The 288358-nt window shown below is 37.4% G+C and overlaps 4 protein-coding genes across 5 annotated transcripts; 3 read left to right on the forward strand and 1 right to left on the reverse strand.

Moving 5' to 3' along the window:
• Positions 1-67893: 67893 nt before the first annotated feature.
• Positions 67894-77860, forward strand: CCDC179 (coiled-coil domain containing 179). 2 transcript variants are annotated; one of them, XM_060606225.2, is made up of 5 exons: positions 67894-68089; positions 69096-69140; positions 70606-70705; positions 71194-71291; positions 77656-77860. In XM_060606225.2, the coding sequence occupies exons 1-5, from the start codon at positions 68046-68048 to the stop codon at positions 77741-77743; spliced, it is 375 nt and encodes a 124-aa protein (XP_060462208.2). In that variant the 5' UTR covers positions 67894-68045; the 3' UTR covers positions 77744-77860. The 2 variants fall into 2 exon arrangements, with proteins under 2 accessions (XP_060462208.2, XP_060462207.2); XM_060606224.3 differs by lacking the exon at positions 67894-68089 and adding an exon at positions 68179-68324 and having other exon boundaries at positions 70601-70705.
• Positions 77861-84652: 6792 nt separating this feature from the next.
• Positions 84653-92815, forward strand: SVIP (small VCP interacting protein). The gene is made up of 4 exons (XM_060606226.3): positions 84653-84823; positions 86874-86924; positions 87640-87753; positions 92128-92815. Exons 1-4 carry the CDS (start codon positions 84770-84772, stop codon positions 92140-92142), a joined length of 234 nt encoding a protein of 77 aa, XP_060462209.1. The 5' UTR covers positions 84653-84769; the 3' UTR covers positions 92143-92815.
• Positions 92816-97358: 4543 nt separating this feature from the next.
• On the reverse strand, positions 97359-228499 carry GAS2 (growth arrest specific 2). Its single transcript, XM_060606219.3, has 8 exons — positions 228320-228499; positions 220060-220224; positions 207584-207705; positions 177089-177230; positions 164516-164579; positions 155090-155231; positions 147925-148032; positions 97359-99131 (listed from the first exon to the last, which is right to left on the reverse strand). Exons 2-8 carry the CDS (start codon positions 220205-220207, stop codon positions 98913-98915), a joined length of 945 nt encoding a protein of 314 aa, XP_060462202.1. The 5' UTR covers positions 220208-220224; positions 228320-228499; the 3' UTR covers positions 97359-98912.
• Positions 228500-252785: 24286 nt separating this feature from the next.
• FANCF (FA complementation group F) lies at positions 252786-254159 on the forward strand. The gene has a single exon (XM_060606218.3). It carries the CDS (start codon positions 252869-252871, stop codon positions 253946-253948), a length of 1080 nt encoding a protein of 359 aa, XP_060462201.3. The 5' UTR covers positions 252786-252868; the 3' UTR covers positions 253949-254159.
• The last annotated feature ends 34199 nt before the right edge of the window (positions 254160-288358 follow it).

Here is a 288358-nt window from a genome sequence, read left to right on the forward strand (position 1 = left end):
ATAATTAGATTTCAGAATTCTTTCTTGCTTTTTTCCTTTAATTTTAATTACTTCACTTTCATTCAGTTGTAGTTACTTTAACACATTCAAAATTAGCTTAGTTAATAAAGCGGGGACTAGTCTTAAATTTACAGTGGGTAAAATATTTGAATATTTTTGCTACTGAATAAATCAGGAGTAACCTCAACTGCAATAATTATTATATTTTGCTTTTAGAGTCCTTATTTAGCATATCTTGAATTGCATAATGTCCCTGGAAAAAACAAATTAGTTGAAACCTGATTTATCAAAGCAATAACTGACTTCATTTTTATATTCCTACATCAGTGAAATAAAGAAGTTCTAGTGCATTTTCAGGAGAAAAAAACAATCTATCTGACTGCACCTCCATCTACTTCTGAAATCAGTGGGATATATTCTTTATAGTGTAGATAGCTTCCACTTTGAAGCAAAACTCATATGCAGACCTCAAGGCGTAGCCAGTATGGCAGAGATGTGAATTAAACAAACAAACCAAAAGGTTGTAAGGGTGATTGGCTGCTTGGAGAAGAGGAAGGATATGAGGAACCCTGGATGGAGAGGTAAGAGAAGAGACAAAGATCCTGGCTGCAGCTGAGGATGAACGTGGATGCCCCATGTTCAATTTTATGTTCCAGGTAGTGTGGCTGCAGGAAAGAGGAGAGCTACCTGAGCCACAATTCTTTGCTTGAGCGAAACTTAAGACTTCATTGTGTTAAATCAGTAATTTCAGGGTGTACTTGTTAATGCAACATAACTTGCCTTAATTAATGTTGTAAATGCACTGGGGAATGGTGAGATTAAAGTGATATCTAATGAAGACAGTACAAGTGGAACAGTCAAAATACCTTTGAGATGGAAAAATCATCCATAAACTGAACTCAGTCTGTAGATTTGACACCTTGACATCCTAGGTGATGTCAATTGTTCCTAACCTAATGTATAGATTAAAAACAATCTCAGTCAAAACCCTAGCAAGCTATTTTGTAGATACCAACAAACTTATTCTAAAATTTATCTGGAAAGGTAAGAGACTCTAGGATACCTTAACAATACTAAAGAAGAACAACAATTTTGGAAGACATATTTTTAGACTTATGTAAAGTTTCACTAATCAAGATAGAGTGGTATGGACTAAAAAATAGACACACAGAGGGGCGCCTGGGTGGCGCAGTCGGTTAAGCGTCCGACTTCAGCCAGGTCACGATCTCGCGGTACGTGAGTTCGAGCCCCGCGTCAGGCTCTGGGCTGATGGCTCGGAGCCTGGAGCCTGTTTCCGATTCTGTGTCTCCCTCTCTCTCTGCCCCTCCCCCGTTCATGCTCTGTCTCTCTCTGTCCCAAAAATAAATAAAAAACGTTGAAAAAAAAAAATTAAAAAAAAAAAAATAGACACACAGATACATGGAAAAGAATAAAGAGTGCAGAGATAGGCCAATATAATGTATTCAAATGATTTTTGGCCAAGGTACAAAGTCACTTTGATGGAGAAAGGATTGTCTTTTGTTTAAAAATGATGCTGGAACAATGGATAGCCAAATGTAAAAATATGAGACACGCACCTTACTCTATTGACAATAAATGAACTCAAAATGGATTAAAGGTTTTAATATCGAATATAAAACTATAAAACTTGTAGAAGAAAATATAGAAGAAAATCTATATAAATTTAGGTTGGGTAATAAGTTTTTATATATAACACCCAAAGCATGATCCATGAAAGAAAAAATTGATAAACTGGAATCTATTAAAATTTAAAACTTATGCTTTGTGAAAAAAATAACTGTTAGGAGAATAAAAGGACCCCAGATGCACCAGGAGAAAATATTTGCAAAATATAAAGTGATAATCCAAAATCAAAAAGACCATTTAAAACCCAATATCTGAAATTAACCCAATGAGAAAATAGGCAAACAGTATAAACAGACATCTCCCCCCAAAAGATCTACAGATAGCAAATAATCATTTAAAAGATGTTCCACATCATTTGTCATTAGGAGAATCTAATTAAAACAATGAAATAACACAATAATTCTATTAATGGCTAAATTCCCCAAAACTGACACTGCCAATTGCTAGCAGGAATGCAGAGCAACAAAAACTCTCATTCATTGCTGGCGGGAATGTAAACTGGCACAACCACTTCGGAAAACAGTTGGGCAGTTTCTTACAACGCTAAGCAGTCTTATAATAAGACCCAGAAATTGTGTGCCTGTATGTTTATCCACTGGTAATAAAATTAATGTCTACACAAAACCAGCACGTGAATATTTACAGCAGCTTTATCCATAATCACAGAAACTGGAAACACCAAAGTCACCCTTCAATATATCACTAGATAAAAATACATTAAAATTTAAAACTTAGGGGTGCCTGGGTGGCTCAGTCAGTTAAGCATCCGACTTCGGCTCAGGTCATGATCTCCCAGTGTGTGGGCTGGAGCCCCTCAACAGGCTCTGTGCTGACAGCTCAGAGCCTGGAGCCTGCTTCGGATTCTGTGGCTCCCTCTCTGTCTCTGCCCCTCCCCCACTCATGCTCTGTCTCTCTCGCTCGCTCTCTCAAAAATAAATAAACGTTAAAAAAATAAAAATTAAAATATTTTCAATGATAATAAATGAGTTATGAAACCATGAAAAGATATGGAAGAACCTTCACTTCACATTTCCAAATGAAAATAGCCAGTTTGAAAATGCTACATATTGTATGATCCCATTTATATGCATTTTTATACAGAAATAAAAACCACAGATATGATAAACAATCACGTCATGTCAAGTAGTTGAGTGTAGTGTTGAATACAGGAAGCACAGGGGATATTTTAGGGTGGTGAAACTATTCTGTGATACTCTAATGGTGGTTATATGGCATCATATATTTACCAAAACCCATTCAACTTTACAGCTTAAAAGTGAATCTTAATGTATGCAAATTTAAAAAATAATTTGGAAGATCAAGAAAGCTTTGGTTGGGAGATATATTGTGAAAAAAATAATCTAATTGTATTACAAACACTTGAAACAACATTGTTGAAAGAGGTGGGAAAAGGTTTTTACCTAACCTAAGTAACTTTGGAAATAAGTAAAGTATGAGAGAGTAAAAGGGAAAAAAAGCACATAAAACACTGTACTCTAATTGATAAGGTTGCTTCTAACTGAAGCGTGGGTTAAACATTCTGAAATTACTATACATGTAAACAGGAACTGAACAAGTAACTCAATGGATGGTCAATGATGGAAAATACCTTTCTCATTGTGGGAGCTTACAGGCAAGCAGGAGGAGACAGATGGCCAGAATGATCCATGTGGGAATACACGCGCGCGCGTGCACACACACACACACACACACACACACACACACACACACACAAATATAGACACGGTGCACGGTGGCTCAGTCGGTTGAGCATCCAAATCTTGATTTCATCTCCAGTCATGATCCCAGGGTCATGGGATTGAGCCCCAGATCAGGCTCTGTGCTGAGCAATGAGCCTACAAGATTCTCTCTCTCTCTCTCTCTCTCTCTCTCTCTCTCTCTCTCTCTCTCCCTCCCTCCCTCTTCCTCTCTCATTTCCACACTCTCTCTCTAAAATTATACACACACACACACACACACACACACACACACACACACAGATATATTTCTTGCTCTGTCAGCTGAGAGGGCAAAGAAGCAATGACTCTCCAGTAGAACCAAGCACATATAGTTCTCAGATTCATTTCTAATACTGTTTTTCTAATTAAAGAAAAAAGAGCTCCTTTGATAAATGGATGCTGCTTTTAAGACTGGAGAAGGAAATATACAATATGAACCTGGAGCACTATATGTAGCAGAAAACAAATACTAAAAAAAAAAAAAAAAAAAGAAAAAGATGAGTATGTCAAAGGGACATAGGTTTCCACTGAAAAAGCTACTAATGACCAAAACTGGTACATTTTGATTAAAAAAAATAATAGTTGATTGTGATGGTTAATTTTATGAATCAACTTGGCTAAGCCATGGTACCCAAATATTTGGCATAGATGATGCTGTGGAGGTATTTTTTATTTTCAAGAGATTACCATTTAAATCAATAGACTGAGTAAAGCAGATTACCCTCCATAATATAGGCGGGCAATATCCAATCAGTTGAAGATCTCAAGAGAAAAAGACTGACATCCTCTGAAGGTCCTTCTGCCTCCAGACTGTCTTTGGAATCAAGCTCCCTAGGTCTCCAGCCTGATGACCGGCCCTGTGGATTTTGAATTTGCCTATCCCCAAACAATCATGTGAACTAATTCCTTTAAGTAAATTGAGAGAGAGAGAGAGATTCTATTTTTTCTAGAGAATTGACAAATGGATTATAACACAAAATATAAAATAAATACCCATGTGTCCATACTGACACTTGACATAAATATATGACTAAGTAAGTTAATAAATGTATGAGTGAGAACAGATAAGTCTTCTGTGCAAAAAAAATCCAAATAATTTATATATATCCTCTACCTTCAAACAGATGGAATGTAATTCCCTACACTTTGAGTATGGGCAGTGCATAAAGACTTCCTTCCAAAAATTATAGAAAGTAAAGGGAAGAAACCTAATAAATCTACCTCAGCCAGGTGACTATGGTTAACATCAAAAGTGATAAATCATTTTGAGAGCATATACCCTTGATATGATATAATGAGGATGGCACTTTGCCCCTGGGATCTTCCTCCCCAAAACACATAACCCCAGTCTCCCCATAAGAAAAACAGCAAATAAATTCCAAATGTGGGCATTCCACAACATACCTTTCCAGTACTCCTCAATGCTATCCAAGTCATTAAAAATAAGTAAAGTGTGAAAAACCATCATGGTCAAGAGGAGCCTGAGAAGACGTGAAGACTAAATGCAATGTGATATCCTGGATATCATCATGAGACATAAAAAGACATTAGGTAGAAACTAAAGAAATGCAAATAATGTATAGAATTTAATTAATACCAATGTATTAGTATTGGTTCATTAATTCTGACAAATGTACCGTACTATGGTATTTAGTATGTACCACATGTAAGGTGTTAATAATAGGAGAAGCTGGGTGTGCTATATATGAGAACTCTCTGTACTATCTTTGCAATTCTGTAAATGCAAAACTTTTCTAAAATAAAGCTTATTTTGAAAAAAACACAGTCTTTGACTCCATACTTCCAACTATAGCAATGACCTCATATTCATTTTGTTTGAGTTTATTTTGAACTTATTTTGTTAATGTTATCATTTCTAAGGAAAAAAAAACATAACTTTATCAGTGGTTTCATCTATTTACTCACTAAGTTTAAGTAAGTTTAAACTTACTGTGTTGATTTGACACACTTATATATTATGAAGTGATTACCACCATAGCATTAGCTAACACACCCAATGCCTCACATAATTACCATTTCTTTTTTGTAGTGAGAACATTTAACATCTACTCTCATAGCAACTTTCAAGTATGTAATACAGTATTGTTAACAACAATCGCCACGCTATACATTAGATCCTCAGAACTTATTCATCTTATAACTGGAAATGTGTACTCTTTGACCAACATCTCCCCAATTCCCTCCCCAAACCCCAGCCTCTGGGATCCACCATTCTACTCAATCAGCGATTCTATTTAAAGCAGCTGTGGGAGCTATTGGCCAATCCCTTAATCAGAACACCCGCCATTTTTTTCTCTAGATCTTATTAATTACCAACTGGAATGTATGTTGTTTTATATCAATCCAAAATATAACCAAGGCTTAATATTTTCTGAGAGCTTACACTAATTGGCTATTTAGTCTAGGTGTTTCGAAAGCTGTGTGTGTGTGTGTGTGTGTGTGTGTGTGTGTGTGTGTGCGCGCGCGCGCGCGCAGGTCCGCTTGTATACAGTTAGTGAGCTGGGAAGAAATAAACTGTTTTGTAAGATATTTTTTAAAGAATGGCTAAATATAAGCTAATTTAACACTAATGAACATGAGTCCAACTTTTTTTCTTCTAAATTTTTATTTAAATTCTAGTAGTTAACGTACAGTGCAATATTGGTTTCAGGAGTAGAATTCAGTGATTCATCACTTACATATAACACCCAGTGCTCATCATAACAAGTGCCCTCCTTATTGCCCAACACCTATCTAGCCCCCACCCTCCTCCCTCCATCAACCCTCAATTTGTTTTCCATCTTTAAAAGTAAGAGTCCAATTTTTAAAACTGTTGATGTTAGGTTCTGTTTTTTCCCTAGAAAGCCCCACTAATGTGCATTGTTTTAACCAGGTTTCTTCTAAATTGTCAAAATTAAAAACCCTGTAAGAACAATTAAAAATTATAATTTGTATTAAAATTTAGGTTTTACCCAATGCTGTGAAATGACAGTCAAAGCCTGATTGTCTTCAGTGACTCTTGGGATAGGTTAGGAGACTCAACATGGATAGGTGAATTGATGCTTTCTATTTTCTGTCTCTGGTCTCCTAAAACTGTTTTCTTCATTGAGGAAAACACCATAGTAGGTAAAACGTGCAAATAAAACTACTCCTGACTGCAACTGTACTCTATTTCTAGTATGGAGAGAAAATTTGGTGTCTTTAACTATGAGAGACCGTGAATATATGTCCAAGAGTCTTCAGAAGACCTATGTCCTATTTCAGCAGATAAGTTATAGCTGCAGGCCAATGGAAAAGACAAATTAGAAGCAATTTATCTACTTAATGCATGAGAGCAAGATCAAGACTTCTAGTCCCTTATAGAAAATACAGTTCAGTGAAATTGAACATATTTAGCTAACTTTTTCTGAAGTTGGAGTATTCATTGGTGCATACAGAATTGGCAATTGTACATGTAAGCAGCTATTTTGTTCAGTGAACATCTGTTTGCAGATCCAAATGAGCTGGTTAATGGAAAGGGAGATAACAGAGAAATGGTAACATCTGTTTCTTGAAGATTTACCTTTGATACTTACTACACAATATGCAAGCTCTCACTGCTACCTAAGCATAATTCCTATGCCCTAAAAGCATTCTTTGTTTAAAAAAGTGCACAAGGATAATCATATGTATTCATGAGCAGCTACTGTATTCTGCTCCCTCAAGAAGGTGTATATGAATAATGCAGAAATAAGAGACATAATCCCTAATCTTGCTAGGCTTACAGTATTTTAAAAAGATAAAACTAAATAGTTAAATTAAAAAAAAAAATAGCTCAAAACATGGTTGAAGACAAAGGATAGCGACTTTTGAGTTAGAAGAGCTGAGTGTAAATGCCCAATATAATGACATTGGCAAACTGAACTTGGGCTCATGAAACTCTCTGAGTACACAGCTTCCTCTCTGATAAAAAGAAGATCATATTATTACTACACAACTTATTGAACTCTGTCTTTTTTTTAAAAGTCTATTTATTTATTTTGAAAGAGATAGAGAGTGCGAGCAGGGGGGGTGGAGGGTTGGCAGAGAGAGAAAGAGAGAGAGAATCCAAAGCAGGCTCCTCACTGTCAGTGCAGACTCTGATCCGGGGATTGAACTCATGAATCCTGAGATCGCGACCTGAACTGAAATCAAGAGTCAGATGCTTAACCAACTGAGCCACCCAAAAACACCTTGAACTCCATCGTAAAACACCTATTGAGCATCAATGGATTGGGCACCAAGCCAGTGAAATTGGCATCACCCACTCCTATGACCTTCACATACACACATGTCCTACTGATATCAACAGAGCTCCAGAGCTCCAATTGTATGTCCTAGGCAAGTAAGAAACGTTGCTATTGTGGTGACAGTTCTCCAGGAAGAGTCACAGGGGGCTGGAGGGTCACACCACCTTTAATCTCCGGCAGGCACACATCATCTGTTTTCTTCACTGATAAATGCAAAAAGCCTGACAGCACTAGATAGGCGATAAATTATTTCTTAAAGAATAAATAAAAGTGTTTGGAACCAGAGGTTCGGTTACTCAGTTACCATCTAGTTACCACCTCAGACCGACTTCAACACAATGCATCAGGGGCCCCAGAACAATTCTATGGACTTAGAGTGTCATATAACTGTAGTATTTTTAAGATTTGTAGAGTGATTCTATACAAAGTGAAAACAAACAGCGGGGTCTGTTTGGGTGGATAGTAAAAAAAGTGGTAAGAGTAAGAACTAAGGGCAAGGGACACTGTCAAGATATAGAGGGAGTGGAATGAGGAGAGAGAGAGAGAGAGAGAGAGAGAGAGAGAGAGATAGTATTTAACACTGTTAAATGTTGAGTCCAGTGGTACAAACCACAAGCCCTGTTAGAATTTGTTGTAGCAAAGGAAAATCTGAACTTTGCTCTAGGACAAAATATCAGTAGCATCTAGAAAGATGAGGAGAGTGGTCATGGAAGCAATGAAAAAAGCCTGGATGAAGACAGACGAGATTAGTTTACCTATGCTGAACAAAAAGACAAAGCAGCAGAAAGAGATTCAGTTCTCATAGCTTCCTCCCTAGATATGTCATGTTGGTTATTAGTGTTGCTCAGCAGATGCTGTGAGATTCAAGCCGTCCTTAAGCGAGGGGCTCTGAACTGTAATGCTCACACTAGATCCAAAACCAGACTGAGGTTAAAATCAGTATTGCAGGAAGTGAAAGAATAATATTTGTTGTAGAGCCAATGGAAATAATATTGGTCAAGTACAAAAAGGCCAAATTTATTTGGAAAGTGATATGGTTTGGAAGAGAAGCTGAAAGGAAGTAGGAAACCACTGATAACCATCAGCTGGAGAAGCAGAATGATAAATATGTCTTAAGGAGGGTTAACTACAGTGTTTGATAGAATATATTTGAGAAGGAAGAGGCTAAAAGCCTAAAGGGAGGAAGAGTGGCCAATCAAAATAAGGGCAATTTTTCATTATTAGAACCATGAGGGGGACAAAAAGGTAATTCTAAAAAGACACACTTTAAAGGAAGTCTAAATATACCTGATATTTATAAAATAACAGAAATTCATAATGATGTCATGATATTGATCCTGAAAATGTGTATATTTAATAAAGTGTTGAGAAAAGAATATTTTCATGTTTTTAGAGATATGTTCTATGATTTGCTATTCACTGGACTACAACAGATGTTTAATTTTTATGCCATAAATGTCATGTGGCTTCAAAATGTTTGCCTTTTATCAACTATTAAATTCTCTTAGAAAAAACTGTTCTTTAGTACAATCCTCTTAACTTTTAACTGAGCAGTGGGGCAGGGGGGAAGAAAGAATTCTAAGAAATTATAATCATAATTAAAATATGGGATGGTTGGTTTATGTAATTAAATTTCAAACATCTGAAGTTTATTAAAAGTGGATGTTCATTCATTAATTTTGTTGACCAAGAAGAAGAGGCTGTAAAGCAATCCAAAGTGTAGATTTGGGGTCTTAGAGTTTGCAATCCAGGAGACACGGAGTGGACCAAAATTGAAAGTGTGCTCAGAATTGCAAGTGATTACTGGCAATTGCTGGCTTACAAAGGCAAAAACCACAAGGTTATGTAACTTGTTTCAAAAGAATGATTGGAACTTAGGGAGTGAAACTGACTAATACACAAATGGGTATTTAGTTAATACATGTTACATTAACTTATTTCAGTCCAAAGTGGAAGGATGTGTTCCAGAATGTGGCCAAGGTGCAATTGACAAGTTGCAATTGACAAAAGTCAAAGTCCATGGTGTTCCAAGAACGGAACAGGAGACATGCATAGGTCCTGCTTCCTCAATATCCTCCCAGCCTTATTTTGAATGACTTTCTTAAGGATGCTTACTTCACTTTGTAATCTTCTTTCATAATTTCAAGATCACAAGTTTCTTTTTGACCAGGGTTATCAGATTCAAGAAATAAAATAAAGGGTGCAAGGTCAAATTTGAACTTCAGGTAAACAACAAATAATTATTTTTGTATTAGAACGTCCAAATGTTTCAAATATTTGCCAACTCCAATCTGACAACCTGTTCTTGACATGTTTTTTTTTTCTTTTAAAGAACAAACAAAATTATTGAATATCTTTTTTGTTCTTGTTTATTCCAACCAGAGACTTGAATATAGAAAACATCAGGTCTAGCTTTGATGTCCTGAAGTCATCAAGACAATGGATATTAGTAGATTCATTCAGGTTAAAAAAAACAAGATATCTCTGGACTTGAATATCAAGACTGTATAAAGATTGCCTGATTAAACCACTCCTATGTCTTTTAATTGTAGGAGTTGACTAATGCACACACTAACTCCATCTTTCCAATTTTACAAACATATGTAATATTTCTGATAAGATTTTGAACTTCTAATAGTTTATATTAAAGGAAATAAATAAAAGAGTCTCCTAAACGTTTAGAAAGATTACAAAACAAATTTATTTATTCCTCTGCCCAGGAAGATTAACTTTCGTTCAGTCCTAAATTGGTATCTTTAAAGATTAAGACCTAAGGTGTTTGAAAATAAATGATGCCATAAATTAACTACATAGTAAATATGACCAGAAGGTTTTTTTGCAAAACAAAACAAAGAACAAAAGAGAGAAGATGGGTGTGTGTGTGTGTGTGTGAGAGAGAGAGAGAGAGAGAGAGAGAGAGAGAGAGAGAAGACAAGCCCTTGAATGCAGGTAAAGTGGGAGCAGGAAAACTGGATTCATATTTTTCCAGGCACTATATTATGTTTAGGTGCTTTAAATTATTATATTCTAGGTGCACCTGGGTAGCTCAGTTGGTTAAGCGTCCAGCTCCGCTCAGATCATGATCTCTCAGTTTGTGAGTTCAAGCCCCACATCAGGCTCTGTGCTGACAGCTCAGAGCCTGGAGCCTGCTTCGGATTCTGTGTCTCCCCATCTCTCCCATACTCATGCTCTGCCTCTCTGTCTCTCAACAAACGTTAAAAAATTTAAATTATTATATTCTGTCTTCATTTTGGGGGGTACATATTATTACAAATTATTACAAGTAGTTTTTTTTTTAATTGGGCAATGTCAGATGTTATTGATTCCATTCTACTCAGAAATGCTAAACACAAAACTGAAAACTGGGGAACTATTTTAAATTTCAAAATACCAAAAAAGTTAAAACTGAAAAGTTTATGTTGAAATGTCTTATGAATCTTTGAAAGATTAACTTTTCATTTACTATAGGCTACTGATTCAAGTCAACTCTTGGTGTGAAAAACAGATCCTCTGTCCCAAACATATCTATCTTGACTTTATCAATCTTTTTATTTAATTGTGCTCTGTACATGATCTTTAGTTATGGCATTTCAAAGAAACTGGAGTTTAGTTTGAAATATATACACATTCTCTGTTTTGATGACGGAGAGGTAACCATCTTCAGATTATAGTTGCCCACAAGAGTATTAAGCTCAGAAGAGCTATAAAAATTAAGTTCTAAAAGATACATTTAAGTATTATTTAAAATAACCTTACTAATGCTTACAAGGCTGAAGCCTTGAATCATTTAACCACATCAGCATACATTTCAAATCTGAAAAGTCTCCACAATTTGCCTTTTCTCAAAAATTGGCCCTTAAAAGACTGCATAACATTTCTAACTCCATCTAATAAATTATGAATGATATTTTGATCTAAAGTTGTCAAAAACATAAGAACAGTTTTTTCAAGACCTCAAATGACTTTATGAATTATCATACACAAGTGTCCTATTTAAAGATATGGGTAATGTTAGAAACTTTAGAAAGAAAAACAGATTGTCAATTTCCATTACCTAAAATCAGAAATCACATCTGCCATATCTGGGCATTAAGTGCTTGTTAAATTCTGTCTCTCTCTGTCTCTCTCTCTCTTTTCTAATAAATACTGGAGTCAAGAAAATGATCAGTTTTCAAGTTCTCCTGTAAAACAACTTCCAGAAGAACACAGAAGATATGTATACTCAGACTCCTTTTCTCTAGGATAAAATTAATGTTTTAGGATATTTTTCTTACTGGATAAAAGACTGCTTCAGAGAGAATTAATGTGGGTTCATGTATTTTACTAACCCATTGCATTTTGCTTTATAGCAAACATGCCCAATGTTTTCTCAGTTTGCTAGACATAAAGCAAACATGAGCTAAATAGATAGGTTAGTTTGCAATGACAGGAATAAAATGAGGCTTTACAGTTATTCAGATTGTTGTTGATGAAAAAGCACATAAACCTTTATTAAACAAGTAAATTCCATTTTTAAACTTTTAAGCAAAACCAGTGATTGTCAGTGAAAAGACAACATATACACATATAATACATAGTGAAAATCTGAAAATACTATAATTTAATACCTTGATACATATATTTCTGGAGCTATATTCTCATTAATTTTAATGGATGTTATTTTTAGAACAGTTTTAGGTTCTCAGAAAAAATGAACATAAGGTAGAGACTTCCCATATAACCCTTGCCCCACTCATGCATAGGCTCGCCCATCGTTAAAGCTCCCACTAGAGTGATGTATTTTTTGAAATTGTAAATCCACATTGGTACATCATTTTCAGTTGAGGTCCATAGTTCACATTAGGGCTTATTCTTGGTGTTGTATATTCTATGGGTTTGGACAAATATATAATGACACGTATCCACCATTATAGTATCACTCAGAGCAGCTTCACTGACCTAAAACTTCTTCATGCTTCATCCATTCAACCTTTCCTCCCCACTGATCTATGGCAATCACTGACCTTCTTATTGTCTCCATAGTTTTGCCTTTTCCAGAATGTCACATAGTTGGAATCATACAGTATGTAACCTTTTTAGATTGCTCTATTTTACTATATACATGTAAGTTTCTGACATGTGTTTTCATGGCTTGATAGCTCCTTTTTCTTTTAGTGTTAAATAATATTCTACTATCTGTATATACCAGTTTATTTACCTATAGGGCATTTTAATTGCTTCCAGGTTTGGAAGTTATGAATAAAGCTACTATAAACATCTGTGTGAAGGTTTTTGTGCAGATGTAAGTTTTCAACTCCTTTGAGTCAATATCAAAAAGTGTAACTGCTGGGTTGTATATGAAGAGGACGTTCAGATTCGTAAGAAACCACCCAATCACCTTCCAAACTGGCAGTACTACCAGCCATTGCATTTCTACCAGCAATAAATGACATTACTTGTTCCACATCCTTACCAGCATGTGGTATTGTCAGTACTCCATATTTTGGCGACTCTGATAGGTATGTAGAGGGAGCTCCTTGTTTTTTTAATTTACATTTCCCTCATGGCATACGATGTGGATTGTCTTTTCATATGTGTGTTTTCCATCTGCGTATCTTCTTTGATGAGATATCTGTTAAGGTATCTTAAGGTATCTTTGCCCCATGTTTTATTCAGGTTGTTTTCATTTTTTTCAAATTATTTTATTTTTTTTCATCATGACAAGTAACTCTTTAATCCCCATCCCCTATTTCCTTAACCCCCCCTCACCCACCTCCCCTCTGGTAACCATCAGTTTGTTCTCTATAGATAAGACTCTGTTTCTTGATTTCTCTTTCTGTCTCTCTCTCTTTTTCCCTTTGCTCATTTTTTTCTTTTAAAAAATTTTTAATTAATTTTTTAATGTTTATTCATTTTTGAGAGACAGAGAGAGACAGAGCATGAGAAGGGAAGGGGCAGAGAGAGAGGGAGACATGGAATCCGATGCAAGCTTCAGGCTCTGGACTGACAGCACAGAGCCTGACACGGGGCTCGAACTCATGGACCGCGAGATCATGACCTGACCCAAAGTCAGACACTTAACCGACTGAGTCACCCAGGCGCCCCCCCATTTGTTTTATTTTTTAAATTCCACATGAGTGAGATCACGTGGTATTTGTCTTTCTCTTAATGACTCACTTCACTTAGTATTATACTCTCCAACTCTATCTATATTATTGCAAATAGCAAGATTTCATTTTTTATTATTGAATATTTCATAATTTAATATATATCTATATAGTTATATCTATGTCTATATATCTACATGTAGATATGTAGATATATAGACATAGATATAGATATAGGTATAGATATAGATACATAGATATAGATCTCTATATCTATATAGGTATAGAGTATAGGTATCTATATAGGTATAGATATAGAGATCTATATCTATGTATCTATATCTATATATCTATATCTATATATCTATATCTATATCTATATCTATATCTATATCTATATCTATATCTATATCTATATCTATATCTATCTATCTCCATTCATATGTCAGCAGCCGCTTGGGCTGCTTCCAGAATTTGAATATTCTAAATAACACTGCAATAAACATAGGGGTGCATGTATCCCTTCGAAATAGTGTTTTTGTATTTGGGGGTTAATACCCACTGGTGGGATTGCTGGATCATAGGGTAGTTTTATTTTCAGCTTTTTGAAGAAACTCCATAATGTTTTCCACAGTGATTGCACCAGTTTGCATTACCAGCAACAGTGTACTAGGGTTCCTTTTCTCCACATCCTTGCCAACATTTCTTTTTTTTTTTTTTATGTTTATTTATTTAGTTTGAGAGAGAGAGACCGAGAGAGAGAAAATCCCAAGCTGGCTCCATGCCATCATGCAGAGCTGACACCCAGCTGATCTCACAAACTGTGAGATCATGAGCTGAGACAAAATCAAGAGCAGGAAGCTTATGACCTTCCATGCACATTTGTTGTTTCTTGAAGTTGCTTATTTTCTTATTGTTGTGTTTTAAGAGTTCTTTGTATATTTTAGATAGTAGTTATTATTTTTTAAGTATTTTTAATGTTTATTTATTTATTTTTGAGTGGGGGAAGGTAGGGAGAGAGGGAGACAGAATTCCAAGCAGGCTCCGTGCTGTCAGTGCAGAGACTGATACGGGGCTTGAAATCACAAACTGTGAGATCATGACCTGAGCTGAAACTAAGAGTTAGAAGCTTAACTGACCGAGCCACCCAAGTGCCCCTAGGTAATAGTTTTTCATCACATGTGTCCTTTACAAATATTTGCTTCCAGTCTGTGCCTTGTCTTCTCATTATCTTGACACTGTCTTTCGCAGGGCAGTGTTGGAAATAAGTTTAGGAATTCCCTGAGCTTGCATGGGTTAACAAGGCTTAGGGCAGAAAGCCACCACAGGGTGAAAGCACCTCCAGCATCAAACACAGCTTAAGAGTGGAAAGCTGCTCCCATGGGATGAAAGCATCCAAGAAAGGGGAGAGGCAAAAAACTGCCACAGCAGGTAGAAAATGCCCAGAGCTAATTAGCAAGAAAAATGCCTTGTTAACCTTGGGGTAGCATGCTCTATCTGTCTTAGCCCTAGACAAGTTAAGCGAAACAGACATGGTGCCTGGCGCCTGCAGAAAATGGCCATCTGCTCAGAGCCAGGACTTCGATTTGTATTGACTCTAACCCCTAACACTGCATACCTTCAAAACCCCTTTCTCTCACACACATGAGTTAATGATCACTGTTTTATTGTCTCTTTCTGCACGTCCATCACGTTTGTAAGCCTTCTGATCCTAATAAATATAAATCAAGGATCCTTACTCGGGGCTCTTGTCTCATCCCAGATATTAGCCTCTCTTTTATTCAATTCTGCATCCACTCTCTTGCTGGACAAGTGTGAACTCCAGACTCGAAGTCTGCAACAGAGGAGAGGTTTTTAATTTTAATTAAGTCCATTTTATCAAAGCTTTCTTTCATTTATTTATTTATTTATTTATTTATTTATTTATTTTTTATTTTTGTGTTTTATCTAAAAAGTTATTGCCAAACCCACGGTCAAGTTAAGATATTCTCCTATGTCATCTTTTAGGAGTTTTATACTTTTGCATATTATAAGTTAGTTCTGTGATCCATTTTGAGTTATTAGTTTTGAAGTGTGTAAGGTCTGTGTCTAGATATTTTTTTTTTTTTTTGCATGTGGATCTATAATTTTTCCATTCTCTTTTTCTTATTATTTAACACTTTGGGACATGTATTATAACCAGGTTCCAGACTCCTAGTAAGTACTTTGTAGCTGTTATCTATTTAATCATTGCAATGATTCTATGCATAAATATATGTATATTCCTATTTTTAAAAATCAGGGGGCACCTGGGTGGCTCAGTTGGTTGAGAAACCAACTTCGGCTCAGGTCACGATCTTGCAGTCTGTGAGTTCGAGCCCCACATTGGGCTTGCTGCAGTCAGCCTGTCAGTGCAGAGCCCTCTTTGGATCTTCTGTCTCCCTCTCTCTGCCCCTTCCTCCACTTGTGCTCTCTCAAAAATAAATAAACATTTAATCAAAAAAAAAAAAAAGATTCTCTCTCCCTCTGCCTCTGCCCCTCCCCCACTTACACTCTCTCTTTCTGTCTCAAAAAATAAATTAATTTTTTTTTTAAATGAGGAACCCAAGGGTCCCTGGGTGGCTCAGTCGGTTGAGCATCTGACTCTTGATTTTGGCTCAGGTCTTGATCTCACATTTAGTGAGATTGAGCCCCATGTCAGGGGCTCTGCACTGACAGTGTGGAGCCTGCTTGGGATTCTCTCTCTCCCTCTCTCTATGTCCATACCCTGCTCATGAGCACATGCATGTACTTGCTCTCTCTCTCAAAATGAATAAGTAAACTTGAAAAAATGAGAAAGCCATTTATTTTACTTTTTAAACAAATGCACAGTGCTTATTAGTGCTAGAAATCATACTAAGCACTTTAGAAATATTAAATTTCTCAACCCTCATATTAGCCCTCTGAGATTGGGACTATGATTATCCTCAATTTTCAGATGAGAAAATTGAGAGACAGACAGGTTAATTATTTCACACAAGGTAATACTTTTAGGTTTTGGTGGAGAAGGACTTCAAACCATGTCATTCTGAAGCCAGACAAATCCTTACAGTGGTTCAGTTACTTGTCTAAGAATGAACAGTTAATAATGAATGAAAAAGATTTAAACCAAAGTCTAATTGTAAATATCACCATTAGACTCAAGTAAGAGAAGCTTCTATCCTGGGTCCTGCACTTTGGAGGGCTTCCTCTCTGGTCCTCCACTGACCAGGCTCCCTTCCATGCACGTTGATCCTACCTCCCCTTTCAGAACCATATTACTAGCAACTAGCACCCAGAATTGCCATTTCCAGCCCAAGCATGTCTATTCCTGCTTTTGTGTCTCCTAAGACCTTAATCTCCTGTTAGAAACGAACTCCCAGGTATGAAAGAATTGGGCACAGCTTGGACATGCAAGCTTAGGACTTCCATATGGGTAGAAGAGACACCTTGCAATTCAGAACACACAGAGGGATGAGAAGAAAAGGGGATAAGCCATTATCCAGAAGTCTTCATCCCCCTCTCTCCATGCTGCCATGTTTCAATGTAAAACTCCAAAGTTTGAGCATTCTAAATTTGAAAATACGGTCTTTCAAGTCGTTATGAGGAATATTTACATAAGAAGATAAGACATGTTTTATAAATCGCTTAATTCTGCAACATTTACCTATTTAGATACATGATCTACATTTGAATTCTTGCCTGTGCTCTACAAAGTTTTGCAGTGTACCTATCTATATAATTCCAATAAACACGCATTTCTAATCCTTATGCTGCTCTGCTTCTCTTTCACAGTTTCACAAAATATTATTTGTGAAGTTTGGTAAATGAAACGCCCTTCCTACAAATTTCTGTGATACTATGTTTTTCTTAAAGGTATCAAAACTTTCTAGTTATTTCACTATGCTAGCAATCCATCTTATTCAAAAACTTTTAGTAATATTAAAGAAATAGTATATAAGTTGATCTGAAAAATGCTTACAATTTGCCACAAAATGTAACTTTAGAGAAAAATCAATATCATATTAGCACAAGGTTTAGCAAGAATATATGAAGGAGTCAAACATACTGAGATTAGCACAAAGAATACAGAAGAAAAGACAATTACGCAAGGTCAAACTTCCTTATTAGAGATGGAATTCCCAATAAAAAAAAATTAGTCTTTCCACTGTAAGTTAATATACCTACATTTTGAAAAATGGACTCTGAAAGGGCTGGTCACACATGAGTAAACCGATGCTTATAGCCAACCCAATAGATTAAAGCTATACACTTTGGAAAGGAAAGAGCAATTATTGGAAAAGTTCAGAAACTTTTACTACTCCATTAAAAAGTTTTCTATCTGGTCATTTTTAATAGCTTTTCTATTGGAAGACTTTTATTTTATGAAGGTGAAATGGAAGTGATGGTCATATCTAGTTCTTTTAAAACATTCCAAATTATATAGGGAGAGGTCAAACAAGAATGCTAAATCAGATTTCAGCTTATTCTCTCCTTACAGTCTGTTTTCTGGGCATGCTTCTATTTCAGGGTCCAATTAAACTGCTTCGTTAGGGCCAGATGCAATGATATTGAACAACACCTGTCTTCCTTAATGTTTTTATTTATTTTTTTTTGAGACAGAGAGAGACAGAGCATGAGCAGGGAAGGGGCAGAGAGAGAAGGAGACAAAGAATCGGAAGCAGGCTCCAGGCTCTGAGCCATCAGCACAGAGCCTGATGCGGGGCTCGAACTCACAGACTGTGAGATCATGACCTGAGCCGAAGTCGGACGCTCAACCGACTGAGCCACCCAGGCGCCCCACAACACCTGTCTTCCTAAGTCTGGGTCTTTGCAACAAGAGATCATCGTCTATCCCTATTCTATTGGGTAAGTTCAGGTTATTGAGTTTGAAAGGCATCCCTAGACTTGGGCCCACTGATTCCAATTTCACTTTCACTATTCCATTCATTGAAGTTAACAGCATTATCATAGTATCCAATATTCGTGCTCCACTGATAGATTCCAAAGCCACTTTGGACCAAGCTTGAAACAAAGATCATAGACGTACAAAGCAGGTTACATTCATACCTCTCAGTTAAGTTCTTGCCACCCAGCAGCATCCTTAAGTCTAATTCCCTATGATATCTACATTGGGATGCGGTGATATTTCTCAATGTCCCAGCTCACTGTATTTACTGCTAATAGTAATAGCTAACACTTACGTAAAACTTGTTGTGTGCTGGACATTACTTAAGCATTTTTAACTCCTTTAAATTACGATAATCCTATGAGGTGGACAGGATTCTTCATTTTTACAGATGGGCTCTTTGTTCTGTTGTCCTTATCAGGTCTTTCACATTTTATTCAATTATGCATTCATTCAGCAAATACTTAATGAGCCTCTGCTCTGTGTAAGGCACTGTACTGAACACTAAAGGAAAAATAATAGCAAATATGTATACACATTATCTATCCTTGTAACCAAAGGTGTTCACTTCTTGGGGTGCATTAGGTTGAACACAACCCAAGGAAGTATTGAAAACAACGAATTGTATTACTTGTTATAAGTAAGGAGGCAGGGAGATAGCTCTCAAAGCACTGTCTCCCCTTAGGGTTAGAGCAGAAAACTTCTACTCAGGGTGCTAGGGAGCTTGTAGATACATTAAGATGCTTACACACATTCTGTTACTTAGCAACTTAAGTTTAGCCATGCATGCTTAGCATGCCTACATGCCAGTGCATACCTCCTATGTCCAAAACCTGGCATTAAATCCCGCCCATATGAGGAGATCTTAGTATTATAATGACCAGAAGGTAACTTTAGGGCAACTTTAGGGCAACTCAGGGGGCTTCTGTACAGGCCTTATGCCCCAATCCTGCCCAAACTGGCTCACCCAAGGGGGTATCTGGTGGAACACCTGGCCCCACCTCTCCTTGTTGGGAACTGCTTCTTCTGCAAAACCAACACATTCTTCTCTTGCTTCTGGCCCTTCCCTCTCCTCCCTTTTGCTGATACCTTTTAGTCCTCTGATCTGAGTAACTCCGTTCCAACCTAGTTAACACCTGCACAGAGTAAAATCTAGTGGGGGAGGCAGACAAATAAACCACCAGCCACAGGATAAGTTCCAATAGATAGGTGCAGAGGGTTCTTTAGGGTCAAATCCAACCATCTGAATCATACCAGGAGAGTTTTACATAAGAAACACCTAACGTGAATTTAGAAGGACCAAATACTAGTTAATTGGATAAAAATGTTTATAAGGGACAGAATTTGTGTGGGGGTGTGGGTGCAGTACTTGGCATTCAAGGAAACAGAGGAAACAATATGTGCAGCAAAGACTTTGGTTATTTGTAAGAAAAAGTTTTATCTATGGCAAAATTTGTTTTGATGAGATGGACTTTTAATCAAAAATCAGGTGGGAGGTTTGGGTGTTGGGGAGTGGGGTGTGCAGAGGTGGGGAGTGGCAGTTACTTAGCTAGCAGGAGAATCCATCTTACTGCCCAACAGCCATATCTCCAAGAGGTTACTTTTGTCCATACTTATCTAGTTGATCACAAATTTCTTTGTGAAATAAAAATACATTTGGGGGTTTATAATAAACATAATAAAAGTTATGATTATTCATTTTGTGAGTACATACCTGGAAATATAACCCTTGAAGAGAAAGAACATGAGAAGGAGAGACAGCGGGGCAGGGTGCGGGGGGGGGGGGGGGGGTGTGTGTGTGTAGAAATAGATTCCCGAGAAACATAGGAAGGTTTGCAATCATTTATGAATTAAGGGATACATAAAGGTCTTCTAACCACTCATCTTGGAGATTCTTGTTGAGAGTAAACTCTCTTCTCAATCCACTAGCTTGTTAGCATCTAATTCACTCAAGTTTGAAGAAATGTATTGTTTTCCTAACTGTCTAGTTTTGTTACCAATAGCAGATACAAATATGGCCCCACTGTCTGACAAAACCTGTTACTTTGTATAATTTACATTCATTTTTACTTAATCCATCTATGAACAGTATTATTTCACATGGAGTTAAGTATAAGTATACTATATTGTACAGCATTCAGGATCATAAGCTTGGTAATCAGAGAGACCTGGTCCCATTCATTCAGACAGTTCAGGCTAATCTCAACACAGCCATCATCTCCATGAACATCCCCAACAAAGCTCTTGGTAATCCCCTGTCTTGCGGTTTTGTTTTCCCAGGAGTAGAAGTCACATCAGGCTGGCTTCCTCAAGTGTGAGTCAGGCATCAATTCTCTGTGACTCTCACTACAGTAAACATATTTTAAAGTTCTCCAAAAGAAACTTTTGATCAAACGTGGAGTCAGAAAACAGCCCACCCCTACCCACAACCATATGGACACTTGTAATACACCCACAGCTCTCCAGAGAAAGCTCTTCACCAATAACCTCTCCTCTCTTGATCTTTTTCAATCTTAGAAGTGCATGAAGGTTTTCACAGGTTATAGAACAGCTTGTCTCCATTCCCTTTGTAAAATATCTATGGGTGAAGGGGATGTGTTTGATCTGACACTCACTTTTGTGTCCTTAAAATATCTAAAACTGAGCCAAGAAGAATGCATTCTTAGCATGTTATTACATAAGAATTTGACATTAAATCCAAACTATGAATTTAAACATTTATTTTAGAAATTTCTGACATTGTTAAATTATTCAAACAATACTAAAGTTAAAATAAAAAATTTTCAAGATACCTTTTAAATATCAGCACTGGGCTCTAGACCCCTCCCCCCCTATATTTTTATACCCAGTAGCATAAAAAAATCCAAGTAATTGTTTGAAATCAATTGAATAAAAAACTTAAAGCAAAAGCATGTTTATAGGAGAATCATAGGTCAGGAAGAGACCCAGGAAATCATCTTTTCTTAGTATAGTTTTGCTCAGATTGTCTTATAATAGTTTCTAGTGAAGGCTGGTCCATGTTATTTAAAGTCATCATAAGTCACCTAACAGTGACACTGAAATAGTTGAGCAGTAACACTCATATATAGCCATTAAGGTACTTAATCATTCTACGGTTCCTCAACAGGAGGTATAATCTGATTTGAAAAACAGAGGTTCTTTCTTTGATGGATTCATAATCCCCTATCTGACATTCTCGAGGACACATTGTTCTGGAGTCCGGAACTTTATGATTTTGGAAAAGCAGTAAAGTGCATAATCTGGGTATTACTTTCTACCCCAGACGGGTCTAAGGCAGGATCGCCCACCAAATACATTAATATTACTGCAGTGAGATGTGTGACCATTCATACAAGTGGGAAAAGTAAAGACCATTAATAGATTCAGACCAAATCATTTCATGTTTTGCCATGAAATCTTACAATTTTCTGATACTTTTCAAAATTGTAGAGATGGGGCTGTGAAGGCATACCACCTTGCAACAGAATACTTAATCAGCTGACCACAAAACACAGAACACTTAGTTAAACAGACATAGGAAATTTTGGGGTCCTATAAAAAGAAAATGAAGTCGCTCTCCCATAATAAGTAATGATTTGCTCATTGAAAGTAACTTAAACCTCTTGTCAATAAAACTGTAAAAGATAATTTCTCTTCTTAAAGAGAATCCTAAGCAAATTGCACAGAATGCCCTAGGACTAACATAGCAAGGGACACACACAAGACAATAAGCAAAATCTAGAAGACTGACGGAAAAATAATTTTCTTAACCACTTTAGTGAATGAATGGATTCCATCAATTTTTCAGGGCAGAAGAATGAATCAGAATTAAAATTATTACCCTATTCTATATGTTATAGTTCTGAATGTATGAGTATTTATAAGTTAACTCTCTAGGAACCAGCGTAGTGTCTTCAGTCTAGAGTGGGAGTTAAGCCAATCATTAGGAAAGCCTGAACTGAAGAATCTTCACATTTATGTGGATCATGCAGAATCCCTCTCAATTCTGCAGCTAAACGTTTAATGCCAGAATAGGCAGATCTGGGGGGTATAATTCTGAAATGGGTGCTGCCTACCGTCCTGCCAGATTTCCTGTGTGCATGTGTCTCTTATTTCATGAGCATGAAGGTGTAAAACAACATGTAGAATTAGATAATTCATTAGCAATAAAGTGATTTTTATCCTTTCCAATTCCAAGAGATTGATGTTCAAAATAAAAACACAGTTATGGCAGACCTAAACAATGGATATAAAAAAATAAGGAATATAAAACTGGGGGTGGAAAGATGTGGAGAAAAACAGTATTAATTTCTTTTTTTCCAGGATAAAGTAATTGTGTGCAAAATTTTAACCATAAGCTTCCAAAAATGATGAATATAATCATGTGCTTTCAGGGAAGTGAGGCCAGATGCATCGATAGAGGTTAGAAATTCCCCTTATTTTATAATGAATATTGTGATTTGTTTATATAATACTATTTTGGCATAAGAGTTTTAACTCTATCCTTTGAAATATCTGTGAGTACTACATAGAGGTGTAATAAATTTGGGGAGGTCCATGTAGATTTTAATGATTTCTATTCTGTCTTTATTTTGCCAAAAAATTTCAGAGGTAAGTTTCTTTGTTTTACAATTTTTTTTAAGTTTAGTTATTTGTTTTTGAGAGAGACAGAGAGTGTGAGTTGGGAGGGGCAGAGAGAGAGGGAGAGAGAGAATCCCAAGCAAGTTTCACACTGCTAGCACAGGGCCCAACACAGAGATCGAACGCACGAAACTATGAGATCATGACCTGAGCTGATACCAAGAGTCAGACACTTACCCAACTCAACCACCCAGGGGCCCCAAGTTTCTTTTTTTAAAATAAATCTTGAGATGCAGAATTTGAGATCACTAGTCTAAGGAGAAAGTGAGGCCAATTAGTTAAAATTTTACTGAAATGGAGAACATTCATAAGGCAAGACCATTTCCATGTTCCTTTGAAAAAAGTGTTTCATTGAGTGGTTGCCAAAATTTTGTACGATATGAAAAATGAGAAGCACTGAAACACGTACTTTCTGTGATTCTTTTATATCAAGGTAATTTTAACAAAAGTACTTTTCTCAATATGATGAATTAATGAAGGAAAGATCACTTCACATTGACTTATATCATTGAATAGCCTTCATATTTCCATGTTCCCACTGCCTGAGTTTCTCAAGCTGGTGTCCAAACACCCCACAAGACACAGGATACACGAAGCAAAAACAAAACCATGAAATATACCTGAAGAATACATTTTTCTGGAAAATTTCAGGACAGTTGATTTTATATTAAAACAAGATATATTTTAAAGGAAAATGAAAAATCTACATAATCTTCTAAAATAGAATTCTAGACTTCAAAGGACAACTGCGGTGTGGATGGGGCAACTCAAATCACATCCCAGAGAATGGTAGCCTAGAGCAATGACACAGGAGGACTTGAGATCTTTCCACAATGGCATAATGTCTCTTTCTGCCACTGCCAAACAGAGAAAATAAAAACAATGTTCCTATTTAGGAAAGATTATATATTAAAGATGAAAGAAAAACTGCTGTTTTCAGTGTCTTTAACATGTAGTTGAAGTAAAAACGAGAAGTATCTTCTAAACTTGTTCCAACTAAGAGTGTTTCTCTAAGCCCCCCATTTATAGACATTATGGAGAAGTCCCTGCTCCCAGGAGCCCTGAGATTACACATTTACTCTTCTCTACAAAATAAAATTTTTTTTTGGACAGAACATTTAAGATACATGACCTTAGATTACATGATCTTCAAGGATAAGGAATCTGATTTCTCTGTATGTTCCCAGAGCCCACATGGTGTCTGAGCTCAACAAATGTTTAATTACAGTGAATTTTCTTCACTTCTCTCTATTTAAATATCGCAAAACCCAAAAATACATAAATCCATTTGCAAACTTTTCACAAAAGCTCACACAGAGATCTGGTATTCAAATGATTTTCTTTCTTACTGGCTTTTTCTAAATGTTTTATTTATTTTTGAGGGAGAGTAAGAGAGCAAGCAAGGGGCAGAGAGAGAGTGGGAAGGGTTGGGGGCAGAAGATCTGAAGTGGGCTCTATGCTGACAACAGAGAGCCTGATGTGGGGCTCGAACTCATGAATGGTGAGATCATGACCTGAGCCAAAGTCCAATGCTCAACTGACTGAGCCACCCAGGCACCCCTCTTACTGGCTTATTGGCTTTTTCAAATCTGAATGTTCTTCAAAACTTTGCCCCTTTGCGAAGCAGCTACAGTGGCCTGAAGTAGTTGAGGGTTTCTTGATGGCCCCAGAATTTCCTTGTCAGAGAGGCTCTGGGGTGGCAATCAGGTGACACAGGAAATGCAAAACTTAGAAGAGCAAGCCCTTCATTCTATTCTGTTTCTTTGGACGATTCCACTATAAATGTAAATTTTTAGTACTTTGTATGTAGCAATACTGAAGACTTTTTCTAATAATTAACTAGAAAAGCTGGGAATTTAGAAGAAAATCACTATGAAGAAGGAAGCCTTAGAATAAAAACTTATTTTTTCTAAAATATTCAAACTATTAAAATCAAAATAACACACTAATTATAATTAGTAACATTAACACTTCAAATAAAAACTAAGTAAGGTAAAATATTTTTCTTTTAATTTAAAGTAAACCTTACTAAATAGTTTTTAAAAATAAAACTATTCACAATTATAGCATTCATTTTCTTGTTGCCAAGGTAACGAATACATATATGTGATTGCATGTGCATTGTTTCTATATATATACCTATATGCAAATTTAAGAGTGATGTGAACTCCTTAGTACTGTAAAATGATCCTTAGTGTCCATGTACAATGGTTTTCAATACTGTGCTAGGTTGTAAGTAATCATAAATTGGAATACAAACAGAAGCAAAAGAAAAATGGACATTCAGCACTACCATGAAACTGTACTTATGCATGCAAGAACTGTCTACATTCATTCTATCTTAGAAAAGTAATATGACATATTAATTAATTTGTCTCTTCTCTTAAATAAGCATTTCTGCACCTCAAATCATCCTTGCCCTCTAAAACAATGTGTTCTTAATGGAAGCAGTGGCATGAGGTATGTATCTACACAGTAGGAATCCTATTATCTTATTCCGAGGACATAAGGCAACTGATTTTTTAAAAATTCCATAGGATCTGGATAAGGTTATTCACAAGTGTCTGGCATATGAACACTAAGGGTTCTTGCAATACTCTAAGGGTGTCTGTAAATTTTCTTTCACTGGATATTGGAGTCCCGCTGAACAGAATGATATTCTTTTGTAACCAGGTCTTCCTTCACATTGAAGACTTTCTAGAATTCCTAAAACCTACCAACTCAATGACAGAGGCATCTCCAATCATTTGTGCAACCATATAGACTCCCACAGATTTCCTAAAGACTCCCACACTTGGTTTTACAGTCTGCATTGAAAAACGCTATCTCCTACAGTGAGTCAAGTTAGAGCTAAGAACTATCAAAATTTAGATACTACCATCGAGTGACTTAACTGAAACTGAAGCCAGTTGACAAAGTATTTAAGTTATAACTCGATGAATGTCAGAAATAGTTAATGCTTTTGCACAGTAAAGGAGATACCAGCGATCAGTGCTGGACATGATTCCCTCTGACCAAGCAGAACTTCATTTTCAGGGGGATTACAAAGCACCAACGGTTCATTAATCATTATTAGTATTGTTGCTTTCACTCGTTAATAGATGTTGACTACCGTGAAGTCATGTAGATCCAGGAAGGCAAGCACATGGAATCTATATACCACAACTCTCCCATGGGACATGTGACAAACTATTTAGTCCACATGTTAAGTCTTCAACGCCTTTACAAGAAACGCTACCTCAGGTCTAGGCATTCTGGAATCACTACAATGTGAATGAAGAGCAACAGCACCACGGGCTTTATTCCCTGGCAGAAAGAGACTGACTGCAATGTACCTGACAGGTATGAATTTAATTACCCAGTCTACTCTAAGGACCTATTTCGGAAAGGTTATTTACATCAAAATTACTGAGGTAACATGTGCTCCTGCTCCAAGTAAGGTGGAGTAAGCATGCCCCATCGTATCACTCACACTGACTGTAATTATAAAGTGTGTACAGAATGCATGGAGCAGCTCTTTGAGGACTCCGAAAAGGAAATGGCAGCAGGAGGACCGAGAAAGATCAGCATTTAAAGGGCGATTGAACCATGAGGCGGTTTACCATTTTTTTCCCTCTTTGGTATATCCTCAACCTAGACTCAACAGAGCCTTAAACATGGACATGGGCAACGATATGGGTAAGTGAGAGCTCCATAAGGAACCCTCTGTGAGCTGGAACAGGGTTTCTTCATGCTGGTGGGAAAGGGGGTGTACAGGTGGAGGTGGGGGTGGGGGTGGGGGTGAGGATCCCATATTTGTTTATTTTCTCATCTTCTAGGGTCTCCCAACTCCCAAGCAATCCTGAAGTAATCTTGGTGACAACAGGGCCCACAAGACTAAATCTTTAAGGAAAGGGGAATTTTCTCTCTGACTGGAGGTCCTAAGGGGATGGGACAAGCCCCTATTCCTATCTTCCTGCTGTTTGGTCCTGAACGAGGGCATAGCCATGGAAAGTGTATAGCGCGAGTAAGGTAAATAAAGCCCAGATTTCTAGCCAGAGGACAGAGAAAGGAAGCCCAGAGAAACAGAAAGGACTGGAGAGATCACTGAGAGGGAGGAGTTCAGGAAAGCACCTCATAGAGCTGTGAGATGTGCATGCATGGATTGGATACTAAATAGCATGCCAAAGATGTTAAGAGTTGAATTACAGGATAGATCAGTACCAAGATCCCAACTGGATGGTGCATACATGAGACAGATCATAATAATATTGTTGCAGGATTTTTTTTTACCTCAGTACCTGGGGTTGGTTGTCTCACCACTTTGAAGAATGAAGAGGGGGACACAAAATAAAATGAGCAGCAGGCTAAAGTTTATTAGAGTATAAGATCAGAAAGTAAGAGTAGTATGAAAGTTCTTTTTACAGAGAGGGGTGTTCGAAAGTGAATACCCCTGACAATAGGCAAAGGACTTTGTTTTATAGGGTTTTGGTCGCCTGCCCCTTTCCTCCTTGTTCCTTCTCAGGTTCTATTCTTACTGGCTTGATAGCTCTAGGTGCTGGGTTGTCCTGATTGGCTCGATTCCATTGTGTGAGGGATCACACTATGGTCATACTGTCCTTCGTATAACATAAGTTTTATGCTTTCTCTATTTTAGTTAGGTATTGTGATGGTCAACTTCCTGAGGGAAACCTGAGGGGGAGTGGGTGATGACTGTTACATTCCTAAGAGGAACCTTATGCCGGAGGGAGTTTGCTCAAATGCTCCCGACATTGTTTTAAAATATGTGTTTTTCAGGGCTCCTGGGGAGGATCAGTTGGTTGAGCTTCCAAGTTTGGCTCAGGTCATAATCTTACAGTTCATGGGTCAGAGCCCCTCGACGGCCTCTGCCCTGACAGCTCAGAGCCTGGAGCCTGCTTCAGATTCTGTATCTACCTCTCTCTCTTTCTCTCTCTCTCTCTCTCTCTCTCTGCCCGCACCCAGCTTGTGCTCTCTCTCTCTCTCTCTCTCTCAAAAATAAATAAACATTTAAAAAAATATATGTGTTTTTCCCCATCCAGGGACCTCAGGTCCTAACCTTTCCCCCTCTGCCTATTTTATCCTACCTTTCCCTATCATAATATTACTAAAGCTTTGAAAATATAAACGACATTGACTCACAGAAAGCTGATTAGAACTTGTAGCCTTAATCCAACTGGGTCAATTACCTGCTAAAACAAAAATATCCACATTGCTCATAGATATAAACATAAACATGAGTTCCATATACATATATTTAAAATGTCCAAGATACAGCTCAAAATCACTTGCCATACCAAGAGCAATGAAAATGACATTTCACATGGAAAAGACAATAGACACCAATGTCTTGATGATAGCAATATTGAAATTACTACAGAGACTTTAAAGTCGTTTTTATTAGGGGCGCCTGGGTGGCGCAGTCGGTTAAGCGTCCGACTTCAGCCAGGTCACGATCTCGCGGTCTGTGAGTTCGAGCCCCGCGTCAGGCTCTGGGCTGATGGCTCGGAGCCTGGAGCCTGTTTCCGATTCTGTGTCTCCCTCTCTCTCTGCCCCTCCCCCGTTCATGCTCTGTCTCTCTCTGTCCCAAAAATAAATAAAAAACGTTGAAAAAAAAAAAAAATTTAAAGTCGTTTTTATTAAAAAATTCTCTAAGAAGTAAAGGTAAACGTTTTGAAATAGAAAAGAAAGAGAAAATAGAAAATACCAGCAATAAAAATTGGATGTAAAAAGCCAAACGAAGGGCACCCAGGTGGTTCAGTTGGTTGGTTGACTGACTTCAGCTCAGGTCATGATCCCACGGTCCCTGAGTTCCAGCCCCACATCCGGCTTACTGCTTCAGATCCTCTGTCCCCCTCCCCCTTCTCTCTCTGCCCCACCCCCACTCCGGCCTGCTCTCTGTATCTCTTTTTCAAAAATAAATATTTTTTAATAGCACCAAATAAAAATTTTAGAATACTAAATACAGTAACTGAAATTAAAAAAAAAAACTCATTCAGTAGTCTCAGTAGCAGAATGGAGATTACAGAGGAAACAGTGAGCTTGAAGATAGATAAATGGAAATTGTGCAATCTGAACAAGGCGAAAAAAAAAACAGTGAAAAAAAATTTAAAAAGACTCAGGAACCTGTGAGAAAGTAACAGAAGATTTAACATCCATGTTATTGGAGTCCCAGGAGACTACAGAGTGTAGAAAAACAGACTTTAGATTTTAAGGAATAATTTGTGAAAACTGCCCAAATTTGGCCATAAACAAGAAAAAAAAAAAGCTCAGTAAATCCAAACAGGGAAGGCAAAAACAAAACTCCATATCCAGACACACAGCAATCAAACTGCTAAAAACCAAAGACAGAGAAAAAAAGTGTTTTAAAGTCACCAGATGAATGACATACTATGTAAAGAGCAGTGGTGATTTTTTCCCCACAGGGTACATTTGGCAAAGTCTAGAGCCAGGTTTAGTCACGACAGAGGGAGAGGTGCTACTGACATCTAGTGGGTAAAGGCAAGGTATGCTACTAAACTCCTTGCAATACACAGGACTGTCTCCCAAAACAAAGAAGAGTTGGGCCCCAAATATCAATAATACTAAAGTTGAGAAACGCTGCTTACAGGGGAAAACCTGTTCAAATGACTCAGAATTTCTTATCAGAGTCCATGGAGGCCAGAAGGGAGTAAAACAATTTTAAATGCAAAAAACTGTCAACCTAGAATCTATATACAGTGAAACATCCACCATAAGTGAAAATGAAATAAAGATATTCCCAAATGAAAAAATAATAAGACTTGTTCCCAGCAGACCTGCTCTTAAAAAGCTGTGTTGAAATATATATCAAATATACTAATGACAAATTTAAATGTGATATTCAAGATGTTCAAATTGGAAGACAGAAGGAAAGAAAGGAAAGAAGGAAGGAAGAAAGGAAGGAAGGAAGGAAGAAGGAAGGAAGAAGGAAGGAAGGAAGGAAGGAAGGAAGGAAAAGAGATATGGAAGAAGGAAGGAAGGAAAGAAGGAAGGAAGGAAGGAGGAAGGAAGGAAGGAAGGAAGGAAGGAAGGAAGGAAGGAAGGAAAAGAGATATGGAAGAAGGAAGGAAGGAAAGAAGGAAGGAAGGAAGGAGGAAGGAAGGAAGGAAGGAAGGAAGGAAGGAAAAGAGATATGGAAGAAGGAAGGAAGGAAAGAAGGAAGGAAGGAAGGAAGGAAGGAAGGAAGGAAGGAAAAGAGATATGGAGGAAAGAAGGAAGGAAAGAAGGAAGGAAGGAAGGAGGGGGATATAGACAAATGAAATAGGGAAAAAACAGGAAATCTAATGCTGAATAAAAGAAGTCAGTCTCAAAGGTTACATATCATATAATTACATTTTTATTATATTCTTGAGCTAACAAAACTCTGCCAGAGAGCACCTCGGTCATGGTCTAGAGTTAAAGTTGGCAGGCAAGTGCATAGCACAAGGACATTTGGAAAGGAGATGGCATTTTCCTGTATCCTGATAGTGGTTGTAGTTATACAAATCTATATATGTAGTGAAATTTTGAGAACTATACACCCCAAAAGATCACTTTTACTGTATATAAATTTCTAAAAATATAAAATTTAAAACTCTTGAAAAAGAAGATAATATAATCTATAGTAATGTATTGAAAGCACATCTTTTTAGTCAGGAGAAATTTTTGTTCCAAATTTGTGAATCAGTCCACAGAGATATTGCCTAACTACTGCAAATGCCTCCAGGGCTTAAATCTTTTTTTTTAAACGGTTACAATTAACAATAAAATAACATTAATATTAACAACATGAATATGGAAACAAATGAAAATGAAAACAGGACAGTCCAAACCTTCTGGGATATAGCAAAGGCAGTCCTAAGAAGAAAATACATAGCAATCCAGGCCAATCTTAAGAAACAAGAAAAAGCCCAAATACAAAATCTAACAGCACACCTACAGGAACTAGAAGCAGAACAGCACAGACACCCCACCGCCAGCAAAAGAAGAGAAATAATAAAGATTAGAGCAGAAATAAACAATATAGAATAAAAAAAAAAACATTAGAACAGATAAATGAAACTAAGAGATGGTTTTTGAAAAACTAAACACAATTGATAAACCCCTGGCCAGACTTGTCAAAAAGAAAAGAGAGAGGACCCAAATAGATAAAATCACAAATGAAATTGGACTTATCACAACCAATCCCTCAGAAATACAAACAACTATCAGAGAATATTATGAAAAATTATATGCCAACAAACTGGACAACCTGGAAGAAATGGACAAATTCCTAGACACCCACACATTACCAAAACTCAAACAGGAAAAAATAGAAAATTTTAACAGACCCATAACTAGTGAAGAAATTGAATCAGTTATCAAAAATCTCCCAACAAATGAGAGTCCTGGGCCAGATGACTTCCCAGGGGAATTCTACTAGACATTTAAAGCAGAGTTAATACCTATCCTTCTCAAGCTGTTCCAAAAAATAGAAATGGAAGGAAAGCTTCCAGACTCATTCTATGAAGCCAGCATTACCTTGATTCCCAAACCAGACAGAGACCTCATTAAAAAGGAGAATTACAGGCCAATATCCCTGATGAACATGGGTGCAAAAATTCTCAACAAGATACTAGCAAATAGAATTCAACAGCATATAAAAATAATTATTCACCATGATCAAGTGGGATTCATCCCTGAGCTGAAGGGCTGCTTCAATATTTGCAAATCAATCAATGTGATATATCACATTAATAAAAGAAAGGATAAGAACCATATGATCCTGTCAATAGATACAGAAGAAGCATTTGACAAAATACAGCATCCTTTCTTTTTTTTTTTTTTTAATTTTTTTTTTTAACGTTTATTTATTTTTGAGACAGACAGAGCATGAACGGGGGAGGGTCAGAGAGAGGGAGACACAGAATCTGAAACAGGCTCCAGGCTCTGAGCTGTGAGCACAGAGCCCAACGCGGGGCTCGAACTCACGGACCGCGAGATCATGACCTGAGCCGAAGTCGGCCGCTTAACCGACTGAGCCACCCAGGCGCCCCAGCATCCTTTCTTAATAAAAGCCCTCAAGAAAGCTGGGAGAGAAGGAACATTACTAAACATCATAAAAGCCATACATGAAAAGCCCACAGCTAATATCATCCTCAATGCGGAAAAGCTGAGAGCTTTCCCCCTGAGCTCAGGAACACAACAGGGATGTCCACTCTCACCACTGTTGTTTAACATAGTGTTGGAAGTCCTTGCATCAGCAATCAGACAACAAAATGAAATAAAAGGCATCAAAATTGGCAAAGAAGAAGTCAAATTTTCACTTTTCGCAGACAACATGATCATCTACATGGAAAACCCGAAAGACTCCACCAAAAGGCTGCTAGAACTGATACATGAATTAAGCAAAGTTGCAGTGTACAAAATCAATGTACATAAATCCGTTGCATTTCTATACACCAATAATGAAGCAACAGAAAGAGAAATCAATAAATTGATCCCATTTATAATTGCACCAAGAACCATAAAATACATAAGAATAAACCTAACCAAAGATATAAAAGATCTGTATGTTGAAAACTATAGAAAACTTATGAAGTAAATTGAAGAAGACACAAAGAAATGGAAAAACCTTCCATGCTCATGGGTTGGAAGAATAAATATTGTTAAAATGTTAATACTACCCAAAGCAATCTACACATTCAATGCAATCCCAATCAAAACTGCACCGGCATCCTCAAAGCTAGAACAAGCAATCCTAAATTTGTATGGAACCACAAAAGACCCTGAATAGCCAAAGTAATATTGAAAAAGAGGGGTGCCTGAGTGGCTCAGTTGATTAAGTGTCCGACTTCGGCTCAGGTCATGATCTCATGGTTCGTAAGTTCAAGCTCTGAATCAGGCTCTGATTAGTTAGAGGTTAGTATCCAAAATCTATAAAGAACTTACCAAACTCAACACCTGATAAACAACTAATCCAGTGAAGAAATGGGCAGAAAACAAGAATAGACACTTTTCCAAAGAAGACACCCAGATGGCCAACAGACACATGAGAGGATGCTCAATGTCACTCCTTATCAGGGAAATACAAATCAAAGCCACACTGAGATACCACCTCATGCCAGTCAGAGTGGCTAAAATGAACAAATCAGGACACTATAGATGCTGGAGAGGATGTGGAGAAACGGGAACCCTCTTGCACTGTTGGTGGGAATGCAAATTGGTACAGCCGCTCTAGACAACAGTGTGGAGGTTCCTCAAAAAAATTAAAAATAGAACTACCCTATGGCCCAGCAATAGCATTACTAGGAATATATCTAAGGGATACAGGAGTGCTGATGCATAGGAGCAAGTGTACCCAATGTTTATAGCAGTGCTTTCAACAATAGCCAAATTATGGAAAGAGCCTAAATGCCTATCAATTGATAAATGGATAAAGAGGTTTTCATATGTTTTCACTCATACGTGGAACTTGAGAAACTTAACAGAAGACCATGGGGGAAGAGAAGGAAAAAAAATAGTTACAAACAGAGAGGGAGGGAGGCAAACGAGAAGAGACTCTTGAATACAGAGAACAAACTGAGGGTTGATGGGGAGGGGGGAGAGGGAAAAATGGGTAATGGGCATTGATCAGGGCACTTGTTGGGATGAGCACTGGGCGTTATATGTAAAGCGATGAACCACTGGAATCTACCCTCAAAACAAAGAGTACACTATACACACTGTAAGTTAGCCAATTTGACAATAAGTTATATTTTAAAAAAGAATAAAAATTGTTGTAGCATTGACGTGGATGACCAGCACTTTGTGAGTTTCTTATTTGCTGACATGTGAGCCAAACTAGCACATTAGACATGAAAACTAAGACTATTTCTGTATATTCACTGGACTCTCCAAACTTAAAAGTTTTTCAAAAGCACTATTCCTAGTTTAGAAAAAAATATGGCAAAACACAGAAAGAACCATGTAGGCATTCAAACTCTTTGATGCTATAATTCTACTCATAAGATTTCTTCATAAGGTGCCATATATAGACTAAATGTGTTCCCTCCCCAAATTCATATATTGAAATTGAATCCCCAAGTGATGGTATTTGGAGGTGGGGCCTTTCAGGGGGTTATTAGGTCATGAGGGTGGAGCCCTCAAGAATGGGATCATTGCCCTGTAACAAAAGCCCCAGAGAGCTCTCTCAATCCCTTCTGCCATGTGAGGACACAGCAACAAGGCAGCTGCCTATGAACCAAGAAGCAGGTTCTCAGAAGACACTGAATCTGCCAATGCCTTGATCTTGGACTTTCCAGCCTCCATAACTGCGAGAAAGAAATTTCTGTTGTTTATAACCCTCCCAGTCTATGGTATTTTTTGAAAGCACTGTATTAATTAATTGATTAACTGACAGAAGGAAGGGGAGAAGGAGGGAGGAAAGAAAACAAAAGGACACATAAATATCCCATAAAAAAGTAAAAGTTGATATGCTAAGTCAACAGAGTGTAATATAACATAATCTTTCATAATTATCAAGTCTCTTAAGACACAGGAGAAAGTTTATTAAAATTTCAAAATCAGAAATGCTGTCAACATAATGACTACAACTATTTAAAATATGCACATGTATGTTGAATACAAATCAAATTTCTTCTGTGAAAGTGAGACTGTCATCAGGAGAGCAAAATTATGGAAGCTTTTTTCTTCTTTTTGAAAATATTATTCAATTTTCTATACTTCTAACTTCAATGATAAAGGAAAGCACTTCAGTTTAGAGTATATATGGCTAACTAATTTATAAACTTGCATACACAAAGATATTTTCTTTGATGATTAAAATAGTTTACTTTAAAATAAATCTTTGGGGTGCCTGGGTGGATCAGCTGGGTAAGCACCGACTTCGGTTCAGGTCATGGTCTCTCAGTTCTGGGTTTGAGCCCCATGTCAGGCTCTGTACTGACAGTTCAGAGCCTGGAGCCTTCCTAGGATTCTGTGTCTCCCTCTCTCTCTGGCCCTCCCTGCTCATGCTCGGTCTCTCTCTCAAAAATAAATAAACATAAGTTTTTTAAAATAAATCCTTAAAAACAAGTGCCTTAGTAGTATACAAATAGGCAGAAGAGTCGTTTTTAGTAAAAAGAAAATAAATTTAAATAGTATAAGTTATATATAATTGACTTAGTTTAAAAAACATTTGCCCATGATAGGTTACAGTCAATAGCATGTTTGACAGCAAGATAAAGTAGGCAGTAAAAGGCTAGCTAGCCTTAATAAATGAATAACATTCAAGTTTAGCAACTTTTACTCAAGATCTATCTCAATAGACTATAAATGTATAGAAAAATCAAAGAATATGCATTTCTAAGGTTTTGGGAAGTGACTTTTATACATGTGAAAGTAGAAAGTGATATATACAGATTAGCCAAACTTTGTGATATAAAAAGATTAAAATATACAGCAGACAAAACTGCAATTAAATATATGTGTATTCATGAAGAAGGAACATGAGAACTCAATGGAAACTCAGAATCCTCTCTATATATACAGTTATAATCAATCTCTCTACTTCTCTCCCCCCCCCCATGCTCTCTCTCTCTCTCTTGTTATTATGTGTTAATCATGTGTATTGCCGGAAGCTGTATTAGTCATGCAAACCAAAAAGTGGTAAAGCTTTAGGCCTAAAATAGAAACAGCCTCACAGTCTGAACCTGATTATACACAGCCCAGTGACACAGCTGAACACTGGGGCGCTTCAGGTCACCTAGAATACACCCCCTCTGTAGTTGAGGAAGCTGAAACCAAAGGAGGGGTTTAAAAAATCCTTTTTTTTATTTAAAAAAATATCAATTTTCTAACAAACACTCTGAGGTATTATATTCTCCATTTCTCAAATGAGGATAGTGAGGCTCAATTTATCACGATTCCCAAGATCACTTGCTCATAAGAGAATGAAACTGGCTTTCTTCCTCCTAATTATTTCACTGTTCTTTCCCTCTTTCTCTTTCTTTGTCTCAGTCTCCTTCTCCCCCTTTTGGTTCTCCTGCTTTACATAAAAATGATGAAGATATGAAAAACCAAATCCATTTAAAGGAATAAAATAATATTTTCATTCAAGCTTCAATTTCCATCAGGCATTTGTTACCAGAATCCCCCAAAATACCAGAATGTGATGCCTGGGTTTCTACTGGACAAAACCAAAAAGGCAGCCATATATTACAACTATGGTAAACAATGGAGCAGTGAAAATGGCAAGGAGCCATAGGATGTAGGCCACAACATAGTCATTCTGTAGAAAAAAACCTATCCAACTGTGCAACATACTCATATTTGGAGATAGGAGGCAAAATGAAAGGTATAAACTATACTTAAAGTCAAAGAGAATCATTTCTATTCCCATATTCCCTCCTATCTTGGCAGCTGCGTGAAGCTGCTGAATGTGCAACATATCCTGGCTGTACACGATTGAGACCTCCATAGCAGGTGCAGCACAGCTATTCCTTATCTGTTCATTATTTTGTTTAATGCTTATTTATTTATTTTGAGAGAGAGAGAAAGCACACGAGCTGGGGAGGGGCAAAAAGATAGGGAGAAAGAGAATCTCAATTAGGCTCCATGCCGAGGCTCAATCCCACAACCATGAGATCATGACCTGTGCTGAAATCAAGAGTCAGATGTATAACTGACTGAGCCACCCAGATGCTGCCTTATCTGTTCATTATTGAACAAAATGTAAATAAAAGATGGAGAAATAATTTTAAATACACTAATGATCAAAATATTCTAATCATTTATTTTATTCTTAACATACTGTTTGGGAAATGGTGCCATTGTTGTTGGCACAGGTCAATAAAATGTCATAATTAAATTATGTACTCCAATATCTGATTAATTAAAACCAAAGCACTCAAATGACCAGAGAATCCAACCAGTTGTAGTCCGTCATTTTATTATGTACCACAATGGCCAGATGCATAATGCATTGATACCCAAAATAGCAACCTTCAAATCAATGATGAATATTAGACTTTTTTCCTTTTTAGATTTTTGTCTCTCAATTCCCATATGCCTAGGGATTATGTCTCTATTCACTTCCTTATCAAGGATGTGTTTCTTGGGTGCTTCTAACTTTGTTTTGGTAAACTTTACAGTTAAATTTATTATCATTTTATTCATTCATAAGGGGGTACATATCAATGAAATTTCCAAAATATGCCTTTGTAAAGATTTTTAGTGTGGTCTTTTATCAGTTGAGAGAGTTTGAGATATCTTTAATACCAAAAAAAAAAAAACAAAACCCAAAACTTCAATAAGAATTGTCAATTACATTGATACTTATCAATGAAATATTTTTTTTTTAGTTAGTAGAAGTGACCATTTTGGGTGCACAATCATCTTTATGTGACTCTTTAAGGTAAAGAACAAGAGATCTTCAGAATCTCATGGAAATTTAAGAATTTATTTACCTATAGAAAACTGAAACTTTAACAAATAATGACTTAACATAACAGGTGTTTGATCTCAAACTTCCAGCCTCAAAAACTGTGAGAAAGGCATTTTTGTCATAGTTAACTTCTCACTATTGTTTCTGAGCTACCCAGTCTAGGGTATTTTGTTATATCAGCCAAAATAGACTAAGAATGCTGGTCCTGAGAAGTTGGGGTGGTTTTGTAAGGTTCTTCCTCTCTGAACTTCCCTGATAGATCACCTCCTCTGGGTTAAATGGTTCCTTTCCTGTTTCTGACCAGATATAGTGCTACTGGTTTTAATGAGCAGAGTTATGTCCTTTAGGGACTGGAGCCAGGCGAGATGTCCATACTAAGAGCTGGGAGTCTGAGATGGAAGGCAGAGCAGAGAATTCTTCTTGGTTCAGTATCCCTCCAAGAGTTAACTACAGAGGGCCTGGTTTCAGGGGAATGGATACCTTACCTTTACAGCCACCTCAACAAACAAATTCCCTGACACCCTCAATTCAGTGGTAAAGTCCTCTCATAATTTATTTAACAAGTTAACATGCACATCCATTAATGACCATTTTGAAAACTCAAAAATGGTGAAAGCTTCAGGGACAGTAAAGTTGAATTCATTGTAATGGTGTAACTTCTGAAGCTTAGACCCCTTTAGCAGGAACCTTGAAAATCTCCTTTAATGCAAACCTGCAGCTATATATACATGATATCCAGAAAGAAACACATTTTTTTCTCAGCCTTAGGGACCACGTGCTTGAATTCCCTTGGAAGTGCACTTAAATTAGCTGGACTACTCATGATAAGAATATATCATGGTTCACTATACAGCTAGACCTACTGTAGATCACTAAAGTTAATATGTAGAATAAAAATGTATCCAATCTATGCAACAGGTATGGGTTGGTCTGAAAAGCATCCATGCTGAAGGACTAAAGGGATAATATATTTCTGATCATTTGCTCCAGTACCTATGACTGACAGCTTTAATTATGCTATTACAAAAATTGTCTCTTGGGGGACTAATGAGATTTTTGTTCTGCAGTTTCATCTGATACAAGTATTTGCAAATTTTGAGAAGTAAATTAGCTTACTTTTCAATTTTTCTAGCTGGCTGATTTAGAGTTATAACAAAGTGCAATGAAATACAAGAAACTTTTTGCCAAGGCCAGCTCCACTGATAATAAAAAATTCCGTCATTGTAGCCAAGGAGTGAATTTTGCACCCTAACTGTCATGAAGTGGATTTTCATTAAGTGTGTATTTCTGTGTGCGTATGTGCACGTGCACGCATTTCTTCATTCATTCTACTTTTTACCCATCTTCTTCTTGATTGCTGCCTTCAGAGGCTGACTTGCATGAGCTACATCAATAGCTTTTAGTACCTTCTGGCTTCCACTTGGATTTACCCAAAGGGTACCCCTGAGCAGTTTTCAAAGAGTAAGATCATGGTACTGCTTCCACTAGCTAGTTCTTTTCAAGTAATTTGTGTATCTTAATGAAAGATCTTTTCTCCTATCACAATGAACATCTTATTTGACTCTGTCCATGGTCCTGCAACAATTTCTTCCAATTGTCCATTTAGGCCTGGGTCGGGGAGATAGTAAACAGTCATACACTTTGTGATCTTTATGATGCAGGAAGTCTGGAAATTTCTTTCCTGCCACCTAAGTAGCAGCAGGAAGAAGGAACAAAGGAAAAACAGTGCCTTCTCCTGACAAGTTTCCAGATATCAGTGGGAAATAGAACACAAGATGGCAGCACCTAAGAATAAAAAAGTTGCTTCCTGCTGAAGGATTCATTATAGAAAGGAGAATATCAAGAGGACTACCAGGAAAACATCTACTCTGAGCAGGAGATTGCCCATCACCAGATATCATAAAGGTTCTGGCTGTCAGACAAGTAGAAATTTCTCCACATAGGAGTTTCCAGTAGCTTTTTGTGAATTTTATGATTCTGAACATTGACCCAAAGAAATAAGCATCAATAATATTTTGCCCTTTTAAATTAATCTGAGCGTTTTATTGCTTCTTTGTTAATTAGCTATCTTTTTATAATCATGCATAGTATTTGTTTCACTTCCATACCTAATAGTTATACTCATCCCAGTGAATTCAGCTTCTTTGGATTCATATCTCACATAATTTAATACAGTAGAGATTCCCAAATTCATATAAAAAAGTGTTCTCCTAATTGATTCCTGGGTAATACCCAGGAGTCCAACCAATATTTCATCACTGCAAGAAGCAAGAATGGCCCAATTCATCTATAATTGTGTTAAAACCAGGCACCTGATCCACAAGGGTAGGCAGCGCAATGAGTTGGTTAAGAATATTTGATTCATGGCCATCAGGCAGATTTGGCTCCAGTCTTGACTTTGACAGTTACTGGATATGTGACTCCTTGCAAGTTATTAACATTCAAAAAGCCTCAGTCTCATCACCTATAAATAAGTAAATCTGTATATGGAGACAATACCTACTTCACAGGGTCATTGTACTTATCACATGAAAAAAATGCAAGCCAACTGAGCACAGAACCTGGTACAGGGTAAAAGTTTGACAAATCTGAACTATTGTCATCTACCGGCGATGCCTTAAAGGAAACCTGAGACTGAGTGAAATGAGGACTCCCATCTTACTTACCAAAGCAGCTCTGTTATTATTTAGTTTCCATTCATTTATGGCTTTCCATTAAGATTCCATCTGAAGTGATATTTTCACTATGAAAAAAAAATGAAAATCAGTACTTCAAGAAAGTAATAATAATCAACACTCTTTGAATTTTTATCACATTCTAGGCACTATTCTGAGTGCTTCCTGTGCATTAATTAATTTAATTTTCACAGCAAAACTCTGTGAGAAGTACATTTATCTACACTTTATAGATGAGCAAAATGAGACACAAAGATGGGTAATTTGATCAAATCTACCCCCTGAATCACCTGAAGAGCCAGGATTAGAAACCAAGAATACTAGCACCAGAGCCTGCACAATTAGCAGGCTCTATTCTTTCTTTCTGAGTATAAGCCATTCTCTAGCAGCCCCACATGCTTCTTTTTTCCCAGTGTTTTAAAGGGAACAATTACATCATTCACTTTATTACCTAGAACAGGATATGGACTGGCAATTAAAGATTTGAAAATTCAGCAATCCAGGAATAAACTATGGTGGCCAAAATATTTCCAGCAGCCTATATACATGTAAAATACTATGAACTATTCCAGTGAGTAGTCATAAACTTTAAAGTCAGGCAGACTTGGTTCAAATCCAAGGTGTGGCCACAGTAGCTGCATATCCTCTAATAGAACTCTTAAAGTGACCAGCACTCAGCTATTTACTGGCATAAGAATTTAGAGATTGACTGGAAAAAATACCAGAGGCTTTAGAAGCCAAAGCATAAACAATAAAAAGTGTCTACAGACATGGCTAAATGCCTCCCCAAATCACTGGTTTAGCAAACCCCTACCTAATGAGACAAATCCCATTTTCTATTATAAAAGAAGAATATTCCAAATGCTTGTTTTCCTGGTCTTTCTTCCAACTGAAGCTCAGGGATGTAGTCCAGTCTCCGGTCTCCTCTAATCACATATACATCCTAGCTTTTGAATCTTATGTTAATAGTGCAAAAACCAGTAACTACATAGAGTCTATTCTGCAAAGGGTGCCATCAGTAGAAGGGTTCCATCCCTAGTAAGCCACACTGCATATCTAAAGATAGTGCCATGGATCAGTTTTGATGGTGTCTGAAGAGTAAACTGTGGTAACTATGACCAAGTCAGTGCTGTGGCATCTAGACCAGTTCTTCAGTGTCATTTGGGGAATTGTTATTGGCTACATAGTTTCTAACCTTGGTTTTGTACCATTTAGAGATTCTGACAGCTGGCAATACGCTTTTGATATGTCTTCTGCTGGGAGTAGTTATTACTGTTGCTTGTACTTAATAATGCTGACTGATAACAGCACCTAATGCTGAATTCAGATGTTTCAGGAAGATTTGACAAATGATTATGAAATACATATAATTTGTTTCCAGGTGGGTGTTCTTTCTCTGTTCTCTACAGAGGCTGGCCAACCCCTTGTTGATGTCTACTTATTGGAAGAGAAACATCATAGATAGGTATTTCATGTTGTATTAGAGAAACAGATTCTACTGATTCTGATAGATAAAGATTGTCTTTAAAGAGAAAAACTAACTTGATAGAAAAAGAAATTGTGCTCTTTGCTATATTTTGTTGTGAATTTTATAAGGTTCTTGTACAATATGGCACTGTTATTCCTGAAAGATGGTAACTAGTCCAGTGCCAAACTCATAAAAGGCTCTGGGGAAAGGCTTCTTAATTTGACTATATGAAACACAGTATATGAACATTCCCTAAGCATATTTTTACCACTTTCTGAGCAGAATGTTGCTTTGGCTGGTGATTTTAGAATAGGAGCTATTCTGTAGAAAATCACAGAGCATAACTTTTCATTCAGAAACCTACAAATCCGCTTCTTACCACAAGATGCCTTCTGTGGTTCAGAGCTTAGGGAAAGGGGAATGTAAAAGACGCTAGGATGTTAGAAAGAAGACTCATTTATCTCTCTGAAGTTGTGCTTTTAAGCCAGGATCACACACTCCTTAGGGGGCAAGAGAGCATCCAATAACTATCAGCCTTGGGCATCCTATCTTTTTCATGGAAATACACTTAATTATCTCACTTGACCCATACTCTTACTTCTGCTGTCCCACCCAGGGAATTGTGATCTTTTGTGTTTTATGTTTTATTATCAGCTTTGGGTATACTTGGACGTTAGGATTTTCCTTGGCTTTGAATCTCTAAGCTTCTTGGAAATTGATTTGCACCAGTGTGAAGACTTTTTCCTCATCTGAATGCTTCAGATGCCCATCCCTCCTGACTCCGTTTTATTCCACTACATCCTGGCACAAATTCAGGGAAAGGATGACTCAGTCTGCTCCAAAAATCAAAAAGGACATCAAGTACCATGCTCATCAATGAGAAAGCCTGCCACTGAAAGAACAAAATCTCCAATTAAAACCAGTTAAAACAACATTGGCACTTTCTATCATACCAAATCAGAAGTCTAGAGGTAGGACATGCTAGTGTTGGAGAAGCCTTTTAACATTGTTATCAAAGATCCAAACTCTTTCTGAATTTTCCCTCTGCCATCCCTGTGCTGGCAATGAATCCCAACATGACAGGGAGATTGCTGCCACAGCTTGGGGCACAACAGCTTTTCAAGCAGAAAAAAGGAAGCATGGGTGAATTGGTGGCAGGGAAGATGATGGAGTAGGAGGACCCTAAGCCCACACCATCCCAAGGATACAACTAGATAACACACACATCAGTGTAAATAACCCAGAAAACAACCTGAAGGATAGCAGAACAAACTCCACAACTAAATTTAGAGGCCACATCAAAGAGGATAGGAAGGGAAGAGACACAGTGGGGAGTTAAACAGACCATGGGACTGTCTGCTGGATGGAGGGACCCACAGGCACAGAGAAGGGAGAGAAAAAGAGGATCACACTGGGGAGCCCACACAAGGAAGATTAATCTCCATAGCATTTGGCTTTGAAAACTAGAGGGGCTGAATTTTGAATTCTGTGAATTCTTTCAACATTCTTAAAGCTTAGAATGTTAAAAATCAGTGGACTCAGTTCTGGAAGAGCAGGAAGGGCATAGGAAGCTAAGTCCCCACCCTTAAAGAGACAACACAACAAATAGTCTGTGGAGATACAGCATAGAAGAAGCAGTTTGAAAATGTTTGAGGCATATAGGAGGGAGAGTTATTTACTAATCTCAGAGAATGTCCTAGAGGGACAGAGATCCCTGGGAGACTCTTCCAGGAAAAAAGGAGCTGGCTGGCACCATTTACCTCCCCCATCCCCCAATATAAACACATTGCCACCTGCAAAACCCAGCCTGGTGCTGACACTCACTACCTAACTTGCTACGAGTACTGCACTCACCGCCCCTGCCTCAGTGAATTTGCCCTTTCCACTCATACTTGCCTCAGTCCCAGCTCTATGAGCCCCCTCCCTCTGAAGACCTGCATAACCACTGTGAACAACATAACTTCTGACCCACACACTTTTTGAAGCCTCATTCTGGCTGCTGCGGCAGTTGTTGCTGCTGCGGCGGATCCCCTCCCATGGAGGACAGGCATGCACCTTGTTAAAATTGCATGCCTTGCCCATGCACACTTTATGGATCCAGTCAGCTGGCCCTGGTCTCAGCAATGGTGGCACATCCCCTCTCACGAGTGCACAAACTTTGCAGGCACTATGTGACCCATCCCCCAGCACATTTGGATCTGCCCCCTCCAATATACCCTTGGCCAGAGTCCACTCAAACCAGGATCACAAGCCTGGCAGTATGCAAGTAGTGCCAACAGGGGCCAGCACCACCAGTCTAAAGTGACTCCTGTCATGGGGAGAAAAAAAGATAACCATTATACACCAGTTAGATTGTGGCCTCAGCAGTGGGGTGGGGCAGACAGCTTTTCTGATTTTAGGCCCTGCCCACCAATAAAGGGGACAACACAAGGGAAGTGTCCTGCAGTTTGGTGCTACTGCATGTCTGGTAAATGACTCATCTGACTCAACTCAAGACCAAGGCAGCCCCAGATTGATCCACTAACAATTCAGGGACGAAACAGTTATCACAACAGGCACTACAGATGACGGCAAAGACGGCTCAGCCTTTGTGCACACAATACTCATAGGAGACACCCATGAAGTGCTAAGTTTTGGTAAGAAAGAACAGGACAAAACCATAGCAAGAGACTTAAATCAAACAGAGATTAGTAATATGGCTAATAGAAAATTAAAAGTAATGATCATAAAGACATTCCTTGAACTTGAGAAAAGAGTGGAGAACATCAGTAAAGTCCTTAAAAAAGAAACAGAAAAAGAATCAATCAGAGATGAAGAACACAATAAATGAAATTAAAAATATACTAGATGGAATAAAGAGCAGACCAGAGGAAGCAGAAGAACAAATCAGCAACCTGAGGACAGAGTAATGGAAAGTAATCAAGCTGAGCAGGTGAGAGAAAAAAACTATTCAAAATGAGAATAGACTTAGGGAACTCACCAAATCCATCAAGCATAATAATATTTGCATAATAGGGATCATAGAAGAAGAGAGAGAAAAGGGAGCAGAACATTTATTTAAAGAAATAAAAGCTGAAAACTTCCCAAATCTAGGGAAGGAAGCAGATATTCAGATTGTGTCAGGAGACACAAACCTCCCCAAACAAAATCAGGACGTCCACACCAAGATACATAGTAATTAAAATGGCAAAAAGTAGTGATAATGAGGGAAGAAGAAATAGAAAAAAAGATAAAGGCCCTGCCTAAAAGAAGAAATAGAAAAGAAGACAGTTACATAAAAGGGAAACCTAAAAAGCAGACTTTTTAACAGAAACTTCAAGGCCAGAAGGGAGTGGCATGATATATTCAAAGTGCTGAAAGGGAAAAAAAAAAGTGCAACCAAGAATACTGTATCCATCAAGGCTATCACTCAGAATAGAAGGAGGGATAAAGAGTTTCCCAGACAAACAAAGCTAAAGGAATTCATGACCATTAAACCAGCCCTACAAGAAATATTAGAGGACTCTCTCAGTGGAGAGCAAAGACCATAAGTAAGAATAAGAAAAGAAACTAAAAGCAGTAAAAATAAGTATATCTTTAAAAATTAGTGAAGGGACTCACAAAATAAAATGATATAAAGTATGACACCATATACCTAAAATGTGGCAAGGAGAGGAGTAAGCAACCATCAACTCAAGGTAGACTGCTATATAGAGAAGATCTTACATACAAACTTAATGTTAACCACAAATCAAAATCCAGTAATAGATATGCAAAAAAATAAAGAGAAAAAAACCACAACTATATCACTAAAGGAAGCCAATGTATCATGGGAGAAGAGAGCAAGGGAAGAAAGTAACAGAACTACAAACACAACACAAAACGGGTAACAAAATAATACATACCTGTCAATGGTTACTTTGAATGTCAATGGACTAAATGCTCCAATTAAAAGACAAAGGGTGATGGAATGGATTAAAAAAAACAAGAACCATCTAAATGCTGCCTATAAGAGACTCACACCTAAAGACACATGTAGATTGAAAGTGATGAGATGGAAAAACATTTATTTTGCAGACAGATATCAAAAGAAAGCCAGAGTAGCAATACTTATATCACACAAAATAGACTTTAATACAAAGACTGGGATAAGAGATAAAGGACACTATATAATAATAAAGGGGACAATCCAACAAGAAGATATAAAAATTATGAATATTTATGCACCCAATGTGAGACCACCTAAATACATAAAACAGAGTAAAAAACATAAAGGAACTAACCAATAGTAATACAATAACTGTAGGGGACTTTAACACCCCACTTACATCAATGGGCAAATCATTCAAATAGAAAATCAACAAGGAAACAGTGGCTTTGAATGACACACTGGACCAGATGGATTTCACAGATATGTTCAGAACATTCCATCCTAATGCAGAAGAATACACTTTCTTTTCAAGTGTACATGAAACAGTCTCCAGAGTATACCACATATTACACCACAAAACAAGTCTCAACAAATTCAAAAAGACTGAAAACATACCATAATTTTTTTTCTGACAACAGTGTTGTGAAACTAGAAATCAACCACAAGAAAAAATATGGAAAAGGCACAAATACGTGGAGATTAAATAACATGCTACTAAACAATGAATTGGTCATTCAAAAAATCAAAGAACAAGTTAAAAAATACATGGAAACAAATGCAAATGAAAACACAACAGTCCAAGAACTTCAGGATATGGCAACAATAATTCTAAGAGAGAAGTTTATAGTAACACAGTCCTACCTCAAGAAGCAAGAAAAATCTCAAATAAACAACCTAACCTTACCTAAAGCAGCTAGGAAAAGAGGACAAACAAAACCCCAAAACAGTAGAAATAAATGATATAGGAACTAAAAACATAGCTACAACAACAACAACAACAACAAACCAGTACAACACATCAATGAAACCAGGAACTGGTTCTTTAAAAAGATCAACAATATTGATAAACCTGTAGCCAGACTCATAAAAGAGGTAGAGGGCTCAAATAAACAAAATTAGAAATGAAACAGGACAAATAACAACCAACACCACAGAAATGCAAACAATTGTTAAAGAATATTATGAAAGATTATTTGCCAAAAATTTGAACAATCTAGAAGAAATGGAAAATACCTAGAAACATATATCCTACCAAAACTGAAGCAGGAAGAAATGGAAAATTTGAACAGACTGAATATCAGCAATGAAATTGAATCAGAAATCAACAAACTCACAACAAACAAAAATCTAGCACAAGATGGCTTCATAGGCGAATTCTACCAAATATTTAAAGAAGAGTTAATAACTATTCTTCTCAAACTTTTTTGAAAAATAGAAGAGGAAACAAAACTTCCAAAGTTATTTTATGAGACCAGCACTAACTTGATACCAAGACCAGATAAAGACACCACATACAAAGAGAACTACAGGGGCACCTGGGTGGCCCAGTACGTTAAGCTCCCAACTCTTGATCTCAGTTCAGGTCCTGATCTCACAGTTTGTGAGAATGAGCCCCGAATCAGGCTCTGCGCTGACAGCAGGGACCCTGCTTGGGATTCTCCCTCTCCCTCTCTCTGCCCTTTCCCTGTTCACACATGCTCTCTCTCTCACTCAAAATAAATATATAAACTTAAAAATATAAAAAAATAAAAAAAGAGAACTACAGGACAACATCTCTGATAAACATAGACGCAAAAATTTCCAACAAAGTATTAACAAACCAAATCCAACAATACATTAAAAAAATCATTCACAGTGATCAAGTGGGATTTATGCTTGAGAAGCAAGAGTAATTCAATATTTGCAAAGCAATCAACATGAGACATCACATCAATAAGAGAAAGGATAAAAGCCATATCATCATTTCAAAAGATACAGAAAAAGCATTTGACAGAGTATAAATCTATTCATGATAAAAATCCTCAATAAAGTATGTTTAGAAGAAACAGCTGTGTGTAATGCCTTCATGAAAAACTCACAACTAACATCAGACACCATGAGAAAAATGACAGCTTTTCCTGCAAAGTCAGGAACGAGGCGTGGATGTCCACTCTCACCACTTTTATTCAACATAGCACTGGAAATCTTAGCCATGGCAATCAGACAAGACAAAGGAACAAAAGTCATCCAAATTGGTAAACAAGTAAAACTTTTACTATTTGTAGATGACATAATACTATATGTAGAAAACCCTCAAGACTCCACCAAAAAACTACTAGAACTGATAAATGAATTCAGTAAGGTCACAGGATACAGAATCAATGTACAGAAATCTGTTGTATTTCTATACACTAAAAATGAAGCAACAAAAAGTGAAATTAAGAAAACAATCCCATTTAGGGGCACCTGGGTGGCTCAGTTGGTTACGCATCCAACTTTAGCTCAGGTCATGAGCTCACATTCCATGAGTTTGAGCCCCATGTTGGGCTCTGTGCTGACAGCTCAGAGCCTGGAGCCCGCTTCAGATTCTGTGTCTCCCTCTTTTTGCCCCTCCCCTGTTTGCACTCTGTCTCTCTTTCTCTCAAAAATAATAAATAAAGATTTTTTTTAATTAAAAAAAGAAAACAATCCCATTTACAAAAATCCCATTGCACCAAAAAGAATAAAACACATAGACATAAATTTAATCAAGGAGGTGAACTTGTACTTTGAAAACTATAAAACACTGATGAAAGAAATTGAAGACAACACAAAGAAATGGAAAGATTTACCATGCTAATGGATTAGAAGAACAAATATTGGTAAAATGTCTATACTATCCAAAGCAATCTACATATTTAATGCAATCCCTATCAAAATACCAACAACATTTTCACAGAACGGGAATAAACAATCTTAAAATTTGTATGGAACCAATAAAGACCCAGAATAACGAACATAATCTTGAAAAACAAAAACAAAACTGGAGGTATCACAATTCCAGACTTCAAGTTATATTACAAATCTGTAGTAATCAAAACCATATAGTACTGACACAAAAAGAGACACATATATCAGTGGAACAGAGTAGAAAGCCCAGAAATAAACCCACAATATATGGCCAACTAATCTTCAACAAAGGAGAAAAGAAAATGCAATGAGAAAAAGACAGTCTCTTCAACAAATGGGTTGGGAAAACTGGACAACTACACGCAAAAGAGTGAAATACCACTTTTTTACACTATACACAAAAATAAACTGAAAATGGATTGAGGACCTAAATGTGAGACCTGAAACCATAAAAAATCTCAGAAGAGAGCACAGGCAGGCATTTCTCTGACATTGGCCATAACAACATCTTTCTAGATAATGTTTCCTGAGGCAAGGGAAACAAAAGGAAAAAAAAAAACAAAACTATTGGGACTACATCAAAATAAAAAGCTTCTGCACAGCAAAGAAAAAAACCAACACAACTAAAAGAAAACCTAAGAAATGGGAGAAGATATTTGCAAATGACATATCAGATAAAGGGTTAGTATCCAAAATATATAAAGAACTTATAAAACATAATACCCCAAACCTCAAATAATCCCATTTAAAAAATAGGGAAATGAACAAACATTTCTCCAAAGAAGACATACAGATGGCCAAAAGACACATGAAACATCACTCAACATCACTCATCGTCAGGGAAGTGCAAATCAAAACCACTGTGATATACCACCTCACACCTGTCAGAATAGCTAAAATCAAAAACCTATGAAATGAAGTGTTGGTGAGGATGTGGAGAAAAAAGAACCCTCGTTCACTGTTTGGGAATGTAAACTGGTAAAGTCACTTGGAAAATAGTGTCGAGTTTCCTCAAAAAGTTAAAAATAGAACTACCCTGGGGCGCCTGGGTGGCGCAGTCGGTTAAGCGTCCGACTTCAGCCAGGTCACGATCTCGCGGTCTGTGAGTTCGAGCCCCGCGTCAGGCTCTGGGCTGATGGCTCGGAGCCTGGAGCCTGTTTCCGATTCTGTGTCTCCCTCTCTCTCTGCCCCCCCCCCGTTCATGCTCTGTCTCTCTCTGTCCCAAAAATAAATAAAAAACGTTGAAAAAAAAATTAAAAAAAAAAAAAAAAAAAAAAAATAGAACTACCCTAAGATCCAGTAATTGCACTACTGGGTATTTACCCAAAGAATACAAAAACACAAATTCGAAGGGATATGTGTACCCCTATGTTTATTGGAGCTTTATTTGCTATAGCCAAATTATGGAAACAGTCCAAGTACCCATCGATAGATGAATGGATAAAGAAGAGGTGATATATGTGGTACATGGGTACACACACACACACACACACACACACACACACACACACACACAGTGGAATATTATTCAACCATAAAAAGGAATAAAATCTTGCCATTTTTGCAATTGCATGGATTGACTTACAGTATATAATTCTAAGTGCAATAAGCAGTCAAAGAAAGATAAACACCACATGATTTCACTCTTCTGTGGAATTTAAGACACAAAACAAATGAACAACGGAAAAAAAGAGAGGAAAACCAAAAAATAAACTCTTAGCTATAGCAAACAGAGGGTTACCAGGGGGCAGGTGGCTGGGGGAAATGGTTGAAATAGGTGAAGGAGATTAAGAGTGCACTTAGCTTGATGAGCACTCAGTAACATACAGAATTGTTGAAATACTGTATTGTACTAATATATCAGTGCTAGTTAACTACATTGTTAATTAATATTAATTTAAAAAAAAACATGTTTCGACACTGACATAAAAAGAAGAAAGAAGCATGGACAAAACAGGTTTCCGCTTGCATGCTTTTCCCAGGAAGGCAAATTATTTCTAGGATATCCCCCACTGGGATTGCCTTACATCTCATTGGCCTCCAACTCCCAGACAAAAAAATATCACGATACTGGGCACCCTACAGACCCATTTGGAATCCCTTTAGCAAGAAAGGAAGAGACACATTTGGATGTGCAACCACCCTAGCCCTGAGCAGGAGTAGAGAAAAACATGGTGGTGTATGCGCTATCCTTGTTCTTTCCACCCTTTTCTCAAAAAGTAACCAGAAAAAAAAGTCAGAAGTTTGGAAACAGAATTCAAATTTTATTCAAAAGGGTTAGTTCGTATTCGTTCCTTTGCAAAGTGCAGTATGCAGTCTAAAATTGCAATCTGCTGCTTACAGGAGGAGCCCTTTGGTTACTCTCCCCTGAGAAATCATCTTCAGGTACTATAAGCAACATCTCTGCTCTTGTCTCCTCTCATCATTCTTGGGCTGCAATGTAAGGCAGGGGTGACAAAGCAGCTGAGACATCCACAGGAAGGAGATGAATCACACCAGCGCTTTTTCTGCAGGATGCTGGAGCACAGCGCAGCCCATTATGGGGTGAATGCTGCATGTGGAGAGAAATGAGCCAAAGGCGGACGTAAACCTTGTTTCGTATGGGCTGCACAACCCCGAGGAACTCACGGTGATAAATGTTAAAGAAGAAAGAGGGACTCAGCTGAAAACTATTCTGACTGCACCACAAAAAAAAAAAAAAAAAAGTGCTGCTGACTTGCTGGGATCTCTGCTAAAATAGAAGGCTTTAGGATAGACATCTAAAACAGAATTTATCACAGCACAGACAGTCCTCAGTCAATATTCGTGCCCACATAACACACTTTGCCATTGTCTATGTGAATAGAATAGGTCGGGCTGAAATCATCACCACACAATAGAAACTTCTCTGTGAAGCTTTACTTTTCTTGGTATCATCTACTCCAGAAAACAATCCTCAACCTGAATCACCAACCTTATTTCATCTCAAATAACTATGTTTTATAAATCTTTATTTAAAAAAAACAGCTCAGCATTGTGAGTAGCAATTGCTTAAGATGGAAAATAGTAATAGTATAACAATGTACAGGAAAAGCTTTCATTATTGTTTTATTCATCAGACTGCAGAAAATAGATACTAATCATATTGACAATTTGTCTCCGTAATGTTAACTTCCTATGTGCTAAACACCTTGCTTTTATATATTATCTCTGTAAAAATCCTTACAAATAACAAAATAAAGTTCAAAGAGATTTTCTCAGGATTAGGCAACTAATAATAGATGGAGCTGGACTTCAAACCCAAGTTTGTCTGATGCTAAAGCTTTTTTAATTGCTATCTTCTAATATACTGTTTCATATGTGCTAGTAATTCCCCTAAAACCAATGATACTTCAGGCCATCAAAAATGCCAAACATGAGGAAGACAGAAAGAGGACAGAGCCACAAAAAAGAGGATGCAAATCTTGTCCTGTGAGGAGCACGGAAAGGGGCAGGAGTAAAAGACTGTTAAAAAGTCCCTATAACATGAGGACTGACTGTTGAGAAATGCTTCTTTAAATAGTGGGGGAAAGTACATAAGAAAATGAAAACAACATGTGATCTTAATAGTGGAAATATTCATCAAGCAATTCATATCATTACCTTGAAGTTCTAGATTTTCGTCAGTCCAATAACTAATAGGAATATCTCAACGATATTTCCAGATGTGTCTATGAGGGTGTTTTCAGATGAAGACAGCACTTGAATAAGTGGACTCAGTCAAGTAGATCAGGCTCTTCAGTGAGGATGGGCATCATCCAATCTATTGAGGGACTGGATAGAACAAAAAGTGAAGGAAGAAGGAATTGACCCCTTTTTGTTTCCTGCTGCCTGCTTGAGTTTGGGATATCTCATTTCATCTTTGCTGGCCCTCAGACTGGGATTTGAACCATTGGCCCCTAGTTCTTAGGCCTTCAGACTAGGACTGAATTATGCCACTAACTCTTCTGAGTCTATAGCTTACAGATCACAGATCTAGGAAATTCTCAGCTTCCATAATCACGTGAGCCAATTCTTCGTAATAAACCCTTCTCTCTCTCCCCACTCCTTTCTCTCTCTTTCTTCTCTCTCTCTCTCTCTCTCGCTCCATATTTATACATGAAAAACACAGGTTGCAAAGTATGTCCTATTCTATGATACACAAACACACATCACATATCAGGAGTTGTCACATATCAGATACCACTGACAAAAACTGAGGTGAATAATGATTAGGGAAAAAAGGAACTTTTTGGTTCCTATAACCTATAAGTTAGACTTCAGGGTACTAGGGTTGGAGGTGATAAGGTTTGTTGGCCAGAAAAAGGTGAATGGATTGAGGTACCGAAGAAGGGTAGGAAGGTCTGCTCAACAAGCTAGAAAAATAATAACTACTTCCAATTGAATAGATGAAATAGATATTTGGTTAGAGAGATAAGTAGATGGACTAACACAGATGGAAAAAATAATAGATATGTAACTGAATATTAACGGCTATTTTATCTGGATGGTGATACTATCAGTGAGAGTTTTCTACTTGGAAGTTCTCTATGTACAGAGGATACTTTGCCTGTCAACCCCCATTCTACTCTTCTTTGATTCGTAGGGTCTGGAAAGCTATCATCTAGATCCCCCAATATTCTTGCAGCTAGCATTCTGGATGCAGATTATGTGCCACCAGTACTTGAGAGAGATTTGGAAGGCAGAATGCAGAGGTGACCATTTCCCTACCTCTCTTGGCTGTTGTTGCTGGTGATATAGAAATGTGAGACGTTCCTGCAGCTGCGCTCATGTCCTTGCTCCACTACTGTGGGCATGAAAACACCAAGTGACTTCCTAGTCTATCTAACTTCCTAACATCTGGATCACAGCTTCAGCTGCTCTTTCTCCAGGGTGGGAGGCAGTTGTGACAGCATGTAGCAGTGTGGCTGCTTCAGAGATAGGAGCTTCCCCTGTGGATCAGCTCTGAATTATTCCAGAAACCAGTCCAGAAAGTCTGGCCCAGAAACTGTTCTTTCAGCCCTTCCAACAACTGTGAAAGTACTTAATATCTTGTATTAAATTCCTTTCCGCTGAACATACTTAATTTCTGTTTGCTGCACACAACCCTACCGAGTCACCTATATTTCACTTTATTGTGACTGTAAGCATAGCTACCTTGTATAACAAAACTATTTCTTTTACATCTCATTCCATTCCTTTCCAACACAAATTTCTCACTTAAGTTGGCCTTTTTACCACTCCTAGAAATGCCCTTTGTTCGTTCTTCTGCGTATGCATTTGTACTGTCTGTGTCTCCCTTTTGTCTGCTCAAGCCTGAGAGAAACCAGGACACATAGTGCAGCGGTGAAGAGTTCTCACATTCCTGCCACAGCCCCCCACGCCCGGCAAAGCAACAGCAACCTGTGTAGAGAAACTGCAGTGGGCTATCTGACAGGACAAAAACATGGTGAGATGGTGTGCTAGGAAATCCCCGAGCCCATAAAAATGTTAGGTGGATGGGGCTCCTGGATGGCTCGGTCAGTTCAGTGTCTGACTCCTGATTTTGGCTCAGGTCATGATCTCCCAGTTCGTGGGATCAAGCCCCACATTGGGCTCTGCGCTTACAGCACAGAGCCTTCTTGGGATTCTCTCCCTCTCTCTCTGCCCCTCACCCGCTTGTTCTCTCTCTCTCTCTCTCTCTCCCTCCGAATAAATAAATAAACTTTAAAAAAAGATTTTCAAAAAGTTTAGGTGGAAAGAGACTTTTCAGAAGTCTAGAACTTCTTCTTGAGCTGGCAGACACAAGAGCAAGGATGATTCAGAAGTGTATGTTTGTATAGTCTGATCTCTATGTATGATTTCATTATTATTCTTCTCCCAACACAACTCTGAATTTGAACAGTGCACACTGGAAATGAAAATCTTCTATGTCTCTTTGGCTATGATTCATTTCCTCCTCTTTGTTCTTATAGAAGAAAGCTAACATTAGATTGTATTCTTTTGCATCCTTCTTAGTTTTTTTTTTTTTTAAGGTAAATGCATGTGGGAAAAATACGATCCACCTTACAAAGTATATCAAACATGTAAAAACAAAGGAGCGTCTGAATGGCTCAGTTAATTAAGCATCTGACTCTTGATTTCAGCTCAGGTCATGATCTCATGGTTTATGGGATTGAGCCCTACATCAGGTTCCATGCTGATAGCCTGGAGCCTACTTGTGATTCTCTCTATCACCCTCTTTCTCTGCCACTCCCCTGCTTATTCTCTCTCTCTCTCTCTCTCTCTCTCAAAATAAATAAAAGGTATTTTTTTAAAAAAAAAACATATAAAAAGGGAGTTTCTGACCTCTTATCTTTTTGGCCATCCCAGTATGCAATCCCTCTGCCCAGGGATAACCACTGTTGCCAATTGGGACAAAACCTCTGTGACCTCTTTTGATGCATTTACATACATTACTTTTTTTTTAATATGCTCACACTGTACATACTCTCTGCTACTTGATATTTTCTCCTCACAATATATCATGGACATATTTCCATATCAGTACTTATTACACTACCTCATTCTTTTAAAAGGCCTCATGTGGCCCACTTTATGTAGTTTATTTAACCTTTATCCTATTAATCAACTTTGAGATTGCTTCCTCATTTTGATTAAACAATGAGGTAATGTGTGTCTTAGTACAGCTGGAGTTCACTTGACTGAAAAAACTATGTAAATGCAGGTTTCATGTGCCATCTACCAAAAAAAAATGTTAAGAACTACTTAATTTATGTATTATGAGGCTTGAGGATGAATTAATATTTTTGTTTGTAGTTTGATCTAAAATCTGGGTAGGCAGCAAAGTGATGATTTAGTATATTAAGTGTAAAGATCTTGAACCTGTTTCCTCCAGTAGACTAAAAATAGATTCATGGTACAAAGAGCTCATTAACTACTTATGTTCACAGATGAAATTAAGAAGATTAATGTACTTGAAGTACAGAATGTGTCCCACCCCCTGAAAGCAAATATTATCAGTGATTCAGTAAAAAGATCAAAAATGTAATTTGAAATAGATGATTTCAGTTATCAGAGAAAGCAGTACATCGGAAACAAGTTCTAGGTATCCTGTTTCAAGTGTATCCCAAGAAGGGGTTGAAAATAAGAGTTTAAGCTGAAATTAATGGTACAGATCATGCTAGGCAATCACCATTCTTTAAAGTCCTAAACATAATGAAACTTAATCCCCAAAACTCTAAGGAGAACTCTAATCCCCACCTCATTCATCATTGGCCTCAGAATGCAACCAGCATGGGAAAGAAAGATCTTTTTTTTTTTTTTTATAAAAAATCATACTTCCATAGAATCCCAAAGCTCAAAGGGACTTCAAAAGCCACCTAACTGCCCTGTTGGTCTTGTAATTCCCTTTTCTTCTCCCCACCAAGAAACTACGAACTTAGGATGCAGGCAGGACCTTACCTACTACAGAAATTTACTCTATTTTCAGATACTGTGTTTTTAAAATCTTGGATTTAATTCCTCCTGTAAGCTGTTGGTTTTAGATCAGCTCTTTGGAGCCCCTCCTCCACATGACAGCCTTGTAGATATCTGATGACAGCTATCACCTGCATCCTGACATTCTCTTAAGGGTAAACATCTCACCAATGGAAAACACTCTGGATTTTTCAGAAGCCTCTGATTTTTATCATTGATCATTCACTCTATCAATCTACTAAAATTGATAGAGAGCTTCCCACATGTCAAGCGTGACACTCTTACTCTGGAAATACAATAGTGAGAAAAGCAAACACTCCTCTGTCTTCATGAGGCTTATGTGAGTTAGGGCAAAAAAAGACATTGATTGATATGTCCGCCATAAATCATGTCCAGTTACAGAGGGGAGTGCCATTAAGGAGAGGCACTCAGTGCTGTGTGAGCACATAGTATAGAGCCTTGATCTAAACCTCGGTGATAGATCGGGCTTCCTGGAAAACGTGATGTTTGAGTTCGATCCGAAGAACACGTATGAGACACAAAGGTGGAGACATGGGAGAACAGCTTTCCTGACTGAAAGAAGACTTGTACCAGACTTCTAGGAGGAGGGAGCAGAGAGTCTGAGGAAGGTGGTGTAGCATGTGTGTAGAAAATGATTAGAAAGAATGGTATGAGTACGCCTGGAGAAGTGCCTTTTGGGTGTGGTTACGGTTTGTTTGGGTATTTAGAAGCCATGGGAGGTTATTGAAGGGTTTTAAGAACAGGAGTGAAATAACCAAATTTGCACTTATAAAATATGGCTCTGATCCTGTGAGAGAAAACACATGGAGGGAAAGCAAGAAGGAAGGAAAGTCAACTATTGGCAGGCTACCGTGATGGTCCAGTAGCAAAGACTAGATGATGAAGGAGATGGGGTGGCTGGTGAGAAAGAAATAGATGCTTTAGGAGATATTTAACTGGGAAGTGTTTGGAATGCCAAATCAACCAGCAACAATTTTTTAGAAAATAATTTTTGCTAATACAATTTTGCTTGGTTTTATAAAACAAAGTTACAAAGCAGTTTAATTTTAATTTCCTATTATTTTGCAAGATGAAAGGCTTGAATACTGAATGTACAAAGATACTAAAACAGTAGTTTTTGAAAGTCCACAAAGCACAATAAATAAATAAATAAATAAATAAATAAATAAATAAATATTTTTAAGTCCACAAAATACAGCAAAAGAAGCGTTTCAACACATTTCTTTTTTCTTTTTTTTTTTATTTTAATTTTTTTTTTAACGTTTATTTATTTTTGAGACAGAGAGAGACAGAGCATGAACGGGGGAGGGCCAGAGAGAGGGAGACACAGAATCCGAAACAGGCTCCAGGCTCTGAGCTGTCAGCACAGAGCCCAACGTGGGGCTCGAACTCACGGACCGCGAGATCATGACCTGAGCCGAAGTCCGCCGCTTAACCGACTGAGCCACCTAGGCGCCCCACTTTTTTCTTTTTTTCAAAAGTCTTTTGATGTTTAGTTTTGAGAGAGAGCGCGGGGAGAGTGGGGGAGGGGCGAAGAGAGAGGGAGAGAGGGAGACACAGAATCTGAAGCGGGCTCCAGGCTCTGAGCTGTCAGCACAGAGCCCAACAAGGGGCTCGAACTCAGGAACCAGGAGATCATGACCTGAGCTGAAGTCAGACGCCCAACTGACTGAGCCACCAAAGCGCCCCTACACATTTCTTTTTTCTTATTTGGATACATCAGAAACTGTATCTGTGGGTTTCTAGGTATGTTAATTTACTATCTCATCTTTTTGAGAGAATCTCAGAGAAAGAATAAAAGGAAAGGAGCAAGGAATTTGAGGTGAGTAGTGCTTATATATTTTTTAGAAGTATAATCATGAAACATACGAGGATAGAGGGACAGCAAAATAAAACATTTTAAATATAATCTTTCATTGTAAAGGCTGTGAGTGATAAAAAGTAGAGTCAGAAAGCATTTCTTTCTTTCATGTGCTGGTCAGGTTCTTTTATTGGACAAGCAATACACTGAAGTTTAAAATTAAAGCTCCTGAAGTTACTGAAGAATCCCAAACAATGGTGTCAACAATACCCTTATTATAAATTCTGAGGTTCTGTAAAATTGAAGTTGCCTATTTGAAATGCAGACGTTGTTTTTTTAAAGATTGGTCATCTAGCACCATCTTCTGGCTATGTGATAATTTTCTGTTTTCTTTCTCACTTCAAATCGTTACTGTGTAAATATTATGATGGAGGCGCCACCTGCTGGATTTTTTTGTCTAAAAACAAACACCCTGAAGAGCTGCTGAGACTTTAGATGATTATTTGCAAGGGCAAGACTTCTACTCGCCCTAGAAAAAAAAATGATATTTGCAAAATAGCTAGACCTCGTGATTCTAAGAATTATTCTAAAGTACCCACACATAATATTCTAATAATCCAAAGAGTTATTATGTATTTTACTTATTCTTACGGAGAAAGAAGCTATATATTCCTTTGGCAACCCATTCTCAGCTCTTTTGCTATCCACATGAAACCTTTAGACACATGAGAAATTACCCACCCATTAGTTAAAGAGGAAAATAAAATAATACTTGAGCATACTTGAATACATTATTCCTTAAATTTTACAACTCTAAGAAATAGTATTATCCCTATTAGCCCCACTGGAAAACTGAAATGTAGTTTAGCTGCATAAAATACCTTATATCAAAATGGAACACAGAGAATTTTGAACCAAGGTATTTTTAGAAGCAGCCTCTTCTTCTACCCCGTTTTCATTGCTACTTAATAAGATTTAGGTAAATGTAGACTCTCTATAAATATGATTATTTAAAGCCTATTAAAGGATTTTCTTAATGTTTATTTATTTTTGAGAGAGATAGAGAGAGACCGAGTGTAAGCAAGGGAGGGGCAGAGAGAGAGGGAGACACAGAATCCAAAGCAGGCTCCAAGCTGTCAGCACACCGCCCGACACAGGGCTCAAACTCACGAACTGTGAGATCATGACCTGAGCTGAAATCAGACGCTCAACCAACTGAGCCACCCAGGTGCCCCTAAAGCCTATTAAAGGATTTTCTAATCTCAATGGATATGTTTCCTTGTCAGAACTTTCTAGCTTTCGGTCAACATCATTTTATACCCTTTATTAACTTTTTTACAGGTTGAATTCCACTCTTTGTATTTGTCATCCTGGGCTTCTTTCTGCCTGGATATCTTTAAAAACAACGATGAATTTAAATCTTCCATATTGGTATCTGGACAAAAAAGTCCAAAGAAGGAAAAAATAATTTGTCACTTTTTCTAAAGTGTTGATTAGATTCAACTTAAAATAAGAATGCTAAAATTTCTGAGTTTAAAAAAAAAAAGAGATGCTCCGTTAATTTACAACACTAGTCATATTTAATGTGATTTCATTTGAGTTTTTTAATTATGCATTTTATATGTCCGCTTAACTGGTAATATGTGCCAATCAGAGTCCTCCCCAAAAGCTGTGAATGAGGACTTTCTCCCAGGTTGTGGGTCAAATTGTAAAGGATGATAGTTTAGCAGGATAGAGGAGGTGCTAGAGGTCCCCATTAGCTACAGAAAAATCTATTTTCAGCAAGACAAAGGCCAACCTGAAGAGTGAAGCATAGCTCACAGAAATGAGTAATTATTATTTGAACGAATGAAATTTCCTCCTGTATTTCCTACTCATGCAAACCGAAAAAGAATCCCTTTCAGTTTGTCACTTCCTCAATGTTTCTGTTCTCGCCACTGAAAGAATACTACCTAATACAAAACTCCAGAAATATTTATTGACTTAAGAAATGCTGAATGGGATGACCTTCATTAGTTCTCCTAAGTTCTCCGAGCTTCCTCTTTTTAAATTCCATTATAAAATCCATGGATTCATACTTTACTTCCCTCCCAAGGTTTACGGAGTTCAGATGAAATGAACACCACATGAAATGAAAGATTTCTCATTATAAAATTTGGAAACTTATTATAAATGTGCTATATAAATATAAACCTATCATACTGTTGAAGAAATCAATCCACGCGCCCAGCAGAGCGCTTTTTAAATATGGTATATGTTCAATAAAGTTTAATCTGTACGCTGCCAGTTCTAACACATGAAGATAGGAATGGGGAGCTTTCCAAAGGACTTATTATTTAATACAGCACTGTCACTCAATGTTATGACAAAGAAAGTTGATTAAGTTAGTGTATCAGTATAATGATCACTGACATCTGTATTTGACATACAGTAAGCACTTGAAAGAAAATGCTTCCTAAGAAACAACATTGCATTTACATTTTGTTTTCTCTTTTGTAGCAAAGTAAAGTCATTGTGTCTGGCACTGCAAAGTGAGGATCATTTCCCACACTGATTTTTCAGTTCCTGCTAACTGGACAACATCTTCTATGAAATATTGATTCAACCTTTAATGTTCTTGTGATTGTATAAAAAGAATTACCAAAGCAATTCATATTTATTTCTATGTTGTTAAGTACCCAAGGCAGTCTTGGTAGACTAATTAAAGATCGAAGATAAGATGGAATCAGATATCTTAAAAGAATTACTTCTTCAAGTAAAGATGAGTATAACTTAAATAAGGTTATATATTTCTCGCTTAACAAATAGGTCTGTGTTCTATGTGAATCTCCAATTCTGTACTATGTATTTTCATGTGTTCTCAAAATAGCAACTTAGTGCAGAAAATTGTGTGATAGCCAAAACTAGAGAATATACGAAGAAGAGATTTGTGATCCCTGTGAACCTGAATATATCTTACAGAGGACAACAGTTTTAGCATATTTACCTCTCTCATCCAACTTTCTCCATCAAATGAAATTTTAAGATTTTTATATGCTGTTAGAGGAGCTCTCTCCATCACTACAGCTTAACTCTTAAACCTTTTCTCTGAAAATAGCTTGTGGTTTTTTATTCAACAAGTATAAACTAAATAATACAAAGTCGCAAAAAAACAAATTGAATAAGAAAAGTTTTCAAATGAGTCTTTTATTTTTTGTCCCCGTAAATTCAAATAGAACAGTGTGAACATAGAGGAAAATGGAGAGTAAAGGGAAGCTAGGACTTACTATAACTGACCATGAGTCTTGAACATTACTGACTCTAATATCAAGTTACTTTTAATAGACAATTCCTAGAAATGCATTCTGTCTAATAAAGATACATCCAGTATAGCCATTTAAAGCATGCCCTACCCAGATTTAAAGCTAAATAGGGACGCCTGGGTAGCTCAGTCGGTTAAGCGTCCAACTTCAGCTCAGGTCCCGGGTTCTCCCAGTTCGTGGGTTTGAGCTCCTTGTCAGGCTCTGTGCTGACAGCTCAGAGCCTAGAGTCTGCTTCAGATTCTGTGTCTCCCTCTCTCTCTGTCCCTACCTCTCTCGTGCTCTGTCTCTGTCTCTCAAAAATGAATAAACATTAAAAATATATAAAGTTAAATACTCAACAATTATGAAGTGTGACTATAAATCATTCATTTCATCTTTGCTTTGATGATTACCTAAAAATTAATGTAAGATTCTTAAATTTGGGGTTGTTTTTCCCAACAGAGAATTAATTGCCAATGCAGATGAGTAACTTATTAATATGTCATCTTTAGATTCATAACATTTCCAAGAGGAATCATGAAGCTATCAGCACTTTTGGAAGATTTCTCCAGATAGAAATTAGGCCACAAGGGGTTTTTCTTCCCCTTTCTTAAGTTCACCCCTTGTGGGGAAAAGATCATTTAAATTTGGCTGTGAAAGCTGATCATCATTGGCAGAACAAGTCTTTTTTGTGTTGTTGATACTCCGTTTAGAAAACACTGAAGATCCAGCCTACCCTTCAGTGTAAAGATCTGCCTTTCAGGGTAATGGAGGCAAGGACTAAGGATCATATAACCTAGACTTCCCCAAACCAGAGCACAGATGACAAACCAAGAAGAGGGGGCTCCTACATTTTTCTCCAGGCTGACTGTATGTCACGAAAAGTAAGTCTGCTCATACACTTGAGGGATGCGAAAACGTTACGCTCTGTTAAATTAATTAAACAAGGAAGCCATGAGCCTGATGTGGCTCTCATGCCATGGTGGCCTATATAAGCAAACCAAAATCTAAACCGTAAATGCCTCAAGGTTACAAAGTCAAGACTCTAAGGACAACCAATCACAAACCGCCAACTAAGCTCTAAGCTATAACCAAACAAATAATTTCCTTTCTTTGCTTCTGCATTTTCTCTAGAAAAGTCTTTCCTCTTTGCTCCTGTGAGCTGGCAATCCTACTAACCACTTCCTAACCACTGTCCCATTTGAATTGATTCTTGCTCAAATGAAGTTTAAACAATTTTAATATGCCTCAGTTTCTTTTAACAACAGCATTATTTGGAAAGAGAGAGACAGAAAGAGAGAGAGAGAGAGAGGAAGAGAGAGATGTGTGTGTGTGTGCGTGCGTGCGTGTGTGTGTGTGTGTGTGTGTGTGTGTGTGTCTGATGATCAATAGTTAAGACTGGGTTCTTTCTGATACGAAATTGTGTTTACAGTCTTCTTCAAACATTTTGAATATAGGATTGATAAAAAATTAAACTATTTCAATTAAGAGAAAGAGACATTTTAGAAGGGCAAATAAACCCAAGTTGTTTGTTTTGGTCAACTTGACCATTTAAACTTTTAGAGATGTAGCTATAATAGCCTAATGTCTACTTGTAATATTTAATTTAATTTTTTTTACACATCCACATTTGAAACCACATCACATAAACAATATATTAGTTTTAAAATATTGTTTATTTCTGTCCCCACATTTCATTAGACAGTTTTATTCAACCTCTTTGCGTGCATTTTTAACGTCACTGTCTTAATTGTTGCCAAAGCCACTTTTTGAGCAGTTTAATTTAAAGATATTAACTTTTCATTCCCATCTCAGTGCCTTGAAATACAGCCCTTTCTAAATTCTAGTTTGATCCTATTACATGTTACTGGAAATTTATCCAAAGCCTAAGTACTCTTTCACGTAACATTAGAAGTTGTTTGTTCTGTTCATTTGTGCTGTAAGTGTATATTAAAGATCTCCAAAATACAGCCACTTATTTATTCAATTGATCTTTAAAGTGATCTTTAAAAGACTTGCTTACAATGACTTTTAAAAGAGATAATTACTAAATTACTTTGTTTTGCCAATTCATATAGGGGACCTTGATAAGTATCCAAAGCTGGCATTCAAGTCCATTCCCAACCAATACATTTTTCTGAAGAACTCTGCTTTTTCAAACCAAAGGGGTCTGAAATACAGAGACTTCATAAAGATTCTGGCATAAAGCAACTTACTCTTTTCTGAGGAATATTTTTTTTAATTCTTTTATCTTGGACTCAATTTAGAGATATATATATATTTTTTTAAGTTTATTCATTTTTCAGAGAGAGAAAGAGAGTGTGAGCGGGGGAGGGGCAGAGAGAGAGGGAGACACAGAATCTGAAGCAGGCTCCAGGCTCCAAGCTATCAGCACAGTGCCCGACGCAGGGCTCAAACTCAGGAGCCCAGCCGTGAGATCATAACCTGAGCCTAAGTTGGATTCTTAACCAACTGAGCCACCGGGGCGCCCCTCTGAGGAATAATTTCGAGGACGGATCTGGCTTTATATTGGGACAGTCATGATAGGTGCAGAGTCAGCAAAGGTAAGGAGGCTAAAATGCAGACCAAGTGTAAAACTACTTAGGAGAAAGTTTAATTGAATGGCAGCAAGGTTCATGGCATAAGACATGAAGGTGTGCTATAGAAAAGAAAAAAAAAAACTGTTCTTGACAGGTTGGAAAAAGTTGAATCTAAAAAGATGTAACTTACTATATGGACAAACTTAAAGTCTATAACCTAGATTTCACAATATAATTGCCTAGGTACAGAAAAAAAAAAGAAAATCTGTTATAAACTCAGTACAGACAGGCAGAAAGATAGACAATTTCTCACAAACTTCGGAGGCTAGGTTTAAGACCATTTAGCGCAATTTGCAGGTCGTAGTGCCAAAGAAAAATGCAGGGCTGCTTAAAAATTAAGCGTTTTAAGACAGCAAGAACAGAGCATTAATCTTTTGAAGCATGACTCCCTGGGTGACTGCACAGACCCTGCAACCGTGAAGTTGGCCCTGCACTGGCTATTATTTTAAAGAGGACTTATTCAGAGAGGACTCCTATCTACCTGCTCAGCACAAAAACTTCAGCACAAGCACAGAGCCTGGAACAAAAGAGCACTCCGTGGGTACAGATATCTGTTGAATGAAAGAACAGTCCAGAAGAAAGAGTGGTGAGCCTGTACACATCTCCTTACTAAATAAAAAATAGTACTCTGTCATCAAAAGGGAATACGCTTTAATCGTAAGACATATTTTCAGTATTTAAAGAATACTATGACTTGAAGAGGATTTACTCCTTCAAACTTTATTTTAAAAAATAAAGTCATTAGAAAACCCTAAATACCCAAATTAGGCAAAGTTCTTCCATTTACTCTGTAAAACAGTTTCACATTAAAAGGTAAACAGTTGCATTGAAATCAAAGTAAATAATTAAAGTTTCTTAATGCCCCAAAATAGATTCCATGACCCACTATAAACCCAGAAAATGAACAAAACCGAAAATCTGTGAATAATGGTACAAATTAGATCAATGTTGATATTCTATCTATATTTCTACACAAGTTGTTTCATTTATGTGGAAAAGCCTACAAGTTAATTCTTTAAGAACTTGCTCTGGTTTTGTACAAATTTACAAAAATAAAACCTAATTATGGAAACATCAAACCAACAGGATGAGCTGTTTTTTTAAGATGCGAATGAAATATTTACATCTTTCTACAAATTCTGTTTTGTGGAAACACTATAACAGTGAATCTTACTTGCATTAAGAAACTGCATTTAAAATCTAAAACAAAAATCAGCAAATGGTCCTTAGGAAGAAAATGAGGAAAATCATTGGAACGTGAAAAAATTGTGATTTAAATATGGATACCCAGGGTTGTCAGTTTGTGACATAATTAATATGTCATACTTGAAGTAATATAAAATAATATTTAGTTATTCAGAAATAACTACTATCTTTAATATAGAATCTTCCATTATGAATGGCACACTAAAAAAGAGGGTCTGGTCCCACAAGTAAATAAGTTGGAGAAACACTGTATACTATACCTTTGTCTAGTATATTCATAATTACTTCAGCATATTACCAGTTCTGAGTGGCCCTGCAGTAAAGTTAGGTGTTTACCTTTGTTTAACCTTTGTTAGAATGTCCCAAACTTATTTGAACTTGGTACCTATTTTTATGTAAGGGGAAAGGGTGGCTTATTTACTTGTTTTATTTTTCACATAAAATTATAAACACTTTGAAATGGTAGTTTCTGGAGTTTACTTTGAGAATTGTAGCTCTATACCGATCAAACATGAACAAACAGGAATATTGACTGTGCTTGCATTTAGTATTCAGGAGTTTTCATAATTTATTTTACAGTTAAATTTTATCCATTTCTGCAAAGGTAATGTTTATGCAAATGTACTGCCTGAACTTGGGAAGTTAATGCTCTTGCCCTTCTGGCTCTTCCTTATACCACACTTTGAGCTTTGTGTCTGGTGCAGGACATTGGCTAACTGTAGTGTAATACAAGTTATCAACCTGGATAATGGGGAGGCTTGAAACCGTTCTCGAAGATGTATAATCCAAGGACTGCAGGTGATTTGGGGCACGATGGTCGCTGTGCCACATTAACCTGTTGTCTTTTGGCTCCAAACCTGCCCTTCCATATCCTACCTTGTAAATAAAGCCTGGGCTGGGACTCTGCGTATTTTATTTCTCTTTAGAAATAAAAAGTTGGAGATCTGGCCAGCTGGAGTCCTGGTAGGTTTAGCCAATCAGGGGGTGAGGATGCTGGAGGGAAATAGGAAGGTGAGTGGAGTGGAGAAGGATTTCACTTGTGCCTGTTTTCTTGCCCTCAGTTGTCACCCCAGCAGTGACACTTCACCTGGCAGTAGCCTTTGTCTCCAGCAACAGTTGTTTCCAGTTTCTCTCTTTTCTATACAATCAGAGTTGGTCTTATAGCACCTGCCAGATAGTGCCTCCTAAGAGATCTCTGATCCCCAGCTCTGAAGGATCCCCCCGCCAAACCAACATCCAGGGGTACCAGTTCAGCCTGTCGATATTCCCCTCCTCAGAGGTCTGATTCCCAATTTGTGGGCTCCCTCCTCAAAGCCTGTAGAGTCTGACAACCTCAGCCTCTTCGCCAACCTTATCATCATGTAGAGGAGAATGAGTTTATTTTATGAGGCCCATGAGGACAGAACTAGATATAGTGGATTGAAGTAAGAGGTTACAATAATTAGAGGTGCCAAAAACCTGAAGGGACTGCACTGAATTCCCTATCCATTAATCACAAGGATTTGCCACGAAATTAACAGAACATGTGTCCTTATTACTACTCCCAACACACTGTTTTACTTTTTTATTGTTGCTAGTTTGTCGACTTTCCTTGAGGGCAGCGAATGAGTTTATTTATCTTTGTATTCCCAGGACCTAGTGAGATCTGTAATAGTAAGTACCCAAAACATATGTTCTTGAGGCAACATGGCATATTAGAAAAATCACAGGATTTCCAATCAGTTTCTGGAGCGTGATCATGAGCAAGATCACACAATTTTTCTAAGTTGTATTCTTCCCAGAGAGGAGAGTTGCAAGAAGGAAGTGGCCAATGGTTTTCAGCACCCTGGGTGAGTAAGATTATTTAATCTTCCCAAGCCTAACCCTTCCAAGAGAAATCTCTGCAGCTTCTAACATGAAGCAAATGTCATGTAATAGAAAATGCCCACTGGATTCAGTAGGAAGATCACCAGAGACCTACTTTGAAACAAGTACCAATGGGGGTTGAAGGTTGCAGTAAGCCAAATATTGCATTAGACGTAAAGAAGAGGAATGGGAATCCGATCTCATCCAGCAGCTTTTAGGATTATTTATTGTAAATAGAGGGGATGGGCAATAGTTACAATTAGCTGTTGTTCAAAGGGCTTTGGTTTATTACCTTAAATAGGGGATGAGTTGAGCATCTTGCATTTAATTGTTTAAAGAAAACAGGCAAGATACAGATGTTAGCAAGGGGAGGGAATAATCTAGAGCAAGGTCTCAGAGGAGGCTTCTAAGAGGAAAATGGCATGGGAACAAAAATGAACAGATTTGTTCGAGACAAAAACAGAAGGGCAAGAACTTTTTCAATTTAATGGGGTTATAGGGAAAAAAGAATAATGTGGATACAGACAATGTTATAGACTTACAGGTGGGAAGGAATTGAGGTAGCCCCAGTCTGGGCTTTTAAAAGCAATTGGCGTCCCAGCACCATGATCAAACAGCACAGGTCCCGTTAGCAGACTCTGTGTATTTAAGTCCCAGTGCCTAACCTCGGGCAAGTTGTTTAACCTACCAATGCCTTCTTTTCCCAGATGACAATAACCATGCTCTTGTTCTCTCGGGTTGTTGCAAGAAGTTGATAATTTAATATATATGCACTCATCTAACAGTGCTGAGCATAAGCTCTACTGAAGCTTTAGCCACTCTCGGTGTGTGAAGCAAGAGTTGTCCTACTTCTGCTGAAAGTGTCTGGAGGACAGTGGGCTCAGAGATTTCAACAGAGGAGAGACAGTTTGAAGGACCACTGCCGAGTGAAAAAAAGAAAAAGCAAGGCAAACATAAAAGAGGTGGGAAGCAGTGGTGAAGACCCAGTTTAAGTTGGAGATGATGTCTAGGCAATTGTGACAATTCTCAAATTTCCCCCTCTTTAGCCCGGTGATTGACAGGGATGAGGCAGATAGCTGGATAGACCCAACTGGAAGTCACGGCGGAAAAACAACCAGGAGATGGAACTGAGAACCCGATGACAGGCTGAAGTGAAGGACCATGGAACTAAGTTAGAGGTCCACAGAAAGAGGGCAGAGTCGAGGACTAAACTCTGTTTATTGTATCATGTGCTTGTCTGAGCAAGAGTACTGGCAGAACAGGCAATTGTGGTAAACCCAGCAGCCCTGATCCCACAGTGGCACTGGGGGGTGGGGGGAGGGGGCCGCAGGGGAGGACAAAGAGAATTGTGACGCGGCCGGGCGGGGCTCCAGGGTGTCGCGTGGTGTACCCCTCAGTGACTTGGTCCTGGTCAGGACCAGGGACTTTTGCCGAGCGGGGGATGCTCCAAGGCTCTGCAGCATGTGTCTGTGCTGTAGGGGGGACGAAGCCATCCAAGTGAACCCCGTGAGTTCTCCAAGACCCCAAACCCAACTTGTCTGCCCCTTTCCCGGGCCATGTGCCTGGGACACTTGCGATTACTGATCACTGGCGATTACGGCCAGTGTGGGCGCTTTGGTGCTGGGGGCTGAGAATCCCGGGTGAGGTAGACAGGCTAGATCCTGAGCCGGTTCCTGAAGGAGGAAAAGCCTCCCTTTGTGCCCACTAGAAACCAGGCACCCTCAGTCGTTTGTCCCGGAGGTGGGATGGGGCTTACAGAAGTGGGGGTGGGGCAGAATACGTTTCTCAATATTCACATGGGGAGGAGATTGCTTTTGGGTCTTTGGGCTAAACAACTGGAGCAAAATGAGGGGAGCGGAAGGTATTTAAAGCACAATTTAGAAATTAGTGGAAGGTGTGGGAACCCCAGAAAGTAAAGCCAAGCTCCCTGTGTCTCAGAAAACCATACTACTTGCTGGGGTTCCTTAATCATCCTGAGGACCAGCAGAAACATAATTTTCTGATTGCTCATACCTGTCTTTCCTTCCATGATAAATCTCAGTATGCTACGTGGTCTTTGTAATATGATTCAGAGCTGACTCTTTTTTCTCGTGATATTATTGCCATCTTCCACTCTGATTTTCACCTTCATGTTCTTATTCTGATCCTGCCTTTTGCAAATTGAGATAATAAGCATATATTACATAAATAAAAAACAGTAGCATAGGCTTCCCATTATAATAACTGAATAGTTGTTTGCTCATGATTTTTATGGTTTTAATTTTACATATTATATAGGAAGGGCCAAGACAGCCACGCCCTTCAGATGTCACCGCACGGCAGGTAATGTTTAAATAAATAACTCTGGGGACATTTGGGTGGCTCGGTTTGTTGAGTGTCCAGCTTCAGCTCAGGTCATGGTCTCATGGTTCCTGAGCTCGAGCCCCACAGCAGGCTCACTGCTGTCAGTGCAGAGCCCGCTTCAGATCCTCTGTCTCCCTCTCCCTCTGTGCCTTCCCCACTCATGCTGTCACTCTGAAAAATAAAAAAATAAATAATTCTGGGTACTTCAAGATTGTGACTTTATCTTGTTCTTTTACGCGCAGGGGTCTCTAATATGATAGAACTTTTACTACCTAGATACTTCTGTGTTATCTTTCACAGGACTGTGACTACTATTAGGATGAGTCTTCATGAGAATAACCTAAATGCTTTGTATTCTTGGTTTTTTTAACATAATAGGAATAGAATGGCTGGATAATAGGACAAGACAATTTTTCATTGTTATAAAGTAATACCGCGTAGTTTTCAAAGCAATTATACCAATTGCACTCCCACTGGAAGTGGATAAAATTTTTATTATGCATGTACTCTGCATCCTAATACTCTTCCTCATCTTCAAAGTGTTCTAGTTTGATCCCTTAAGGTCTCTGTTACTTAAAGATGGCATAAAATGGGAACATAAAAATTTCTGCTTGGCATATGCAGTGTTTAAAGTAACTAAAGAATGTGCATAAATTTTGTTTTCTTATTTCTATAAAGGAAATTCCTTTGGGGGTTTTAATGACATTATTTTCATTTTATTGTTTTTAAGTTTTTTTTGTTTGTTTTGAGAGAAAGAGAGAGACAGACAGAAGCAGAGAGAGAGGGTGAGAGAGAATCCTAAGAGTTGGGCACTTAACCCAACTGACTGAACCAACCTGACTGAACCAGCCCCATGCCCCAAATGAATATCACTTCAAAATAAAACACACACACACACACACACACACACACACACACACACACACACATATATATATATATATGAGTCTGGGGTCCCATAGTTGGTGAAATGGGAATCGAGAGTAAATAGTCTCGGGCCCCTGGGTGACTCAGTCGGTGAGCACTCGACTCTTCATTTCAGTTCAGGTCATGATCTCACAGTTTGTGAGAGAGAGCTCCACGTGAGGCTCCATGCTGACAGAGCAAGGCCTGCTTGGGATTCTCTCTCTCTCTCTCTCTCTCTTTTTCTCTCTCTGCCCCTCCTCCATTCTTCCTCTCAAAATAAATAAACTTTAAAAAAGAGAGAGAAAGAGAGAGAGAGAGACGAAACAGGCTCATTTGAAAACTCTAGGGATGCTCTAGGGTGTTTTCTTCATCTAGGAACCACACATTTGAAAAAGGATTTTTTTCCTACTTTTACATAGCTATGTACTGGTTGTATTTATATTTTTTACTGACATTAAAAATATACAATCAGCATGTTAACTTTTTGTTATAAAAAGTATTATTTGTTTTCCTTCCTTTTAATTTTCCAAAAGTTCAGAGATAAACGTATTGAGAATATGCAAAACCTAAGGAAACAGAAGAGGAAACTTAGTAAACGGTTTACAAGACCTGCACCTATTCCAGAACCAGGACTCCTAGTAAGTACAACATAGAGACTTCACTGAAATCAACAGCTCCTTAAATGCAAAACACATCCTTATTTTTAATTTATGCAGTACTCTAAATTTTGGGTTTCCCTTTTCCTTTGAGAAATGTGTAATAGTAGTCTGGGAAGTCACCTTAAAACTCCTCTAATCAAATTCTCATCTATTATTTAAATCTCTCTCTCTCTCTCTCTCTCTCTCTCTCTCTCTCTCTGGCTGGGTAAAGTGTACTTTATTGATGGTACATGACAAGGTAGGGCTCTTTAAGCCCCTCCCCTTCTTCAGGGGCTCTACGATGGATTTCAGCCCAGGAGATTTTCAGTGTGTTGGCAGATGAGTTGGGGCAAGGACTCCCCGGCAGCTGAGGGCTTCTCTCTTCCTCTTGTCCTCTCCCTGGGTCTGGGGGTTCTCATTCTTTGGAGGACATGTGGACCATAAGGCCTACCACCCAGATGCTGTAGCTGAATTCATTGTTGTACCAGGAAATGAGCTTGACAAAGTGGTCCCTGAGAGCAATGCCAGCCCCAGCATCAAAGGTGGAAGAGTGGCTGTCACTATTAAAGTTGCAGGAGACAACCAGGTCAGTGTAGCCCACCTTCTTGATGTCATCATATTTGACAGCTTTCCCCAGGAAGATCAGATTCATGACTGACACACTGGGGGTGTGGACATGGATCATGCCAGTGAGCTTCCCATTCAGCTCAAGGATGACCTTGCACACAGTCTTGGTGATGCCAATAGAAGCTCCTCAGCCATCATGTCACAGCTTCCCAGAGGTCCAAGGTCTTTTGGATGGCAGTTATGGCATGCACTGTGGTCCTAAGTCCCTCCATGACATGAAAGTTGTCATGGATGACATTGGCCCAAGGGGCCCAGCAGCTGGTGATGCAGGAGGCATTGCCAATAACCTTGAAGGAGTTGTCATACTTCTCATGGTTCACACCCATCATAAACATGGAGGCATTAGCAGAAGAGACAGATATGATGACCTTCTTGTCTCCACCCTTCACGCACGCCCCAGCCTTCTCCATGGTAGTGAAGATACCAGTGAACTCCACAACATATTCAGCAAAAGTATCACCCCATTTGATGTTGGTGGGATCTTGCTCCTGCAAGATGGAGATGGGCTTTCCATCAATAACACATTTCAGTTCTCAGCCTTGACTGTGCCATTGCATTTGCCAGGGTAGAATCATCATACTGGAACATGTAGAACATGTAGTTGAGATCAATGAAACAGTAATAGATGGTGATGATATCTGGTTTTTCAGAGTTAAAAGCAGCGCTGATGACCAGGAACCCATTATGTCCAAATACATTTATTTTAACCTTCACCATTATATCTCAGGGACCTAGCTGGCACTTCACAAAAAGAAGTGGCTCTCTGTCCAATGGAGAGAAGTAGAGAGCCTATTTAAATCTCCTTTGCAGATTGTTTCCTGGAGATGATGGGGTTTACTGAAAAGACTAAAATCTTATATACCACATCACTCTGGTTTTCAGTTTTTGCTTTACCATATATGACCTTGACTTCCCCAAATCATTACTTAAATCTTTTGGATTGTATTATTTAGAAAATAAATTACAAAAACTCCTGCCAAATAGTTATTCAGCCTAGGCTTGATCACTTGCAACATCAGAACAATCTACACCAATTACAGCTTATTCCATTTTTGCATATATTTGATGTGGATTTACTTATTTATTTACTCACTTACTTATTTACTTATTTACTTACTTATTTATATATTTTTTTAGTTTTTTTTAAGTTTATTTTACTTATTTTGAGAAAGAGAGAGAGCATGGGAGGGGCAGACAGAGAGGGAGAGAGAGAGAATTCCAAGTAGGCTCCACACTGTCAGCGTGGAGCCTGGTGTGGAGCGCAAACTCACAAGATCATGACCTGAGCTGAAATCAAGAGTTGGATGCTTAACTGACTGAGCCCCTATTGTTGACAAGAATTCAAAAGTGCTTCCACATAACATGTCATAATGCCTCCATGAGCCTTTTACATGTAGTATTAATTATATTTCTTGTACCCAGACATGAATCCAATTGCCCTCCATTTTAAAGCCCTTCAGATACTTGAAGACAACTGTTACCTTCCTTCATATTTATGGTTTTTTTCAGGGTGAAAATCCCCATTTTCCTCATACATTCCTCTTCCAACTTAGTAGTGAGCCCTGGCCTTATTCAGGCAATCTCCAGGATTAGGATTATATTATATTTTATTACAGAAAAATTTGGGAAAAATTTTATTTCCAATAATTATGATTTTTTTCCTGTTGGTTTTCTTTTTGAAAGAAAATATTTTATAAGCACAACTAATGAATAATTATGTAAAATAGGAATTGCTAACTTTAGCTCTTTATAACAGAAACTCAACTTCAGTGGTTTAATCATATAAGAGTATATGTTGTCTCCAAAGAAGAACTCCTGACCTAGGCAGTCTACAACTGACATGTTGGCTCCAAAAATCACCAAAGAAGTCCCAGGTTCCCTCTGTCTTTATGATCCTTCAAACTTCTCATATGATTTTTATTCTCATGGTCTCAAAAAGGCTTCCACAATGGTAGACACAGTGTCTACATTGCAAGAGAAAAAATTATAGGACAGAGGACAAAAAGCTCATACCAGCAGTTGAGTCAACTATAATAAATTTTATCAATAAAATTAAATTACTAAATTCTAAAATAGAAAGCACCAGGCCCAGATAGGTTCCCTGGTGAACTCTACCAGACATTTAAAAGGGAAATTACACGAGTTCTCTACAATCTCTTGCAGAAAATAGAAGCACAGAGAAAACTTCCTCACTTATTATGTGAGGCCAGCATTACTTACTCTAATACCTAAACCAAAGACATTATAAGAAAAGAAATGACAGACTACTGTCTCTCAAAGCACAGATACACAAATCTTCAATAAAATATTAAAACTTATATATATTGTTGGATTTAATTTGTTTTTATAGTTTTTAATTGTCCCACAGTTCTTAGGTATTCTATTCCCTTTTTTTCCCTCTCATCCTTTTTTCTTTTTTCTTTTTAGTTTGGATAGGTTTTTTTGACATAGTGTCAAGCTCCAATTCTTTTCTCTACTGTGTCAGTCTACTGATGAGAGCCCATCAATGGCATTCTTAATGTATGCCAATGTTTTAGATTTATAGCATTTGCTTTTAATTCTCTCTTAGAATTATCTTTTTTTTTCCTGACATTACTCATCTGTTTTTGCATCTTGTCCATTTTGCCAGTAGAGTCCTTAGTGTATTGATCATTTTTATTTCATTTTTAAATTCTTTTTAATGTTTATTTTTGAGAGACAGCAAGTGGAGGAGGGGAAGAGAGAGGGGGAGGGACAGAGAATCCCAAGCAGGCTACGCTGTTACAGAGCCCGATGTGGGCTCACATGAACTGTGAGATCATGACTTAAGCTGAAATCAAGAGTTGGATGCTTAACTGAGCCACTCAGGCACCCCTGGTCATAATTATTTTAAATTCCCAACCTGATCATTCCAAAATCTCTACCATATCTGAGTCTGGATCTGATGCTTGCTTTATCTCTTCAGGCTGTTTTTTGTTTGTTTTTGTTTTTACTTTTTAGCATGTCTTATATTTTGTTGTTGTTGTTAAGGGCCAGACATGATACACTGAGTAAGTTAGAAACTGAGATAGACAAACCTTTAGTGTGAGATTTTGTGTTTATCTGGCTAGGATTTAGGCTATGTTTTCTGTTTGCTGTACCTGTAGTGTCAGAGGTGAAAATTTACTCTGGTGTCCTTATTTTTGTGTCTCCTCTTGTATTTGAGTTCCCCTGGAGACTCTTTCTAAGCAGGAACTGAGGCTTGCAGCATACGTTGGACTTTTCTGATACTGTATAGGAGCCTTACTAATGTGGTGGTAAACTGTGGGGGAAAGAGAAGCCTATTATGGCCTATGACTAGGCCTCAGGCTTTTAGTGAGTCTGTGTCCTTAGAACTATTGAGCTACATTTACCCTTAAGTGAAACAGGGAGTCTATAGGGAACTGGAGTTGGGTATTTCTCTCTGCCATGTAGAAGAGTCTGGATTCAGCTATTCCCCTTCCCCAGGTCAGTGAGGGTTTAATAAAGCCCAAATTGTTTAGGTTCTGATAAAATAGTTTCCCTTGAGGGCCCTATTAAGGAGAAGAGAGAGCCCTGGAGAATTTCAAAATAGTTGCTTTTCCCCTCCTACTGCTGGATGCGAAATGTTTTCCCCTGATTATCACAGTAAGACCTGGTGGGGCTCCTGGAGGTAAAACTCAAGGAAATGTGGGGGCCTCCCTAAGACTGGCCCCCCACCCTGAGTTTTTAACTTTGAAGCTTATCCATACTGAGGTGCAGCAATTCGTCCATTAAAGTTTGAGTGTTCCTACTGGGACAGTGTTGGCTCCAGGAGCATCATTGGTCTCTCCAGGTTCCAGGACAGCAGTGTGTCCCATGACCTCAATTCTCTGATGGATGTAGAAGAGTTGTTGATTTTCAGTTGGTTCAACTTTTTTCTAATGAGGATGGGACTGATGATTTCCAAGTTCTTTTACACGTCAGTCTGGAAACACTCACTTATATTTCTTTTGTCCAAATGGAGTCACTGGCCACCCCTAGCTGCAAGTATGTTTAGAGTGGTGAAAAATTCAACTGGCTTCTTTGCTGCTCTGAAGAGAATCAAGACTCCATTAGTGTGGAGGAAAGTGCCTTCCTTTTTCAGGCTGTGATGGTCTTCGTTCTAAAATTCACCCTCCTCTTTAGTTTTGGACTAACTACAAATTATTAGTAACAGTTTAACCCTTCAGCATCCCCCACCCCTTGATTTGTCTTTGCATAGTCAAAGGAGCTTTCGATTGCCACCTACAAATCCAGGATCCTCAACCTTACAGAGTTACTGCACTGTCTTAAATATCCACACAGCTCTTTCCTTGCTGATAGGCTAGAGTTTGTAATACCGCCACATAATCATGGCCTCTTAGATATGCATTGAAATATGCTCGCACAACGTATTTTACATCGGTACAGTTATGCCTTGGGAAAGTATAATAATAAGGGATATGAGGGAGAAGGCAGCAGTGACTCTTGCAACCACCTTTCTAGAGGGTATGGCAATTGTCACAACTTCTGAGCCTTTTAACTTTTAATTTATGGACACACATTAGTTTGGTTAATTTTTCCAACCTCATTGCCAGTTCAGGTATCTCCCGCCAGGAATCTTCTCTCCTTGTGACTTGCCACTCAACAACACACCGTTTAGGATTTCTCCATTAAAAAACTCCTTTTTTTTTTTTCCTTGAGCTGACAGATTTTTTTTTATAGAAGCATCTACAAGATTGTTCTATATCAATTATCCAACCAACTTACTTGAGCTTTCAGAGACAACTAAAATGTCTCCAAGTAAATGAAAATATAGAATATAAAATGTATGACATATGAGAAGCCTGAGTTCAATCTAGTACTTATTCTCCTTACTACAAGGATTCTGGAATTGTCTTCAAAGAATCTAGATATTTTCCTTCGGCAGTATTAGGTAGTCATGAGAGCTCTTATATCCTGCAAGAGAGAAAATGCACCCTTCTACCAAGAAAGAACATCAGGGGCCTCAAAGCCCCAAAGTACACCCTAGGCTAAAGGGCCTCTCCCCACTCCCCACAGGGCAATAATAGCAGGGAGGTACCGTGAAAACCCTGTTCTAGTGTTTCTTCTATATGTTGACCAAGAGGTTTACTGTATCATATTGAGGCTTGAACTCTCAGTGCTTCTCCAATGTGGTCAGGCCCAATTTTGTCTGATTTGGTTTGGTTTCGTCTGATTTCCAAATCATTGTGGACACGTGATCATTTTGTAACACATGGTCAAAATAAAATGTCACAGCATTTTCAAATTGTTTCAAGTGAACGTAAATGTTTACTCTCAATTTGTCTAACCGATCTTGTTGCAAAGCTGTAATGACGATAAGCACGCAAACCAGACCACACAGGGTAACACGGCATTCAACTGTACTGACCCTTGCACTTTTTCTTCTCTTACATCTTCTGCAAATTGCCGGGTTATCAACAGCATCCCTACTAATACCCTCTCCTCTTTTTCTTTATTCTTAAATTGACCTTTGGCTTCAGGAAAATATATAACAACAGTATTTGTACAACTTAAATGGTTTGGGATGAAAATAAAAACCTGAGTCCATACAGGTAAGTATTTTCAACATATGGAGTGTACCCAGGCGAACAGAGGATATGCCTGATAAGGCTAGAGCACCTAGATGTAAAAAGTTTGAAAGGTGTTTTTGTTTTGGTTTTTGTCTGTCTAAAGTCTCTATAACAAAATTGTCTCTTAATTATATCATTACTAATCATAATCATGGATATTAAAATAATCCTGAAATAGTATTTGATGGTTAAATTCCTGCCAATACTGGTATATGAACTCTTTCTATTTTCACTTATTTGTCCCTGGTGTTCACTTTAAGTCATTTCAAGACTTAAAACACTCTCAACAGATACCTATAATATGCTTTCACAACCACAAGCCATAAGACTGGAAAAGAAAAAAGAAAACCCCTATGCTTAACATCTCCATCATAGCCATTATGTTTAGAAACGACTTTAACCCTTCCTCCAAACTGTTATTTTTCATTTCTACAAATTCTTCCTGCTTATAGTGTTTGTTACCTGACTCATAGGGGAAAAAAATCTTTATATCATATTCATTCCCTGTAATGAGTTATTTGATAATAGTGCCTTTCATATTTGGTTATTATCTGAATGTGACATTGCTATAATTTAGAATAGCATTTCCAGTTCTTTATAAAATTCTTTTTGTATAAGAAAGTATACTCCCTCTCGAGGCCTTTCCCAAATAATTTATAGCTTTATATAAAATTTTCTTTGTATACATTTTAATTGAATCTATTTTTCTTTATGTATTTTAATTTCTTCTAGTGGTCATAAAGCTGGAATCCGTACAGAAGAAATCATGCCAGACCATAACATGCAGATTTATAACATCAATTGGCATCTCATAATTTGACTTCATTTGAAAAATAAAGGCAATACTCTGTCATTTCAGCAAAATAAATGCAGTGCAACCATGTAACATCTAAACCACAGGGTCTAGAATTTTATTAAATACCATAATTCATTATCACCTTTTTTTTCCTGTGGTAAATTTGGGATTTTCTGCTTTTTCAACGAATAACAAAATATACAGGTCCTTAAAAATTATATGGGGCGCCTGGGTGGCGCAGTCGGTTAAGCGTCCGACTTCAGCCAGGTCACGATCTCGCGGTCTGTGAGTTCGAGCCCCGCGTCAGGCATCTGGGCTGATGGCTCGGAGCCTGGAGCCTGTTTCCGATTCTGTGTCTCCCTCTCTCTGCCCCTCCCCCGTTCATGCTCTGTCTCTCTCTGTCCCAAAAATAAATAAACAAACGTTGAAAAAAAAAATTATATACTCCTGTTTAAATTTTTGCATGGAAATATATCACCTATCTAAAGATATAGAATTATGCTTTAACAAAGGGGGAAAAGATATTTTCTCTGCTGTATATTTATAACGACTTGTGTTTAAATAAAATGTTTAAAATCTTTACACAGTCCCTAAGTTTATTTATTTTGAGAAAGAGAGAGGAGAGGAGGGGTAGAGAGAGGAGAGAGAGGCTCCCAACCAGACTCCACACTGCAAGGGCAGATCCCGATGTGGGGCCTGAACCCATGAACTGTGAGATCATGACCTGAGCTGAAATCAAGAGTTGGATCCTTAACTGACTGAGCCACTCAGACTCCCCAGAAAGAGTTTTAATATAACTAAAGCCTATACTATATCTCCATACTGCAAGTGAGCTATCATGTGATTAAAATTTTCATTTAAGGTAAAATTTAAATACTGAATTAAATTTTACTTTTATGTATAAATAATAATCATATCTATCTTTGTAAAATGCTGTCTTAATTCCATAAGTAATTTCTAACATGCAAATAGAATTACCACAATTATTTTATAAACAAAGTACTGACTGCTGAATTAATAAAAACATTATATTTGATAACTGATTTGTAGTTTCCAAAATAAAATTTAAAGTAAAGTACAGGGATGGGTCACCTGGGTGGCTCAGTCAGTTGAGCGTCCGACCTTGGCTCAGGTCATGATCTCGCAGTTCAAAGGTTCCAGCCCTACATCGGGCTCTGTGCTGACAGCTCAGAGTCTGGAGCTTGCTTCAGATTCCATGTGTGTGTGTGTGTCTCTCTCTCTCAAAAATAAATAAACATTTTAAAAAATAAATAAATAAAGTACAGGGGATTCTTATTCTGGGTTAAAGGAAGTTATCGGAATTATGCTTTCACAGTAACAACTAGAAAACAGGACAAAATACTAAAAACAAAATTTCAGAAATTAGGCAAAAGTCAAAAAGGGCTGTGATCTCTAAGAGAGCGGAAACAAAATGAATCCCATTTACTGCCTGGAGAAGTGTTCCAGATCTTGATGCAGAGAAGAGGACCATAAGCAGAGCACAGTAGTTTTCCTGAGGTAAAGATGAACTCTGAGGAACAAAGATAAGAATTCAGGAATCTTGGGGTAACTGGAAGTTGTAGGGCCAAATTCCAGAAAGTAAGGAACTACTCAAAGTACTTTGTAGATCTGCAATGGCTTGTATTGAGTCTTTGTTGAATGCTAAACTGCATATGCATACGGTGAAACTCAAAAAGGTCATACCTGTTTACTCTCTGTCTACTATCAGTGTCCAATGTCTATTATCCAATCAAAATTTCTAGGCATGCCAAGAAACAGGAAATTGTAACACATAATCAAAAGGAAATCAGGCCATTGGAAACAGACACAAAATGAAAAGAGATGACAGAATTAGAAGAATTAAACATCTATTATAAATATGTTGGCTGTGCTCAGCAATTTAAAGAAAAACATGAATATAACAAGAATGAAATGAAAGATATCATATTATATTATATTATATTTTACTATTTTTTTTATTTTATTTTATTTTATTTTATTTTATTTTATTTTATTGAGAGAAAGACATAGCACAAGCAGGGGAAGAGCAGAGACAGAGGGAGACACAGAATCTGAAGCAGACTCCAGGCTCCAAGCTCTCAGCATGGAGCCCAACACGGGGCTTGAACTCACAAATGGTGAGATCATGACCCAAGCCAAAGTCAGATGCCCAAATGACTGACCCACCCAGGTGCTCCAAATGAAAGATATTATAAAGAACTAAATAGAACTTTTATACCTGAGAAATATCTGAAATTTTAAAATTCACTGAGTGATATTAACAGTATATTAGATGTAAAAAAGAAGTCACTGAAATTGAAGATATAGCAGATATAGCAATAGCATAGCTCAAACTGAGGTAAAGGAAAAAAAAAAAAGAAAACTAGGAAAATGATTAGCTCCTTGTTGAACTTTGAAACAATTTCGAGTGGTCTAACATATGAATAACTGGGAAGGTCTGAATGCGGGATGATGGGAGTGAAAAAATTCCCAAAAAGTTTCCAAATTTGATGAAAATGAATTTCATGGATCCAAAAAGTTTAATAAAAGCCAAGTAAGATAAAAACCAAGAATTACCAAATTACCTGATATAATCAAACTGCTGAAAAGCATTGAAAAGAGAAAGGAAAGCATCAGGTGGGACTGGGGCACATTAAATATGGAGAAACAAGTTTAAGAAAACCACAAACCTAATTAGAAACCAGGTAAATCAGAAGGACATCTTTAAAGGAAAAAAAAAAAAAAGTCAACTTCAAGTTTTATATGGAACAAAAATATCCTTTAAAACTGAAAGCAAAAGTACAGAATATTTTCTCCAGAAAAGAAGAGCCAAAAAAAAAAAAAAAAATTATTACCCACAGATGCAGGAGACAGTTCTTTTTGGTAGAAGAAAAATTATATCAGATAAATTTTTGGATCTTCACAAAACAATGAAGAGCTCTGGGAATGATACATACATGAGTAAGCATAAGAGAAATTTATTCTAATTTTTAATTAAAAAATAATTGTTTTAAGCAAAATTAATGTATTGTGATATTAATAACATGCAGGGATAAGATGTATGACAATAACAAAGGGTGGGAGAGGATTAATGGAAATACAATTCAATGAAAGCTTCTTATATTTTACACAAATAAGTACATTGTTTGAAGGGAGACTCAGATGTGTTAAGGAAATGTATTGTAAATACTAGAGAAACTACACACACACAAAGACATATAGCCATTAGTGAAGATAAAAATGGAATGCTGAAAATCCATCCAAAGAAGATAGAAAAATAAGCAAAAAAGAAAAAAAGATCAGATTTGAAAATAAAGAAAACAAATGGCAAGATTATCAATCCCAAATTGATTATTAGCTACATTAAATGTAAATGGTCTAAGCATTCCAACTAAAAGAAAGTAGCAAGAACTGTGAAGGATTTGAGACTTTGTTTTCATAACATAAGAGGTCAGACTGTCATACCTTCAAAGATGTTGGCAGAAAACAAAGGACTTTGTTACCTCAAGTACATGCTTACATTGGTTTCCCTTGGTAAGAGGTATGCCCAGGTGAATGCTGTGCACACGGTGGGTTCGTGTCACAGCTAAAGTAACCCCAATCTTATATAAAGAGTTACTAGCAAATCTATCCAAATTTTGTTCTGGAGGGAGACATCATCTCTATTATATCGGAAAGTAAACAAATCTGCTCTATAGGAGACTATATCTTCCAAGTTTGCTTACTATACAAACATCCTTGAAAAGTTAGTCTAGAACAAATTATATTAAAATCTTTGCTTAGAAAACAGATACATGAAAGACCCATGGAGAATTTTCTTCCAATAGACAGAGATTGTCAAACTGAGTTTTTAAAATGCAAGAACAACTACAAACTATTAGAAACACACTGTGTATATAAATATTAATAGTTTTAAAAATTAAACATATACAATGAAAACAAAAATCTTAAGAAAACTCGAATGACTATATTAACATAAATTGGTTGTCAGAACAAATAATATTATCAGTGCATAGATGAACATTTTATAATGATAAAACGTTCACACAAAGACATAATCATCATAAACATATGCACCCAATATCAGAGCATCAAAATATATTAAGCAAAAACTAGAAGAATTCAAAGAATAGACAAATCCACAATTATAACTGAAATAGAAACATTCGTCACTTAGGCAAATGATGTGACAAATAGAAAGTCAGCAAAGACATAGAAGACTTAAATCACACTACCAGCCAATAATCTTACTGATATTCATAGAATATTCCACAAACATAAACAGAACACATATTCTTTCAAGTATACCACAGAACACTAAAATAGACCATCTGCTGGGCCATAAAGTAACTCTTAGTGGATTTCATAGGATTGAAGTGATAAAGAATATGTTCTTTGACCAGAAAATTAAAAAAACAAAAAACTTTTACAATTAAATTACAGAATATAAACATACCATAATACGGACAAAAGATTTGAACTATTTCTAAAAAGATACACCAACAGCCAAGTTGTACATGAAAAGGTGAGAAATGCAAACTAATACCACTCTATACACCCATTTGAATTGGTAAAATTTTAAAAGCTGACTGTACCAACTTTGGCTAGGATAAGAAACAACTGGTATTTTCTTATACCATTGCTATGAACGTAAATGGAACAAGCACTGTAAAATTCCTAACAGTTTTTCATACATGTGAAATATGACCCAGTTATCCCACCCACATGTTCACTAAAGAGAAATAAACATGTTTACACAAGGAATTGCACAGGAATATTTATAGAGCTTTGTTCATGACAGCCTCAAAATGTACATAGCCCATTAAGTCCATGGATAGGAAAACTGATTGTTAAAATGTGGTATATCTACTTACCTTGATGAGCACTGAGTAATGTACAGAATTGTTGAATCACTTCATGGTACACTTGAAACTATTACACTGTATGTTAACTAAAATGGATATAAATGGAATGAAATGAAATGAAATGAAATGAAATGACATGACATGACATGACATGAAATGAAATGAAAAAGATATGTCTACAACACTGGAATATTATTGAAGGAACTTACACACACATAACATTGATGAGCTTTAAAAACTTTATCTGAATGGAAAGAAGTTAAAGCACATATGGTATTCCATTTATCTGGAACTCTAGGAAATATAGTTAACCTATAGGGAGAGAAAGCAGTGTTTACTGCAGACATAAATGGGAGAATATCCCATGTTCATAAATCAGAATTAATACTGTTAACATGTCCATACTACCAAAAGCAATCTACAGATCCACTGCAATCCCTATCAAAATTCCAATGTCATTTTTCACAGAAATAGAAAAAAAATCTTAAAAATTTGAATGAAACCACAAAGAACCTGAATTGTCAAAGCAATCTTGAGAAAGAACAAGGCTAGAGTCATCATATTTCCTGATTTCAAACTATATTACAAAGCTATTGCAATCAAAACAGCATGGTTTATCATAAAAATAGATGTAAAGATCAAGGGAGCAGAATAGAAAGTTCCAAAATAAACCCACATACATACTATCAGTTAATTTTTAACAAAGGACACAATAACATATAAAGGATAGTCTCTTTAAACTTTTTTTTTTCTTCTTTCAGAGAGAAAGAGAGCATGGCAGGGCGGGGGAGAGGAGCTCAAGGCAAGAAAGAGAATGGGTCTCAAGCAGCCTCCACACACAGCTCAGAGCCCCATGTGGGACTCAGTCCAAGAAACCTGGGATCATGACCTGAGCAGAAATCAAGAGTCGGCCATTCAACTGACTGAGCCAACTAGGCACCCCAAGGACAGTCTTTAATAAATGGTGTTTGGAAAACTGCACAACTACATGCAAAAGAACAAAAATGGACTTTTTAATACTGCACACAAATATGAAGTCAAAATGGATTAAAGACTTGAACATAAGACATGAAACCATAAAACTCCTTAAAATAAAAAACATAAGCAGTAAGCTCCCTGACTTTGGTCTTGGTGATATTTTAGATTTGACACCAAAAGCAAGGGCAACAAAAGCAAAAATAAGTGTAACTACATCAAACTAAAAAGCCTTCTGCACAGCAAAGGAAACTACAAACAAAATGAAAAGGCAAGCTATGGAATGGGGGAAATATTTGCAAATTACATATCTGATAATGAGTTAGTGTCTAAAATACACAAGTTAAGTCCAACTCAACAGCAAAAAGCAAATGACCCAATTAAAAAAAGGTCATAGAACCTAAAAGGACATTTTCCCCACAACATACAAATGGCCAACAGGTCCATGAAATGGTGCTCAACTCACTAATTATCAGGGAAATGCAAATTAAAACCACAATGAGGTATGAACTCACAGCTGCTACTATATCTATTTCCAAAAAGACAAGTTATAATTGCTGGCAAGGATATGGAGAAAAGGGAACCCTTGTATGCTGTTGCTGGGATTGTCAACCGGTAGAGTAACCAAGGAAAACATGATGGAAATTCTTTGGAAATTAAAATTAAAACTACCATATATATGATACAGGAATCCCACTTTTGGATCTATAGACTACAGAAACCAAAGCATCGTCTGGAAGAGGAATATGTAACCCCATGTTCATTGCAGTAGTACTCACAATAGCAACGTATGGAAACAACTTAATCTGTCCATTGACAAGTGAGTAAAGAAAAGGTAGTTTTTCTATTTTTCTCTCTCCCTCTAGCTGCCCAAACTCAGCAAGCTTTTCCTGGCGTGGAGGCCTTGCCTGCTTGCCTGCCACCCTGGCACTCGCCAGGAGGAGCTGTGCTGAGCGCGGTGGGGAATTGCCTCTAGAGGGCGGTAGGGAGAGGCGGGGTGGTGGAGTGACAGGCGGTGGGGGGTGGGGGGGCGTTGTAGCGGAGGAGGGGTGGGGCGGGGCGTTGCCGCAGAGGGGCGGGGCGGAGCCGAGGCGCCGGGCAGGGGTGGGGGCGGGGCGAGCGCCGCGAACCTGGGAAGCGGATCTGACCGCGCAGTTCGCTCTGTCAGGTCTGGGCGGGCCCAGAGAGGGACCCCCTAGCCGCTCTCCCCATGGGGATGTGTTTTCCCTGTCCGGGGGAGTCCGCGCCTCCCTCGCCGGACCTGGTGAGTAAGGCCGCGTCCCCGGGTTCCCATGTCCGCCGACCCGCGCCGCGCGCACCTGTTTTCCGGAGGTGCGCGTCGGAGGCCGCGAGCTGGGGGCTCCCGGGCTGGCCGTTGGGCGCGGAGGCGCGGACCGGACAGCTCGCCGGTGGTTTCTGCTGGCGAAGACGTGTGGACACGCTCCGAGGGACCTTGGGTCTGGCCGCGGGACCACAGCCGCCGCCTCCGTGTCGGTCTCTCCACTTCCGTTACAAAAAATTGCCCAAAGGCGGCTCCGGAGTCTGTTTACCTTTCGCAGACTTGGGGGAAATTGGGAGTTCTTAAGGACGCAGGCGTACGCAGACGGTGCGGTGTGTGGGCCATTCTTGGCGATGCGGTGGATGAAGTCAGGGTGCAACTGAAGTTCTTAATCTAGGCGATGTGCGTTTTCTTGTGTCTGTACCAACTGTATAAAGAAGGTGCTTAATAAAATCTCTTACACTCCTGTGCTCTGTTGGATATTGTAATAATCAGCTATTTCCCATTACCATTTTATCTCTTTATTAATTTCTTCTTTTTAAACAATAAGGGTTTTACGTAGTACGGAATGTAGAGTTTGTAACTTTGCCACATCTAGTAAATAGAAATACAGAAGGCCCAGTTAAATTTGAATTTGTAGATCAAAAAAAATATATTTTAAGAATAGGTGTATCTCATGCAATATTTGGGACATATACTAGAAATTATTCATTCTTTAGCTGAAATTCGTATTTAAGTGGTTTGTGGTACAAGTCATTTATACCTTTTGTAGCTTTCTATTTATAACAGTATCTTTACATTAATAGTCCTTACAGGTTGTTGATAATAGAAAACCTAAATTACTCTCTTCTTCTACCTAAAAATTCGTTGAAGGAAGTAAGGTGTTTGGGGAAGTACATTAACTCTTCAGCCATTTGATTATAGGTACTGAAAATGATCTGGAAGTTGATATGGGAAAATTTACCTTGTCTTTCTTGCTAGTGTTGCTTTTAAATGTTGTGAATTTTGTTTATTTGGCTGTTGGTAAAATACCAATATGCCAGCATTTGTTAAGCCCTCCCCCCTATCCCCACAGATAAACACATGGTTCACTACTGGAATGTCACTTTATCTTTGGGGTTTATCCAGGACCTCCCAAAGTGAAATAGATCTCCGACTATACCACCCACCCACACTTCCATTTCTTAATCACCATACTCTTCTTTGTGTTTTCTCAAAGCACAACTATTTAACAGACATGTTAAACAGACTTGATTATATTTAACTGTGTGCCTTCACTGGAATGTAAGTTCCATGTGATTGGAAACATTTGTCAGGTTTTTTTACCACTGCATCCTCAGCACCTAGAAAAGTTCCTGGGGGATGATGGTTGCTCAGTAAGTATTTGTCCAGTGAATGAATGAATATACGTATTGTGGTAGGGTAAACAAAGAAATTATTAACACAGCTGCCAAGGGAGTGCTGCTTACTGTCTTATATATTTAATGAATTTATAATTTATAATTAATAATAGTAATACATGATATAAAAAGTAATGTTCAGTGTGTCCCAACATGGAGCAGTACCTCTTTAAAATTTCCTTCAGGGCTTCATGTCCTACACAATAAGATTAGCCCACTTCATTCATGACTGTTTCCTGAAAATACCACCTACTTCAAACCACATGTTTCCTTTCTTGTCTTATTAAATGCCATTTGTTTTATTATTATACTGACTAGCTTGTAAGCCTTAAAAAAAAAAGCAAATATATTATTTTATAGCACAACCTGAATATATGTAATATATATGCGTTTATAATACATGTTACGTATATGTGTCTTATGTGCTTATTTGGGGGTATATGGGTTTGGAGAATGAATTTCAGGAAGTTAAGTATTTCATAAATATTGTAAATAGTGGCAGTCTTAGTGGGACATTTTGAACGAGTACTAAATATTTTTGTAAATTGGTTTTATGTATATTGGTTTATAATATATAAATTATCCATGATGTTTGGTTTTATTTTACAACATATTTTTACACACAATTTCTTTAGGAAGAGAAAAGAGCAAAGCTTGCAGAGGCTGCAGAGAGAAGACAGAAGGAGGTAAGAGTAGAAATAAAATTCTGCCCACATAGGGGTGCTGGGGTGGCTCAGTCAGTTAAGCATATGAGTTCGGTTCAGGTCTTGATCTAACGGTTTGTGAGTTCAAGCCCTGCATTGGATTCTGTGCTGACACCTGAGAGCTTGGAGCCTGCTCTGGATTCTGTGTCTCCCTCTCTCCCTGCCCCTCCCCTGCTCATGCTCTGTCTCTCAAAAAATAAATAGTAAAAAAAAATTTTTTTAATAAAATTCTGCCCACATAGATAATTGTGTTCTTTATTCTCAATAGATGTTTATTACTAGTATTCTGTAATGAAAATTGTGTTTGATATCCTATAAATTTATGTATAATCATTTTTTAAATGATTTCTGTATTTCTATAACATACATTAATGCATTTATATCATTTAATGCATGAAAATTACTGTACAGATGTCTTCTGTAATGTGAGATGCCCCTTTAATAAAACCTTCTTCTTTGGGATAAAGTGACCATACTTTATAAAGCACTGACAGATGTCAAGTTAAGTTTAGGGAAAAAATACCCAGTGAAGAAATGATGCTTTATGCAAAGCTTCTATAGAAGTAGTCTAATTCTTTGTTACCACAAATAAAACTCTCTTCCAAAGAAAAACCTAAAAAGCAACAAACAAATACCTTTTGGATACTGGATACTAATTTTTGTTGTTCTTCTAAACCATTTAATACATTTTCTAAAGGCTGCATCTCGGGGCATTTTGGATGTTCGGTCTGTGGAAGAAAAGAGAAAGAAAAAGGAAAAAATAGAAAAACAAATTGCTACATCTGGGCCCCCACCAGAAGGTGGACTTAGGGTAAGTATTAAAATTTACTTACAGTTTAATTTATTTGGAACGTTAAAAAATGTCAGTAGCAATCTATTCAATAGTTTCTTCTTGAAATGGATTATCAGAAAATTTTAAATTAATTTAAAAGCATAAATAAATAGATTGGAAGAAGTGCCAATTTATGTGGACATTCCAGCATTTCCAAAAATGAAAATAGATTGTTTTTCCTGATTACCTTAGCACTGTATTTTAATATTTTGTATTTATATGATTAATAACAATATATAGGAAACTTAATATGGAAGAGTATAAAGAAGAACATAAAATTCACCCCAATTCAGTGTCATTTTGACAGACCTCATTTCTAATCTCCATTTGTACATCAATCTTAATTGAATTGGATTACACTATAGATTCCTTTTTTTTTTTTTTAAATAACCTACATTTTTTTCACTGAGTGATTTGAGGATTTTGAGCTTTTCATGGTCACTCATTATCATAGTTCAGTAAATGTCAGTTTGGACAATAGACTATACGGGGTGAGTGTGACATACACACCTCCCACCTCCCAACATAGCAATTGCAGCTCTTGACATGGAAATACAATGATGGACAAGTTAAACAGGACCCTGAACTTGAGGATCTTTACAGTTTTCTATAAAGGTTTTCTAGAAAGGTTTTATTTTACATGTTAAAGCACAAGAAAATATTGTTCAGATACTAAGATTTTATTCTTGGGGTGCCTGGGTGGCTCAGTCGGTTGAGCGTCCGACTTCAGCTCAGGTCACGATCTCACAGTGTGTGGGTTCAAGCCCCGTGTCAGGCTCTGTGCTGACAGCTCAGAGCCTGGAGCCTGTTTCCAAACCTGTGTCTCCCTCTCTCTCTGCCCGCCCCCCCCCAAGTCTCACTTTGTCTCACTCTGTCTCTCAAAAATAAATAAATATTTAAAAAAATTAAAAAAAAAAGATTTTATTCTTTGGTCCATTTTTAAAGGAAATAAATTTTTCAAGTAAGTGTTTTTGTGACAAGGACAATGTCCTGAATTTCAGTCATTTATATCTAACTTGTCAATGATTTATTAGCACTTATTTAGCTGATTTACTGTCTTTGCAATTCAGTTTTTTTGATTTTTAATTTTTTTAAGTCTAGTTAATATAGTGTTATATTAGTTTCAGGTGTACAACATAGCGATTCAACATCTCTATACATTTTGCTGTGCTCATCACAAGTGTAGATACCATCTGTCACCATACAATGTTATTACAATAGCACTGACTTTTTGGGGGGAGCTCTTAAAACTATATATAAATACATACATGTATATATCCTCCTATCCTGTGGGGCAGGCAGTTTAGAAGCATCCTGAGACGAGGTGCTTCTGGCTTAGGAATATCATGCAGAAGTATGATTTATCTGTGTGTATTTTACCATTGTATATTAATTCATCTAGTTTTGTTTAGTCAATGAAAGTAAAAGAAAATATAATTTTATCAACTTTTAACAGTGTATAGAATAATCGGTTTCAGTCTTAAGGTAAATAGCTGTGACTGTTGTGCTTATGTTTTTTATATACCTGCACAATAGAAGAGAATAAATCTTCTGGAAAGTGAAACAGTTGGTTGATACAAAGTCAGGATATTTATCAGAAGCACAGATGTTTGCGTTCATTACTCTACTGAGATATAGGTGTATGCCACCAGGTTTATTTCATAGAAGTTTCTCAAAAACACTAACAAAAATTGTGAAAATTAAAGTGTGTGACCAGAAATTATGCTGAATTTCAGTGTTTCATAATAGAAGAAATGGGGGTATTGAGTGACAATCAAAATCACATATAATGTTATAAGAAAAAGATACTTTATATATAGTCAGAGTTAAGAAGGTATTTATTTGACATATTCTAATCTAATAAATTTAACATCAGATTTTAAACTCTAAGAAAGAAAGTAGCTTTCTTAATTAAATCTGAAGCCTAGCCTGAAGCCTATACTTTAGAAATAAATTAGGCCATGTACTGCTTTTGGTCCCTTCAGCAGTGTTCAGAATTAAAATCATCCCAATTTTAAATTTTTTGCCTGTTTTTCTTTGTGTACTGTTCTTACAAGAAAGCTCTCTGGTTCCATTAATAAAAATCACCCTCAAGGCCATCAAGGTGGACAGTGGCTCATTATGATAAACCACTCCTGCTGTACTCTGGGTCATTTTCCCTTGGAATATTCCTAATCACTTCTACCATTGACATACTAGCTTTAAGAGACATGCTCCTTTCCCCTCCACCACCTGCGTAGATCATTGAGAGCATACAGTGAAGTTCAAAATAAGTTTTTAGAGATTCAATGCTAATAGAAGGGGAAACAGAAGGCAGAGAGTAACTTTAATCTTCAAACCCGTTGGCCTAAGGTCCTTTAAGGGCTGCTGCCAGGCCTGTTCTGCAGGCTGGTCTGGTGTGGCCTCTACCGTGTAGCTAGATTTTTCCTCACCAGACTTCACAGTATGAGGAAAACATGGCCTCTCTCTGTCTTCATGTACTCCACATATTCATCTCCTGACCAGCGCTGCCTCTTCCCGGGATGATTGGCATTGGCAATGCTCACTATCTTCTGGGAAGGCAACCTCATTTTTTTTCTTTTTAATTTCTTTTCATTGTCACATAATTTTACATTAGTTTAGTTTCAAGTGTAGAGCATAGCGATTCTACAAGTCTATATATTATGCTATGCTCACTAGAACCACCATCTGTCACCGCACAACCCTGTTGCAATACCCTTGACTGTATTTTCTATGCTGTACCTTTTTTCCCTCTGACTTACTCATTCCATAACTAGAAGCCTGTATCTCCCACTCTCCTTAACCCATTTTGACCATCCTCCCACCCTCCTCCCCACTAGCAACCATCAGTTTGTTCTCTGTATTTATGACCCTGTTTGTGCTTTTTAAAATTTGTTTTGTCTGTTTTTACATATAAGTGAAATCATATGGTATTTGTCTTTCTCTGTCTGACTGATTTCACTCAGCATAAAACCCTCTAGGTCCATCCATGTTGTTGCAAATGGCAAGATCTCATCTTTTTTATGGCTAAGTGATATTTGTGTGTGCGTGTGTGTGTGTGTGTGTGTGTGTGTGTGTGTGTGTGTGTATATACATACACCACATATTCTTTATCTATCAATGGATACTTGGACTGCTTCCCTAACTTGGTTATTGTAAATAATGTTGCAATAAACATACTGGTGCATGTATCTTTTCAAATTAGTGTTTTCATTTTCTTTGGGTAAATACCCAATAGTGGAATTACTGGATCATGTAAATGATTTAATTTTTTGAGGACCCCCCCCCTCTCTTCTAGAGTGGCAAGGGAGCTTTATTTTAAGAGCTCAGTGTGATGATGACATGGTACAAACTAATATCAGTACAGGATATGACAGTACAGGAGTAGTGGCAGACCTCTAATGCAGTGGCTCGGAACCCTGGCTACATGTTAGAATCTCATGAGGAGCTTTCAAAAAAGGCTGACCCTTGGCTCCCACCTCATGCTAATCAGAATCTCTGAGAGTGGAGTTTAGTCATCAGGACTTTCTTAAGCTCCTCGAGGTAGCCTAATGCGACAAACCAGATTGAGAATCACTGCTCTGGTCTTTTTAACACTAATCTTCAAAGATATATTGTGGGAAATAGAGTCCCGTGGTAAAAAATAAAATATTTTAAATTCCTGGACACGATATTATATTCTGAATCCCTTTCTTAGAGATTCAAAAGTGCACAATGTTCCAAGTCTCTAAGAAGTCCTAAAATGAAAGCAAATTTACTTGGATTAACCCTTAATTTTCAAAACTGAAATACAGATTTAAAAAAAATATGTAACACCCAATAATATTGCTTGGATGTACATGAAAACCACTACTCAAGAGACTGGTAAGTACCTGGTACTATCCCAGTGACTTTTTCAGAATTTACTCCTGCAGATGTAGTAGACTTGATTGAACAGAACAACCAAGTTTCTCAAGTCAAGCAAGAAAAGGACTTTGCCAAACCATTACTTAACAATTTCTGCCATTCTGTGGCTCCCTGCCTCAAACAAGAATTCCTGTATTTTTATTTTACAGTTTCATTGTTTTTATTTTGTGGTATTTTCTTTTGGTTTTCCTGAGCTAATTATTGGTTATTTGGGATTTAGCTACCCGTTAATCTGCCCAGGCATTTTGTTTTACTTCTTTATGTCTTTAAACAATCGTTTGTCTTATTTCAGAAGTTGACCATCGTGTAAAATTATACTAATCACTGCTATGCACAGAAATCACTTCACATTTGTATAGCCCATACTTCTATTTTTGCTCACTAGGATATTTTTACATTAACTTTAAATAAAATTTACTTGTCTCCATGTGTTTTTATCTTTTCTAGTGGACAGTTTCATAAGCGTAACGTGAGTAGAAAAGTCTACTGCCAGTAACTAATATCTGCAATCAAGTGGACGTCCGCAGCCTAATGTCTTCTCTTTGAATAAATAAAATAATTTATTGTAATTGTAGTGCCATTAAATGCAGTCAGTGCTTTTCCAGTATTGATAGACCGAAACTGTTTTTGATGTTCAAACTTAGAAAATGGCCAGACCCTTCATCAAATACTTATTTTCTTACATTTGCTCTTGTGCAGGTAGTGGGTGATTTGGCATTTTTTAGTAATTAAAACATGGACCTAAATAGTGAATATATATATATGTCGCATGCAAAACGTCTGCATACACCTCAGACATTAAAGTTTGCCATTGTATTTTCTCTCCTTTATATGATGACCTAGCAATCTATATTTTTCTGCTTAGCCTTGTATCTGTTTTTATTTCATTATCTATGAAGGCTTTTGCTTAAAATTATGGACTTTGTGCCTTGAAACTGATCATCAGGGAAAATGTTGAAAAATCATTTGAAGGGCTTATATGAAGGGACACTGTAAATTTTTGTATCTTACCAATGAGTAATGAAAATTTGTAGAAACTGTTGAATTTCTCCTAATTTATTTTCTATTTCTGTGGCTTATAAAATTAACATGTAGGGTTTTACATTGCAATAAAAGTGTTTTTTTGCTTGCTGAATTTAAAATTATATATTAATAGTACCATCAGAGAGCAGTGATCTATTACACGATGTCAGACTCAGCTCTAAAGATATTTGTAGTAACTGAATGAGTTAAACTAAGAATCTGATGGGCTGTACTGAGTGATAATAGATTTGTCCAAATTTCATAGGTGTTTTTATTCTTTTGCATTTATTAAAGAATGATCTCAAGATTTATACACATGCGAAATTGCCAAGGCAAATGTGAATGTATGAAATAGAAACATGTAGGTACTGTATTTAAAAGGTCTACTTTAAACATAAACATACTATGAGGTAACTCTATGTGATGCATAGTCATAAACTTTTCTAGTTTTTGTTCATTAGTAACATGAGCATTAGTAACATTATAGCATTTTTGTTTTTTGAATTTTCCTTTTTAGTATATAATAAGCTAAAATAGGAGAATTCCTATATCTTTTAATTTGGTTGCTAACTCTTTTGGATGACAAGGCCACAATCTGAGCCCTAAATTAGAATTTGTAAGACAGTTAAGTGCCAATGGAGACTATAAATTAGACCAGCTTATTTGATTTACAAAAAGAAAACTGAGCCATCATTGTGCTCATCCCTCCCACAAGACCTGTATTACATAGCAGTATATCATATATGATAATTTTAGAGTTTGAACTATATTATAGGTCTCTTGACTCTTCATTGGAAACATTATTTTTTCTATTATGGCATAAAATAGTTTATGAATATCCAGGCAAGACATCTATTTAGACAGGCTCAGTTTTTCTTCATCCTTTAGAAGGTCAGTGGTATTTTTGTTGATAAAGGATAGTGAAATCATTGAATTTTATCTTAGAAATAAAATTTTTGACTTTATGAACATGATTAATTTCTCCAAGGCAGAAAGGAAGAAAAACATCATCAGTAGGTGAATAGATATAAAGCCAGAGTGTACTAACCTTGAATTGTGTAAATCCTTCCTTCTGCTTTAATATAGAAAGAACAATTTTATCTGTACTACGTCTTAAGAATTACAACTTGAGTTGGTGTAAACAAAGGTTTACATCCAGGGGATAATGCCCTATTTCTAATAGAGTTTATATCCAGAGACCATGTGTGTTTACTGTTGAACCATGAATGATATGCTGGTGTATTGCTTTCTGGGAACAATGGGATATCCTGCTCCAGCCAATCATGCATGGCCTGCTTCCATGGGTATAATCAGCTTTCTGCAAAAAGATAGGGGTTGCATGGGCTAAGGGGTGATACTCAAATGTTAAGAATAGTTTTAGGAAGGGGAAGGGAAAAGAGGAGACTAGATGCCTGATAGGAAACCAGTAAGTGACTACTAAAAAAAAAAAAAAAAAAAAAAAAAGCACATATATATCCAACCTCTCTCTCATCAAGTTATGAATCAGTTCCTGATGAAAACTTAACTTGGAGCCAATTTCCCATAAATCATAATTCAAATAGGAAAACATGGTAATGCTTAATATGTCACCCAAACCCTCCAACAAATGACTAAAATATAACTGAAACAGTGAAATACTTTTATATAACTATCATATTAAGATGTAAAATGCTAAAACCACTGCTGCTTAATTTTAATCATTAGACAATATGACTGGTAACAAAAAGTTGTATATTATCATATAGCCCCTTTGTTAACATGCTGCATGTTTTTTAAAACATCTATATGTGATACTATGGTTCCACCAATTGTATTTGGAATGTAATTAATAGTTTTCACATACATAGTTTGTTATAAATTCTGTATTGCCTTATGGGGACATAAATATACATTTTTCCTATATAAAAATTGAGTTTGGCCATCTCTTTAACAAAATTGTATCTTCACGGAGTATTGAATAATTAGAACTTGGGTGAATGGTTAGGGAAACCATGACGCTCTTATCTCTGGCATGAATGAGAACAACAGAGCTAAAGGCTATTTGGTATGTTCATACAATCCCTGAATTTACAGATAGGCATGTTTCTTTTTCTATACTCTAAAGGAGAAATGATAATAGTCTCCTGTTGCCTTAGAGAAATACAATAATGTAAGAGTTCTAGCTGTCATCCTTTGTACCCCAGGAGAATTGACATAAGCTTTGAGGTTTTTTTTTCCAACAGTCCGACTTGTAAATCTTCACTAGGAATTATAGTACACCCTTAGAAGAAAAAGTAACTTGTCAGTTTTAGGTTTGAATAATACCTGCATAAATAGGTTAGTAAGAGAGAGGTAGGTAGATAGGCACACCTATCTGCGTTGACATTTAAGGTGTGTGTGGTTATTTTGTTTTGTTTTTAACACTTTCAAATAAGCATCTCAAATTCCCCTACTACATGTGCTTTAAGCTGATTCAACTGTGACACCATAGCCATTTTCTTTGATATTCTCAAAAACCACTAGGAAGGCATCTGTGTATTTCATAGACTTTGAACAAGTTTTGGTTTGATTCAGAGAAGTTTGTTTCGAAAACTCAGTTAAAATTTCTCATATGACATGGCTTTTTGTTTTTCTATTCTTCCAGATATGTTTCATCTTGTAAATATTACCTCTAAATATGACTATTATGGTCTGACCTGAACATGATACTTTTATTGTAGCCCAGATTGCATTGCCTATTTGTTCAAGTTTATTTATTTTGAGGTGGGGTCCAGGGGAGACATGCATGAGTTGGAGAGGTACAGAGAGAGATAGGGAGAGAGAGAATCCCAAGCAGGTTCCACACTGTCAGCACGGAACCTGCTTCAGGGCTCGAATTCATGAACCGTGAGATCATGACCTGAGCTGATGTCATGATTCACCCAGGCTCCATGCATTGCCTATTTTTATAGCACCATACTTGGTTTGGGTTTCAAATCAATGTCCTCTAGTCACAGGTTTGAGCCAACTTTTGCAAGTACTTCAAACTTAACCTCAAATGGAACTAAGTAGTTTTGCATAGAAACTCTTTCTAGGCTATTTCTCTGAAATCTGTTTTTCTCACATCAGTCAGAAGTCAAGGAGTTATCCTAAACTTCCTATTCTACCTAATTTCTAGGGTGCCCTTTTCTTATCCTACATTTCTCAGATAGGTTATTAGTAACAGACATACTTAAAGTAGGTTAAAAAAATACCAAGTGTCTCGTGTAGATAATTCTTAAGTATCTACACACAAATTTGTAGAACTAATGAGTTTAGCAAGGCTGCAGAATACCAAGTCCATATATGAAAATGTCAATGCTATTTCTACAGGCAAGTAATAAGTAATCTGAAAATTAAGAAAATTCAATTACAGCATCATCACATAGAATAAAATACTTAGGAAAAAAATAAAAGAAGTAAAAGATCTGAACTAAAAGCTACAAGACATAGTTGAGAAGTTAAAAAAAAAAAAAACAAAACCCTAAATGTTTGGGACCTAAACCATTGGGACCATGGTTTAGAAGACTCAGTATTGTCAAAATTGCATTCTGAAATTGATCAATAAATTCAGTGCAAAATCCCAGCAAACTTTTTTCAGAGAAATTGACAAAATGATCCTAAAATTTACATGGAAATGCAAGATTTATAATAGTGAAAACAATTTAGGAAAAAGAACATAGTAATTTTCACTAAGGAGTCAATGAGTAAGAGCAATCTACATTTGGTCATTTCCTTCTGAATGTAGTCTCGTTTTTCCATATCCTTGTTGAATTCCCTTCAGCTAGCAGCTAGACCTCAAGGTCAATTGTGACCACGTTCTTAGCAACACCTAAAAGATCATCATAGATGTTGTATAAGCAGAAAGAATGATGCCACCCTACCCCAAATATGTTCACATACTAATCACTGGACCCTGGAAATAAGTTACGTTACATGGCAAAAGGTATTTTGCAGACCTTAAAATGGAGAGATTGCATTACGTTATCTAGGTGGACCCATTCTGATCACATGGATTATTATTTTTTTTAATTATGTTTTTTAATGTTTGTTTTTGAGAGAGAGCAAGCAAGGGAGGGGCAGGGAGAGGGACACACAGAATCTGAAGCAGGCTCCAGGCTCTGAGCTGTCAGCACAGAGCCCAAAGTGGGGCTTGAACTCATGAACCCTGAGATCATGACCTGAGCCAAACGACTTTGGCCAAACGCTTAACCAACTGAGCCACCCCAGCGCCCCTCGCAAGGGTTCTTAAAAGCAGAAAATCTTTCTACCTGTGGTCAGAGAGATGTAAAGAAAGAAGTCTCGTTGAGATACTCTATTGTTGGCTTTGAAGATAGAGGAAAGAGAACATGAGCAAAGGAAATCAGCCTCTAGAACGTGGAAGAAGCAGGGAAACGAATTCTCTCCTAGACTCCTCAGAAGAAGCACAGCCCTGCTGACATCTTTATGTTAGCCCAGTGAGACCATCTCAAAGTTCTGGCCCATAGAACAATAACATAATAAATTTGTGTTGTTTAAGCCACTACACTTCTGGTAATTTAGTACATTAGCTAGAACATCCAATAAAATAGATGAAGGGATTAATATGATTTTTGTTTACCTATACATATTTTAACTAAATGAAATTAATTTTAATTTTTAAGGACATAGATACGTTTGTGGGAAGAAATTAAGCACAGGAGAAAGTTTTGAGGAAAATACTATTGCCAATTACTATATAGAGAAATTCAGTGCTAACGTGAGTTTAGTAACATAAAAGTCAAATCACTCAATGTCTGTATTTTAAAAGATATTACAATTACTACTGTTCCAAGGTGATTTTATCTCTGATAAAACTTTAATTTTAATTGTTTTTTCCCAGCATAATTACAACCCCATTTCTAGTACCACTAAACTTCACAATGAACAGGTTGTGTGTACTTTGACTAAATCAGTCATGTGACAAATTGAGATATTTCCTGACTTTCTGGAGCAGGAGAGGTGGATTTTTTTATCGTAGAAGAATGAGGGAATGACATTAACTCTGCCTATACTTATTAAACTCAAGGCGGCAGTTAAGGGATTACCTATGATAATATTTTGTTTTTCTGCTAAGGGGAGCAAACAATGCTAACACTCAAAAGTGAAGAAGCACTAGGTAACCCTAATGCGACTCTTTCTAGAACTCTGAGGGAAAGTTGCCATTTGAAGATTATTTTTATTTCAGAATGAAGCACTAATATAGAGACATAATTTTTTTTAATTTATCTTTTTAATTCTTGAATCAGTGAGGACAATAGTTTGCTGTTTATGGGTACACAACAGCCCTGTCCTAGGTATACAAGGGTATACATATGTCTGTAACATCAGCTACAGTGAACTTACTTTACTAGACAGCATAGCAAAGTAGGATTAACTAAAGGTATATTTTCATAAGAAAATGCTTTAAAATAACATGAAGTCAATGAACATTGGACTGTACAATTTATTCTGTCAAAATATAAACGTATGTCAGCTTATGTGTGTGAAATACACGAAGTCGGTCTCAACACAGCCATGTGCTTAGGAATGTGTGAAACACTTCATAAGCAATTCTCTAAGGGGTGTACTGAAAACTTCCAAAAGTACCCCAGATATTTGGTCATAGATAAGGAATAAACTTTAAGGCAATCTTCCAAGTGAATGTAAACTTTTCTGAAGTGGCCTTTCTAGTAAAGTGTTACGGTTATGAACACTCTGTACTTATTTGTAGTGCTGTTGAATATTTTTAGTAGCACGTTATCAAACTAATTGTCACTTTTTAAAAATTAGCTTAAAAATCCTGCAATTATAAAAATGTCTGGGGTGCTTTTACTTTGTAGACATAAAGCAGGCACTTTCTGTTGACTTATCTATAAATCCTAAATATTTTCTTCTAATAGTTTTTATCTCTAGCTAGAATTGTACTTCTAGTACTGTGTACTAAATCCTGTGTTCACATATCAAGAAATAATAATTTGCCTACAATTTTTCTAGTTTAAATCTGAGCCTAGAATTTCTTTTAATTGGTCATGTTCTACAGAAGCATCAAAATAAATAGTGCTACTCTTTGAACATTTTTCAATAATAATGGCATTTTTCTGGCTGTTACGCCTTTTTCCAAAGTAATTGTCAGAGCATGTGAACTAAACTAACTACACTGGAGAAATGGGTACAGGCCATTAGGAGAGTCCCCTTGTAGTGACCAACTAGTTTTACTTAATCTCCTTCTTAGCCTTATAATTGGCAGAGACGACCAGGTAATTATCTGGATTCATGTCCTTAAGAGTTGGAGATTTGCTCTGGATGGGGGATGTTTTGCCATCCACACGGGAGATCTGCAGCATCCGGCAGGGGTCGTGTTTCAACAAATACCCTGCAAAAGTTTCCCATCCTCCTCCCACACGGACCATGACATGTTTGTTGTGCAGCATCTGAAATGAAAGAAGAGCAAAAGGATTAAATTCTGAGAATTCTTACAGTATCTTAAACCAACTTTCATTTTTAGCACTGTTACTGTTTTCTGTCTTGTTTTTTTATGCCCCATTGTTTTCCTACTTGGTGCACAGTGCCTGAGTTAGCATACAGTATATGAAAGAAGCTTTGTTTTTCCCATGCAAGTGGATCATGGGTACACATCCCCAGGACCCAGCTTTGCCCTGCTATGGGAATCCGGGTTTATGTATAATCCCTTGTTTGGTTGGATGTGTATAGAGGCTTCTGTCTGACATCTGATGTTCCGTTACAGCCTCATCACTTCCCCCACTGTCTCTGCCCACTGCCCGTTTTCTGCCCACTGTCTCAGATAAGTGCTTCATTCTTCCCACCAAGTTATTCCCCTCTGAACGAGGACTCAAAAGACCATGGAAATGTCTCTCTTGAAAATAATTGTTAATAATCACACAAATGCTCAATACGAAATGGAAAGGAAATGCACTCAGAAAAACTGAAGTCTTCTCCAGTCACTGAGCCCTTCAAGGCAAGATGTTGTTGAATGGCCAAACATTTATATTTTCCTTTACTCTTATTCTTTCTAATTACTTTAGAATACATCTTTAAAAAAAAAAAAAAAACTTACCTTCAGGCCTATGTCACATATCTAGATTTCCAGGTAACAGACTACATATTGAAAAAGTGAAGAATGTATGGTTCTTTTTATCAATAAAAACATGTCAGAGCTGTAGACGTCTGGCATGAAGAGCCAAAGACGTTTATCTTGGCTTTTTTCAAATATCAGAAAAGGTAAGATAAAGGGGAGATGTTGCTCCGTAATCAGAGATCCTGTTGACTCTGTTCCATGCCTGTGATGTTAAGAATACATACTGGCAGTGTAGTCTTGGGAAGGACAGATAGTTGGGTGAGGAGATTTGGGGAGTCACTTACATTGCAGAGCCTGTAAAATCTATTTGAATTCCTCTTGCTGTGTCAGTTTGAGATCTGGAGTTTGTTTGACTCCCATCAAGTGAAAGATGACATATACTTACTGCTTTCATTCACCTGTTGAGAATCTGATGGAAATTCTGGACTCTCTTTTCAGATGTCTGTATCCACAAAATTTTGCATGTGTGTTTAGGGGGTTCACAGACTCCCAGAAATCCATCCATGGACTCCAGCTAAGAAATCCTGATTCATGTGGTTGACATGAAGCAGTTTCAAATATTGTGGAAAGTAACAAAAATGTGCTGGATATCCATAGAAACCATAAGACTCATAAGAAAATGAAGTTAAATGTAACTCGACTGGTTATTCTCATTTAGAGAATTAGAATTATAATTAAGAATAGAATTAGAATAGAAAGGACCTTCAGAAACATCTAGCTAGAAGTTTTAAACCTATTTTAGCATCAGAATCTATTCATTAAAACCTCAGTGGGAATCCCTGTAACATAAAGCAGACAAAAGGAGTCAGGATTCAGCTGTAACCATTTTGCCTTCCCCGGTCCTGCCAGTGGTACCGTGTTCTTGTTTTTCTGATGAAGATCCTGAGGCCCAGATCTTTGGTGTGATTTGCTTTGACTAGTATCTGGATTTCCTGACTCCAGTCTAATACTTGTCCCACCAACAGTTCTTTGTAAAGCAAAATCCATCAAGGCTTTTATAATTTGACTGACCTAGTTCCATTCCCACAAACTCCTGTGTGTGCCTCTACTGCCTGCTTCCAAAACTTGGAGTGGCTGGGACAAAAATTACAAAGGCGGGCATCAAAACAGTACTCTGACCCTTTCTCCCACTGTTCTAGAGAACAGCTTGGCATATTGTTGAAGTTCTGGCATACCCTGCCCCCCAGCCCTACAAATTACATTTAAGAGTTTTCCTCTAAACATCCTTGGTATGAATGCCTGGCAGAATGCCCAAATTCACTTGACTGTGTGAGCTGACTATTTCAACCAGAAAGAGCTACCAGTCAGTGTAGTTTTTAAACAATTAGCTAACGCTGGAAAACAGTGAAAGAAATGTTTTTCCGCCTGGCGTATAAGGTCATTTAGGTGCAAACCCTTCTCGCAGATTCTTTAATAAATCCACGCATGCGTAGTGGATCCAACAGGAAGCAGAGTTATACTGAATGTGACTAACATAGGGATTAAATTTCTGCCCACCCCCTCCCTCATGTCATTTCAATAACTAATCAGCAGGCTGTAATTCTCCAAGAAGGCCAGTGGTCAAACTGAACAACAGTTTCAGGCATGGGGTTAAGATTTCATGGCCATAAGCATTTACATCCTTGATTATAGAGATTTAAATTCCATGCCTTACCTTAGTTTGTGCTAAGTCTCAAGGAAAAAAAAAAAGGAAAGAAAACACCCATCCCCATCTCCATAAACCAAACCCCTACTGTTTAACCTAAAAGCAAATTAACCTGCTATAAACCAAACTACTCTCAGCTCTTCCCTCCCTCCCCACCCAGTGCTTGCCCTACAAAACCCCGGCCTTGGTTGAAGTGTATAATCTTCCTTCAGAATCAGGGCAGAGCCACTGAGCTCCTTCTGGAAGAACTCCTTTCATCTCAGGAATGGGTGACATTAGGTCAGTTGCAGTCAATTGATCCTTTTGCTTTTTGGTTTTGGTCAGCGGCATTTCCTGTTCCTCCTAATATTATCAAACGCGCCACTCATCTCTGTCCTCATCATTCTATGGATGGCATTTAGCATGTCATCAGACATGGTTTTCTCTCTCAGCACCTCCACCGGCTTATATACTCCAGCCTATATTTACCCTTTTCTCCACTTTCCTCATCACAGAAAGAAGTCCCTCTGTCCAAAGTCAACTCCTCCCTATATATCCTAATTCCCGTTACCACTATGCAGAAGCTCCTATCAGACATCACATCACTCACCTCTCTCTCCAACTTATTGTATAATGGTCCTTATCCCCAAGCCTCTCCCACTCTCATACAAAGCAAAACTCTGCTCCTTCCATCCCAGGCTACTTTGTTCTCCTATCTTTGCCTTACCTCTGAGCTTTCTGGTAAGTTTACACGTGATGTCTTCATTTCCAACTTCCTAGTCACTGTCTGACCCACTACACGTTGCTTCTGCCCCCACCTCTTAACTGACTGCACAGTGAAGAGAATCATGGCTTCCGGGATTGTTGAATCCAATGGATGGTCCTTAATCCTTATCTGTCTTGATCTTATCAGATACTGAGGTATCTGATAGTATTGACCATTCCTTCCAGGAAACTCCCTACTCCTTTATTCTCTGTGACAAGACTCTTTACTGGACCTCCTGTTACCTCTCTCATACTTTCTCTGCCTCTTTTCAGGGTTCTGTTTTCTTCTGCCTACTTTTAAGCTTTGCTGCGTGCAGAGGATCGCACTGCCTCTAGCCTTGGGGGAGTCTGATCCATTTAGTAAAGCCATTCCCACCAAAGGGACTTCCATAAATGCCTGTTTGATTGTCTTCTGCCTAAATGCCTTCACTAGCTCCCTCTCTCCTATAGGCTAATATTCAATTCTCTTTGTTTGCATACATTATTCACCAAGACCACTCCTGTCAGCCTCACCTGTCCTTCCCTGAGCTCTGGGACTCGTGAATTATTTTAGTTCTATGTTCCCAGACAACATAGCCTTTCTTCCAAGCTTTTGCATATTTGCCCCTAAATGTGGAGTGTCTTTTCTGTCTTGCCCTCCCTACTTACCTGGACCGCAAACATCAATTCAAACGTCACCTCCACCTGAAAAATTTCCAACAATCATCCACCTTACCAGATAAGTGAATGCTTCCTTGCTGTATGCTGTTTAGATGACACGATTTCAATTGTTTTAGTCTACTTTAATTGCTAATTTACCTGTGTGCTTCTTTTAATAACATGCGAGCTCTCCAAAAAGAGTGATGATGTGCTTCTCATTTTTTTTAATCTCCCATATGTAGGCTCAGAACAGTATCAATATTGTGATATTAATACTCTTTCATATATACTTCCACAGGCTCTACTTAACTTTGCCTAACTGATGACGTCATTTTCAGCATTACTCCATTTTACAGATGGCAACACTGATGCTCTGAGAAGTGCTGCTCTTAAACCACCTGGGCAAGATCACAGCACAAATCTGGGACAAGACCCATTTTCCCATTCTGCCACACCCACTGACTCCGTTAAGCTCTTCAATGTGGATTTCCATACCTGCTTAGTTACTTACAAGTGAAATTTAGCACAAACAAGGAATTATCAGTGTCAGAAATAGTAACAAGCAGCTTAAGCAAATCAAATGCTCACATAAAATGATTTATGGGGCTATGTTCTAGTAAACCCTATATAAACATCAAATTTAATTTCAGAAGATTATACTGTAGTGGCCCTAATTACTTTAGAAATAAACATGTGTCAAGTGCAGGTAATAGGATAGAATACACTTATAGCCAGGCATCTGTTGGCATAAGTAGGACTAGACTTTGATTCTCTGTTCGGTTACAGCTCCTTTACTTATGATGCTTCACAATGTTGAACAATTTTGTGTTCTCCGTTCCAAAAGATAACTCCTCTTGACTGGTAGCCTCACAAGTGAACTGAGTGTTTAATAGTGGTTATCCATGCCGCTGTTTGTGGCCTTTCTTCTCAAGCAAAGAAAAAGAATTGCTACAAATCTCCAATACTATGTTGCAAAGCCGAATGTTGCCCCATCAGGCCTATTCCGGCTCTTCCTAGTTTTTACAACCTGCCTCATTCCTCACGGTGCCTTTGATCCTTCCAAAAGTGAAGAAGGTGAAGAAGATTCATCACCAACGTAGCACAACTTAGCAACATCTCTCAATGCTGAAGGGGGGGGGGGGGGAAGACCCCAAAACAGTAACAAAAATCTGTCTCAACATTTCTCCCAGTGGCCTTCATGAAGTTTAAGCAGATCTGGACTGTTGCAGATACTGTAAATATTTTATTTTTTTATTTATTTTTTATTTTTTTTTAATGTTTATTTTTGAGAGAGAGGGTGGGGGAGGGGCAGAGAAAGAGGGAGACACAGAATCCAAAGCAAGCTCCAGGCTTCGAGCTCTGACCTGTCAGCACAGAGCCCAATGCAGGGCTCAAACTCACAAAATGAGATCATGACCTGAGCCGAAGTCAGACCCTTAACTGACTGAGCCACCCAGGTGCCCTGAATATTTTCTTTTTTGATGTCTATGAGTGACATACATTCCTTGCCCAAGAAAAGAGCCAGAATGCCTCAAAGGTATGTTTTTGTTTTTGTTTTTAATAATTTGGTAATGGGAGAAAACATTTCCATTCGTGTCAAGGGCATTTTGCTTTATGCCTTTTCCCATCATAATGCTTAATTATGTGTTGTTTTCTAACGAGGCCTCTTCCTACATGCCAGCAAAAGGGAACTTTTTCTCCTTAGATGACACAGTCATAATAGTAGAGCACCCACTGTGTGCCAGGTAATCTACAGATTTGCCTTGTTAAAATAAGAAAGATAAAAAGAAACACTGAGGTCACTGGCAATGCTCTCATTTCACAGGCAGACAGAGGGTCACCCAGGAGGCTCCCCAGGGCCACACTAGAAATCACTTCTTTATTCCCCATCTAGTACACAGCCTGACAGTTGAAGAGCTATACTCCTCCCCAAACTATTACTCTAAAGATGAATCCTATATTTAAAGGTGGGTGAATCACTTAATATATTGACCCAGCAATGGTTCGTGACACGTCAGGTAAGTCCTCGCTTTGTTTTTTCAGATGCAGTGCACATTTTGTTAGGTTACAATATGCAGCCTAAAGCCTGCTTTCTAGCACCACCTTTCAATCTTACTTTCCTAACACTGTAGGGAAAAAAATTATAACCAAAAAGTTCTGTGGTTCATCCACACACTAATTCAAAGGAAAAAAATGGGTTGAAAGGAAACACATTAATTCTCCCATATTAAGTTAGATCACAATGGAAAATTTTAAAGTTGTAGAAATGATTAACCAACCGCTCCCTACAAACGCTGTGATCACTGCGGTATAAGGGGTCCAGTGCTCTGGCTCTTACGATGTAATAGGATTTCAGAAAGGAGATTTTCTTTTCCCTAATCTTATAGCTTGGAGAGACATTCTGGAATCATATCATGTATAGGTCTTAAGGAGCTTAAAGCAAGAAAAGTATGTTTTTCTTCCTGCGGACACTAGTCTTTTGAAACAGAAATACATCAACTCACGTTTTTTGGATAAGGCACAGCTGATATCTATGTACATCACAGAAAATCATACGTTTGACTAAATGAAAAAGAAATGGCCATGTAACAGAGCCAGAAAATAATATGGATTTATTGGTGATGCATTTGTTGTCAAGATGGCCAAGCTATCTATAGCTATATTATATAAATCATAAACAAAAATAAACAAGAGCAGGACATGTCTTTTAATAAACATAATTTAAAGTTAAATGCTTCTGGAGCACCTGGGTGGCTCAGTCGGTTGAGCGTCTGACTTCAGCTTAGGTCATGATCTCACCATCCATGAGTTCGAGACCCGCGTCAGGCTCTGTGCTGACAGCTCAGAGTCTGGAGCCTGCTTCGGATTCTGTGTCTCCCTCTCTCTCTGCCTTCCCCCTGCTCATGCTCTGTCTCTCTCTGTCCCAAAAATAAAGTTAAAACACATTTAAAAATTTTAAATAAATAAATAAAGGTAAATGTTTCATATTCATATTTGGTAGCTTGATTTCATCAATTCCCCAGCACAGATCTGCGAGAATGTTCACATCTGTCCTAAATCATAATTCCTATGAAAAGTTTCAGGCGTCTCCACCTTCTCAGCAAAACACTGACAAATCTCTTTCATTCAGATTTGAATCTTGTGTTTGTGACCTTGAAAACTGGGGGAGAGGAATATATGTCATATTCTCTGTATACCAAGGTCATCAGCCCCTGAGGATGTGAAAGCTTCCCAGCAGGATGCCCTCATCCTCTCTCACACTTCACCAACCTAGCCTTTACTTCAGGGCCAGAGTGGCCATTCCAAAGGGAAAATCTGATCATGCTACGGCCTTGCTTAAGAACCTGTGCATGGGTCTCCATTGTCTGTAGTGCTTCTCAGCCATTTTTAGCTCCAGCTCACCTGAAGAATATGACTCATTCTCATGAGCACAAGAAGTCTGTGGCAAAGATTCTGAAAGAGCAGTGGTGTGAATGCAGGTGTGTGTGTGTACAGGTGTGTGGGACCAGGGCAGAATCTGCATCTTGAGGGTGGGCAGAAGCATACATAATTTGAAGAAACCATTTGTCAGCAATTCTGATACCCCCTGTCCTACCTCTGCCCCTCCCCATCCCGCTATGAGAACAACTAGCCTGACACACAAAGCACTTCATGGTTCAGCTACTGTTCCTTCCCCACCTTCTTTCTCATTCCGCCTTAAAGACCACATACCGTTGTGTAGGTTGTGCATTGCACAATGATGCAGCTACTGTGTGGCCCTACTTGTCTGTGCCCATACCTACACTCCAAATGCGTAACCCGCAAAATTTCTGGACTCCTTGGAATACCCTAAAGATTTCATGTCTTTCTACATCCACATTCACCAGGTGAATTAAAGTGAGTCCCTTCCTATGGCCATTTAATAAATATGTGTTGAGTGCCCGGCAAGGTTATTCCTTACTAAATTCATGCCCTGAGGGCTGACTACAGTGCCAACAACACAATGGGCACTCAATAAATGTTTGTTTAATGAATGCATAAGCAATGTTAATGCCTACTAATGCTCCACCAGGGCATCACTGCCTTTATGGAATATTTTTGCACTCTCCAACCTTTAGATTACTTCTTTTGGACCTTGAGATTTTCCTTCACAAACTTCAAGCATAGAACCTGTCATATTTTGTTGCCTATTTTCTTGTCCATATTTCTCTAATTCCCTGTAACCTCTCTAAAAGGTCACATCCTATTCAGCTTTGTACACCGGACAACAATTGTAGTGTGTGATATGTAGAACACATTACTTATTTACAGAAAAGAAAAAAGGGAAAAGATGAAAATGATGGGTCTTTATGAGGGAGAGTCTGAAAAACACCAGGATGTGAATGATAATCCACCTTAACCACTGCTTAGAGAATTCCTTTGAGAGAAAGATACATTTTGGGTCAAAGACCCAAAGTAACAGGAATCATACAGGAGAGAGGGAGGGTGAATTGAGCATCAGAGCAATGGAAGGAGAGAGAGAAAGGAGAAGGGGAATGGAGGAGAGAAGAAGAAAATCTCCCAAATGATTCCAAAATCAAGTATACCATTGTCTTCATTATCGCCCTTCACAAGTTCTCATTACATTTGGAATGCATGTTTTAGAAATATCACTCACTATAGTAACAAATTACTCACTACAAATTGCAGCCCCTCCTTTTTCTCTATTCATGTTTAAGTGTTAAAATGCTTGGGTCTCTCAGCATAACTCTAGCTCTCATTAAGCCCTTCCCCACGTAACTGACCACAATGGCTCCTATTTCTGCCCAATCTGTTAACCGCTCTTCTCCACCACAGCCATCCCTTTAAGAGACAACCATCTCTGACACTGACTGCCTAGAGGAGTAAGCCACCTAAATTCAAATCAGTTCAGCCTCCTGGGATATCATATGCTTCCTAATACCTCCTTGTCAACCCCGTTCACTGTGTGTTTTTACAAGCCATCATAACTTGAGTGAAAATATTGTGTTTAGAACGCAGTCATCTGCTCTCCAGAGAAAGAGTGTTAAATTAATTTATAGGACAACAGACTCTGTCATCAACTGGTATTATCCTGAAATGGCATATGCTCAAAATTGGGCCACTGGGAATTCAGCTGGCTGCCTAAGGTACATGGACACATGGAGGAGAAAAGTGGCAGGTGTTCAGTCGCTAGTCCGCCATGTTGAAAGCCTGCTACCTGCATCTTCAAGGTAAGTGATAAGGTCACCTGGTAATAGGGCGAGTGAGGCTCTGTTTACCACAGATGCCCTAGTAGACTTCTTTGTCAAAGGTTGGGGATTCATCTCAACCTCTCTAGCTATTTGAAATTATAAATGGCTAAATACTCCTCAAATAGACAAGCTTCTGGAATTACCACTTTGTTGTTTACAAAACATTTTTCATAGGTGTTATCTCACTTCTATCTTCCTAATAATCTTTTATGCCTTTTTCTTAGATTAAGCTTCAGAGAGATGTGGTCACCACCAACTATCTGTATAACTCTAAGATATTATTTAATCTCTCTGTGCCTCCCTTGATCATCTGTAGAATGTTTCTAATACAGTTTTTTGGATAAATATATGTTAGCATGTAGCAACGTCGCCTGGCACATGATATTCAACAGTAGCCTGCCATTGCTTTTGTTATTAAAATTATTATTAAAATAATAATAATGTTATTGCAATGATGATGGTGAGCTTCTTACAGGCTTCATTTCAGTTAATTCCTGCAACAGCTCTAAGTGGTTTGCATTACTATCCACACCTACAGATGAGAAAATGGCAGTTCCAGAAAGGTTAAGTACATCTCCCAAAGTCACCTAGCTAGGAGTTGACAAAGTTTAGATTGGAACCTGAGTCTCTTTGACCGCAAAGATAATACACATTACCACTTAACTATATGCCCTAAAGGGGCTTTGCCAGGGGTCATGACTGTCTGGCTTCTTATCTAGACTATTTCCATGGACAACACTTCTTTTTTCTAAGAATATGTGTTATGGTGTCTCCATTGATGATCATATCGCTCAACTCTAAATGTACCTGGCACCAGAAAAGAGAAGGTGTTTTAATATGTGGTTAGGAGAATTTATTTGCATTTGAACCTGATGTTTCACCCATACAAAAATGTTGAAATTAGGTACACCAGAGTGCTTGGCTGTTGGTTCCACACTGTAAAAGGAAACTCTATGGGAGAGACCCCTGACAGTCTGCAAAGTACTTTCTCTTAAGTTATTTCATTTTATCACACCTGCCCAGTTGTTCTGCAGGCTAGTATTACTGTTCCCATTGCACAAATGGAACCTCAGAGAGGTTAGGTAGGTGGCTCACAGACACACAGCAATAACACAGCCCTAGTCTTTAGATTCCCAGTTTTGTGATCTGTTGTCTTCAGTAACAAAATCATACATTAAGGAGAATACAATCCTCAAACCCTCATTTGAAGGCTAAACCACTCAGTGACAATGGTGACAAACCATCCTCCAACATGAACGGGGCCTTGAGTCTGGCTTTTGGGGCTGGCCAGAAAAAAATTCTTGGCTTGCTTTTGTTGTTTCCCTCTGGGAGAAGGAAAGTGAATAGTTCGCTTCCCAGGCTCGTTGTAGACAAATGAGACTCAGTAGCTTCTTTCTGGAAGCAAATATGAGAAGAGCAGCTTGCAGATGAATGTAACGATCGACTGGCAGAATGTTCCATTTGCATCTGCTTGGAAATATGTGTAGGAGTACTTACTGCCAACTGCCTGTCAGTTCTTATCGACTTGTTATGTAAGGTCTCCATTTTCCCAGATCTGCACCAAATGGAATTAAGAAGGCTTAGCTGCAATCTAATTACCAGTCTACAGCACCATTTCAGACAGGAAAGGCAAAGTTATGATAAATATTTTATGGAACACTCAGCACAATGAAAGCAACGAGGCAAAAATGCTGGTGGTGGAAAGGAAAGAGCTGGCTAGAGGAAGGATTCAGTTGGGCAACTGAATCTAGATTTCATCCACCCCAAAGACGCAACACCTTTGGCAAGGGGAGCTGGGCTCCAAGGGGCAATGAAAACCCATTCCTTCCACTGATCAAACGGGTTCAAGTCTGTCTGAGTCAATCTGAGTTCTCATTCTTTCATCAAAACACTAATACCAAAACCCAACAGCACCAAGACAGCCAAAGACAGCACAGTCTTTTTCGTGACAGTGATACACTTCAGTGGTTCCCAACCCGGTGTCCTCCTGGGTCCTGAAAGGCAACAACAGCGTCTGTAATGCGGACACTGGAAAAACTATTACTTTGCTACTGTTTTTAATGGATCTTTAGTATATTGGTAGAAAAACGGAAAATAAAGTATTAATAAATACAGTTAGATCTTTTATATCGACAAAATATTTGAAAACATGAGTCTCTTTCTTCTCAAAGCCCCATTCAAATGAAAGGCAAGGAATAAAAATGTGCTCAAGTCACAGGACAAAGGGAAATTGAGGGGATATTACAGTAGAGAAGAAAAGCCAACACATTTTTAGAGGATGGAAAACAGAGGGATGAATTGTAACCAACTAAGAGTGGAGAGAGTTGAAACTCAAAGCCTGAAATGACAGCTTGCCCAAAAGAAGCAAGTCAAACCATGCCTTGAAAGTATAGGAAATTCAGGTTTTAGAATCACCAGGTACTTCCATCAGGTGAGGAGAGATGTGCAGCTGAAAAAAGGAGAATTGGTTGAACGCCAGTCTAAGGACTGGTTAGATTTACTGCACCCCACCTCAGATTTGCTATGCCTGTGACAGTATCCCATAGTGTAAATGACTGTGTCATCTCAGCAGGACACTGAAGGTTTATCTTTGCAGAAATTGAATCAGAGATGCTCCAGGCTAGGGAATGTTACAGGAACCAAATGGAGAGATGGGTAAATACATGATAAAGCAAAGGCAGCAAAGTGCTCATTATAGAACCCAGATGGTCGTTCTGTGGGTATTCTGTGTATGTTTGAAATTTCTCACTATATAATGTTAGAGGAAAACTTCATCCTGAACCCAACTGTTCTCCCCATCTCCATTCCTAAATCCAAATTTCCTCCATCTTACCTGGATTACTGTAATAACCCTCCAACTGCTCCTCCTGCTTCTGCCCTTGCCCCTCAGTACATTCTCAACAGAGAAACTAGAGCATCTTGTTAAAACAGAAGTTACTGTATGTTACAACTCCACTCAAAACGCTGTGTGGCTCCCCATTTCACTGGGCGTAAACTCCAGAGTGCTTCCAATGTCGTCTGTGTTCCCATGTGATCTGGACTCCTGTTATCTCTGACTTCATGTCCTCCCACAGGCCGCTCCCATGCTCTGTCACAGCCTATTGGCCTCCTTGCTATTTCTCTGCAGAGCTAACCCCTCACCTCCTTCACACCCTTGACACTGTCTCACCTCCTCAAAGAGGCTTACCCTAACCACTCTTTTAACATTGTAGTCTCTGCTCCTGGCACCCTCAGTCTGCCTTATCCTGCCCCACTCTTCCTTCCCCACCCGAGCATGGCACTAATCACTTTCTAGCAAGCTCTATAACTTACATATTTATTATGTTTATTGTCTATAAATTATTGTCTATACAATATAAAGCTTCCCAATCAAAGTTGCCAGATTTGTGATATAAAAATACAACAAACCCAGTTAAATTTGAGAGTCAGATAAACAACAAACATTCTCTAGGTATAAATATTTCCCTTACAATATTTGGAAAATAATATATTAAAAAATATTTGTTGTTTGCCTGATATTAAGTAGATTATCTGTATTTAATCTGGCAACCCTAAACTTCCCCAACCACACAAAAACAAGCACTCACAGAGTAACATAAAGGTCTTCGAGGGAGTCAGGGTTCATCTGTGTTTTTCTCTGATATATCTTTAGCTCTTTGAATAGTGCCTCTTTCATAATATATGTTCAATAAATATATATGTTCAATCAATATGTGAATGACTATACATTTTCTCATGATGACCCCTAAGAAAATAAGGGTATAATCCACAAAAGACATGTCATCCAGGAAACAGGGAATCCAACATAAGAGCAAATTAAAATCTCAGACGACACTGTGAGGTCAACGTGGGGGAGGAGAGACATAGAGGGACCAGAAATGAAACCCCTAGCTTAGCCAGTATATCTGCCTGTGACACCATTGTGACAGGTTTTACAATTCTCTAAGGGGATCTGGTAAGGGCTCCTTAGTCCTACTTAGGAAAAGAGAAATGGTTAAGTAAAAAAGAAAAGGAAAAGTAATCACAGCACACTACAATATTTACATGATTATTGTTTTGTTTTGTTTTATTTTGAGAGAGAGAGAGTGAGAGAGCACATGTGAGTGGGGGAGAGGGGCGGAGAGAGAGAGAGAGAGAGAGAGAGAGAGAGAGAGAGAGAGAGAGAAAATCTTAAGTAGGCTCAGGTGGAGCCTAACATGGGGCTCAATCTCATGACCCGGGATCGTGACCTGAGCCGAAATCAAGAGTCAGACGTTCAAGCGGCTGAGCCACCCAGACACCCCCATGATTGCTATAAAGTAAATACTGAATACTGATTTGACCAATATTGGTATCATTGATGATGCCTGGCAAACAAGAGGAAGGGGAGTCCATATGTGTGTGGTGGGGTGAGGGGAAGGCATGCGACTACTAAATCATCATCTTCCTACTCTTGCTCTGCTGGGTTTGTGAGTATTCCATAGAAAAATGCTGACAGTGTAAAAACTAAGACAGACCAGCATAATTTTATAATTTAGAAACTTGGAGATAAATAAAAGAAGAAACAGCTAGAAAGGGTGAAACGAGTTGCCTCTGGGAGAACTCAGGAGAAGAAATGAGTGGAAAGAGGGAACACGGGAAGGGGCAGGCTTGCAATTTGGGATCATAAATCTTACAGCACCATTTTGTTGCCTATATACCTGTATTTCTTTATAAAAATGAAAATTCCACTTAAAATATTCAGTTCTGGTACTCAAGAAAACAAAAGAAAAAAGAAAAAAAAATTCCAAAGCATAGGAAAAAATATATCCTTAAGCATCCAGAAAATTATTTTATTGCTATGAAAACCTTCTTCTTTGCAAAATAGCTGGCAGGCTCTCATATACGTCCTGATATAAGGATGTAATTTGACCTGAAATCACTGCAAAATGAATGATTACATTTTTTTCCGAACATTCAGACCTTAGGCACAAACTGGCTACCTGATCTCAAATATGTTTTCTAAAATTTTAATAGTCCTTTGTAGTTTACAAAATCCTTTCCAACACCATTTCATTTTATCCTCTAAAGTCACTGTTCAAATTATTTTCATATCATGCATATCTGGATCTCTCCCAACATCACATAAAATCATCACAATATCCTCAGATAAGACCATGACATGAACTTAGGAGTGCAAAGCTCTGCTATTTGCTTTGTTTTATTTTAATTTGTTTTATCCTCTCCTTTCCCATATTTCTGAGTCTTGAACAATTATAAATCTCAGCATTTCTCTTCCAGAAACTTTCATTCCAAGATCATGACTGTTTGTTCTTCCTATTTCTCGCTACACTCTAATAAAATGCCAGACACTTTCCATAGCTTAATCGCTGAATTCTCTATAATCCTAATTGGCTCCGAAAATCTTCTCTAAGGCACAGAAATGTTCCTCTTCCTCTAAGTCAGTTTCTTATGCTATTTAAACAGTTCAAGAATATAGAAGAATAATATAAACCAATCCCACTTATCAATATATACATAAAAATTACTTTTGTAGGGGCGCCTGAGTGGCTCAGTTAAGCGTCCAACTTCAGCTCAGGTCACGATCTCATGGTTTGTGAGTTCAAGTTCCGCGTTGGGCCCTCTGCCTACGGCTTGGAGCCCAGAGCCTGCTTCAGATTCTGTCTCCCTTGCTCTCTGCTCCTCCCCCGCTCACGATCTGTCTCTCTCTGTCTCAAAAATAAATGAACATTAAAATAAAATTAAAAAAAATTACTTTTGTATATGGCATTTATCTTTATTTTTTAAATACAATTTATTGTCAAGTTAATTGACATACAGTATATACAGTGTGCTCTTAGCTTCGGGGCTAGATTCCCGTGATTCATCGCTTACGTACAACACCCCGTGCTCATCCCAACAAGCGCCCTCCTCAATTCCCATCACGCATTTCCCCCTCCCCTCAACCCTCCTATCAACCCTCAGTTTGCTCTCTGTATTTAAAAGTCTCTTAAAGAGTCTCTCTGTTTGAAACTGGTTTTTCCCCTTCCCTCCCTCCATGGTCCTCTGTTAAGTTTCTCAAGTTCTACATATGAGTGAAAACATATGACATCTGTCTTTCGCTGACTGACTTATTTCACTCAAAATAATACCCTCCAGTTCCATCCACGTTGTTGCAAATGGCAGGATTTCATCTTTTCTCATTGCCAAGTAGTATATGGCTTAAAAAACGAAACAAAACAACTTTGTCTTTATCTTTCACACAGCCATACTCTTTGGACATCTTTCAAATAGATGGTGCTTTTTCTGATCCAAAAATCTTTCTTTGCTGAATATTCTATTTCTTTCTTTCATTTTCCACAACGAGTAGGTGAAGTTTGGAGGTCACTTCCGATTATCCAGTCTCCTTAAATAAGTCCAGAAGAATGAAACAATTCATCACAGACTGTCTACCCATTCCTGCTTCAGGGACAGGTCACATGCTCCCTTGCAAATGAGTCTGTTGTTCCAAGGGGCGACCCAGAGGTCCCAGTAGGGAGGATGGCACAAACTCTTTTGATAAAAGCCACACATAACTAATGCCTTAAAAATTATCACCAGAAACTGCTAGCTCAAATTCACCGTTTTCAAACATGAGTTCCTCAAATTTCCACATTGACCTTCTTTGCTTTTAAATTTACTTTCATCTCCAAGAATGTTGGTTCCTTTCATGTGAAAGTTTACACTAAAATTTTCACCAGTTCATCTTCTACTTTTATGTTTCTATAAGTTTATATCCCTGTTTTCTCATTTCTGCAATTTTGCTTTTTAAAGTCTTTCATAAGTGCCCATTATGGGGGAGTGGGTGTGTTATGTACACATAAATAGAGAAATAATTTACATAAGTGTATTCCATCTCATATAAATATATACACATCTATTCCCATTTTCCCATGTATTTATTTCCCTCAACTCTTACTAGAGGGATATCATTTGCCTAATGAGCACCTGGCTGCCACAATGGAGTAACTATCTTTTTATATAGTCCTACTCTAAGAATGTGAATTTTCTCATGACAGAGTTCACAGAACACATCTTCAGCCATGTGGGTCCCTTGGCCACTTCCTTTTCTCTCTCCAACCACCCAATGCACGTGATGTGATGATATGTTCCTGTTTGTACAAACATCTTCATATATTTCAGGAACTTTCCAGGATCTATATATCTCTGCATGTCAACAAGAAACCATGCTTTTTTTGATAGGCACTTTCCTGTGTCCCTTATACTCTAACTTCAATGATAGAGGAGCAACAGTATCTACTCCTCACTGACAAGTAGAATCTATACTTCCTAATGCTCTGATTCAAATTCAGCTAAATCTCCAGTGTGCTTGTTTACGTCAGGGCCTTGCATGCAGACTCCATTCCTACTTGCTAACAACAGATGTCACCGGGTTGACAGCCTGAAGCCATTCCCTTATCTGACGTTTGGGTCCTCTGCAGGCAAGCTGACAGTACTGTAACTGGCCCTGATTCTGCTCCTTCCTTCTTTTGTTTTCAGTGTCCTCTTTTGCTGCTTCCGATATCTTTTGAGGCCACCCAAAGCCTTTCCTGTCACTTTCTGATTCGTGCTCCCTAGCGTCTAACAAACTTCTGTGGCAAGATAAAAACGAAAATTTTGAAATTAATATTAAAGTCATATTAGTGGCCTTGAGATTTTAGATCACCCCTCTCTCCTTTGGCACATGATTAATACAAATCATTTAATGGAGGTGGATACTCATATTTTGCCCATTAGCTTCTAAAGTACTTATTAGAAGCAGGACCATCTGAGGTCTTGAAGCCTCAGCACGGGGTCTTCCAGCTGAGGTGTACTATCCATCAACACCTGGATTCCAAGCTGGCAGTGATCTTGGAAGAGCAACATCGCACCTAAAACCCTCGCCTCTTCCCTCCTTGCCTAGTTCGTTTAGTGAATGCTCCTTCTCCATCTTTTCTAGCCCTTTGCACAGCTGCACAAAACTCCATTACCCAGCCTCTCAGACCTTCACCATCTCAAACCATTCTTCACCTTCACCATTCTTAAATCTCAAACCTTCCCTTTTGCTTCTGTGTCTGTCCGAAATCGGTAAGAGGTCTTCAGGAAGGGGGTTTAATCTCACCTGATCTGTCTTTGCTTTTCATTCAGAGACTATGTGACCTCTGATGGAAGCTATTTCTGTTAGGATGTCGTCTCACCTTTGTTTGCAGCCTTGTTGTTGTCTAGGTTCCCATGTTATTTTTACTCCTCGGGGTACATTTGTAGAGGCTGTTTTATTTCTGTGTTCTTTGACACTCTGGAGCAAAAACAAGTCTCCTCTGTGTGTACCATGTCTTATCTTAAATTTCTTTTATTCTAACATAATTTCAATCATCTCCCACATACCCTTCTCAAGCTTGCTCCGGTAAAGGTTTCTAAAGGATGCTATGAACACCTACTGGAAATACCTTCAGCCTAGTCTTTGAGGGGCAAGTGTTCTTGTGAATATTTCTTGGAGAAGTAATCTGAGTCTCAAGTCTCTTGAGAGCACTCTTTTGAGATTTTTCTAGATAAAGAAGGAATAGAAGGACCTCCCAGGTGTCAGGAAAAGCAATGCAAAGGGACAGAAACGTAAAGCAGCATGATCTGTATATAACACTGAGTAGTTCACAACTCCCATAGCTGAGTGTGAGAGAGATGAGAAAGAGACTGCTAGGAGATACAGCCAGTGAGGTAAAAAGTGACCAAGGGTAAGAGGAACCGGAATCCCTCTCTATGCACATGAGATAACAAAGGTCACTGACAGGTTCTAAGCAAGGGATTGGCATGACAAGATTTTTACTGCAAAACCATTCCTGGGGAACACACACACACACACACACACACACACACACAGACACACTTTAATCATTTAATTACACACTCAACCTCAGCCATGATTTCTTGTTTCTCCTGACACTTAGGCTCTCTTTTTACTGCTGCTTTTAATCACATGAGATTAACATGCAAGGCTCACAAAATAGTATTTACTATAGGAATAACACAGGACATAATAGTGGTGGCAACATTAATTTTTCCCGCAGGGAAGCAACCCCTTGTTAAAATGCAGAATTAAGGCAACATAAACCCTTTCATATTGTAGAGGCACTCTGACACTTTAAAGACAGACAAATCACATGACCAGCAAGAAGTCGGTAACCCATTCCACTTGGGCCAGCAGCTCTTCACAATTACATAATTTAAAAGGGAAGGGGAACAACTAAATCCCCACAGACACATCTCAACATTATTTAACATCTGTTTCAAAATGACTAGCAAGGAACCAAAAACTGTTTTCGAACCTCAAATACCAGTCAATGAAACAAGTAGCAAAAATTGCAGTTATGGAATCTAGACACTAGGTGGCAGCAGCATATAAGCACATGATCATCCCACATTTAAAATTTTAGTGCTGCATTGTTTAAATCTGTTGGAACAACAGGGTAAACATGTTTTCTCCCAATGTTTCTCACCATTGCCTTTTTTTTCACTTATTGGGCTTAAAATTATGAAATTGCTTTTTTTCTAATAAATCTACTTTTCACTCTAGAATATTTGTTTCTCTGTGTGAGAGTAACAAATGTTAGGTGTACATGTGGACATTCCATATACATACACTATATACATATCGTTATATTATATGTACATAAGTTGCATTTATTGCATATTATTGCATAAGTGGTATACGTGCAGTTTATAATAGTGATAGACATGCAAAAATGCCAGTCATTTTCTATTGAGCACTTTATCTCATTTAATACTTTTAACAACCTTGTGGGAAGGTATTAGCTTTCTCCCTTTGCAGTTTAACTGTCAAGGATCAGAGAGGTTGGACAACTTGGCCAGACTCACACAGTGTAATAAGCTATGGAAGTGGGATTCATGTTATATATTTCAGAGAGCTCAAAGTCTGTGAGTTTTTTGAGATGAGGAATCTCATCTTAATTTCTATTCTCTCTCACCAAAGACAGATATGTGCTACAAATATATTCTATAAATTGTAAGAATAGCTTATGCTCATTTGATGGTGTCAAGTAAATATAATTCATGTGGGAAAATGAAAGCAATTGCTTTGATGCATTAAAGTGCAGATTACTAAGCATGCACGGTCCCTATTTAAACCAGAATTTCTTACAAGAGTAGTTTTCTTTCTTTTCTTAAAATTTAAACTTTAGTTAGTTAACATACAGTGTAATATTGGTTTCAGGGGTAAAATTCAGCGATTCATCACTTACATACAACACCCAGTACTCATGGTAACAAGTGCCCTCCTTAGTACCCATCACCCATCTAGCCTACCTCCCAACCCACCTCCCTCCATCAATCCTTAATTTGTTCTCTGTTGTTAAGAGTCTCATGTGGTTTGTTTCCTTCTCTTCTCTTCCCCCACCTTCCTATATGTTCATCTGTTTTGTTTCTTAAATTCCACATATGAATGAAATCATATAGTATTTGTCTTCCTCTGACTGACCTATTTAGTTTAGCAAAATACATTCTAGCTCTATCCACATCATTGCAAATGCAAGATTTCATTATTTTTGATGGCTGAGTAATATTCCATTTATATATATACCACATATTTTTTATCTATTCACCAATCAATGGGTATTTGGGCTCTCCCCACAGTTTGGCTATTAGTTGATAGTGCTGCTATAAACATCGGGATGCATGTATCCCTTCAAATCTGAATTTTTGTATCCTTTGGGCAAATACTTAATGTGCAATTGCTGGATCATAGGGTAGTTCTATTTTTAGTTTCTTGAGGAACCTCCATACTGTTCTCCAGAGTAGCTGCACCAGTTTGCATCCACACCAACAGAGCAAGAGAGCTCCCCTTTCTCTACATCCTCAACAACAACTGTTGTTTCTTGTGTTGTTAGTAATTTTAGCCATTCTGACAGGTGTCAGGTGGTATCTCATTGTGGTTTTGATTTGTAATTCTCTGATGATGAGTGATGTTGAACATCTTTTCAGTGTCTATTAGCCATCTAGATGTCTTCTTTGGAAAAGTATCTGTTCATGTCTTCTGCCCATTTCTTAACTGGGTTCTTTTTTGGGGGGGTGTTGAGTTTGATAAGTTCTTTATGGATTTTGGATGTTAACCCTTTATCAGATATGACATTTGCAAGTATCTTCCCCCATTCCTTAGCTGCCTTTTACTTTTGTTGATTGTTTCCTTTGCTGCGCAGATTTTTATCTTGATGAAGTCCCAATAGTTCATGTTTGCTTTTGTTTCCCTTTCCTTTGGTGACCTATCTAGTAAAAAGTCAAGTCTCTCTGGCCAAGGTCAAAGTGGTTACTGCCTGTGTTCTCCTCTAGGATTTTGATGGCTTCCTGGGTCACATTTAGATCTTTCACCCACTTTGAATTTATTTTTGTGTATGGTGTAAGAAAGTGGTCCAGTTTCATTCTTCTGCATGTCACTGTCCAGTTTTCCCAACACCATTTGTTGAAGAGAGGGTTTTTTTTCCATCGGATATTCTTCCCTGCTTTGTTGAGGATTAGTTGACCATATAGTTGTCGGGCCATTTCTGAATTTTCTATTCTGTTCCATTGATCTACAGACTAGTTTTCTTAAAGGTCCCCAGGTGATTCTAATATTCAGCTATAGTTGAGAATCTGTAGGGTCATGACTATGAGAATAAAGTTTTGAGTAGTTTTAGAAGACTTTTCTCACTTCTTTTCGATAAGCACTCAAAGATAGAATGGCAAATGCCAAAGAGCTATGGAGAAGGCTATTCAATGATGTCTGGCACTAAAGGCGATACAAGTTTGCAGCCTACCAACCCTGAGAACACATTTGTGTTCTATTATGTGATCAATTTTGTGACTTCAGTGAGAAAGGTGGGAATCTATTTTTGTCTATTTTCATGAACAATATTTCCATGCAAAGCCAATATTCATAGAAATTAGTGGTACATACAGTTAGAATCATCGTTGTCCTATATTACTGATTATCTTCTAGCACCTCAGCAAGATGTTCAAGATATATCTAGAGATGTGATTATTATTAATACCAACTCTAAATTACTATTATTGAACACAGATCCTTTCACATAATAGACAAGTGATAACCTACTGCTATATGAGTACACAGAGAAATGGACATACCGTGACTTATTAAGTGATGAGATCTATGGCCAGTCTTCTTGGTTAATCTTCAAAACCCAGTTCAGGGCATTCAGAGTAATCTTTACCAGTATTTCTATCCAGCAAATTATTTAAAAAATAATAAAGATTGATGGTGACACCTCAGATAAAATTCTCCTTTTCACATTTTTTTTTAAACCAACTGATTTAAATGCAATTGGTTTTCAGAAATGAGGTTCTGGCAAGACAATGTGATTGTCTTAACATAACTATGAGACATAATCAGCAATACTTTATGCTATTTTGAGATGGCCGCAGCAACAGTGGGTTTGTTGTTTGGTTGGTTGTTGGTTTGCTTTGCTTTAGTTTTTAACCAACACTTTCATGGAAAATTAAGTCCTTTTGCAGGACTTACCTGAGAGGAGGTCTGCTTGTTATGTATTGTACTTCTTTATGTGCAGAATCAACTCACATCACTTCATATAACTCATAGCATAACAGCAACCCCCAGATGTGCTAGCATGTTGACATCTTCCAGAACTATAATGCCAATTCCTCCTTAAAAGTAAAATCATCTATGTTGATAGCTTGTTTGTTTTTGTAGTTATGTTCCTATAGACTCCATCCTGAAGAGCGGCACATGGCACTCGGGAGGCTAACAACCCTTCCAGTGAAAGTGACACATCATCCAGTACTTTGAATGGAAAGCTCAGAGCTAAAACTCCCCAGTGCCGCAGGTACAGTAGCAAAAGTAAAGGTGGAGACACAGCAGCAAACAGTCCCCAGAGAAGCTGGTAATCCATACAAATTGTCAAGGCACAGCTGTGGAGGTGACTGGGGCATTCCCTGATTCCCAAGACATTAGCAAAGTCCTTTAATCAGCACGTACATTGTTCTGCTCTGTATATAATATTGTTCTCGAATATTAAGCAGCTGGTGATTCAGTACCATCTGGCACTTTCTGGTGATACACAGACCTGATACAGTGTGAATGTGTCGGGCGTACGGGAAAATAGTTTCCAATGAGGATAATGTGTCAGAATGAGTCAGGGAAGCTAGGTGAGAGTCTAAAAGAAGGTGGAAGATCCACCCACTCAGGATGAAGGGAAACAGAGGAGATGGTAGAGTTCCAAATGCTTTGTGCCACTGACCTTCTTTGCTCATGCAGCCCATGAGGATGTATTTTCTGCGTGCTGTGGGTTTTTTTGTTTTGCTTTGTTTTTTCCCTCAGCAATGGTGTTGTGAATCATGAACCTATGATACATGGAGTAGGTTGGACTCAGATGACAATACAGCAGTGGCTCACACAGGTCAAACAAGCTGTCCTTGGCATTCAGAATTCATGGAGATGAAGCATTTGGAGTGTGGTAGAGAAACTTTGGAGTTTTCACTACTTTTCCCCCTTTTTGTTCTCTAAGAGTGAGGATGTCTTTGCAATGGAAGGGCGGGCTTTTGCCTGTTATGTCAGGTTTACAGAGCTTTCTGTGGCCGTGCCGGAAGACGCAAACTGGTCTACAAATGAATCTAACCCATGACCTCAGACCTTACAGAGTCAACAACTAGGTGAGAAAACCAGCTAGAAAGACTATCAAGAGAGAGGTGTCAGAAATGAAGGTTAAAGGTCCTTACATAAGAGTAGAGATCGAAGATAGGCAGAGAATCTAGGCCACTTATGAGAACATGTGTGCAGGACTGGTTTGGTTTCCAAGCCATAGAGGAAGGATATGGACAATGTGGCATGTACCCAGAGAGTATGACCAGGATGGTGAAGAACCCAGAAAACCTTGCGTGTAGTGTAGGAAGAGTTGAATGGACTGCTTTGAGCTGCCATTGAGTCTAAACAATTTTTCATATATGCCAGGCACTTCCTGTATACTCCGGAAAGCAGATATTTCTATATCCATTTTATAGACAAGGAAATAGACAAGACCCGTGTCGTGCCAGACGACACTATTCGTGTATATATGTATGTTCATGCATGTTCATATATGGCAGGGGAAGTTTCAACTGGGTGGTAAGGAAGAGAAACTATCTAACCTAGAGAGTGTCTTAGAGATGAGCAATCCAGTGCTTTCTCCTTTTTTTCACAGATGAGTCGGGAGCTCTGAAATGATGTCATGGCTTGCCCAAGCTGGCTTGACCCAGATTGACCGAGTCTTGACTTTGTTGAGCTTTCAAACAGAGGCTACTGTATGCTAGTTACTGGGCCAGGTGCGCTCTTTAGTTCTCCCAACAAATCTGTCACAGATGTCACTGATCCCCTTTGTACAGACGAGAAAATTCATCCTCACAGTACTTGCATGGCTTACTCAAAATGACATAACAGTACCAGGGCTACATTGTGTATATTATTCTAAAATCAACATCCTTTTACATCTCGTGCTGAGAAAGTCTGTCTTCAAACTTCACTCATGAAGAAATAACTTCGTTCCATTCTAGTTAATCAAAAACAAAGCTGTTCTACTTAGGACATGAACTGGTTAGTATAAAGAAACAGGGGCACCTGGGTGGCTAAGTCGGTTGAGTGTCCGACTTCAGGTGGGGTCACCATCTTGCAGTCTGTGAGTTTGAGCCCTGTGTCGGGCTCTGTGCTGACAGCTCAGAGCCTGGAGCCTGGAGCCTGGAGCCTGGAGCCTGCTTCAGATTCGGCATCTCCCTCTCTCTCTGCCCCTCCCCTATTCACGCTGTGTGTGTGTGTGTGTGTGTGTGTGTGTGTGTGTGTGTGTCTGTCAAAATAATAAATAAACGTTGAAAAAATAGTTTAAAAACAAAAAACAGAAACAATTATACTAATTTGACCTGAGGCCTGATAATTTGGTAAGCTCATGTACCCCTGCTATTGGGGAAGATATATAACTGAAATTAGCCTATGAACCCCCATTTCTACAAGCAAAGACCTGGGGATCTAGACATCTCAAGGTAGTAACTACTTTGTTACATTATTTTATAAAATAATTCCCGACGACGTTATATTTTATAATATATGACACTGAGTTAAATAGTAAACCTCAGGGACTTTACCCACACATCTTTAATTAAAAGCACAGACCAACAAGTATGATTTCCTTTCCATTAATGCTCCCAGTGAAAATCTATGAATTGTTAAAGGGGTTATGAATCTCTTCCTATGGAAACATGGGCAGTATAAACACACAAGAGGTAATGAGCACTATGCTTTTCTCTCTGAGAGAGAAAAATTACAAAAGAGAAATGATAGATGGTGCTCGCTAGAAATTTTAATTAAACCTGTGAGTGAAAAATTCTGAATCAGGCCAAGTGGCAGCTGCACTCATACGTGACCTGCTGCGATAGCAGAGGCGGGACACACGTCAGGAAATGGATATCCCGTGAGAACAGCCATAATATCCTCGAATTTCATTTAATCTAGCTCTCCATAAGGTCCAGCTCTGAAGGGCCTTCTGGGAGCACCCCCCCCCCCCAGCTCGGTGAATAACTCCGAATACAAAGAAATCTGCTCTCGTTGCTTAGTGACAGCAGAGTGTAGACCACAGCATCTTTCCTGTGCGTGTGCTGTCCCTTGTTTGTCGAGAGACCGTAGACCCTGGCAGTCTGCTGCCTCTGCTGGCTCTGCTGCAGTAATTAAGTAATGAAAAGCCCTCACCATGGAAGATTCCATAAAAGATTTCTCTAAGAACTATGATCAAAGAATAACAGCTATAAACATCATAATGTATGCTCCCCTCCTATGGCCTGCTTTACCAAAAAGGCACTTAGGAGGTATATCTTTTCTTACCCATACTCCAACGTGCTCCCTCACCCAGTATGACAAGTCTTTGGGGACAGGAGAAAGTACTTGGACTTGCTGCGACATGGGCATAGTCCAGTCTTAACTCCATCTCTTACAAGGTGCCTGACACTGGCTTGGTCTGTTAATTTCTCAGGTTATTATCCATAAATCTGTCTAGCTTTGGGGGCTGCTATGAGGTCAAATATCCCTAACTCAAAGTGTTTTGTCAATAGTCATGCATTAAATAAACATAAAGTACTGAGAATATTTTTCTCCTTTATTTCCCAACTTATTCTCCTTTATCTTACTTTTTGAAAGTTAGAGACTCACATGGTTGACTGAATTTAACCTTGAACCCACATTAGAATTAAACTGCTTGCCAGTCAACCGATTTCATGAGACAAGCGTGCTGTTTCTTCTTAAAAACATTCCTTGATGGGGCGCCTGGGTGGCTCAGTCGGTTAAGCGTCCGACATCAGCTCAGGTCATGATCTCACAACTCGTGAGTTCGAGCCCTGCGTCGGGCTCTGTGCTGAGAGCTCAGAGCCTGGAACCTGCTTAGGATTCTGTGTCTCCCTCTCTCTACCCCTCCTCCACTCATGCTCTCTCTCTCAAAAATAAATAAACATTAAAAAAAAATTTTTTAAAGCATTCCTTGATGTGCACGTGCCCTGTACAGATTACAGTGAAACAAACACATAAGCGACTACTCAAAATACATCCTTTACTATCAGTAACTCTTGTCTTGTACCTTTAATTTTTGTTATAAATTATGGAATCAAAGTGTTAAATCCAAGGCCACAATTAACTCTTGACTATACGCCACGTGGTCATTCAGCTTATACCTGCTCTCTGTGATGTTTACTCAGATCTCCTGGGGAAGATATGGTCCATCTGTAGTACCTTGTGTCTTCCTTCAGAGTAGTCGAAATGTAACTGGGCACATGTTTACCTAGTATAAAGGCTGCCTACCTAGTCTCCGCTGCAGGGAGATGAGTCAAGTGCATCGGGAGCTTTCCTTAAATGGTACAGGCTCTTTGTCTTTTCTCTCCTCTATGTCTCTGCCTGAGGCACGGACACATCTTACACCATGTGTCCGAGACCCACCACTAGTAATGGCAGAGTGTCGAGCTAGAGAAACCCTGTGTCCCTGAGGACTCGGAGGAGCAGAGCCACCAAACCAGCCCCGGACATTTATGGTAGAGAGACACACATCCATCTTCAAGTTACTGATGTTTTGTTTGTTCCTATTACTCACGGCCAACTAATGAAATTACTTTTCCACATCCTTGTTTTCAGAGTCCCTCAACTTTCCAGAATTCTGCATTATGTCTCAACAATATCTGTTTATTTCAGTGCAATACAGTTGAGAATATTATGCAACTCTCATATGCAAGGCGGAGTACTGGAGAGTTATGTTGTACTGAGAGAAATCAATGAACAACTACAACACAAGTCATACCCCCAAGGTCCTTTGTAGTAAAGAGAGAGAGAAGGATAGGGTGCTTGGGATCCATGCACCTTAACCAAGAAACCTAATTTAACAGGGGCCCAACGTGGGGAGGAAGAAAGTTTTGCTGGACAACAGGCCATTAGGAGTAATGACTAAACATGAGACGTTAGGCAATGGACAGAGAGAGGAGGTGCATCCAGAACAAAGAACAGTATTTCCAAAGACCTTTAAGGAAACAACACAATGTGTCGTAAGAAGAGAAGTCCAATGTGGCTGGAGCAGAGCAAGAAAGACACCAGATGTAAGTGTAGAGGAAGTCAGGGTCCAAAACCTTTTACATTATTCTCTATGGTCTCCCCATCACCTTCTAAACCAGGTGGCGCTGGGGGTGGGACCAAAAAAAAAAAAAAATGAGAAAGAGGACAAGAGTTCATGAAGAAGAAAAATTCTATGGCCCATTTTTCTGAATTTTCATGTGGGTGAGGAGTTAGAATTTACACCCACACCACAGAATCAAAGTATTCCCTGATTCTAGTTTTATCCCCCGCCCAAAAGGAAAAACACTGATGTGAGAAAAGACAGCGCTTAATGGGATCATTGTTTTGCCCTAGTTTATATAAGAATGAACAGACCAGACCAAAATATGCAAGTTGTCCCTCTCAACAGAACACTTCTTGTTCCCCTCTGTCTCCAACCCTTCTCATTTGCAAAAATAAATAAATAAATATAAATCTGCTCTTTGACAGAATCTGGCTTCTCAGAATTTTTTTTCCCTTTGTTTCCTGCATACATTAATGCATTTCACGGAACCAGTGAACGCATACCCACTTGTAACAGCCTCCATAGTACTGAGAAGAGGTGGGGAAAAACCTATTAATGGATTAAATAACCCAGGGAGGACACTAGAGGGCAGGTGTCTCCTTTAAATCTGCTGCAATTTCCACCCACTACACAACCACCACACCGCTAGGATTGTCGGTACGCATGCTTAAATTGGTCTCATTTTCCAGAATTGTTCAAATAGAAGGCAAAAAAAAAAAAAAAAATCTGCTACACTGCTCCTCAAATAAGCTGTGCTTTGTACTTGCTGTCTGTCATCTTTGCCTGCTGTTTTTGAGCCTGGCTCCTTCTCACCGTTTAGGTCTTACTTCAAAGATCACCTCCCTGGGGCGCCTGGGTGGCTCAGTCGGTTGAGTGTCCGACTTCGGCTTAGGTCATGATCTCGCAGTCTGTGAGTTCGAGCCCCGCGTCGGGCTCTGGGCTGACAGCTCAGAGCCTGGAGCCTGTTTCAGATTCTGTGTCTCCCTCTCTCTGACCCTCGCCTGCTCGTGCTCTGTCTCTCTCTGTCTCAGGAATAAATAAACGTTAAAAAAAATAAAAAAATAAAAAAATAAAAAAAAAAAAAAAAAGATCACCTCCCTGGAGAGGCCATCCTTTAGAACTTTACCTAAGTAACCCCTTCTGACTTCCATTATTCTTTATTACATAAAATGTTTCCGTTTAACATTTGCCAGAACCCCAAATTACCTTGTATATTTGCCTACTTGAAAATAATCTATCTGTACTACAAAGCATACTCCTTAAAGGCTTTGTCTTATTTGACTACCCTACTCTCAGGAGCTAGAAAATAATTTGTGTCACATCTGTTGAATGAATGAATGAATGAATGAATGCTCAGTTCTTTAAAATGAGTATTATTATAATTCACATTGCAGATGGATCACAGAGATGTTAAATAACTTGATCAAGGTTACACAGCAAGTTGATGATGGCAGAATCAATCACATTGACCTCAGAGATTCTTGTAAGCTATAATGTTTGTTCTTATGAATTTTTCAGGAAAAAGGTAATGTCTCATATGAAAATCACCATTTTCAAATTCTAGTTTCTTCTTTGCCTCCTTCCTCTGTTCTATTAATATCCAAACAAGCCTACCCTCAAAATACTATTCATATTTTTCTTTCCATTCTTTCTGCCACCATTTTAATTAATACTCCTATATTATGAATAACTGGAATAGCCTCTTACTTATTAGTCTCTCCCTGCTCCAATTGATAATTCTATATCTAAGCCTCTCCCAAATTTATTGCCTTACATTTCAATTTATCATGCTGTTGATCAACACCTTCAGTGGCTGTCTAACACCTTCAGGTCAAAATGGACATTTTTTGGCTTTATTTTCAGGGACCTCCACAGTTGTCCCTAGCATCCTTTATTACATTATTCCCTACTTAAACTCTCTACATGATCTCCAGGTAACCTGGCCCATTCACTTTAAACATCTCTTGAGTTCTTCCTCTTCTTCCACCATGCTGACCCATTATCCTCCCCAAATGCTGTCCCACATCCAAATCCCATTCACTTCTCAAAACCCTGGTGGATTTCCATCTTCTCTTTGAAAGCTTTCCAGATAAATCCAATGCACATGGATCCACCTGTTCCTAAACTCATCAGTGCCTAGAATAGTGTTTAGCTCACTGTTTGTGCTCAGCAAATTTTTGTCAAAGGAATTGCTGAATCTGTAATTGAAATCATGTCCTGTCTTTTGGCAACCTTTATCTTGTCTTTTTAAATTTTATTTGTGTTATTAATTCTTGGATCCCTTCCCAGCTGGATCTTAGAGGTCTGAGGTCATAATTTCTATTCAGCTCCTTAGACACAGGATGTAATACCTGTTGTTTAAAAGATTACTCCACATGCTTTAACCACAAATAAAATTATTGGTAAGCTTGTGCTCTCTGATTTCTTGTATGGCTCAGAATTTAACAATAACTTCACCCAAAACAACAAGACCTGCAGACCTTATCAGAGAGACCACTTGAGATTCAAAAGTATATTCCTCCTTTTCCTTCAGTTAATGTTTTAACATCATTGATATGCTGTGAAAGCAAATTCAAGTGTAGCCATTTTTCGTTGGAATCCTAGCTGCACTCTTTTTTAATTTTTCTGATCCTCATGATATGATAACCCAATAGCTATCATGTGTCAACAACATAAGGACACCAAACTAGGCACTTTGGATAGAAACTAGTATAAAACAGGGCCCATACACTTCAGGGTAGCAAAAGGTAACATACACAAAAGACATACTGCTGACCAATGCCATATTTTCTCAATGCTAAGTGAGTATCGTCATTTAATAAATGCCATGGAAATTCAGAGGAAATGTGAATCAGTGACGACTGAGACATTATGGGAAGATAATCTCAAACTCTCTTCAAGAAGAGTGTAACAATTATGAAGTCCCTATACATGTCAGGCTGTTCTATATGGTCCCTACCTTCTATAACTTTGTGATCTGTCACTTAGCTTTAATAGCTTTATGCATATTTTAAGTGAAAGACAGATGATATTAACAACTTTCTCTTTAATCCTTTGGACACTGATTTAGTCCAATCACAAAGAAGTCTTATAACTGCTGATGCCAAAGCAGACACATCCATTACCTCGCTTCTATATGATCCTGTTCTGTCCTCTTTCATATCAGTACATGAGAACAGCCTACTCAGTTCTTGACATATGTTGGGGTCAGCAAAATATGGCCCATAGGACAAATCTAGCACTCATTCTTTTTTTATAAATAAAGTTTTACTGGAACAAAGCCATGTGCTCATTCATCCTACATTGTCTAAGACTGCTTTTGTGCTAAAACAATAGAGTTGAGTAGCTGTGACAGAAACCATATGGCCCACAAAGCCTAAAATACTTATATATGGCCTTTTACTATCTGACCCATGCCCTGCTTATTGTCTGTCTCCTCACAATCAGAATATGAAGGGAGACAGTTTTGTTCACTGTTCTAACCATGAAACTTGTATTTGGGACATTGTAGGTGCTTAATATCTGCTGCTGACCACTCGTAGACTTAACAGGAGAGGATAAGTTGCATTAACAGGTACCTCTGAAGGCTCGGAACTTGGCCACACATCTGGAATCACTGCTTTCTGGGTATATATGTAATGAACTCATGTAAAGAAATTTGTAAGTGGCCAAAGAATACTCAGGGGAGGATTCTTGGCCCAAAGAACAGTTTTCATTGAAAATGCCTTGGTCTCGCCATGGAGCTTATTGCGGGCAGAGCACTGTATTTTTTATAGCCCTGCTATGCTAAATGAAATATGGACTAAATCACCAGGCAGATCTGGAACTGAGAAACTGGGTAACATCTGGAAAATAAGAGCTTAGGGTAACAAATTTCTAAAAACCTGTTGATAGGAGCACTAACCTGTGCCTTTTTATTAATTTATTTGACTCCTGTCAATTGACATTACCCAGAGGTTTAAAATAAAAAAAAAACACCACAGTTGTAAAATATAAAAACACCATTTCCCACCATTCTTTTTTAGTTTCTATGAGTAACTTACAATTTTATCGTATGTAAAATTCTCACCAAAGAAACTCCTTATTAACAAGCAGAAATTCTGACCTACTGAAACCCAGCCAATTCCTCTATGCCAGGCAGATGTGTCAGAACAAGCCAAAATCAACATGCTGGTTTTTATATATTCTGTTTAAGGGACAAACAGTGTTTCAATTCTGAATAAACTATATGCCAAGATAGCCTCACCCAGTAGATCATAATATGTGTTATATTTCAGATTTTTATCAGACAACGCTCCAGGCTGGGCTGCCACTGTCATGACCCACCTACTTCCCAAGCCAACATGGTTGAAAGGTATTCCTCCAGTGCTATACCTTTTCTATTCATTCTCTGTACTACAGCCTGAGTGAGTTAAAATGCAATCTATTCATATCTCTCCACTTCTGAAAATGCTTCAAATCTCTGTACTGCCTTCAGGAGAAAGCCAAAGCTCTTATAGCACAGGAGGATCTTCAGGAGTTGACTCGTGCACCTGCCTACCTCACATCTCCCCTTGCCTCACACCTCTCTTCACCCTCTCCTCCCCTTGAGCCTTCTGGTCTGATGGTTGCACTTCTAGGAGTTTTGACAATGCCTCATTCTGTCTTTCCCCTTTATGCCCCTTTCTCTTTCCCCTTTTTTCTCCCCTCTGGTGCTCTGAGCCTTTGTGCATGTTGTTTCCTTCCTGATTCTGCTTGAAACACTCTTCCTTCTAATCTTGGCTGGCTAACCTCAGCTTATTCCCTGAGTCTCATCTCAGACTTCTCTTTCCCTTGATAGCCTTTCTTGATTCCTGAGATCCAGATTAACAGGAAAACCCTAGGATAAGTAACACTCTTTTGGGAACTCTAACCCCCAATCTAACACCAAGAAATGTATCACATGAAAGATTAGTGAAAGATAGAGCTCTAATTTGATTTTGATGTCTCCCCCAACATGGCCTAAATTCTTAAAGTCAATGTACAAGCTCTGCCTTAAGCACTTTCCCAAGGCAATTCAACTATGGGTCTCTTAGATAAATATTCCAATGCTTTGCTATCAAACAAACAGAAAGTCCAGGAATTGTTCTTCTAAAATATGGTAAAAATGTTCTGTTCAAAATGGCATACCAAATATACTTTAATCAAAGACATAACTCTTGGTTTGAAACCCTTCACTTTAAAGAAATCAGAGAGAGAATGTGGATGAAGATGAGCCACTTACAGTAGCTCCAACACCTGGTAATACAAGAAAGCACTGGGTTATTCTGGGGAGATACTTGTTACACAGTAAATAGGTCTGAAGATCATTGACTATGAAATTGCACATAGGGGCACCTGGGTGGCTCAGTTGATTAAGCATCCAACTCTTGGTTTCAGCTCAGGTCTTGATCATGTGGTTTGTGCGTTTGAGCCCTGCATCGGGCTCTGCAATGACAGCATGAAGCTTGCTTGGGATTCTCTCTCTCCCTCTCTCTCTGTCTCTCCTCCACTCACAATCCCTCTCTCGCTCTCTCAAAAATAAATTTATTTTTTTTTCAACATATGAAGTTTATTGTCAAATTGGTTTCCATACAACACCCAGTGTTCATCCCAAAAGGTGCCCTCCTCAATACCCATCACCCACCCCCCATCAACCTTCAGTTTGTTCTCAGTTTTTAAGAGTCTCTTATGCTTTGGCTCTCTTCCACTCTAAACTCTTTCAAAAATAAATTCAAAACATTGCACATAAATGGAACTTTGATGTATTTAACTAGTAATGTCCAGGCAGCAAACACTGGGTGGAGGCATTTTAAGTACCTCAACACCTCCTGCATCAGCCACTGGTTATGTAGAAACTGCTGTAATCTAAATGGTTAAAATGGTGTGTGCCATCTTTTTTATAACCTGCTGTGGCAAGTGACATATTGGGGATAAAAAGAATTGATCTAACGGGTGTCAACAACAGCAGGCAGAAAAGGTAATCTTGCTTCAGAGAGAACAGTTCAGACCAACAAATCCCAAGGCAGGTGGCCAATTCTAGGCCTATACAGGTCTGGCAAGATCTGAAGGTGGTCTAAACTGGGGAGACTAGGATTGTGGTGTGGCCTTGGATATAGAGTAAAGAGGGGTAGGGCATAAGTCCCACCGGTGGAAAGGTGTATGAAACGACGCAGGGAAAACTGAAAACTGGGTACAGACATGGATAATGAAACTCACGGATGAAGATAGCTTGACAGTCTCTCCAGCAGAAGTCAGAAAGGCCACAGGCCTGAGCTTCCTGTAGGGAACAGTGTGAGAGCAGGGTGGAATCACAGGAGGCGGACTGCAGCCTCCAGGAGGAGAAAGAATGAGGGCACTGGCCTCTGCTGGCCCCCAGGTAGGTTGACTCACGGGTCCAAGCTGTGAGAAATCTTCCTAAATCATGTCTTCCACTGTCTAGGAAACTCTTGGTACTCTCCCAGAAGCTCCTGAGTTCAAGAGTAAAAGGAGAAATAACTCCTGAAAGGACCATACCTACCAAACAATAAAACTTACCTCCAGGAACTCTTTCTCTAGGCATTAGGGGGTCTCCAAGCAATGCCCCCCAGGAAGAAAGCCTAGATGTTGATTTTGGTGCATTTGACTCCAGTTAGGACAATGTCAGTGTTGTTGTTCTATGTCCATACTTAGAGCACACATGCTTCGAAAGAAAGAACAACAACCAGGAAAGGGATGTCACCTTAAAAAACTTGGCGACGTATACTCCCTTCCTCTAAACTTCTCTGGGGAAAGAGGAGAAGGCAGAGAAAAAGGGAGAAGAGAACTCTGCACAGTTTTGGGCCTCCCCAAAGGGAGATGTGTACTACCCGCAAAGAACTGGCACGCCAGCTTCGTTACAAAGCTCCCCTCTAAGATCCACAATACTTAAAGGGATCACACTAACATCAAAGTCTTTCTACAGAGACTCACCCTTACAATATGAAGAACAGTGATAAGGGTCATTAGGTAGCCCCTGCCTGACATTCTAGTGCAACAATACATGCCCTCTTTAAAAATCTTTGACATTAGTGTGATTGCAATAGGCATCATGGATTTTTAAACAATTTTCAGGAAAGCAGGGAGACGTGTGGTCATTTTGGTCATGAAAAGAACATAGCCACTTATATACTTTAAACAAGGAAAACCTGTAGGGCAGCCTCTTCTTCTTTAACCAAGTGACACCTGAACAGTGACAAGAGAAACTGCACACCCAGACAGCAGGAGTGGTTCAGTCAGCTCTGGTGACACATGGGGGTCAAGGCGGTCACAGCCAGAGTAGACCAACTGATTGAGATTTCACCTTCATTTAATAATCACTTGCTTCCCAAGACCACGCAATGTCTTTCAACAGGTCCAAGCAAAGTTACACCCAGTGTTTCTGCCACCCGAGTCGGTCATGCACTCTGATGTTCTATGACATTCTCAGGTTCAGAGAAGATTTTAGAAGTGAATTTAAGGGGACTCATCTCTCTTTCCTGCTTGCCAATTATTCATATGGATAACCAATGGCATCATATTTCATTGTCAGAATTATTAGCACTGTATGACCCATTATCTACATTGCTAAGCACAATCTTTATAAAGAAACAGAGCTTACTGAGAAACTGTATCCTCAGGCTTTCTGGTAGCTCTCCGCACACAGTATACACTCATGTATTTGCCAAATGAATAACAGAGCAGATTACGGATAAAGAAATAAATGTAACAATACTTTAGAAATCTAAACGAATTCTCATAATTAGCTTCGAGATACAGTCATCCTGTTTAAAGGAGAATTTACACAATGGGGCTTTTCTAACAACCATTTTGTAGTTATGTGGAATAGATAAGACTTACTCGAGTAGGCTACTTTTTTCTAAATCATAACTATTAATATTTAAAAACAAAAAAAAATGATCCAATGTTTCTACTTACACTGGCAACCTCAAGGCCTCAAATTCAGGTCCTATTCCATTCTCAACCTCTTTAACTTTTATTGTACTAAAGTGGTAAGTCACATGTGTTAGTTAAAGCACTGCTGATACATTGAGAGGTTAGGTGTGGTGTCAGAAGCAGAAATTTGGCAGGGGTTCATGAGGTTCCATGTGTTAAACCACAAAGGCAATTTGTGCAATGGGAACGGTATGGAGATATTGTGAAATTATATCGTGTTTCATTTCTATTCCACAAGGGTATTGTTTTTAAATATTTTAAAGCAAAGACTAAGCTGATACTGCATACAGAAGCCAAAAGCAGGTTTATACTTCCAAATAATTCCAATAACAAGCTCAGGGAAGGAACGCACGAGGAACATGGAAATTGTACTAAGAAAAGACAGAAATCACTAGGTTACTGCCTGCCACCCACACACAGTAAGCCCCACCTTGCTGTTTTTACAAAGAATTATGGGAAAACCAAAGAAGAAACAGCATTTTAATACCTCGCTGAAATTTTTAAAACAGGTACAATATTCACGTTTAGGTGCCCAACTTTCCTCATTTGACTGGAGGCCAAGGTTCCACAGTGAAAGCAAAGTGGAGAGGTTTTCCCCTTAATTATCTAAGTAATTACCTTAAATGTCTGCTTTGCTTTGGCTGTGGAGACATAGTCACAACCATGAAGACCCTACTGAAACAAGAAGATAGGAAGTTCATAAAATGTTCTTCGTATCCATTGCAGAGAGGTACACGAACATCACCTGAAAATGCAAATTGTGATCTCTTGCGATAAGATTAGAGAAAACTTTTTTTGTCAAGTTGCAGTAAGAACTGTTCCCATATTCCTTTTTATCTGATAGTGATAACTTTATCTTACAGTGATCCTAAGTGATAACTGAGGTGTACACAGACTGAGAATTGTGGACAGTGCTGGCCATTGACATTTTAAAACACAAATGTTGGAACTACCTATTTTCCGGGGTCCTTTGGTCTTCTGCTCCTTGCTCAGAGCTTTTATCATAAACATGAGATATGGAAGAAAGTAATTTTACCAGGGAAAGAGACATCATTCTGTGTCTCGATTCCACAAGAAAAACAAACCACACTCTAGAGAATGTCTAATGAAATCCTGGAGAAAATTGTTAAGTTAAACAAAGTGTTTATTTTCTGTATGACATTTCCTGTTTTAGGGGGAAATCCTGCCATCTTGTTCTAACTTTGCTGATGCCTATTCTGCTCATTCATTTTGGCCCTTTGCTCTTTACTCAAGGTCCTACCATTATATTCACCCTCAGAAAGTTGTGTGACACACAAGATACTCCACCATTTCCTTCTGTTGTAAGTTAAAATGTATGCAGAATCCTAATCTCACAATTGTCACATACTCACAAGGAGACACCTAGATTATTGGAAAAGAGATCTATTGTAAGTTCTTTAATCAGAACTGAAGGATGTGTCCCAGATTCTCTGCCTAAGCATCAGAGTTCCAAAGTAAAGTCATTCTTAGAAAACATTTCTTTCCCTTCCCATGATTAGATACCATCATGGCTGTAATTTTTTTTTTTTTTTTTTTTAGTCAAAGAGGAAACTCTCATGCTAAGAATATTCCATCCTTATCTTTCCTCAAGTTGATATATGTCAAAGTGTTATCCATCAGATATATGAATGCTGTATATGAAGAAAGATCCTATTCAATCTTTGGTGCCAGGGTGTCACTTGAAATCCAGGTTTCTCTGGAATTCTTTCAGTGCTCGATGGAAATTTCCTTTTTGTTGTAAGATACTGAGTAAATACAGGAGATAGATAAGATTCTCAAGGTTCATTATGAGAGACATTCCTCTCTTTGCCTCTGAAAACACTTCCAGTTCTTTGTCATGTTGGCTGCAGATATTTAGGGAAATAGAGGAGGTAGAAAGGTATTTTGTAGACATCATGATGGGAGAGGAATTTGGTGACATATACTTTGTGGTCCAAAGTGCCTCTTTGTGCAAGGTTGAAGCCCACCTTAGCCTTAGTTCTATCAGATGGGCAGGGAATGAGATTTTAACAATACTCCTAATGTTCTCTGTGCCATATGAGCTCCCATAATTTTTCTATTAACCCAGGACTTCAAAACACCATGATTATTTTTTAAAAAATCCCAGACTGGATAACATTATAGTGACTAACACACTGGTAGATGATGACAAATGAATCTGTTACTATTTGGATATTGCTGTTTGAGAATGTGACCCTTGGAGACTTTATGCCTAATGCCAAGGTTAGAAGACAGATTTGAAACCAGCCCTGCCCTTTACTTGCCTTCAAATGAGGCTTCAGACAATTTAATTATCTCTGCCCCACATATTCTATGAGGCTGGATTTCAAGAAAAAGATGACAAATGGAATGTTCAGAGTAAAAGAGACTGTTAACCAAGGGAAAATGAAGAGTCAAACATTGGGATGGGTTGGTTTAAAAACAAAAGGATAAAAAGCCCTTTACATGGTGATAGCTCAAGAAATTATAATCTTTTTTTTCCCATGGAATTTCCAGGCCCTTCAAATTTGTCTGTAACACATAGTAGATTAGAAAAACTCTGGGGTAAAAACAAGGCATTTCTTTATAATAGCCAAGAACGTTAGAACAATGTGTGAGTGTAGTGAAGTGAATGTGTATAAGAAATGACAATGTGAAAAGAAAGCTACAACTAGAAGACTAATGTAATGTAATGATTTTTTTCTGATGTTCCTTTTAGGGAAACAGGGAGAATGTCACCAAATAACTCACTGGGATTGGGATTTTTTTTTGTAACATCATGATTTTTATTATAAAGCAATTTGAGTATATATCCTAAGGCTAACATGAAATCAAATATGATTAGTTATGCCTTGTTCCTCCCAAAATCTACGCAAAGATTTCCTTAAGATCTTAGTATGCTTCTAACAAGATGGCAGGAATTGGCAGAATATGCTCTGAAACAACACACAACCCAGCTTCAAATGAAAATGTTAATACTAATAAAATTTTGAACACACCATTCTAGTGAACTAAAATTTGATGTGAATCAGTAAGGCTCTTGCAACGAAAGGCTGGGCAGTTAGGTGATGGTGGCACTTACTGGGTCCAGGACTGAGAGTCCATGTTTTTACTGAGGAACTGAAATTCAAAATGCCAAGTATTAGAGGGAAATGCAAGGCAAAGTCTAAATTGACCAAGTCATGCAGACACTTAACCAACTGATTTTAATAAACAAGTCCTAAATTGCTATAATCAATGCTGTAATGATAGAACTTCCACCATTTTGACTACATTCATACAAACTCAGGATGGCCACATTTGCAAAGTGTGTTTCTTCATGAATCTTGCTACAATCTGTTTATGCAACTTGAGCCCGTGGGATAATTATGATATTTATTTATTTATTTATTTATTTATTTACTTTTAGGTAGGCTCCACGCCCAAAGTGGGGCTTGAACTCACAACCATGAGGTTAAGAGTTGCATGCTCTACTCACCAAGCCAGCCAGGTACCCCTAATTATGTACAATTTACAATGATAGATATTTCACTGGTTTGCTCTTTGGCTTCTAGAAGACTCATCAATAATTCAAGAACATGACACATTGTGCATAATTGTTTCTTTCCCTTTTGCAAAATAAATCACTGATATTTTAATCGCTAAAAGTGACTCACATTTATATCAGCATAGGACATATAAACCCAGAAATGTTCTTGTTGGGATGATGACAAATGGAAGGAAGATAAAAATCTTGTAAACTTTACAATCTCATTACTGTGAAATATCTACTTTGCAAGCAAGGCCAATGATCCTTAATCAAAAACACAGTGAACAACTAAGGGTTTTCATTTATGTTAAGGTAAAAAAACAAAAAAACAAAAACCTTCAAAGGGAAATTTTATTGTGTGAAACTTAAAATATGTGGAATTTAATATATAAAAAACCATAATATGATTTAAACCTAGATCAAGCACTTGCTAGTTGGATTACCTTGGGAAAGTTGTTAAATCTCTATTATCTGCAGTTTTTTCATCAGTAAAATGTGTAAATTAACAATCACACTGCTTTTTCTCACAGAGTAGTAATGAAAATAAAATGAGTTCATGTATAAGTGAATGTATTTTACAAATCAGATAAAACTAAGATATACTTTACCACCATGAAGTACCAGCAGAAAAACAGTTAAGAAAAAAATGTTATTTAAAATTACTTGACATCCATTTTTAGGGAACTTGCTTTCAAAAGCATCAATTGCTATGTCAAAAGCGTTCAGGTTGCATTTTGTCCTAAGTCTAATTTAGACCCTTTCATAAAAGTATAAAAAGGTCTAAAAGACAATGTCACCTCCCTACTGTAACCATAGCATGTACAGAAAATCCTTTCATATATAATCAGATTAAAGAGATTTAATCTTAACTGCACAAAAGCAAATTGGAAATAGGTAATTAAAGTAACTGTAATTATAGTAGCTTGAAAATATTCCTTAGATTCCAGAGTAAACTTCTACCTCTGGAAGACTTTTCAAATCTGGTCAATATATTGAAAAGAAAAATCAATGAATATATTGAACACTGTGAATGCCATTCTGGCTGGTTTTTCTGATTTTTTTTTTTTTATGGGGGTGGGGAGTGCTATTGTTTTACAAGATTCTTTGTTTCCTGGGTACTCTTCTTGTCTGACACTCCAACAGGGATTAGCCGTTCAATTCCATTTGTCAGAACCAACAAAGGCCTAGGCAAATTAGGAGCTACACTTTAAGTATGGATCACTTCTTTACAGATGCTGAAAGGTTGAACAGTAAGACTCACAACATGACCTGCCAAAAGACTAGATGGTCTGAAATAGAATGAATAATGTATAGTTAAAACCCTATCCCTGAAATCGGATATGTTGATTTCAAAGAGGGTTGACTCTTCTAGCTTTATGACTTTTGGCAAGTAATTAACTCACTAATGTTTGGTTTCCTTACTTTTAAAGCAGAGATAATAACAGTGCCTATCTCAAACAGTTGTGAGGGCTAAATAAAAGAATCCAAGGAAGTTCTTAGAAAAGCATCTGACACACAAAAACATTTGGCAAGTGTTATATAGTATATGTAAAGAAACATAGACATAATAGAAGGTTTTTTTTTTTTTTTGACAAAATCCTTGACTAGAGACTTTAGGCACAGATTAATCAACTTGAGAATTTTTTAACAACTGAAATGCCCAATCATTGAAATAATTTTACTCTAATATTGTACCTTTTCATTACATATACATATACATACATGTATGTGTATATACACACATACACACACATATTACTATATAAGATATGCACACACACATGCAAATTTATCTTAATGGCAGGAAGGTTGTAACAATGCAGAAATTGGAAATGCAGATCATAGGACCTGTGCTTTTCTTCAGTGAAGCCATTTAATTTCCCAATGCTTCTGTAAGTTAAATAATTTTGATTTGTGGCTATTGAAAAAAAATCGTCCATTTATTTAGATGCAGTGCAATGGCAAAAGAAAATGATTGAAGGTGAAATAGAGTCAGACATGTATTGTACAATATGGTAGGTAAATCCTGCTAATCCAGTTAGAGATGGATAAAAATGCTTCTCAGGTCAGCTGAAAATAGATACAATTCTTGAAAATCTTCTCAATGCTAAGTGGTCAATAGTGACAAATTCTCAGGGAAAAGGGATGTTTGGTTTTGAGTTTTCATTTATTCATTGTTCTTCACACTTGATACATTTGTTAACAATTCAATGGAAGATGAAGTGAATTCTCCAATAAGAACATAAAGAACTGTCCTGATATATTAGCTAATCTTTCCATTCTTTTAAGAGATATCAAACTGCATTTTTTCCCTTGCTTTCAAAAGTCGTGTCAGGTGTAGTAGTGAGTACAATCTTGGACAAAGTCAACTTTCAGTTTCTCCCTGGTTAAAGGTTTTCAGACTCAAGAGATGAATCTACCGGAAAGATAGTACTTCATCAGCTAAAATTTTACAGCAATGGTTAATCACTATTTTGCATTCATCCAAGATCTATGCCTTTCTCAGAAAAAAAAAAGGTGAAGAGGACTTATTAACATTTGCAAAGTCCTTTGAGAGATGTATTACCAAATTGTAAATTATATCCATGTTATTAGCCCAGCCTCACTGAACATGAATAAGTTACAAACAAATGAAAGTGTTTTTAATGGAGCAAAACTATTATAAAAAATAATTTAAAATCTGAAATTAAAGTGTTTGGATACATTTTTAATGCCGTTGCTTGCTTTTCCTGAATTAGCATTCAATTTTGAGGCAGTTGGGCAAAGAAAGGGATCCAATTTTAAAACATTCACGTTCTAATAACAGCCATGTTTCTCTCACCATGGATTAGAGCACTATGAATGCTGCCTGAGATTTTACATCTATCAGAGGCAAAAATGGCCATATTTTTTCATAGAAGTGAATATAAGCCATTAGATAGTTTTGAAATCATAACCACTGCTCCCATAAATTGCTAAATGAGATGAAGGGTTTATATTCGTGTTACTCAAAACATGAATTTTTAACATTCAGCTGCTGAGTAATGGCTGTTTGTGCAATGTTTCCACTAAGATAAATGAAAGTTTTATTTTCCCTGCCAGTTGTTTAAAACTCCTTTGCATTTTTACACAACAGCCCATTTTTCATTACCAGGAAAGGTATGCAATTGGAACCATGCTACTTTTTACTCACAGTAAATCAATATGTGTCATAAGAGCAGAAAAGAAACTAATATCCCTCGCTATCATTGGACCTTCCCTTAGAGCTAGTCCCAGAAGATACTGCCAGGTTGGGTTGCTATAGTAACAGAGCTCTTGTGCCTCTCTTGCTTGGTTTGTTACAGTGAATTGATCTTTATCACACAGGTATAAACCTGAAGAATTTTTATGGTAAATAAGAAATTACAAAGAATCAATAACAAGGTGTTTGACCTTTCCATTGATCTGAGATGATTTAATTCAAAAGTAGTATTAAGAAAGTAACTCCCTAAGATTTCAAATTCCTTTGCTGACTTCCAATTAAATTATTCATTGTCTTTTCTTTAGGCTCCTTAAGCAGTCCCATTTCTTAAAATGTGGGGGAAAAATACCTTGACCCATTAGAGTGTTAGCATGGAACCTCATACGATTTTACCCAGCTGTGAAGGTCTGGTATAAAAATGTCTTGAAATGATATTAATCTACTTTAAAAATATCTACAATTAGCAAGAAGATTCAACAACACCCTACTGGCAATATAGAAGAATTAAATTCTGACTTCTATCAAAAAGATAACAGTGCAGAAAATATACTTTGTAATACATAGAGTTCTACTTTGTTTTGCCTAATCAACAAGATAGGCTATATAAAGCATTTAGAACAGCATCTGGCATACAAGTAAACACCTAATCCTAATAAATATTATTATAATTTTTATCACTATCATAATACAGTCAAACACATTATATCCCTTTCTATACAGTAGGCACTACTGATTATGCAACTGTAATGACCTTTTCAATCCAAATATTTTTAAAGTAAAGATGATATAAGGAATACACTACTAGGTGGTTGAGCCTTAAATATATTATAAAAAGCTGCAGGTCCTTTTTAGAGGACCAGCCTTGTGGAATAGCATACTTGTATTTGATGGACATGCCCTAGGGAGACAGCTTCGAGAGGAGTGTAGTATTATGCGTTTGGGAGCTGGGACTTCAAATTGTTTATCATACTACCTACTTGAGACTTTAAACTCCCTAAGACTTTGTATTTTCATCTGTAACAAAAAGATAAAAGCAATTTCAAAACCAGCTGTGAGATGGAGAGAATCTAGTGAGGCAATATATACAAGGCACCTGCTGAAATGGCTGCTATAAATGATACTTGTTACATTTTAGCCCTCTTTCCTTTAAAGATTTTCCAGTCATTCCTTATGTCATAATTTCCAAATGGAACTTGAAAGTAAAAATGAGCATAAATTCAGTATTTCTTAGCAGTACTTCAATATATATGGGTTGCAACTCTGGCAAATAGTAGAAAACTTTCATTTCAATAGATTTTTTTTTAAATTAAATTATTTTTCTTAATTTGCTTCAGTTGATAATGTCTTCCCCGAAGTATGTTTTCATGACCTCCTATCCCAGGATGATGTGATGCTGGGAGTGGGGGGGTGGGGGGAATGCAGGGGGCAGGGCGGGAGGGGAAGGGCTGGAGAGAGAAACTTTCCATGGTGGGATACATTTTAGAAAATGTTAAATAGTACATCTCACTGTAGGAATTAATAGATCATATGAGTATATTCAACCCTTGGAGAAATCCCAGATAATCTCAGATAAAAAAAAAAAAAATTAGTATTGCTTTGTGGTAAAGAGTGTAAATTTGGGAGTTAGGCCTGTGAATGCCACTTTTATCTCTCATGAGCTTATCAGTTTGAGAAGTTATTCAACCTCCATGTTTCAGTTTCCTCATCTGTAAAGTAAGAATGGCAACAGTATGTTCCATCAGGAGGAGAGGTTAAAATGAGATCTACCATGTGCGCAGACAGAGGCCAATAGAGTCAGTTCAATAAAAGGAGTCCTGTTTAAACTCTTTAGCGTGATAACTGTTCTTTACAAATAATATCTTTGAACATCTTCTGGAGCTGTTTTTCCTTGGAACACTCTTTGAACAATGCTAAAGTACGATGTTAAGAGTAGTGACAAAGTGTAATTAAGTAAAAGACTATTCAGCATATTAGTGCCCAAATCAAGTAGCACACACAAAAAAAGTCAACTACCTCACAACATGTGATTCCCCTGGCTTGTATTTTTTGCCAGAGATTCCTATAACCAGGACATTAGAGCAACTATGTGGTGTAAAGATCTTACCCCAGGGATGTTCTACTCATTAGAGCCATTTACGCCTATTTCATGCATTGGCAGAGATCAGTTTATCATATTGGACCATTTGCATGTCACTGAAAGTTGAGCCTTAAAAGGAAAGGGGTATCAAATGATTAAAGCTTTAATGACTAAGAGAGAGAAAACTGAGTGTATGGCTCACTGATGGCATCTGCAACGAGAAGGGACATTATTCAGATGTTTGCATATTTGCTAGTGCTAACCCAAAACAATCTGAGCCATTTTCCAAATGGAGATATAAAACAGAAAAGGAAGTGAATAAAAGGTGAGAGCTTCATCCAAGGAAACAATATGCTGCAAGTATACAGCAAAATGTGAAGTCCTCCCTCATCTAAATAACACCACGATTCCAATAAACCTCTGTACCCTTTTTCAGAAGATGGGAAGCTTAGCCAGTGACCAGAAAAATGAGCAGTCAGCTAATTAACCTGATGCCTTTTACAAGTCTCTTTAGTTATTCTCAAATTTGCAACGGTATCAGGTTGCTGATTTTTCTTCTTCTAAAGAGTTCATATTTTTAATGTCATCATCGGAAATAAATGCAGAACAACAACAAAGAAGCTCACTCATAATTCTATGCCCTCAACAATTAAAAACTTTTGAATTATTTCTCTTCTCTTCAAGTCTTAATCAGAATTATATATAATTTCTATATTATGTATATAATATAGAAATATTTATATAATATATAAGTATTTCAGAGAGATATTTTATATGTGAGTACGGTTTCAAAATCTGGATTTTTTTTCTACTTAACATTGTATCTTCAGTATTTCCCCACAATGATACACAAAAGTTTCCAAAATGATCATTTCTAGTATCTGAATGGTTATATTTTTCCATCATCAGACATGCAAATTATTTCTAATTGTGTTGTTGTACAACAAATCTCTTCCTTCACGTAGTGGTTTCTTTCCTTTAGATTAGAGGTTTCAAGTTTCAGCACACATCAGAATTACCCAGAGGGCTTGTTAAAACAGATGGCTAGCTGCCACCCCAGGTGAGGCCCAAGAATTTGCGATTCCACCAACTTTCTAGATGATGCCAATGCTGCTTATCTGGGACATCACTTTTTTTTTTTTTTTTTTTTTTTTTTTTTTTTTTTTTTTTTTAGTGTAGTCTTTCTTTTTTTAAAAAAAGCAAGCTCTGTGCTCAACATGGGGCTTGAACTCATGACTCCAAAATCAAGAGCTGCATGCTCTACTGACTGAGTCAACCATGCACCCCGCAGGGAGATCACTTTAAAAGTTACTATCATTTATATAGAATATTATCATCATTGAATTGGGACTGACAAATTGAATAGTACATTTTCATGGCATCTAAGAAATATTTCGGAAAACCCTTCCTACAAGCTTATACAGATTTATATTGGCACCTGACTTCTTGATACTGGAAGCCTGTGTAGAAACCAAGTAACTGAATGAACGAAAACACTGGAAAATGTGCATGTTTCTCATCCTCAAAATCACAACTTTAGGCCTCAGATCCGTGTATTTATATTCCAGAGATACATAGCATGGCCAAATGGTAACATCCAAACATCTGCCACCACAGAAGTCAACAAGGAGCTTTTTGGCATCATTGTCCAATTTCAAGTCAATGAAACATAACTGAAATACCTCGGAGGAGAGAAAGCACTTAGCTTGCTTGTCCACCAGATAGTTCAAAAACAATGTCACCCACTGGAAGATGTAAGGCAAAAATCTGGCTTCAAGAAATTGTTTTTACATTTAGAAATAAGAGCATCGTGACTTTGTCAGGGGACTACTTGCATGCTTGCCTAAAAGACACAGTCAAAAATCTCAGACATTCTTTATATTTGAGTAGAAATTAGTCTCTCAACCTTAAATGAAGATATATATGTGTATAAACAAACAAGCCCACATAAGCATACAGATGTTGTGTACATAAGTACACATGCATAGCCAGATATGCAAAGTAGTTATTCATACTTTGCTTTCTAGAAACTCACAGATAAGACATATGCTTAGCAAAGACAACATCTGCCAAAAATGTCTTCTGGGCTCTTTCTCTCTAAATTTGCAAACATTCTTGTATTTTTCATTCTGATTTTTTCTTATTATATCTTTTTGAATGTATAAGGAGAAGTTGCATTCATATACATAATAATCATAAAACCATACGTAGGTAAGGTGATTGGGTGTTGTCAACAAACCTTGGAATCAGTTAGCAATGAACTTGTTAACTCTGGCTTATGTTGAGAAGCGTAGATCAAGAGTAAATGTACGAGGTACAGACTAATTCAGAGAATCTTGTATTTATGACTTTCTAAGGGGTAGAAAGTCCGTGTTTTGGCAATTGTATTACCTTTAAGTAAATGCTAAGTCAACAGTCTTAACAGACCTAAATGACTCTAAATTGCTCTTTGGATGGACAAGTTCACTATGGCCATATGAAAATACTGCTGCTCTCAGGATGGACAGACCACTAGGGGATAAATGATAATATACCATGTATATTTCACTGTTTGTACATGTTACATAATAATATGCATAAATGTACTGACTTATAATGTAGTAAATATGACCATACCTTGCAGCCTCAAAAGAGATACGGCAAAGTTTAAAATATGCCCATGTTAAAAGTGCAAAAATAAAAACCACAGAACTGCAATTCAGGGACAGGGAGGTAATTCCCCCTAGTGTGTTTGAGATTTTGACTCTAGGCACTTAGTACTTAATCCTGGTGTTCAGAGCAACTTAAAGTTAAGATGTTAGCAGCAACAACCAATTGATCATTTGAAAACCAATACCCTAGGTATTTTTGAGTAGTAACTGTCAGCTCCTTACAATAAATGAGTGCAAAATGACAATCAATTAAATATGGTCTGCGCCACAAATCAAAAAGTATTAGCCAAAGTGCATACACATCAATGAGACTTTTTTAGCTCGTCAATTCAGTGTAGAAGAAGAAATAGGGAGACAGCATATAATGAAAGGTGAATATAGTCTTCATATGAAATTTCAGCTCCTAGACGCAACAGAATGGGAGGTAAAGGGAAAGCAGAGACAAGGAGAGGGGTGTTTTTAAAATCAACTTACTCCATGGTGGGGGTGGGGTGGAGAATAGACTCCTAGCAAGCTGAGGGATAAGAATTTCAACGAATACGTATTAATATAATTTCCTTTTTTGGCAAACAGTTTTAGTTTCCAATTTATGCAATGATAGTAAGTTTCCTTTTAAAAGGATTTGAAAAAAAAATGGACCAATTTTAAAGTGAAACCTGTTGTAAAAAAAAAAAAAAAACAGTATAAATTACCTGTGGACGTTGCCAAAAGAGAAAGGGGAGGACTACGGGTCATTATAACACTGTTCTACAGCACTTGTCATAGCTGAGTGATGCCCTAACTTGCGGGGCCAGTCAGGGAATGACCATATTCCAGTTAACCCTCTTAGTGCGCTTGGAACATCAAAAGCATGAAACTGAATGTGTGCGATATGTTCTGCTTTGTTAACTGACATTAAATTCAAACACTATCACTCAGGACTTGGAGGCAACTGTTTTCAGTAAAGCAAATCTCAATACCTCTAGAAACAAGCCATGAAAAGATTTCACTTGAAAGGAAACCATTTTCTGAACACAAAAACAGAGCATCAAAAAATACTTTATCTGTCCAATATGATATAAATTCAGGTTATTTATAAACGTGGGTATTAAATTCTCAGACCACTGACTCAATATGGAAGACCAGACAGAAATAGACATATGTGATATATATTTTTGCCTAAAGATATTGGGTTACATTATAGGGAAAAGCATCTAATTTACTGATCATGTGTTTGTTAACATTTCTAAATAAATGAAGCCCTATGTTTTGATTCCAGGCACTAAGGCCTAATGTTCTCAAGAAGCATGAGTTTCAATCGAGAAAGATCAACCTAGTCAAATGTAAACACATTTGCTAAATCCTTATTTTTTAATGTACTAAAGCAAAAGCAAAAGAAGGCAGCTTGGTAAAAATAAACATGTATGTAATCTTTGTAATAAGGAATTAGAGAACAATAAGGAATTACTAAGGCAACTGTCTATCTGAGCGAGGACATTCTTGCAGATTTGTTCTCAAACCTTTAATGGTCACATATCATTATATTTTTTTTCATTGCCATTACAAAGCAAAATAGCAATTATTAGCTGGAATTTTTTTAAAAAATCAATAACATGGTTCTAAAATTAGATTAAAATACAAAATGATTGACATTATTTTTGAGGACTAATTATGATTAAACTTTTCTTCTAATTATATGCTGTAGAGTCTTAAAAAATTCTCACATGAATAATTTTCAGTCAAAAGTTGAAATTAAGAAAACTTTACAGTGACAAAATTGCTACTGGGTCATCACTGACTTTGAGTATTGTTAGGAATTTTCATTGATGGTACTTGATGTACACACTCATTCTGCTCTACAAAACAGAATAACAAGCAAGATACTTCAACTTATTCAAATGAGAGAATACAGTTCCTCTGAATCATAACCTCTGTTCTTTAGGAAATGACTAAAAAATATGGTGGAAAAATACTTATGAATTGCAGATTTCTAGGTATATGTCAGTACTGTATTTTCGTCTTCTCGTTTTTGAAAAGAAGAATCTTGGTCTTAGGAAAAGTCACAAACTTATTTTGAGATTAAATGATTTTGATTATTAACAAAACAGATCAAGTGAAAGGCACGAAATGTTACTTTGAGCCCCTAGTAACAGCCTAAAACCTCCTGTGGTATCTAGTCAGATTTTTCATTAGTAAAATGGACATTAATGATTGTAAATGATTGTAAAACGGACAGAGACCACCAGAACATTCATTGGCACACATCCACATTTCTTTATTCTAACCCAGAACACTAAGTGAGAAATGGCGGTCACTATTTAACCATGCCATTGGAATGAGCTTTCATTCTTCTCGCTCTGGTTCATTACCCAAACTTCTGAACCCAAATCATGTTCAAATCATTTGAAAGTTACCAGAACCAATAGGATGATCATGTCCTAAACTTGGAATATGGAAGACTAGGACAGAACACTATTTCTGTTTCCCATGGGGATGGGAGGCAGAGGTCGGTGGATAGTGGTGGTGGTGGGGGTTAGTTCCTTTGAAACTAAATGTGTAAACAGAAAAGGAATTTGATTTTTCTTTTTCTCATTCTACTCGATCTCTATGATCTGTTTGGTGTGTGTGTTTGTATCTATGTAAAAAGAGAAAGACAGTTCTATTTATTTAGCCCTCAGTAGTAATTATGTATAATACATTTAAAAACATGTTCATACCTGGTATCTTCAAATCCAGCTGTAAACACCGTAAGGGAAGTTCTTGCTTAGTTACAGGTCATATTTCCCCTATAACCACCAACTCAAGCCCTGAATATTCTCATAAAGGGCAAGATACCAAGTAAAAAGTAAAACTTTACCCTAATGAAGAGGATCTTTTCTCCCACTCGGTATCTTCCTTGGGAGAGCCTCTCCACACAGAATTTGTTCGGGCATTTGCAAGGAGGATCTTCAGAAATTCGCTTCACCTGAAAGAGAAAAGCAAGCAAGTTCATTTTCCTTAATCAGGTTCCATTTAGATTGATTTGTTCCATGGGCTCAAAGGCCCTGGACCATTAATGTTTTCAAATTTGTTCTATATTAAACTATGGACATGATATGAGCACAGAAATATCACATTACACCCTAACTATGTAAAAGTCAGGCCCTGAAGGCATTTTCTGAAGGCCAAATAACTGCACTAAGGCATAAGTTGGATGATGACAATAATAATGATGCTGGAGGATAATGATGAGCAAATCCCTTGGCAGTGGAGGAATAATGAGTAAGGTTCTCACTGGGGAGAATTAAAAAGATAGTGTACATCCGGTTGCCAAGATAAATAGATTAAAAGCTAGAACAGAATGTATGCTAACAGAGTAAAATTTCCTTACTATAATTGTGATGATATTAATTTTACCATTTTAAAAATAAATGAGAATTAAATTATTATTTTTAAAAAATGAACCCATTGTTTCATATTATTTTGAACTCTAAGATTTCCTTTAGGAAGTTGTCTCTATTTCACCCAGAGTCACCCAGAAATTCACTCCACCTCAGTAAACCTCACCTACCAAAACCTATTTGTGTGGCAGTATCTTACAATTTACATGTTATAGAATTCATGTCTGAATATCGAAGTCCATCTCTATTTTCTCTATCTCGCTACTCTTTAAAAAATACATAATCTAAGTGATATGCACACAACACTTATAAACAGTTGTGGCTCTTAGACGATAATGGATAGTCCATGATTTAAAAAAAAATTTTTTTTTAATGTTTATTTTTGAGAGAGAGAGACAGACAGAGCATGAGCAGGGGAGGGGCACAGAGAGAGGAAGACACACAATGTGAAGCAGGCTTCAGGCTCTGAGCTGTCTGCACAGAGCCCAATGCGGGGCTCGAACTCACGAACTGTGAGATCATCACCTGAGCCGAAGCTGGATGCTTAACCAACTGAGCCACGCAGGTGCCCCTGGATAGTCCAAGATTTTAGGAACAAGTTTATACTTATGTTTTCCTTGACATGATGCCATGCTGTATCTCATAACTGTCCTCTCTCCAACTAACCAACCAACCAAACCAACCAGAACAATAATTTCCTGTGTTTTGAGCCAAAGTCACCATGGAAGAAAGAAAAGAAAGGTTGCCATGTGCCGCCTGCATTTGAGAAGCTAGATAGAACAAATTTAGATTCTAAAGGAATTCACTTGGGCTCCCCTCACCCAAATTCTTTCTACCACAAAGATATGGTTCCTGGAGCTTTGTCATTTTACATTTATTTATTTTGAGAGAGAAAGAGTACAAGCAAGGGAGGGTCAGAGAGAGAGAGGGAGAGAGAGAAAATCCCAAGCAGGCTCTCCGCACTGACAGTACAGAGCCCAATGCAAGGGTTGAACTCAAGAACTATGAGATCATGACCTGAGCCAAAACCAAGAGTCAGACACCTAACCGACTGAGCCACAGAGGTGCCCCAGGAGTTTTTTCATTAAAGAAACTCAAATAGTCCCTCAACTCAATGTCTGACTTTAATCAGCCTTCCACTAGGTAAAAACCACGGGAAGAGTGACACATGAACACACGTGCATGTTGGTGTGAAGGACTCAAACAGCTTAGTTTCCCTAGAATAAGAGAGGTTTTAGAAAGAATGGAAGCATAAGACACTAGAGGGAAAACTAGAAAGGGTGGAGGAATCCTGAAGCAAAACTTACCTTAAGAACTATACAATATGCCTCAGTGAAGACCTATAAAGAATTAACACTATTGCTGAGGGAAAGAGAATCAACCTCAGGATGTATGTTTTCATCAGCCCCCTCCAGAATCCCTGATTTTACCAACATACAAACCTGTAACTCTTGGTACTTATTTTTACCATAGCAAATTGTGTCTCAGTTATTGGTTAACCTTAATGTCTCTTTGCTTGATTGTGAGTTACATTGGGTTAAGATAATATCTCATTACAGTTTTAACTTCTTGAAATAAAGCATGATGCCTTAATGGAATATGTGTTCAATAAATGCATATTGAATAATAAATGAATGGTAAATAAGACATGTGCCTATATAGGACACAGGGGGAAATTAATGCAATAAAATCAAGACTGGATTCAAAGAATAGTAGAAATGGTTTTCACTGAAAAATGAGGAAGCTACCTAACAATCATTAAGTTAGTGATTGGGCCCATGTCTTTGAGTTATGAATTTTTTGTACTGTATAAAACTTGGCTCACAGCTATATACACCCACCCACCCCAGTATTAAGAGAACTCTGCCCCTAGGGATTTTTTTGAAGGGATATTCTTGAACAAGATGGCAATTATCGAACAAGAAGTACAAAAATTGGGTAATACAAGTGTCATTCCCTTCCATAATGAGGAACCACATTCTGGGGTATGGAGGTGTCAATGAACGTAGGCTGTTTTCAGAGTCCCTCTATGTGTATCTCTTTCTATATATGTCTCTTAAAATGTGTTTAAAATAAAGATGTATACATAGGACAACTATATATAAATTATGTTGAATTTATACCACTGCTAATTTATACCATAACTTTTCACCCCAATAAGGGCTTCCGTAAGAAAGGGAGGAAGGAAAGAAGGGAGAGATGAAAAGAAGGGAGGGAGGGAGAAGGACTTTGGCCATCCAGAAGAAAATCAGGCAGTGAGCATTGTAAAAACACATGGCCCAAACTTTAGGAGAGCCATACTTGGCACAGCTTCACTGCCACACAGTAACTGGACAAAACAGTAGACTGGTGTCCAAGTGGTTCCTCTGCTAAGACAATACAATCACAATTATATATGGAAAGTATTTCCACCTTGAAATGTTCTTATACAAAACAAAGAAACTATTGGGATGAAATGAAGTAAAACACAAGGAACATTTTCTCAAGTGACCTGCCCTTCTCCAATGCCTTCCTAGCTTTGAAAATGGACTTGTTTTTTTAAAACCAAGGGCTTTTTTGTAGTTGTGTGAGGGGTGGAGGCAGAAATGGAAGAGACAAGGCCAGACTGTGGGTAGTGGAAATATATTGTTAAGTCAACAGTTACTGATGACATCTGTGCTTCTAATATTACCTTGGGATAAGTCAGTCTGGCAGGTGTTCTGTTTTTGGCCAGGAACCCAGCCAATTTTCTGCTGAAATAGGATTTCAAGAGGAGCCTGATTACTCAGAATTATACTATCTCTCATCCCCAGACTGAGGAAGTTGATGGAGAAGAGGAAGAAAGTAAGAATGGTTTCTTAGAACTGTATTCAATTCATTGTGTGGGAATGCGCTCACCATGAGGGAAGGCAAACAGAGAACTCAACCTAACCCCACTGTTTTATCACAGCTGATTCCCTCTATCAGGACATCTGGAGAATATATTCATCTGAATGGACTCCACTGTGTTTCTCTGATGATATCTTGATTAAAGAAGGTGGCACGGATTATTTGCATAAAGGTCACCAATTTCTTTTTTCAATTTTCCACAATTTCTCAAAAGAAATGTGAGGAAACACTGAAAGTTTCAAACTGGCAGTTATTGCTGGAACTGTTCATTGGAATATGATATCTTAGCACAGGTCAGCTTCTCTTTCTTTTTCTTTACTCTTCTCTCTTCCCTCTCCCCCCTTTTTTCTTTTGTTCCCCGTCTTTCTTCTCCTTCCTTTCCCTTTTTTTTTAGTAAAATAATAACTTTTCCAGAGTAAAAATAGTCAATATTATTAAATAAACACAGGGACTTTGCAAGCAATTTCTATCTTATACCTTATTCTACAGTGCATTCTGCAGTTCATGACTTTCAACTCCCCAATGGCTATATGTGCCTTACATACAGTGAAGCAGTTGCCATAGGAACTCTATCTATTTGACATATGAAGCTCGGATTTAAACCATTAGTGAATCTCAGATTATTTTTTGTCTTTGTTCCACTGTCCCTGAAATAAAATACGCCAATGAGAAACTATCACTTGAGCAGAATGTGAATATTTCAACGCAATTTCCCCAATGTAGCATGAAGGAGACTGTAAGAGACTTCCTGTGGCCAAATAAGTTTGGAAAATTCCAGATTAAACAAGACCATATTATAGAACTCACTACTGCCTTTGACATGCCAAAGAGCACTGCCAAACTCCAGACAGGGACTGTAGTAAGCTGCATTTCTCAGACTAACATAACCACAGAATTGTTTTCCCCATGGGGCATCTGGCAGTGTGTTTGATTAAACACTATTTGAGAAAGGCTGGTTTAAAGACTTTTAAAACATAGTATTCTAGCTGGCAACAATACAGAAATATCCACTTTACACGTTTCCTACATTCAGTTAAAACCCCTTAACTAAATAGATGGTTATGTTCCCAAACTCCATTTGGTAAATGTTAAAGGGTGTTTAAAGCTCTTCTGAAATCCCCTTCTTTGTTTGCAGTGGAGTGAGCAGAGCCTGGAGTAGAGAGGACCACCAGAGAGTGACAATCTGGCCATCTTAAAGACAGTGCCCATCTCATTCTACTCAGCTGGAATATTGGCAAAACTTTTCAAAAGTCCCTTTCATACTTATTGCACCACCTTCTCCCTCCTGTCATTGTTCTCCTCTACTCAAGATGAGGATGATCACACACTGGACAAGCTGGTGAAAAAAATGGACCCTTTCTGGCTACTTCTCCCAGGTTCATGTAAATGGCTTCAAGTGGCAATGTCTCCACCCTCTGCAAAGCTACAGCATGGTTGAGTAGTACACATATCCCCAGTACACATGGCTTTTCTTCATAAATGGAAAAAAGGCAGAAGCTTTTTTAAACGTTTATTACCTACGCTGTTAATTTATCCAGTGTGATAGAGATGAATAAAATATGGTCCTGTCACTGAGAACGAGAATTACACCCAGAGAAGAATGGGCATTTATGCCCAATAAGGCACATCCCTCATTAAATATACACAAAACTTTGGGGGCATCAAGGACTAATTTGTCCATTTTGCCTGGGATAAGAGATGCCAACAAAGTTTACAGGAGGCTGTGCAAACTGAATTTTAAAAGATGAAAGAGTACTTAAATGAACATTCAAAGGGTGAGTAAGCAGAATTCTGGTGAGGAAAGCAAGTGAGGAAAAACACAGAATATAAAATTTCCTTAGAAATTTGGGATTAGCAGACATGCTTACAATGGATATATCAGAATGCAAGAATAAGTCCAGAGGATAAAAAGTCAAGGAAAGACAAAATGGGCCAGAACATGGAGGGCTCATGTAGCATATAAATGAGTTTGGGCATTACCCTGGAATGTCACAGGGAACCCCTATATAATTTTAATCAAGTCCCAGTTGCATTTTTTGCTAATCAATATGGTAGCAATAATGTTCAGGGGAGAAAATTATAAGAACAGAACAGTAAACAGTATCAAACACCAGAAAGTGGTCTCATAATTTGAGAACTAAAAAAAAATTCATTTGGTTCAGAAATTTACTCATTAAAAGTCTAAGCATTGACTTGGCCAGAACTCTACATATAACGCATTGGAGAAAGTGAACAGAGGTCACAGCTAAGACAAAAAGGGAAAAAAAATCAAGTGCAGTAGCCCCAGAGAAACACTTTATAAGAAAGACTAAAGGAACATCTCACTCTAAAATAAGTTGAATCCAAGAAGTATAGCTAGGAAAGGAAAAAAAAATGTTCTCATCATTTTATAAATAACACACCATTATCTACTATTAATACAATATTTTATTTAACTTCCTTTATTTCTAATAAAAATGATAATTATGAGAAGCAAGCAAGGCATGTGACCAAACCTAAAAACAGTCCTGTGGTTATAAAATCCTTTTAGATGGCGTTGTATTAACATGCCCTGCTTAGTCTTTAATTCCTGAGTGGATTGAACAAAAGAAAACTCAATTAAATTGGTATTGGCTAAGATACCCTGACAAGCTAAGGTTAAGCTTGTTCCCCTTAGAAATGGAAATTCTCAATCTGTCAAACTGTTGCACTTCTGCTTATCTGAATCTGCAATATAGGCCATTGTGTCACATGGGGAAAAGCAAAAGATGAGGCAATGTCTCTGCAGCCTATAGTGTCAGTCAGCCATTTTCCCAGCACTTTGCAGCTCAGACCCTAGAGAAGGAAACCAAGCTATGGGCCAGCACTGCTTTGCAGTCCTGCCTAGCCCACATAACTGGTGTTATGGTTGTTGCTAGTTTCTAAGGACTTTGCCCATGTCGGAGACATACTTCAGTCTCACATCCCTAAGGTAACCAGTTTTTTGAAAAGTTGCATCAGTACTTTTTAGATTTGCACTCAAATTAGATGTGCTGGGAGATGAATGCTTGCACATCATCAAACACGCTTCCTATAACCAAAAGCTACTTTTAACAGACAACAGAGGTAGCCAGAGCATTTTAATTCATCCAGTTTGCTGTTACTCCCAGAATCTGTTTTGTGTGATTATGAGGGTATAATGAAACTATTTCCTAATCTGCCAAAGACTGTGACTCTGGGACTTTGCTAAGTAGAAGGGTGGGGACCCCAGACAGTTGGCAAAACCCGGTTGGGATTGAAGCTCCTCTCCCCTCAGCAGGTGATTCAACCCCAAAGTTTCAGCTTCTTCAACAAGAAACGCATCCTCTGATAACAACAGCACTTGAAAAACAATGATGGATCCTGACCCTTAGCAGGCAGGCACCAAAGGGCCATTATGTTCCCTGTGGTATGTTTGTGTTCTCTTCTTTAACAAACCTCAAGACCTCATGCCTTAGGCTCCTTATCTGTGAAATGAAGAACCGTGAACCAAAACTATCAAGGTTGAACTGTTTGTAAAGGTAACTTTTAGGAAGCCAACTTAATCAGCCTAAAATTTTAGATACTGCTCGGTAGAATTAAGTGATACTTTGTTGCAAATGACTGGCTCAGTTTTGAATCACAGATTAGCTACTTCAACTGTTGTAGGACTACAAACTTTTTCATAGGATTTCAAAATGAATTTCAAAGGTTAGACTGATAAGAAATTATACAGAATGAGTTCTGAAGTTCAAAAACGACAAAGTGCTAGTAAGAAGTCCAACCAATTTTACTTACTGCATCATCCAGTAAGTTCCCCGTACTCTTTTTTCCAGAAGACTTTGATGAAGGAGAAGGTGAAGGAGAAGGGGCAGAAAGTGTTTCTTCTTGTTCAATCTCTTTTTCCAATTTTATCAAACCAGGAGGTTCCACACCATACCTTTTAAAAGACACCAGATCAATACACATGCATAACTTATAAAGACAGACTTGCCATATGTTACGTTTGATCATGAACTGCATAGGACCAAATTGCTGACTTTAAAACTAACTTTCTCTGGCATTGAAATAGTAAGTTCTTAAACTGGCATCCTTTAAAGCAGGAAAAAACACATATATCTGATTTAGATATATGTATCTATAGATGTGTGTTTTGAAGATATAGGTCTGTAAATAAAGATACACACACATACACACTTATGTTTAGATATGTATACACACACACTAATAGACACCTGACATATTAAGAATAAAAATACCCCATGTAATATATTGAGGCAATAACATGAATTAGCATGTAAAGTTTAGTCTTCAGCTTTCAGATTTACTAGCTTTGAGATTAATGTTATAACTGAATTTCTATTTTGAACACAAACTTGTTAAAGACAAAAATAGCAATCCCCAAGGTAAACATCCTTATTCGCTGCTAATTGTACAACTCCTATGAGCCCAGAGCAATGTACTATATGGGTTATACTGTGTCATATGTTATACTCTTAAAAACAACACAAGGAGGAGCACTTGGGTGGCACATTTGGTTAAGCGTCTGACTTCGGCTCAGGTCATAATCTCGTGGTTCATGAGTTCGAGCCCAGTATTGGGCTCTGTGCTGACAGCTCAGAGCCTGGAGCCTGCTTCACATTCTTTGTCTCCCTCTCTCTGCCCCTCCCCCGCTCATGCTCTGTCTCTCTCTGGCTCTCTGTCTCTCTCTGGCTCTCTCTCTCTCAAAAATAAAACAAAGTAACATTTAATAAAATTTAAAGAACAGGGGCACCTGGGGGGCTCAGTCAGCTAAGCATCTGTCTCTTGGTTTTGGCTCAGGTCATGATCTCACAGGGGTGGGATGGAGCCCTGTATCAGGCTCTGTGCTGACAGTGTGGAGCCTGCTTGGGATTTCTCTGTCTCCCTCTCTCCCTGCCCCTCCCTCACTTGTGCTGTCTCTCAAAATAAATGTCTCTCAAAATAAAGAAATTAATTAATTAATTAAAAACAACATAATGAAGGCATATATAGGGGTATGGTGGAAGAAAATGAATAGGGAGGAAATAGAGTAGAAATTTAGAATAATAATATATTAAAAATTATGTGTTATAAATTATCAGTGCCATAGGAGTTCAAGGAAAAAAGAGATGTAGTTGTTATCAGCATTCTTATCTCCCATAATTATATTTTTCTTAGGCTAAATTTAAAATTGGTTTGGTTTCTTAGATGCATATCAGTTTATTTAGGTGGAGAAGACCAAAGATAATTCCAGAATTTGGGAGCTGTGAAGGACCTTTGGGATCATCTAGTTATACTCTTACATTTTTACAGAATAACAATCCAGACAGGGTGCAGAACTAGCTAGGAGCAAGACAAGGAAATCCAAATTTTTTGAGTGCAGGGCTGAGGCTCTTTTTCTCTGAGATTTTAATCAGGTGATTACATGGAGAGGAAAGGAGAGGGGGGAAAAGGGAGAGAGAAAAAGAAAGAAAGAAGAGGAAAAAGTCCCTTGGAAATATTAAAAAATAGGTTACTAATAACCTACAAAGTAAATAATCTATATAGAGAGACTATGTAGAAGGTATGTCTACTACTTTAGTATGAATAGTATATTAAAAAGATCATTAAATGCAAAAGCTTAGATTATTGTCCTTTTCTAACAGCTTGTTACCTTAACTAACATCATCACATGTGTTCAGTACATACTTGTAAAGGAAGCAATTTCTCCACTCTTGATGTTTTGTTCTGTTGAGGGTGTTCAGTTAGTTTAATTCCTGGCCTCTCTCTTTCATTACTCACTCTTCTCCATCAAGATGAAGGAATTTATCAAATTGTAAAATCTAAGAATCAACTGAGCATACTTGACTCAGTTCCTCCTTCTTCTAGGGAAGAGGCTGCCTTCAAAAAGGCCCCATTGGAAAACTCCACCTTGGGGCACTTGGGTGGCTCAGTCGGTAAGTGTCCGACTTCAGCTCAGGTCATGATCTTGAGATTCATGAGTTCGAACCCCATGTCGGGCTCTGTGCTGACAGCTCGGAGCCTGGAGCCTGCTTCGGATTCTGTGTCTCCCTCTCTCTCTGCTCCTCCCCCACTCACACTCTGTCTCTCTCTCAAAAATAAATAAACATTAAAAAAAATTTTTTTAAAGAAAACTCCACCCTGACTCATCTTTGTAATTAGGTAGTTAAATTGGCCAACTTCTAGAGGTCAGTTAAAGATGCTGAGCATGCCTGTGAACATGCATCTTATCAGTAATAAAGGTGCTATTTGATGTTCCATTTGCAACGCTCGTATTTCAATATCTGATTTTTTTCAGAATTTAGAGGCTGAGGATGTATGATGTGTCAGAGGCTCTTTGAAAGCTGAAAACCTGGAATTTAGTACAAAACAGTTTAAGCTGCCACAACTCAACCGAACAATAGCCATTTGGGGAAATGTCTCTAATGAACATAATAATTTTTACTTACATAAATCATTAGCTAAAAGACCTAGGCACCATTTACTGCATTTTTAACGTTTTACATATATTATTCAGTTCATGGGACATAAGGACAGCATGCACTAGCCTGCAAATCTGTAACAGTGGAGCCCACAGTCTGATTCACAGCATCCCCAGGAGCTGGCATAGATCTTGGCACACAGCAGGTACTCAATAGCTACTATGTGAATGAAAAAAAAAAACCTCATAGTGTCATATAACAATGATTGGGGTTCCAAATATGAATGTGGTTTCATTATTCTGGATCTTTAATTGCCTATCATTGTCATAAAACATGTCAATAGTAAGTGCATAGAAATGATTTACCAAAAGTTTTTCCAGATTTAAAACCCCGTCCAAAACCAACCCAAATACATCTTTTGTTTTTCCTTTCTGCTACTTCATTAATTACACTGAACCCAACCCAGCATCTCATTACTGTTGACAAGTACCAACAACACTCACGTGGAGATTTGTGTATCATTTTTCCCTGAGGTAGACTTGAGCTAACTGTGCCATTGACCTATTCTTTAAATTTAGCAAGTCACTTAACCTCTGGAAGTCTGTTTTCTATCAGGAAAGTAGAAATGAAAATGGCCTGCCCTAGAGGTCCTATGGAACAGTGCAGGGAGGGAGGGAGAATGTTGGAAAAGCAACTACTGCTGACTGACCATCTTTAATGTATCCAGCACATTTGGGCATCTTGACGTACATTATTTCTGAGGCTCCTTTTAAGTTCAATGGAAAATGGAAATTCTGACTCCTGTGTTTTAATAATGTTAGAAGGAATTTTAAAGGAGTATCCATTATATGCTCGGTACAGGGTCTAATACATGGCATAGCCTCTGAAAATGTGTTGGTAATTGACATATCAAAGGTTGTACCACTAGGAAACTACAGCACTAAGGTACTTTGGGCAAAGCTTTTGAAAAATATATTACACCACCAGATGAAATAATGTAACAGCCTGAATACTAAGATGTAAAGTAGTATTATCACTACTGTTTATATTATTACTATTGTTTGTATCCTTTACAAAAGAACTTATTACAGGCTTTCTTTATACCAGTTTCAACAGCAGAAAATATCTCAGTGCTGGATTGTCACACAGCAAGTTATAAATTCAGCTTTGCTACTACCTCACCCTTTTTAATCTCCCTGGATTTCTTTGAATTCTTAGTCCATCAAGGCATAAAATTGTGTTATGTTTTAATGTTCTTAAGAGAATAACACAAACTGGGCAGTGAAGCTAGAGGAATTTAACACACTAGAATTCGCAGCCAATTAAAAGTCAGTCATAAGTAAAAGCATCATATTTCAAAGTACAAATTAAGCCAATTGGAAAATATGATTTCATTTGTAATTGTTGGTGGAATCAGGCCACCTTTCAGGAATAGGCTGCATATTTTTTTTCTTTCTTTCTTTCTTTCTTTCTTTCTTTCTTTTTCTTTCTTTCCTTTCTCTTTCTCTCTTTCTTCCTTCCTCTTTTCCCTTTCTTCCTTTCCTCCCTCCCTCCCTCTCTCTCTTTTTTTCAAAGTAAAATAATAAAAAATATGTTACTAGAGTAACAACAGCCTTCACCATATCCGATACAAAGTAGACTTAGTTTGAATGAAGTTGGTAACAAAGTCTTGTGCAGAAAACCTTGCCCTGGAGGCTTTTCTTTATCTGGGAATGTTGAAAATTAGCTCTGCCACTGAACATAGAAAATCAACACTAAGCTCCAAATCTCTGCTTATATTGGCTTTTAAATACTTCAAGCTGCCTAAGGTAGAGTCAGCTAGTCCCAAAATGCACACTTAAATACGGTTCATTGGCTTCCTGTCTGTCTGGAGATGTCAACAGGCTGTAAATCATGACATTCCCCTGGGGCAGGGGCCCGCACCTGCAAGCCAACTTAGTCACCAAATAGGTCTTTTTTTTCCTACTCTCCAAAAGGCTGCTCCGTTCTGGTTTCCATGATTAATTCTATACCACTTCACATTTCTACTTTGCGAGGCTTTCACAAATCTATACTCTTTTGTATTCCTTTTTGGCTATAAGATTTTAGGGTTTTGGAAAAGAGAGTTTGTTGCTTTCCCACTGAATAAGGGTCAAACTAAAGATAGCAAGAAGGTTGAAGGCACAAAAATCTTCTGTATACTCCAGTTATAGAAGACTAGAGTGAGTAATGAAAGGGCAATGAATTTGGTTTTGTCTCATTGAAAAAACAATGCAAAGGGCTAGGAGAAGGCTCTTCTGGTTAAGGATTTTATGAAGAGGTTCTAGGAATGGTGTTTTTATTTTTCTGGCACATGACACAATTTTTGAGATTAGTCTAGATGACATGGTTTAGCTTCCAAACTGAGCCCTGAATGAGAGAATTCATTCAAACTATTAACTAGACTAGAATTTTCAAACAAAAGACATCCGGGGCCTATTTCACTAGAGTTAGGGGGAGACATTTTAAAAACTCCCCCTTTTTAGGGCAGATAAGTTTAGAGATAAATGAATAAGTTTATAGTTAACAGATAGTTTATAGGTTCTTGCAGTTTTGCCCATTTTTATTCTGTTTTGAAGTAATTTAAAGATAGATTTACATTTGGAAGGAAATTTCACCTACATGAACACATGTGATGTTCTTAGTAGTCAGAGTCAAGTGCTTTAATTAGGATGCATTAATTAATAAATTTTGTATAAGAGTATATTTACTTTAAGCAACATTTAATTAGGCCATGGATTGAAATAGGAGACTAATGAAAATATTCACCAAGTATGTTTCTTTCAAATGGTCATAAATTTTGTTCAAAATTAAGGAAGTACTCAAAAATAAAAATATAAAAAGCTCCACTAAGATATTAATTATTGATTATGGCCCCAAACCAAAATATAAAAAAAAAGTTCACTTTTATCATAAAGCTAATCTTAACTCTGCAGTCTGTAAGAGGGTGAATTTACAGGAACATTTTTCAGCAATGGATATCAAGGCATTGTCATTAAAAAGATCTTTCAGTGTTTATTGACCTGTTTTTGCTGAGTGTTTTACTTTTCAAAAGAAAAACATGCATATTTTACACTCAGAAACTGACTTGGTTTCTGAAATATTAACAGTGGGATTTCACTCTCCAGTGATGATAGCTCTATTTAGCTGAAAATAAAAGGAAATTTTGCCCATGAGAACAAAACTAAGTGGTCTCATTCTCCCATCTCAGAACTCAGAGAAGCCCAGCTCCAATGGGGCTTAGCTGAGTGTTCCCAGGCAAAAGAACATGGCAGAGAATCAGAAGCATCCTGATAATCATATCTGAAGTGATGTTGATGCTTTTAAGATAACATCTGTGTAATGTTAAGATGTAAGTGTTCACAATCAAATATAAAAAAAAGCATCATCTATCAGTGATTTTTTTAAATGCACACAAACTCACAAGATTGTACTAGAGACTTTGTTAGAGTCACAACTCATCTACTGTGCGTGCAAATTCATGTATTGGTTTTAAGAGCAAAACTGCCAGTTTTGGCTAAATCTGCCTTAACTCAATAATTTATGTAATCCTCTGTGGAGAAGTGGGGAGAGGAGGAAGCACAAAATAAAGAGGTAGACATGGGTTTTAATAAATCTACAGAAAAATTTAGGAGTAAAATTAGATCACGTAGATGAATTTTCCTTTTTTTTCCCTTTAACTAATATGCTCCAACTTAGGGCTTAGGTAATGAGATTTGGGTTTATTGGGTTGTTGACTGTAAAACACAACTGACCTTCTATTAAAATAAAAATAAAAAGGTCTTCAAATGTGTGCAGATAAAATGTGCATACATTTATATTTATTTTTTTTATTTTTTTAATGTTTGTATTTATTTTTGAGAGAGAGAGAGACAGACAGAGCACAAGCAAGGGAAGGGCAGAGAGAGAGAGGGAGACACAGAATACGTAGCAGGCTCCAGGCTCTGAGCTGTCAGCACAGAGCCCGACCTGGGGCAGGAACTCACAAACCGGAGATCATGACCTGTGCGGAAGTCAGATGCTTAATCGACTGAGCCACCCAGGCGCCCTGTTTATACATTTATATTTTAATGTTCAATCTATCCAGTTGGCATTCGACTGTTTTGCCTTATCCTGCACACAACAGAAGTAACACCCTGAATAACCCCAACACATTTCTGGTTTTCAGTGTAGGTGTGCAATACTTCACATCACCTAAATAGGTGAATAAAATAGCAATGTTTACAAATCAAGCATTGTAACATGAAGGCTATCTTAATCCTTAGATAATTCCTTTGTGAAATTAGGAATATTTTTTTGTAATGTGAATAATTACTGCTTTCACCAGCTCACATGGTCATAGTGTGGTGAGAAATTGAGCCACCCATTTCTATCACAGATGCTGCTGCTGCTGATGGCAGGATGAAAATTTGGGGGGTGATGGTTAGATTTATGGCATAGACTGCAGGAAGGCTTCAAAGATGTATACTTATCTCTAAACTCATCAACTTGTATACATTAAATACGTACAGCTTTTTCTTTGCCAATCGTATGCAATAAAGTGCTTTAAAAAAAAAAAAAAAAAAAAAGGAAAGAAAGAAATGGAGCAACCCAGAATCTCAATTTTGAAATATTTGGGGAAAAAAAACCCCATAACACTTGACATGATCCTTCATCATGATATTCACCATGCCATTATGATCCTCTTCCATTAAAATTAAAATTTTAATTTGTTTTATATACTATGGCAAGGGGCAATTTACACCAGACACGGAGATTTCTAAAGGGATTTTGTCATTGGGAAGCATGTCTTCTCCTTTGATGACTCAGTCATAGAAAGTTTACTTCAGCAGGATTCCTAATCAGAGTGTTCTGGTCATAAAAAGGGTAATTACAAAATATAAAACAAACCCAAAACACAGGCAACTAATACAAATTAAAGAGGAAAATGACAACTCACGGCTAATTCTGCAGGTAGTGCAACTCCTTCTCTTTACCTCCATATCACAGCTTTCAGAACCATGATGCTTATTTCATTCATATATTTAGATTATGAAAGCAACAAAATGGAATCTGGCATTGTAGAATATTCTAGCAGTATAATTAAAATAAACAACTGAAGGACGCCTGGGTGGCTCAGCCAATTAGGTGTCCGACTTCGGCTCAGATCACGATCTCACAGCTCGTGGGTTCGGGCCCCACGTCAGGCTCTGTGCTGACAGCTTGGAGCCGGGAGCCTGCTTCACATTCTGTGTCTCCCTCTTGCTCTGCCCCTCCCCCACTGTGCTGTATCTCTCTCTCTCTCTCTCTCTCTCTCTCTCTCTCTCTCAAAAATAAATAAACTTAAAAAAATTTTTTTAAATAAATAACTGAACAAAAAGTGTTCTGCCTCCCCTTCTATTAAGCAGGAACTCCAGACCATCCATGTTTCTCTCACTTTACCATTTCAGGGACAGTTGCTCATTTACTGAGATTTTACTTGGTGTATTTTCCTCCTGCCTGAGTATTTAACTTCCCCCCTTTTAGGGGACATCTGTAGAGTCCTTGGTAGCCCTTTCACTCAAGGTTGTTTGCCCTACAGGTCAGAAGCCCCAAGACTGGTGGAGGAGTAGTTTAGCAGAGTCCTAGAAGCAACTGATACCTTGGTCTTACTCCTTTATAGAAACCAAGAAGGTGACAGTGCTGTAGGAGAGTGGGGTTCCAGGAAACAGCTGGACACTACAAGCTCAAACTAAGCCCTAGTGGTAGAGAGATAGAGGCCTAGGGGACCCTCTCCCAAGGCCTTCACACAGTATCTGGGAACAGAGTGGGAGAGAATAGGGACACCTCCAAATGTCTCAAATTGACTTTTTCACTTTGAGTGGAGCCTCAGTCAGATTTACTTTGAATTCTTTAAAAATAAAAAAGGGGCGCCTGGGTGGCTCGGTCGGTTAAGCGTCCGACTTCGGCTCAGGTCATGATCTCGCGGTCTGTGAGTTCGAGCCCTGCTTTGGGCTCTGTGCCCACAGCTCAGAGCCTGGAGCCTGTTTCAGATTCTGTGTCTCCCTCACTCTCTTCCTCTCCCCTGTTCATGCTCTGTCTCTCTCTGTCTCAAAAATAAATAAACATTAAAAAAAAATTAAAAAAAAAAAAGTATACCCAGACCTAGATGAAAACAACATCTTCCAATCAATTCCTAAGTTTTATTTTGAATCAAGACTTCTTCAACCACTTGTATCCTCATTTCTAATTCTTTGGGCTTCATAGAACTGTCAGAGGTTCCATTTGGTCATTTGCCAGATAATAAAAGAGAAGACGTGAAACCAAAGCAGATTAGCTGAGGTAATAAAGTCCCTTTCTCTGCCTACTTAGCTAGGATTATGACTTTTACAATTACTCCTTTTTTCCTAGAAGAAAAGGATTCCAAACATCTCTCCCCTTATGAAGGATAATATTCTAGGACTGTCTTTAATCAAAATATGGAGAATAATTTAAAAACTATCCTCCTACTCAGAAGTAGAAGCTAAGAGAGCTGACAGGTGCCCGGGTGGCTCAGTCAGTTGAGAGAAAATGTATTGGATGGGAGGATATGCTTTTAGTAAATGCTTATCAGACATAGTGGCTTCAACAAGATCATGGTGCTAAGAATATTAGTGGCATGCTTTATTTTGAACAACTGCTCTTGAGCTGTTCGGACGGATTATATTGGAAAAAGTAGCTTCTCAAAACCCAGGTTAAATTAGCAACGAAAAACCAGCAAGCTTCTCAATTGCTTCAATGCTGAGGATGGTCCATGTCTTGACATAGTGGCAGCAGTTTGACCTACCTGGCTGCAATCCGGCCAAGCTCTAGCAAACAGAGACACACTTCTCTGGGTTGCTTGTGGAGGACTGAAAGACAAGACAGAGGTGGACACCTTTACAATAGAAGGGACTGTAAAGCAGCTCAATAGCAAACAGGCTTGCCAATGACCTCTCTTCTCTCATGCTTCCAGTAAATGAGCTAGTCTTCATTCTGACATTCACAGAAACCATCCTATCCCACGATACACTTAGCTCTACTAAAGTCTTAAAGCCCTTTCAAAACTCTGCCCAATATTCCTCCTCAAAGCCAAGAGTCTCAGGAAATCTCATCCTGAGTAAATCTCCCCCGGAAAATGCTTTATTAGTTAGTATTAGTAAGTCAATATTGGAAACACAAGTAGCTGTGTTATGATATAAATAGTTGATATTTTAAAATACATAGTACATGAGGCAACTGAGTGGCTCAGGAGGTTAAGCATCCAAATCTTGATTTCAGCTCAGGTCATGATCTCACGGTTCATGAGATCGAGCCCTGCATTGGGCTCTTCACTGATAGTGCAAAGCCTGCCTAGGATTCTCTCTCTCTGTCTCTCTCTCTCTCTTTCTCTCTCTCAAAATAAATAAATAAACATTACAGGGGCAGCTGGGTGGCTCAGTCGATTAAGTGTCTGACATCGGCTCAGGTCACGATCTCACGGTTCATGAGTTCAAGACCTGTGTTGGGCTCTGTGCTGACAGCTCAGAGCCTGGATCCTGCTTCAGATTCTGTGTCTCCCTTTCTCTCTGCTTCTCCCTTTCTTGCTCTCTCTCTCTCTCTCTCTCTCTCTCTCAAATATAAACATTTTAAATAATTAAAAAAGAAATAAACGTTACAAAAATGATTTAAATTTTTTTTCCTAAAATACACAGTACACAGAAGGCAGTGGAGCAAAGACTAGACTTTGCAAAATCCTGAGTCTATCTTCACCAGTGATTTGGGCAGAAATAATGCAATGAATAAGGAGAAAAATTATATAAGAAAAATTATCCTTTGTTATCTGCCAAGCAATAACATCAAGTGAGATTCTGAAATTTGATGTCCCTTCCTGATCAAGTCTGGTTAAATGGTACTTTAGAATGATATACTTTCAAATGAATGGATTTTCAAATACATACCTATATATATGTATACATATATGTACATATATATGTATATACATATACTATCAGCCAGCTTTGCCCATAAAATGAGAAAATTAGAAGACTGTTCTTTGTTTGGATCAAATTCTAATATAATCTGATGTTTTAATAAAATTTGCTTTACTAATTGCTTTGGACACATTCAGTAATGCTGTCCAATCACACTTGCATTTGTTGAGTCTACCAAAAGAGTATTTCCTGCCTGTATTGCTTTCTTTTAAACAAAGATTAGAGAATTTAAAAAATATTATTATATATATCACCTAATAAAGTCAACAGATACTGAAAAAAATATATTGGCTTGAGAATGGTCTTTACATAGACAATATCCTGATAAAAGAACATACTGGCTTATTGATAGCTTATCAATCTATTTTAAGAAAGTAACCTTGCTTTAATTCTTAAACATAGAATTTTATAATTCTATTTCCCAGCATTATTCTATTCCTTTAATTTAAATATCTAATTCTTTCTCTCCACAGATTATGGTAGGGGCAACATTTGGTTCACTGATGCCAGAGTGGAGTTTGTTTGTGATGAGTATAAAACGAACATTTACTTGGATTGTAAATGTATATAATTTCACTTGGCTTTAGACGGACACAATTTTGTCATCTTGTCATAAAATGTCACCTTTAAAGCTTTTAAATTAAATTCTATTCCCACCAACAATGCTCCTTAAGACATAATTATGGAAAAATCTCAATTATAGACTATTTCAATTCTTGGTCATATAAGTTTTAGCTGACCTTCAGTGAATTCCCCTAATCAAGAAACCTAAACTTATTTCTAATTAAAAGATCTTAAAATAAGGATATTTACTACTTCCAATTTCAAATGCACTACTGTTTGACCCTGGCTGGAATGATACAAACATCACAACTTTTGACATATTAAATCGACTTCAGTGCAATATAACATATGGACTGTAATATCACATAGGCATCAATTTCAAAAAAAGAACAATAACAAACATTGGAAAGCAGAACCTAACAAATAAATCAATCTTCCTGTCTAGATAATCAATTCTTTCTGATTCAGTCTTTAAAAAAATACGCTGTCCATAGAACAAAATAATAAATAGGAGTTTTGAGTGGAAAAAGGAATATACAAAAACTGAGGAGAGGAAGATTTTCAAGGCTCTGTTAATACCCTCATCTTCGGTGAAAGCTGTGTGAAGCAAGTGGCTACCGCACCAGGAGATCTGGATAAAATCTCATGCGTTTCTTAATGGAAATGGTGTCAAAATATATAAATTACTAGTGAACTGACCAAATTGTGTCAATGTGCAGTCAACACCCAGATATAAAAAGTAATACCTGACCCAACTATACTGATTCCTTAACCAACTCATTATACATATTTTGAGGACTATGTAAGCACTGGGATAGATACACTTTATGGAAAATAAAATTCATCCTGAAAAAAACAATCATTTGGCTAGTAAAGGAAAGACAATGTGATATATAAGACACTTTACTAGGGCACCTGGCTGGCTCAGTCGGTTAACCGTCCGACTTTGGCTCAGGTCATGATCTCACACTTGGTGACTTCAAGCCCCACATCGGGCTCTGTGCTCATAGCTCGGACCCTGGAGCCTGCTTCGGATTCTGTGTCTCCCTTTCTCTCTGCCCCTCCCACTCTCTCTCTCTGTCTCTCTCTCTCTCTCAAAAATAAATAATAAAAAAAAATTTTAAAGGAAAGACACATTGCTGTTGTGTACTTCTTTGCTTCCTCAACTGAGCTAATCAATTTAAAACAGGTTTAGCATGCCCAAACTCAGATGTTGAATCTACCATGGACTCATCAGAAAATTAATTTTGGCAAACTAAAAAGTAACTGCATGATTCTTCATATCCTTAACAGATTCAGCCTATACAATTTAAGACAAATGAACCTCTTCTTCAGCATCATTTCTTAGGAAAAACTAGTAGAATGATAATATTTTACTGCCCAGTTTTCTTGGAAATATATTTTATAAAGGAAAACATTGCTTCAAAAACCCACTTGTGCTATTGCCTCATATATTAATGGCTTTTTTAATTGGCATATTATAACTGACTCATAATGGCCAACCGCCCCCCCCCCCCCAAAAAAAAAAAAACAGTATCTGATGACTAATAAGCAATGAATGAGATGAATCTGTACAGGTGCATAATTTAACACAAAACAGTAATGACTCAATAAATAATATATCTCAAAACTCAAGGATGATGACAATCATCTGGCGATGATAGTGGTTTTGACAGTGAACTAAATAAAGACTAAAACCTTACCTGGTGTCTTGAGAAAATGCAAATTATGGCAATGTTTGTTTAATTGTAAAAGCAAATATTCTTCCCCTATTGCTATAAAATTAAATTCAAAAGTCTTTAAATAGTATCTAAATTTTCCAAAGAGGTGACTTTATTTGGTTTTTGCACTGAAACAAGTTCTAAACTAAGTTAATAGAAAGAGATTCAAATCACAAAGATCTGAGTGTGAGTGTTCATGCTTACTGGCTGTATTCTCTTGAGCAGTTATTCTATAAAATCTCATTTTGGGAAACACAACAGTTTACACCTTGCAATATTTTTGCGAGGATTAAGCCAAATAATATTTATTGTTATTCTTAGCACAGTGTTTGGCACATAGGAAAGATTTTCCCGAGGTTAGTTTTATTATTTTTTAAATTTTTGTTATAAATTCTTTGTTTAAAGATTAACTTCATTTAGCATAGCCAACAATAATTCACTTATTTTTTCCCCTAAAAACATGTTTTTGTGTGTGCACCAATCAGATACTTAGATACTACACTAAGCACTATAAAAACTCTGTGATAGGGGTGCCTGGGTGGCTCAGTTGGTTAAGCATCGGACTTCAGCTCAGATCATGATCACATGGCTCGTGGGTTCGAACCCCGCATCAGGCTCTATGCTGACAGCTCAGAGCCTGGAGCTGCTTCAGATTCCGTGTCTCCCTCTCTCTCTCTGCCCTCCCCCACTCACACTCCGTCTCTCTCTCTCTCTCTCTCTCTCTCAAAAATAAATAAACATTAAAAAAAACTTTGGAATAAAAAATTACTAGTGGTAAAATGTGTATAATTTAAAGTGGTCCCATTATAATGAGTGTATTTTGAATATTTTATCATTTATATCAGAAATAATTAAAAATCAATCAATCTAAATCAAATGCCAAGTTAAGTAGGTCAATTTGGTCAGCATATAAAGAAATTTAAAGCAGATATCCTATACCTATTACAAGTTTGTGCTCAATACAGAGCTTAAGTAACAATTGTATTAAAATACGTGATTTTGTGAAACAGCAAACACCTTACATTAATTTTCCTGTATCTGTGAATGAAATAATTTAGATGAGTCCATGTTTAGTAAATTACCTAAGTTGATTATGTATTACTGAAGGCATGTCTTTGTCACAATGATTAAAAATATGGCTTTTAGTATATTGTATTTGAACTAAAGACTTTGTATTGAGTCCTAAGTATATTTATGTTAAATCACTTTACTGATTCATCTTTTCAAAAAAACCAAGAAAACCTTCTACTTATGCTGAAGTTTAGAGTAGAAAACATTTTTTTTCAGTCTGTCATCGAAACATTTACATGGTCTTTTGCTTTAAGTTAGAAGAGGGGATCACTACTTTTTTCTGTCCTCTAAAAAATTCTTTTTAAAACAAATCAAAAGCTCTCTGGTCAATGGTCATTATTATGCCAAAGGTTTTATCATTGAGGTTTTTCTTTTAATAATCAAAACCATCTCAAAGAAAAGCAGAATGCAGAACACCTCTGGGGAAAGTAACACAGATCCCTATTCAAAAATATGTGGCAAGAGACTCAGTCTTATAACCTAGATTCTATAAAAATCTCATGGGCATCAAATGTCAAATGGAGTGCTGCTAGCTCCAGGAATAGAAATGAGGCCTTCCACTAAAGCAAAGGGTAGAGTTTCAATGTCACAGAATCTGCAAGTATAAAATGCATTCAACCATAAATGTATAGTTTAGCTAAATGTATTAAGTTTCAACACATGGGCAAAGAACAAAAGCATGAAAAATTGTGTTGTCTATTTGGTGTCTGTACATTAGAGACTACAATATTTACACATTGGCTTTGAGGGAAACCGGTTTTTAGATTTATATTTAGGAAGGAAATTTGAAATACAATTATGTTTTTGACTGAATATTGTTTAGTCGTGAAAACATCATAAATTAATAGCTGTCCACCTTCCCAGAATAGGGAAGGCTCTAATACTCAGAAAAGTGGTATAACAGGAAATACAGTTAACTAGAAGTCAGAAGGATGAAGTTCTAGCCCAGGCTGCATAATTTTTCATCTCTCAAACAGGCATTTTGCCTTCTACTTGTTCTTCCTGATGAGGTGAAGGGCACTTGGTACATATAGCAAGTACTCAATAAATGTGACTCCCTTGCTGCTTGATTGGGGTCCACAAACCAGAAGCATTGGCATCAGCTGGGAGCTGAATAAAACTACAAATTATTGGGCCCCACCCCAAACTTACTGATCAGAATCTACAATTAAACAAGTTCTCCGGGGGATGAGTAAGCACTTTAAGGTTGGAAAAGCACTGTATTAGCCAATGCTGCGATTATTATAATAAACATCAGTCAGGGGTTCCTAGGTGGCTCAGTAGGTTGAGCATCTGACTTCAGCTCAGGTCATGATCTCACAGTTCATGAGTTCCAGCCCCACATCAGGCTCTGTGCTGACAGCTCAGAGCCTGGAGTCTGCTTCAGATTCTGTGTCTCTCTCTCTCTCTGCCCTTCCCCTGCTCACTCTCTCTCTCTCTCTCAAAAATAAACATTAAACATCAGTTATAATTCCTCTATTTTGTTAAAAAGATTCCAATGTGCTTTGCTATATATAATATGCTCTACAAATGTTTCAGATAGCAGTGATGATGATGATGAATGGAGGGAAAGTAATTCATGCATTGAATTAGCCCTTAATGGGTACTATGGGCATTTCTCTCCTGCCAGGATTAATGAAGTACTAAAAATGTTTTTCTAGAAATTCTAGAAATTTAAGGGCTAGTCACAAACTGCTCCCTGTATCATGTCACTCCTGGTAAGACCCATGCAGAAACCTTTCAGCTTAAAGGTAGGGGGCAATTAGGGATAGTACAGCAATTTAGGTGCCTTGAAACTGATCTCAAGAAAGCTAAAGAAAAAGCAAAGAATCTCACCAACTCATAAACGCTGGGTGTGCATGTACCCAGATTTCTCAGAATCATTATTCACATTTAGAAAGGCCATGACATCCACATAATTCACAGAAACAAGAATATTTCATTCATAATCTCATCAGTTATGGCATATGTATAGAATGAAATGTAGTTAAGTGCCTTTGCCACTGAGTCAAGAAATGTCCTGCACCAAGTGATGTCCTTCCTTTCTTTAGTACTGGACTTCATGTGAAATTAATGGGTTAAGTCACTAACAGAACAGCAATTAGAGGCAAGAATCTTTTCTAATTTGGTTTGTAGTTACACTTTATTTTTCCTCTTTAAATAAGCATATGAACTTCTAAAATTAACTCAGAGCATAACTTTCTATAACACAGGGGCAAGATCTTTGGAGGTAAATGGAGCTGAATTCAAATTCCACCTGGGCCATTGAGAAGGTGTGTACATTGGGCAAGTTATTTAATTCTCTGGGTCCCAGGATCTCATTTATAAAATGAAGGTTGTTGGAGAAGTAGATATGGTTAAGACGTGCACTGCCTAGCTACCATTATTGAGCATATAGTTATTAGTATTGAATATTGTACAGCAAAAATTTGATCCTGGAAAAGCTAGAAAGCTGTTCATTTCCCTAATTTAACCTTGACTTTGCTGAGTCTTGATGTAATATCATTCTAGGGAGACGTTTAGTTCTCTCAATCAGATTCTGTACTGTTTTCTCATACCTTTGCCCTGGCATACGGCAAATAGCTGAATTTGGAAAGAATTTCTGAGTTCAAAAGTAAAAATGTGAACTGAGATGCTAATAAATTAAAATTAAAAAAACAAAAGTCTAACATAATTGTCTCTGGGAAAGAAACTGAATATAAATAACCCTAATGCTGAATGGATGTCTTGAAATTGTCATCCTAATAAAAGGATATTTTATTTTATACTAATAAAACTAATATAACTTTTTTCCATAGAAATGTTCTTAGAGTTCATAATAACAAGAGATGATTTATCAAACTGGAAGGTAGGCATAGATTCCTTTTCTGATGTTAACAAGTGACTTTAAACTATAAAATGGAGAACAATATTTAAAAGTCCACACGTAATCCTTTTTAGTTTTCTGCAGCAACATCAAACCAATACTGTGAATAGAACAGTGCTTGACCAAGGTTCAGTAAAAGAAAGGATTTTGTAAAACTACTCATTGGGGTCATGCATCCACAAAAGACAACGCCACACAGCCAACACAAACACAGAAAATAAAAATAAAGAACAAATCACACACATTTGCATGCTAGCACAACAGATAGCAAACCCTTTTCTTGCTGAGTAGATTCTTTCTCTGAGAAATAGATGAAGGATAGTCACTGGCCTCCAAATCCTATAATCATCCAATAACATAATGATATTGACACAATTACTGCAAACACAACATTATGCATTTTTAAAGTATTCCCCACCCCATCCTTCCCCCCATCTCACAGCTTCCTGGAATGTATACATATTGAGCAACGTAAATAAGGCTCTGGGAAAAATAATTACACTTGAAAATTTCTAAATTAGTATAGTAAAATAAATTACAAATAATAAATCCCCTATACAAGAACACTGCTAATGAATGAAATAATTTCTTACTTAAAATATCTTAGAGAAATTCATATAAGAGCATCAATATTGGGAATTCATAACTTAAAACTTTTTAAGACTGAGAGTATATCATAGATTTTTGGTCTTAATTTAAATGATAAAAAATGAACCATATCAAAATATCCAGCACTGGGTTACAAAAGGTTGTTAAAATATTTAACCTTTGAAAATTATTCTATTTATTATTAGGGAGAATATTAATACATTCTATTAACTTCTATAGATTGAAAACCGAAATGCTTTCACACCTAGAATCTTCTAAACATTTTTTCTTTACTTCACCATTAAAAGAAAAGTTCATTTCTTTTAAAATAATTATTGGCGGGAGTATTTCGTCTTTAGAAAGATAAACTACATACTATTAAATTTAAGGAAGCATTCATGTTCATCTTTTGAATCTAAAGCACAATCCTAAATATTTTTAAAGAATCCAATGAAACCAATTGTGAGACATGAAAAAAAAAAAAAAAAAAAAAAAAACAAATCTCCTCTAGCCACTGACCTATATATCAGCGTGGTTTGAACAGTGGGGGTTGTAGCTGAGCATTATATGCAGACCTGTAAGGGTAAAGCCTGTCCCGCAGAGCACACAAAGATCCACGTGGTCTATTCTTAGAGCAGTATAAAATTCGCCAAACACTTGAAATGTCACTTTAACTTCGACAATGGGAAATAGCTCTTACAATTCTCAGTGTGTACAATTCTAGGCCAACAAATAATTCTCTATGCAAATTGGTTCCAATGATATCTTAATATAAATAACATTAACTGCTCATACTTCAGATGGCATGCCACCTCTATTGACTGATGTTTGTTAACAGACAATAAGAAGAAATTAATATCGTTTATAACCTGATTTCTGTTTGTCTTTCTTAATGGTCATTTACTATATATGTGTGACCTCATGTTCATAGCAGATTGTAGGTTTTCTATATCCTTAAATAGTCTCAGTAATATTTTTGGTTCGTATCTACAGATGCCTCTAGTTTGTTTAAGATATCACTAAATGTCATAGAGTCAGTTCATTTCTCCTTGTTTTACTATTATTAAAAAAAAAGCATTTCAGTGGGCATTCTGGTGCTTACTTCTACTTATTTCCTTTGGATAAACTTTTAGAAGTAGAACAATTTGCTGAAAATAAATAAATAAATAAACACTTGTGAGGTCTTTAATACATAAGGCCAAATTGCCTTCTAAAGAAGGCATGCCTATTTCCAATTTTCTTCAGCAATGTATAGAAGATCCTATTTTCCCACACACTCAACCTAAATATATAATTTTCTTCTATTTTGCTAATTTTCCATAGCTTTTATTCGCATTTACCTTATTGCTAAGGTTTTGTATCTTTCTTAGATTTTTTTATGTCTTCTATGACGAGGCTGTTCATGACTTTTGTCCGTTTTTCTATTGCCTCATTTCTGAAACACTATTTAGGATAGAGTGAATTTATGATCTGAGAGTTGACATTTCACAGAGGAAAAATTATCAAGAATTTCATAGAAGATAAACTGCAGGTTATACCCTGTATGTGATTATATCGGGTGGCATAAAAAGCTATCTGCCAAGAATCAAAAAGACAAGAAGCATGAGAGAAGCATATGGAGTCAGCCGCTATCCATACACTCCAGTTCATCCCTGGCATACCTTCCCCACCACTGAGATTTCTTGTCATTAGCTGTTGTGGAAAGAGAACAGATTGAGTGAGTTGGGAATCTAGATCCCCTTGCAAATAACTGTACAAAGAAACACTGCAACAGAGGGTAGCATATCAGTTGCCACAAAGATAAGAATGCTTTATGCAGGCAAAGACCTTTGAACAGCTAAAGACAGAAGCCTCTTGATACACACTCAGGACAGTGATCTACTTTATCATTCATTCAAACAGATTTTTCCCCTTCATCAGGGCATCTTTTCATTTATTTGCTGTTCAAAACACCAGGACACAAAGGATGCACTTCATCTTGTGTGTCACTGAAATGAAATCTTGAGGTAGGAAAAAAGAAAAACGCTTGCCCTAAATTCTCTTTCAAAAGTGAAGTGTGAAAAGACATCAAGCAGAGTACACAGCGTTATTGTTGCAAGAAAGTCAATTCTGCAATCCGGAGTCCAAGGCCATCGGCAGTGACTCAATCACTTCCTTACCCACAGTGAATAATAAGAAAAATCTAAGAAGAAAGGGTTCCACTTGGGGAAATGGAATTTCTCATTGTCCTTCTCTTGATTATCATTAGCATCTATGGGCACAGCTGTTTCCTTTCTCTGAATAATCCTAAAGTCAACGCTATAATATTGGCTCCCTTCTGTCTCCACAGGGTCTATTATACCTCACCTCATGTCCTATTCTGAGCAGCAGAAATTTCAAATTTGTCTTTCATTGAGCAACATACCAGAAAGCCCAACTATCTGATTTATTTTGGTACTGAGAGGCTTAAAAATTACTCGAAAACTTGGTGTCATTAAACTTTCTTAGATACATAAATACATTTTAATTGCAAGTTATAATATAGAAGATATTCAAAATGAAAGAGGTTTCAATAAAATACTCAGTAGCTATTATGCATAAATTATCTTGGATTTTCTTTTTATAAAGTCAGCGTTTTTTTTTTTTCTTTTTCAAGCAGAGTGAAGAACTAAGTCATCGCAAAATTCAACTTGACATAATTTTATATGCTGCAGAGTATGTATTTATATACCAGGACCTTTATTATACAGTTGCTTTAGGCTTTATTGTTTCAAGATAAAATGTATTACTTATTATCTGAATGGGGTTTTAAAAAGCCATCCAAGCTTCTTGGCTTCCAACCAAAAGTTTTATTACTTCAATTAACAAAAGGAACTCAGAGGCAGTGAGAAAACTGAGACAAGATCACACTCCCATTCCCAGCTCCTCCTCATCCTAGGGTAGTCACTGAAAAATATGTTTCTTAAATGAAAACCAGTACAACAAACAAATGCTCAAGTAATAGAGGAGTTTCCCCACATGGTAGTTCCTTTTATAACGCAAGGGCACTGCAGAATTTTAAATCGTGATGTTGTTTGTCCACATAGGAAGAGTATACTCCTTGTGACTAAGATCTGAATTTTTTAACTTATCGTTCATTCATTTGATCTTTCAAACATTTTTGTGTGTGTGTGTGAACAATTCCACCACGATCCCCTCCTATAATTCCTCACTCATATAGTTTCCCATAAACATGAAAGTTAAAATCTATTTGTAAAATTAGCAGAAGACTGAAGAAGAGTGATATACGTACACACATCTTCCACCAAGGTTGGTTTACTTTAATGTGCGGAAACAGTAGTCAAAGCCCATTTATATAATGATCATTCAAGAAGCACATGATTGTGTATGGTAGGCTACTGTGCAATTCTTCCAGTTTATTTTTTCTTTCAGGTATAGTATAAAATATTCTCCTAATCTAAATTCATATAATTTTCCTCTCTGCTGAGAGAATTCTCAGAAATTTGATGGCAATCTTTTCCACATCACCTTCCCTCCTCTTAGTACAAACACAAATTTCCATAAGCATACAAAATGAGTAAGATTTTAGCTGTTAACCATCAATTTTCCTGGGTTCAGCAGGGAAATGTTTTGTGAGGCTTCGGGGCAAAAGGTTATTCTCACCGTTTGGAAGGCAATTTGTATACCTGTTCTCTCTAAAGGATGCTCCGCTTACTTTGATGCTAATATTTGGTATTATGTGATTTTGTGAATTGATTTTTAAAGCCTCAGGCAAAAGAACCAAAGCTCCCATCCTTCCCCCACAGATGTCTCCATTCTTCACTCAGTTCTATTTCATTATAATGGGACTTTAATTCCAATACTTTACGTGCGAGAGCTATACTCGGCAGAGCTGACACAGGAGGGTTCAACATTTAACAGTAGCCTATCAAGTGCTGTCAAAACACTGAACCATTCAATGTATGTTTCCTCCCAAGGAAATACAAAAGCTTGCTCTATGGTCTGGAAGTGGATTTGCCAAAATTCAATTATAAAGTAAAACAAGTCAAAAACCCCATAATTATCTGGGTAGGTTTAGACACTAAAGTATCTTTTATTTCATCATCTTCAATTATCCCAATCTCCTGCTTGCTTACCTGATTTTTAACTCACTAAAAATAGATACATAAATAAACTTCCATTTCAACAAAGATAGAGTTTACAGGGAATGGTGTTTCATCCTTTTGTAGAGGTGAAAAGACAATGGTGCCTTTATGGCTGTAGCAGACATATAGAGCTACTGTTCTAGTCCAGGTTAGAGCCTGCTGGTAAAATTGAAGCCTACATTTTCCAAATACCCGAATTTTGCATTGTACATACATGATTTTAGCTTGGAAAGAATGGCACTATTCATATTCCTATCTTTTCGTGCATAAAGTGACAAACAGTAAAAGGGCATGCATATTTTTCTACCTTCAAAGATTCAAGTTTACAGCAAAACTGCAAGTTTACATGAAGTTTTTCAATTAACCTGTGAAATGACCACACAAACAAGTTTTGATAGCTATACAAAGTCTTTGATAGCTATGACAAAGATACATAATAATCTTATCAGCTAAAATTCTGAAGGAAATACATACCCAAACCTTCAGATTCAAACAGACAGGTTTCATCTACCCCTAAATCTCGGCACCAGGATAAGAAATTTGCTGTGTTGTCTCTGGCAAAAAAGGAGCCTGAGGGCGCAGAGGCTTTGCATGGGATCTTCTTCAAAGGCAGACGCTGAAAAAAAAAACAAAAAAAAAATCTCACTCTGGTGGAAAGTCTGGCAAAGTCATCACAGCAGCACATTAAGTAAACATTTATGTTTTCAACAAAATGTTTTAGAATAACCTCATGTCAATAAATAGGTTAGTGAAGAGCTATAGAAAAGGAAGTGAAATGCACATGACATTTAGATGCCATTAAGAAACTATAGGGGTGCCTGGGTGGCTCAGTTGGTTAAGCATCCTACTCTTAATTTCAACTCAGGTATGATCTCACGGTTTGTGAGTCCAAGCCCTTCATCAGGCTCTACACTGACAGTGCAGGGCCCTCTTGGCATTCACAGATCTCTCTCTCTCTCCTTCTGCCTCCCTCCTCCACTCACTCTCTCTCTCTCTCAAAATAAACTTAAAAAAAAAAAATTCTAAAAAACTGTCCATATAAACAAATCCTTGCCTTTTCTACTATCTAGTAGAAATACACCTAAGTCCCTTCCCTGGCTCAGATTGCCTCTTTTCTTTCTCTTGTATTAATTTTTTTTCTGGCTTTATCTTTCATCCAAGTACTCTATCATTACTTCTCACAAATTATTTATAAATGTATTTTCCATTTGTGAAAGAAAGAAACACAAATATACTATATGAAGATAGATAATATGTAACACACAAACCTGCATTCTTATGTGCCTACATACATACACATACATCAATATATTATATTATTAATATTTTACATTATAATATAAAAACAATTCTGGTTGGATTTCTGCTATCTGACCCTGAAACATATTGACATTCTTCTGGGATAAGAAAATTCTTAAGATAAAGGGAGGGTGTGAACCTGGACAGACTTTTTTATTAACAGTCTGTCATAAAATTTTAGCCAGGAAATCTCCACTGGTACCATAACAAGTGTTATAAAGAACTGTGTGGGCTTTCTTTCTTTAATAGAACATAACCAATTTCCGTGGCATCCCAAGAAGTCACAGAATGCAATTCTATGTGATGGGAAAGAGTGAACAATGCATTTGCATGGTGGAGGCTACATAGAGCTTTGCCTCAAGGGGAGAAATTCACTTTGTGATTTAAATTCATAAATAAATGTTTCCTCCATTCACTGTAAACGAAAAAATAGAAGCAAAATGTTGTTGATTGTTGAGTTCATTTGCAGGAACAGCTATAAAAAATGAGATAGTGGCCTTAGTAGATTGGTGAAGTCCTGCTAACATCATACTAGAGTTCTTCCTGTCCAAAGATTTTATAGCCACATACCTAAAACATTCAGTTACTACCTCACTTAAAGTCTGTGTCTGTCCAATCACAAAGGTCTATCTTTTTCTTGCCGACTGAATTTAACTTAGAGGAGACATGATCAAGACTTTTTCACACAAATATGTCTATAGTTATATATTTTAGGCATTACTGCCATATACATAAATCACGTATGGGGCTACTTATGTAGCAATAACCCCTTAACGATTTTGGGTAAGTAATGGTTTTGAAATAAATGATTTTCTTTTTTTTTTTTAAGTTTATTTATTGATTTTGAGAGACAGAGAGAGAGAGAGAGCAGACAGGTGCATGTGCACAGGGTGGGGAAGGGGCAGAGAGAGTGGGAGAGAATCTCAAGTGCAGAGCCTGACATGGGACTCAATCTCACGAACCATGAGATCGTGACATGAGTGGAAATCAAGAGTCAGATGCTTAACCAACTGAGCCACCCAGGCATCCCAAAGAAATGATTTTCTATATGAATTGTAAAAACAATCAGAAATAGCATAGTTTAATATTTCCTCTAAAAAATATTCACAACCATCAATCACTACTTATTAAAGTTAAAATATATATATCCTTAAATCTAGCAATTCACTTCGAAGTATATATCCTAAAGATATAATAGCATTTGGGGTTAAAAATATATATACAAGTATATGTTGAACAGAAAATATAGAAATAAGAATATGTCAAAAGAGGGTTGGTTGGTGGAATAATACATAGTATACATACAATGGAACACAAAGCAATTATTTTTAAAAAGTAAGGAAAAAATGTATGTATATTGAACTATACAGATATTCAGTATGTACTTGAAAATAATTTGCCAACAGATATGTATACCACAGTTTCATTTTATGATTGTGTGTACATGTGTGTATACATACACACACTATATACGGAGAGATACAGATGGCCATATATAAGGTTTAGTTGCATATAAATATGTTGTATGATAAGTATGAATATCATACTAACTTAAATAATGTTAGTTTAGGGAAAATTAAAGAATGACATGCATTAAATTGATCGTAATTACCACTGAGGAAGGTGATTGATGCATATAGTTTCATTTACTCATTACCTATTTCCAAACTGAGTAGGATGATTTTAAATGACTTTAACTATTTTATCAATATTTTCAGATTAAATCGTCAAAATCAGCCAATTGTATCATTCAAAGATAAAAGAGGATTTTCTGGGGGAAAAAATCTCTAAGAGATGACTATAAAGTTTTTTATGATGTGACTAAGGCAAAGATCATCTCTAAAGAAAGAACATCAACAGATTCAAACACAGCCACATTAAGATTTATCACCTCAAAAAAAAAAAAAAAAAAAAAAAAAAAAAAAGATTTACCACCTCTATCCCTGGGTGGGGAAAGAAATAACACGTAAAGCTATTTAAAATATAGGAATGAGTTTTCATATAGGAAGTATAACCTAGAAATTATAAACTATTTGACACAGTTAAGGGCACATTAAGGACATAACGGCTCACAGCTTGTATAGCAGAAAGGAATACAATATCCATATTGCACTCGAGAAGCTAGAGATTGATTTGACACTTAATCTACCAAGGGACACATTTTGGGAGAATACTCACAAGAAACAAGCCCTCAATATCATTCAGCCTACTCTTGAAGAACTTACAAGGACAAGCACTGAGCACAGAAATGAAAATAGCATTTTTCCCCTATAAGCTTGTAACCTTACAAAGTCATTTACATAACATATACCTGAATGTAAGTTTTATTTAAAATTCATTCATATTTGAAGACATGAAAGTTATTGTAGGCTAAATAAAAAGAAAGATGGCTACTGATACTCCATAACTTGGGAATTTCCAGTGCAAGGAATTCAATAGTAATAGCAATCTAACAAGGTGTTATTTAAATGATTTATAGGGTGTTTGTTTCTGTTCTGGAGCTGTCAGATTTAGTGCTTCCATATCACCTGAAGACTTAGGAAACTTCCAATCTCCATCCAGATGAAATGTTTTATTTGGTAAAATTTGAAAAAGTCATCCTCATTGGTCCAAATGGCTAACTAATTGAGCCCTCACACACAGTACCTATAAAGGTCATAACACATAACCAGGAATAAGGATCTCTGTGCCCTGGCTAAGAGAAGTAGCATACTTATAGAATCTAATATTCTTCCTGGTTGAACACCACCCCCAAATCAAAGGTCTTTCCAGGGTTACTGTGTCATTTATAATTAAGAGTCCTAGGGGCGCCTGGGTGGCGCAGTCGGTTAAGCGTCCGACTTCAGCCAGGTCACGATCTCGCGGTCCGTGAGTTCGAGCCCCGTGTCAGGCTCTGGGCTGATGGCTCGGAGCCTGGAGCCTGTTTCCGATTCTGTGTCTCCCTCTCTCTCTGCCCCTCCCCCGTTCATGCTCTGTCTCTCTCTGTCGCAAAAATAAAAAAATAAAAAAATAAAAAAAAAAGAGTCCTAGGGCAGAAGTTTGATTTCATTTGAGTTACAGAACAAATGATTTAATAATATCAGCCCTCAATCCTTTTGAACTTAAAATTGTTTTTGACATATTTTATATCAAAGTATTTATAAAGTTCTGAACACCTTGGCAATTATATCTCTTCCAGTTCTGTGATTTTCTTTCTTTTTTTTTTTTTTTAATGTTTATTCATTTTTGAGATAGAGAGACAGAGAAAGAGGGACAGGGTGCGAGTGGGACAGGGGCAGAGACAGAGGGAGACACAGAATCCAAAGCAGGCTCCAGTCTCTGAGCTGTCAGCACAGAGCCCAATGCATGGCTCCAACTCACAACCCACAAGATCATGACCTGGGCTGAAGTCAGATGCTCAACGGACTGAGCCACCCAGGTGCTCCCTGTTATTTTCTTAATCGTTAATTTCTTTAGGTTTTCATGAGAATCCTGGGGTGGGGGGTGGGGAACCAACTCTGGATCTCTTTAATATCAGTAAACAAAATAAAAACTAATAAATTGGATAAAATCGAACTATTTCCTTGCCTAGAAAATCTTGAAGAAGAGTTTTATTACAGAGAACTGCTATAAGTAATCATGGATGTGTACACTTGAAAAGCTGAAAATGGACCATAGATATGGAGAGAAATACTTCTGCCCTAAAGAACTGGAGATTTGAAAGGGAACCTCCCCACATGGCTCATCATATCGTCCATATTAATTTTCCCTTTACTGCTCACCTCTTCAAACAACTCCTACAGCATTTAAATTATAGACCATCTCAATTATTTACTGATGTAAGTTTTTCCAGGCAGTGTTGTTACTCATTATGTCCTCAAAACCTGACTGATGAATGGTCAGACTTGCATGAATGCTAAGACTTGACCCCTCAAACTAGATTGGAATCAATGTAGGGCAGTAGCAAAGTTTTTACATCAGAGTTTTTTCATTCCCAGGGGGCACATTTCCAGGGCCTTTAAAATTCATTAAATTCATAGGATAACTTATACATTACATTATTTCTGTAAACTAAGAAATGTATAACTGAAAAATCAAAGTAACACCTTTGAACTGTTTTTGAAAGTTACTGAATATAGAAGGGTGAGTACAGAATAATCACCACGCTGAACTGAGACTGGGTCAAAATTTAGGCTCACTGACTCACTAGCAAGAGTCATGCTACTGTATCCCAGCCTCCATAGCATGGGATTTATTATTTTGTGTTAGCAAAATGAGAAGTGACTCTCAATCACTGGGATCACATGCAAGTAGTCAACGGGGTGCACATTAATTTTTCTAGTATCAAGTTAAATGTTTATATTTTTTCTTTCAGTGGGATTAACTCAGGATATGTACTCATGGCCCCCAAAATACTTATAGACTGGATGATTAACATACAAAAGAATGGTTTCAATTCCAAAGTGTCTTTCCATTCCCTTCTGGCAACAAACAAGTTAGGTTGCAATAAAAAGAATTTAAATTTACTTCTAAAGGCTTTTAATTTTTTCCATTATCTGCTAGGGCTTTAGAGGCCAAAGTCAGTTATCTCACCTTCTTGGGATGATACTCTGGGCAAATGACTTAATGTTTCAGTGCCTCAGCCTCCTGTTCAAATGCACATAGAAGACAATGCATCTCATCGGGTATACGTGTGTGAATGTGAGTTAAATAATATAATTCAAGTGCAGAAGCAAGTGTTTCATAAAGTTTACTCCACTACCATGGGAGTACCCACTAGTGACATGGGGCTAGTAAACACTTTGAACTGTGGTGCAACTAGAGAACTAATTTGTCAATTTTACTTCATTTTAATCTCTGTGAGATGGTGGATGTTAGCTGAACCTATGATGGATTCGTTTTATAATATCTGTAAATCAAACCATAACGCTGCATGTCTTAAACATAAACACGGATGTATGTCAAGTATTTCTCCATAAAACTGGGAAAATCCATTTAAATTTCAAAAGCCACATGTGGCTTATGGCTATCCTATTAGCACATTCATAATAGAGAAAGGACAGCCGCTTTTGGGGTTTGAGGGTCCAATATTTGGCCACTTGACTAGTTTCCTTTGAACTAATACCATTTTCATTTCTTTCAACTACCCTCAAAACCAATAGTTCCCCTGGATATAGTTACATGAGACACACAATTATATTGGTCACCTACAAAGAGTTAACTTATATGCTGCAGAGCTCAACTTGTGTATGTCCTAGTTAAGGTTGTGAGTGTTGTAGCTTCAAAAGGGCAGCGTGATTACATATAGTACTTATAGATCTATTTATAATTCTTACAATAGCCTACACCTAGAGAACCAGAATCTTACTTAGTGCCTTACTTACAAGGAGTACTGACTTATTTATTTTGGTCTGAATCATATGGTGGGTGGGAAAAGAGAGGATTAAAACTGTGAGTGACAACCATGCTTCAGGCACACAAAACTTACTTTCATATAGATTATCCTATTTCATTCTTTAAAAAAATGATGCCTTGAATTAGGTAGGTAATAGTTTCTACATTTTCCAAGATGAAAAAATTGAGCTCATACATAGTTTAAATCAAATTATTCAATCTCTTATACCCATATGCTTCTAACTGTTCTATAATAGCTCACCAATGCTTGGAATTTAATATATTTCAGCAGTTGATTTATTTTCCCATTTTTTGGCCAGGTAACATTAAAATGAAGAATATGTATTCTCTCTCCCCTGTCAAACTAAAAAGAGAATAGAGAGAATGGCATCTCTGGTCCTCTGCATGCAGAGAACTGAAAATTTAATACTAGTAGTTTAAATAATCCATTCTTCACCAAAGTTTGATTGCATCTAGTAGACATTTCAGATATAAAACAGAAGACATACGTAAAAGAAGATGTGGAAATTGCCAAGAACTAATATCTTTCCTTTTCCAAAGAGTATATAGAATGTACTGTTCAAACACACAGGCAATAAAGTCACTCTTTCCATGATGGAATTAATGTCTCCACTTGTATCCCCTTGTTGCTTTTAGTTTCACTGATATATTTTATGGAAGAAAACCTCTCAATAAAATTATTTGAACATTCACAGTATCAAGGTATCTAAACAGAACTACCAAGTGGCTTTGGAAAGGATGAAACTGTATCCTTTAAGATCAAAATTATTAAAATGAAAAATAGGAGAAACTTCTTTCTGGTGCCACCAACCTCTCCTGGGAATTCTGCAATAGGACTTTATGCCTCAGACAGAGTGAGCTATGATTTAGTACAGTCACAACTGAACTCACTGGATTTAACTCAAAATGAACCTCTTCTCTCCTTTCCTTCTCCAGATATATTCTACCCTAGAGAGAACAGGTCTTAGAGCAAAATTTGGTGTAATCTCCATGCTGTATGGCATAGAAATATTCACACAAATTTTTAAAATATTTTTTAAAAGGTTTCTCACATCAGAATTCTGGTATACCCAGTAAATCATGAGGAAATCACTTAAATAAATGTAGAAAATATGTTAAGATTTTGAATCCTCTGAAATTACTTCTGGCATAACGTAAACTGATGCTGGCAATGAAGTCCAAGCCTAGTGCTCAAACTTCAGGCTGAAAGGATGAGATGGATAATGGAAAGTTAAGATGGAAATGAGTTGAGAACTTGCATCCACACAAAAACCTGCACATGGATATTTATAGCAGTTTTGCTTTATTCATAAATGCCCAAACTTGGAGGCAACCAAGATGCCCTTCAATAGGTGAATGGAACTGCTCTACATACATCCAGACAATGGAATATTATTCAGTACTAAGAAGACATGAGCTATTGGGATGTCTGGGTAGCTCCGTGGATTAAGCATCCGACTTCAGCTCAGGTCATGATCTCATGACTCGTGGGGTTGAGCCCCACGTCGGGCTCTGTGCTGACAGCTCAGAGCATGGAGCCTGCTTCAGATTCTGTGTCTCCCTCTCTCTCTGCCCCTCCCCTGCTCATGCTCTCTCTCTCTCTCTCTCTCTCTCTCTCTCAAAAATAAATAATAAAAACATTAAAAAAGTTAAAAAAAAAAAAAAAAGACATGAGCTATCCAGCCTTAAAAGACATGTTGGAGCCTTAACTGTATATTACTAAGCGAAAGAAGCCAATGTGAAAAGGCTACGTATCACATGATTCTAATTATATACAAAAGGTAAAACTATGGAAACAGTAAAATAATTAAAGGATAGGGAAAAGGGAAGGATGCATAGGTGATTCACCATAAGATTCATCACATGGGATTTTTAAGACATGAAACTAACTTTAAAAAAAATGTTTTTTGAGTTTATTTATTTTGAGGGAGAGAGAGAGGGCAAGCATGAGCAGAGGAGGGGCAGAGAGAGGGAGAGAGAGAATACCAAGCAGGCTCTGCACTGTCAGTGCAGAGCTTGATATGGGCCTTGAACCCACAAACCATGACATCATGACCTGAGCAGAAATCAAGAGTCAGATACTTGAACAACTGAAACTATTCTGTAAGATACTATAATGGTGGATATACATCATTACACATTTGTGAAAACCCACAGAATTCACAACAGGAGACTGAATCCTATTATAACCATGGACTTTGAGTGATATTGACGTGTCAATATAGGTTCATTATTTGTAACAAATGTACCATCCAGTTGTATGTCCTGCTCAAGTATGCCTTGAATCTAAAACTGCTCTAAAAATTAAAGTATATAAAAAAGTTATTATTGTTATTGATAGTTGTTTAAAAGCACCAAATGCTTCACAAAGGAGAAAAAAAACCTTGGTGTTAAACAAAAAAAATTCATTGTTTCCATTGTTATGTACATTGTGCCTAATTTTACATATACACCCACATGGGAATCATTATATAAATGCTATGCTACTATGAAAAGCTTCTGTTCTCCCAAATAATTATTTACATATGACCAGACGGAGATTAGCTTCTTAAAAATTTCAAAAGTCTAGTCCTACCCTTTAAAATTCAGTTAACTGGCACAGCTACTAATTCTGAATAGGAATAATTTAATCTGAATCAACTCAAGCAATCATTATTAAGTCATAGCTCCACATCAGTTGTAACGGTTGGCACTGCAGACAGAAATACAAAAAAGATAAAGCCGAGGCTGCTTTTCAGAGACCCTCAGTGACTTTGAGAAAAAGACTTTAAAATCATCATTTCTTGCAGCACCTGGGTGGCTCGGTCGGCTAAATGTCCAACATCAACCCAGGTCATGATCTCGGGGTCCGTGAGTTCGAGCCCCACGTCGGGCTATGTGCTGACAGCTCAGAGTCTGGAGCCTCCTTTGGATTCTGTGTCTCCCTCTCTCTCTCTGCACCCCCCTCCCAACCCTGCTCATGTTCTGTCTCTGTCTCTCTCAAAAATAAACATTAAAGGGGCGCCTGGGTGGCTCGGTCAGTTAAGCATCCGACTTCGGCTCAGGTCATGATCTCTCCATCTGTGAGTTCGAGCCCCGCTTCGGGCTCTGTGCCCACAGCTCAGAGCCTGGAGCCTGTTTCAGATTCTGTGTCTCCCTCACTCTCTGCCCCTCCCCTGTTCATGCTCTGTCTCTCTCTGTCTCAAAAATAAATAAACGTTAAAAAAAAAATTAAAAAAAAAAACATTAAAAAATCATCAAAAATAAATAAATAAATAAATAAATAAATAAATAAATAAATAAATAAAATCACTTCTTATGATAAGAAATACAATAGAAGTTTAAGTATTTAAATAGAAGTTAAAATTTAGCTCTTTGGGGAATTTCAACCTGAATGGGGAGGGGCTGATTGAACATCATGATAGGAAAGCCTTAGAAAGGGGCAGTAATTTACACAATTGAAGGATCTCAAGTGCTCAACAGGCATATGAGGACAGTACTGTCCTAAAGCGAAACATCTGACAAAGCCTCAACCAGGATGGCTGCTATGGGTGAGCATAAAATGCACGTAGAAGAGAAAATGAGACCAGAAAAGTCAACTGGGTTTGAGTCACAAAAGGTATAATTATACCTTACGAGAATTGCCAATATTATAATCTCAACCAGGGTTACAAACTCAAAGGCCCAGAAGTGGCCAGGCAGACCAAATAAAAGAATGAAGCAGCTAGTTCCCAGAGATTATAAGGAGTGGTGGGGATTGTGGAAATCTGAAGAACTCATACCAGTCCAGGAGGGGCCGACATATTTATTTAAGTCTAAGACATCACCATAAAAAACACAGTCTCAATGTTGTTAGACATTTCAATTTTTTAGAAGAATTTGGAAATCTAGACATTTTGATGGGCAAACTCCTTGACTCTGAACAATTGAATCTATAGACAGATGCATGTGTTTGCCTGCAGGAAACGATTTTAACATATAAAGTAATAAGTAATCCAACTACACATATCCTCTGGAAAAATAATTATGTTATTTGTTGTCGACAGTGACTTAAAGGACTGAATAAAAAAAATTAGATAATTCTATGGAAGTAAAAAATAACTGATTTCTTTTTCTTCTGCCATCTCCATCTTCACAGCTAGAGTACCAAGACTTCAAGAGTCAGGCGTCAATCGGAAGAAGAGAAACTTACTCTGTGAACCGGAAAGATTTCACAGAGAAAAAACAGGGCTGTTGGATACTAGGCAGAGCAGTCCTTCAGATTTCTTAATTATTAATTAATTATAGGAGCTCAAACAAATTGATGATAATTTCAAACATGTTCTTGAGAATGTATGTTAGTTTTCTGTGTCCCTTCTAAAATTAAGGAATTATATTAAGGAAACAAGCAAGAAAAGTCTTATCAGATGTATCTTGTGACGAAGTTTTGGGATGATTTGGGGTTCATGGGGTTTGGAGCTGACGGACAAAAAAGAATTCTTGAAGATGTCTTTGGTGCAAAAAGGTGATGTTAATAAAGCACAGAGACAGGACCCATGGGCAGGAAGAGGTGCACTGGGGCTGTGGGAGGGGTGACCATTTAATGGAGTCAGGGAGAAAGGGTTTCCAAAAAAACTTTCATATGCTAAAGACTTACTGGAGGCCTAGCTATTGTCAAACTGAGGTTGTTTTTCCCTCTAGCAAAGCATTAACATTAAGACAGTAGGAAGTTCCTGGACTTTAGGCTATGATGGGATTGCCTTTTTCTGGTAAACTGGTGGAGACTCTTATCTGTTTAACCAGTTGTATTTTGTTTTGTTTTGTTTTTGTTTTTGTCCTTTCCTGTTTTTGGATAGCCTGGAGTATTCAAGGAGTATCATATGCGTCCCATGGGGGGGGTGGGGGGGTGCTGTTAGCCTGCACTTTGCCCTCAGCTTACCCCCTACCCTCATCATCTTGAATTTTTCATTTCCCACTAACGTTTTGTACATTTTAAGACATAATAATTTAAAATGATTGGCAGCAAATTTTGAGTTCACAGAGTCACTGATGCTAATATTTTAGCTAAAACTACTTTTTGGTAGGCATCTCTAAAATATCCAACAAAGAAAAGCATTGTCAGAAGTCCAAGGATTGTTTCCTGAATGGATTCCAGAAAACCCAATTTATTTTAGTGGCTAGCATACTTCCAAACACTTTTTGAGCAAAGACTCTCTCTCTCTCTCTCTCTCTCTCTCTCTCTCTCTCTCACTTTGTTTTGGTAACTTCACTGCACTACAGATTTTGGGCACACTACAAGTGTTCACCAATAGGGATAGCTCCCTAGACTTTCAGTAAATTTGAATGATGGAAATGTAAACTTTTAGTAAATCAAAGAGAAAAGGCTTAAGCCTTGAAACTACAACTCATCAGCAATCAGACTGAGTCATCAAGAAGTTAGTTAATCTATTTAACCTTTTGGAACTTCAGATCTATCATTTGTAACATGTTTTGAGAATTAAATAAGATGTTTTGGAAAGTGTCTATCCTAGACCACAGCTTATCTTCGATTAATGTTATTTTTTCAAATATGTGTCTACTTTCAGTTCTTTTTACAAAGAATGCCCTGAGGAGAAGTGAAAAATAGTTACGTCGTCACATCTGTAATTAGGGGAAAAAATTTAAAGCAGACGCTCTACATTAGTATGGTGATTTAATCACAATTTGTTTTTATCCATCTTCTAATTTCTTTTCATTATTATGTTGTGCATTCATATCTGTTCTCCACATTCCAATTAGAGTAGACTTTTAAAAAGGCAAATTTAGCGTCCCAGTGCTTTTAGGATAAAGCAAAGCTCCTTCTAGTACAGCTTCCACGATTTGTATTAGCTCCACTCCTACCTGCAGACCTAGCAGAGGACCTCAATGCTCCCTACAGGCTCACCAGCCTCTACTCCCACTTTTGATGCTCCTCGTGCTCCCTCCCACCACACAGCCCTGACACAAGGGTTCTCTCTGTCCTTCCCTTACCTCTTTGCCCAAGTAAGTTTGCCAACTCATTTGCTTATATCTTTTCTTGAGCAGAAATGTAAAGAGTGGTGTGAGATGAGCCCACAGGGCTCATAACTCTTGGATACCCATGAGGGTATATGGCACAGACACCCATGATTTTTCCCCAAACTTTTCTTCCCCTGCTTTTCCAATTGTAAAATAAAGTACCGCCATCCATTTCTTCACATATGAAACCCAATCTCCCTCACCTTTTGGCATATTATTTTGAATTAGAGATACTTGAGAAACAGCCAGAGCAAGAAAGGCGCTCTGACCTTACTTGGTCTCTCAACAAGCAGGGGATAAATCTCCCATGTGAAAGGTACCAGGAGGGAAGACAGCATCCTTATCACCAGAGAATGGGAATTTAGGGCCAAGAAGTCTATGTAAACAAGCTCTATGCTTCTTCTTCACTAATTTACTACTCCCAAGTCCAAACCCCTTTGTCTTGTCAATTCTTCACAAATGTATTGTTTCTTTGTCTACAAGCTATATATAAGAGCTTCCTGCTTTGGTCACTTCTTTGGGTCATATATTTTTATGGGACTCACAAACATATGAAATTAAATTTGTTTTCTGTCTGTTAATCTGTCTTGGGTCAATTTAATTATTAGACTAGCCAAAGACCCTAGAAAGGAAGAAGGGAAACATTTTCCATCCCTGTCCCACCAAGTTTCAATAGATCTCAAAACCACGTGCTTCTTTCCAGTACCACTGCTAGCACCTCAGGTTGATGGTCATTATCTCTCTCCTAAGCAGGGCAATAGCTTCCTACCAGAGGTCCTTACTTCCATATTCACCTCTCCCTTCCAACCCATTCACCACACTGCAAATGTCATCTTTTTAAAAGATTTTATCAAGCCCCTGTTTAAAATACTTCAATGGCATAATGTTCTTTTTTAAAATTTTTTTTTAACATTTATTTATTTTTGAGAGAGAGAGAGAGAGAGAGAAAGAGAGAGAGAGTTAGAGTGAGTGGGGTAGGGAAAGAGAGAGAAGGAGACACAGAATCCGAAGCAGGCTCCAGGCTCTGAGCTGTCAGCACAGAGCCTGACATGGGGCTCGAACCCATGAACAGTGAGATCACTACCTGAGCCAAAGTGGGAAGCTTATTTGTTGTTCTTAATATACAGGCCAACATTCAACAGATTTGGCTCTGGTCTCATTCTGGACACTAATATTACATGCTAGTATCCAAACACTTGCTTGACTTTTAGTTTCTTAAAGTCATCATATGCACCTCCACAACTGAGGGCTTTTCCCATGTGCTATTTTCCATATTTGGAACATTCCAGATCCCCTTTCTGTCTGGCTAATTCCCATCCCTGCTGCAAAATAATATAAAAGTCCTTTCGACAAGACTGCCCTTTCTACAACATTGCCCTTTTAAAGTTACCATATACTTGGATTTTCCCATACTTACACATCACACAGTTGTAATGCACTGTTAGCTTAACTATTTGGTTAATGTTATTCTTCCTAACAACCTGCTACTCTACAAGGTAGCATATTTTAGGTGTTCAATAAATGTTTTTTGAATAATTGATTGAATGGCATCAATATAATGGATGGCATGGTGATACAAACTGCTGATATATGTCATTTATTGAACATTTATTTATATTTGTATTCTTACATGTTCATATTTTATTAACTTAACTAGAATCTAAGCCCTTTGAGAGGGGACAGGAATGTTTTACACTTTCTTTTATTTATCAGTATCTTGAATACAGCACTCAAAACATATCTATCAATTGAAAATTCTAGATCATCTGTGAAAGACTTTATATAGGGAAGTCAGAGAAGGCATCAGCCAAAAGACAACATTTGAACACAGACCTAAAGGGAGTGAGGAGCAAGTCATATATATTTCTGAAGAAAAAATATTCTGAGAAGATAGAAGAGCAATTGCAAAGGCCCTGTGGTAGTTGGGACCTGTTTATTGGGTTCAAAGACCAAGGAGGTCATTATGACTGCAGCAAAGCAGAGTCTGGGGAAAGTCACAAGAAACGAGATCAGATAGTTAGCTAGGAAATTGAGTATGTAGGGCCTTGTATGTAATCATAAAGATTTAGGCTTTTAATTGAAGTGAGTCATGATGCCATTAGAGAATTTTCAGCTAAGAAATAGCATGATATGATATAAGTTTTAAATTATTTGATGATTTAATCTATGTTAAAAGTTTACTCTGACAGAGAATAAGTACTTAGTAAAAGCTTACTTTATTATCATATCTCATGGTATTCAGTAAGTCTGAAAAAAAGATCAGATAGCTACTTCTCAAACTTTAAAAAATATTTAAACATAGCAAATATGATAACATAGAACAAAATATGGGGTGGTTCCTCATTTATGATTTTCAATACATACACATGTTTTTAATACATTTGTACATGCATTTATCATATACATACAAATATAGAGATTAATCTTTCCTGTCTTAATGTTCCCACTGTACCTGTGTAAAATATGTTTATTCTGAGTTTTGTATGTCTATAACACTATTCTTCACTAGATTGTGATCATCCAGAATAAGTTCTTGGTCTGGGAAGACCATGAACTTGAGATGAGCAAAATATTATGTTTATTTTTACTCTCCTCTAATTTTTTTTTTTTTTTTTTTTTTGAGAAAGAGAGAGAGTGTGAGAGTGGGGGAGACGGGCAGAGTGAGAGAGAATCTTAAGCAGGCTCCACACTCAGTGCAGAGCCCAATGGGAGGCTTGATCCCATGACCATGAGATCATGACTTAAGCCAAAATTCAGAGTCAGACGCTCAACTGACTGAGCCACCCAGGCTGCCCTCTCCTCTGATTTTCAATATACTTTTATTATGAATGTAATGTCTAGAATGTATACATGAAATATTAAGTTTACTTTCTCTTTTACTTTAAAACTACAGTATTTTTCAGAACCCTTGTTCACTGTTGGTGGGAATGCAAACTGGTATAACCACTGTGGAACACAGAATGGAAGTTCCTCAAAAAATTAAAAATATAAGTACCCCTCTGATCTAATGATTTCCAATGTCAATTCAAAAACACAAGAAACAATAAATGTTGTTAAGGATGTGGAGAAAAAGGAACTCTTATGCACTGTTTGGGAATGCAAACTGGTGCAGCCACTGAGGACCAGAATGGAGTTTCCTCAAAAAGTTAAAAATAGAAGTCCCCTAAGATCCAGTAATTGCACTACTAGGTATTTACCCAAAGAATACAAAAACAGTAATTTGAAAAGATATATGAACTCCTGTGTTTATTGCAGCATTATTTACAATACCCAAATTATGGAGGCAGCCTCAGTGTCCACTGATAGATAAATAGATGAAACAATGTAGTGTATATATATATATATATATATATATATATATATATATATATATATGTATATGTATATATATATATATACACAATGGAATCTTATTACTCAGCCATAAAAGGAATGAAATCTTGTCATTTGCAACAACACGGATGGATCTAGAAGATATAATGGTAAGTGAAATACGCTAGTCAGAGAAAGATAGATACCATATAGTTTCACTCATATGTGAAATTTAAGAAACAAAATAAATGAACAAAGGGGGGAAAAAAGAGGCAACCCAAAAACAAGACTCTTAACTAGAGTGAACCAACTGATGGTTAACAGAGGGGAAGTGGGGGGTGGGGGATGGGTGAAATAGTGAAAGGGATTAAACAGTACACTTGTCATGATGAGAACTGAGTAATGGATGGAACTGTTGAACCACTACATGGTACACCTGAAACAAATATAACAGTGTATGTTAACTACAATAGAATTGAAATAAATTTTTTAAAAAAATTACAGTATCTTCAAAACCAATGCCAGATTAATAAAAATAAGCAAACACATTGCTTATTTTTTTAACTTGTGCTTTAATATTTATTTTTAATAGTGTAGTAACCATATTTCAAAAAATGTTGATACCCTCTATTTTGTGTTTTATAATCCTTAATGTCATGCATTTAAAAACATCATCACGAAAAAGGATCGGCAGGCCTCACCCAATGGTTAAAGAAGGCAGGATACAAAAATAATTGTCTCTGATCTAGAAGGCAGAGTCGGTGACTTATTGGCCTTTATAACACCTAGTACAAAACTGCCTCTCAAGAAATTCCCTAGTCTTATTCAGAATTTAGTCAGTTCACTCCCATTTTAAGATTCCCTTCTTGGGCCACCTGGGGGGCTCAGTCGGTTAAGCGTCCAGCTTCAGCTCAGGTCATGATCTTGTGGTTTGTTGAGTTCAAGCCCTGTGTCAGGTTGTGATGACAGCTCAGAGCCTGGAGCCTGCTTTGGTTCTGTGTCTCCCTCTCTCTCTCCCCTCCCCTACTCACACTCTGTCTCTCAATCTTCCTCTCTCTTTCAAAATTTAAACCTTTAAAAAAAAAAAAAGATTCCTGGGGCGCCTGCGTGGCTCAGTCAGTTAAGTGTCCGACTTCTGCTTAGGTCGTGATCTCAAAGTTTGTGAGTTCGAGCCCTGCGCTGGGCTCTGTGCTGACAGCTGGGAGCCTGGAGCCTGCTTTGGATTCTGTGTCTCCTCTCTCTGCCCCTCCCCCACTTGTGCTCTGTATCTCTCTATCAAAAATAAATAAATGTAAAAAGAAAAAAAGATTCGTTTCTTCCTTTTTACTTCAGAGGTTTCATTCTTTTTAACAACTGTAGATAGAGCTAAGTTCTTTGTTTTGTTTCTATTTTAGTTTTGGCTTCAAGATACAGGAATTGCTGCATTATTACTTCTTACAGGGAGCATCCATTAGACAAACAGCCTGTGGGAAATCAGACATGACCAGCAAAGAGGTATAAACACAAAACACATACGAGACAGCTCCATGCATGATATGTAATGCATTTTCAAACTGCTAAGCAAAACAATAGCAGGTATTCATGTAGGCAGCTCCTAAAAGCTTATACAGTTGGAGAGCTCTACATACTATAAACTCAATTACCTCATCTAGAAAACATTATGCCATTACTCTGCAATGCACCAGTACCACATACCTTGGACCACACACACACATATGGTGAGTACTTACATTTTAAATCATCTAGCAATCCTCAGACATTTTCAAATTAAAAAGGAACATTTTTCCTCGAATTTACAGCCCCTTAAAAATGTTCTTGTTATAAAACCTGTAAATGGTCTGCTTTAAGAAATGGCATGCATATTCATCATTGATTTGTTTAAATGACCAGAATTTCTCCAAAGCATTTAGTAACAGCTCATTTTAAAGTAATTAATTTTCTATTTTCCATATGGTGAGAGTGACTTTTCCTGACATAGTATTCTATATCCACAGTGCTTTGAAACAGCAGTGGCCACAGTCAGTGCTATCAAATATCAGAAAAACAGTTCCCCAGTTACACGCCTTGCCCATGTGCCTGCATGCGGTTAAATGCAGGATGTGAGCCTATAAGTGGAAAAGATGATGTCACTGTGGAAAAATTCGATCAGGTTTACTTTTACGCTCGGGGGCAATGTTCTGCTGATGTTATGAAATTATGTAGATGAAAAATGTGTGTGTGTGTGTGTGTGTGTGTGTGTGTGTGTGTGTACTCCTTCTTCTAAGCCAGATCTGTTGTTTTTTTTTTTTTTTCATGCTTTTGGAACTTCAATTCGACATGTTCCATTTTTAGTCTTATGCTTCGTATGCTTTTAATGCAACCATTATTTACACTACCAAACAATAGCTTACAGTTTTAACTTTTGAGAGGAAAGAGCCGCTGAGCAGTTTTGAAGGAGGGCGATTTATCAGCAGATTCACATAAACATATAGCTTCTGAAACCTGGCAAATTTCTAAGTTCAGTGCTGCCACCTTGTCTTTCTCCTCTCTCCCTCACTCTGGAATGTGGAGATGCTTAGCAGGGTACTGAATAGGGCTAGAAATACCCCTTCACATCTCTTAGCTCATCAGTAGCAAACTCCAACAAGAAAAGAAGCTTAGGATTTGGGAAAATGACTCACTCTTGCTCATTAAGAGGTTGGCAACTACTGGTCTAGAACAAAACAAGTAGGGAGCCAAATATGATAATAGTAGGGTATATTTTACTCTCTTTAATTTGAGGGAAATTCTAAAATAATTCTGATTCTTTTCATTTGCTTCTTTGTACATAAAAAGAAAACCATCTCAAACATGAGTGTTGTCACAAAGGTTAATTCCATGCTTTGCACCTGGTTATATTCCATTTAGCGAGCCCTGTATGCTTGTCCAAATAATTTTAAGCATGTAAACCCATAATATCATTCCACTTCTAATTTCATCATACAGACAATTCAACAAACTTTATACTGTTTTAGGTAATTCCCAAAAAACTTCAGCCCACCTGCTTAGACATTGGCTGTCTTTGCCACCCACTGAAGGAGTTATATATATATAAGGGAAAGTGGCAATTTCTTCTATGATTTACTGAGGACAACCAAATGAGAATAGTTTAAATTTTGACTTTGTGATAATAAAAGAGGAAAAAGCTGTAATAATAATGTATGGGTAGTAGGAACAATCAAATTAATATACTGAAATCCACTTAAAATCATTGCAGTAGGCTTAAGCACAACAGCCATTCTATTTTATAAAGCAGATATGGTTTTTAATTGGTATACCTTTTGATTTAGAAAGCAGATGAGACACACTCAAAATAAAAATTTTAAACAACTATGTGCATGAAAACTTTTCAATGTATACTACTATATGCTTTAAGTTCTATTCTAAATTCAGTCACATGATAAATATTGCCTTTCTTTTATTTAAACTGTGGCTGCTTAAAATTAATTTGTTTTCAGATCATTTTGTGAGCTTGATCTCAAAATCTATATAATACTGCATGCATCTTATTTCTCCCTAATAGGTAGTAAATTCCTTGAGAAGACTGTCTACCTTCACATCACAACCATTATTACCAATGACACATACGCACAGAAATATTCACAGTAAATAATGTCATCTCTTGTTTCTAACAAGAGCTCTTATACTCATCAATCATATATCAACTTTTAAAATAACATATATAAATAGGGCGCCCGGGTGGCTCAGTCAGTTAGGGGTCTAACTTCGGCTCAGGTCATGATCTGGTCAGTGAGTTGGAGCCCCATGTTGGGCTCTGTGCTGACAGCTCAGAGCCTGGAGCCTGCTTCAGATTCTGTGTCTCCCTCTCTCTCTCTGCCCCTCCCTTGCTCTCTCTCTCTCTCTCTCTCTCTCTCTCTCTCACTGTCTCAAAGATAAATAAACATTAAAAAAGAAAAAGAAAAAAAGAAATAGGACTCAGTTAGTGTAAAATATTTGTAGTTCATACTATTCTGTATTATTTAAGGTTGTTAAAATGATGAACTTGCTCTGCTCCATGATCATTTTTATCTCCTTTTTGAGTTAACCCTTAGTTAATAAAAGAACACATTTTTTTGGAAAGCTGACAGCAGCGTTTACTGCTCGTTGTTCTTACGCACTGGAATTCTCTGACTCCCTCCTGCAGTTTTACAGAAACTGTATTTTTACCTTGGTTGTTAAAGAGTGTTTTGGTAGATGGCTAATTAGGGCTCTGAAAAGAAACAATGGTTCTTATATTCCCATTTCACTCACCAACTATTTTATTGGACAAAAGGGGCAGTTATTGAGAAAAAGATGCAAAAAAAAAAAAAAAAAAAAACCCACCTCCACAGGGATTATATCTTTACAGCTCCTCAGTCATTGAAAGACACAACCCTTAATTACTCTAGTAGTACCTTATTTCAGGTCAAAAGTACCCCTTGAGAACTTAGTCCATGAAAGATCCTAAAATTATTCTTTTTCTTAATTATCAATGATAAGCAAGTTCATAAAGCCATTAGTTATCACTCATCTGATCCTTTTATTATCCTTTTATATTTTATATTTTATTCAAACCACAGCAAACACTATAAACAGGTCTTGAAAAGTAATCCTTCAATGGAATAAAACATTGGGATATTAATATGCTCATTTTTGTCATCATTTTTACCTTTAGATAATGTTCTGAACTCAAATAATATAACATAGTGTGTGACTACATAATCTCATTTGCAATTAACTTAAATGACCAATCTCCTCCAGAACTTCCTTACTAACTTAGACCTCTATGGTCTATTACTTCACCAATATCTTGTCAGCACTTTTAATGTCCTCAGATCCTTTTTCTTTCCCTGAACCACCCCAAAACTCTCCGATTCTCTGTTTTCCCCATTACTTAAAACGTCAGCTTTGTGCCTTATGATTTTGAACATCAAAGTGTTTGAGTGAAGCAAAACCAGCAGAGGGAGGAATTTCAAACTTGGTGACAAAAGTCTTCGGGTTAAAAATCGAGAATTGCTAAAACCCACTGACAACAGCATTCTGGATCTACAAGTAAATATCTACATTGGCCCATTCATTCATTTATTCATTCATCTAAAAACAGATTTACTGAAGACCTATATGCCAGATTTTATGATAGACCTACATACAAATAAGACATTAACCAAGTTCTCAAGGATCTTAGGGTCTAGTAAAGGATAAAGGCAAGCAAAAAACTAAGTATAACAATATAGTACAGATACTCCGACAGATGGGGAAACCATAAATATTAAAAACATCTCTACTTTTCCAAAATCCCTCTACATTTTCTTTAGGAAATATTCCCTATCTCATTTTATTTAGTCTGAGAACACATCAATCAAGGTGAAGCCATGACCTGGTCAGACAGCTGACTGTTCATCACACTAAACAAACTCCCTCTTGCTAACATTTGAAACTTGAGAGAAATGATAAATGGATTTAATAGTTTAATGTTACTGAGCACCCATGTATACTAGGTATTACTCAGTGCTTATGTATATTAAATTTAGCCTCCATAACAACTGATACGTTAGGTACTATTATTAGCTACATGGTTACAAATGAGGATGTTATGACACAGAGAAATTAAGTAGTTTTCCCAAGCTAATTAACAGTGGAGTTAGGATTTAAACCCAGAAAGTGTGCCTGTTGAGTCCACACAATTAACCACTCTATTTAGCTGAGCTCTCTGAAAGTGTTTAAAATGATTCATTCTAATAATGGTACTCTGAAGTGAATGCCCACGTATCCACACTTTATAACCTTCAGAGTTGGTATAAATCCTAGGTCCTCCAAAGCCATCGGTTTTTATTTCTTTAGTCTCAGAGAGTAAAGTTCAGGCATTTGGCATTAGAAAACTATGGGATATTTGGAATTGGTGTTGAGGCTAATACTGGAATGGAAAACTAGCATTCTCTTTATGGAGAATAAACTGTTTTTGTGGGCTTTTAAGCTTACACTATTTTGGCATCCTCTTAATGAAAAAGAATACAGGGTTATGAACAAAAACTTAGATAGGGAATTAGATGTTTACTTAGGATAATAAAATAAGGCCCAACAAACAAATAACTTTTAAAGAGGATAAACACTGGAACCATCAAAGAAAAAGAATATAGTATCTTAATCAATTAACTGCCTGACAGAACACTATTTTACTTTTCCTTATAGATTTTGGCTTTATTTATACTTTCTGGTTGCTCCTTCACAAACAGTAACTTGGAAATCTTTTCATAGAGAGAATAGAAAGATAACCTGGTCTTTCTTTTATTTTATTTTTTTTTTTTTCAACGTTTTTTATTTATTTTTGGGACAGAGAGAGACAGACAGAGCATGAACGGGGGAGGGGCAGAGAGAGAGGGAGACACAGAATCGGAAACAGGCTCCAGGCTCCGAGCCATCAGCCCAGAGCCTGACGCGGGGCTCGAACTCACAGACCGCGAGATCGTGACCTGGCTGAAGTCGGACGCTTAACCGACTGCGCCACCCAGGCGCCCCTGGTCTTTCTTTTAGCACGAGTAAGCAAAACGAAATCTTTTTTAACAGTTTAGAATAATCTTTCAGTCTCATAACTCATTACTAATAAATGCCATAAATTTTGAAATCTACTAAAATTCTGTTGTGCCACTTAGAGAAATTTATCAAGTTTCTTTTACATGTGAGCTTTTGCATGCAGAATAATTTTCCACAGGATAGTTGTGATAGAAATAATTCAAGTGATATGACTTGCATTTGGTATTGGCTCTTGTCCTTTGCTTAATTCCTGTCCCCTGACCAGTTTTCTGTTTCCAAATGGGACACAGCTAGACATTCTTATCTTGGGAGAGTGGCAGAGCATAAAGAGTGGGGGTAAGCTGGGATGAAACAGCAAGCACTCCTTCTCAGGAACTGGGGAAGGTACATGGTGGATCCCCCTACCTCTGGTATTCTCCCGGACCAGGCTAAGAAAGGACTACGAATTAACCTGGACATTCCTGGTACCATTGCTCTGTTCTTCGAATCTCAGCTAGCCATAGTCAGAGCTGATGATCTCTATCAGGTATCAAAATACTGCAGTCTGGATCAGGATGGAGTTAGATCCCTCTCACAGCATAACTCCTAGCCAACACAGGAATCCCTGGCCAACCGGTTTTGTATCTCAACATACATTTAAAATCTTGAGTGCCACTAAGTGTATTATGGCAGGGTTTTTCTTTATTAATGTAATAGACTTGGAGTGTTAGTCTGAGGAGAACAGGATGTAAATTGAGATTTGGCAGAATTAATGCACTTTAACTGCACTAAATAGAATTCGGTGTGCTAACGTGGACAGCCACAGATGATCCTGTTAATAGTCTGCTAGATTTGCTGACACAAACGTAGATGTGATGCTAGCCCACACTAAATGACAATAAAAGGCCAGAAATCACTTAGTAAAATACAGGGGAAGGGATTCAAACCTTGGAAAAGAAATGCAGCATGCAGTTTGTAATGTGGACCTCATCGAAGCAAACTTTTTACAGTGTCACTCAGTGGGGCCCAAAGATGCTCTATTTTTCGCTAAGATATGAAGAACAGGTTGGTGAGGAGAGTTCCCTAATTTCCTAATGTGATTTTTCGCTTCAGAGAGAGGATGCTGGTGACAGGAGCTTTCTCTTATTAATGTGAATGGGGATTCTCAGGGTGGCAGAAATACATGGTAGCACTTTCATAGGCAAGGTGGATATGGTTGCTAGCATACAAAGTAGGCCAATCAAATCTCTTAGAATAACCTGCCCCACAGGAGATCTGAATGTGGTTTATTAACCATGAGGCCTTTAGCTGAAAATTGAAAGGCAACTTCCTAAGTTCTTGCTTTGTATAACAGAAACAGCCAGCAACACAATAAGAGAATCTTTCTGATGGCCTAGTTCTTAGACTACAGCCAATTTATAGACCCAGGGCCCATTGAATGAAAGGAGTAATGATCTCAAGTCTTTCCTATAAAGCTTCCTTCTAATCTTTAAAGGGACCTGAAGAGTTTGCTATGCATTAGGGAAAGGGAAATACCTTATGGGGATCAAGTGACAGATGGATTTTGACCTAAGCCTAAGTTACACTATGACTATTATGCCTTTGAACATATAGAAGCCAATTTTACATTTTTCCATGAATATATAATTGGCAAGGATATTCTCAGCAACTTTCATAATTTTTGTTCCCTAACATATGGGATAAAATGTCACAACTTAGAAAAAGTCAGAGATTCATGCTATTATCAGTGACCTGAACATTGCCAGAAAAGTGATTTCTATCACACCTCCATTCAATTCAAGCCAATATGAAAGATGGATGGGACATGGGGAATAGCAGGGATATTATAATGAATCAATAGTGTCAATCGAGTTGCTGTTCCAGATTTGGTCTTTCCATTGAAGTATACATATTAGAAAATATCCTAGTACTTAGCATGGATCTCTTGGTCTGGAAATGCAATTTTCTTAATCCTGAAACATAGAAAATTCCAGAAGCTGTTTGCATACACTTGACAAAAATAACAGAAGTGTTTTACTATCCTGTACATCGGCTCAGGCTCTGAAACATAAACTATAGGAACATTTCAACATCACACAACACATTCTTCTACTAGGTCCACGGTATTTGGCTGACTTGACGTTACAGAGCAGGAATAGTAGGCAAACTAGATGGCTTCATAAAATACATGCGCTCTAGGGGATAAATTACGTGACAATTCTGGATGGGGTTTTGTTAACTAAATGAAGTTTCTGGGTCCAGCAGTAGGGGCCATGTCGGAACACTGCCTTCTATGTAAAGGATACTATGCACATGTTCCTAACTTGCTATTGTTGTCTTATGGAGGTCGAATCTCCATCTTGGGACACCAGGGACCATAGAACTTGAAATGTTTACTATGAACTTAGTGCCAGATAATCAACTTGGCCACATTTTCGGTGGTGCCCACCAATATTCTATCACTTACAGATATTCTCTCACATATGGCATTCGTTCAATTAGGCCTTAAGATACAAGTAAATTCCATAAGTACATCATTCACTCCCAATTATACCCATTCTTTCATATTGCTGCTTTTGTTCTCCTTAGTCCATACATACAGCAACCCAGATCAAGTTGAGTATCAAGTCTTTTATGACTATTTGACTATGGGTAGAAAAAAAGTTGCGCTTCTTTTCCTAACATTCTGTATGATTCATCAACACTTACTGCTATGGCAGTGAAACCTGACTTAGACATAACCCTGTAAGATGGTCTAGAACAGAAATACTCCCAATGAGAAAAAAAAAAAAAAAACTCGGCAAGATATTTCATGGCCTCTGATTAAGATTTTCCTGGTGATCAAGGACTTAGAAAATTGGTGACAAGGAATTAATTTTATATTGGTAAATAATTCACCTTTATATATTTAAAATTTGAAGATATTTGTATTTTTTTAAATCCTGAGTAATTGGATTTTATCCCTGACTTTTTTTTTCCTTTTCCTCTCAGTCCCAGACAGCAAAATAACTCAAAAGAAAAAAAACATTTATGTCCACATCATTACACCTTTAGTCCCTCCATTTATCATGACTCACTCTGTTGGTTTAGTCTTAGTCCTAGCATTACATTTGTATTTAAAAACCATGAATTTCTTAAGAAATACACAATTATTTTAGTTGTACAGCCAGATATAGATGACTCTAGATTAATCACAGCTGAGATTTTCTTTTCAAGAAAAACCTTTGATCATTTCTATCATACTTCCTTGTTCTGTCAGAGGCTTCAGCAGTAAACACACTTTTCTGGATTTCTCTGAAATCAATCTTGATAAGTAAGATGTTCTCTAAACAAAACATGCTATCGATTTTGAGGGGAAAAACTCAAATCTCTATGTTTTATCTAATTCCTTGATGGTTAGACATCCTAAGGTAGTGTTATCTTACAGCTCAGAGAACTAGATATTCTTCTTTTTTTTTTAATGTTTATTCATTTTTGAGAGACAGAGACAGAGTGCGAGCGGGGGAGGGGGCAGAGAGAGTCAGAGACACAGAACTCAGAGCAGGCTCCAGGCTCTGAGCTGTCAGCACAGAGCCCGACGTGGGGCTCGGGCTCACGAACTGTGAGATCACGACCTGAGCTGAAGTCAGACGCTTAACCAACTGAGCCACCCAGGCGCCCTGAGAACTAGATATTCTTGATGGGCAAATGTACTATGGACATTCTATCTGACTAGGATGTTCTTTCCCTCAAACAAGGCCTGGATTCTACATTTAGATGGTGAATGTTCAGTTCCTTCCTTGGAGCATAATGTAGCATTCTACTAGCTAACAGAACTTCTTTTTTTTTTTTTTTTTTTTTTTTTCTTTTCTTTTCTTTTCCCTTCTTGTGCTTCAAAACTGATCTAACCATTCAGGGCTCTTTGAAGTCAAAGAAAGCTCTTAACCCAGGAAAACTCTGATGCCTGGGGCAGAGACTGTCAAGATAAATGAGACAAATGGAAAGGAATGTTAGGTAGAAAAAGAGAGGTTGAACCCTTTGAATGACTTGCACCATGTTGATGCCCCAGTCGTTGAGAATCTTGTATACAAATCAGCAAGTATACAAGATGGCTGGTGTTAAAAGAAAAGTAAATACACAATAAGAAGGGGTTCCTACAGTTGAATACTATCCGGACCAGGAAGTGAAAGTTCGTATATCAAGATAACAATTATTCTGTCCTGATTGGAGATGCTAACTTTGAGTCAGGTAACTAAGGGTCAAAATACATAAAATATGACCTTGGACTTATCGCTTATTTTGGTTTTCTTACCCCGATATGATATTGGAAAGATTTGTTTTGGTTAGATTTTTGCCTTTTAAGGTCTTCAGCTCCAGGAATATTAACATTTATAGTTAGACTTAATTAATCATATTGTGGTATATATGAGTTAATCAAAACCAAATTATACATTAAACTGATGCACGTGAGTCTCAAATACTTCTACCTACCTTTTGCTTAATTCTATGAAATTTCTGCACTGCTTCCATGCAAAGTGAAAAAATGCAAAGGCTAGGATTTACTACTTACAGCTAACAAACAGAGAGAGGCTACTTTTATTGATCTATTATTGATGCCTAGAAAGAAAGAATCATAGGATATCATTTACTTTCATTGAGATATGTTATCAAGCCAGAATAGGATATAACTCATGGATTTATAACTCAAATATTAAAGATGTAAACTGTCTAACATATTTATTAAATAGGCTTGCAAGTATTAGTATTGTTTAAGTCACTCAACACAGACATACTTCACATGTACCAAGTATAACTTACTCATCTGAATGTGTTTACATAGCTATAAAATCTCCAAATTAAATATCAATTAGGAAAAGTAAAAATATTGCTATGAGAACGAACATGTGAGATTTAAGTGCTAGGAGAAAATTACAAAGGACTTCCTGTGACATGACTTAAGAAGGGATCAAGTTTGTGGTTGATTTTTTTAAAAGTAATTATGTTTTAATATCTCCCTAAATGTAACAGTTTCACTAATTCAGCAAAGGTATTAACCAACTTATCAGTCTTTACCACTATTGTTTTTCCTAGATTCTAAAGTGCCAAAGTGGAAAATAATTACACACACATACAATCAGGTAATATTGTAACCCATAGGTTATTTATATGCAATTTGAAAGCCTCCTTGTTTTTCTATGGGAAATATTCAATGTCAACCTAACTACCTGGGTCTTAAGTGAATTTATTCTTGTTTAAATTTAGATTTAATAACAGCAAAATACTGTACAATTTCATATAACATCTATTCCTGTTTTAGACAAAGGATGGATTGAAAACAAAATTATATTTGATTTATGAAAGTGCTCATATCAAACTTGGATAGATTGACAAAATTATATTTATGAACAGTAATAGCAATGAAGTATTAGCCATGTGGTTTCTCATCTTTTGAAAAATATTTCATAAAATGTAAAAAAGGAAAACTAACCTTCTTTGCACTTTTTTCATATAGTAAGACATATGCTATTTTGATTTAAGCTGCATATTGTTGGAAGTAAGTTGTAAAATATATAAATTCTGCCAAGGACACAGAAGGTAATTCAGTCAAGAGTAATTGTGTCGACTTCTAACTCAAATTAAATTTGATTTTTTGAGCACTGAAAGTGAGATCATAAAGGGTATTTTTAAATCTACACTTGTTCAATTACCAGTTGAGTTTTTATACTAAAATATATTTATTATAATCAGAATAAATTTGAACTTTATATTTAATTAAACAAATTGCTTAGAGTCAATGAAGTATTTCAAGTTTAATAGGACCTTGCTTTATTTTTACTCACTTTGAAAGGAAAACTTAATTTGTTTCTTTTTTATGTTTTATAGTTGTATTATAAAAATGATATAATTTGAAATGAATGTTTCAAAGGAGAAACAGCTATCAAAATCCTGATCCATAACTATTCTCACTATTACATATTCTCATGGAGATTTACAGAAAAGATATACCTATTTGTATATATGGTGTTAACTATGAGTAGTTATATTTACAAAGTACTCATCTTTTTCTTCTAGTTTCTTCTAGCAAATCAAAAATTCTCATCAGGATCTCTTAACTCTTTCACATAGGGAAGGGAAATAATATTTATCTAAAGTCTTTTTTGTGCAATGCTTTCTGGAACGTATATATGCATAATTATTACTCCTACTTTACAGGTAAGGAAATCAAAGATAGACATGTCCAATTAATAAATAACAAAACTAAAACCCAAGCAAAATGTGCCCAAGAACAAAGCCTTTAAATTATAGGTTTATGCTTTGGGGGTTCTCTTACAGCTGATGGCCGTACAATTCTATTTGGAGATCTCAGCTTCTGTTTTATAAAACATAAGCTTACAAAACAAAACAAGAAAACCTCACACCAGCCTTTGTAGAGTTGTTTATTCTTTGTTACTATGAAGGGCTCAACACCTTAGCATTGAAGTAATGGTCTCTCTTCTCAACAACAAGCAATATAAATAGAAGTTTCAGGACCAGTGCAATATTAACATAATGATCTCAAAACAATCTTGCACCCAGCAGTTTTTTCCTCTTTGTTAATTATTTCACAGTGAACCTTCTATACAAATTGTCCTCCTATTAGGCATTATGTTTTCTGCTCGGTCAGCTGAAGTAGAGTCTCATTACAGTGGAAAGCACGGCAAAAGAATTATTGGTTTCCTAACATCCTCACACTAAGTGTGACATAAGTATGTTCATAAATGATCTATCTCTTCATGTCTATACTATACACAGTGCGCTAAAATGAGAGGGTTAGAAAAAGAAGGTCCACAGCAAATTCTTGCTCTGTCACTTACTAGCCTGGTGATCTTCCACAGATCACTTAGCATCTATCCAATAGAGAAAAAAAAAAGATGAACACAGTGGTTCCCAAATTTTGCTGCCCATGAGAATCACCTGCAGAACTTTTGAGACACCCCAATCCCCAGGTTGCACCCCACAGAAATTAAATCAGGATGTTCAGGCACAGGAGCCCAGTCTGAATCTTTTTTTTTTTTTTTTAATTTTTTTTTTTTAACGTTTATTTATTTTTGAGACAGAGAGAGACAGAGCATGAACGGGGGAGGGGCAGAGAGAGAGGGAGACACAGAACCGGAAGCAGGCTCCAGGCTCTGGGCCATCAGCCCAGAGCCCGACGCGGGGCTCGAACTCACGGACCGCGAGATCGTGACCTGAGCTGAAGTCGGGCGCTTAACCGACTGAGCCACCCAGGCGCCCCTGAATCATTTTTAAAGACACTCAGGTGATTCCAAGGTGCAGCAAGGTTTGGGAACCACTGCGTTAACTAACACTTTCAAAGAGCTGCTTTTAAGATGGAAAATATAATGGAGGGGCTTTGTATATAGCATACAGTACTTCACAGAGTGATGTAAAATATTATCTCCAAAGTAAGTACAGAGCTGTAAAAAAAAATGCATTATTTTAGGGAGCTTGAGTTTTGTTTGAATTTTAGTTCAGTAATCATAAAGAAACTATACATGAGTAATCAGATTTACTTTTTTTTTTGCCACAGTTGCAGAAAATTTAACAATTTTTAAGTTTTTATGTTAAGCTATTTTCAACATTATTTTAACCTTATTTTTTCTTATGCTTTTTCTTTCTCTTTTAAAAATTAAAAAGTGTCATCTATCTTGTTTCTTCCAAAAAATATCAAGCATCAGGGGCACATGGGTGTCTCAGTCGGTTGGGTGTCCAACCTCTGCTCAGGTCATTCTCTCACAGTTCGTGGGTTTGAGCCCTGCGTGGGGCTCTGTGCTGACAGCTCAGAGCCTGAAGCCTGCTTCAGATTCTGGATCTCCTTCTCCCTCTGCCTCTCCCCTGCTCATTCTTTTTCCCTCACTCTCTCAAACATAAATAAATAAAACAATGTAGAAATTTTTAAAAACAAGCATCATACTCTCATTATGAACTCATAATAATCTTAAAAGAATATGTGCACAAAGGAAATCTGAGCAGTCAAAAAAAAGTAATTTGTCTAAAGTTACTTAGTTCAATGCTACTACTTACAAAAAAATTACACACTCCAGATACTTTATTCCAATGATCTATTATAATAATCTATGTGGAAACAAAGACCTATTCAGTAAATCTTTCTTGACCAGATTGTGTTCATCACCTGATTACATAAATTATTTCTGTGCTAAATTTGTAATCAATACATCAGATTCAACCAGCTTATACACAGTACTTGTTTTGTATTAATACCATCAATTTTCATAACCTTCTAGTTAATTAGACTTACTGAAAGGATTATGTAATTTATGTACAGTGCAAATTACATGTTGCCTGATTAAAATGCATCCTCTGTGTTTTGTTAATAGACATATTAATGCACCATTGACAACAAAATACTAAAATTAACCTCTGTTCATAAGCAACTACAAATGTAATCCGCCTCCTGAATGATTTTGCCTGGAGATCTCCTACCTTTGTAGGCTTGTTAGCATCCATGCCCTCTTTGAATTTCTCCTGCATGGTTTCTGCAAGTTGACAGAGCAAGGCACCATTATCCAATTTTTCCATAAAAGTTTCTGCCGTAATCTCCTTCCCTGCAATAACAAAAAGGAGAATTATAAAAGCATAAGCATTCCCCAATGCAAATATGACTTTCATGCCAACATATCTGACACACAGCTTTTATCACCAAAACTTCTATTCCAGCTGGGTTGCATATCTGGGATGGGAACACAGGAAAAGAATGTTTCTCTGGAATTTTATGTTTTCCTCTGGTGGCAAGAATCTCAACATTTTAGATGTTCATGACATAATTTCAACTGCATAAAAGTTTTATTTCACATTCAAAATGGCAAAGAGATAATCCTATGTGAGAGTCCCTCCACTTGGCAATCCAGAGGAATAAAAACCAACCAGTCAACGAAATTCAAAATGTTTTTCCCATGATTGCAGTTTGACCTCTGAGATGCACTCAACTCACCCTCAGGAGCCCATTTGATTACTCTGGCCCACAAGGTGAAGGCAGAAAGAAGGCAGAGCTGGCATCCTGTGTTTTGTTTATGTCTTTGACTACAAGAACACCATAAGCTCTCTTTTCTTTAATTTGAAATAGAGTCACAGTGCATTGAAAAGTCAACCACCATTGGCAACTGTAGTAGCACGGCCAATGTGTAAACCACATCTCTAAGTTCTATTGAGTTTGTTTTCCTGATTAAGATGATGAGGTGAAACTAATGCAACCCCGAAAGAAACACTACCCCTCTAACCATTCCTCTTCCTACCACCACCCTTGAACTGAGGATTATTGGGTTCAGTCTCTGCTTTTCTCTCTCCTCAAAACCACTCGGCTTCTTCTACTGCTCTTATGACCATCATTTCCCATTGTTCATCCCTGGCAGTTAACCAGTTAAAGGTCGTTTGTCTTCATTCTTCTATTCTCCCCAAACAGATTTTGTTTCTTCATTTTCCTTTTATTTTATAATGGCTTCATTGTGATATAATTCACATACCTTACAATTCACCCATGTAAGTGTATAATTCAGTGGCTTTTAGACTTGTGCAATCATCACCATGAACAATTTCAGAACATTTTATCACCCCAAAACGAAACCCTATACCCTAAACCTGTTACTCCTGATTCCTTCTTTCTTTCAGTGTTATAAACCACTACTTTTTTTTTCTTATATGCAACCCAAATTAACCTCTCCCCTTTTCATGCACCCTAAGTCTCTAAGTTTCAACATATTTTATTTTCCTGCCTTAATTTCCTATAACTTATGAGTCACAGCTCCTATAGATCCATGCTTCCTTTTATTTCTGGTACCATAATATTAATAAAAATTTTGGGGGTGCATGGGTGGCTCAGTGGGTTGAGCATGTGACTCTTGATTTCAGCTCAGGTCATGATCCCGGGGTCATGGGATTGAGTCCTGTGTCAGTCTCCATGCTGAGTGTGGAGCCTGCTTAAGATTCTTTCTCTCTGTCTCTCTCTCTGCCCCTCTCCCTCACTGTCTCTATCTAAAATAAATAAAATGAAAAAAAATTCTTTTTTAATTTTCATGATTTGGTATTTAAACCTCTAGCAACAAAAACAACAGCTATTCCTTGTATCCTCAACTTCCTTCTCCAATACATATCACACTCATTGCTAAAATTATTGTTCCTAAACACTACCCTTCCTGGGTCATTATTCTTCTTTATTTCATAGTCCCTAATCTTCTGTGCTACCCAAAATATGAAATATATCCACTTTAACATATCCAGAGGATGAGCCTTATGCCTCTAATCCACTTTTCTAACCTAGCATCTTTATAGTCTCCTTGATTCTTGGTCTACACATTGCCTTCACTGTTTCTCTAGCAAGACCTTCCCATCCCTACCACCAAGGCTTTCTTCCTGGTGGGCCCCTGTCTACAATATCCTCCTACCTTATATCTGCCTGACCAAGTTCTATCTTTCCTTTAATCAGAAATCCACAAAGAGATTCTCCCAGTGTACACTGCTCTCTTTTCTACATGGCCACACTCAAAGGCATCACTCATTTTGGTAACTTTCCAAACTTCTTCCACTGCTAGTAATATGCTTTGTGTAAAGTTCTGTCTTCCTCAAACTTCTTTTTTTTCCTTTTTTCTTTAATTTTATTTTTTAAAATTTACATCCAAATTAGTTAGCATATAGTGAAACAATGATTTCAGGGGTAGATTCCTTAGTGCCCCTTACCCATTTAGCCCATCCCCCCTTCCACAACCCCTGCAGCAACCCTCAGTTTGTTCTTCATATTTATGAGTCTCATCTGTTTTGTGCCCCTCCCTGTTTTTATATTATTTTTGTTTCCCTTCCCTTATGTTCATCTGTATTGTCTCTTAAAGTCCTCATATGAGTGAAGTCATATGATTTTTGTCTTTCTCTGACTGACTAATTTCACTTAGCATGATACCCTCCAGTTCCATCCTCGTAGTTGCAAATGGCAAGATTTCATTCTTTTTGATTGCTGAGTAATACTCCATTGTGTGTGTGTGTCTATATATATATATATATATATAGACACACACACACACACACCACATCTTCTTTATCCATTCATCCATCGATGGACATTTGGGCTCTTTCCATACTTTGGCTATTGTTGATAATGCTGCTACAAACATGGGGGTGCATGTGTCCCTTCGAAACAGCACACTTGTATCCCATGGCTAAATGCCTAGGAGTGCAATTGCTGGGTCGTAGGGTAGTTCTATTTTTAGTTTTTTGAGGAACCTCCATCCTGTTTTCCAAAGTGGCTGCACCAGCTTGCATTGCCACCAACAATGCAAAAGAGATCCTCTTTCTCCGCATCCTCACCAACATCTGTTGTTGCCTGAGTTGTTCATGTTAGCCATTCTGACAGGTGTAAGGTGGTATCTCATTGTAAACCTCTTTTTTTAAATGTTTATTTATTTTTGAGAGAGAGAGAGAAAGCAGGGGAGGGGCAGAGAGAGAGGGAGACACAGAATCTGAAGCAGGCTCCAGGCTCCAAGCTGTCCACACAGAGCCCTGCATGGGGCTGAAACTTGTGAACCATGAGATCATGACCTGAGCCAGTCAAATGCTCAACCGCTCAACCGACCGAGCCACCCAGGTGCTCCAAAAGCACCTATTGTCTTCCTCAAACCTCTTGGGGCAATAGCGCGCTCGTGCCTGCGTGTGTGTGTGTGTGTGTGTGTGTGTGTGTGTGTGTGTGTGTGTGTCTGTTTGGTCCTACAGAGGGAAGTATAATGATATTACCATAGTAGGCACCTAGATAATGTGTTCAGTGAGCACATAAATTAACAAATAAAGAAATAAACTGCTGGAAAATTTGGAGAAAATGCTGGGTATTATTTTTGTAAAGAGTGGTTAAGTTAAAGCCAAAAAAAAAAAAAAAAAAGGAAAAAAGGAGTGCTTTAAAGTTTTGTACTGAAACTCTCTTAGGAGCAGCTTTTATCGTAAGGGCAACGCATGCAGCTCAGTTCCATGAACACCTAAAAATAACCCAACTGGAACAACAGATAAAGTCCTGGCTTAAAGTTCAACTCACAACATAGAATATATTTGGATTTCAAGAAACATCTGTTTGGAATTCTTTTTTGTTTGTTTGATTTGGTTTGGTCTGGGGGGAAGGGCAGGTAAAGAAGGAAAGACAATTAACTTTTTAAAAATGTTCTTTCTTCCCTACTGGATGCTTCACATTTTAGCCCCCAGATAGGATGATGACTTCTGCAGGTGGCAAAACATCAGGAGCCCTAACTACTCACCACAGAGGTAGCCTACACAACACTACTATTATTTCAAAATTGTATGCAGCTGAACTTCATTCAGGAATGAAAGTAATATTCTGGAGATACAAAAGGCTGGTCCAGCAAAATTTGTGTTATGCAGTCACCATGTTGGCCTGCATTGTCTAGTAAGAAAGTAAGTCTGGAAATAAGTAGGAAAAAATAAGTATTAGAAATATTTTCAAAATTATCAAATTTACATTTTGACGTAGAGAAGGTAAATTTTACTCCAAATTGTTGAAGGATCCCTTTATAAATTACTTATAAGATTACCTTCATTTAAAAGAGCTCTTTAGGTATTCGTCTTTCATGAAGTTCCATGGCAATGTAAAGATTCTATTCATATGGTAAGTGGCAAGATGATTACAGTTAATTTAAAAGAACTTGTCAATTATAAAAAGAAAAATGTCTCTCATTAAAAGTTATTAGCAATTTACCAAAAGGTATGATTTTTACTTTTTATACATTATACCTGAAAAATTTTCATTAGCCTGATTTTCCTGAATACTTAAAGAATGAGTTTACATTAAACATCTGTATCTAATGAAAAATATATTAGGTGTCAGCTTTCAATTCTGTATATTTTATAGCTCCAAAAGGTGGATTTTTTTTTGCTAAAACAGACACTGTTACATACTTTATAGTTGAAATATACTGCCTTGGATGAAGGAAAAAATGCAAGATGGAGAAGTTTTTTTTTTAATCTTCATGTGTAATATATTTTCCACACAAAGAATCATAAAATATATTTTTAAACATACTTTATAATTATAAGAAATCAATATAAACTTTAGATGGAATGATATATATTATCTTATTACATTAATATTACTAGTTTTTTTTTTTACATCAGTATACGAAGTTAGCTCAATTTAACCATGACAAGTCCATTAGAACAAGGTATGAAATACTAATTCCAATTCTGAAGTAAACATTATAAAAAATGAAATATCTCTGCTAGGCAAAACCAGATCTTCTTTAATCTGAATTGGGTAACTGTTTTGAGATATTAGATTATAAATACTAGATGCAGTAAGATTCTAGAAGAATAGAATCACTTCTTCCCCAGCTCTGTCCTCCCAGGTTATTGGTATGCTTAGGAAAAAATAGGGTGAGTGCCTGGGTGGCTCAGTCAGTTGAGTGTCCAACTCTTGATTTTGGCTCGGGTCATGATCTCACAGCTTGTGAGTTCAAGTCCCAAATCGCGCTCAGCATGGAGCCTGCTTGGGATTCCCTCTCTCCCTCTCTCTCTCTGTCCCTCCCCCACTCATGTGTACACACATGTGTGCACTCTTTCTCTCTCAAAATAAATAAACTTTGAAAAAGAAAAGAAAAGATAGGGCAATGTATAGATATAATCAAATCATCTTGGAGCACCAACTGACCCACACTAGGATGTAAAGACCGTTGACTTGAAGGTTAATCTAAAACAGTCTTGTCTAGAAGTAATTATCTTTACTTCTTGCGTTCATAATTGCGGACTTTGATCGTCATACCACCAATTCAGTCATGACTGACAGCTTGCCAATAGACAAAGATCAGGGAGTTTGAGTAAAGATTGTAGTTAATTCACTTCCTCATAAAATGTTAGGGCACAATCATATGAAATGCAGATCTGCCTGAAATTTTTTGTCAAGTAACTAAATCAGCACACACGCTTTTACATATCGGTGTATTCCTCCCAGAAATATGCCTTGTCATAATTTCCATAAAGATTAAGTATCAACCTGTGGTGTTTTGGACTAGAGCCACGTGGAAAAGAATCCCTTTTAACTTCTACCTTGCAAAGAAAGAAAGCTTTCCTCCCAGTCAGTTAGCAGATATGATAACATTTAATAATGGTATTTAACATTTGAAACCTAACTATATGTCAGGCACTTTACAGGTATTCATGTTTTTTAATCATCTCACCAAACTGTGAAGTTTGGCTATTATTGTATTCACTTTATAGATGATAAAACTGAGGCATTAGATTAAGCAATTTGCTTAAAATTACTCAGTGAATCTGGATTTTTAACCCATGATGTCTACGCCTACAGTCCAATGCTCCTAGCTAGCCACTGTGCTTGGCTACTTAAATAAATATTTGCTGAATACACAAATGACTAGTTTCTATAATAAAGCATTCTCCCTAATTCTTGTTGTCTTTTTCTCTGTAGAAACTCCACCAAAAGCCTTTCAGGAAAAAAACAAAAACAAAAACAAACAAAAAGAAAAAACAGAAACAGCTTGGGGATGAAGACAGTGGTGCTAAAAACTGAATAGCAGTCCACTGTGTAGATCAGAGAATAGCTGAGAATGTCATTTAGGCATGTTCTGATGTGAGGCCTGATTCATTGCAGAGAAAACTGGTGTATGTTTTCTCTAGAGCTGATCCAGGCAGGACCAAACTCTACTCCAAGCTCAATGCACCGCTCATTCCCAGCATATTTCACTAATTGCAGAACTCAAAGAAACTCATCTGCTATCTTAACTCGGGTTAGCCAGTGTTTTGAGATTGAAATTTGAAGGTTGGGAGATAGGAAAGGACTCATTATATCCAGAAACCCTAGATCAGCATCTGGTCCCCTCTGATTCACAGTATCTACCCTGCATGTATATCAAGAAAATACAAAGCTGTTTCTGTTGGAAAAAATGGGTAAAAAAAATGGAGGCAGTATCTTCTCTGAAAGGTGTTAACTCGTGAACATGAATTTGATTCTCTAAACTTTTGAACTAGCAAAAGATACCACCTCTCCTAAGGAATTTTTATTGACTATGTCAAGAATATGAAAACTTTGCAGGATACGGATCTGATATAAGGGTTTTAAGAAAAAAGAAAAGAAAGTTGTTCCAAACTCATTATACAGCAGTTGTATTTGACAGAAGCAGCTTCAATAAACAGGTGCTTAATTTTTTAATGTTGAAAATGGTTAATTTTAGAAATAACTGAAAATTTTAAAATATTCTATATTGATCATATTAAGCATATAATAACGGGATTTTCTTTCCTGTGCATGTAGGAAAGTCAGGCAAAGGGTAAATCACCATACTATCAATTACTATAATGCATTTTTAAATTTAAGTGAAACAATTCAGCATAATGTAATTTGTAATATATCTTATGATTTACTCAAAGTCCCTGCATATATCCAAATACTTATACACTTACATCCTAAAGATCTACAATCTTTAAAAACAATGTCAATTTCTTGGATGCTTAACAACTAAAATCTTTTCTCAAAAATATATTACCATATGGTTCATACAATGTTATCAACCAAATACTAATTGAAGGTAAAGGTAGACCATTATTTTTAAATGATTAAAGAAACACAAGTGGAATAAACAACTTGAGAACATTTACATTAGTATATTCATTTCAAAGTTAAGCCAACAGCAATATTCAGTACTCCATCAGCAATCATGAAATTCATAGAATATGCCTCATCTATCTCAAGGAGGGGTGGGTGCTATAATCTGGGACTGTTAATTTAATAACATGCTGTTTATTCAAAGTGATAATTGTTTCCCCAAGATTTATTTGTATAATCACTTGAAGTTCAAATGTGTCCTAAGGACACAGTTAAATAACAAATGGGCAATAACTAGTTCATGAAAAAAAATAACAAAACAGAAGGCCTAAAATAAAGATGAAATGTATATTTAATGTGTAACAGGACACAATGGCCAAAGAAATGTTTTATAGGGAAGAATAAAGGGGTCTCTGGGGTTCTTCTGCTGTCTTTTCTGAATGTTGCTCATAAAACGCTCCATGGTGCCAGGTACTAGAAACATACTTGGACTACAAAGACTATTTTCAATAAGATGGGTAGATATTTCCAAGAATGTGTGAGTAGTCAATAAACATTACACGATGATCTTTTCATGAATCAAGTTGGTATGCTATCTCATAAACAAATCCCAACTACCATAACTATTTATTCACCATAACTAGTTAATTTGTCATAAGATAGCTGGCATTTAATATTCTAATATATAAATTTCCATATAAAAATTCACTGTTGTTGCTTTAATTTTATGCCTAAGAATGTAAAGTGCTATTTATTATTGTTACCAATTAATAAGTACCTATTAAGTACCTGGAAATTATGGTATTATATAACTCCATATATGGCATGAATGTGAATATTGGTCTCTGAACCAATAAAGTAATTATTTTCTCTAACAAACATTTTTATCTACCAAAAAATCTGAATACATATTGAGTGTTCTTTAAGAAACTATATCTTATATTTTACATTTTATATATAGGAGCAGAAATATATGAATTTAAACAACCATTAACACTCCTTTTGAAAGACAAAAAAAAGTCATATTTTAATCAATATTACTTAAAAGAAGCAGAAAGCCTTTCCACAAGTAAGGTCCACATCACAATGGCACCATCTAATTGAAAGGTTTAATTTAGTATATAAATTTCTACATTGCCAAAAAATGCAGAAACTTTATATGGAGACAGTATCAACTTTGAAACTACTTTCAAAACATTTCTAACTTTCAAGTAGATGAAAAAGAAGAATTGAAAGAGAACTACACAATATAAATTTGCAAATATCTGAGGTGACAAAATGGTCAGTAATAAATAATTTTAAAATTTAATTTAAGGACTCCATTTCCAAAATATGTGAATTCTAAATGTATCTATTATGTGTAATAAAAATACCTTCCTTTTTTAAATTTTTTAAATGTTTATTTATTTTTGAGAGAGACAGAGACAGAATGCAAGTGGGTTAGGGGCAGAGAGAGAGGGAGACACAGAATCCAAAGCAAGCTCCAGGCTCTGAGCTCAGTACAGAGTCCGACAAGGGGCTCGAACTCACGAGCTGTGAGATCATGACCTGAGCTGAAGTCGGATGCTCAACCGACTGAGCCACCAAGGCACCCCATAAAAATATCTTCTAACATAGCCATACATTTTTTTCTCCCCTCTTCATTACCATTCTAGTACATAATGCATTTTCTTAACTCCAAATGCTTCACCACTTTAAAATAATCTCAAGTTATGAGTTTACTTTCTAAGTTACCATGTGAATATTCACTTGAAAGCTATTATCTCTCTACTTCTATGAATATAAGTCAATGCGAGGTGGTACGTTATTGTACCTTGAGATTAAGATTCCTTTTCTGAGAAAATTTCACAAACCATCAGTTGCATGTTTGTTACCAAACACTAGCATTAAAAAAATTATTCTTATTCTCTAAAAGAAAGATTATTCATTTATGTAAATTGTTTTCACTTTGTTTATGCATATTGATGATCTCAAACTGGGTCTCAAGAGACGGATTTCTTGGAAACCTAGACTTTTGGAACTGGAAAGGACATTAGAGATCATCCACTCCAAGCCCTTCATTTTATGGTTGAGGACACTGAGCCCAGAACAGATAGCTGAGTGACTTTGGGCAAATTTCCTACCGAGTGGCAGAGCCAGAATCAGAAGCCAGGTCTCCTGACACCCAGTTAGGAGCCAGGTCTCCTGACTTTTAATCCAACGATCTTTCCATTACACACACAGTGAGTCTCTATTCTTTGAGGATGTCTTGGGCTGCTCACCCTGATCAATCTGCTTTGTAAATGATCACATTCAGCAAATAAAATGTCTTTGATGACAAGTCACCGGACCTTGGAACATGCTTATACAAACAGGCTATACTCTAATCATTATCTTTCCCTGACTTTTCCTTCACCCTACAAAAAATTATAAAGCCCCTTAACACGGTCTTCAAAGCAGTATGCGATCTAGCCCCAACAAGTCACATGAACCTCTCTCCTTCTTGGTCTGTGCCACTGATGCCAGCCTTCATTGAGTTCTTCCAAGGTACCAAATTTCTTCCTGTCTCAGCCTATGCTATTCCCTCCACTCAGGTTATTCTCCCATGCTTTCTCTGGCTAGCTGTTAATTATTCTTCAGTTTTCAGTTTAAATACAAGAACTTTAAAAACATTTTTTTTCATGTTTATTTATTTTTGAGACAGAGAGACAGAGAGACAGAGCACAAGCAGGGAAGGGACAGAGAGAGAGAGGGAGACACAGAATCCAAAGCAGGCTCCAGGCTCTGAACTGTCAGAACAGAGCCTGACGTGGGACCTGAACTCATTAACTGTGAGATCATGACCCGAGCTGAAATCAGATGCTTAACCAACTGAGCCACTCAGGCACCCCAAATATAAGACCTTTTAAAGAGGATCCCCCCTCCAAGCCCTCTGAGCTTTGCCCATTCACACTACCTTCTTTTTACATTATCGCAACCTGTATCTTTTAGTGTTTACAACAAGCTCAGTTAATGAATTATTTATTCACTTACTTCTTTAAAATGTTTCTTTTTCAATTTACTCCAAGCTCTTATAAGAGCCAGTACTCTATTCCTAATCACTATTCTATCCTCCAGACTTAGCAGACTGTGTCTAAAATACAGTTAACTACAAGAGTTAGTATTTCCTAGCTAAGTGATTACTATGTGCCAGATCTTGTTCTAAAGCTGGTGATGTCATTCAAATTTCCAACAATCTTATGAGGTTGATATTGATATTATACTTATTTTATAGATGAGAAAACTGAGGCACACTGCATTAAGACACTTGCCTAGTATCACAGAGCTGGTAACTCATGGAATTGAGATTTGAATTCAAGCACTCTGATTCCAGAGTTCATTTTTTAAACTAATACATATTATATATGTAATATATATTTTTTTAGATTTATTTCTTTATTTTGAGAGGGACAGAGATGGTGTGAGTGGGAGAGGGGCAGATAGAGAGGGAGACAGAGAATCCCAAGCAGGCTCTGCACTGTCATTGTGGAGCCAGATGTGGGGCTCAAACTCACAAAACCATGAGATCATGACCTGAGCCGAAATCAAGACTCAGAAGCTTAACCAACAGAGCTACCCAGGGGCCCCTAAACTGATATATGATTCTGTAGCACACTCAAATATTTGTTGAATATATTAACTTATCCACAAAATCAAATCAACACTATCACCAAACTATATAAATGGAATAACAATGACAAACCATATAGCATTTAGAAGATGCCCAGTACTAATTAGCATATGTATTTTCATCATTTACTCCCACAGCAACCCTGTGGAATAACACTACTATTATTACCACTTTACAGATGAAGAAACTGAGAAACAGACAGCATAAGTAACTTGCCCAAGATCACATTGCTAGTTAAGTGGCCGATCTGGGGTTCAAGCACAATAGGCAGTCTACTTCAAATCTGTGCTCTTAATTTCTCTTCTATGCTGCTACCCTTGCAATAGCCTGTGTATCTGAGGACAGCTCAAAGTTAATGAAAGTACTAATGTAACAATCATTAGTAAACCCTTGAAGGATGAGAGAGAGAGAAAGAGAGAGGCAAATCCATCTGCCTAGACAAACTTGACTCCCTGTATGTGATGGTGATAAAGCCTCTACCTTTGTATGGATGTCTTACTAAAAGGGGACAGCCCCTTCCTTCCAGAGGATATAGTGCCATAGTGTAATAAAGGGTCTTCCTGGGAATGCCTTTGGTATTCCTGTCCTTACCCTGTGGCTGGGCACGCTGAAAACCGCCACGTAGCCCTGCTACACCACATAGAGTCGTATGTACACACTGAGGAAAAAGGAGACATCTCACCTTAGGATAAAGGCTTAGAAAACGTAAAAGCCCTGCAAAACTCCAGAGCCATGGTGAGCAAAAGGAAACGTTTGCGAAAATGTGCTAAAATCTTGCCAAACCCTGCCAACACTTTGCTACGTTTTTAGATAAACAGGGCACTCTCACTAAGCTCCTCATTTTCATCAGCTGGAAAATGAAGATAAAAAATGTGCCTTGACGGATCCTTTAAATAAGAAAATAATGTTGTGAAATCCCTTCTACAAATGATAAAGCACCACATGCTTTCTATGTTTACTCTGTATTCAACTCTTCTATCATATATCTATAAAGGTCCTTTCTTCAGGTTTTAATTCTATTCTCTGTGAAAAGCTACTGGTGAAAACATGATGATCCTTTAAATGCACGATTCCATTGTGCACATGGTTGAAATTTTATCCTATGAATATGCTGGCAGAACAGAAAAAAAAAATAAGGCAGCCTTAGCATGAGGTAGCATTTTTCTCAGAGACAAATTTTGGAAGAGCACTTACAAACAAAAATGAAATGCAAAGAAAACTTTAGTTCAAGGTTGGACAACTCCAGCCAGCTCATTTAGACAAAAGATAGACAATTTTGTTCTAGAGTCTGGGTATTCAGCAGTTTTGGAAGGTGTGCTATAAAAGTAGGACGAAGAAATCTAGTTTTAGAAGTCAGATTTTCACAGACTGTGGCCCGTGTGCAGTGTCAAAAGAACAGGTCAAATTGGTCAGCTGCATGAAAGAAAAGTAAAAAATAAATCAGACCGGCCTATAGACAAAACCAGAGATTTGACCACACATTTCCACATTTCAATGCATGATACTGGTATTCCTCAGCACAGTTCACGTGAGAGATATTGAGAAATTCATTTAAAATTTCCACCTGCCTCAGGTTTCCCAGATGCAAAATCCAAATAATGAAATCTTTCTTCCCAAGGCGCTGTCACATGCTTAGGTGAAGGACACTACATGAGGGGGGGAGAAAAAACAGCCTGTTACCTTGGCTCACAAAATAAGATCTTATAACCTTACCTAGTAGATTGGTTAACCACAAGGCCAGATCTTCTTTCATCGGTAGCAAATTCGCTTCATGTCTGCTGGCCAGCCATTGGCTATACTGATGCATATCAGAAAGGCCAGGTCCACTGCGTACCTTTGGGCTCAGAGCAGTGCACATCATTTATCCACTTGTAATACCTGTTTTGAAAACAAAAAAAAAAGAGAGTTGCTTTTTATATAGACTTGTCTCGTGAAAATCTTTCTGCCAATGACACAGTAAGGAACCAGATCCATGGACGTTTTGATGACAGGTGAGGTTTTTAATTATTAAACCCCAGAAAACACTACTTGCTTTATCTGCACTGGCCCTATCACTTTTGACCAATCACTTGGTAGGAAACAGCAGCAATCTGAGGTCAAATAGAAAAATCAAACACTAAGCTCTAAGCTCATGTGAAACACCATACTAGAAAAAGTCAGCGTCTAAGGCAAGAAATTCCACTATTCAAAAGCAATGAAAAGGGCTTGATTAAAATTTTAGAATCTCAATTGTACACTCCCAATGTTTGGGTTCATGTTTGAAACCACAGATTTCCACAAAATTTTAGAACTGAGTGCAAGCAATGACATAATTTGCACAATTTATTGTAAACATGGTCACCTCTCTCAAAACTTTTACCTATACAATTAAGTATAGCACTTGGCTCTTTCAGCTGGGTAAGTTAATATGAACTCACAGTTTAGATAATTGGTGGGGAGACAGGGTAGAAGGTGCTTTCAAAGAGACCCTACCACACTTTTCTCATTTTACAGTTAATGAAAAAAAAAAAAAAAGGCAAAACAAAAATGAAAAACAAAAACCAGAGAGGATAAGTGGCTCAACCAAGATCATATATACAAGATCATGGCAGAGTCAGGCTTGAACCTAGGTCTTCATACTCTAAGACCATTATTCTTGCCAGAATGATACATTTTTACAAAATAGATTCATCGAGAACCCATACTATAACCCAAGAATTGAACAGAATTCTAATAAATACTACCAAAGGTTTTTTTTTTAACTTACTTTGGATCTTCCCACTTTATATATTTTACACACTAGGTTTTGCTTGTGATCATTTTTAGAGTAGAAGTAATTAAATGTCTTAGGTCTATAAAATAAAAGATGATTTCATTACCCCAGTCCCTTATGGGCTTATGAGCAGCCCAGTCCCCTGTATGGGCTGTAGAAGAGATGCTTGAATATATACTTGGCCTTGAATGTAGCACTTTGTATGCATTATTTATAGGACCTAAGACTATAGAAGTAATATTGAAGTAGCTAGAGTAAATAAACTCATCACTTCAACAACATGCAGGACTCTATTCTGTACACAAATAGTGCATATGAAATAACCAAGTATGGTATGACTAATGAAAATGAAAATATTTGCAGCTGGCAAGAAGTATGATAAGATATAATGGGGTTTTCAGCTATATTTCATGATTTACAGTATTTTAAATTTACCAATATAAGTTGTATACACTTTTGTCGGTTCTATTCTTTGAAACTTTACGTAATAATCCTTTCTACTTAATGTCCAACTCTAATTCTCTTACCATAGGCTAATTTTTTGCCTTTTAAAGACTGCTTTTGAAAGAAAAACAAGACAACATTGGTGTTTAGAAAATTCTAAAACGTGACTGCTTCCCAAACATTCTGCCATAGTATTAGAAAAAACTGCTAATGTGAATAAACACCTAAAAAGTGTCATAGATGCATAATTTAAAAACACAGACAATTGCATTTCCAAAGCAATTATGCTTTGGAATAACTTTTTGCAAAAAAAAAAAATTCCCATAAATTGTCTTTGAAAACATTTTTTTATAAATCTCTATATATCTAATTATCTAAAGTGAACCAGTGCAAATGTGAAATAATTTTAATACATTTGTCCTATGTTTCTAAATTATCATTACAATATCATTATTGCCTTTTTTTTTTTTTTTTTTTTTGGCGGTTAATCATCATACTATTCATACAATGTCCTGAAGCTTTCTCCAAACCCTGTGATTAAATATCAGAAACCTAAAAGAGTTTTGCTCCCATTCTTTTAAAAAATAGGTCCGGTCCCAGGAAAACAAAACGTCTACCTGTGGCTGGTTAGGATTGGTAAAGGCTAGCTAGCCTCAGAAACAAACATTTAAGTAATAATACATTTAAGCACATGATTGATACATTTAAATAACTCATTGAAATCTTAAAAGGGTTACCTCTAAAATGCCTTTCTTCTCAAGACACAATCTCTCCCACTACTTTCCTGAAAGTGAGATGTTGTACTTCAGTAACTTTACCTACATCCTATTATGTGCTGTGCAACTTCCATTTAAGCATCAGAAGCCTACTTTGCTCGGTAAAAGGAAGAAGACACCTCAGATTCTTAAGCTCATTGTTCAGCAAAGAATTCATCAAGGGATAGTTTACAGTAAGCCTAAAGGCATGTAACAGTTTCAATGAGCCAAAGGGACACAATCCTTCCCCTCAATCCTTCCAAACAGTGAAGTTTTTATTTTCCTTGACAGTGGCACATTTATTTCTCATGTAGTCTGTCCTGTATTTTGCCAGAAATGTAATTCAAACTATCTTCTAATATTTATAGATGATCATTAAGTAAAAATAAGAAGAGTAACTAAGCAATTTTTGTTATGCTGTTCAGGTATAGTCAAAATTATATACAAAGGGGGGAAAAAGCAATAATAGGATTATATTTCCCCAGGAAGCAAAAGGGGGGAGAAAGATGGCTTAGTGGGTAATTAGCATATAATGGAAATTAATTAAACATGTATCAAATACATAGACACCTAAAGTCACTGTCATAGACAAGGCTCCTCTGTTTATGTGCCTTGGGAAAAAATCGTGATTTCAATCCATGTTCTCCTGATCCATTTTTCATATTTCAAATCACCATCAAACCTAGCATGCCTTTGTGGTTTAGTTGAAAGTACACGGAAGTCTAGGATTTAAATATGGCAGAGACGTGAATAGGAAACATGGAAATGAATTCAGCTAGGATCGAAATTTGGACTGTGGAAGAATTACTGCATCGTGAAGTAGTTTCTAATTGAAATGATTAAACTGGTGTGGGTAACAACCAAATGAATTTATATCACTCAGATAAAAAGATCACTGCAGGATTGTAATCTTTTTATATTTTCAACTTTAACCAAGTGGATGAGTTGAATTATATCACAAAGAACAAATTATAACAAAAAGTAATTTCTGATCCTTTGAATCCATTCAAAAGTTTTCAAAAACCAAAAAAGATGCCAAGGAGTAGCTTTTAAAGATGGGAAATAAAATGATTAATGGTCCATTAAACTTGAAGCAAAAAGTTAGGTTTTGGGGAAAGAAAAATGTTTTGTATCAGGTATGTAAGCACTGAAAGATGTTACCATGAAAATTCATGTAATCTAAATATTTTAAAAGCTTGATAAGTGACTTTGGTAAGTACTAGGCAAAGCCAATCGCCTTGGAAACACAAGTAAGGATTCAAATGCTTCCATGACTCTCTGAGCTATGGCTTCTTCAAGCTGTATGGGTCTATCTAAAAATGGATAATGCAACCCTCAGGATTTGGAATTCAGAAAAATAAAACTTAAAGGGAAAAACATGCAGAAACTTAATACAGAATTCTTCAAAGAATGTGTGTGTGCATTATTTTTTCTTTCTTTCCATAGTAGAACTGATTCTGGAATAACCATTATGAATATGATGAGACTGAACTAGCCCAGGGGAAGAAGAAAAAATTAATGACTCCATAAGTAAAATCTCACATGTTTAAAGACTGTTTAGTCTGTTGCTCCACAATCCCAGTTGAAGACATCATAGTTTTGACTCTGAAAAAAAGTATTCTTTCACGCCACCTAGAGGTGTGCTTTGATTATGACCAAGATGGTTTCCAGACTATCTCTAGACGTTGCTGACATGTTATTAAAAATGTATTGCATAGAAAATAAAGTGGAAGCAAAGAAAAATAAGAATAAAATGATAAACATTATATCACTACTGTCTGCTGTGATATCCACTAAGAAGCTTAATTAATGGATTAGAATATTAGAATTGGAATCAGAAGTGCTGGGGTCAAATACTGGTTCCACTACCTCGCCACTGAATAGCTATTCTTTTCCAGTTAGATGACTTTTTCTCTTTGTACTGGAGCTCCCCAGTGTATACAATGGAGACAAAGACCTCAAAGATAGTTGTGAAGATTAAATATTTGTGCCAGTTTGAGGTATATACTTTATATCCAATAAATACTAGCGAAGCCTAAATCACCCTCATGAAAAATGTGCCGAAATAAAACTCCTGTAAGACAATAGATTTTATAGAACTAAATCACAAAGAAAAGCCAAAAAAAAAAAAAAAAGGAGAAATGAAAACAAAGTATTGATGGAATAAAGCCATAAATAATGGAAAATCCAAAGTTTTATTATTGACAGGGATGAAACCCCAAGGTGAAGAATGACATATTAAGTTCTAAAATGAGAAGTTTACAAGTATTTTTAAAAACAAATTTTGGTAACAAATTATAGTTCATTTTTGGCACCAGTTAAAGACTCAGAAGCTATTAATTAAGATGGGGGGAATGCTATACCTCCCAAAATAAATGAGGAAAGATCTCACAACACACCCCCACCCCAACACACCACACCACACCACACACACACACACACACACACACTCCTTAACTGTGGCCATTTAAAACAGTGCTAATGAACCCACAGTTAAGGGCTCCCATCCCTAAAGGCCAATTTTGTTCTGATCTAACAGCACTGACCTCACCTCTTTTCAATTTTGTGTGTTATGAGTGTGAAGCATTGCAGAAACAAAGTTTATAGGCCAACAGCACTATTTTTTTTTAATTTTTTTTAATGTTTATTTATTTTTGAGACAGAGAGAGGCAGAGCATGAACAGCAGAAGGTCAGAGAGAGAGGGAGACACAGAAGCCGAAGCAGGCTCCAGGCTCTGAGCCGTCAGCACAGAGCCCGACGCGGGGCTCAAACTCATGGACCGTGAGATCATGACCTGAGCCGAAGTCAGACGCCCAACCGACTGAGCCACCCAGGCGCCGAGCACAATTTTTTTTTAATTAAGCAAACAAAAAACACCCCACGCCAAACACCCTTTCAAAATTTGGAAGGAGAAACTGCTATCTTCCAACTGAGATTCGAAGAACTAATGACCAAGGACCACTCTAGATGTGCTGTTCCATCATTCCGAGTTCTTTCCTCCTATGTGATCCATTTTGGCTAACCAATAGTATCTCTACAAAGCTACACCTTCCCAACCAAGTCATGAATGCTAAACTGTAACCTAAGGGTCTAATTAGAAAATAAAAGTCCAAAATTTAATCAGAAATGTCATTGTAGATCTTAGAAATGGACGCACATTTCGGCTAAGAAGCACAACTTGTCCACACCCACCCACCCACCCACCCACACACACCAAGAGTAAAGGCAAAATGACACTCATTATTAATTTTTCTAATTATATAACAAAATCTTTAAACTCAAAAGGACCATAGAAGATGTAATAGTCAAATTCCTGGTTTTTAATAAGAGACTGGAGACCTAAGATACTTTGGCCAAAGCAACAAAGTTATTTAGTCACAGAATCATTAAAAATATCCTACTCAGCTCTCCTGGCCTCCAATTTCAAGTAATGCTAACTTTTTTTCCAGGAATCTCTTTCTCTTCTTGCAGCCCCATGATGATTTGTCCTGAACTAAATGAAGGTATAGCTGTAATAATAATTCTTTCTCAAATCATGACCCAAAAAATAACAGAGTAGACACTGATTCTTGTATTTTCATGGCACTTGAAAATTTTTTTTTCAAGTTTTTAAAAGTCCTATTAATCCATTTTTCCAAACAACTTAGCACAGGTTTTTGGACCCCTACCAGCTTAACGTAAAACATAATTTGAATAGAAAAACATCTGAAAGTAATTAATCAATTAGACTAAAGACTTACCTCAAACCATCTAAATTGAGTAAGTAAACCTTAATTCATGAGGACACTTTGGGGCTTTGGATGTTGTCTGTGATGCAAAGATTCCTATAATGTAATTGAGGGCTAGCAGAGTTCTACACTCCATTGAACACATACATCTGTTGTGCAGAATAGTCTCATATAAGGGGAAAACAGTAGTAAAAACTCCACTGACCCTGAAAACACTTAGGTCAGAAAGATTACACAAGCATTACTCATTTTGACAAGGGATATTTTGTATCTTCTCTCCAGTTCTTTTCTCTAGTCCAAAAACACTGAGTGGAAAATCTTGATTGTTGCTCAGGAGAAATGAAAAGAAATAGTGCCATCCGGCTTGTGCCCCAACATCAAAACCACAAAGATATCAAAACAGCCTTAACATCAACTGCAGTTTTAACAAAACTCGGCAAACAAATTGCCAGAACCTCATTATGTGCTTTCAACCAAGGTAACTTTGGCCTTCCAAAGGCTCCAAAAGCCTAGAATACAGACTTGCAGCCTTGAATCAAAATTCTAAAATTCTACATAACACACTTGGATTAATGTAAGACCCACCATTTCACCATACCTGCAAGTTTAAGTAAGATTTCTTACCAAGATACTAGAAATAAATTGTGCCATATGACTTTATATCCCAGTAAAGCGCAGTCCACATCACAAAAAGTAGGGTGAAGAAACAAGCCCAAAGTTTAGTAACACACAGGCTGAAATTCAAGCTACCTTTCCATTCCAGAGCCCATTCAGGGAGCCATGTGTGAAGGCTTCAGTGTGCATTGCAAAGGCCGCCTGCTCCATGCCTCAGACATCTGCCCCTTACCTTCTCTTAGGCAGTCAGAACCAGGACGCCCATGTTGGAGAAGACCACCACAGCCACCCCCCTCTCCTCCGCAGTTAAGGGAGAGCATTCCTCGAGAGGGAACTCATTGATCGATTTCAAAGGCTGGGTAAACTAGACCCCAGCTGCAGCTAATCAGTGTCCACCCCACGAAGAGGTTGGGGGCAGGAATCAATAACCGACACGGGCTTGTTTCCAGCCCTGCGGCGGTGAACCTCAGGGCTCGGTGAGGGGAAAAGGTGGACTTCTCTGCCTGGTTGGCACATCCGACCTGTCTGCACCTTTATTTTAACACTGGGAGGCCAAATGGGTGTTCCTGTGCACACGCAGATCTTATTTCCCCCACAAAAGATCTCCCCTACACAACTGATTTAGCTTTGTTGGAGAGGGTTCTTGGGGGGAGGGAGGAGTTTACAAGAGGGACGGTAAAGTTTTGCAAACTCTTAACTAGAAGTGGATGAAAGTGAAGGAGGTGTGAGAATGAAGACGAGGAAGGTGGGGAAGCGAAGGCTTTGATTTCCGGAGGGAAGTACTGAACAACCCACCCCCCACCCCTTACCCCAATTGTACTGGAATGCAGAAAACAGAATCTGTTAACCCCTGCTTTTGCTCCCTCTCTATTCAAGGCCGTGGAAACTTCGGGTGTCTGGGCCGGGTTAATGACAATTTACCCTACTGGGCAGATAGAATTTAATTTTGCCGGAATAACTAATGCCTCCAAAGCAAAGTTGGCTCCTCTGCTCCCCAAACAATTGCGGATTCCAAAGCTCCGCTCTTTGGATGAAAAGAACAATACTACTATGCAAAATCTCCCCAAAGGGGTTGGTTCCTAGGCTAGCGTTTCTGTTATTCACGTAAAAGAACTCAACTCTGTGAAACCCATCAGTTGAAAACAAGGAGTATCTCCCCAAATCACAAGTGTCGTCCCTTTTCCTCCCATCCCCGCCTCCCCCACTCAAGTGAAACACCCAACATCAATCCATGAAGACCGCCCTCGCTCCGCTCGCCTCTTCCCGGGAACCGACCACGCTGAGCTTGCATCACAGAGACCCCTGTGCACGCATGCAGAAGTGTGCGTGTATAATCGATGTGCTGATTAGAAATCCTCACTTCCGTCCCTGGTTGGCTGAGCCGCCCCAGCCGGCTCTCGTTGACGCGGTCATTTGGGCTGCTCCACAATAGGGATGGTTGCGTCCAGGGAACCCGAGTCACCCACTGCTGTGCCCACCCACCCAGCGCCAGAGCCCGTCCGCCTGGCCGCGGCTCCTCGCCCTTCCCGGACGCGCCCCCGAGGTCACCGTCAGGCGCGCCCCTCCCCCGCCGCCCCGCGCGCACCGGCGGGCAGGGCCCCCCCAGCGACCCGGCTGCGGAGCGCGCGCTGCGGCTGCGGCGGCGCCGGCGGGAAGCCGGCCGGCCCGCCTTGCTCACCCCGCGTCCGGAGCTGGCTGCTGGCGGCTCTCAGGGGCGCCGGGGCTCCAGGCTGGGCTCCCGCCGCGTCTCGGGGCCGGCCCCCTGCCGGCGCAGGTCCTGCAGCAGCCGCGCTCCGCACCCCAGCAGCCCGGCGGCAGCGGCAGCAGCTACAGCCGCACTGCCCCTCTTCATACTTCTCTGATGGCTCCTCTCGGTGCTGTTTGGGAAAACGATTTTCCCCCCTGCCAGAAACAGATTTCCTACATTTCATCAGTCCACATAGACCGAGCGGAAGTAAAATGCTTACTTTTTCTGGTGGACGGCAAACCCAATTGACACTGATTTACCCTTCAAATGGGGAGAGATTGTATTACAAGCCCTTGGCAGCAATTCCGAGGTTGGGGCCAAGCTCCAGCCCCCTTGTCCCCCAAACACGAACCTGAGAGAGAAAGGGCGGGGGTGCAGTGGGGAGGGGATCCTATTTAACTCCAGGTTTTTAACAGAGTCAATGGCGTTAGCACAATATTAAAATTGGGTGTTGGAAAAGTTTTGCTCTCCTGGCCCGCGGTTTTGCAGACTCAGAGGCATGAGCTTTCCAGTAACTTCAGCCACTCTTCGTCCCAAATTGAACAATTTGATTTCTTACAATTCTTTTTAAATATCAGATTTTAGAAGAGGCCGCGCTCAACGGCTGTTTTCGCCTTGCAAAGGGAAATACAATTCCACCCTTCCTTCTCTCAGTTAAAGCTCAGCTTCATGTTGAATGTCGTGGACAATTTTCTCCAACTGTTGTTTATTAGTACGTGTATTCTGAGATGAAAAGCCTTCCCATGAAACGGACAGATGTTCAAGCGTCTGCTTCACCTCTACTATACATGTGACTCTTGCTGAGTGTCCTCATAGCGGCAGGTTACCCCTCTCCACGGAGGGCAGATGAAAACCATCACACTTTTGTGTTGTGATTGTGTTTACATGCTCATCAGTGGCCTATACAGCTCCATCCCATGCATGTGGTTGCAGGACACAGGTATTCTGATCTTCTGTTGAACATCATATTTTTACCTGATGAGTAACTTAGACCACCTGCCCCCGCTCCCGGTAGTAACTACCTGTAGGTCCACATAGCTAAGTGATGTGCATAACTTTAGATATAATGGGGAAAAAGGCATTTTGCGTGTATTATTGCTTTCATCTGGAAGTGGTTATTTGCTCTACAACATCTAGAAACTGCATCAGTTATTTGCTTGTTGTAGCAGTACAAAGAATGAAGAAAGATTGGAAAGCTGGACGTCATTGAACTCCAAGGTTTTTATTTTAATTTGGTTTGATGTCGCAGCTGTCAGCTCCATAGTCCTCCTTGGCTTCCCACAAGAAGGGGAAAAGAGCCATTCCTCATTTCAAGGAGAAATAGCATTATAAAAAGCTTATATTATTGCTTAGACACACATAAACAACAAAACATACCGAGCAGCTTACTGATGAATTTGAGTGAATGATGCTGAATAATAAAAATTTCTCAGAATGTAACCAGATCTGAGTATTCCAAGAGCCCCAATAAAGTATCTGGAGTTTCTGAATCTGTGCAATTTAAGTAGAAGATCAAACATCCTTGATACTTTTTTGTGATCAAAATATCATCAGCCAATAGATGTTAATTTAAGTATCATCAGGGTATGTAATAAGAGTTCAAAGAATCTAATACCATGCATTTTGAAAATCTTTTATCCTATTTCTCTCCAGATACCAATATTCTTGTCATATTGTTCAATATTGATAATATAAAAAGCAAAGCTTAAGGCAGTATTATTGTTGATTCAGGAGCAATGCTCAACCCAATCTGGGACAATAAAGAAGCTTACAGAGGCATTGGGAAAGCATAGTCATTCAAATTACTCCCTCCAAGGCCTTTCCATCCAGGTATTTTTAGTTTTAATATCTGCATTATAGCACATCCTCTGTCCTTTTAGCAAGAGCCAAAAGGAAAATGCTAGGAGAAATATGCATTTTCTCCCTTCACATCTGAGCATTGTGCTAAATATTCTTTTAGTGACAAAAGAGAAATAATACAAAAGAGCTCTGATGAGGCATCAAAATAATGTTTTCATTTAACAATTATTCAGCATTTCTAACAACTCCTGTTTGCTTTTTATTTTGTGACTTTCAAAATCAAACTTGTTTATGTATTCTGATTGGCCACTGATACATTTGTCAGACACTCTTTTCACCCAAGAATTTTCTTGACTTGGTCTCAACCTAAATGTGTTCATCTTAGAAAACCATGGCCCAACAGACCCAACTATAACCTCCCCAACGTGACGGTGCAGGAAACAAGTGCCTCATCTGATGAGGTAAAAAAACAATGTCTAAATACATTCCTGAAGCTTGACAGCATAAAAAGGGAAAAGTCAAGCCAGATTTAAAGAAAACATAGTTTAGTTTTCCTTTTCAAGTTATCACAATTTAGAGGATCTCCATATTGAAAGTTTCGGGGTTAATATGTATTTCGGGCATTCTAAACCTTCGATATCATCTTGTATATGAACTGTGCCTTTTCTTTTTTTTTTTAATTTTTTTTAACGTTTATTTATTTTTGAGACAGAGAGAGACAGAGCATGAACGGGGGAGGGGCAGAGAGAGAGGGAGACACAGAATCGGAAGCAGGGTCCAGGCTCTGAGCCATCAGCCCAGAGCCCTATGTGGGGCTCGAACTCATGGACCGCAAGATCCTGACCTGAGTTGAAGTTGGAGGCTTAACCGACTGAGCCACCCAGGCGCCCCTGTGTGCCTTTTCTTTTAATATGTACATAGAGAAAATGAGCAATAAATTCTTTACTTTTTCCTCATCTATAGGCCAGCCTCTCCTCCTTCCCATTCCCCTCTCTCTCTTCTCCCTCATTTCTCTCCCTCATGGAAATAATCAATACTCGCTTATTCTGAAAAGTGGGGCAAACCTTCACTAGATGATGGGGATCAGACAGCATGTTGGAATACATTAAATAACATGGAAAGACAGACTGGGTAAGATAAATGTGCAAAGGTAACCAAGACACTCTTATATTGCCAAATAACTTCAAAAAGGCACTTAAAGACGGCAAGTGATAGCTGTAAAAGCAGGTGAGAATAATGATACAGAAAGCAACATGCAGACACATGCGGTGATGCTGGAGAATCACAGGAAGCCATGGAATAAGTGAAACACTTACATTTTATTGAAATACTTTATCCGTGATGTAAAACATGTTTATATTTCCCTACCTAGCATCTTGGCCCTTGGTGCAGGCCTTCAACTGATATATATTGAAATAAATGTTTTCTAAATATCATAAGGCAAACAAAAGTCCTGTCGTGGTAATTACAAATACTGTTAGGGATAAAAAGTGGAGGCTGTGACTTTTCACCACCATTCATGTATAAAACTACAAAGAATTAACGAGAGAAGTTTCATGGGAAAAGCTCAAGGTTTACTCAGTTTGACATGCAACTTAAAAAAAAAATCTATTGCCTTTACTCTCAATGGAGAACTTTAAACTTTATAAGCACAGCACAACAGTAGCAGAGATGTTCATTCCCTACTGTTTAAGACTCATATTTTTGCAAAATGTGTGCTATATATAAGCCTATGTCTTCTCACTTTTACACAGGGGATAGATTAAAATCATTTCATGAAATATGCCATTTATCTCATCTAGTTTTAAATACCCTATACAATGTAGACTGTTGTGTGATTTTCCTTGTCTAGGTTGGAGGTGGGTTTTTTTAACTTGTCTTTCATTAAACTTTTTTGTGGTTTGTTTCTAAACCTTTTGTTAAAATATCATGGCGTCCTAATTGCAAGAAGCTCAAATTTAATGAGTGCTTAATATAAATTATTTTTATTTCAATAACCTTGTCTTTCTTTTACACCACTGTTATCTCCAGCATTTAGAATGCCAATGGGTATATAGTAGGCACTCAATAAATGTTGAATGAATAAATGACTACTACAGTAAAAGCCAGTCTCTTAGGAAACTTACTACTAATTGGTTAGATTTTTATATATTGTCTTTAATTTAGTAGTTTGGAACTCAGAATAGAAAACTAATGTTAAAATAACATTGTAAATGATGGTTTCATTCCCAAGCTAGAATCGTTTCATCTGGTAAAATGTAACTAGCGTTCAGTAAAACAGATGCTTGCCTGCGTGCCAGGCTTATAAATGAGGTCAGTCTGTGTCACTTGTCACTTCATTAAAAACCAAGGTTGATTTGGACTCAAGGTTTAATCATAACCAATATAATATGATTGCAGTGAAAAGTAATAGAAAAAATTACTACTTCAGTGGCTTTCAAACTTTTTTTATTGTGACCCACGATAAAAAATACATTATGGACCAGACCCATAGACACACACTCAGACACCCAGGACCAAACCAGGTTTCACATAGCAGTACTTACCTTCCTCCATTAGTGCACTCTGATATTTAAAAAAAATTTTTTTGTGTGATATTTTTCTATTTGGCTTTTTCTAGTCTTCCCATGCCACTCATTTGAAAAGAAATGCTGTTGAAGAACTGCTAAATACATTTCACAACCCACAGTTTGAAAAAAATAAAATCTGACCTAGAAACTAAACTAAGGAGGGAATCAGTCAAAATGAAGATAGGGTATCAGTGAACAGATGGTTTCATTATAAACTACAAAACAGATGTTCCTATATATTGTTAGCAGTAGACTTGACATGATGTAATGTCACAATATTCCAAACATTGTACACCATCACACCTCCATGCCTTTGCTCATGCTGACTAGAATGATCTTTTACCTTTTACTTTCTCCCTCAGAAGAAATCAGACTCATTCTTCTAGGAGTGGCTTAATCTTCTTTGTGGTTTTCTTGCTCTCTCTTGCAGAAATACTGCTGTGTCTCTCTGTCTGGTGCTCTGAGAATTTTTCCATCTCTTGTATATCTTATTTATAACATCACAGTGATTTTCTTATGCATCTATATCTCCACCACCCTGCCCCACCCCCACTAAACTGTGAGTCCCTTGAGAACAGGGACTAGGTTATACATCTTTGCATAGCTAGTCCTCAGCATGGTACCAAACCAAAGGTTGTTGAATGAATGAATAAATAGTGATGGAACTGATACAAGAACGGAAGAACTGTGTGCATCAAAAAAGAACTAAATGGAAATTCTTCTGCAAAGATGGCACCAGCTGCTGATTTTGCATCATTGTGGGTAGAACAATTTACATTATAAGTGACATTCTACTGTCACATTTCTTGGGACTTAAGGCAGACCGTGGTCCATCTGTCCATTACATTTTAAGAACACTGATAATGACAAACTTAGGATTACTTTGTTAAAGAATGAGAAAACTTGCTGAAACTTCCATTATTGTAACTATAACCTAGTTTATAATCAGGGAAACTTTGCCGACTGCTGATTTACATGAAACATTTAGAGAAATAGCTCTTCATCAAAGGGCTTTTCTAGACCAGGCAACTTGCCGCGAAATGTGGCACACTTGGCCCAAAGTGAGAGAGCAATACAGGAAGTGACCAGGGGCTTCCCTTGGCAGAGGAAAGTACAGCTGCTTTCACAGTAGCCACTCAGACTCGAGATTTGCAAAGAGATGTCACCAGCCATTGTCCCCACTGAAGCTGTCAAAGAATAAACATATTAAATTGTAAAAAATAATAGTAATTACAGTTAGCATAATAATTAAGAATCCAGATTTGGAGAAAGACAAACCCAAGGTCAAGTTCTAGTTTCTTCACTTAGTTGCTAAAAATTACGTGTAAATTACTTAACCTTTCCAGCTATCCTTTCCACATCTGTGAAGTGAAATTAACCAATGTCTCCTCTCTCATAGGCATGACTTGAGTGCTATATAATATAATACCTGTAAAATATTTAGTTTACTCTCTGGCAGATAGCAAGTGTGAAATGAATATTAAGTATTTTATTACTAATTGAGCACCTAAATCATCTCATTGTCTCATTACAGTAATTCCTCATCCCAACCCCAGGGATAAGGACATTACCATCATTAAATGTACAAAAGATCAGCGAATTTTATTCATCTTTTCTCTGAATTTTCTCTCGTCCCCACTTTATGGCATTCCATTTTATACCCTTTTACATCAATGGCTTCATGATTCATTCATTCATTCATTCATTCATTCATTCTCCAGCCTTGTCTGTGTACTTATTATATAAAAGTGAGGCCATATGCCCTGCTCTCTGGGAGCTCACAATATAACAGGAAAAATGGTCTGTTGAATGGCACAGAGGTGGGATTCAGACTCATGTTTTCTTTCCTTCCTTCCTCACTTCCTTCCTTCCTTTCTTCCTTCCTTGCTTCCTTCCTTCCTTCTTTCCTTCCTTCTGACTTTGCTTTCTTTTTACTCTCTTTTTAAGCATAGGGAAGAGCCTATACATTAACAGTTTTTACTTCTGAGATAAAACTAAAATGAATTTAGGTTAAAAGTTTAAAATATGGTAATGCAATACTCTGAGAGAAAAATAATAGAATCATTTTGAAAAGAGAAGACCATTTGTGTCAGGTATCCTCACTCAAGGCCCGATGCACTGCCCCAGGTACCAAGGGCTCCATGTCATGTAGAATTAATCAAATGCCTTATAGCAGTATGAAAAAAGAGCTCACAGAAAGAAACACAGCAGAAGGTTTGATGACAGATTTTCTGACCAGGACAAGTCAAGAGAAGGTTTCAAACTCTACTTAGAAATAGTTTCCTTCCTTTTGGGTTTCGCTGCAGGAAAGGCTAGTTGGGAGTCAGGAAAGGCTTCTTGTTAATTAGCTCCCACTGCATAAGCAGGCCAAATAGCCCAGAAACCAAAAGAGATTATTATAAGAAATTGGCTCTTGTGTTTAGCAAATCCTGAGATCTGCAGGGTGAGTTGACAAGCTGAAGACTCAGGAGAGCTGATGTAGTTCCAGTCTGAAGGCCGGAAGGCTTAAGACGGAGGAAGGGCCAGTGTTTCAGTCTGAGCCTGAAGGTGGGAAAAAAGGCCATGTTCTGGTTCAAAATTAGTCAAGCATTGCCTCTCACTCAACGGAGAGTCAGTCTTTTTAGCCTACCAGGCCTTCAACTGATTAGATGAGGCCCACCCACACTAGGGAAGTCAGTAGACCAATTTAAATGTTATTCTAAAAACATCCTCATGGCAACACTCAGAATAGTGTTTGACCAAATATTTGGGCCTAGTCAGGCCGATACATAAACTTAAGCACCACAGGAGAAAGAGGTGACAAGGAGATATTTACCCACAATCACTCTAATTTTCCTGAAGCCAGGTATCAACAACTGGGGGAGCCCCTTTGCCCTACGTCTGCAAAGCTATTCAAATTATTCAGTCCACAGGGAACTCTGAAAAACTGTGTAAACCCACTGAGCTTGCTATAAAAGCTGTCCCCTACAGCTCCTGTTTGCTGTTACCCTGTTCCAGGATGCAATACTTTACATGACTCTGCCTGGCACCCTTCTCTCATCTGGAGCTGTAACAAAGAGTTCTGACTTTCAACTCCTAGGGTCACTATGTTTTGATGTGTCCTGCCATGAAAAGAATCTTTAAATTTATAAAATAAGAAGGAAGAGATGGAGAACTCTGTTTTTATCCTACTACTGCCCTTTCTTCCCCTTATTCACATTTCCAGAGTTTTTCCCCTCTTACAGGGTCACTGGATTCTTCCTGCTTCATTGTTCTTCTCTCTTAGAATATTCCTTCCTTCCCACTATCTCCTTGCTATAGAAATACAGTAATCATTCTTCCCCGTGCTCATAAATTTGTGTAAGTTATCTCAAAATACTATGTGAAAGAGAAAACTAAAGAAGAGTGAAAAATATTAAAATTTTAAGAGAGTAAAAATGAAAATATCCAGCACAGAGTACAAAAATAGGTGTTATAAGTGACATGCACACAGTCATGACAGACACGACCAGTGGGAAAGTAATAAGCAATACTTCTGTGTGATATCCACCGTAACTTGAACTACCTTTGACTATTTCCACTGTCAGCACTTTTCTTTAGCTCATATATCTTGTAGCTTGTGAATAAAGAATGGGGATGATTTTCACTTGTTCATATTGCTTTACCACTTGGTTGTGGATTCGTTGCAGCATAGGATTTACTTCTCAGTGATTTTGTTTTTATTTTTTAAATTCCCATAATTCTTTATAGTTTACCTGGATTATACATTGTTTTTCTTCTCCAACACATGAACATACTCTTCGCATTCATTCAATTTCTCCTTTACCCAGTCCTGTTCTATTTTTTTTCTTTTTCTTAGATCATCCCCTTTGCTTCATCAGATATTTATTTTCAACGTTCTGTGCCTAAGGCAGATCTCCCTAATTGATGGTTGGTGTCTGTCATGTGCTGAATTAAGAACAAGAGCAGGGAGGTTACCCAACTCCCTTCATTAATGACATATGTTGCTGTAACTCATAAGGAGACTAGGGAAAGCTTCAAGTTTCAGGAAATGTGGCCAAGTTGAAGACCGGAATTCTAAGGCAAGAATCAGAAGACACATCAACAAACTAGGATACGCTCTGGTGTAAGGTTTGTAGAAATTATGATTGTGATTGAAGTAAGAAATTTCCAATTCGTTTAGAAATACTTTTTGTTCCTTGTTCATGAATAATGTTGGTCTGCAGTTTTAGTCAGACAATATGACACCACGTAAGGATATTTTTACTTTTTATTAAATAATATTTCTATGAAATAACAGGGATAAAGTACGATCCAAGAGGCACAGAAAATACAAAAACATACTATCAACAAAAAACTTATTTAACACTCTTCCTCAGAATTATTAAATAACTTTAAAAATCTCATATACTCACCCTTAATCATTGCACTAATCTTGCTAATTAAAATTTAATATTTAACCCTAAATATTTGTGCTACACACATAGAAGGTAAGGGAATAAAGCTAGGCTCTGTATCAAGAAAGAATACTACTTACATTTTATGGTTTGGTTTAATTTTTTTTTTTCCAGCAGATGAGGCATGTATGAGGCCTGCCAAACCATACATTAATTTTTTTCATTGAGACAGAGTTTATAAGTAGAACTAAATTAGGTATGGGAGTTATACAGACAGATGTCTTCATCAATAGAGACACTAATTTTTTCCAAAACAAACTGGCAATTTCTATTTGGAATTTATGATTTCAACAAAGTACAGTAATTTTTTTGTTGCTCTTGTTTTTCAAGTTCTTTGAACAAATTTTGGAATTAAAGAATAGATGGAGACCCTGATAGTGTTTTTGGAATGCTTCTTGCCATGTTACACACTTACCTCAGAGTGTGTTCTGTATTTTTTTTTATCATTTAGGAAATCTTTATTAAGTACCGAAGATAGATCCTGTGGGAATATAAAGATGAATTAGACACAGTCTTTCCCTTGAAATATCTTCCATTGGTGGAGGAAACAGGCATGAAGAATTAGCCTAACACAAAATGAAATAAATGTTAAATATCAGTACAAAAGGCCATCCACAGAAGAACAAAGTGATGCAGAGTCAGCATGTCCCTGGGAATCAGGGCAGGTGGCAAGGTGGGGTGACCCTTCCTTAGATGGTACCTTAGGGGAGGTGAGCCCGGGAGTGGAGGTGTGAACATGTCCAGTCTTCAGGGAATGAGAGGCAGTCTGGAGAGCCTGGGCATTCAGATCATAGAGGCTAGTACAGGGGATGAGGCTCTGACCAGATTTTAGATAGAGTTGGATACAATATTAAGAAGTTTGGACCCTTGGGGTGCCTGAGTGACTCAGTCGGTTAAGTGTCTGACTCTTGGTTTCAGCTCAGGTCATGGTCTCATGGTTCGTGAGTTCAAGCCCCACATCAGGTTCTGTGCTGGTGGCACACAGCCTGCTTGGGATACTCTCTCTCCCTTTCTGTCTGCCCCTCCCTGACTCTCTCTCTCTCTCTCTCTCAAAATAAATAAACTTTAAAAAAAAGAAGATTGGACCCTTAAGAGTATAACTCAAGCTCCAATTCAATTAATTTTCTAACAGAGTTGGTTATCAATTCAGATGTAAGCATCACACAGTATATTTTTTTCTCTAATGAAAATTGTGTTTCTAACCATGAGCAATAGTATAGTTAACCATTTAACTCTTTATGGTCTTTTAGTTTTGTAATAAAGATCCAGGTAGACACTACACAATAGGAAGGAATGTCTCTTTTTATCAGGAAAAAAGCGGTAACTTTTATATTATTTATTATTTATTTCCCATCACTTGGACCTATGAGTTACTTTACAAGTTATTTTACACTTACCTAGGAAGAAAAGTATTTAAATAATTCTGACTGGAGGAATTTAAAAATAGTAGCGAACCATTAAGTGATAATGACCTCATAGTCTTTAACTTCGTTTTTGAATTCAGCACCTTCACCCAGGTATCTCCTTGTGCTCTAGTTTCTACTGCTGTGCAACAAAGCACCCCAGATTTAGCAATGGAAAACAGCTACCACATAGTTTTGCTTACAAACTCTATGGGAAATAGCAAATAGAGCAGTGCAGGACGGCTTATCTCTGTTCCAAAACATCTCAGGTGGGAAAGCTCAGTTAGGAACTGGAATAATCTGCAGACTTTGCCACTCACACATCTGGTGTCTGGGCTTGGATAACAGAAGGCTTCTTCATGTGAATTGGCCTTCTCACAGCAGGGTGGCCAGATTCCTAGAGAGAGTGTTGCTGGAGGAACGTCCTGAGAGCAGGCAGTCTGAGAGAACCATGGAAGCCACAGGCCCTTTTCGGATCTAGTCTCAGGAGTCCTGTAGCATGCCTTCTGTTGTGCAATGTTAGTCTATCCTTTCAATAGGAGGAGTGTCAACTATTTCTGTTACCCTGTTTATTTATTTATTTATTTATTTATTTATTTATTTATTTTAATTTATTTTTTAACGTTTATTTATTACTGAGAGACAGAGAGACACGGAGCATGAGCAGGGGAGGGGCTGGCAGATGGAGAGACACAGAATCCGGAGCAGGTTCCAGGCTCCGAGCTGTCAGCACAGAGCCCGACTCGGGGCTCGAACTCACAAACGGCGATATCATGACCGGAGCCGAAGTGGGACGCTTAACCTACTGAGCCACCCAGGCGCCCCAATTTTTATTATTATTTTTTAAATGTTTATTCCTTTATTTCAACAGAGAGAGAGAAAGAGTGCGAGCAGGGGAAGGGCAGAAAGAAAGGGAGAGGGAAAATCCCAAACAGGTTCAGTGCTGTCAGAGCACAGCCTGATGCGGGGCTAGAACTCACAAACCTTGAGATCTGACCTGAGCCAGAATCAAGAATCAGGCACTTAACCGACTGAGTCACCCTGGCACCCTGCTAGGACCCTGTTTAAAACTGCCAGACCCCGTAACCCAATCACAACTATGACTGTTGACTATTTGAAGTTTTCTTCTCTCTTAGACTGGGTCTGCTGATGCAGGCTCTATTGTATTCATTAGCATATATCTAGCACATAATAGGGTACGTGATACGTGTTCAAAAAGTATTAGTTGAGGGGCGCCCGGGTGGCTCAGTCGGTTAAGCGTCCGACTTCAGCTCAGGTCATGATCTCGTGGTCCGCGAGTTCGAGCCCCACGTCGGGCTCTGGCTGATGGCTCAGAGCCTGGAGCCTGCTTCCCATTCTGTATCTCCCTCTCTCTCTGCCCCTCCCCCGTTCATGCTCTGTCTCTCTCTGTCTCAAAAATAAATAAACGTTAAAAAAATTTTTTTTAAATAAAAAGTATTAGTTGAAAAAATGAATAAACTATTTTTCAAATGCATCTTGCTCACCTCATTTTTTCATATTGCCAGTCCTCGTAGCTAGAATACCCTTCTCAATCTCCTGTCTGCCAATTAACATCTCTATCTATTGTCTATCTATCCTTAATGAGAAAAAGAACTCTCTAATATGAATTGTACATGATGATGTACTAGTAACTGTGCTACATGCCTTGCAAACATGATTTCACGGAGTCTTTACAACAAATATTATGTCTTCTTTACGGATGAAGGAACAGGCTCAGAAAAGTTAAGTAAGTTGTCCAAGGTAAAACTTAAAAGCAACACTGATATTAATCCCAGGTCTGTCTGATTCCAAGCTTTGGTTGAGCTCAACACTTACTAACCACCAACTATGTAACAGTGATTATTCAAAGAACCAAAAGTTCAAAGCCTTAGTCCCTCCCCTCTAGAAGCTCAACATCTGTTGAAAATAAGTCTTACCATCTAAGAAGACAAATATCCTTTCCAGTCCATCATCTTGCATTCCTGCATCCTGTAAGTTACTGTAAAAAGTATTGTGGACTTTAAAAATACTCTTAAGAACACAGCCATCCCATTCAAAAAGGTGAAGTCAGACCTAAGATGCACATATCCACTTGAAAATGTAATTAACTTGTGTATTCTTGCCATTTTTATGGAGGAGAGACCCTGCACAATGAACCTAGACTATTGGATCTCATAGTAGCAATATACCTAGCTTGGTGATGGATCCAGTAGGTTCATGTCATTAAACTATTATGCTGTGTGCATCATAAAAAGAACCTAACTTGTAGTAAAAGCCAGTAAATAGTAAATGACAAATTAACAGTCCAGCCACAAGTGTTATTGGAATCTGGACGTGAAACAGATTACTTTCAGCTGGGGTTATCAGGAAAGACTCATAAAAGAGGTAGGACTTGACTTAGGTTTTGTAGCTTGGAAATAAGAGTCTCATGTAAAGCAGAAGGGAAGACAATGGTTCCAGATGCAAGAATCATTAGTCCCAACATGGTTGAGAAAAGAAAAAACAAGACTGTTCTGGAATAGAAATGAAACTACTTTAGTCAGATTAGAGGTAAAGTGCATATTTTTTTAGAAAACATCATAAAATAAAGCCTGCATATATTTCTTGCTACTTTTTCAGCTGTTATACGCACAAAATAATATTAGCTCCCTTTTTCTTAGGGCTTTGTATCCTGCAAAGCTGTTGAGTCTTATTCTGACCATATATATTAAAAAAAAAAAAAAAAAAAAAAAGGAGTGAACAGAAAGACAAAAAAAAAAACAAAAAAGAAAGATAAAAAGAATGGAAGGAAGGAAGGAAGAAAGGGAGGGAGGGAGGAGGAAGAAGGGAGGGAGGAAAGTTCAGAAATAGAAAACAAACTTGGCAGTGTGCTAATTCTACTTCATTAAGCCGCTGACATGACTGGTGTGTGAAGGAGGTTTTTGATTTCTGGATTACCTTCTAAAAAAGATGCCATATAAAAACAATTTAACATAGTCAAAGGCCTTATGATTCTGTTTCCAAAACACTCCACCTTTCTCAAAATAGACTTTTATTTTGTAGTTCCAGTGGTCCATTTCCTTTAACGATGTGCGCAGGGTGACCTTCCAATTTCCTATCATTTAGTTGTCAGATTAATATTCATAGATCATGCTCCTCACCTATATACCTAATGAGATTACAAAATTCAAGAACACATAGATGGATTTAAAGTTGAAAATGCGGGGCGCCTGGGTGGCTCAGTTGGTTGAGCCTCTGACTTCCACTCAGGTCTAAATCTCACGGTTGGGTTCCCGCGTTTGGGCCCCGCCTACGGCTCTGTGCTGACAACTCAGAGCCTGGAGCCTACTTCGGATTCTGTGTCTGCCTCTCTCTGCCTCTCCCCTGCTCATGCTCTCTCTCTATGTCTCTCAAATAATGAATAAACATTAAAAAAAATTTTTTTTAAGTTGAAAATGCTTGAACTGCTGGAACTTGAGCGCTAGCTTCAGAGTACTTTAAGTTTGAAAAACCAGAGGAAAGTAACGGAAAATCTGGCAGCTAATATAGGCAATGAAAGGTAAATTCATCATAATCCACACTATAGAGATATTCAGTCATCTTGTTTAAAGTAAGCTATGTTTTCCTTTTCACTAAAATCTGTAAAAGAAAAAAAAAGAGAGAAAGAAAACTAATTAAAATTTCCACATTGCAAAGCTAGAAGAGAATAGTGTTCTCTTTAATCATTTTTCATCATACACAATTGCAGATATTAATTGATATTCTCCTGGTTGGGCAGAGGATAAAAATACCAAATTGTTTTTTCTCAGTTACATGAATAAAACCAAACGTATTTTATATTTTTACAACCAAGAACCCCAAGAGCAGAAAATTCTATTTGAACTAGGAAAAGTTAGGAATGTTACACTGGTGAAAGAATTTCAATCTACAATGGAACCCAGGAAATAGGAAATAGAGAATCTCATGAATGCACCCTCGGAAGAACCGAACTTAAGATCTGGAGAAACTGATTTCCCATAAACACCTGGTTTACGGAAGAGAGAGATACATCTCTTAACCAGCTAACATCTGCTAAGAATCCCTCTCCATCCTCAAGCCCATGAGCTTGCAGCTTGGATTGGGGGTGAACTCCCCACTCTTCGCACTTCTGGACCATAAATGCAGCCCACCCCAAACCCTCAATGGACTCACTCATATGTAGCTTGCTACAGTATGCATTTCTCAAATTGCTATTCCCAAATAGACTCAATTTCTGGTAATTTGACGTTGCCTCAGTTTACCTCTTTATTTAGGTTGACATACTTTAAAAAAATACTTTTTTTTTAATACACAAAGCTTCTTACTATAAAATCTGACATTTTCAAATTTGCTTAAAATTATATTGTTGATTGTAATATCCCTAACTTTGTAATATCTCAATAACATTATTTGGCACATATCTCTCTGAAAAACAATTTTCTCAGTGTTTCCCTTTATATGGTCAAATTTAACTTGCTACATACCTTTTTTAAATCTTGCCTTTATTATTATAACTGCTTTTTTTCCTTCTACCTTACAATTCCCTCAATAATTTTGTCTTGTTCTGAACTCTTGGCATTTTCTGAGAGGTCCAAGGAAAACTGAAATGTCTTTAAACGGATCCAGGTACTATGAACATCCTGGAAAAAGAGATATTGCTCAGTTGTATGTATCTCCTTCTCTATGTCCAGCATCAATAAAACAGATGAATACCAAAATATATCAACTAGAGGAAGATGAAGACTCATCATATTCTAAGATAACAAGAAATAGGGGCTTTTACTCGCTAGGTCAGCTGAAGTAAAGACACACAAACTGGTAGGTAGAAAATTACAACTTTCGTTATCCCACTCAAAAGCATAAAGGAAAAAGAAATATTAACTATGGCACTTTTGCTTCAAACATCTCCCCCTCCCCTCAAATGCAGTGTTTCCCTCACATGTGACAGTGAAATATTCCCTTTAAAGCCTCCCTTTATATTTAAAATTCTGTAACTTACTGATAAAACATTACCAGAAAGAATTTTTACATTCCAATAAAATGTCTCTGTGATACCGTGAATTTTGTTTTAATCACTTATTTGGCTTATTTCGGTCCGTTTATTTTGCAATGTTAGGAATCTTTGGGGAAAACACTTCTTGACATTAATGATATTAACAGACTAGCCCAATCTAAGAACTAAGATTAGGTCTGGAAGTTATTAAAAACAAGAAAGTTTCTTGAGAACTTTTCTACCATATTTGCTATTTTGTAAGAGAATATTAATAAGGAAAATTAGGTTCATCTATTGCTTTTTCAAGGAAAATTTGAAATGAATTGACGTATCTATATACATGTATTATACATGCATATTTTGCTTTCCATTTCCTTAGTTTTATTTTTTTATATAGTAATTCTCTCAGGACATTTCAGGTTATATGTCTGGAAACTTCAGCCATCCAGAAAAAAAAGAAGGTTGGGAAATAATGAAAAAAATGTGCTGAAAGAATTCACATAAAAGTTTTTGGAGACTTGAAAATGGGAACAACAGACACTTAAAAAGTTATTGAACCAGAAAAAAAAAAAAAAAAGCCCTTCCTGGCAGGTAGTTATATAGCAATATACTGATAACTGTGGGATAAAAATAAAGGCATCCAGACATTATTACAGAGCTCTCCTTCATGGAAATCAAACTCCTAATTCAAAGGTAAAGAGAGAAACTGATTCATCTTATTTTTTTCTTTCTGGTATGAACGTTAGGAAAAAAGAAAAAAAAAACACCAACTGTGAAAGAAAAATGAAATCTTAAAAATAAGTGTAGTTCAATTATTTAGTTCCAGTGTCTTATCAGAAATTTCATGTCATTTACTTCTGTACAAATACACACATATAGATAGAGAAAGGTGTTAATCTGTGTATTGATATATAGTGATAAAACTATATATAATATACTCTATTAATGTCAACATGAATTTCATCATTGTCCTTTTTATATAGAATTAAAACAAAAAAACATGTGCCAAGCAGTGGAAAATACATAAAAATGATAAAAGTCAGAACAGCTTCTTCAAGTGTGATTAATTCAAGTATTTAAATAGTTTCTGAATATCAGCAATCCAAGAGGTATCAATTTAAATGCTCAGATTCTGGGAATTGAATCTGAGATTATTTAAGGAACTGGAGAGATTCTTGCTTAAATTCTTCCCTTTGCATAATTCAATCCATATTTTTAATAACTCAATCCTCATGCAGGCAAGATGTCTTCTCAAGTTAGCATACGATCCACGAATTATTTGTTCTACTATCTAACATGCTAATCCAGAGGACCCTAAAGAGGGTAAGGGATGACAGTAGTCTGGGATTAAACAAATTCATTAAAATGTCTACTTAGCCATGTTTTGCTACAAGCTTTTTTTTTTCTTTTTCCCAAATACTGCTATGAATCAAAATCAATACCAATCCAAGCATTCCATTCCAAAGGTAAAGAGACTTCACCAGGGGCGCCTGGGTGGCTCAGGTGGTGAAACAACCTACTTTGCTTGGGTTGTGACAGCTCTGAGCCTGGAGCCTGCTTCAGATTCTATGTCTCCTTCTCTCCCTGCCCCTCCCCCACTTGCACTCTGTGTCTCTCTCTCTCTCTCTCTCTTTCAAAAATAAATAAACATTAAAAAAATTAAAAACAAAGAGATTTCACCAATCACTTAAAGAGAATATGCTAGGTAATTTTGATTCTCCTCTCCATTAGGATATTGATTCTCGTTCACAAAGAATTTTCCTATCAATTTACCACAACTTCTACCCACCCGTCCTTAATGTTTCCTCTGCTACTCCCTTAATGAAACTGTCATTTTATGCACTTCAACTATTGCAATATTTTCCTACTGGACCTCCATTTTAGCCATTTTCCCCAGCTGGCTACAACCAATTCTCTACATTGCATTCTAGTAGATAGAATCATGTCATTCTTGTGCTCCAAAGTTGTCAGTAGCATTTGATTGCCAATTGAGCACAGACCCTGTTACTTAGTACAATCTTCCAAGGTCTTCATAAACACTTCTACAGTAGACAGGAGATTTTCAGAGTTGTGGATTTCATAGATTTATAAGCTATCTATATATCTAGATAGAAACATATATCTATACACATACATATATATTCTTTTTTTTACGTTGGTTTGTTTATTTAGAGAGAGACAGTGAGTGTGCAAGTGGGGTAGGGGCAGAGAGAGAGAGAGAGAGAGAGAGAGGGAGAGAGAGAATCCCAAGCAGGCTCCACACTGTCAGTACAGAGCCCCATCCAGGGCTCGAACCCACGAACCGAGAGATCATGACCTGAGCTGAAGTCAGACACTTAACCGACTGAGCCACCCAGGCGCCCCACACACATAGGTATTTTAAAGCAGGATCTAAGATAATACTTGCAGACTCTCATTTTTCCAAATAATGAAAACACAAAATTACCATTTAATATCACCATGGCTTTATAAAGGAATGCTTTTTACCCTTTGCTTAAATTAATTATGTTTATGAAAACATTTCACATTGTGCTGTTGTCTATCTTTCATGTATCACTGTAATAATGATGACTTTGTAATAGATTGGCAGCAGTGTATGGCAGTGAAAGGTATTTGGGAATCATTGTACTAGACTACCCAGCATTCCCTAAACATATACTGATTGATAATATTATGACTCACAGACTTGTGTTAATTATAGGAATGGCTGAGAATTCAAGTAACTGTGTCAAGGTCTTGGCAGGAAATAGGCTCAGTCAGCAGGGATTTTGAAAATAATTTAGCAGAGCAATATTTACAGAGGTATGGCCAGGGTTAAGGAAATCAATAGGTGTGTTAAGGCATCCAGGGTTAGCAACAGCAGGAAGTCCCCAGGACTGCAGGGAGTAATAGTTGCTATCAAAAGCTCAAGGGGGCCTGATAGAACTTTTAGAGGAAGAAACAAGAATCCTGAGGTCTTAGCTGAGAGCAGAGAAAGAAAAACCCTACGACTCTCTCCTCCTTCTGATTGCTTGCTAATGCCTCTGGCTGGTTAATTCAGCAGCATGCAAGAGGGTAAGAGAAGAGATTGACACAATCAAGGATGAGGCCAGTCCTCTGTGCAGAGCAGGGGAGAGAAGGGAGAAAATGGATGAAATAAAATGGGAGGTACAAAAAGAGAATAACCACCTAACTTTCTGCCTCATCATATTTATAAAAACCTCAGGCAGGCTAATTTGAATTGCAATGCCCTTTATTTTTTCCCCTTTCCTTAGCTGTGTTAATGCCTATGTTAGAGCAGTATTTTCCACCCTTCTCACATGGTGGCACCTGGCAGTCAACAAAGAGGAGTTGGGAACCATGGTGAAAAAAAATTTTTTTTTTTGCACTTTCCTGTTATGCTAGTATGAATAGAGATGAATCTACATATTAAATTTATAATAAACTTCTTGACGACATTTGAAACTCTGAGATTTTTTAGAGGGAAATTCTTGAGTCCATGATTTTTTATAGATACTAGTTTTATGTTTGGTAGGGTCCATCACAATTCTTGATCATCATTGAGAGTCATCATTGACTAGAAATATTGTTAATAAAACAGATACAACCATTTTTGTGCCAATTAAAATTTACAGGAAATGAGATTATATTTAAATTTTTTAAACATTTATTCATTTTTGAGAATGAGAGAGACAGAGCATGAGCAGGGGAGGGGCACAGAGAGAGGGAGACACAGAATCCAAAGCAGGCTCCAGGCTCCGAGCTGTCAGCACAGGGCCCGACGCGGGGCAGGGCTCGAACTCACAGAGCACGAGATCATGACCCGAGCTGAAGTCGGACGTCTAACCGACTGAGCCACCTAGGTGCCCCAAGAAATGAGATTATATTTAAAAGAAAAGCTCTTCTTTCCTTATAAAGGCAACATAATGTTAAACCTTATCAATAATGTTGCAAATGAATTTTGAATCCAAAAATTTCTAATACCAAGAATTTAAAAGTTTTCGTGAAAGCTCTGATTTTCAGAATATATGTGCATTGTTAGAGCAGCCTTTCTGCTATTAAAAGACCACTTAAAGCCACATGTAGTTGCAAATGGAAAGGAGTGTCTCAAATTTGTAAAAACAGAGATTTGGGGTGGACATCTACACCTGTGCCTACATGGAGAGTCTCACCTTTTAATCCCTTCTTCCTCTATGCCCTGTCCTTCTTGGACATCTGGAACTCTTCCACTAACTTCCTGGGCCCCTTTCCCATGACGAGTTTCTCAGAAAGATAGATTGCATTGTTGCAAAAAACAAAAAAAAATCCGAAAGTGTCTGCAAAGTTTTTATGAGAAATCTGTCTTCAAAAGTTGTGCCAACTTGACAGATGGTAACTATACTTATTGTGGTGAGCGCTGCTTAATGTACGGAATTGTCAGATCTCTATGCTGCACATCTGAAACTAATATAACTTATATGTCAACTATATTTCAATAATAAAATTCTTTAAAAGGTGTACCAGCTTGTTATTCATTGTTGTTACTGAAGAATACAGACAGACCTATTCTTACCCCTGTTTTGAATGAGGTAATGGAGTCAGGATCCGGTGTTATCATTGCCCATAATATTTGCTCTCAGAGGGACTATAAAAAAGTCAAAACACTTTCCTTTCACGAAGGCATTCCTGGATGAAGGGAAAACCCTCTGTGTCCACCTTGCCTGAAGATGGGGAGTCCAGGTCTGCTTGTTCATATAGAAAGATATTATTTCAACAACCAGGTAGCTGAAATTAATGTAGTGATATGGGACTATGACATTGTTCAGAGTAGAATAAAGGGATACCAGCATGTTTTGTTTCCGGTGGTCTCTCAGATGGATAGTGTCCTATAATTTCCGGCTGATTGTATATCTTAAAATAATCAGAAATTTAGACCTAACCTAGAGAATAAAATCAATTTGATTTCTCTAGTCTTTATAGTCCATTGAACAAGAGTGTATTAGAAAACTCGCAGGACCATGAGTAAATACTTCAGCAGCAAGCTGCATCTTTCTTCAATAAAATTTTCTTCACCATCACCCGTAACAATGTTGGTGGCTGCTCTTTTGTATTTGGGAGGAGTGGAATTTAGAGCAGATGTGAGAAAATATATGCTTTGGAGGCTTATATAATAACAACAACAACAACAACAGCCAATGCTTATTGTTTACAAGTGCTGTACAGTGTTCTAAAGGGCTTGTACTAATTGGGTGCATTTAGCTGAAAGTGACAAAAATGAAACTGAAACTGGCATACACACGCAAGAAAACCCACCATAGCCAAACAAATAAGACACACACCCACCACAACTGGGAATATATCGGGCTATAATCCTAAACAGGGTTAGTTTGAGGGTTGTCTTAATTCAATGGATTCTTTGTGATTCTCAGATTCTCTTGGCTCTGGGGAAGGAGATGGCTGCGGCAGCTGCGGACTTCATATAAACGTATAACAATATCAAGAGGAAGACAGAAACTAGCTCTTAAGCATGACTGATACTCAGCTTGTGTACCCGCTTAGGGCTCCAAGCTGACAGTTCAGCGCCTGCTTGGGATTCTGTCTCCCTCTCTCTCTGCCCCTCCCCCACTCGTGCTGTTTCTGTCTCTCTCTTTCAAAAACAAAAACAAAAAAACTTAAAAAAATAAATAAAAGACTGGGTTCCTAAATTAATTACTGAATTAAGAGCGGGGTGGATTAAAATGGTTCGCTCAAAATTCCCAGGTACTACCCCTTGGGCTGAGCTGAGTCAGTATCCCCAATTGCATTGTTATCTTTCAAAGTGGGTGGGAGTGATGACAGCATGGTTATTGAAAGACAGTCACAATATCAAGTATGGCATTTTACATTTATTATCTCATTTGCTCTTCAAATGAGACCCTATGAGGTATGTATTTTGTAAAAGGTATGAGGTATGTATTTTGTAAAAGCCTTTTTTTTTTGGAAAAGCCTTAACCTTTGCTTAACAGCCATGGTTTGAATAATTATCACATTTTAACAAAAATCTCCTGAAATTTGGCCTTCCGTTCACTCTTTTTTTTTTAATTTTTTAATGCTATTTATTTTTGAGAGACAGACATGAGTGGGGGAGGGGCAGAGAGCAAGGGAGACACAGGCTTCAGGCTCTGAGCTGTCAGCCTTCCATTCACTGTCTTAATTTACTGTCTCCCAGGAATTTAGGGATCATAACCAAGAAATGGGAGATTGCTCCTGGTACGTGTAGTCCACATGGTACATGGTCATGTCATTACATGTTTTACTGTGTTATTCCTCTCGTTTCAATTTTCCTTTATTCCCTGATTGCTCAGTTTAACGCCTAAATAAAGTACTGGTCCTTTATAAAGCTCCTGTAGAACTCTCCAGATTACAACTGGTCTCTCATAGAATCATTCTTACAGTTTTTAAAACATATAACAACCGATTTGCATTACAGTTAAGTATTTTTGTGCCCCTCCCCACCCCTGCTTCAAGATTGTTAGACACCTTTTTTTAAAGCTTATTTATTTATTTTTGAGAGAGAGGTGAGGGTCAAGGGACAGAGAGAGAGAGAAGCCTCAGAAGGCTCCAGTGCGGGGCTCAAACTCACAAACTGTGAGATCATGACCTGAGCCAAAATCAAGAGTCAGATGCTTAACTGAGTAAGCCACCCAGGTGCCCCAAGATTGTAGATTTCTTGAAGTGAAAGCCCTGTCATAATTATCTTTCAATCTCTAACACTTTACATAGAGTAGAAGCTTAATAAATGCTCATTGAATGTTATTGAATTAAATGGAACACTGAGGAGAAGCTCTAAACCCTAGGCTTTTATTTTTTTTCTTCTAAGGGGGAAAACTTCACAGACATTGTTTAAGGAAAATAGGCTGGGGTACCTGAATGAGTTCCAGCACTGCACTGCACCCTGCCCCCCTCTCCCAGCCATTGGGCTTTGTGCTGACAGCTCAGAGCCTGGAGCCTGCTTTGGATTCTGTGTCTCCCTCTCTCTCTGCCCCTCCTCTGTTCACACTCTGTCTTTCTCTCTCTCAAAAATAAGTAAACATATATAAAAAAAAGGAAAATGGGCTAATGTGAAATATGCATACATTTATGCATTATAATGCGCAAGTAAGGATTTAAAATAAAATAGCTTTTTAAAAAATGTTTATTTATTTTTTTTGAGGGAGAGAAAGAGACAGAGAGAGAGCACATGCACAGGCAGGGAAGGGCAGAGAGAGAAGAGAGAGAATCCCAAGCAGGCTTCACGCTGTCAGTGCAGAGCAGACACGGGGTTCACATTCATGAACTTATGAGATCATGACCTGAGCCAAAATCAAATGTTGGAAGCTTAACCAACTGAGCCAACAAGATGCCCCTAAAGTAGCATTTTATAGAGGTAAGTGGAAAGATACGAAGCTGGAAAAGTTATGAACCATTCTTGCCATAAGGTCTCACCCCATCCTGAATAGAAGATGTCTCACCTTCTCGAATGGATTGACTTTCTCATCTCAGGTATCTGCAACTTAACTGTTCCCTTGGTCATGAAAACTTTTCTCAACACTCATCTTTGAACTTCCCAGGGAAAAGCCAGTTTCTTTAAAAAAATTTTTTAATGTTTATTTATCCTTGAGAGAGAGACAGAGCACGAGCAGGGGAGGGGCAGAGAGAGAGAGGGAGACACAGAATTGGAAGCAGGCTCCAGGCTCCAGCTCCAAACTGTCAGCACAGAGCCCAATGTGGGGCTCCAACTCACCAACTGTGAGATCATGACCTGAGCTAAAGTCAACACCTAACCTAACCTAACCGACTGAGCCATCCAGGTGCCCCGAAAAGCCAGTTTCTTAAAGAGGCCTCCTTATCACCTAAGTCTTGCTGACCTATCTCCATTATATCTTCCTTACCACATTTGAGGCTATTTGTTTAATATCACTCTCAAAAGTGAGGAGATGAACTCCTCCACCAGGACAAGGGTCACATTGATTTTCTTTAGCACTAAATCCTTAGTATCTTACAGGATGTGATGTAATAAGTACTCTTCATAAAAGCATAAATAAATGAGTGAATTAGTGAAGTCTGTACATTTTCTAAAGGCAGCCTGCACACTGGGCTCAAAGTTTCTAGTAGCCAATACAAAGAATTTCAGGATACGGTATCCTTAGCATAAAATCAAGTAATACTTCAAGACCAAAAGAATGTGGGCTAAAAAATACCAAAAAAATAAAACTGAATTAACAGCATAAGCACCACTGCTTTATTTATTCATTAAAAAAAAAAAGTGTGGGAATGTTCATTTTAATAAAACATGACTCTTCCCCCTCTTAAATTTGTTTCTCTTCCCCTTTTTGTTAAAACAAAAGAAAAGGAAACATCAGTTCTGCTTACTTAAATTAAAAGTGTTGGCTAGTGTCTTTAGGACTGTAAAGAAATTCAGCTTAAATGAATTATGTCACCAACATCAGTAAGTTAGAAACTGTCGTATTTACACAATGCAACCTCTAAGAAGTTGGCAAGTATTTTTTGAATGCATAAATGAGTGAATAATCCAGATGACATTCCAGAATTGAATCCTTCTTCCTCTCCCCTCTCTTCCCACAATCTTAGTCAAATATATTTCTGTCATAGTGTCTTAACTGTCATTTTGCTCAGTTATTTGTGTGAAATGAAAGTCAACTAAGCTATTTTGCCATGGGAATAACGAAAACAAAAAAAGTGCAATTTTCTAATAAAAATTTAAATTCTTTAAAAAAATTTAAAAGTACAAGTATTGAAGTTTTTTGTTTGCTTCAGTTAATCTGGGCTTCAGCTCTAATAGCAAAATAACAATGTGAAGGCCCAGAATTTAAGAACGTGCCTGGCATTAATTAATTGGTGGTCAGTACATTTTTTACTAAGCTGAATTGAACTAAAGATTTCATTTAATATTTAACAGCATGTCTGGCATTACCCAATAAACCTTAGCAAAGACCATCTCAGGCCAAGCTCAAGAAATTTCTACTTGGGCTTATTTCCAAAGTGAAAGAAGCATGGAGACTCTCGCGACTAACGGTATCTCGCACGTGACGCAGGGAACTCTGTTTTGAACACCCCACATTTGCACCCCCTCCCTCCTTAACTTTAGTGGCATAAGTAAAACCGCGGGGCCTTTTCTCCAGTTTAAATTTCCCAGGGTCAAAGTACCCGGATGAATGTCCTTGTCATATCGACAGGGACTTTATCCAATAGCATTGTAGAGAGGCGTATCCTTACACAGACGCTCCAATCGGCACGCAGAGAGTCGGCGTCTCCAAGGTGAACGCGGAAGTAAGCACGCCCCCATGGAATCGCTCCTACAGCACTTTGAGCGCTTCTCCGAGGTGCTGGCGGTCTCCCGCACGACCCACGTCAGGACCTGGGACCCCGCGACAGTGCGCAGGGCCTTGCAGTGGGCTCGCTACCTGCGCCACGTCTATAGGCGCTTTGGACGCCATGTCCGCATTCGCATGGCTCTGGAACGGCGGTTGCAAAACCAGTGGAGACTGGAGGGCGGCTCTGGGTCCTCTCCAGTCCCTGGGTTGACGAACTTCCAGGCCTTGGAGCGCTGTGACCTCCTGCTGTCTCTGCGCCTGCTAGAGAACCGGGCCCTGGGGGATGCCGCCTATCACTACCTGCTGCAGGAGCTCTTTCCGGGCCCTGGCGTCCCGGACGCCGACCCGGAGACGCTCCAAGGCAGCCTGGCCCGCCTCGCCCGCCGCCGATCCGCTGTCCACTTGCTGCGCCTCAGCGGCTACGGAGAGAACTCGGTGCTTGAGGAGGACTCAGTGCTGAAGACCCAGGCAGAGCTGCTGCTGGCGCGTCTGCGAGAGGTGCCGAAGGCCGAAGCCGAGGGCCCTAGCCGGTTTCTCAGCATCCTGTGGGAGCGCTTGCCTCAGAACAACTTTCTGAGGGTGATAGCGGCCGCGCTGTTGCTCCCCCCGTCGTCTCCCCGGCCCCAAGAAGAGGAGCTGGAACCGGGAACCCCCAAAACGCTCGCAGACGGGGATCAGGAGCTGGTCCGTTGGCTTTTGACGAAGTCGGATGTCATGGCCGCCTTTTGCCGTAACCTCCCAGCCGGGCTTTTAACTTCGGTGGCAGGCCGCCACCCAGAGCTCTCCCGGGTCTATCTGGGTCTGCTCGCAGACTGGGCCCGACATCTGCACTACGACCTTCAGAAAGGCATTTGGATTGGAACTGAGTCCCAACATGTGCCCTGGGAGGAGTTGTATGGCAAATTTCAAAGCCTCTGTCAGGCCCCCCCACCTCTGAAAGATGACGTTCTAGCTGCCCTGGAGTCCTGTAAGGCGAAGGATGGAGATTTTCAAGTCCGTGGTCTCAGCATCTGGACAGACCTGTTGTTAGCTCTTGGGTGTGGGTCATGATATCGCACTTAGGAAAAAAGAAGTTTTAGGTCTCAGACCGGGCGCCAGTTCACTTTGGGCCATGTTTTGTTATTACTTGAATGTATGGTTTACCAAATTAAAATTCCAGTGCTTGCACCAGATCTGTACTTTCATGTGTCCAAAATAGTATTTTAGGTGCTAATTTGTAATAGACGGAATTATAATTTACAATTACAATTGTGCAAAGTAACTGCCTCGTGTTGTCATGGATTTTGTGGATACAGGAGTGACATTGCAAGTACCTTAAAGCCATGAGGTTAACAATAGTTTGCATATTAGAAGGCTCACTTCTGGGGCGCCTGGGGCCCCAGTCTGTTAAGCCTCCGACTTGAGCTCAGGTCATGACCTTGCTGTCTGAGTTCGAGCCCCTCCTCGTGCTCTGTGCTAACAGCTCAGAGCCTGGAGCCCACTTCCCCTTCTGTGTCTCTCTCTGCTCTCCTGCTCTCTCTCTCAAAAATAAATAAGCATTAAAAAAAATTTTATTAAAGGCTCATTTCTACGAATGCTGAAAAGATAATGTAGTTTTCAAAGTGACAAAGCACTTTTTTTTCTATCAGTATAACTTACTTTTTTAGGTTCCCCTGCCCCCCAAGTAGTGAAAAGCTTTCTTTAATCTTTAACCAACAACATGTGTTGGTATGTGTGTGTGTATATGTATATGTATGTGTATATATATATATATACATATATATATATATACATATATATATGTATATATATTCATTTTAAAAGCTAAAAAGCTAACTGGGCTATTTGGAGTTTAAACCCTGGACTTTGGCCTTTTTAACTTAATATTCTAACCAATTAATCAGCCTCAACCTGTATTGAAATTGTGTTGTTCAGCAAGTTTGTTTCTCATTTCTGCAAATCACTACTCCCTGAAATTCAAAGACCAAACAGTACTTTAAAGCGCTGACTTCAGGATGAGGAAAAACTTTGCTTAAAGTATAGTAAATACGTATATATGCCCATGGGTTTAATAGAGCATTTGCTGGTAAAAGAAACAAAACATGAATTAGAAGACCCAGATTTTAGAGCAGCTTCTGTCATCAACTAGGTTAATAAATCACAACTTTGGTGTTACAGTTGCCTCATGTTAAATGAAGTGCTTAAAATAGTTAAACTTCCTCATTTTTCCCTTGGTGGAGGCCCTTTGGGGACAGTTTAGAATATTTGTCTAGTGTTTGTAGGAACCTAATTTCGTGAGTTTATCCAGATGCTCCACAGCTGGCAGAGTGATTCCCAATCACTCAGTTTAAGAGCAATTTGTTAATTTTTGTTAGGGGGATATAACTTTGCATTCATCAAGAGATTTTTGTCCCTATCCAAGTTAGTTGGTAGCAACATTTTCTTGGAAAACATATGAAGCTTCAGAAAGTTAATTTCTAATTTCAGAAATGGAATTAGAATGAGGACTTGTGTAATCTTGTAGAATTTTTAATTCTATAGTAGAATCTGGAGTAAACTACTGTTCCCCTACCATGTACACTTTTTTTTGAATTATCTGGGTTAACAGTATCCAGTTTTTATTTCCTGTGGTCCGATTCCTTTTTCTAGCTCTCATCCATATAGCACATCTTTTAGATTGCTTGCCATAGAAAGGCAATTCCTTTTATCAGTTACGCGAAAGTCTTGTTTCAGGAAACAACCCTGAGAAGTTTTACGGGGGTAAGTCCTAATTGTGACCCATAACCCTAAGTTCCATAATTCTGAGCTTTAGAGAATGACAGTTTGTAAACTTATTTCCCTAGTTTTATAGCTACATTGAAAACTCTTATTTAAAATGATAAAAATGGACATAGACCTAAGTAAAGAAAATTTTAAAATCCATTTTTATACTTCCCATACCTTATTTTAGGCTCTCTGTTATGTTCATTACACAGATAATCTTGTTGAATTTTCACACCAAGACTGTATTCTTTAAATCAGGGTATAGGCTGAAAGAGATCAGGTAGAATACGCAAGGGCACACAAAATAAGCGACATGGGAGCAGAAGCCCTATCTTGTTTTTTTTCTATTTCCCCCAGAGCCTAGCACAGTGCCTGGCATGTGGTAGGTACTCCAAATGTTTCAATAAATGAAGCTAAGATTAGAACCTTAATCTGTATTTTTTATCTCATTTTAAGCAACATTAAATACTTGAAAATATGCTATTGAATATAGCAATCTTATTCCTCTAGGAATCTATAAGAAAAAGTGAGAGGAAAGAATGGGAAATTGAGTAAATAGCTTCAAGCTTCTCATGAGTCAGCAAATAAAACAACTTCTTGTCTGTTGTATTGCTGTTAGTATTATTTAACGACATCTATCTCAATGTTCTCTTAGAACTTCTATTGGGCTAGTTGTACATTTATTAAGTATATTAAAATATTTCAAATTTAAATGCTGTTGTCTATATGCTGGCTACTTGTAACATTTTAATGGAAAATGTATAACGTTTGGCTTTTGGAGAATAAATAAGGCATATGTATGGTGTCCTATGTATGGTGTCTTATAGTTCACAAAGTTCTACGATTAAATCATCTAGCAGAACCTCTGTAAAACAAGGCAATGTCCTATGAGCTTCCAATTTTATTGAGACTCAGGAATTGAGGCTCAGGGTAGCGATTTGTCCAACACCGCATGGCTCTTAGGTGGTAAAGTCAACATAGATCTGGATCTTTTCTAACTTGAATTGCTCCACATATCTTTTAGGTAATCTTAGGTGACTGGTAACTTGAAAACCGATGTTCAATTAAAAGGTCTGTATCATCATTGTATACTTCAAATTGACACAGGGTCTGGCACAGGGGAAGCATTACATTTTTTCAATATTCTTTACGTTTGGGTTGTCACCTGCTATAACTTTTACCAAGTTATTTTACTCTCTGAGAGTTTATTCATCTTAAAATGGAAAAAATGCCACTTTGTCTACTAATTAGCATAATTAAAAGATAAAATGATAATGCCTATGAACATGATGTCACAAGTTATAAATAGGCAGATTCACTTATTTTCTCTTCTTTAAGCTGATAAATATAAGTACATGTTTGTAAATTATGATCTACACTTAATCCATTAGTATGAGTATGAAAAGCAACCATACAGACAAGTATGAGAACTAAGAATGAAACTTATTTAGATTTGACCATTAAAATAAATTTACAAATAAAATGAGACTGATAAAATAAATTTAAAAATAAAATAAATTTAAAAATAAAATAGTTTAATATTTTAAACACATTTCTGTTGTATAAATAATATAATGACAATATTAAAGGGATAGCCTGTCACCTTGGCACTATTTACATGTCTGTGTATTCCTTCCCATCTTTTGGTCATAAGTCTTATTTCCATAGCTATAATAAATGTACATACCATTCCTAAATTTTATAAAGTTATCAAATGTTTTCATATTTAGTCTTTAAAATTAGGAAAACCTGCACTGATTATAGACTAAGCCCTAAATAAATTTTAGTTGAATGCTTTTCCTACATTTAATGAGATGAAAATGTTGAGGTATTTTTCCACCTTTATTATGTTAACTTTTCTAATGATAATTTGCCATTGCATTTCTGGGATACTCAACTTGGTCAAATGTATAAACTTTTTAATATTCTGTTCAATTTCATGTATATTTTGCTTAGATTTTTGATTCTCAATTCTTGAGTGAAATTAGCCTATAATTTTTTATTATTATTTTTGTATGAAATTAAGATTATATTGTCCATACAGTTTGAATTATGGACTATTTCTGTTTTTCTTACCATATGGAAGAATTTTATAAAATTGGAATGATCGATTCCTTGATAGCTCAGAGAATTATTCTCTAATACAATATGAGCTTGATGGTTTTTTATTGAATTGCTTAACTAAAATTCAAATTTTGTTAGTGGTTACAAGAGCTATTCACACTTTCTATTTCTTCTTAAGTCAGTTTTGGTAAGTTACACTTATCTAAAAATTTATTTCATCTAACTTTTCAAATTTATTGGAACAAAGTAGTTTCTTACTTTTTTAATCAGTAGTATCTTCTCAGCTTTTTCATCATTAGTTATCTGTAGTTCTGTCTCTTTTTTTTTTCTTACATAGCCTGTCTTTTCTTTCTTTTCAATTAGTCTCTTCAGATGTTAAATGTTACATAATTTTTACCAGCAAACTAACACTTTATCATACATTTTTTTTTCCTTTTCAAAAGTTCATTTTTTTTGCTTTATTCTGTTCTTTCCTTCTTGAACAAAGACATTTAGCTTATTTGTAACTCTTCTTTTTATGTTTATTTATTTTTTTAATGTTTGTTTATTTTTGAGAGCGAGACAGAGACAGCTCCAGCAGGGGAGGAACAGAGAGAGGGGGAGACACAGAATCTAAAGCAGGTTCCAGGCTCTGAGCTGTCCTCACAAAGCCTGATGTGGGCTTGAACTCACTAACTGGGAGATCATGACCGGAGTCTAAGTTGAAGGCTTAACTGAGTAAGCCACCCAGGCACCCTCTTTTTGTATTATTATATAACATTTAAAGTGACTTCTGAATTCTGCTTTCACTGAAAGTCTTGTGTTTTGATGTACTACATATCTTTTTTGATATATGAAACTTTCTCACCCCCACATTTCAGTTAGAAATGGCCACCCAGTTAGTAAATATCCAATTTTCTTTTGCAGTTGGGTATGGTCCTCACACTAGGTTTTGACCAGTTACATATAAGCAGAATTGATAGGAACAGCTTAGGATTCACAGTCTAGGATCATGAAATTATTTTTCCATATGCCCTTTCTCCCTTCAAATGTATTGGAATGTTAGTATGGTGCTAGTGAGCTACTTTGAATCATATCGGTGAAGTCAGCTGGAACTTCTGTAGCCCCAAACATGAAGCCACACGTTTGCATGCTACTCACATCTCCCTGCCTTTGGACATATATGTTTGGCAGGGGGTGGAGGGGTAGGGTGGTGAAGTGTGAGAGAGGCGGCTAGGAAATTTCCTTTATTTCCTAAAATTCCAATGAAGCATTAAAAGTATGTTTTGTTGAGAATTGAAATGTTTGTAGCAGTTGAGCCCTATGGGACATACAGTTATAGCTTCGCCAGAGTGGAAGTCCTCATTTTCCCTTTAACCCATACCAATTTAACTTCTGCCCTCAATACCTGATGCCAAATTGAAAGGATAGCTTTCTGATGTCAAGTTATTTGTCCTCTCCATAGCATTAGACATACTGGCATGATAAGTAGTTGATAACTATTTATGAGTGTGTGGGAATGGACTCAACAATAAAATAGGAGTGTCACCTATTCATTAGAGTGTCACCCTTTGGGTCATATCTTTAAGAAACACAAGTCATTTTCCTAGTAGGTCCAAGGAATACAAATCCAAACAAAGAGAGTGGAGCCCTCAATATGTGGTAGCTATTTCAAACTGTAAGCCAACAATCTGAAAAACCTTCTAAAGCTTATTTGTTGTGTTTGATATGGATCCACCTTCATCAATGTCAAGATTTAGTTGCTGTCATTAAATTGCTTAATTTCATTTGGTTTTATAGCTCTTTTACACATTTTTGGAGCTCTGAAACAATGCTCTAAAGTTATAAATTCCTGGGCCAGTTATAAATAGAATGGCCCATCTTCCCTAGATAATTGTGGATATAGAAATTTATATTAACATAAATTAGTTAACATAAATGCTCTAGGAAGGAAGCATTGATTTCTCTCGGGAATTAATTGGAAATGATCAATCACTATCTTAGAAGTGTGGCAGTAGCATCATTTATCAGGTACTAATTGTCCTGGTGGGCTAAGAATGCCCTTTCAGCTTAGAAATCTGGTGGCCCTAAGGGAAAGCAGCTTGAATAATTACAATAATTAATGTGTATACAACTGTCTTTTGAAGCTTCATTACTCTTAATATTGGGGTAAAGGTTTGGGTTCAAAAGAGCTTACAGTGTTTTAAAGTCTCATTGTGGTTTTATCTTTTTATCTCATGGATGATCAGGACTTAAATCTTAGAAAATTTGTTATGCAGTAATTCAGAAGTATAAGCATAGGGTTATAAAATGTGAATAATCAGTGTATATTTCACATTTATGCATATATTACAGGTAGCATTATCAAGTTCTGAATAAGGTCTATTATAATCTTAATGTTAGGGACATATTTGAAATTTATACTGAAATATTTAAAATAAATATTTAAAATATATATCGCATAAATATTTAAAATAAATTTATTCTAAAGAAAAATTTATTTGTTTCTCACCACGAATAAAGCCTCCTCACTATAACCTTTCAGTTTCATATTTGTGTTGCAAATGTTTACTCATTTATTCAAATAGCATTTGATCACCTACTTATACACCAGTCTGTGATTTAATACACTAAAACTTATTACAAACCAATTTATTTAGTGTATATATTTTTATGTTATGAACCGATTTTTTTATTTCTTAAAAGTACATCTGGAAAGCAATATATAAAATATAGATATGTGTGTAAATCAGTATTGGATATTTTACCTTCTATAATTGTTCAAAACTCTATGGGATAGCTGTTGAAATATTCATTATTATACCAACCATCTGACATATTATCAATACTTATTTTGTAAGATATTCTGTTTGAGGCTATGCATACATTTATGAGCATTGACAATATGCCAGAATGGAACAAGAAAATAGCACACTGTTAGCTTCCACTGAATATAGATGCAGCCATGGACAAGAATGGGTAAAAGGTTTTCGCTAACCTTAGACACATTAGGTACCTTAAAAATATTCCCTGAATTTGAATCCACAGTGGATGTTAAGATAAAATTTCAAAAAATCTATTACTAATAAAGACTATCAGAATGCAGAATGAGGAAAACAATGCAGACTGTAAGTTATTTTACAGTCTCTTTTAGAGATTCTCATATGCTATGCAATCTCATAGTTTTGCAATATTCTGGCCAAAAGGAAGTATGTTTTCTGTCTTGTATTAAAAAAAATATGTTCACGATGATTTGATTATCTTCAAAAATATTCAGTAGTTTGCATGAATATTGATAGCCAATAGTGGGGATGAGGTTGAGGGTGCACATTCTCTGGTCTGTTTTTCCAATGATTGCAAAAACATGTGTTCCTGACAATGCTGGTTTAAAATTGTTGTTGGAAACATAAAATAAATTGCAAGTGACTAACAAGAGCAATTTACAAAAGATACACGATCTAGTTCACTAGTCAGCAGGCATAGGTTGCATATGGAATTACTATAGTAACCGAAACTAATCGAGAGCAGGCGCCATTTTCTAATTATAGCTGGAAGCACTGGACCTTGTGCGCTGCACCAGTAAATTGGCCCCAGTAGATTCAAAATAATTTCACTGTTTGTCATTATAGACGTTAGCTAAGGCAGGATATTTGAAGAACATAGTTTCTGTAATTTGTTAAAGGTATTATACCCATTTTTATAGTCCAGTTATATGAATGGAATATTACACCTTATATTACAATTAAAAGGCATTTATAATTCCATTAAAGAGTTTTAAAAGATTAAAGAAAACAATCACTTTTTATGGTGGAGGAAGTAAAGTGTAACTAAGGACCCAAAAAGGAGGAAATAAAACATGTTAAATAGCTTTTTCTTTATGACTGATTTTTATCATAAAACACTATCTCTGGACAACTTTGAATAATGTTTTTCATAGCTTTAAGCTTCCAACTTTTCCTTTATATAATTTGGATAAGAATACTAACTACACCTTTCTTCAGTGAAACAATCAAGTGCATGAATATTCAGGAACTTCTTTTAGGCATTCTTTTAGGGTAGGTGTATTGGCCATACATTCTCTTCATTTTCCTTTATCTGAGAATGTCTTGATTTCCCCCTTAACTTCTGAAGGATAATTGAAGCCAGATATAGAATTTGGGGCTGACATGTCTTTTCTTTCAGCATTTGAAAACGTGCCATTTCCTTCTGGTATCTGGTTTATGATGACAAATCTGTCATTTGAAGTTTTACCTCTAGTGGGAAAATATCATTTCTCTGTTTCTGCTTTCAGATTTTTTTCTTTGTCTATAGTTTATGGAAGTTTGATTATGGTATGTCTTTGTGGATTTCTTTGGCTTTACCCCATTTGGAATTTACTCAGCTTCTTTTAAAAAAAATTATTGGAGTATAGTTGACACACAATATTACATCAGTTCTAGGTGTACAATATAATGATTCTCCTTTCTATACATTATGCTATGCTCACACAAGTATAGCTACCATCTGTCACCATACAACACTATTACAATATCATTAACTATACTCCTTATGCTGTGCATTTTATTTTCAACACTTGCTCATTCCATAGCTGGAAGCCTATATCTCCTACCCACTTTCACCCATTTCATCCATCCCCCAAACCCTTCCCTCTGGCAACTATCAGTTCTCTGTATTTATAGATCTGATTCTGCTTGTTGTTTATTCATTCATTTGTTTTGTTTTTTAGATTCCACATGTGAGTGAAATCATATGATGTTTGCTTTTCTCAGTCTGATTTATTTCACTTGGCATAATTCCCTCAAGGTCCATCCATGTTTGAATCTATAGGCTTATGTCTTTTGCCAAATATGGAAACACTTCAGCCATTAGGTCTTAGAATATTTTTCAGTCCCACTCTTTTTCTCCTCTCTTTCCTTGAGTCCAATGACATGATGTTAACTATTTTGTTTTACTTAAATAAGTCACTGAGCTCTGCTCATAATTTCCCCCCCTGCAATTTATTTTCTTTCTTTTGTTCATGTTGGGTAATACCTAGAATTCTATATTTGAGTTCACTAATTCTTTTTCTGCCCTCCCCCCACCCCCGCCATTCTGTTGTTGAGCTCTTCCTTTGAATTTTTATTTCTATTGAATTTTGTAGTTCTAAGATATTCCCATGGTTCTTCTTTATATTTTTTATTTCTTTATTGGGACCTTTCCTTTGTTTTTTATTCCTACTTATTTCAAGTGCTTGTAATTGTTTATTGAATCATTTGTATGATTGTTGCTTTAAAACCCTTGTCAGACAATTCCAACATGCATGTCATTTTAGTGTTACTATCTACTGATGTTTTTTCTCATTCTTCAATAATATGTTTTGATGAAACAAATTTATTTTTTCTGAGAGAAAGAAAAATCTAGCTTGAAAGTTAAGTGCCTCAGCAGAAGATATTGGCAGAATTTTATTTGCCAATATTATTTGCAATGTTATTATTTGCAATGTTAACATCAGGGACTGTTAGCATAGGGTCCATCAATTTTTAGTGGTAAATCCAATTTTTGTAATGTTATTTTTTGTGATGTTATATTGTATGTCAGTTAAAATTCAATAAAAGTCACTTAATAAACATATTTACTTTCTTATACCTACATACTTCTCTACTACATAGTAGATACTATCTATTTATCTGCTTGTGTATTTACTATCTACTTACCTGAATCCCTAGACAGATGTGGATATGGATCCAGCTATCAACATGGATATAGACATAGATCTATGCATAGAAAAGTATCTGGCAGTTCAGCTGAATGTAATGATTGTTATTGCTAAATAGAATAAAGAAAGACTTTCCTACATTTTTATTGGTACTTTTGTTGAATTATTGTAGTAAGCATATAGAATTTTTATAGACAATAAAAGTGCCAAATATTTTTCTTAAAATGATCTTTATGAAGGCTATTAAGGAAGTATGTCAACATAGCCACCATCGAATTGATTTGGTAACCACTGCCCAGCTGACCAGACATGTAAACTTTATACTCATCAGTGGGCCATGGATTTGATAAATTTCAAATGTGGATCTGTAGACCCTGTGGAACTGATTTATATCTTTTTTGAGAGCAGTTGCGCGGCAATCAGATACATTTTCTCCCTGAACTACTAATATATATGGTAACAACAGAAGGCACAAAGATGAAAGAAGCCAGAGAAAAGAGGCAATTGTCTAACTGATAAAACAAAATGTGTGTGTGTTACTATAAACAATTATACATACTTCACAACCAAATGTATTTATTTATTTATTTATTTATTTATTTATTATTTTATTTATTTTGCTAGAAGTTGTTTTTCTTTTTATAAAGGAAGAATAACATACTTTGTTTATGATTAGATCTGTTCATTGAAAATGATTTGTCTGGGGGCACCTGGGTGGCTCAGTCGGTTGAGCGTCCGACTTTGACTCAGGTCATGATCTCACAGTTTGTGGGTTTGAGCCCCGCATCGGGCTGTGTGCTGACAGCTCAGAGTCTGGAACCTGCTTTGGATTCTGTGTCTCCCTGTCTCCCTGCCCCTCCCTCACTTGCTCTCTGTCTCTCAAAAATGAATAAACGTTAAAAACAATAAAAAACAAAAAACAAAAAAGAAAGTGATTTGTTTGTAACTTTGAGATAGAAGTACGAAATCAGTGCCTTTCAGAATTTCTTTTGAGTCAGAAAAGATTGGAAGAAAGGTAGAAATGATTATGACCCTTCTGTTGCAGACTATTGGCATGTCTTAAAAGATAACATATTGGTTAACAATGTTTATTAGTTATCAAGCAAATCTCTACCTTTTTTGATATCCTAATTATGAAAAAATACATAAAGATACACAGTGTTAAGATTAGAAGAAGGGGGGCAGGCCGCCTGTGTGGCTCAGTCAGTTGAGCATCCAGCTCTTGATATCAGCTCAGGTCATGATCTCAAGGTCATGATCTCACAGTTGTGAGATTGAGTCCTGTTCCGTGCCCAGTGAGGAGCCTGCTTAAGTTTCTCTCTCTTTCCCTCTGCCCCCCTCCTCTGCTTGCACAGTCTCTCTCTCTCAAATTAAAAAAAGATATTTAAAAATTTTTTTTTAAAAATTAGAAGAAAGAAAAGAGAGAGTACAATAATTATGTGAGTGTCTTATTTTATATTAATTGAATCAATAGAAATTTGTTTATCATGCTTCAAATATTCTATTCTGAAATTCTGCTGTCAGTAAAAATATCTGCTTTACAATGGCGCCTTGGAGATATAATTATGCATGGTGAATAATTTAAATGATAACTCAGTTTAGAATAACTTTCAAGAAAATGGGCTCATATAACCGTTTGAAGACAGGATATTATTTGAGTGTTTGTCACCATAATGGTTTCTTCATCTTATACCAAAGGACAGATGTTGCTAAGCTTTAATTGAGGTCAGAAATTGCTAAGAAGGGATTTTTTTTTTTAAATCACTGACAATCGTGTCATTTATTCAGTTCATAGCCAGCCATCACTCGTTTAGATTCTTTTTGTTTTTAATTTGCAACCCATGTTATGTCATAGAGAAATTAATAACTAAAATGGGTGACTTCAAATTGACAAACACTCTCTCTTCATCTAACTCTAGTTAGGCTCTCCTGAAACTTCTTTTCAACCAACCGTCAAATTTGGCCCCTATCCAGTTCTGTCTTTGGCCTGCTCAGTCCAGTTTTAGCAAATAATCTTTCTAAGTAGTCCCACCCTTGATATTTGATCACCCTTGATATCTGATAAAGTTCTTCAACTCCTACTTTAAATGTTAGGTCCTTGGTCGCTCTTTAGCAAGAATCTTGTAAGGCCAGTTTAGCAAGAATCCCCCTGTGTTTGATGTCTCTTCTTAGTAATTTTCCACCCACTACCCCCTCAACCTGCTGGTTGTCTATAGATCCTTGTTTGTCTTTGTCTTTTCTTTCTTTAACAGAGTCACAATATTGAGATAAATCAAACTCAAAGATATAGCTTTCTACGGTTTTCTATATAATCTGCTCACTGGTGAAAAAACAAACAAACATAGAAACAAGCATTATGCTGTTTACTTTAAAATTCATAACCAATTACTGAACAGATGATTTGGTGAGCACCGACAAAAGCAGAAAGTAACTGGAGGCAGCCAGCAAGGAATTCACTAAGAACAAGTCATGAAAGCAAAAATTATTGAATTTATGTGAAATTTACTAGGCTGCTATTCTTGGAAATGCCATAGACAAAACTTATCACAATTTGAGCAAGATATTTGACAAAATATTTCATGATATCTGTGTGTGCCAGATGGAGGAATATGAGCTGGGTAGTTTATTTTTTTTTAATTTTTTTTAATGTTTATGTATTTTTGACAGGGAGAGACAGAGAATGAGCGGGGGAGGGGCAGACAGAGAGGGAGACACAGAATCTGAAGCAGGCTCCGGGCTCTGAGCTGTCAACACAGAGGCGGATGCGGGCTTGAAATCACAGACCACAAGATCATGACCTGAGCCTAAGTCAGACGTTCAACTGACTGAGCCACCCAGGCGCCCCTAAGTTGGGTAGTTGTTAGTTGGATACATTGATTGTATGAAGTAACCCTCCCTCCCCCACCACCCTTTACGTGCTTGATTTACTCTATTACATAAGTCTGTTTTATTTTTATCATAGCACTTACTCTGCTTGGGATTACTTGTTCATTTATTTGATTAGTCATTTATTTCTTCACAGCGCCATGTAAAGTAAGTGACCTTATCCTCTTCATTTTACAGTTAAGGAAACTGAAGAATAGAAAGTTAAACAACTCAGTCAAAGGTATATATCTATGACTGCTGCATGATACCGTCTTCCTTAGCAGGGTTTGAAGATACTAAGTTTTTATGGGCATATGGGTGGATGTTCATGACTCAAAAAGGTATAGCAGATACTACTGGGTTTATGATCGTGAAAATCTTTTCTAAGCTCTGCCCCATGGTGAGGATTGGCTGGGGAAGTGAGCAAAGTGGAGTATGCTATTTAGATGTATTCAGTTCTGGAGATCAGAGTGACTGGGGAAAATCTAAGGCTAATATATTTTTTTAAATTTTTAAATGTTTTTACTTATTTTTGAGAGAGAGGGAGAGATAGTGCATGTGAAGCAGGGGAGGGACAGAGAGAGAACACAGAATCTGAAGCAGGCTCCAGGCTCCAAGCTATCAGCACAGAGCCTGATGCGGGGCTCGAACCTACAAACCATGAGATCATGACCTGAGCAGGAGTTGGATGCTTAACCGACTGAGCCACCCAGGCGCCTCCTAAGACTAATATTAATTAAGCAATCATCATTCCATTATATTTAAAAGGCAATTTCAGTGATCCAGGCAAAAATCCTAAAATAATTTAAATAGTTGGCAGGATTTAGTGGCCTAATTGTTCTAATACAGAAATAGAGATGTTCCAAAGGATGGCCAATTAAGATACATTTTATAAATAAGCTGGAAAGGCTAGTGGCCTGCAGATAGCTTCAAATATGAAATTAGAATTTAAAGAGTTAGAAATTGGTATACATCATTTGACATAAATAGCACTGAGTAATGATGGCCACAAGACTTGATTAGCTCTCTAAGAAAGTTGGCATAAAAATTCTGTCCTTGGCCTTGTGTTTTTGTTTATTTTTTTTTTTTTTTGTCTTTGGCATTTATGGCTTATACTCTAAGGAAGTCATCCAGGGTTCTGACACAAAAGGAGGAAGAACAATCTTTGGAGCTGACATACAGGAAGATGAGAAGAGAGCAAGAGGAACATGGTGTCACAAAAACTGAAGAACATTTTTTGTTTGTTTTATTTTGAGAAAGAGAGAGCTGGAGCAAGGGAGGGGCAAAGAGAGAAGGAGAGAGAGAATCCCAAGCAGGCTCTGAGCTGTCAGTGCAGAGCCCAACATGGGGCTTGATTCCGTGACCCTGGGATCATGACTTGAGCCGAAATCAAGAGCTGGACACTCAACTGACTGAACTACCCAGGTGCCGCAAAACTGAAGAACATTTTGATAAAAGGATGGTTCATGGTGTTATCTGGAAACAGAAGTCTGAGAGGCTGAAAGAAATTGCCTTGCATTTGACTAAGAGAAAATTTTTGATAAACTGAGATTTAGTAGTGTCTCAGGGCTTGAAAGAAACAGAAGACCATTTTTAGAAGACTAAAGAAAATTATGAATGCAATAAAAACATACAAAACAGACCACAGACTCCTTACTTGAAAAACTCATTGCAAATAGAAATATTCCAGCATATTTGCTTAGAATCCAGTATTTGGAATCAGGAAGATGCAAGTTGGACCCTATTGAGCGACAGACTTGGTTTCTTCATTTGAAAGAAATGAGGATCATAATAGCACCTACCAACAACATACTTGTAGAAATAAATAATATAGCGTATAAAAATATTTAGAACAGTGTTTGCATATAACACTCAATGTTCAATGAATGCCCAATGAATAATATATATTATTATGGAATGATAATTGTAGGAGGCCAAAGATATAATATTTTAGGGGGTGCATTTGGGTGTACATGTGAATTTAAAGTGGTTTTGTGTATGTTTGAAAGGGAAGTATAATACAGATTTGTAGTTCATGCATTCTAGCATGCAGTGTCTATTCAAGTAACAACACCCTGCTCTTGCTTTAGGAAAACTACTCTGTCCCTTTGTATACAGGCAGGTGGCACTCTGGTTAAGGTGCTCTGCTCTCTCCTAGGCCAAAATGTGAGAAAAATGGTTAGAGTTGATTCACCTTAATCGTGGTGTCTTGCCTGACTTGAGCTCATCGTCTGGATCCTTAGAGCTCCTCTGGTTTCTGGCCCTTTCCTGTTTTTTCCAACTCTTCCTGTAAGTCTGTGAGGAATTTATGTGCTTCCAATAAATTTTCTTTTTCATAGTTGGCCAGGGATAATCTCTGTTGTTTGTGACCATATAATCCTATGCAATATAAAGAGGAACCAGGAAGGAGTTAGAGATTTAAGACATTACAGAAAGACAAGAGCGGGTAGAATTTAAAGGCAATGGATGGAAAAGTTTTTTTGGAACAGAAGATAGACTCTCTTTCCCAGAAGATTACAACATCAGGGAAGGGAGAGAACAGAGATGTAGACAAGAGTGTGGAAGCAAAACGTATGAGAGAACTTACATGTAAAAGCACAGGTAGGTAGCCTTGATCGCAAGACTACACTGTATGCTAACTCCAATTTAAATTAAAAAAAAAAAAAGAAAATATTACATAGTCACTTGCTCTAAGTGAGGATGAAGGGAAGTAAATGGAACCTTAAGAAGAAAGAAGATATGAAATAGCTATAATGAAGGGTCTTTTGGAAAGAAAGAACTCATAAAACTAGAAGGAATTTTCAGGCCTTGATAAGAAAACTTTATATTAAATTATAGGGGAGAGAGCACTGAGTATGCTATCTTTTTTTTTTTCTCATGATAAAGTCATCCAGTATCAGTAAGCCTCAACTAATCCAGGATCTTTGGCAGCAAAATGATGTTGAAGAATAATTACTTTACATCAACTAAACTGAAAAATTAGATTTTTCGGTCACAGTAAAATGTTTGAGTGCAAAAAGGAATGAAATTCTGGGAATTAGTAGCATAGTACCATGGGGAACTCCAAGTGTGACGTGCCCTGAAGAAACAAAAAAAATAATCACATCCATGTCACATCTGTGAGAAAGGTGAAGGAAACATTACTTACTGGCTGCCCGTGTCACTGAAATATTGAGGATATTAAAAGGGAAATCTTGAATTATTTATATGCAAGACTATGACTTCAGAAAAAATACCTTCTAGTTTCTTACAGCTGATTTGATCTCACCTCACCAGACCAGAGCTGAACAATAGAACTTTCCTGATAATGAAATGTTATAATGGCAAAAGTAACTTTAACCTATAATCTGTGCAGTCCAATATGGCAGTCACAAGTGTCTATTGAGTACTTGAAGTATGCTAATGTAACTGAAGAACTGAATTTTTAATTTTGTTAAAGTTAATTTTAATTAAATTACATTTAAATAGTCATACGTGACCAGTGGCTACTGTATTGGACAGAACACCTCTAGATCATATTTTTTTATTCATCTAGTGATATTTTAAAATTACATATGTAATCTCCAAGATAATCCAAATAGATGGTGTAGATAATAATCTAAGAACAGGTAAAATAGGATTTGATTAAAATTTCGATTTGTTTGCAAAGGTGCACTTATTTTTGTTACATATACTAATGTTATCATATATTTCCAGTTTAAATTAAAATGATAAATCTCTGAGGGGCGCCTAGGTGGCTCAGTCTGACTTCGGCTCAGGTCACAATCTAGTGGTTCGTGAGTTCGCTCCCCACAACGGGCTCTGTGCTGACAGCTCAAAGCCTGCTTCAGAATCTGTGACTCCCTCTCTCTCTGCCCCTCTCCCACTCACGCTATGTTTCTCTCTGTCTGTCAAAAAATACACAAATGTTAAAAAAATTTTTTTAAATGATAAATCTCTGATTTAAAGTAGACAACTATTATTAAAACCATTACAATCACAAGAGATAACTTAGCACATGTATAATATTTTTTAATTGTGTGGCATATATTGATGTTTAAGAAACAGCTTCAGTGTAAGATATGAGAGATTTGGGGAGAGTGAGGGTCAGAGAAAAAATATTCAGATATTTCTATCCTGGTACATATACCTATCAACGCAACTATAATGTTTGAGATTTTCTTGCTTCGAGAAACACCTAATCAAATGAGCAAAATAGTATAAGAAATTTTAAGGAAACATAGTAAAAGGCATATAAGAAAGTAAGGAGGAAGAGAAGATTAATTTGAGACATCCTGATAAAATGTTAGGTGGTGAACAGAAAGATATATTCCTGATCCATGTAGATATTATACAAATTATCATGCTAGAATTATAAACATGGAAAGGTAAGAATTCATATCTGCTGAGACTCTTATGTAGAAGGAAATTTAGTAGTCCATTAACTTCCATTTTCTTCCACTCATGCAAAAAGAATCAAAGATGTAGTTTCTTATATGAAACTTTATAATGGACAAATAAGCCTTAATTTTTATTGAGATACAAAGTATACATTTTCTGCACTTCTATAATATTTTTCATGCAAATAGAAAAGAATATATTTCCTAAAGGTACAGAGAATTTTCATATTGAATTTTACTTAACTTATGCTTAATGATTTTGGGGGAAGTGATTCTTATCTTTGGAGGATTTACTGATTTGACTGACATACCCATTGAATAGATTTTGATGAAACATTGAAACTATTCACAATAGCTGTGCATTATCTTTCAGAACTTTACTCCTGGAATTTTACTTCAAACAGTACAAATAAATACATCTTTTACTAATAGTAGTTTTGGCTAGAAAATAGAAAAATGTGTAAAAGACACTGCAGGTATGAAAAAATTAAAATGCAAAAGATTACATCTATTATGATGTATATATATTTTCATATATAATTGCATGCATAATGTATTTAAAATGGCTTTCTCTCAAAGTCTAGAATATTGAGACTATGGCTGAATCTACATAAAAATAAATTTTTCAATTTTTTTTGCACTGCAGATTAGCTTTATTTATTTCTTAAATATAATTTATTGTCAAGTTAGCTAACATACAGTGTATACAGTGTGCTCGTGGCTTTGGAAGTAGATTCCCATGATTCATTGCTTACATACAACACCCAGTGCTTGTCCAAGCAAGTGTCCTCCTCAATGCCCATCACCCATTTCCCCCTCTCCCCACTCATCCCATCAACCCCGTTTGTTCTCTGTATTTAAGAGTCTCTTATAGTTTGTCCCCCTCTCTGACACTATTTTTCCCTTTTCCTTCCCCCATCATCCTCTGTTAAGTTTCTCATATTCCACATATGAATGAAAACATATGGTATCTGTCTTTCTCTGAGTGACTTATTTAACTTAGCATAATACCCCCAGTTCCATCCATGTTGCAAATGGCAAGATTTCATTCTTTCTCATTGCCAAATAGTATTCCATCGTATATATAAATCACATCTTCTTTATCCATTCATCAGTTAATGGACATTTGGGCTCTTTCCATAATTTGGCTATTGTTGATAGCACTGTTATAAACATTGGGGTACATGCACCCTTATAAATCAGCACTCCTGTATCCTTTGGATAAATTCCTAGTAGTGCTGTTGCTGGGTCGTAGGGTAATTCTATTTTTAATTTTTTGAGGAACTCCACACCATTGAAAAGTGTGACTAACTTTCAGTCAATAATATGGATGTGTTAACTCTTTAAAAAATGTTTCTGTATTTATTTTGAGAGTGAGACAGAGAGAGAAAGAGAGTGAGGGAGGGGCAAAGAGACAGGGAGAGAGAATCTCAAGCAGGCTCCTCACTGTCAGCACAGAGCCCAATGGGAGGCTCAGTCTCAAACCATGGGATCATGACCTGAGCTGAAATCAAGAGTCAGACGTTCAACCGAGCCATCCAAACACCCCAATGTATTAATTTTATACAAGAAAGTTATTATCATATCTACATATCAGTTATCATATTGATGCTACTAATATTATAGGAAAGCACAACCTAAAGCGTTACTTTAGGTTAACATATGCATGGGAAAAATATACAAGTAAAGATAGTATTAAGGCAGTATCTTGCTCATGTTACATAGCATTGTGTATGGGATTCAAATAACTAAAAACCAAGTTCAATCCTTGGAATATAGTAATCATAGGTAGCAAAACTTGCTTAATGCCCAAATAGTTTACAAAATGAGTTCTGCCTTAAACATATGTTTCAAATTGGATCCCTATCCTCATAGCCATTTTTTTCTTGTCTTATCTTTATATTTATTTTGACTACATTACATGCCAGAGTTGGAAAGCTACAATTAGCCCAGCATTTCAGTTTCCCAAAATGAATTTTTCTGTTGCAAAACAGAAATTTAAAAATTAAATAGTTTCCATTACTGAAGAGTCACTTAAAACTTCTAAAAATTTTTTAATATTTATTTATTTTTGAGAGAGAAAGAGAGCACAAGCGGGGGAGGAGCAGAGAGAGAGGGAGGCACAGACTCCGAAACAGGCTCCAGGCTCTGAGCTGTCAGCACAGAGCCCAATGCAGGGCTCAAACTCAGAAACTGTGAGATCATGACCTGAGCTGAAGCCAGAGGGAAGCTCAACCGACTGAGCCACCCAGGCGCCCCAAAACTTCTAATATTCTAGTACGCATCATTAATTTCCAACTGAGAGACATTTTAATGTTATTGTAATTTAAAAAGAAATCTGAGGGCATACTCTTTGTCATGTTAAGGAAAAACATTATTCATGGCACTTGTTAAAGGCAGTAAGGCAGACTTTAATCAGGGCCATCACAGTAGGTGTTAAGAACCACTGCAAAGGACTTTTGTAGTAGGGAAAGAGACTGGAGAGAGCTCCTACTTACAACAAAGAAGAGTAAAGATTTTATTTCATAGCCAAGGTGCAGGTGCAGATGCGGATGCAGGGAGTGGAGGTGGGGGGGTGGGGCGCGGTCAGTGGATGGAAAATCACTAAGAGGAAACAACAGGACTGAGGAGGACTCTGGCTTAACCAACCAGTAACCAGGCTTCCTACTGAAGGCAGGCCAGGGCAATCAGACATCTCCTGAGGGGTGGTTGGAAGATGAGCAACCAGATCAGATTTGAGTGTGATCAGATACTGATAGAGAATGGGGGATGCTGGTTAAACTGACTTCGCAGGATTCTTGCTAAAATTGGACTCTGCAGAGTCCGAACAAGGAAGCCTGAGTCAGGGTCTAGTTGAGAAACAAATTCAGAGGAGTCTGACTAAAACTTGGTCAAGTAGAGAGTCTTTGTCATTTAAGCTGGATATAATAACCGTGAGTCCCACTGTCATGGAATTTGTTGACTAATGGGGAAGATAGATTGAAATAAGCACGCAAACACACACGTACATGTAGGCAAACATTGATAGAAGTAAAAGATTCTCAGAGAAAATGTGGTATTTCTCCCAAGACTACATGACGCTTTTTTGCTCAGAGCATTTCCTGGTAATAGTAGTATTAGGGACATATTGGGTAGACTTTAATTATGAATTTCTTAATCTGGTCATTTTCCTTTATGTGATTCAGAGTATTTGTCTTTTGTAACTGATAAGTAACATCTTCTCAGATGTAACTTTTACTTTTTAGGGCAATGATTTTTGTGTTCCGATTCCTCTGATATTCTTATGGTCCTTTTGTGGGAACAACTGTGGTAAAGAATTGAGAATTTTGAAATATAGCGTTTTTTCCTTTTTGATTTACAAGTCTTATGAAATAGCATTTCACTGAAGTCATTCATTTAAATTCCAGCAATAAAATAATGCAGTATTTTGTGTAATTTTGTTAAAATATACTGACATGTATTATGTATATTTTATTATATGGAATATGTACAATATAATCAACATATTAACTCAATAATAATTGAATCAAATTATGTTTCCATAGGTCATGTGCAAAAGAAGTAATGAGTAATACTTCAATGCCCCTTTGAGGATATACATTTATTAATTAAAACAAGACTGCTGTGTTTTTGTTCATCTTAATATGATAAATATCCTTGATTACATATGAAGTCCATTTTTGTAGATTGATGTATTATCTTTTACATTTTACCTTTTATAACATTTTTACTTAAATTAATGGCAGTAAATTTCCACTGCAATGGTTTCCTTGTGCTCCTAATGTGCCTATCAGTCTGGAAAAGATTACCAAGCCATTTTAACACTGTAAATGATAACATTTAAAATGAAGCTTGAGGGCTTATTAAAATATATCCAACATAATAGATCATTTGGATATATATCCTTATTTTTAAAGATATAATTAAGAAAACTTGTTTTTCTATTCCATACATATTTTGGTTTCGAGTTGGTTTTCTGGTTAATCTGTTTTTATAGGAAAGAACAATGATTACATGAGAGATGATATGTTTCTACTGAGCATATATGAGTAATACACAATGTAGTATATGAGAAAACTTTTTGGACCCAAATTTCTAGTGATACATGCCACTCGTCAAATTTCTTCATATTTTAACTGCTGGAACAGCTCTTTGGTACAGCCATGCAGACCATTCATCACTATACTTCAATGTTGAGTGTGAGTGTTGTTTACACATAATTCTGGCCACATCTTTATGTTTCTAAGATAAAGAGATGGCTAAAGAGGAGTATGTTGAAGTATTATAAGTTAGAGACAGGTTGTATAGCTCATCTATTTCCTGACCTACATAAGCCATTAATTGAAAGGTTCACCATCACATTACACGTGGGAAACATGTACTTTAAATCAAGGAAGTACAGTTAGCACTTCCCAGAATTTATTTATAATTAACTATTTATCGTATTTATTTCACTAATAAGATGGTTAAGTTTCTCTAAACTGCTGAGTGTCTGTATTGGCAACAAAGGAGAGGTACAACTCCATCAATGCACACTGAGTACACACATTTTATATTATATGCATGATATGCATAATCTTCCTTTAAGTTAAATGACTATCAATGTTTACCTCAATACATAGCATCTGTTTATCAAAAGAACCAGATCTTCTTTATTTATTTTCTAATTCACGCATTTAGTTCTTCATTCAGCCGGTTAACACCTTACCGTAACTCCCATAAGGTAAAGCTCTGATCATGATAAGAAATGTGCAAACACATAAGATAAACACTTCCGTTGTATAGTTTGAGACTGGTTCACTTACAAAAGCTATGTTAACACTTAAATCACCCTAAATTGCAACATGGATACAAAATTATGAAAGTTAGAGTTGCTTGTGACAAAAAGTGATAAAAAGCCATTTCATCCACTTCTGACCTTCTTAAAACTAACCCTTTGTTGGCTTGCACCGTGCAAACACCCAGTGCTGTGCTTCTGCGGATCCATCCCTCCAGTGGGTCTGACTCCCTCCCGGTGCTGCAGGGCCCCTCCCCAAGGATCTCCGAAGGAAAAGTGAGCTGAGACTGCCCCTCCTGCTCCTATGCACCTTGCCGATCCACCCCAGCTAATACGCCAGATCCCCAGCACCACAAGCCTGGCAGTGTGCAAGTAGCCCAGACGACCACAGCACCCCACAGTGAATCCCGCCCCTAGGAGAGGGGAAGAGAAAGTACACACCAGTCTGACTGTGGCCCCAGCGGTGGGCTGGGGGCAGTCATCAGGTCTGACTGTGGCCCTGCCCACCCACACAAGTTATTCAAGACAGCACAAGGGAAGTGCCCCGCAGTTCTACACCACTCCAGGGACTATCCAAAATGACCGAACAGAAGAATTCCCCTCAAAAAAACCTCCAGGAAATAATGACAGCTAATGAACTGATCAAAAATGATTTAAACAATATAACAGAAAGTGAATTTAGAATAATAGTCATAAAATTAATGGCTGGGCTTGAAAACAGTATAAAGGACAGCAGAGAATCTATTGCTACAGAGATCAAGGGACTAAGGAACAGGCAGGAGGAGCTAAAAATGCTATTAATGAGCTGCAAAATAAAATGGAGATGACCACAGCTCGGATTGAAGAGGCAGAGGAGAGAATAGGTGAACTAGAAGATAAAATTATGGAAAAAGAAGAAGCTGAGAAAAAGAGAGATAACAAAATCCAGGAGTATGAGGGGAAAATTAGAGAACTAAGTGATGCACTAAAGAGAAATAATCTACGCATAATTGGTATTCCAGAGGAGGAAAAGAGAGGGAAAGGTGCTGAAGGTGTATTTGAAGAAATAATAGCTGAGAACTTCCCTGATCTGGGGAAGGAAAAAGGCATTGAAATCCAAGAGGCACAGAGAACTCCCTTCAGACGTAACTTGAATCAATCTTCTGCACGACATATCATAGTGAAACTGGCAAAATACAAGGATAAAAAAAAAAACTAACCCTTTGTTAACTAAGCTTAACAGAATTTAATAAATAATTAGTTTTTACAATGGAAATGGTAACTAGGACTCTAAGTTTTAAATTAGCTAAGCTTAAGTGTTACATAAATAAGGTCTTACATGGGGCGCCTGGGTGGCTCAGTCGGTTAAGTGGCCGACTTCAGCTCAGGTCACGATCTCACGGTCAGTGAGTTCGAGCCCCGAGTCGGGCTCTGGGCTGATGGCTCAGAGCCTGGAGCCTGCTTCCGATTCTGTGTCTCCCTCTCTCTCTGCCCCTCCCCCATTTATGCTCTGCCTCTGTCTCCAAAATAAATAAACGTTAAAAAAAAAAAAATAAGGTCTTACTTATTTGATCTATTCCTTTTCTTAAAATTTGACTTAACATATTTGTTATTGCATAAGTAATAAATAGAATGCACTGAAATCTTTATCATTATTTTTTCTATTCAGAAATACTGAGAATGAAGGAAACATAAGCATAAATACTACTATAAGAGCAAAGAAAAAAAGAATGAAAGAGTGGGGGCACCTAAAGGCCGGCTCTGAAATGATAAAATCTAGAAGTTGAAGCCGCATATTAAACTTTGCCTTTTGTACTGAGGTATTCACAAATAATGTTTCCCTGTCAAGAGCCTTGGAAAGCAGATGATATTCCATACTAAATATTTACTAATGATTCGTTTCAGTATAGTGAGGGAGAGACTGATCTTTCCGGCTTTGTAAGTATAAATAAAAAAAGGTTTTTTTTAAAGAAATTAACTTAAAAGAAATTTCTTGAAAGAAATTAGTGGGTTTTTTTTTTCTTTTTCAATGTAGAGTACTAAAAAATATGGGGTGAATCATTAAATTCTTAACATTCTACTTGATAGAGTAGGTGTAAGGATAAAATCCTATGAAAATTACGATGAACATATTTCCTTATTGAATCAGATCCTCTTTTTTTTTTTTTTTTTTACATTTATTTATTTTTGAGCAACAGAGACAGATTGCGAGCAGGGTAGGGGCAGAGAAAGAAGGAGACACAGAAGCCAAAGCAGGCTCCAGGCTCTGAGCTGCGAGCACAGATCCTGATGGGGGGCTCAAACCCACGAACTGTGGGATCATGACCTGAACCAAAGTTGGAGGCTTAACTGACTGAGCCACCCATGTGCCCCCAATCAGATACTCTTATTACCCCCATAAACTATCACAATTATCACAAGTGTTAAACTATGAAAATCAACAGCAGAACCAAATATCTTAACCAACAAGAGAGAAAGATTCAAATGGAAAACTGAAAATTTTCAACTTTCACCTGGATTGGTGATAATTCTGGTTGATTGATGATGACAGCATTTGCTGATTACCTTCTCCTCACCCCACTGGGATGGGGAATAGGGACTTTTACACCAGGTCTTTATCATGGGCTGTATCCGACTTTTCAGTAAGAATATTTCTGTGTGTGACTTCTCAGGTGATGGAATCAGGAACAGAAAGTCCCTCCACTTAGCTGTTCCCCTGATTCACATTCTAAGTAAAGATTACTGTATGTCATTATGTAAAATGGATGGTCGGGTTCAGCTGTTTACTGTGACTGAGCAAGGACAGAGGTTCAGACACAGCATTGGTGGATTTGATCATTTTCCTTTCTACCTGGCATATGGTTCTTTTATTGAGGGAAAGAAGTCCCTCCTGCTGATTTAGTTTTTTTTTTTTCATGTTTATAAGGTGTAAGTATAGGCTCATGTGGTAGATTCATATAAAGCAGTCAGTTGCAAATAACTTGTAAAACATGATTTATTTATATTAGTTCCACATTTTCCTTTTTACATAAAATGTATTATATATATATATATAGAGAGAGAGAGAGCCAAGGTTACCACATTTCATCATTTAAACATTGCAAAGATTGTGGCTATGTTTTCTTTGTTTTTTAGTTTAACATGAGATTTATGACTTCAAGCTGAAAAGGTACTTTTAAAATGGGAATACCACATGTACCGGCAAAGGTAGTCAGCCTTCCTGCCTGTGCTGGTGTTGGCTAGTTGTCATCCCTGCGGACACACCTTTTTATCTGTTGCCGTCTGCAACCTCCACCTTAGGATCTCGGAGTCTGCCACGCAAAGGACTTCGGAAGCTGACTTTTCGTAGAGAGTTCAGCCATGCCCCTGCCTCTCACAACTCAGGTAGCGCTCTTAACATTTTCATTTTGTAATTTAAAAACTAATTTAATTCCAGACCTACAGCAAAAATAATGAAATTCCTCTTCACATTGTCCCATCCCCTCTACTCTGTGTCTCTTCATTTTTTTCAGAGACCATCACTTTTAACAACTTGGTGTGTATCCTTTCAGACACAAGAGATATTAAAAAAACAACAACAACAAATCATATGATACATATTGTTCAGTCACTTGCTTTTTCACTTAATTAAATACCTCTTGGAGATATTTCCATCTTTGTTCATATGGACCTAACTCATTTTTTCTAATAGCTGCATGTTATTTTGGGAGGTGAAGAGATCATTATATGTTTTATAAATATACAAAACCATTCCCATAGTAGGGACATTTAGATTTCCAGTTTATTGCGATCCTTGCAGAGAACGTTTTTTTAACGTGAAAAGTGCTTTTACCCAGGATAGGCTCCAAATTTCCTCTTCAAAAGGCTGTACTTATTTACAAATGCACAGATATTATCTGATCCACAATTACACTCCTAGGAATTTATCCTGCATGTATATTCACATCTATGTGATACAATTTATGTGTAGTGTTTTTTTATGGTAGCACTGTAATCAACCTATCTATCCATTAATTATGTCATATCTGTACAATGGAATACTATAAAGCCATAAAAAAGAATGAGAAAGCTCTTTGTATGCTTATGTGCAAATTAAAGTGCAAGTATTGTGTATTGGCTTATATGCATACAATATTTTTGTAAAAATACATAGAAAATTAATTAGATTAATTGCCTGTAAGAGAGAAACTGCTGGCAGGGAACTGGGTAGGAAGGAGATTTTTATTATATAGTATTTGTACTTGTGCATTTGGGCCCACAGGAAATATTACCTATTCAAATATTAATTAAAAATATACAATTTGCCCTACCAAGTTTTGTATGAATGTATTCTTATCTTACCTGCTAGCTTCCCATTTTATAATGTATTTGTCTGATTATCAGTGACATTGAGTATCTTTTATATGGTAATTGGCCATTGGTGTTTCTTCTTTAGTGAAATATCTGTTTACCTATAGGTTTTTAGCCTCCTTATATATTTGAGATTTGCTTGCTTAGGAGAGTTCCCCCTACGTTAATATTATCAAAGCCATCTCCTTCTATTTTCTTTTAAAATTTTATAGTTTTTGGTTTTTGTGTTTCTCATGTGTACTTTTTGTTTATATTTAATTCATTTAAAGTTGATCTCTAGTCCATATGGAATTTATTTTTGCCTTTAGTAGATGCAAATGGAGATCCCATTATCCAAACACCACTTAGTTTTTAAAAAATTTTTTAATGTTTACTCATTTTTTAGAGAGAGAGAGAGACAGAGCGTGAGCAGGGGAGGGGCAAGAAGACAGGGAGGCACAGAATCCAAAGTAGGCTCCAGGCTCTGAGCTGTCAGCACAGAGCCTGACGTGGGGTTCGGGATCACGAGCTGTGAGATCGTGACCCAGGCTGAAGTCAGACACTTAACTGACTGAACCACCCAAGCACCACATCCAAACACCACTTATCAAGTAGCATATATTTTTCCCACTGATTTGCAATGTTAACTTTTTAATACTAAAATCCCTATGCAAATACTTATAGATTCTCTATTCTGTTTGACTGATCTATCTTTTCACTTACAACAACCCTGTTTTAATTTCTGTATCTTTATAGATTTGAGATCTGATAAGTTTGCTTCCATTATTTTTACCAAGAATATCTCCATTATTCTGTCATATTTTCCACTTCAGGTGAACTTTAGAATTACCATGCCAAATTCCATCTGAAAATTTAATGACTTTCTCATGAGATTATATAGAATTTACATATTATTTGGGCTGACAATCTCTATAATTTTTGAGTCTTACCATCTGGGAAAATTGTATGTTTCCTATTTGGGGTTTTTACTTGTATTTTTTTCATTTGTATTGTTTAATTTGCTCTTCATAGGTCTTGGAAATTTCTTATTAAGTTTCTTCCTAGGTATTTGATAGTTTTTGTTGCTCTTTTGAAATATGTGTTGTTTCTAAAGTACTTGAAAGGGGGCTCCTGGGTGGCTCAGTCAGTTGAGCATCTGACTTCGGCTCAGGTCATGATCTAGTGGTTGGTGAGTTCAAGCCTTGCCTCCAGTTCTGTGCTGAGAGCTTGGAGCCTGGAGCCTGCTTCAGATTCTGTGTCCCCCCCATCCCTTCTTTCTCTGCCGCACCCTACCCCTGCTTATGCTCTGTCTCCCTCTGTCTTTCAAAAATGAATAAACATAAAAAAATTTTTAAATAAAAAAATAAATAAAGTACTTGAAAGGACCCTAGATACTTTACTAGTCTATTGTTATAACGAATATTTTAATTCAATAACTATATGTAAAATAATTTACTTGAGAAATATGATTTATATATATGTATATACAACAAATATATATATTATACATACACACACATATACACACATACTTGTGTTTGTTGTTCTCTTAAACTTCAGTTATTTGAGCGTTAACCTAAAGCTTGCCTTAGCTAATGGAACTGTCAAATTTTAGAAGAAAATATTCTAAATTTCTTGTCTTTGGAGAAAAGCAATTCCTCTTTTTCTTCCAGTTTCAGTATTTTTGGTAGCAAGGGCAAAAAATACATTCAAGTATTTTTAGTTTTCACCTCAGATTCAGTTTGTGTGCAATGGGATATATGGGACTAGATTGGAGTGAATATATATATTGGAGTGAATGAACCAAACATTTCAGTTTATTTTTACCCTAAGACACTTCATTCTATGTTCAACTTCTAAGTTTCTGCCAGTCAATTAATGAAATTTAAAATTGCACAGCTATTTTGAACATCATTCATTATATCACTGATTCAGCCCTATAGTTTTTATGATAGTTTATTCATCTCAGAAAGTGAGACAAACACAAGAGGGAAACAAATTTTAAAGTCATATAGATTAATTGCATTTTTGGTGCCATATTTTGTTTCCTTGTAGCATATAATTTTTGGACATTTTCCTTTCTGATCTACAACACTAGGTTTTAAGCAACTTGACTATAGCTAATCTTCAATCTAAATTTTATAAGTGATATATATATTTATCCCAATTTCCTTTTTTATAAATGTTTATTTATTTATTTGGAGAGAGACAGCCAGAGAGGTCACACAATTGGGGGGGGGGGGGTGCAGACAGAGAGGGAGGGAGAGAGAATCCCAAGCAGGTATCTTGCTGTCAGTGCAGAGCCCAACTGGAGGCTCAATCATGACCTGAGTCAAAATCAAGAGTCTGACATTTAACCGACCGAGACACCTAGGCATCCCATCCTAATTTCTATATACGATAGTGCTTACTAACATTCCCTTCATCTTGCTTATTTTCACTGGTTCTGGTACTGAAGAGTGAGTTTTTTAAAACAATGAAACAAACAATAAAACAAGACAAGACCTCACATTGAAAAATCAACCTGACTTGCAGGGAACATTGGCATTTCTGTTTAATGTCTCACAATCAGAAGCCGTAGGCACTGAAAGAATCACAGAGATAAATAACTACTTTCATTGTTTGCAGTTGTCCTGGGAAGGTATAAACAATAATGTTTCCTTTGTAATTTAATTTTCAGTAGTCTGGCATCTATCATTTTGTGCCCTCTCCCTTCTTTCTGTAGGGATTGTCTTCTCACCTCAAGGACCTGTGGCTCTTTATTGAAAGACTCCTTCAGGCGCTGGGGCCTGCTTTGCTTTGTGGAGAATAAAAAGTGTGTGGAGACTTAACTTTATGTCTCTCCCACTTCTCTGGGGTAGCTTGAAACCAGTGACTAAAACACCAGCTCTCTTTCCTCAAGTCAAGACATCTTGGAGGCAAATTTACACTCCAGGGATTCCCCCAAAGGTCTGGCTGAAGCTTTGTTGTGAGACTTTGCCTGAGAGCCAGTCCACCTCTGTTGAGTGTTCTCTCTTTCCCTTGTCAGCTTCCCACACTCTTACTGGTTTTCCTTGAGAAAACTTCCAAACTAAACCACTTACCATGAATCCTTGCTTCACCGTCTTTCTGGTGGGCAACCTGACATAAGACATAGAAAATAAAAACATTCTGAATGACATTTTTATATTTTGTACACATTTTCCATTTTTCCTGTGAAAACAGGTCGTCTCTCTACATATTCTTCTTTAACCCCCTTTCCTTCTTTCTTTTTAAATTTTTTAAATGTTTATTTTTGAGAGAGAGAGAGAGAGAGAGAGAGAGACAGAACACGAGTGGGGGAGGGGCAGAAAGAGAGAGAGACGCACAGTATCTGAAACAGGCTCCAGGCTCTGAGCTGTCAGCACAGAACCCAACATGGCGCTCGAACTCAGCAACAACGAGTTCATGACCAAAGACAAAGTCAGACACTTAACTGACTGAGCCACCTAGCCGCCCCTCTTTTATTTCACTATAAAAACTCTGCTTTTTTCAGTAACTATCTCCACATTACTACCTGATGTCTCTAAGTCTCTGCTTTTCATTAGTCTTGCCTTCTCACTCAGACCTACCTTGCAACCCTGGGCCTCTTGCATTTCCTATCAATTTCTGCAGCAGGTCAAGGGAATCAAATTTGGCAAGACTGGCTTGAGGTTTAACCTCATGTAGCCTACAAAGACATTTTTTGAATGTCTCAGTCACAGGCAGGGAGAAAAATTATAGAATGCATAGCTCCACTTACTGAGTGCTTGCCATATGCTAGGTATTCTGCTAAATATTTTCAGTCATTACTTCATTAAAACATCATGATACCCACAATATCTGATACATTTGTCCAATTTTTATATATAAGGAAATTAAAGCATGGGGAGATTAATAATTTTCCTAATCACTCAATTAGTAAGTATAGGAGCAAAATCTGAGTCATGTCTCTCTGGCGCCATTTCATGATTTTAACCACTGTGCGGCATTGCCCCACAGAAATAAGACCTTTTTGGAGGGAGTTAGATCCTTGTTTCTGAAAGTGTGGGCAGAAGAACAGAAGCATCTAAGTAGCTCGGGAGCTTCTCAGAAGTGAAGAATCTCTAGATCTCCTCAATCTAGAATCTAAATTGTAACAAAATTCAGATAACCATTCACGTTTGTTTTGAGAAGCACTTGGCTAGAGCTCTTGGTGCCATCAACCGACGTGAAATCCAACGTGCAAATGGTTAATTCATTCCACCAACTTTCACTGAAATTTTGCTGGGGGTGAACAGAGCTTTGTATTTGTTAGAGTGCTAAAATTGATCCCTGTCTTTCAGGTGTTTATAGCTGAGTGGGGATTCAGATGCGTTAACCAATGAAATAGATCAAGATTCTCAGCCAGTGTGCAAAGCACTGTAAACTATGGAGTCAGTCACGGTGAGCGGAGAAGTCTACCATCTAGAGAAGTTTAAACCTGATTTTCATTAGTCTCGCTTTCTTATTCAGAGCTGCCTCTCAATCCTGGGCCTCCTGCATTTGCTATCAATTTCTGCAGGGGGTTGGTGAAATCTAACTTAGCAAGGTTAGGCCCAAGATTTAGCCTCACTTCATCTCTCTCTTTCTCTCTCTCTCTCTCTCTACTATCTATACAATATTTTAAAGCAGCTAATGAATTATATATCTGACCTTGGATTTTAGACCAAATTACTCATGTTTTAAAGGGCTTTAGCATTTTGGCATTCGTTTACAGTTGACAAAATGTACTTGGCTGATTAGGTATGTACCATAGTTAAACAGTGGGGGATCTTGTTTTTACCTTGAAGTGCCCACTTAAAAGGGAAATGCAGTATCTATTTTAGAGGAAGAATAGCATTCAACATAATGAGAACTCGATCAAACAGTACTTTTCCCAAGAAGTGATGCAGCCTTGGTTATTTCTGTACTTGCTTTTACTAACTCCCTTGTGGTTTAAGTAGCATACCTGACAGTTCTAAAACCATCTTTACCCAAGTAGGTCAAGGATTTATGCAAATATAATCTTGTTAGGTGTGAATATTTATTTTGGACACCACTAAACTATTTCTTTCCATTTTATAGTTTTAAGGCTTGGGTTGCCAGATGTTCACAAAAATACTAGACTACCAGAAGAGCAATGAAAAAAACTCTACTCCCCACTCCTAAGTCCAGGACTGAAGGTGAGGTTTTTGATATGATCACCATCAACTCAGGAATAACTGGCTATTGCCTTATTCATGACCCAAGATGTCTCACAGAAACCTCCACATTCAAATCCCAGCAGAATAGGTATTGTTTTTTATTAACTTGTCAAGGGCCTGGTATCACATAATGTAAGATACTGATAAAGTTAAGTTGGAAAATCAGTTTAGATTCAAAATCGAAATAGAGTTTTTATCTTTTGTCTTAGTTCAGTTGGAAACTTACCCCAGCTGGTCTCGGAGTCAGAAGAAATGACAATACTGCTGCATTTAGGGAAGAAAAGAGGAGCAAAAAGTGAGACGGTTTAATCTGCTACGAAAAACGAAGGCTCTGTTTACCTACCCCTCAGCATAACATGCATATGGGTGCACTTAACTCTGCCAGTAGCCAATCAAGTAGTCAACGAGGCCCAATTAGTCTCTGTAATCCATCTATTTTCGTTTGTGTCTATGTCTACGCCTGTATCTTTATCTATATCTGTATCTGTATATAAAACATTGCTTTGGAAAGAGCAAAGAGGTTTTGTTGGCATGGAAGACAGCTGAGAAGTCCCTCCCCATTCAAGGATCACAGCAACCTTTTTCCAGTAGAGTTTTTGACATCTCTATCTGAAGTACTTTCATTTGATCAACTCCACCAAAATCAGGAGCTGAATCAAAGATATTGAGTAGGAACTTAACCATGAAGTTTATGAATCGATCTCTCCCACAATTAAAACAATGATAATAATAATAATAAATAATTACATAAAGAGAAAAATATCTTCTACTCTTAAAGTCATCAACATTTACCAATTTTAAGACTGAATCTCTGCTTTCATCCTTAAAAAGTTCAGGAATATGGAATTCAATTTGCACTAACAGACTTAAACAGAGCTTCCGTCTTTCATATTAGTCTAAATTGAAAATTTACCCCTATCTGATCTCTGAGCAGAAGGATATTTGAAATAGTCTCTTAGGTGCTTATAAAATCACTACAAGGGCTAGAGGAGCCAGTTCTAGCCTTTGTCCCCAAGGAAAGAATCCCAGAATAAACTACAAGAATTGCTTATTATGGGAATTGCTATCTCTTCCACAACAAGGAAGCTGAGGAAGCAGGAAATCATGATACCAGCTATTGGCCCTGGTACTACATTAACTCATCCACAATCCATTCAGTAAGGTGCTACACCTACTACATCATTGTCTGTAGGAAATCATTGCTTAGCAGTGATATGGAGGTCAGGAGGAAACGGCAGGAAAGGTTGGCTTCAGGTACCTGCTCTACCTGCTGACCTGAACCTATAAAATGGTTGCCTCATATCTTGATTCTCTCCTCAGAGTTCACTTTCTTGGCAGAACCAATATCACATTTGGAACCCTAGCTTCAAGGGAGTCTAGGAAATTCCACTTTCAGCTTTCCAGACTCCATATACAGGAAAGTGCTGTAAAAGAAGGCTGAAAGAGATGTTGAGTAAAGTCCATCCCCGAATGAATAAATGAATCCTTAGCCAGGTGCTCTTGTTTTCTCTGTGAAAGCTTTATACGTACACCTTCATACGCATGAATTATAATTTGTCATTTCCGGGATTATCCTCAGTTAAGCTTCGATGGAAAATTCCATAAGGGCGTTCGTTCTAATACCAACTTATATCCTCTGGCTATATTGAATCTACTAAAACCAGTCTATAAAATCTGAAAACTAATAACTTGACACTTCTGGTTAGAGCCAAAGTTGCAAATAAAATATGCCTCATGATTAGATGCTCTGTGAGGGTTTGTGTCACAGCTGTGATTTATTGGATATTGCTAATGAATCAGGTCTTCGTATCAAATCACTCTAGGTCCATTTTACAGAACATATATTTATATAGAAAATAATAGTAACATTATAGATCTTGGCATAAGCCTTGGAAAATTCTCTCCCAGGGTTCTACTTTTCTCATAACAGTGATTATTTTTCCTGCACGATGTTTCTGGCCAAAGCAATGAACATTCCATTTTACCCCAATTGATTCTCCATTGTTGAGTTTAGGTTCCACGTCCATGGCTTCCTCTGCCTATCCATCTCCAGAGTTTGTCTTTATTACTCATCTTTTTATTAAATTTCCAATAGAATAGTTATGCTTTCCAAGTTATGAGGTGTTTTCATTGGGTAGATTTTCTTTTTGATAGAAGATTGCCTTAGAAAATGTGGATATATCATTGAATCTTTGATGATGATGATTTTATAGTGCTGAAGGTCATCACTCTGAACATTAACTCCCATTTAAGGTACCTTAGATGCTAAAGGAAATGACATGAAAACTTTCATGAAAGTATTTTTTTAAATGATACCTCAGAAAAGGGACAACTGACAGGTTGAATAGCTAATTTCTTAGAATAATAGAAAATAGGAGAAAAATCCGATCAATAGAAATGCTGTTACTTTGTAGTCTAAACTGCTTTTTACAAAGCCAAATTATTTTACAGATACGGATTCAATTTGGAGGAAAAAAATTATTCTTAACATTTATTCAAAGTAATTCATATTATTAAAGTATTTTATATAATCTGTAAACATCTTTAAAATTTATTTGTAAAACAGACTATCATTCGTCTCATATTGTGAGAATTAAGAGAATCATAAAGTGCCTATCTGAATACTCAATCTAAAAATTATATATTGTTTGTGCAGATTCAGTGCAGGCAAGTGAGATAGGTATCTTCTAGGTCTTAGAAAGTTCAGATCTTATAGCAATGTTTTAAGAGCTTAGATTTTTATAGTTGGATCGACATGGCTCCACACCCTACACTTGATAATCAGATTTTGAACACATTGCTTAACTCTGAGTTTCCTCATTTGTAAAATGAGAAAAATTGTAGTATATACTTCATAAGGATGGTAAAGATTAAATGAGAAACTATTAACACAGTAACTGAAACAGAATAAATTTTCTCTTACATTAGCTATTGTTGATATTGGTTTTATAATTCCTTGTACCCAGAAAAAGTTGCTCCTAGACTATCCTCCCTTGTGAAAATGCAATAGCTAAAATCTTTATAATGAGATCTTTATAATAAGATCTGTGGATAAAAGACTAAATATTTGAACCTTGGGCTAATCTCAGCAGTTTAAGATTGTTAGTATAAACTAGTGACTCGTAAATTACCTCTCCCTACAAACTTATTTTGTTTATCTTCTATGTATCCTGAGTCAGTCATTTGTATTACCAAGCAGTCCTAGTCACTCAGGTATATAAAATAAAATATCTGCACTTACAAGCATCTATCTATATACATAGATAGATATAAATATGTGTAATTATACATAATCTAAGAGTATGTTTATATACTTACATATACACATAGGAGCATATATGTGTGTGTGTATATATATACTCTTAGAAATTCTAAGCTATGTGCATATATTATTTTTTATTTTAAAAATGTTAACAGAGGTTATGTGGCTTTTGTGATGTTATGGTTTTT

This window comes from Panthera onca, chromosome D1 (genome assembly GCF_046562875.1).
Source record: "Panthera onca isolate mPanOnc1 chromosome D1, mPanOnc1 haplotype 2, whole genome shotgun sequence".
NCBI lineage: Eukaryota > Metazoa > Chordata > Mammalia > Carnivora > Felidae > Panthera > Panthera onca.

Coding starts and splice junctions, on each gene's coding strand:
- SVIP (XM_060606226.3), top strand. CDS start 84,770: ATGGGGATGTGTTTTCCCTGTCCGGGGGAGTCCGCGCCTCCCTCGCCG. Junction 84,824..86,873: donor CGCCTCCCTCGCCGGACCTG/GTGAGTAAGGCC, acceptor CAATTTCTTTAG/GAAGAGAAAAGAGCAAAGCT. Junction 86,925..87,639: donor CAGAGAGAAGACAGAAGGAG/GTAAGAGTAGAA, acceptor CATTTTCTAAAG/GCTGCATCTCGGGGCATTTT.
- FANCF (XM_060606218.3), top strand. CDS start 252,869: ATGGAATCGCTCCTACAGCACTTTGAGCGCTTCTCCGAGGTGCTGGCG.
- CCDC179 (XM_060606224.3), top strand. CDS start 68,280: ATGTGTCTGTGCTGTAGGGGGGACGAAGCCATCCAAGTGAACCCC. Junction 68,325..69,095: donor AAGCCATCCAAGTGAACCCC/GTGAGTTCTCCA, acceptor CATATTATATAG/GAAGGGCCAAGACAGCCACG. Junction 70,706..71,193: donor TTCCAGAACCAGGACTCCTA/GTAAGTACAACA, acceptor TTGTTGTACCAG/GAAATGAGCTTGACAAAGTG.
- GAS2 (XM_060606219.3), bottom strand. CDS start 220,207: ATGATGTGCACTGCTCTGAGCCCAAAGGTACGCAGTGGACCTGGCCTT. Junction 155,232..164,515: donor CTTGGCCGGATTGCAGCCAG/GTAGGTCAAACT, acceptor GTCTTTTAAAAG/GTATGGTGTGGAACCTCCTG. Junction 99,132..147,924: donor AAAAGATCCTCTTCATTAGG/GTAAAGTTTTAC, acceptor CTTTCATTTCAG/ATGCTGCACAACAAACATGT.